General features: G+C 41.5%; 2 protein-coding genes and 2 long non-coding RNA genes across 6 annotated transcripts; all 4 read right to left on the bottom strand.

The window, feature by feature from the left end:
• Positions 1-728: 728 nt before the first annotated feature.
• Positions 729-4,524, bottom strand: LOC125693935 (uncharacterized). Its single transcript, XR_007377313.1, has 3 exons — positions 4,270-4,524; positions 2,971-3,050; positions 729-1,538 (listed from the first exon to the last, which is right to left on the bottom strand). It is a non-coding gene; the product is annotated as an uncharacterized LOC125693935 (long non-coding RNA).
• Positions 4,525-8,555: 4,031 nt separating this feature from the next.
• Positions 8,556-117,064, bottom strand: ARID5B (AT-rich interaction domain 5B). Of its 3 annotated transcripts, XM_048946424.1 has the most exons (10): positions 116,963-117,064; positions 116,474-116,734; positions 107,699-107,924; positions 76,823-77,053; positions 46,061-46,173; positions 39,587-39,791; positions 37,240-37,292; positions 29,822-29,919; positions 18,359-18,557; positions 8,556-14,355 (listed from the first exon to the last, which is right to left on the bottom strand). In XM_048946424.1, exons 1-10 carry the CDS (start codon positions 116,981-116,983, stop codon positions 12,208-12,210), a joined length of 3,555 nt encoding a protein of 1,184 aa, XP_048802381.1. In that variant the 5' UTR covers positions 116,984-117,064; the 3' UTR covers positions 8,556-12,207. The 3 variants fall into 3 exon arrangements, with proteins under 3 accessions (XP_048802381.1, XP_048802382.1, XP_048802380.1); XM_048946425.1 differs by lacking the exon at positions 116,474-116,734 and having other exon boundaries at positions 116,963-116,998; XM_048946423.1 differs by lacking the exon at positions 116,963-117,064 and having other exon boundaries at positions 116,474-116,792.
• A 19,635-nt stretch (positions 117,065-136,699) lies between these two features.
• Positions 136,700-139,837, bottom strand: LOC125693936 (uncharacterized). Its single transcript, XR_007377314.1, has 3 exons — positions 139,727-139,837; positions 138,737-138,835; positions 136,700-136,791 (listed from the first exon to the last, which is right to left on the bottom strand). It is a non-coding gene; the product is annotated as an uncharacterized LOC125693936 (long non-coding RNA).
• Positions 139,838-155,727: 15,890 nt separating this feature from the next.
• On the bottom strand, positions 155,728-207,372 carry CABCOCO1 (ciliary associated calcium binding coiled-coil 1). The gene is made up of 8 exons (XM_048946445.1): positions 207,348-207,372; positions 201,159-201,271; positions 197,440-197,609; positions 194,220-194,364; positions 188,721-188,793; positions 158,695-158,814; positions 158,167-158,308; positions 155,728-156,036 (listed from the first exon to the last, which is right to left on the bottom strand). The coding sequence occupies exons 1-7, from the start codon at positions 207,363-207,365 to the stop codon at positions 158,186-158,188; spliced, it is 762 nt and encodes a 253-aa protein (XP_048802402.1). The 5' UTR covers positions 207,366-207,372; the 3' UTR covers positions 155,728-156,036; positions 158,167-158,185.
• Positions 207,373-243,793: the final 36,421 nt, after the last annotated feature.

The following is a 243,793-nucleotide window of genomic DNA, read 5'->3' as shown; positions in this document are numbered from 1 at the left end:
GAGCCATGGAGATGTGTGCTAGAGGGGCAGGCCCCTCCACACACACAGCTGCAGCCCGGCAGGTTGTTGAATAGCCAAATCAGGGAAGCCTGCTCTAGGCTTTATCCTTATTTATACTTTATACTCATTTCTAAATACAGAGAAGAAAATAAACAGTGAAATAAAAAGGCACAACCAAAGCCATGGGTTGGTAAAAATTCTCTTTCCTTACCACGCTCAAGCTGATATTTGGATAAATCAAAGTTCCACCAGGAAAGTCAAACAGATCATGGTCAGCAGCGCTCTCTGCAGCTCCGAAACTCCACTGGGCTCTTGAGCTGCATGGAGGGAGCCCCCGTCTACTTGAAATTAAGGCTCTTTGGAGCATGTAGCTTTAGCATCATGTTGCCTGCTGTGGAACACCTTGTGGATGGGTGCAAGTGTTAACAACTGGCTAACCTGGGAAGTGTCAGCTGAGAGAAAGCATGATGCCCTAGGTACAGCTGTGATATGATCATCTCTGTACACAGCACAAGCTCTCTTTGGGCAGGGTGGACCACAGGCTCTCACAGGGTAACTGTTAGAATATTTGGCTGTAGCAGACAGAGATGGACAGGTCCAATACCAAAGCACAGAAATGCTTTACCTCTTGCAAACGGAGACCAGTTCTGGTGTCCATCTATTCAGGTGCTGCCAGAGGCACACTCAGAGGCTACTTGGCTTGCTAGAACAGCACATGAGGGCTTCTTTCTGAGAAGGACAAGCCAAACAAACAGGAAAATCAGAGAGCACTTATTTTTTAGTGCACAGGATTGGCCTCTGATGCCACCAGAAAAGAAGAGACTTTCCAGCTACAAACCTGCTAGGTAGCTCCCACTGGTACTAGCCACAAACTTTGCAAACGTATGTCTGTGTGGGGAAGTTGTGACCGCTGCAAAGAAATCATCACTGCTGATGGAGCTGGGCCAAGTTATTTTCCATTGTGGAAGCATTTCACCACAATTTATTACTATGACCTTGCTGTCTGTTCTCTTGGTTGTCCCTCTCTTCCTCAGCATCCAGAGGCTACCAGGATCTTGCTGTGCCTACTCAGACTACAACTACGGAGAATGTGTTGATTTTCCTATGAGGCAGCAAAGCAGCTGTGCGTACAGCAGTGCAGTGAAATATAAAAAACAAAAAACGAAAATGCTGTTTTTGGAAAGAATAATAATGAGAAAAACTAAGCACATCTCCAAAGGCAACCAATCCAGACTCCAGAGCAGTCTGGAAGAGCAGAAATGGCAGAGCCCAGCATGGCACAGGCCATCGTAGTGGGAATGCAGGGCCATTGTAGTGGGGCTGGCACAGGGCTCTACTTCACCTTGACTCTTGATGGAAATACTCAGCGTGCAGACGTAAGTCCTTTGTGTCATTCACATGGAGATTCAGCCTCATTTAACACCTTGCAGCTCCTAGGAACACTTGCTACACAGGGCCCATCCAGAAAGCCACAGTTGGAAGGCATTGGGAACTGCTGGTCTCCGTCTTGCTGTTTCCAGTCTTTTCATTCATGTTTCCTACAGAATGCATAGGCAGGATAGGCAATCAATAGGTGCTATAGGCAAGCTGCTCAGTGGCCCTCTGCCTGAACTTGGATAAATCATTTGACCTTCTTCTGCCTCCATCAATCCCGCTGTAAAAGTAGCTTAACGCTGTGCTCAATGAGGAACAGCTGCTCCTTCTGAGCAGAGCCATCCTGCCTCAGCTACTGGGGGGCTACACAAACAAACATGCAGCCAAAGGAAGCCAGCAGAAATTAACATGGCGAGGAAGGAGTGCAGATCTGCCTGCATGTTCTGGCCATACACAGCAGAGTGAAATCAGGACGCACTGCATGACATATGTTAAGTTACTGGGAACAAAAATCCCTATCTCACTGGCATATATAATGCCTTCATGAATTAGCCACTCTGCCATCCCATTCCTGCTTCAGATGCCGATTTCTTAACTGCTACAGAACAGACCCTCTCTTCTGCTCCTTGTGGCTGTTTAGTCCAAGTGTGAAATGATCAGTACTGGCCGCAGCCCTGGCTTGGATGAATTTGGCTTGGATGAACTCTGCCCACACTGACACGGATGTGACTGATCTCACCAAGATAAGCTCATAATGTAGTAGATTGTTGTTAGGCCTTATTTATTTAACATTTATTTTATATCATTTATTGAATAGTATTTGGTCAGGTTAAAATATAGTTTCAAGTGAGAAAATGCAACCCACTGCCTCCATCCATTCTTTCTTTAAATCTAGACAAAACTGTTGCTGAAAAAAATGATCTGCTTTGCCTGGCACAAAAGCTGCCATAAGGGAAAAAAGCAACGTGCAGCACTTCTTTTCCATACATCCTCCCTCTCCTCCTTCAGCAAGAAACAGAATTTTACTGTGAGATTATAAGGTGCTGAGACAAGAAGCCTGTAATGGAAAAGCAGCTGGAAGCTCAGGCACACAATGACAGCAGCACATTCTGGTTCTGCTGATAGGTGGAACTTCTAAGTACCAAAAGACTGATGTGTCTCAGCAAAAATGATGCCTTCGCTTTTGTGTTTCACTTCATGCTCTGCACAGAGGTTACCTCCACCCACAGCTACTTTGGGCACACACTGCAGCTGCACAGGGCAGAACTACACCCAGAGATCTGCTCCTGCACAGGGCTTTACGTGACTCAAAACCCAACAGAGATTTTGATTTCTGATATTTGACTTTGATACAAACTAGAAATGATGAGATCTGTGACTTCCTCATGAAAATGATTGTCTCTTGCCTACAGCTGAGAAGAAAGCTGAGGAAATAGCTGCCAGCAGCCTATGCAGGGCATGGGGGCACACTTGAAGTCTGAGCCAGGACTGCTAGCTGCCACAGAATGTGCTACCATACCATACTGCCCACAGCCCACATCCTTCACACACAGCGACGGAATGCCTCTTAGAACCACCTTGGAGAGAGGAAAGTACCTTTAATGAGCTGTCATCAAGTCTGTCCTTGTGGGAGCCCATCTTGGTATTAGAAATATTTGGGAGATTCTGAAGACAATCTGGAAATGATGTAATTGAAAAAATTCTGATGAAAACAAACACTAATGACAGTGTCTGAAATTTGTTGCTCAACACAAAGCAGATACTGATGGCAGAGAATAACAGACTGCAGCTGGATATCTGGAGTCCCTCTATGACCTGAAGTTAAAGCACAAGCACTGCACACTGCACAAAGACACTGCTACAAAACTGGTACAGAGCCATCCCCAGCCCTGTCTGAAATTGGGTATGCCTCTGATAGGTCACTGCTGCTCTGCTTGTAGGGCGGACAGGAAGGACTGATGCCACTTGTGGCTGCACCACTCCTTTGCAAAGACACATAAGGGCCTTTTCACCTCATTTCCCTGATGGCAAATGCTGGGTCTTCAGTACTTGAAAGGTTAACATAAATTGCCTTTTTTGCATTATTTTGTGTTAGTCTCACTTTCTTGTTTATGAGATGTTTAGAAAATGGTTTTTCCCATCATCCAGCTGGTGTAAGGCAAGGTGCAGGGCTCCTTTCCACGCGTGCAACACTGAGCACACACATCCTCTTCTCTGTGTGTTAGTGCCATATGTAAATCAATACTTTCCACTCTCCATCGATTGCTTTCTCCATCAGCAATTCAGTTCTCATCTAGCTACAGTTCTTCTAACGCTGCCTAGGTGCGGGGATGCGGCTGGCAGGGCAGCAGCACCCAGCAGCAAAGCCTGGCTGCTGCAGGACAAAGCAATACGCTGCTGTGCTTGGCCACCCAAATTTTCTAAGATTGAATACCTATGGAAATGTGACATATGCAGTCATGGTGTATTTCTGTGTGTATCTGTGCATTTCAGTTTGTCCATCAGCTTCCTCCAGAGAAATTTTGAAACTAGCACTAACCACATAACGTGCTTGCAGCCCCAGGGCAGGGCAGCAGCTCAAAGGTGAGCAAGTTGCATGGGCACTAGGAAAGTGCCCAGGCAGCTGCAAGAGGTGGACACCTCATACCTACTGCACGGTGAGCTGCAGTGCAAGTGCAGCCCTTACAGACTGGTAAGCCCAGGGGGAAGCACCCTCAGCACAGCTCAGAGACAGGAGGAGCTTACGCGTTCTGAAACAGCAGAACAAACCCACCATGAGAAGCCAGCCCACCAGAAAGTGACCTGCCGCAGCCTGCATGGCTTGTTTCCAGGTTTGCTTGCTTGTTCAAACCTCTGTAAAGCACAGAGAAAAAACTCCCTGCACCACAAACTCACCATCTCACTATTCCAGGTGACCACTGAGAAAAACATCCACTTCATGTTCTTCAAAGGAGCTTCCCAGACAAAGAGTGGCGCTTTGCAGCCTCTGCAGAAAGCCATCCTCTGCTCTCTCACTCGTTGATACTCGTAAAAAAGATGGGGAGGAAGGCAGACCTGATGGGCACTGGCTGGCCGCTGGGCTTGAGCTGCTACAGATTCATGTTTTCCTGCGTTACAAGAAATCAGCAGTGGCACTGATTTTTTTGTACTTCTTTTGTAGGTCACCTTCAATAAAAATGTTAATAATGCTTACTATCTGTATATCTGAAATCTCGCACGGTGACTCTGTAATTCACTGTCTTTATCGGCCTTCTTTAATGTATAATTTAACGCTTGTATAACTATTTTGTTTGGGTATGACTTTCAGAATTACGACTAAAAAAAAAAAATCTGTATGCTAGTTAACTACATTTTATGGAAAGTATTTCTTTCATGTTATTTTAAAACCGTGGAGCCTGGGGAAGAATTTTATGGACCACAGAACCTCGCAGGGTAGTTAATTTCTGTTTGAGCTGGTTTCTCTGCTATTTTAAAAAGTGCCATCAAGATCAGTGCTATTTCTCTTGGTTGGGAGCCAGCTGACTGTTCTGCAGTTGCGACACATCTCTGTGCAGTTAGCAAGCGGGCAAACAGCAAACACAGGAGCTGAAAGCTGAGCTGGCTGCACAACCGCAGAGAAGCTGGCTGGTTTGTGTGGGACAGCTCCTGAACTGGGCATCCTACTGCCCAGCACAGGAACCAGATGGATGGGGAAAGTAGATGGAACGGGCCATCATGCCCTGGGAAGAGCAACACTGCACCTTACGCTGTGATGGGGTATAAGGGAAAGCGCTGGGGAAATATGAGGCTTTTCCTGAGCTCCTGAGCTCAGGAGGCCTAAATAACTGCAAAACAATCCCACATTATAAGACATAGGTACAAAAAACATGCCCCCACCAGTTTACCTCCCCCAGGTTCTGATGGACAGGAACTATTTCATCCAAGCAACACAGGAAAAACCTATGACAATAAAGCAGCTCCTATGCCCATTGTTACTGGCTTCCACCACAGCTCTACTGCCAGCATGGAGATGTTTTCCTCCTGCAGGCAGCAAAAGGGCTTTGGTCACGCGTGTGCTGCAGACTCAATGGAGCATGTGGGTCCTTGTCGTGTTTGCGTTAAATCGGAGTAAACTCACTCTGCTTTAGAAGCAGTAGTTGGGTGGTTAAATGAGCCCTAGGCAAGCTCAAGCTACGCACTAAATATTCTGCCTTTTGTTTCATAATGAATTATTTTGTGTATTTAAGCAAAGCATTTTTTCGTCTTTTCTCTGCAGTTTGTTTCTAGCCTACTTGTGGATGTGTGTTGAAATCTTTGCCTTTTGCTTATGAGGTCAAGTGCCTTTAATCAGGAGCAAAAAAATAGCATGCTTTTAGTCCTAAATTCTCTGTGTGACTGCCAAATATAATTAGAAACAAATGGCTTTATTCCTCATTTGAGAGCTTCGCAGACATTATGGGAGAAGGGGGAGCTTTCTCTGCCGGCTGTGTTTTGGGGAGATCGCAAACAAACACACTGCCATGAAAAGACTTGGTAAGAGGGGAGCACAGCGCTTGGGAACCTCGCGCTGGCACAGCCCAGACATCAGGGAGAGATGTAGTATGAGCGGGCAGCCATGGGAGTGTGCACCAGCAGGGCTCGGGAGCCTGGAGATGTGCACTGGGCTGCAAGGCCCAGGCAGCCCATGGCACTGCCCTGCTGTTCCAAAGAGCAGACAGATAGTTTTGGCACTAACGCGGCAAAAGAATCCCTTGCTGCTCATGTAAGACGTTTTGCAGCGTCTCCTCACAACATGGCGCCGCCTCACAGCCTCACCCCACAACATGGCGTACCCCCATAGCCGCACCTCACAACATAGTGATCCCCCACAACACGACGCAGCCTCACAGCGCACCATCGCCTCACAGACTCACCTCACAACGCGGCACCGCCTCATGGCGTCCCCCGACAACATGGCGCCGCCTCACAACGTGGCGTCCCCTGACAACATGGCGCCGCCTCACTACGTGGCGTTCCCCAAAAACACGGCGGCGCCTCACAACACGGCCGCACAGCTCAGCCCAGCACCACATCCCTTCACAGTGCCGTCTGAAGGCCTAACCTCAGCTCAGGACACAGACAGGTGGCACGGGGTGGCTGGGGCACGTCCTCTCACCTCAGCCAAGGGGCAGCTGTGAGGGTACGGCAGGCACACTAGCGCCCACCCTACACCCCTGCTTTGAGGGTCATCTGATACATCACTGAAGGGATTTTTTTCCTAATTACACTTAAGAGCAAATTGAAGGAAAATGGCGGGTTTTTGCTCCCTGGCCTACCTTTTTTCCTCCCTTGAAGACAGCTCCATGCATGCTGCCCCTCAGCCCATGGCCATGCTGTGAGATGAGGTGCCGGCCCGCAGCTGTGTGGGGCAGTGGCTCACCTCAGCTGCTACATGCTGCGATGCTCGTTACTGGCAATAACGCAGCTGTGGAAGCTCCTCTGTCTCCAGAAGAAGAGGGGAAATGTTTTGTTTTATAATCCGTTCTCGAATGAACTGCGTGCACTGAGGAACATACTTCCAGGTCCTTCAAGTGCACTCTTGGCCCAGTGCTGCTCCCACATCACAGTGCAGGTTTGTAACCCGCCTCTGGCACACAGCAGGAGGCAGTAGGGATGTGACTGTGACAGTACCACTGCCCCAGTGCCTGTCCCTATGGTGCTGGGGGGTGATGTCCCTACTGCACCAACATGGCCCATCCCATGGCAATTCAGGCTCATGGCTCAGGTAAGACACTAGATGGAGAGTGTCACATTTTTTATACTTTTTTATTATTATTAATCCTTTAAAGGATGAATTGAAGAGCTAAGTGAAAGGCAGTGGAAGCTCTAGCAGCAAGTGAGCCCACCAAAACAGGGCTGCAGAGACACAGGCTGCGTGCCCTAGCTCCAGGAGGGTGCTTGGTATTCCTGGAAGGCCTGCAGGAGTGTGCTGCCGGCCTCACCTGCTGGCTCCTCCCAGCAGCAGAAACATCATACAAGGTTTTCCTGGAAACTAGCATCAGGGAACCTCCATTCTTCAGCCCGGTCAAAGTGGACTCCAGCTGGGTCAGTGAGAGCCACGCTGAGCAGAGGTGAAGCTGACAAACACAGCAGTAACTGCGAGACATTGTGAGAGGCAGCTGAGCCCTGGAGAGGTGCTGTGTCCCCCTCGAGATGTTAGCACTGGCCTGGTCCTTGGCTACACCACCTGGGTGACTTTGCCTGCTGCCCCCTGGGGACCAGGCTGCTTCTACCCAGGCCTGCAGGGCACAACTTCCCCTGCTGTGTGTCAAGCAATAGCCACACATTCCTGAAATACAGCCAAGAAAATTATTTTTCCCGCTGTGGAGGACAGGAGTGACCCAGTGCGCAAAGCTTGCTGCATCCATTCTTCAAGGACCCATGTTTCAGTGGTGAGTGGAGACAGGACAAGGGGAAACGGCTGGAAACTGCAGCATAGGAAGTTCCGCACAAACATGTGCAAGAACTTCTTTACAGTGAGGTGACGGAGCACTGGAACAGGCTGCCCAGGGAGGTGGTGGAGTCTCCTTCTCTGGAGATGTTCAAGACCTGCCTGGATGCCTACCTGTGTGACCTGCTGTAGGGAACCTGCTTTGGCAGGGGGGTTGGACTCGATGATCTCTGGAGGTCCCTTCCAACCCCTACAATTCTGTGATTCTGTGATGTTAAGGGAGGTGTTGGACCCAGTAAGGAATAGAACGCTAATTAATTTCACTCAGTGATTGTTTACTGTCATCAACAAAGTCACCATTTAGCATCCAGCTGCAAAATCTTTGTGGTGGAGCTGAGAAGGCAGAGAGTGATTTTCAGCCATGAGTTTAAGCATGCCATACCAGTGGGGAAAAAGCTCTGCTCTGAAATACGAATGGAACAAATTTTCTGGAGAAGGTATGAATGTTGTCCCATCCAAAGCTGTTCCTGCAGTCAGCCTGACTGAGCCACGCTTTAATGTGAGCACACTGTGAAAATAGAGGGGAACTGAAGATCTTGTCTCTTCGTTCTCTAGGAAATTGCAAACTTCCATTTCTTTAATCTAATCATTTGCAGGCGGGAATATTTTCTCTAGAAAAACCAATATAACAGGGCTGAAAGGTCAGATGGGATAATATGTAATCCATGGTGATAAGGGCTGTTTACAGAATTATTAATCAAACACAAAAGGGAACAGATAGTAACATTTTTTATTAAATATTACAGTGGATCAAAAAGTACAAAATATCTTTTGCCTGCTATGTGATTGGGAAACTATTGGCACATAATACAGTATCAAAAGCATTAATAAGTACAATTTGGAAAACATACAAAAATTGAGTGTTTATAGTTGGCTCAGCTTTATTTCTGGTAGTGTTTAAACTAACACAAAGGTTACTCAATAACCTTTTAAATGGGAAACTATATAATATTACTGGGCCATTTTTATATATACAAATCATCACCTTACAGAGCATATAGGCTACATAACTTGAATCACAAAAAGTATACAATATTTACAACAAAAGAAAGTTAAAAAAGTATAAACAGCTAGTAGAGTATGCTGCCATTATTAGAACATATTTAAAACTATGGGTCCAGGGGAGGAGGGCGGGAAGAGGAAGAGAACAAGTGAAGTATCCACCACATTTACAGCAAACACCACTGTTAAGTGCTCATGTAACAGTTCTCACGTTGCAGGCCTTGCGCCATGGCAGGAATTCCTGTTTCTCACTAAAATCATGACGACTGGGTGAGCACTGCACAGGAGGACAGCGTGGGAAGGAGCATCTTGGCAGCCCTGGGAGCACAGCAGCATAGGAGGCACAGCCCTCGCCCGCTGCCACCACGTGCTGCCAAGCCAGCTTGTCCCAAGCTGCAACAGGCGACTTCCCAGGCCCTGACATGCCAGGGAAATGGCTCATGCAGCAAGGCCAACTTGCAAAATGTCCTCACTCACTCACCTACTCCTCTGCTTGGAGTGTGCTGTACTGACAGCCAGGTGCTACTGTGGATCCGCTTGGTGAAGGCAGGCCCAGCCTGCAGCCAGAAGGCACACGTGAGCTGCAGCTGCTGGGCCGTTACCTCATCATCTCACAACCTTTAGCATCCCTAATGAATGCTGGACATAGAGCGTTCGGCTTGCAACATTTCTTGGAACTGGTTCTTGGTAAATAGGTTTATGACTCTATTGCCAATTAGATTCCACAGTTTCCTTTACAAACCTATCAGTAACAATGGTTTGATTGCACAAAGAGAGGCTTGTGCAATTTCATTCAATAATAAGGCCCCTTGAACTCAAACAATGCAAACAAATTCCCATTTAAGACATTAAAAAAAAAAGTCTTTCAGCCAATGGAGAATTCAATAGCCTTTTGAAAGACTTCCAAGATTTATCTTAAGAGTTCTTAAACAAACAACGCACCCCTTCTGCTGGGGCCTTACGCTACCATTTCTTCTCATTTGTCCCAATGTCTCACCCAGCACACACAAGCCTCCCTGGCAGGAGGGGTCTGGGCTGGTCTCCTCCCAGGGGAGGGAAGGCCCTCCCTCCCCACTCTCCTCCCCAGCCCTGCTCCGCATTTGCTCTGCTTCACGAAGGCTACGACCAAACTCCAACATGATGTAACCAAAGAGAAAGTGGACACTGCATAAACAAATGCACAAACTCAGGACACAGATTTAACCAAAACAAGAAAGAGAAATGCTTGCTTTACCAAACACACTCCTATTTGTGTTTGCTGTAGATTCTCATATTCTCTCCTCGTCCCCCCGCCCTCCTTCCTCCCACCCATCCCCAAACCCCTGATTCTCACAATTCAGACCTAGTGCAACTTTACTAGAGATGTCCTCGACATTATGGCCTCTGCCCAGCTGAGCCTGCGGTTCTGTTCCTGTAAGATCCGTGGAGCAGCAGGATGCTCTGCAGTGGCACATCCATGTTCTAAGTTCTACTAGTCTGTTTATTGATCAATTAAATATAGTTTTACCACAGGAATATAAAGTACTGAATTGAAGAAGCTGGATCTTTAACAGTAGACGAGTATATTATTCCGGTTTCCACCTTTGGATATTAACTATGATACATTATATATTGTATTTGGCTTTGTATCATGGGAAAATTTAATGACATGCCTAGCATGCAAAGTGTTTCTTAGTAGTTTCCATGTTTGTTTTCACATCAATTATGTTGTCTCTGAACAGTAAACTGAGATGGTCTGAATCGCAACCAATTTTCACATTGTAAAAAGCCTCTAAGCCACACTCCTCTATCAATGTCTACACTCAGCTGCATGGTGGTGACGTCCTTCAGTGTGAACATGCAGCCGCAGGATATCTTTCATTACCAAACCCAGCCTGTGCCCAGCTCTCACTCTCTGGCAGATGCCCAGGGAGGGACGTGGTCCCCATAGGGGTGCCAGGACCATCCCAACAGACACTTGGCTCCTTTGCCACCTCTGGTGCCAGCTGTGCCCAGTGGCAGGGCTCATCGCTGCATGACCCCTACCCATCCCAGCAAACCCCACCCGTGGCACAGGACCTGCACACCCCCAGTTCAAACCAGCACAAACTCCTGTCCTAATTGCTAAAATTCTTGCCATTCTTGCAAATCATAGATCTGTCTTCTGGACTCCTCTGCCATCCGCCATTTTGTGTCAGTGAGGTTTAGTTTTCCAGATTGGTTCTCTGGTACACAGGAGGGTTTCACAGCCTAGGTAAGCTAAGTGCGACTTATTGACAAATTCACGGACCACAATATGGGAAAGCAAAGCTCAGCGGGAGGGAAAAGCAGCACGAGCCACCACAACAGCATGAGGAGAGTGGGAAGTGCTCAGCACCTGCAGGGTCGGACCATAGGGAAAGGAACCTTGTTTGCACCCTTGCACCATAATGTTACCTATAGTACGTTTATATCCATTAAGATGAATCTGAACCAGTTGCTTCAGTTTGTAAACAGTAAACATTACCACAAAAATGAAACAAAAACACTGCTCAGAAGTATGAAGAAGCTGGAAAAATTACAAACATAAAAAAATTAGGACAGCCACAGCCTTTTAAAAAAGTTGCAGGTAAAATGATATTGTTTAATTTAAAAAAATAATCAAGAAAAGAAAACAAAAAAGAAAAAAACAAGAAACAAAACAAGAAACAAACATAGAGTACAGAATATATCGGACAAACAAAACTATATAAATTATTGTGACCAAATGTGACATTGGTAGTTTACGAAGTGGATATGTACAGTCAAATTAATCAGTGTTTACCCTTCTGTTCTAATAGTGTTAAAATGAAAAATCTATTGCCGTTTTACTATACATTGCATTGATTGAATCTTTAAAAGTCAGGAAAAGTTACCCAAAACAGCACATCCACCGATCGTGTGGGTTCTCGGCCTTCTTCTCCTCGCCAAGTTCATGTCGAGTCCTCGACTCATTTGCAGCAACACTCGACCTCTGGTCCTCGGCTCAATGAAAAGCAAATGCAAACGTCGCCTCTCATTTCAGTGAGCTCAGGACTGGGCCTGCATTTCCACGGCTCCCTTTGAACATCTGCTCTTACCATACACAAGTACTTTCAGAAAACACATATGCAAAATCCAAAGAATTTTTGAGCGTGTGTGTTGTTGTTGTTTTGCCAGGGCAGGGGTGAGGGGAGAGGGGGCTGGCGCGGAGCCAGAATTAAAGAAGTTGTCCTGTCTCGATCACAATCCAAAGCTTTCCGCCACGTGGGATATGACGGCATCCTGGCTTACAGCAATACAGATCTGCGAGATATCATCACAGCGGGAGGAATGTCGCTAACTGAACTGTTCTCCTCAGACTTTTTTTTTGTGAGTGAGGGGATTTACAGTTTTGTGCTGGGATGTACGGAGGACAGCTGGGAAGGTGGGAATGCAGCTTGAGGGTTTATAGCAGCTAATGGATAAATGCTGTTATGCAAAAGGTCACCGTACGAGCTTCCTACAGGTGTTGCTGCAGCTAAGTGTCTATACAGTTGCTGAGAATTTGCAGGGGATGTGAGGAATTGTCTCTGCACCATGAGGGAATGGAGAGCCAAAGGTTGCATTAGTGGGGAGAGCACGGTCTGATTTTTCAAGTACTGTAAAGGATGGGAATACCCAGGCGGGAGGCGATTGTTCAGCCCTGTGCACAGGGCTCCTGGATACAAGCCTGGGAAGATTGGGGCTGAGAGGGGAAATTTGTGGCTCTCCAGAACGCTGCCTGAATGCAGGCTGTGCAGCGACTTGCTGCCTTCCCCCTCCACATCGGGAACCTTTTCTTTCACTGAGGTCTCCTTTGGTAAGTGCAGAGGAGAGACAGCTCGGACTTTTTTTTCCGAAATGACTTTGTCCAATTCCTCCAGGCCTCGCTTCAAAGGCCGAGCAGCTCCGATGTTTTGAGGGCTCATTCTGCGGCCAATGATAGGATGCACCATCCCCTCCATCTTCCTCAGGTTCTCCAGTCTCTGTGCCTGCTTCCCAGACCTGTGGAGTAACTCGCTGTGTTTTTTAGGGGCAGTCATGGCCATGGGGGACACGCGGCAAGCTTTGGGGTTACAGTCTAGGCTCACAGCCTGGCTGCTCGCAGCCTGGAACAGCGAGATACCTTTGCCTTCTTGCTGGGCCACAGATGAATGAGAGAGACTGGAGCCAGGAGCCTTTGCAGTCTGTTTGTGTATGCTCTTTGGAAGACTCAAATCTGTTGGCTGATCATCTGAAGAGGCTTCCACTGCCGCCTTTTTTTCTTGCTGATGCAAAGATGGGTGATAATTTAAATTTAGTTTTTCTTGGTGTTTGTGTTGAGTAAAAGTAGAAATATTTTCAGACTCTCTGAACATGTCCCGGGGGAGGTACTTTGATGTCTGTTCATTATTAAGGTGGTGCTCCGTGTGCCTATAAAGGTTGTGCAGATGAGGTGATGAATAAAAATCTGCCAAGAAAGTGGGCACACGGGAGTGCTGCAGTGCCCTTTTCTCATTCATTTTATCTTTGCAGTCCTGGATATCTGTCTTCGGTACGTACGACTCAGCAAGAGAACTGAGGTGATGTTGTGAAAAATCACAGCGCTGAGGATCCACTTTACTTAGCATGTCATGTTTAAAAACATCATTAATTGATTTCCTTTCTTCCTTGGATTTAAAACTCTGCACGTGTTGTATGACCGATGGCCTATTAATTGCTACGGGATCAGAATTAGGGACGTGGGGACCTTGTGATAGGCTTGATGACAGTTCATCTCTGCTGTTCAACTTCTTTTTGCTAATCAAAGGTGGAGGAGAACCGTAAGGATAGCTACATGATAAGGTTGCCCCACTGACCTGCGACAGCAGCTTTTTCTTTGCCAGGGGCGACATAATGCCTGGATTACCCTTTGAGTAGAGCAGTGGTGTGTAACCGAAAGAGGAGTCGTCGCTCATGGACCCAGGCAGCTCTTTCTCCTTGAACATGTCAAAGTTCTGGACCACCAGTACTTTGGGTGCTTGCTTCAGTGCATTGTGGATATCTTCGTTTCCCAGCTGATCTACTTTCACTGTGCAGTTTGCAATGTAATCAGCCATCTCTGGCAATTTATCATCTTCCATATCACTTTGAGTGGGCAGCTGGACTGGAAAAGTTGAGAAGGGCATTTCTGGAGGTTCGTTTTCTAAACTCTCAGTAAAAGCTTTATGTATCCTTCGTTCTGGCTTTGTGTCTTCCAGAGTATCTGCTGAGGAGTGCAGTCGTTTTGTGACAGTGGCATCCAGCATGGTATCTTCATCCGGGGGCACGGATATACTTGAGAAAGACGACGAATGAGGAACTTCCTCCTTGGCTTTCTCACTGCTTGAGCTGTTTTCTGTCATGTCTGTCTTTTCCATAGGCAGTGGCCGAGCTGCCTCTGGCAAAAGAGGTGGAGGGCCTTGACTGGGTTGTTTTGTCTCTCCTACTGTAGGATGTTCTGCGAAATTTTTCTGGTCTGCTGATTCTTGATCCTTCTCTTGTTCTGATGAAACCTAATAAAATGATTCAATAGACAGTTAGTTATGAGAATGCTGTACATTTTGGCAGACTGATCAGAAGAACATATACAGTACACTGCTTGCTACTGCTAGAGATGTACTTGTCAATCACCTTGTTGGAATGCAAGAGCTCGAATACCAGGTATTGGAGTCAAACAAAGAAACATACTCCTAGAAATGTACTATTGCTGCCAGTGTCATAGTAAGGCATTTCAAAGCAGCAGATGTTTGTAGCCTGACTAGAGGTACCAGTGGCTTCACCACTGAACACTGAGGTTAGTCTTTTAAAATTAATTAGGCAAACGCAGGAGAGCAGATTTCATAACACAAACAAAAAGGCTATAAAGATTTTTCGCACTAGCCAACTTCACCTATGAGATGTACACACATCCAAACATTTTTTCTTACGTGAAGCTGAAAATGCAGGCTCTCTAGCATTGTTCTTATAATTCAGTGATCACAGAGGAGATCATTCACACCCAGTTCTGCATTAAAGTGTGAAAATGACAGAAATGGCGTACTAGGAATCCCTATTGTAGGCAGCAAATCACTGCCGCGGCTTAACTAGGACACACATTTTTTTATTAACGGATTAAAATGAAGTTGTCAACATTCCGTAAGTGCGTGTGCACGCTATTACAAACGTAGCTTTTATATGCTATCGTCAACGGGACTGCAGCCCTTTCTGCTTCACCATTAATACAGCTTGTGTTCACAATTCACACTATTCATCCCATTATGTCGCTGGCTGAACTGTGACCCGCAGAGGTCATCAGAGCGTCCCATCTGTGATCCAGCTGACTGACAGCCTTTTTCAAAACTGGTCTCATTGTCTTCTGACATGTCACGGTGTAAGACAGTCATAAAACAGCAGCATTGTGTGAACCCTTTATTATTATTGTTTTCTTTCTTTCTTAGTTGTAAAGATAAGACACATCAAGAAAGTTACTATCTAAATGCTGCTCTACAGTCTATCACAGGAGTGAGAAGAAGGTCCTAACGAATCTAATCATCTCAGAAATTTATTTCTTCACAGCTGCTTTTAAATATTCCTGTGTGTTTGGCTGGTCTATTAGTTGCAGTGTCCATTAGTCATCGTAACTTCTTCTTTTTAAACTAATAGCTGCCTTTTGCAGTCCAAATACCATCATTAGGTCCTTTACAAAGTACTATCCCTAGTCTCTTGAGCTTATAAAATTACAGGAAAATACCACACAGATGAGCAAAGCAGGGAGGAAAAAAAAAGATAAATGATATTTAATAACTGCACATTCTGCTCTTTGTTTCTGTTAAGCAACATTTTGATTGAAGTTTCAGCTATTGTGGAGAAATGTGCATTTTAAGGCTAATAGCATTTTGTCTGGTATCTTGTTACAGAGACGATGTCATTGCAATGGCAGGAAAAGGGAGAAGAGCACAAAGACAAATGCAATCCTAATAAATTAAAGTTACATTCTCCCCCTGCATATTTCTTGTGCTGCATGAGTTGAACGTGCAATAGAGAAGACTAGCTTGGAGAAGATTCTATATAGAGAAGATTGTAGCTTGGTTATCCTTCAGCCCATAGCAATGGCCTGCTCTGAAGCCACATGCAGGAATGGTGTAAATGGTGGCTTGGCTGGGGCCACGCCTACACATCCACACGCAATGATAAAGGCTCCCTGTGAACAACACGCTGCCACTGCTGCCTGGCAGGAGGCCTGCAACAACCACGGAATCTGTGCTGGGTGAGAGGGGGAATGGTTTTAAACTAAGACAGGGGAGGTTTAGGTTGAGATATCAGGAGGGAGTTTTCCACTCAGAGGGTGTGAAGCACTGGAACAGGTTGCCCAAGGAGGCTGTGGATGCCCCATCCCTGGAGGCATTCAAGGCCAGGCTGGGCAGTCTGGTCTGGTGGTTGGCGCCCCGTACATAGCAGTGGAGTTGAAACTAGATGATCTTTGAGGTCCTTTTCAGCCCAGGCCACTCTATGATTCTATGTGAGGCCTTCCACCAGGCCACAGCAGATTGGAGGCTGCTCCACCCTGAAGGACTGGATGATGCCTTGGGCACAGAGCTCCATCCATACAGTGAACCTGTGTGAAGGATGCAGTTTTTAAGTGCCTGTCCTGATTAAACAGGAGCAGGACACCATCATCCACCCTAGAGGTGAGAGATTCATTCTTCTTTAAAAGGTACCATTTTACAGTGGGAAATGGCCGCATTTGTGTATTTTTATTGTCTCGGCTCAGCTCCTTCTGCTTCCGATAAGTGCAGCTCTAAGAACTCTTCCTGCAAACCACACACAAAAATAACTGCAGTTTAAGCAGCAGGAAGTTTGAGATAGGGAACAACAAAAGCAAGGAAATTCAAAGTGAAGGCTGATGCTCTGTTGCTGGCTTGTTATGCTGTGCTTAACTGTGGCAGTACCAACAGTATGTAAGGTATCTTGCTGATCTAAGACCCCACAGTAAACAAGTGGGCACAAAGGAGTGACAGGGGAAGGGAGCATAAGCCTTAGCTTTGCACTTCCTTGCTTTGGGCAATCTGTGTTGCAATGTTCCACTGACTTAAGGAGGCTATATGCACTTCAGGTATTTGCAATCAGAAGCAGAGGAGCTTTCCCCCAGCAGTGTTCTCTGCTTTAAAATTACAGTGCAAGAGAAAATAAAAATCCCTCTCTGTAGAGCACTCTTACATTTGACATTAAAGATGCTGTTGATCAAGGCAACTGAAAACAAATTCTGGTTTGGACCTCAGATGACATTTTCCAGTGTAAGAACAACTTAAAATGGTAGTGGGACATCAAAATCAGAATATTCTGTTCTTGAAACAACATGCAAATTCTCAAATGCATCCATGCTTACTAGTTCTGTGATTTTTTTAAGCAACAAGGAGGAGAGTTGTTGGTAGTTGACTCAATACTGATTTCAAACTGGTTTAGAAACAGGACTTATGTACCTGCCAGACAGCAATGAAGGCAAGGGAGCAGCCGTAGTCTGCCGGGCATGTCATGTGTTTCAACATTCTTTAAATACTTACTTTCACTGCAACGCCTTGAAAGCTGCTGCGATCTGGCAGACTGAGATAGAAAAAGCAACATCTTGTGTATTTAGCTGTGTGCAAGGAGCTTCAAGGTCTCACTTACACAAGGTGCAAGGAGGACACAGAGTGGCTCAGATGGGCAAAAGACATGCTTAGGAAATTCTGGAGCAAAATGTCCATTAGTTTTATAGCACTGAGCAACATACGAAACTTACCCTTAATCTGCAGACAAGTATGAATTCCACTGATCTATCTTTACATGGGCTGTGAACACAAAATTGGAGCTGTCCCATGAGCACGCATAATGTGATTCTATGTGGAAACCAGGACCTGCCCACGTGAAGCAGGTTAGCAGCATCTCTGCTGAAAACCATCTGTGGTACGTGAGAGACTTCAGTCTCAGTTAAAGCTTGGCAGGTGTTTGCTCAAAATTTGACCTTTGAGTCTAAAGAGAAATTTAGTATAACATGATAAAAATCCTGAGAAGTGATATGTTTTCTGATGGATATGTGCATACATCTGTAAGTGCAGAAGGGCTAATCCAGATGTTACTACAATGAAGACCAGCTATACCCAGTTACCACAACATTATCAGCAGTATTAGAGGTTCCCGCACCCTATACTTAAGACTAGGAAATAACTGTAGTAGTTGTGTGGTTTCCTTTTGGCAGATGCTGATCTTTTCGTGGTGACCACTGTGAAACACAATGAGCAGAAATGATACTTATTTTATCTAGAGCTTGGTCTTCTGCCATCACTCCTAAGCAATATGGAGCTAACCAGTGGCTGTTTGTAACCCTGCAAAATCACAACAGAGATAGTACCACACCAATTGAATTTCTACTGCTGAGCAAACTCAAAGGCCAACTGTTTGGGATTCTCCAGTTTAAATTATGTATTTTATCACTGAATTTTGATTGATTAAAACAGCACTTTTTTAATTGAAAAGTTGAAAAGCAGGGAAGCAACCAACCTCAGATGCATCTTGGGGTTTCTGTGCATTATCTTTCTCCTTCTTGCTCTTTTGGTTTTCATTTTTGATGCGTTTTGTTCCAGACACTTTTGTTTTCGCATCACCCTCCTGGGAACTGTTATCCTGTTTTCGAGGTTTCACTGGAGGCAGTGGCTTATCTTCCTCTCCTTTAATAAATCTTTCATACGGCAGGATTAATCTAGGGGATTAAGGAACAAATAATTGATCAGGTTTTGCTTTTCTAGCAAAGAATAAAATGTATCTACTGTGAGCAGTTTACTTAATATATCTATTTTCTTCCGTGGCATAAAAGCATCACTGTAAACTCTATATCTACAAATCCAAGTATGATAAATCAATTTATTTGGCAAGATTACCGTGTGGCATAAATTGAGTGGAGTTGGCGCATATCAATTGTCAGTAAGGCTGCAGTGGTTCACACAGCCACACCAATTTGTACAGATGAGGATAAGAGCCACTGTGTTTTAGACTGATTAAAAAAAAACACAACCATTTACTTTTATTTTTTCTCCCAACCCTTAAAAGCACACAGCAAACCCCAAGGAAACACCTCCAAAGCCACAGCCAACCTGATAACAGCTATACAATTTCCAGGCTGGAGGCTCCCCCGAGTGCAAGGATAAATGCCAGAAACTGGGTGGAAGACATTCGAGTACGGAAACCTGCAACAGCAGGCACAGCACACAGCGTGGTGCAGTGCCAGCCCAACCTGACCCTTCCAAACACACCCTCAAAGGGTGACAGTCACCACGGTCCCTGCCTTCCCAAATGAGTCTTTTCTCTTAAGGAGTTAAAAGTGGAAGAATTTTGAGCAGTGGAACCTTCCTCCACAAAGCATACAGAATCGCTTTAAAAAAAAGAAAGAAACACAAACAGAAAATATTCTCCCCCAAAAGCATCAAACACTCTGAGTTTTAATCTATCTGTTTTCCCTTTGCTATTCTTCATCTGAAAGGAAAAATAACTGATATAATTAAAAGGGATGGATTGCATTACAATCTCAGTTTCAACTTCAGTGATTAAAGTTTTTATAATGCATTTGGTATGATTAATGACTCACTGTGGGATTAATACAAGACTGAGACTTTAAAAATATGAACTTTAATACAGTAAACATAATTTGTTTTTTTTTTTTTTAAGACAAGTTGACTCTGCGAGGAAAATGTACTTTGCTTATAAACAACATAAATCTGTTCAAATACCAGGAATCCTTAATTATCTTTAATCTAGGACTCCAAGGCAGAAACCTCTTTGGTTCAGATATTCGTTTGTTATCCTAGAATCAGCTCCTAAGCATGCAATTTTGATTTACATACTTAGATGTTCAAACACAGTTTGGGCTTAAGAGAGCAGAAATTAGATTGCTTGTGATCATAATATTTTACATTTTAATAAAATACAACATAAATTATGTTAAAATATAAACCTAATTTATGCTATATTAGAACCAAAATTCATTAACTGAGCATGCTCTGACATGGTATGTGCAAAGAGGCGTGAATAATACTTTCTAGCCCTGAATTTGGCAGGGCTCCAGTAATGAAGCTAAGCAGAGCCCACAGGGAATATTCATCTTCAGATCCCATTACAAACTGAGTTTAAACATGTTACAGCTGCTAAAACTGGAAACTGCTCCCTCTATGCAAACTTAGCAAAATAATATGTAGTTGCCAAATACCTGTTTCCCACTGTAATATTACAGTTAATGTTTATATAATAAAAAGCATAACTAAGCAGAATCAGAAAAAAATAATCTTGTTCATACTTGAGGCTGCTGAATTTCACTCACAAAGCACAAATATTCGTGCAAGCACCGGATACCTCCCAGTGCTGCACAGCGCTCTTCGGACTTGACTCGAGGCAAGGCTGGGCTTCACACAGGGCAACACTGATGTCGCTCTGCCATGTGTTAAATATTTAAACTCGCTTTTAATAAAAACACGTTTTATGACAATACTTGTTAGCGCTGCGAGGCGACTGTTTGGCTTTGTTTTGTTTCCATAGAAACACGCTGCCCGTTACAAATTCCCACCTCCCCTCAACAGGCCCTCAGAGCGTCCAAGTGCTGTGCAAGCAGGCGCCATGGCCCACTGGTGTGCCTTGCTGCAAGGAGGGCACGTGGCTGTGGCCCAATGGTGGGCACTGCTGCAAAGATGGTACATGGGGGGCTCCAGGCACAGCTGGGCCTGGGCTGCAGCAATGGCGAGTGCTTGCACGCCTCCCAGCCGGCCTCCCAGAGCTCCTCCTCCTTGTGGTGCACCTCACCAGAACTCATTAGCTTTGGTGCTAATTAGCAACTGTGCCTTAAAATTTCCTTTTCTTATCCTGAGTTCACGTGGGAGTACAACATTTTCATTTTAGTTATTTTTCACTGAGCTCAGCAGTTGGCAGTACGACAGCAGTAAAAATACATTTCACATCGCCGGTCAAAGGCCTGGAGCCAGCAGCAGGAAATCTGGAATTAAATGTTTCTTGTATCTGGAAGCAGGCATGACTAAGGTAAAACGGAACCAAAACACAAGGATGGCTTGTTGGAGGAGCTCTCCGCCTCGCTCCCAGCACACCGCCTGGCGCACGGAGCGCTGTGGGTGCAGGGGGCACGGGGGATCCCACGCAAGGCGGCACACGGAGCCCAACCACACAAGAACGCTCTGCGTGTTGAGACTTCCGCTGGTTACAATTTTCACTGAGTGTTTTTTCAGTTATCCTGTCATGGTACAACACAATTACCCACAGGATATGATCTTATCATTTGATTATTAGAAGCTTTTATAGCACAGGAGTAATAAAGCTAAGGCAGCTCTCAGAACGGTTAGAGCTCCGGCTCACATGCCATTACCGCTCGCTGCACAGCCAAGTTAAGGTCAATATTGCCCAACGCAGGAAGAATGCGATCTGCTATTATCCAAATAGTTTAGCAGAATGTGACATGTCTGAAACGAACGCAGGATTTTTGTCAAATATTTGCAGCGCAGGTAAGATTTAATCAATCTTTGCACAAGGAAAGGAAGGACGGGGCTCGCAAAAATGCGCCTCGACACCTCAGACGTGCTCTGCTCAGAAACAACACCCGCACTGTCAGTGCTTTGGACGGGGCTGTCTTCGGTGGTGGGGGGAAGTATCAAAGTACTTATGGAGGAGGAAAGGGGGGCCGTTCTGTGGTCGAAGGAATATTTACTTGTGAAGCCTGCGAGGAGAGCAAATAAAAGGGTCTTTATCATGATCAAGACTCCAATATTAAGATTAATAAAATGTATTATTTATAAGTCAATTAACATAAATAGAATATGTAAGCACTAGTGTATTAAAAAATCTTTCCACAGGCAGCAGATTTTTAGCAGCATGAGGGTTTTTTGTTGTTGTTGTTGTTTTTTTTTTTTCCTGGAATAATACAAGAATAACATTTTCCAGCCAAGAGCAGAAACAGTAGGGGAGTCTTTGCTATCACAGAGCTTCTTATTAAATTCAGTCACTGTGAAAAGCGAGTCTTTTTTTTTTTTTTAAATAAAGACAACTTAAAATCAATACAAGTTAGATTAACAAATCAGTACTATACTAATCCTGATTTATTACGATCGGCAATATTAAGTTTAATCACGTATAAACTGCTACTCAAAAAAAGATTTTGCTTTACTAAGTCCTGAATTAAATAATGGTGCAGTGTACTGAGTTTTCAGATCTGCATCATCTGATATTATGAAAAATTCAATGTACTTCTCTGCAGCAGATGTCAGAGGTCAGCAAATCTATTACAGTAATGTAAGTAATCTGGCTTTCTGCCAACATTTTTTTGAAAAACACTGAAGCAGATAATTTTATATTTACAAATTCTAAAATCCTCCAGGGACTGAATATCTTTCTCAACAAAAAGCAGAAACTTCACATTAGAGAAATGTATTTCACAGTATATCAAACATGTCTTCATCATTAGCATTTCATAAAAAGAAAAAAAAGTCCTTAATCTTTATTAGTCAACATTTTTTTTTCCCCAGCTACAGAAATAACAATACAAGGTCTAATCTGAGCCAATAACCACTGCATTTTCATGTATTGATTATAAAGAATGAATGATTTTTTTGGCCCAACTCTGCTTCACGTAATACATGAGAGCACGTCTATTTATAGACATGATAAAAAAAATAGTTACAATAATGCAAAGGATCTGACCAACCCAGAAAGAGGAAGGAAATTAAATGTTAAGGCTGCCAGTTTCCTCTCTAATTCTCCCCACTGTGCGTGGATATTACAGGGTGCTCCGGCCAGGGAGGAACCATATGCCTGTGACACAGTGCTCTGTCCATGGGCTGCACTGGGGGAAGGAGGGCAGGAGGCAATTCAACACAACCCCTACAGTATTTTTATACCGTTTGTCTCAGTGTTTATTTTTGTTTTCTTTCTGGCAGAATAAAATATTCCAACATGCCTCCTATTGACATCATCTTGCTTTCTCAAGGGCTCCAAGCCCAACACAAAACAGTGCGCAAGGGAGCCTCTCAGCCACAAGAATAATCTTGGAAGCACATAAAATACCAGAGCCCATTACTTGGGAGACGCTGCCCCTTCTCCATTCCAGGCAAGAAGGTTAAGGAAGTTGTTTGCAATGAGAATGGAAAAAGACTTAAATCTGCTCTACCGAATGAACACAACCATCGGTTAACCCATGGAACTCACTGCCAGTGGTTATCTGGGGGCCAGGGGATTAGTGAGATTATGCAAGGTTTAGATGCTAATGTAAATCATGAGAACAGTAAATGCTCGGATTCAGAAACACTGAGAAGGGACAGGCAACAAATCACCTTGCTGGTAGGAGTTTGGAAAACACTTCCTTCCCGGGGCATACTAAGTCACAGGTGAGTGGGTCTTGACTCCTTCCCCTGAAGGCACAGCTGGGGAGAAGACCACTGTTCTGCCAGGTTCACTAAGGGAGCTTTCTGTTAGGTCCTTGAGAGCAGTAAGGCAGAGCCATTGTCAGCCCTGTGAGCATGGAGCCAAGACAAGCGGCACTGAGCTGGGGCGACTCAGCAACAGTCCCCACGCAGAGGCAGGCAGTCCCAGGGCAGAGGGCCTCCAATCGATAACCTCAGTTGCAGAAGCCTCATTCTCTAACTGGAAAACCAATGGCAAAGCATTTGGCTGTTTTAAGGGACCAGCAGGAACACCCTAGCTCTGATCCCAAAGAAGGCTTGTCTTTTGTACACCGATATCCTTTAAAAGGAATAAATCTCGGAGCAATGCTGTCACAGGAAACAAGTCACCTTCAACAGCAATCAGCTGGTGAGGATTGACAGGAGTGTTAGACAGCTCTCTGGGCACCAGTGACCATTTTCCAGCAGAGAACAGGGGGGAGGAATAACCCAAACTCTTAAGATCTCAGCCTGTTTTCTGAAATGGGAATATAAAACACAATGAGGAAATCAAGCCTGACTTCCCTGTGCTGCATTGTACAATCCGGGGGTTACGAAAGCAAGCCTGCATGCTTTCATGCAGAATACAATAGCAATAGGACTATTTGCATACGTCTGAAGTACAAAACTAGCATGTATTTTATCAGCAAAGGCAAAACATGTTTGAGTTCGATTTTGTTCGCAAAGAACTTCCTTAAAGAAATGGCTCTTTCATCCTTTCATCAACAACTTTCCTCACAGCCCACTGGGAGTGCTGGTGGGTAACGAGAAGAGCTCGCTGCTGAAAGGTGGGAACTGCAGTGCTGTGAGAGAATTCAAAGGCACTTTGTTTTAGGTAAACTAGAAATTAGTGACATTACAAGCAGCTGTTGATTTAGCTGCACTGTCAGGCGATGTAAGCTCAGACACTCTCCATCCTATGGCTCAGTGAAGGGAAACAAGCAACCATTCCAGATTTAGCGCACAGCAAAGGGTGATGAGGACAGAGAAGCTTCCCCAGATCTCTCTACAAAACTCGCAAGCCCTTCTGGGGCAAGACCCCAGGTGGAAAGGAAGATGTGGCTGGGGAAAAAGTTCCCCACAAGGGAGAGAGACCATCAGCCTGCAGTCTCTGGAAGAGAATACTTGATCATCTGATGAGCTCACCCGACGACTCTAGTCCTGGCCACTAAGTCTACCAGGCTGGAAACCCAGCTCTGAAGAAATTCTGAAAAAACAGCGTGTTCTCAGATGTTCTGAATGGACAGTTAAGGATCTGTTTTTTAATGGTAAACAATTACATTCCTCTGTCATCTGATACTTTTTAAATTTTGGGGAGGGGGGAAGCTTTCTGAATTTTCAATAGTTCCTTTGTTAAAGCATCTGTTACTCACATAATTGAAAATATGTTTGTTCAGTGGTATGCTTGAGAGTGCAGTTATTTAATCTTAATGATAAAGCCCTGAGGGCAGAAAATCTCAAGTAGAAACCTCTTGTTATTTACCAAAAAAATAACCAAAACAAAAAACAAAAGACAATCAAAAAAAAAATAGGAAAAGAAAAAGAGGGCTACGATACTTCATCTGTCTTCAGGCTTAAATTCATGCTTGATGGAAAACTACTGAGACAGTTTGAAACTTTAAAAGTTTTCTGGGAGTCTGTAACTAGCTGTAGTGGGAGGGGGGCAGGAAAGTGGGGTGAACACAAAAATAAAAACAAGTTGGTATTACAAGAAAAAAATACTGCTTGGCAAGTTTTTTGGGGTCAAACAAAGAGCTAGCTGTAGTTTACAGGATGACATAACACTTGATTAACTTTTGCCTGAGGATGTTTTCACACTTAGCAATGTAAACCAAAACCTCAGATAAATTACAACATATATTAGAAGACTACCATAAACATTCTCACTTATATGCTCTAAAAGGCTCCTATTTTTCCTTCCCTCCTAAAAGACCAGCTGCTATTTCCTACAAAGCTCCACCAAAATGCTTAAACTTTACCAAAATTATCTGAGCGCTTTAACAAAACCATGCAGCATTTGTAAGCAATGCAGGACTCTCCTTGCATATTGAATTACTTCACAATATCCTTAGGGTAGAGAAACTTCATGGTTCTTAAAGGGAAACCATGTAAGGGACTTATTTTGACCTGCCTTGTGTTTCTGATAATACATAATATTTTTGTGTGTGATTAAGACTGAAAAATGTCAGAATGGGCTCCAAGTTGGACACTGCATCTCACCGTTTTCAGTCTGCTGGAAGGGGACAGATGTACAGCATGCACTGCAGGTGCCCAGGAGCCACAGACCCCAGGAGTCTGCCCCCAAAGCATGGCACAACCACCATGCAGAGCTGCAATGCCCTACTGCCTGCTGAGGTCCCCTCTCCATCACCTGATCCCCACAGCGTCCAGGCAGCCACGGCTTCAGAGCAACCTGCCCATTTGGCTATCCGAATTTGCAGAGAGATGAGTCCTGCCATGGACCCCTGCCACCTGGGTCTGACCAGGACAGCTGGGTGGCCGAAGCTCTGGTGGCTCACGAGGGTCAGGCTGTGAGCTACCTACCCCATGGTACAGTAGGGCACGGCACAGTCCAGCTCCTGCATGGCTCTGCAGCACCCAGACAGGCCGCAGCCCTCAGGGACTACCCACTGCTGGCCATGGCATCTTCCAACACAACACATTTGGCCACCACACAGCTGAGGGGCAACGCTGCACACTACTTCACACCAGGTGCCCCAGCCCTGCACATGTCTGTAGCTGCTGGACGGAGCTTGCTTCGGAGGAAACTGAGATGAAAGACAGCCAGGCTCTGAGGCACAAAAAGGCCCCAACATGCAATTGCTAGCGTTTTATTTGGAACTTTTTATACCTTGCGAAATAGCAAGTTGGTCGTGGTTTTTGTGTTGTTTTTTCTTTTTTTTTTTTTTTTGAGGGGGTGGAGGTGTAATATTTATGAAAAACCCCTAACAGCAACGTCACTGGTGCTGCAGAAACACAGCCTATCGTTTACACAGGGTAATTAAAGCTGATGATCATGTGTTCTGTGTAAAAGCGAAAGAAACCTCAGCCCCTGCATGTGAAACCCACATCTGCATTAGGGGGGAAGGTGGTGGGGAGCAGAGCTCTTCGCAGAAGAGCGGCCGTTTCTGAGGGCTTGCTGATAACAGGGAGATGGGGCACTGACAAGGGCTCACGCTCCTCAGGAAGGCCCAGGCCAACACAGCTGACACAGACAGCAAGGGAACTGCCTGCACAGAGCACAAACAGTAATGACCAAAAAACAACAACTCCTCAGCTCTGCGCAGCCCGAACCACAGAGAGAGCAACAGCCCCACGATGGGAAAACATTAATGCTTTTTATATTGGTAATCATCTGTAACATGAGCAATTAAGTACAGTACTAATGGACTATAGCCAAGAGCCTGGTACTAATATTAAAAACTGACAGAGATGGATAGGTTTGGAAGGGAAACCAGGCTGACAAAGACATTTTATGAAGTGCTGGGGCCTACCTGAAACAACCCAATTTGAGGCAGGTTCAGACCAGCCATGCCTACAGTGACAATAACACATTCACTGGCATTACGCGATACCTGCTATGCTTTAAATAAAAACACCCATTACTTCTACTCAGCAACCTGCACTTTCATTATTACACTCATTAATAAAACAGAAGTTGTCTAACTAATGCACAAATAACACTTACTGAAACACTTACTACCTTGCTTTGTTTTAAAATGAAAACAGTTACTGGAAACGCAAACCATACTGCCTGAAATGAATCAGTTGATAAGGCATGCAGAATCTCCCCTCTGCGGGAGGAACAAGGCCATCACTTCCCCAAGCTGCCTGCCACCCAGAGCCCAGCAGGGGCAGGCGTTGCAGCCTCTCCTGCCGTGATGTGTGCTGGGGAGCAGAGTGCTGCCCGCCCTTGACCACACCAGCACTCCTATACTTCGGCTTGGTTGTAGTGTTGCCACCTTGGTACAGTTTCTGATTCTTTTCCTCTCTTTTCTTTGAACCAGGCACAGGGTCTGAAAACCCAGCCTGCAGTGGGGCGCTGGGAGGAGCGTCTGGGAGGCCACGTGGGAGCCACGTGCATTACGCTCTTCAGTATCCTAATGCTGTCACAGGAAGGTCACTGCCGTTGATGCAGCCTTGATATGCTCAAGCCAGTACAAACAGCTGGTAGCCTCTCTACCAACTTGAGAAAACCTAGTTACCACAGCATGGTGCCCTTGGCATCTAGTTGTGGAGACGGATGGCAGGGATGATGCAGACAGCAGCACCAGCGACACCAGGGAGCTGTGTGTTCTGCCTCCAGTAAGAAGGCCACTGGGATCCAGAAAGGAAAAATCATGAGATTTGTTCAACATTTACTTCCCAGCTTAATTCAATTTCCAGTTTAGCTTTACAACTCACCTTCAAGTTAGAAAATGTATGTGCGTCCTGAATCATTAATGCGTATTCCTGCATTGCAGTTCTAGCTTTAGATTAAATGTCATCTGAGTGCATTGGCTAGAAATGAACATTACATTTACAGGTGCTGTGGTTAAAATTACCAGCTGAAACAAACCATGACAATTTCATTTACTTTTTTTCCAAATCTGACGCTCCATACAGCTTTCCCGTGGTGGAAAAAGAGGGTCTAACATCAGAAATTTTTTTTGACAGCCAGCCACAGAGACCTGAACAATAGGTCCTGCCTCATGTCAGAATTACGCCTGGCTCTGGAACCCAAGGGCTCACATTTGAGCTCTTCGATGTCTGAAGACTCATCTCGACCATCAGCTAAAGCTGTCTCCTCCCTCAGACTCCTGGCAAGCAAAATTGTTTTTGGGTAGCTGGAAAGGCTGTGGTACCTTGAAGGCATGATGAATCTGCTCAGCTTTTCTAGTGAGCACAACAGATTGTGGTACTTTGTAGCATATCCCTAAGTAACTGCTGAGTAAGTCACAGGAAGGACTAGAGACCTAGGCATCAATAAGAACAAGAAGAGCACAATTCCAGTGTTTTGCATGTACAATAATGAACCACTAGCATGAAAGTAGAAGAAAGAGAGGGGGGTTCATCATGTATCTGTGAATGGTTCATTTACTTTCCGTAGCTAGAGAGGAACTGTTCTCTCAGTGAATCTTGAATTTTAGCACCAAGCCCAGGAACACTTGCTTCCTGCATGCCCTGAAGCTGCAGAGCCTGAACTCTCAGCCTGCCTGGGTCTCCTCTGACAAAAAAAAAAAACAGGGTACTGCAAGGTACACCTGGCCAAAGGAAGCTCAGGCTGCCAGCTTTAACCCAATCCACTGGCCTGTGTGCAAGAGGAAGACCTGAGCCTCTTGGAGCTGAAATGAGGGAGGGGAAGAGCCGAGTCCAGACAATCTGATGAGTCAACTAGGGCAATCTATAACATCCATCAGCAACGCAACGGCAGAGGAAAGCCCATCTGACATGTATAGCAACTCACACAATCTGCCCCACTGTTTGGCTCCAAATTCTGTTATAATGCATTAGATGGAACTTCTTGGTGCATCCAGGCCCTCATGCCACAGCTGCCACCTGTAAAGGACAGCAATGAGCCTTTTTCTCCATGGTGCGGGCAGCATCTCCCTCGGAGTGGCCAACATATAAAGCATGAAAAAAGGGTGAGAAAATGCCCAACACGCACAGCTCTGTGCACAGCAAGACCAGCCTTTTCCTGAGCCCAGCACCATAACTTGTGTACACTCTGGAACAAGAGATTGGACTTTCCTTATTTGAGCCTGAAATTGCAAAGATTGCACTAAAATTTTCTTGTCTACAAAAAAAAAGAAAAAAAAGAAAAAAAAGAAAAAAAAGGAAAAAAAAGAAAAAAAAGAAAAAAAAGAAAAAAAAGAAAAAAAAGAAAAAAAAGAAAAAAAAGGGTTGTTTCTAAAAATCTAAGTAAACCAAAACAACATTCCAGCTCCAGTATTCTATTCAGTGCATGCTGGCTTCACAAGCCCTGGAAGTTATTATCTACATGGGAAGAATAAGAAATCAACAGTTCTGACCAGCAACAATGGCTGCAGAGAAAGAGTGTTTGGCAGCAGCTTGCAGGCAGGGAGGAGGGAAGGAATGCAGTGAAGAAGAGGAATGCAGTGCTCTGCATGACCTACAACATTAACAGCACCCTGCATTGTGGGCTGCCCCATTATTTTGATCACAACCACAATTTGCTTAATTGGTATTCCTAAAAACCGACAGAAGACAAGTGTCTGCATCAATTAGCTCATTTCTCATTTCTCCTTGAGTATGTTTTGCTCAATTTTTCAGCTTCTTTACCCGGAAATCGGTTGTAAAAATTAAGATATGTACCAAAGAAAATAGATGCTTGTTTTATGTATTTAGCCACTGGAGACATATATTGTGGTTTAAATTACAATGGATTATCTGACTGAACTGTTGGGGGAAAATTTACTGTATCTTTAAGAAACCTCTCTCTCTCTCTCTCTTTCTCTAGTTCTTTATAAAACGCTTTGAAGGTTCTCCAAATTAATTTTTTCATTATTAAACAAGCATTTCAGATTCGTTATCTTACCTTTCATAATGTCTGCGAGTACATGTAGCAGCACTTGTGCTTCCAGGGTTACCACCTAATTCATCATAAATATGTTTCCATTGTCGACGGGCTGTTATCTGTAAAAATGGCAATGGAAAATTTAATCTTGCATCTTTACAGATTCTACAGCGTTTGAGTTCACAACAACAAATGCATGTGTGACACTTTCAGAACAGCATGTACTACAAGAACAATAAAAGCCCCTACAGAATATATAGAGCACACAAAGCTCTGGGTGTTGGGTTTCTTTTTTTTTTTTGGTAAGTTAACACTATGCCTATTTTCTCTCGCTCTAAAATGGAGAGATCTGACTGATTCATTATCAAGTCACAAGCAATCCAGCCTCACAAAAGAGAATCTCAATCAATATAGGGTCATTAACCATAAGAAGTTATGCAGACAAATCCCACGGTGAATTATGAAAATGAAGCTAGACCCGTACTCAGCACAAATAATGATTACGTAGTTATTTTAACTGAATTAGAGAAAATAAATCTGCTGCAAAACCCAAATCCACCACAGAATTCTGTAAATCCACAAAAGCAGAGTCTGTAATTCTATAGGTTACAAGCTGTTTATTTTTATCCATTTATGTCAGTGGAATATATAGATCAAATAGTAGTGAAATCTTAACATACCCCAATCTTAATATTTGAGCTATGTATTTTATTGGACTACTCTGATGAAAATAAACATCTTGTAACATATTGAGTTGCATACCACGGCTCTGTTTTTTGTACAGAAATTAGGATTATACAGAATAACAGATGGAAGACCTGGCAAAAGAATTGTTTCTGAATACCACTTCATTATTTTATATATTCCGCTATATTTAAAACAGGAAGAAAAGCAGGAATAGGACAAGCACAATAGATCACCCTCCTCTGCCTGCAGCTCATAAAAAAGGCCAGTGGAAAATTGTGGGGGCAATTTGGGGAGAATTTTGTCATTTTCTGTGGAATGCTGTGGATTTTAATATATTCAGCCCTGGAGGCTTCTTTGGAGTTACCCACAGAGTAGTCAATGGCATTTACTGAGGAGCTAAAGGCAGCAATCAGAAGAAAACAAATATTACAACTTGCAATCTGAGGCCTGTAATTTTAATCTAAACAAGAGGAGATAGCTACCATCATTAAATATTACAGGGTAAAAGGTACTTCTTTCTAGCTCTACATAAAAGGAAAATCCTTCCTTTGCTGAAATCATTCTCTGAAGCCAAAAGGCTGGCTGGCGACTTAGCATTTGGTATCGTTACAGTTCCTCCAAGTTCATTGCTTGTGCAGTTCTCAGAAAACATCAGCACCAGCTCCAACTCACTACTAGTACTTAGTAGTGCAGATAAATTTGGCACAAATGAATTAATGAAATGAAACTAAACACTCATCTGTAGAAAAAAGTTCATTTTGAAGTCCTTACAACATCTCTTCCCCAAGCTATCCACACTTCAGTCTATTATTTTTACTGAAGGGGTTGAGGAACAGGAATCATAATGAGCTGTAACTCCTGGGAATATTAAAGGATGCTCCTTCTGCAACCTGAAAGGTCAAAAATCATTGGATCAAGTCCCAGGCTGTAAAGGAAAGCTTGGATGGAAAGCTACTTCTGGTCCTGCCTCCCACACTTTTGTTATGGTTCATTGGGACAGGCAGAAGAATAAGGCATGGCCAGAAAGCCCTTGCCTTTCGACTGCTCCCCAGAATCAAAGGTCCCCCAGGGGCTGTTGCAAGAGGCCTTTTATCAAATGTAACCTGGCAGCCTCACAGGCTAAGGGGATAAAAGTGCTCAGAGCTACACTGTGAGCTGCGCTATGCCCTCCTAGAAAGCCCAGCCCAGCTGGCTTGCAAGGCTTTGGGCCAGGACTTCATCTTTGACTAAGTACAGTGGGGCTGTGGCAGAATCTCTGAATGAAAGCAAAGGATTAGTCAGCAAGAGAAGGACAGCAAGTCCCCTTTTTAAACATGCCCATGCTACTACGAAGCACAGTGTCCATTTTCAAAAGGAACACAGCAGCCTCAGAACCAAAGTCTCATTAACTATGAGCCAAATCCAAAGTTGATACTCAAGCTGGAACAACAGCAAACACAACTTTCCTTAAGGTGAAAGGGGAGTTCCTCTGAAGTCACTGGACACCTTTATTGGTGTCCATCTCCTCTAGACTGTTCAAAATAATAGTATTTACACAAACATTTGTCCAGCTTTATCCAATTCCGCCTCTGCAGAGGATCAGAACTCCTTGGCAATTAGCAGAGTTGTGCCCTCCCACATATAAATTTGACATTCCCTGAAATAACTGTTATCCTAACCAAGCCTGTAGATGAGTTTTCCCCTGCTTTGGAAAGTTTAGTTTTTATGCTTAATAAACTTCAAAGGACTAAAGTAAGTGATAAATTGCATCCTTAAACAATCTGAACAAAATGCAGTGTTGTGGAAACCTCACAACTGCCATGCAGGGCAGCACTGCTTGAGCTGGATGCTCATGCTGGCCGCGTTGAAATGAAGGACTGCTTGCTTTTTTCATTGAAGTCTCTCCCACCCACCTTCAGTGACGATGAACTTCTTGAGCAGCCAGGAAAGGGCAGTGCCTGGCAAAGCTTTGCTCATGGTTACTGTTTGTATCAAAATACCTGCCTTGGTTGCTTTTACACAGTGGTTTTCTACTCTGAACTGGTTCATATGTGGTCCTTGTTAGTAACACACCCATGGCTGGGGCACATGAGAAACAGAAAGGCAGGTAACAGAAAAGTGCAAAAATATTACAATGTTTTAGTTGGCTGAGCAGGGAATTTCCTGTAAACACATTCACAAGTGTCATTTTTAGGGGCATGGAGCTTTAGTAAAGTAAGACTAACTAACTAACATTATGCAAAAGCTTTAATAACTATTTCCTAAGCACCTTCCTTTCACACTTCTAGTAAATTCACTTTCAGTTTCTTGACTTCGGTTGACCTGCTGCAGTAGACAACATACAGAGGACAAAGTTCTTTGCTGCTTTAGTTCTCCAATTTGTTTTTCTCTGCTCACACCAGTATATACATCTCTTGTAGTGTCTGCCACAATTCTAAGAGCACAGGACGCTCCAGGCTCACCAACCAATCAAGGCAATTGCAAAGGCCAGCCTAATCTCTGGCAGCTTTCCATCCCAATGCTGGCTTCAGTTTTATATATAGTGGTCTTCTGGTTTGCAGACCCTTCCCGCAGTTTGCTCCAACCTACAGCTCCACAGTCCCAGTCCATGGCCACTGGGATTCAGGGGCATTGAAAACCTGCATGCCATCTTTCCCTGTCAGCAGAATCTGGAGTCAAGCAAGAGACTGCTCAGTCCAGGGATCCAAGAGATTTGGATCTTGTTCCTGTAAGCACAGTATTAGGCTGTGACTGGTACTCAAAAGCAACCAAATTAAAGCAATGATCTTATCTATTAAAGTAGAGGACTGCTTATACAAATGCTTTTAATGGTATCTTCTGCTTTGAGGAATATGTGATCTTCTCCATTGCCAATCCCAGCTTCTTGCCCCCAATTGAATGGGGGATTTTCTGGTCATGGTACATGATCTTTGTAAGGCTCCTCAGAACAGAGCTCTGGCAATTAGGAGTTTGGCATTCCACTGAGATACCAGTTCCTCTGGGCCCGCCCAGACACAGAACTTTTGTATGCATCAATCATTAATTTCTAAAAACTAAAGCAATTTACTGCTGCTTCCAGAAGGCAGCAGCTAAATGGGATCTCACTGACCTTCAGTGAAACTTAAGGGTTAAGATCCACCCAATTTTCTTTTTGCCCTTTATCTTTCTAAGACATCTGCAGGTTAAGCCCATTCAGCACGACAGCCTTTCACAATATGCCAAGGCATTCCTCCTGTGCTGGCTCAGAAGGAAAGAAGCCACCTCAGGACTTGCCAAAGACAACTCTTGAAATAATTCTTGGAAGTTTCCCATCTCTGAACATCTGCATCTTTTACTCTCTTGACTTAGGGTGACTGACAAAATTCCAGTCCATGGTTGTTAAACGCCACTGCAGCTGAGCCCCCTGGAACGTAACTTTTCTTCCAAGGATTTGGGGACATTTTAAATCATTCATTCTGTGAGAGCTTGCTGCAGAGAGTGCTTTCCAATGCACTCTCTTACTACGAGCAATAAAGATGCTTATTTCATCTACTTCACTGGAGAGAAACATGATCCCACCAATTCAGAAGAGACAGTTTTGTCTGTAAAGGGTTTAGACCAATTTGCATGGGATCCTGATTTTATTAAGGCTGTACTATGTCCAATCAGAAATACATGGGAGTGTGGTATTACTGCTACGGAGGACAACTAACTAAGAATTAGTAACCAAACAGATAATGGAGAAATAAGAAATGACTCTCACAAGCAGTCTAACTGGAGAGCCATTAAATAAAAGCATGACACACAGTGATGACTTGACACTACTAAATATCCTGTATGTACAGCTAATGGTCTCTGCTACCAGATTCATTCCAGTATCTGAAACATAAGGAAAGACAGACAGATAGTTTAGAAAGTTATTCTCTGCACTTCAAATGCAATCTCTGGCAAGTTTCATTCACTTTTAGATCCTTAAACAACAGGTCATACATTGTTCTGAGAATCTTTTTCAGCAGAAGCTGAAAAACACTGTACATAGCCTCTGCTTGATTCTCATTTTTAAGATCTCATAATGGCATCTGTACATGTACAAGGTGGACAGGGCAGGGGTTGAAACTGAAAATGGGCCAAGTAGCACTTTCTGCCAAACATGAGGATGTAAACTGCTATAACTAGGGAAGTTTCTACACTCACTTCTAAGAAACTTGTCACCTAACCACTCTAAGTTCCAATATGTGATTTTAACCAGTCCATAATTCACTGCCAGCTCAGAAAGCAGCTGTTGCATGCTGAAGACAAATATCTCCTTGTAAGAATTCTTTTATTTACAGTACTTCCAAGAGAAAAAGCTGAATGCACAAACCAGAAATGTGAAATTTTAAGAACAAGGTAAAGATGATGAAACCATTATAAGAGACTGATCCAAGCCAGATGGCAGGGTCTGGTCCATACAGATAAATATGCTAATCAGGGTAGGCTCCTGTCACCCTAAAACTGAAGAAAGCCTTTGCTCTGCTCATAACTTCTCATCAAAAATAGTGCAAATGAATCACAATCACAACAGTTTGTGAGAGTGGTGGAATCTCGCTGTTACTGGACTACAGCACTCGCTTGAAATTTTAAATATGGGACTACGTAAACCTGCCTAAGATTCTGGAACTGAGGTCCACATTATCCCAGTCATCTGTTGCCTTCTTGAAAAATGAAACCCAAACCAAATTCAGGAGTCTCTCATTGATGCTCACCATAATGAAATATATACAGACAAATGCTGTTTGGCAAGCTCAATGAATACAAACCAGCTATAAATTTCTAAAAAAAACGAGTGTGTACAGGTCAAAGTTTTGCAACAGATAACTCTAACATTCAGGGAATACAAAGCAAAGGCACATCCATACTGAGGGTGAGATGTTAACAGAAAAGGACAACATCAAACAGCCTCCATGTGCAACCTGAATCATATCAGCATGGTCCTCCGAGCTTCAGCTCTTTCACAGAAAGAGTACAGAAGCCAATCACAGCTGTAGAAACAGCCCACACTTCAGCAGAGATGCTCCCAAACCAAGGCTGGACTCCCAGGTATGTCAGACAGCTTGAGCTTTTACTGCTGTTTTCATCAAAGGTGGCAAATTCCCCTAACCAACTGGGAACATCTACCACCAAGGAAAGGACAGGAGAGAATCCCTTTGAGAGAAGGATGGACTGATGCTACCCTGTATGAGTCTCATGTGCGTGAACTTTCCCCTCTGATCCTCTCACGTTTCTTCTCCGCTGTTGTCGGTAAACCTGGCTCTCTGACATCTTGTTCAGAAACTCATCCTCCTGTTCCTGCTCCCTCAGGCACTGAGGTTCACCTTCTTCACCATCTCTAGATCCTCCTGCCCTCTCTCATTCTGGCACTAGAACTCAGCATTCTCCAGCAGGACCCCACTTTGGCAGCCCTTCTGTCCTCAGTCTCACCAAGGAGATCTGAAATGCTGCTGCCTTCCTGACTGCTCCAAACACCTCATTCCCCTTCCAGCCTTCTCTCGGGTTCTGGATCAAGATCAAGATTTTAGCCCTTGCTTTCATTGTGCTTTACAACTCACAGCAATTATTGTTGGCTCATAATTTCTGTAACGATGTATCTATGGTAGCTATTCATGCATATATACTCCTTAGCACACCTACGCACACTCCTCTACATAAGTATGGTATGTGCCTGGTTAATGAAAGATATAGAAATAACATAAGCCAAATCAAGCACGTGTTTTTGTTGAGAATGTCAGATTCCGTGTTTCACAAAATCCTAGCTACACCCATGCTAATAAACTCGGGTTGTTAATTTACAGGACAATATGCTTTATTGTAGGGAAGGAAAACAGTGAGTTCTGTATTCTGCTTCGAGTGACTTTCAGTCTCCTGATAGTGCATTTCTTCTTGTCAGTTCTCTACAGCACAGATATGTCCCAGATTACTTCGTAAACAAAGCAAAAATAATTTCTTTCATCCAACTGCGGCAGGAACTGAACAACTTAATCTGATCATTGTGTGCAAAGAAAATATTTCCAATGACGACATCTTCCTATGTCAATTGGTTTTTATTACAGATGTCATCTCTATGTGCCATATTAATGCAGCTCTTTCTTCTCTTTTCAAGATTTTAATCTAAGTTTGTTGCTCTAATATTTTATTGGTTTAAAATACATGCTGTAAAATCCATGGCCTTCAAATTTTCCTGTAAGCTAAAAATAAACTGCTCTTGTCAGATATGGTTAGCTGATAAAAAGTGTCAGAGACTTTTCTGAATTACTTTGATAACTTCCTGTTTATGTGGTACTGACCCTCGTCTAATAAAGTTCTTTTACAATTGGAATAAGAGAAGATACTGCAGCATACTATTCCTTAATGGACAATGCTGATTACTTTTGAAAGCCTTTAATACATTTCCCATATTAGACATGAACAGATGTCAGGGATGTTGCCAAGTGAAATTTCTTTTATGCAATCTTGGCTTGTTGTACAATAATAGCCCTTTCTCAACATGGGAAAAAATTACAGACCCAACTAATTTCCTTGACAGGGAAGAGTTACATATGTTTTCCACTTGTAGCTTTTACGACAAGTTTACAATTTTGCCAAACCTGGAACTAATTGGGACTGTTTCCAAAAACGGTCCAATAAACCCACACTGTGTACAGCTAGCTTAAAATGCAGCAAATGATTGTTTGCTTTTACATCTTTTTTTTTTTTTTTTTCTAGCAGGGAAAAGTCAGATTGCACAATTATTTCATTTAAGTTACTTAAACACTTACTGTTTCATATCCTCCCAGTTTTTGAGCAGCTTGAAACATAGTCCAAAGGTTAACTGTTAGAGGGACAATAAGTATTTAGATAAGCATTGCATTAACCAACATATTTCAAAGAAATGTAAATTAAACAGTTCTTTAAAAAGTAGAAAAAAAAAAAAAAAAAGCTCACAGCCCCTGAAAAATCTCCTGTGAAACATTTTCCAAAGAGGTATTTACATAATCTGAAAAGTAAATATTAGCCCGTACTATATATATATATTTAATTACATATAAGAGAACATACTTAGATTCCTTAACAGGACTGGAAAAATACACTGAGACAAAGGTAATGGGCTCATTTGACTTCACTGATAAGAAGCACAGTACAATGAGACTGTAGCATGTTTCCAAAACTTTGATAATAAAAATTACTCACTGGGGAGAATGTTGCTTTTAATTATTTGTTTAATACTGATTTTATTAGCAAGCAAGCATGAGCCACATACTAGCTCACAGAGAAAGCCTATCGATTAAACAACAATATCCAATATTTACTGCAGCTCAGATAATGGCCTCCATAATCAATAAGCAATAAGCTGCATTCTAATGGATCCTGTGTAAATGAACCCGGGGGGAGCACAAATGAAAATTACCATAGTAATTATGTGGTCATGCCTTGCCCATGGCTGTGGGGTGAAAGGAACAGAGGTAGCTCCTTCAAAAGGCGTGCTGGGAGCTGCTTGTTGCTTCCTGCATAATTTCTTCCCTCTCACTTCTCATGCTGGCCTTATTTTATTTTATTCTTTTTGTTTTATGCTAATTGACAGCAGAAAAACTGATGTCACAGCTTTATGTAAAGTCAGTGCACTGTTCCTCCAGGAAGCAGAGGTTCCCAAAAGACATGCTGTTTTCACTTCAGGCCAGACTCAGCAGTAATGCTTCAGAACACAGAGGACAGGATCTCCTCTTCCACGGGGGGATGCTCTGATGCAGTGTATACACTGCTCATTCCCACTAACCTATTTATATTGGCAATGTTTGCACAAGTCTTGCTGGACAAATACAGAGCCCTGTCCTGCAAACATTTCTGCTCTTCTCAGTGTACTTAGTCTTGGCATTTAAGTATTTACTGGATCAGGCCCCTAATTTATAATGAATGACAGGCAACTTTCAGTGTATTTCAGCTATATGTTAGGAGAGGGCCGTACCTAGTATGGGGAATTTTAGAAATAATGCCTAAGCTTGTCTTTCAAGCCCACCATGCCCCCATGTGCAAGGGAGCACAGAATAAAATGGGGAGGGGGGAGAAAAATCCTCTCTTCAACACAAAATGTTCTGAAAGCCTCATTGAACCTTGTATTGCTTCAAAGCTATCAAGAGCTTTGCTTAGGCCTTGATTTAATCTGAATCAATGCATAATGCAACGAAGCTGTTCATAGTACATTAATTTTACTTCCATTTCAAGCAGCCAGTTTTCAGACAAACATTGTAATCATTCAGAGTTATATAAGTTTATAATGGCTGCTGGAGGCCTGTTGCAATCAGTGCCAATTGCTATTAGGTATGTAAATTGTTATGTAAAACACACAAGTTTGACATTCTTCATCAAAATAACACATGGTTTTAATCTGCGAGATAAATTAGAGTAAATAATATTTCAATCCATAGAGTTCTCCCTTTAAGGAAAAAAAGTATCAATCAGCCTATAGATAAGGAAAAAAATACCCCCTTCTACAGCTTTTGTTGGAAACTCTACATTGCACTGCAATATTTATGTAGAATTTAGTTACAACTGTATCTTCTCCACCTACAATTGCTTTACAGATTATGGCACTACAAACTGTACATGCCAAAGCAATTTTAAACACTGCATTCTGTATTAAACAGATACAGTCTGGTTTTATATTCTCCAAAGTCAGTAATTTATTAACTATAAACACATTTCTGGGCTGAAAAATCTGATCCCTTTTGTGCCTTTCTTGACCACCTTTAAATGTCCTCCTTTAATATTTGTCCTTTCATAAAGAACATCTGGGCACAATAAACATACGTCATGTTATTAACTCAGAAGAAAGGCATTACAGACGCTGCAGATTTACAAAACAGAAAACTAGAGAGTTTTCAACATGCCTATTTCTAGTCATAATCAGCGGATTTAAACCTATAAATATCCAGCAGCAACTACCCCAAGAAGGAAGAGATGCAAATCTAGGCATATGACAGTAAAATGCCTGGACTGGAAAATGTGTAGATATAAACACAGTCCCCCCGTCCATAAGGATTTAAAACAGGCTCTGTGTGCAAATACTTTCTCCAGAGAAGCCAAACCGTTCTAAAATGTCAACAAGAAAGTGAGAAAAAGGATACTTACTCTGCTTAAAACCTAAATAGGGTATTCGTTCAATTGGTGTTTTCCTTTCTTTCATATATTTATAAAGTGCCACAAGGAAAGCCTGCTCATCAGCTCTGCATTCTTCACCTACGGCAATCTTTGATTTATCCTCACTTGAGCCTTTTTTACAGTTGCTGTTGTTACTCTTGGGTTTGGGCAAAGCTGCCTTAGCCTCACATTTTACCTGGGAAAAAAAGAAGATGTCATATCAGATCTGGGTAACCTTTAATTTTCACTTAAAGAACAAATACCCACTCCCAGCAGAATGGATTGCTGAAAAAAAGGAGGCCAAACCATGCAACTGTGTTTGAGGGGAAACAAAGGAAGCTATTTTTAGAGCTAAATGTCTTGTTCTGAATCTTAGTCACAACATTTTTAAATAGCCACATCTTTAAATCATTATAACCCATTGGTAATGCTCTCCAGATCTGCATTTTTATGACTATACATTGCTATGTCACAGACAGCTCCCATCTCTCACATACACTTGCCATTAGCAAGTCTAATAATAACCTTTGTTCCAGGACTGACACTGAGCATTGTCAACTCCCGCAGACAACCCTTGGAGTTGAGGGTGCTCAGCTCCTTCCAGGAACGCTCAGCAGCCAGCTCGGAAAAGACTCATTTTTCTCTCCTCTGGCCCACCAAAATAGACGCAGGTCTTGGCAGGCCTTACCCAGGCAGAACCCTCAGCACACATGAGCGGAGGTTCTGCTGTAGCACAGACTAAGTCAAAAGGGCTTGAGCATCTGCTTGAAGTTAAGCACAGCCCCAGGTACTGAGGTACTGAAGGAAGAGACTGGTTACAGCAGCCTGTCCCACTGGGCTCCCACAGCCCCAGTGCACGTGAGTCCCACAGCCCCCACTGGCCTTCCCAGCAGACTTGTCAGTCAGGAAGACAACATATTGCAACCACTTTAACCTCTCATCAGTATTCAAACCCAGGAACCGGCTTCATCTTGCAGTTCATCTTGGAGATAATCCTCACATGGAATCAATCAAATTACAATTTGAGCACTCACATAATTTAAGTGAAGCAAAACCAAAAGAGCAGAACCTTGCGAAAAAAAGGGGGTTTTCAAAACCCTCCAAGGTGAGACCAACGCATGTCCAGTGAGAAGCTGCCCACTGAAAGGTAAGGGAAGTGCTAACAGGCTGTCTTTTGGGTTTGCAATGTCCTATCACTGCTTGCAAGCACTGTGAAGAGCCTTCTGCAGCTCCACACCTGAACCAAGAGATGTCCTTTGTGCTCCAGAGTGAGTACCAAGAGCCAGCACTGGGTATCTTGAGAGGAGAGCAGAGGGAGCAGCACATCTTGAAGAGCTAGAGGGGAATTATCGTCAAGCAAAATACTGATCCTCCTTCTTCTGCTTCCAACCAGGTGCTTTGTGGGCACTTCTTGACATTCTGGAGGTAAGTGCTATGGCCAAACAACAAACATACCACTGGAACAACCATTGCTTATTTTATCTCAATATAGATACCTTGTATTCAGGCACAAGGAAAGCAAGATCTTTTCTTCTGCATTGCTCCAAGACACTAAGTCTGCAAAAAGCACTGGTTAGGGTCAGCTATCTATGCAGTTTTCTACAGACACTGGGCAAGGCAATGCTAGAGGGGAGAAGTGGTGGTACTTATCTGAGATACTCGATGCCACTGAAAGCTCTTCCTGTAGGACACTGCAGGGTACACGCTTGCTCTGCCCAGGAAACACACCAGGTACAGGAAAGTGGACTTCCTGCAGAGTTTTTCCTCATCCCTTACTCCTGAAGTTTGTTTCCTGTATTGCTCAATAGTCTCTGGTTGCACGTTACAAAGCGATACTGTCTTCTCATGGCACAAGACACCATGGTTTGCCTTTCAGTAATAGATACGCTCACTGATTGAACTTCGGTAAAGATCCTGGGTTTCATCCAAAACTCAATGAAGTTAAGGGGAATTTTTTCCTACTAACTGAACTTTGGATTTCATCACTTCACTTTTCAGTTCAGAGCTGTAATCCCTTGACTTTTTTATTTTGCCTCCTTGCAAAACTGTTTAATAGCTTCCCATATAAAGTTTAGATTATGTTGTCAGAACGTTCAGTGCTATATCAAAGACCAGGTTAACACTTCCAGTGCAAACCCATAATTTCATTAAATATAGGATTTTTAATTTGAACTGCAAGTACGTGCAAGCTAACACGTGGAGTAAATTCAATGGACCTGAGAACAGCTTCTCAAGCTCTGAAGCTCTCTTGCTTGGTAAAGTCAGTTAGCCAGTCAGTCAGTTTGTCTGCCAGTCAATCACAATCTTTGTATTGTGTTTTAATTTTTGAAACCAAGCAATTCAACTGCGCTTGCAAAGACAGGCTGGGCATAAATGCTGAATCAAATGAAAGCTCACTTCTCTGAAAGCAAACTAATGGTAAGGGACGTTACTCCCAAAGAGACAAAAGGAAACAAAGAAAGTATCATATAAAAAAAGCCACTGGGAGTGAGAAACTCCATGCTACACATGATGTCCTTTCCAGCACACAGAGAAGAGAGGTCAAAGCGCCTGTGGACCTCAAAGGTGCCAAAATGCAAGGAAAGGCCTCCAAGCAGCGCCAGGTTCAGAGGAGCTCTGATGAAAATGAAACATTTCACCTGCGCATGTTGGAGGCGAAGACTCATTTCTGGCACTTCCCCCAGGTGACAGGAGACATGAATGAATGCTGTGACCTCTGATTAATCAGAAACAAAAGGGCCAAGCATCATTCTGGATAGCACTGGTGTAAATGCACTGCAGTCAGAACTCTGCTAGATTTCCACCACGGATCAGAAATCAATTCCCTCTTTCGAAATGCAATTCTGAATCTCCCTAAAAGGCAAAGCTCTGGTACAAAATGCAGCATTTTGCTTGGCCTCGCTCTCTTGCCTGGTCCAGTCAGAAAGCAGAATGAACTTGTTGTAAAGAGGGGGTTCCATTTCCAGAGGAGGTAAAGCTCTTTCGCTGCAGCTTCGTTGTGCACAGCACACTCAGAACGAAGACAAGGACTAAGGTCCTGTAAGGCAGCCCAGAGCTGCAGCATGGAGGCCGGGGCGTGCTGCGGTGGGCTCTGGAAACATCTGGCCACATCTGCCTGCGTGCTCAGGCAGAGGTGTATGCGCCAGAATCAGGCAGCCAGTGAGCATCATGGGTGCAGCAGGGGTTTGTTTTCTCCTGCCAGAGGTCACACACACAGCAGACCACTACAGAGCTGTATTTTAGAGCTTCAATCAGATAAAGTCTGAGGCTCTCAGAATAAATCTTCACGTCTGAGAGCATGCCAGGCCACCTGTGGCCGCAGGAAAAGCAAATCCTGGCAACTTTTAAACTAATTTTCCAGATCTTGCCATATAAATGAAGTGAGAGATTTACTTTAGCATTTGCACTAGGAGATGTAATGAGTAGATTCATTTGGGGACAATTTCCATGTGTAACAAGTTAATCCTTTCAGATATTCAGAACAGTTGTATCAGCCAGTTCTAAAAGGCCTTCCAGTGCACTTTTACACACTTTGGGAATGCTTGTTGGGAGCACCAAGTAAGAAATGTTTGCAGGTACAGTGAGGGTCACACTGGGGCCTGTGGGTCACACAAGCTGGTCCAGCAGTGCCGACACGGGCACTATGACAGCCTCCAGTTGCCCTCCAGCAGAGCCAGGCCTGCCTCACCAAATGTGCCAGCAGGAGGGAGCTCCCCAGGATCCTCCCCAATAGGCAACAGGAGGATGCAGTACCCAGACACCAGACTATAAGCAAGAGGTGGCACATGACTGTGCCACTTTCCAGCAGCAGTTGGAGGCCCCAGACTGCAGGTCTGTTCCCCTGTGGCTCTACTTCCACCAAGCCACCTATATTCAGTGCTTCTACCCAGCCAAATGCTCTTCTGTGCCAAGTTAACAGCAAAACCCTACAAAACAATCTGTCTGCTCATGGCTCAAGGTAAACGTGCCTGATGAAATCTAAATTGTACGAATGTATATAAAGATTTTTAGTCAGTGGCAGCTGAGAACACAGAATGCAGCAATTCAATACAAACGTGTGGTCTGTGTTGGTCTCGACACCATCTCTGCTCCTTCCCTGCCCAAACCCTATAGTCCCTGTGTCTCCGTCAGAGCCATCTGACCACTGTGCTGAAGTCAGGCTGCAGTCAGATGCTGGGTGCCATCAACTGAGGATGAAAGCTGCACAACTTCTGTTTGAAGGGGATTTTAGCTGGAACAAGGCCAGGACCATCACCAAAACTTTTTGGCACCTAGCACAAGTGGCTTTGTCCCACTTTAGCTGTTTTCAACTCTGCTTTTTATGGACCTGCTGTCAGCATTCATCAGATTTGGAGCAAGGTTAGAGAAGAAAATCGGATGGTTAAGCTAGCACGGAGCCTAAGCTGATGACCTCTCAGCTCAGTGTTCTCACAAGGACAGGGCAGCAGGTGGGCCTCCATCCCCTGCCCATACACTTCCACTGTCCCCAGGAACCCACTGGCAAGGTTTCTAAAAGTGCAGTGCATCTGCTTTGGAGGGTTTTTGATTCACTGCCCCCCTCTTACTGAAGCATTTCCACAACCCTGAAACACAGACTGATGTGAAGAGCCAGAGTGAAGTCAGTGTGACTACATGCGAGGACATTATATCATGAGCACGTCTATTATTTATAATGAAATTAAGCTGGCCAAGATAATTAATGCTATTAATATCTGCACAATGATGAGCGCAGTATGACTAGATAAATAGACAGAATTACTTCTTATCTGAAATATCCTCTCATTTGACTAGTAGGGTGAACCCAAATATAAACAGAGAGGGTAAATAATTTGGTATGAAGTGTTGCTGTTGTTTTTAATTATCTAGTACCTATGCATCAGGTGCCAAAGAGCAGGGTGCTTTGACAACACAGCACATGCTGCATTTTGCTAGCAATATTTTAACATGAGAAACGGCTGGGGTGGGGGAATTAAGGCAAATTGAGACATTTTCACGCTGTAGATTTTGCACATTCTTCTGCAGAGCAAAAACATTCAGGCAAACTCTATAGAATCTGGCAGGACCCTGCAACTCAGCACACCAGGCTTCATCGCCTTTTACCACGCCTGTCCAACACGATAGTACAGCCTCCAACTGAGCACAATAGGGCACAAAGAGAAGAGAAACAGTAACTTAAGGGCAGAGCTTCATCATGAACTTCAGCCTCTTTTATCATCATCAACAGAAGGCACAATTTTAACCGAACTCCTAGGGAGGAGGAGGAGGTGGAATTTAATTTGCCTTCCTATGAGAAACCCAGAACAGAACACTTCCACTTGACCTCTTTAACCTCCTAATCTCCCAGGACATTCACTGCCTATAACAATACTAAAGTAAATGGATCTATAGATTCACTGTATTTCCTAAAGAGATGGTCACAACAATGGGAGCATTTTCCAGATACACATCCATCTAATTTAGTGAAACAATGGGCTCACAAGGAGTTGGGTGAAACATACAGGCTATGCAAATACAGTTAGCAGGGGCTCGAAAGTATCAACAGTGACAAAGTTCTGACAGAGATAAAAATCAAGAAGTATTGCTCTAAGTAATTTTCCATCTTTGCATCTTACAGTTTCAAATTAAATCATCTTCAAAGGAGCCATTTGTGCTGCTTTTATTTTAAGAGAAAATCAAATTCCTCTTTAAAACCACACATACAACAGAGAAAATAGGACGTAAATTACACTACAAAAACTCCATTTTTAAGTAATTTTAAGTAAAAAGACGCGAACCCACAAATAAATAAGAGATATGCCCATAAACACAAAGCAAGGATCCAATTTTTACTTTCAGCATGGGCTAAGCACTGCAGCAAATAAAGAAGACTCTTTAAAGCAGAACCTGGAATGAATATGCAGCTCAATGTGAAGTATTAAAGAATCTATCCTTTTTTTTTTTTTTTTTTTTTAGCATTTGTACTGAATCTCTTCTTCATCCCTCAACCCTCCCCCCTTTTTTAAAGTCAAGATCTTAACATCAGAGTAATCTCATTTGTACGTGCTTCTTAGAAACCATTATTTAAGCAGCTCTTGTTTCATACTCTGTTTATCTTCAAATTTATATTTAGAAGTGCATTGTAACAGGGTGAGCTGCTCCCTGGTTTATTTTTAATTTGAAGATACTGTCACAAACTATGTTTGTGTGTCACAGAATGTGAAAACTAACAGCGGGTGCCAAGAAGGCTTAAACACTACCAGTTACCAACAAGCTGATAGCATTAGGTTGTTAGGCGATTATAGGTACTGGTAACTTCCAACACAGACGAGATTTAAAGTAAAGAATAAAACCGTTCAAAAAAATTACATTGATCTCCCCAAGAAAATAAATTACATTCTAATTTGGAAACAACATGCTGGGAAACAAAGGCAGGGCCGTACCTAAAAAAGGAGAATGTACTGAAAGGAATATTATCAAGTGATTTACCTTGGCAACAGCTTTGCTTTCAGAATTATTGTTGGAATCCTTAATGCCATTTAATGAATCTCTTCTCTGTGGGCAAGGCTTCTTTTTGCGTGGTCTGCCTTTAAGATTTGGTGCTGAAAATTAATGGAGAACAATTTGAGTACACTGTCTTATACTGGATTCTTAACAGCTGAAAGCATCATAAATAATTCCACCACAATCAGTCACAGAAATGTACACATCTGTCTACAGTAAATGCTTATTATGAGATTCCCGTCCTCCACGGGTTACATCTTGACACACTATACATTTCTATATCATATTCCCCAAGGCTAATCTATTCTACTTTCACATAACTAATTAATACAAAGTCAAACACTGGTCTCTGAAGGACTCGGAGAGAAAGCACAAATATTTCTCCATGGTACAAAAAAGAACAAAGTAGAATATTAATAGGTAACTTTGCATTAATGAGCTGCTGCATTTATTATTGTTAATCTTCAAGTAAGAGCACTAACTACTACTTCCAACTTTGGGAAACATCTGTTTTTAGAAATGTTCTGAAATATTAAAATTCCTTACAGCTCCAAGAAATGTTTATATACTCTGTCATTCTTGTCAAAGTTCTTCTAAAAAAGTTTTTAAAAAAATAAAATTACCCCTGAGTCCTGAAACGGATCAAAAAACATAACTAGCTCTAGAAGTTGACAAGTACTGAAATAAGTGATTGATTGTTTCATAAGGGTTACATACCACACGTATAAATTAACATGAATCACTTTCAGTTTTGTCCAATTCTTAAGATAAAACGGCTCTGAAATAACACAGTGACTAAATCCTGGCCACGCTGTGGGAAATGGATCTTTGTAAAAAATACCAGGCTCATCTTTCAATAATGATATTATGATATAAATTATGATCACATATAGAAATAGGAGATGAAGCAGATGTTTGCTCATTATTACGTGTCCTGCCTGCTTTCAGATTTAAAAATCAGCCTCCAACTACTCTGGCAACATTGAAAATGATAAACAATCATTAACTAATGACTGTACTGAAGAAGATAATTTCCCTTAAACCTTTAATTTCTAGGTAACCATTGTTTTCATTACTTAAAGGGATGATTAGAACAATGTCAGAAATCTAAACACCACAAACCTCTTGAGTGCCTTCTAATTGTTTCTAATCTTACATTTGTCACACAGTAAGTCAGTGGTTTCAGGACATTTTACATTTTAATTAGTTTGCAAACACAATAAAGGGTGCTAATTTGATTTTATAGTTCGAGTAACAGCGCCCTATTTGGTCTGCTCAGAGAAAAACAGAAGCCCTGGGTTTACCACCAGAAGTCCGACAGACACATCCTGTTCCTTCCCCAGCACCAGCACACAGCGAGCGCAGGTATGCGGACGTGTGCAAGTCCCCATTTGTGTACGTATAAAAACGCCTTTATCGTCCTTCAGAAATATCTCCATCTATCTGCAGCCAAGCACATTCTGCTTACTGAAAAGCACTGCAGAAAGCAATTTGGAAAATGTCATCTGAGGCTAGCAAGCAGAATCAAACAAAGAGATAAAGCAGTGATTACCCATTGCAGCTGACAAACATCTGCCCCATTTCTATCTGTCCCCACAAGCGCTGCCATGCCGGGCTGCACCCTGCCCCAGCTGTGCGAACGCTCCGCCCTGTGCCAGAGTCAGGGCTTGGGAGCTCAGGGTGCAGGCTGCCACATGCTGCCCGCGCCCAGGCCATGCCAGCTGTACCAGTGCTTGTGCCATGCTGGGCAGGGTGCTCAGAAGACAGCCGTGCTTCCTCCACGTGCTACATGCTGGCTCACACACCAGCAGAGCCCAGCCTTCAGCTGGATGGGCCCCGACACAGCCCAGCCTCAGCACAGAGGTGCTACAGCACGGGCCAAATGTGCGTGGACATTCCTTTTTCTTTCTTCCTTCCTTCTCTTTTTTTGTTTTTTAACTAAAGAAACCAGTTCAAGGCTCAGTGTTTTCCAAACACACTTGTTATGCCAAGCTGCGGCACTGTGCTATACCACTCCTCACGCTTTGCTAAAAGCTCTAAAAGCAGAAAGGCATTTGTTACCAGACTCCAGGTACACCAAGCATGGACACAAACACTGTTGGCGTTGGGGCCTCCTGTGGCCCCTGAGCACCACACTGCTGGGCTCTGTCACCGCCCTCACTTCACCAGGCCACATCACGGGCACCAGAACCAGAAAGTGCCACGGGAACCAGCAGCAAAAGAGAAAGCCCTTGCCACTGCCCCATCAAAGAAAACATTTGCAATAGCTCCAGTCACACTTGAAACAAATCCATTAACATTTGCTCCCTAAATCATTCTAAATAGATGCATTATTCGAAGATTATTTATATTGCAGTCAGATGCATTTTGTTCTCTTGAGCAAGGAAATATGACAAGGATTGAACGAATAATTCACAAGGCACACACTTGTTTTAATTTTTTTTTCATTTTTGTTTCATTTATGACATATTCATGAGCACGCTGCAGATTTCCTGAATTTGTTATTCATAATGATCTTAAAGCAACTTTATGAACACGCTGTGGCTTAGTCCCAGTCAGCATTCCTGATAGCACTGCATGCTCAACACGGAGCGGACAGCAAAATGAACATGCACTGGCTTCTCCTCCTTTCTTGCTGGAGAGGGACTTCTGGCAGAAATACCTGAGAACATCTGTAACAAGTCAACTTCTTTACATGTTTGTGCATATGGCTTTCAAATTCACTTTCTGAAAGCACTTGCGCCAGTGAGAACTGATAACTTGTACGTTCCCAGAAGGTGAGAACTAAAGCAATGGGAACTAATGTAAAAAAATGAATAAACAAGTACAGAAAAATGTTTGCTTTTCTCTGCCACCCCTTCAGTGGAAAAGCCTGGAACAGGCCTACAAGGGAGACAATACGCTCCCAGTTCCAACACTATACTTTTCTTCCTGCACATTTGACATGTTCCCTTTTGCCAATTTGTGATTTTTTTCCTTTCTTTCTTTGTGCTTCCTGATGCATCTCGCAGATAAGAAAACTCCAGAGATGAGCTGAGCTCATCCAGCACTTGCCAGCCATCCCAAAGGGCAGGCTCACATGGAAAATGGCAGCAAGCATGAAGTTATCTTCCTTGCAAAATCTGTAGCCATGAGAGCAATCCAGAACACAGAAGGGAAAGCCACTTCATCGCAAGTCCTGGCACTCCCCAGGCGTGACCAGGCAAAACACACCCAGTCACACATCACCAGAGTAGAAGAGAATGCCCATAGTGCTGCAGAGCTCCCAGAAGGGCCCAGTGACCACTTAGCAATCCTCCAATGCCTGCTCTGTGTCAGTGGGTTGCTTTCCTTCCCTGAGCATCAGACCAGGCTGCTGGCACTCCACAAGCCTGCTGCTCGGAGCCCACCGCATTGCTGTCCCAACAACACAAATTCAAGGTGAACAAAGAGCTAATTCAACCACAAAGAACCAAATGTGTGGTCATTAACCAGCATGCATGTGCACTGGGCTTTGTTTTTCAGCTATTATTTGGTAAAAGACTTGTGCACCCAATTAAGTGAGCGTGCGTGAAATGGGTACGCCATGAATATCATCAGCTACATGAGCCATGATGACAAGCGTATCTCAACCACTCTTCCTGTTCTACAATACATCTTACTGCCACCTCAGGGAAAAGAAAATTATTTATAAGAACCTGCCCAAAGACAGGAATGCTGTTTCTTTGTCTGTGTCTGAATGGGTCCTGGGTGCTGTCTGGGAACAGGTAGTGACCACAAGCCACACAAAACACTGTACGCTGTCTGACAGGAGGGATCTGGGAAAGCCATGAAATGTTAACTGAGCAGGACACAGCAGCTGGGCAGGAAAAAAGAGAAGCAGGAACAGCTTATGGCTATGCCAGTGGAGAGGGAGGGGAGGAGCTGGAGATGCCAGTGGTGTGCCACCAGCCCTCCTCACCATGTGGTGAGAGATACTCTAGCTTTACAATATAATCTTTCCGTGCCTGTGGCCACTGCTCTTCTGCTACTACCACCTCCACCCCCCAGCTCTCAAGGATTCTGGATGCAGGAGACGGGAGCATTGCCAAGCATCTCCAACTAGTTCAACTCTTAGATCTGGGTCAAACATGGGATGCCAAGTTCTAGGAAGGTAGAGAATGAGATCTGTGCCAGCTGCCAAGCTCAGCTGGGACTGAACACCACCTAAGGTGAAGAGTGTAAGCCATCATAAAAAGCCAGTAAATACATCAGCTTTTCCTTCCACTTGCATCCCCAGGTTGATGCAGGTGAAGATAACATCTTCCCTGCTATCAAGTCAGGGGGCTCTTACTTGAGCCATGCCCACACTAAGAACGTGAAGTGCCATGCGTGCACAGACATCCTGGGATGCACAAGTAAGTCAACTGACAGAGACCATGGTCTTGGGGTAACCCATCAGGTTAGTCCTAGTAGAGCTATCCTTTTCTTTTCAAGCATCTGATTTTCATTGGAAGCCAAATGAGCTCAGTCTTCTCCATAACACTCTTTTCTAGATAGACTTATTTTGACTGATGTTAAAGATGTGTTGTTATAGGGAGGGTGTTAAAAAAAATAGTGGCCTTCACGTAGCTGAGGTCAAGCTATGTTGGCACTCTGTCAAAACTGGTGGTGTAGCCAAGAGGCTTTAATGAGCTTGGAATGCATTACCTCATTTGTCATACCTGGATCACTTACTCATGCCGAGTCCAAAATAACCTTGGACCTTGCTGGCTGCTCAGCAAACCATGTAAGTAAACAGTCCAGTACTCATGCCTAAAACATGTACCTTTTTCTTGCTCACTACACTTATTTACTCCATTATTACCTACTCCAGAGAACATCTATGCAGTCGTAACAGCTACGATCAAAGTTCTCATCTTTTCCAGGTCTCTCTGACCTGAGAAACTATTCCCAGATATGACTTTTGATTCTTGTTTGCTGACACTCCTGCTTCTCAGAAACACTTCAGAAGTGAGAGAAAAAGAGAGAGGAAAGAGTCATTGTATTATGCTGAGAAGTTTACCAGGATAGGTGCTCAGCATTGCTAACGGCCTTAAGAGCTTACACTGCCAACCAGATTCTGGCTGCCACTGTTTCTGTGACCACACTTCTCTCCTGTGGAAAGACAAAGGGAAGAGGCGCAACTGCTTTTCCCAACTGCAAGAATATGACAGCATGAAAGAATGAGTTTGCAAAACTGTTCACAGTCATCAGCAAAGTGCCAGGGAAAGATGTGGCTATGCATGTAAGGTGGGTTGTACAATCAGATCAGCCGTACACGTGACAGATGCAGGTGCACTGGAGAGAGACAATCACAGAGCAAAGATTATGGTAGAGCACTGGAGGGTGGAAGGAGAAGTTAATGAACAGGGAGGCACTGTGATACTGGATGCAGAACAGAAACATGCTCACCAGAGACTACCTGCAGCATACCTTCTAATCAATAGTCTCGCTTCCTCTCCTAAAAGGTGCAGGACACCTAGCAGGCCATGTACTTGCAGAATCCTTTTGCACTGCGCCAGTCCTTCAAATACCTTGCAGCTCTCACCCTCCTTTCAGCTGCAAAACCATCAGTAGATACAGAACAGACTAGGAGACTTTCCCACTCAGGCAGGTGGAAACAGCAGTGTCAGATCACAGAGCTAGTCGTGATTTGAGTGCTGAACAGAAGAAGGAGGTGCCATACAGAGAAGCCTGGCTGTCAAAGTCAAGGTGAGAAGAAGGGCCACAAAACTCCAGACCATCCATGAACCAATCATGTGTGCTGGAAGGTGGCAAAAGACTGGTTGATGAGGACTTCCCTAGAGCAGCTTGGCAAAAGTTAGCTCTTGCCTGAAAAACATGCTTGCATGTTGCACCTTTTAAAATGTAATGAACAGAAAGTTAACAGTTTTAATGGTTTTAACACTTACCCCTCTAGGGGGCTTCTGGCATTCTGCAGTATCTGAAACTTCAAAAATACATACTGTTCTGGAGTCTCAGCCGATTCCTGGATTTCTTCATCTCCTCTGTCTCTGTTTTCTTCACCTCAAGCCCTTTTCTGCAACCTGATTTCAGACTCTGCGTTTCATTCATTTCCCCTTCACCCCTCAAAGTTTATGGAAAAGCTCCTGCTTCCTGGAAACTGCATCCAAGTCAAAGGGCCTGGAGCATGAATAGCCCAGGTATGGAGAACAGCTGGTGAGAGACGCAAGCTGCAAACAACCTGGTATTGCATCAAAGAATCAAAAATTACAGTGGCTGAAAAATAAAGGATCAGACAACCTAGATCTTTGTTTAGAAAACAACACTATCAACTGAATATGGAGAAACTCTCTCCTAAGTACATCTATAACAGCAAGCAATGAGCACCTACCAACAGCTAACATTCTTGTCCTCTGGAGGCCCCACAAACAGACGCCTCTTGCCTACTCAAGCTGTTCATAAAGCAATTGGAATACTAAACCCAATTTTTTGAAGCCTTTTCTAAACACAAACACTTGTTTATTCCTTTCCACAATTGATACGCTTTGTGGATTTATCGCCTAACGTGTCAGACTTGACCTGGAAATGCTGGAGCAACACAGCAAACAACCATGTGAGGAGCACAGAGTATCCACACTGCTTTCTAACTCACACGCAGAAAGGGAGGACTTGTGGAGCCATTCCTGGAAGTTTTGTTTTGGAAATGAGATAGCCCATGCTCCATGTGGGGAAAATCAATTTGCTACCTCTCTAAAGAAAACATTCCTCATTTGGAAATAACTGAAACAGACACTTCCTTGTGTGGATTAATGTGGAGACATATGACTTGCTGCAGACTGTTGTTTTGACCCCCCTCCTGACCAGACAATCTCTAAAAAAAATAGCAAAAAGGTGGTATTTTTCACAGATTATGGGTCAGAACAGTATTGTTTTTAATAGAGAAGTTAGAGGCATTGCAAATATCAGGTTGGCTAACTGTGCCAAAAGCAAAATGTTTTTAGTTTCCATGGAAGACAGTGACAAGATTCAGGATGAGGCTTGGTCTTGTTTTCTTTATTTCAGCATAGCTGGAAGTTAATTAAGACTCCTGCTGTAAGGGCTTTGTTTTGTCCTGCTGACTAATTCGGGTTTAAAAAAAATCAGAAAAGGATATATTGCTTTGCCAAAATTTATGCATATATTAACGGTTACAAAATACAGTAAATTGAAAAGGGAAGATGAAGATTTTAGAGAAAAATCTATGCCTGACAAATGTGTGACATGCAAGTAGTCCTCAGAGCAAATGAAAATAACAATAATTAAAAAAAATCCAGGGTAGGCCTATTATTGGCTACAGATGACAGAATTGTTATTAATGATTCAGAAAGAGGCAGAGGTGTTTGGTAAATATTTGTTCCATATTTGCAGAGAAGCCAGATGATATGCTTGCAAAAGAATATAATTAAAGCGAGTCAATTGACTCGGTTTTACATAAACCAGATCTTAGAGCAACAAAAAAGAAAACAAATAAAGCACCTTATTTTATACTTCGAAACTGCAAACTTGATTAGAGAAACCAGCAGCATGCAGGGAATTTACCTGCACATTGGCAAGCCTGTTGATTTAATGCTAGATAACACTCTGATTAAACAATAACACTACAACACTCTGATTAAAAAATAACACTACATAATTTTAGTCAAGCAAATATTAAATAGATTAGAAACTGGCTAAGTGATAGATCTAAACACAGGCATCAGTGGGGAATTTCTAACAAAGGAAAATATTGCTGGTAGGATTCCACAGGGGTTGCTGTTAGACTTGATGATGTTCAGCATTTTCTTTAGTGAAATAAATACGAGGTCCCTGACAGTAACATTCACCATGACACCAGCCAGGCCTGGCACAACGCTAACGCGGGCTAATTCACACAAACAATTCAGTGGGAAAACCAAGTCAAACATAACCAACTATGCCTAGCACTACTCCAGCATAAACCTGAGAGCTCAATCCCAGCTGGTACTTCACGGGCCACCCCAAAATACAGCCCAGTGTGCCATGGTAGGAGACGCTATGGCACAAAGCCTGCCTTCTGGAGCTAGCCCGAGCAGCTTAGCCTGTGCTGCGTTTCAGCGAAATGATTGAAAAATGAGTTAACCAGGTAATATAGGTGCCATGAAGGAGATAAAGGCAGGTACTCAGGAAGCATGAGGCGCAGTGAAGCGCACTGAGGCACTGACACGGACATATACAAGAGCTGAGGCCAGCACACAAGGCATGCACACATTCAACTGTCAGACCTTCTAGGAAGGCCTGAGCCAGCCATGTGCTGGCGGGCACAGCAGAAGAGAACCGGGCACGCAGAGGGCTGGAGTTGGGTGCCGATCCTGACCAAGTCCCAGTGCTGCCAGGACAGCCTCGCCACTGCGGGAGCTGAGCTGGCTGCAGGAGCCAGAGTCCAGCTGTCTGGCTGTGCTCCTCGCTCCAACAGCTGCTTCTCTTCTCCTTTAGAAAAAAGGTGGTGGGCTGGATGAAAGCATTCACTGGCAATTTTGGCTGATGAGCCACTATCTGGTTCATACCAGATCAGATGACTCAGGGTTCTTTTGGTGAGAAACTCTTAGAATACAGGAACTAATACAGTAGAGTACTGTGCTGTACAGCACAAGGAGCTTGAAGAGCCACAGCCTTGATTCAGCAAAGCACAAGCCTAACTTGCAAAGACTGGGAGCATGCCAAGACCTCTGATGACCTTACAGGGGCTATTCAGGCCTCTGAGGTTGAGGTGGTGCTAAGCATTGAATTTGCAGAAACAGCACAACTCCATCTGATTGAAGGTGAAACACTGTGCTCAGGCAGCAACACTCATGGGGCTGGCCATGAGTTCCACAAGGTCTGCAGTACCTCAGAAACCTGTGGTCCCTACCCTAGAGACCATGTTGGGAGACTGTAACTGGTGTGGGGGCCCTGGCTTCTGTAGGAGTTTTGCAACAATATGCAAGTCTAGGTGAAAAAAAAAAGGAAAAAAAAAAAAAAGAGGGAAGAGTTGAGAAGGCACAGGCAGACTGTGTGATATACAAGACAAAAGCAGTACAGAAAGCAGCGAGAAGGGAAAGCGCAAAGCAAACCCATGCAAGTCAGCCAATCTCATCAGAACTCAGCAGAACACACAGAGTAGACTTCCCATTAGAGTGCATTAGAAAACAGAAGGCAAATAAAAGCTCACAGCAAACGTTAAGAAGGCTTCCCTAGCAATATTTCCCTTTCTCTCCTGCAAAAGCGAGCGTTTGTTAAATTGCTGTCTAGCAGAGTCAGCAGTACCCAATGGAGACGTGACCTACATACCTCGGCAATACAATGGCTGTGCAGCCGATCACGTCCATGTAGATAGGCAGATGAGATGGGTAACTGACTGATGGAGGGTGGGCACTGGGGTGAATCCAAATGGACAGAAATTCAGACAGAAAGCATAAAATGGATCGTTTCCAGAGAGCTTAAGGGAATGACAACAGCAAGTAGGAAGCTATGATCATCCAATAGCACGAAACATGAAAATTACAAATACATTATTTGAATCTCTCTCATTTCTGATTTATAGTGGATAATACCAGAGATCAATACCACTTTTTTTTTTTTTTAGTGTAAGAATCCTACAATGTTTTTTCTTTTTTTTCTCCACACTTTATCATCGTACTGCAATCATAACTGGTTAGGCACAACCACCCCATCTGAAGATGTTAGCAAAGTGACAAGCAGCAACTGTGGAGCACCATCCCTCCCTGACGCCACACTCACTGCAGTGCATACCGCCAGGACTGGTCCCATCCTCACCCTCACACAGCTGTTGGGGCTGCCACCTCCTCTGGGATGGCCAAGAGCTGGGCAGGCTGGGCTGGGCTGCTGCCCACCACGCCAGGCTAGGGGAAAGCAGGCAGTTTCCTCCAGTAAGGCGTGGTGGTGGTAACTCTGGTAACTTTGCGCTCACAAAAGCGGCATCTCCACGGCCACCAGAGGATGGAAGCCGGTGGTTGTAATGCCCTGCTGCCCATTGTTTGGCTGCGTTCAGTGAGCGCGAACCTGGGCAGCTCGGTGAAACTGCCCCGACACGTGCAGAACCGAGCCCGCCTCCGCTCCACAGCCCGTGCCAGGCTCCAGGACTCAGAAAGCCCAGCCAGAAGGTTGACTGACCCACCGGCACACGGCAAGGCTCCGACACGGCGCGGCACTGACCGGGCCCTGACCAGCAGCCGATCGCTATCGAACAGACGGGGTCTACGATATAGCCTTATTTGGGCAAAAGCAGCCTTCTGAGCCGCCCCGCCGTACTTTCCTTCGGAACGGCTCTATTTGGCCGCTTACCCGCTGCGGCGGAAACTGGGGGCGACGCGCACGGAGCCGGCGGGGCGAGGAGCCCCTTACCGGGCTGCTGCGGCCCGAGCGCAGCCGTCATTGCCCTCTAGCGTCGCCCGCCCGCCAGCCCGTCCGGCCCCGCTCGGCCCCGCTCGGCTCTGCCCGGCGCCGCTCGGCTCCCCGCCCGCCGCCCCGCCGCGTTCATTCATGGCTAAAAATAGGCGGGAGCGGCAGCGCAGCGAGCCCGGCGCGGAGCTGCGGGCACCGGGACCCGCGCATTCCCTAATATGGAAACGGAGCCGAGTTTTCAAAAGCGGCGGTTTATTTGTTTCTGGAAATGGACAACATATGTCGGAGATTTACTATACGGAACCAGGTGTATATATAGCGTCGATCTTTGTATGCGCCCATTTTCGTTCTATATAAAGGCTTTATGCAGCCTGGAACTATAAATTTAATAATAGATTACTAAATTAAGTCTGCACAATCACTTCATAAAAAAAAAATCATTTCAATTTAAAATACAGCTGTAGGGGCTTGGACAATTTCCTGCATAATAGAGGCCCATCCCTGCAATGTAAATAACCCCGGCATTAAAACAAGTCGATCAGGCACATCAGGAAAGAAACCTTCACGAAAACAGAAATGCGTTTTGCAGCCTATCCCAAGTCAGGATGCCAAGCCCTCATTTTATTCGAATGCTGCTTTGATAAATCACTCCTGCTTCAGCAGGCTTTTTTTTCCCCTTAATGTCCTGTTTTCCTCCCAGCAATCCAGGCCGATTAAGCCTCAGCGTTCTGACTGTACCAAACCAACAGGGTTTTGCAACAGGAATTATTCACTGCTTTCCTGTGTACCGTCAGCATTCTTAAAATACTGTTACTATAAAACTAAGCAGCACGCTCTTCAGACATGCGTGACGCTGCCGCTCTGTTTATTTCCAGCTGCAATTGTGCAATTTTAAAATTCTCATCTTTCTCAATGCCCTTTCCCCAAACAAATACCTCTGATAGTTACAAGATTACAAAAACAAGTCCAATTTGGTTCAGAGCCTCACAGGCCACCTGTAATATCAGTGACTGATTGCACAGTAAAAATGACAAACATTGCTTCAGTTGCTATATATCCTAAGTTAATTATCAGGCTTTCTCTTCCTAATTTGATGAGAATGAAATATCACAAGAAGTACATATGGCAATGTAAAACATAATCGGGGAAAAAGCAAAGCAAACCTCTGAGAAGATAAGCAATTGGGTTTGTACAGCCAGGTACGTGTGACGTACCGCCCTTCCCACTGCCGCAACCACAGAAGCACAGACCTGGAAGGGCTCCAACCCCTCCATTCTGCACAATCCTCCCACGTGTTTAGCGGGATTAGGCTCCTGGAAGGCTGCACGGGGTTCAGAAAGCTCAAAAACTTCAGTTCAGTGCTGCATGAAATACATGGCAAGAATTTTACGTTCTGATCTCAGTTAGTCCTCCCCTCCCAATAGCATCTGCAAGGGCTTTCGCATCACCCAGGAATCCTCATCCCACTTCCAACAACAGGACCGTCCCGTGCCCATGCTGACTGCAGCGATCTGGGTTTTTCCTAGAAGCCTCCCACCCAGACGTGACCCGACTTAGCTTTGTTTAGGAAACCTGACAGAGCGACATGAATGGCCAAAGCTTCTGTATATCTAATTCCAAACAGATAAAGTATCTTCAAGACAAACCAGCACCTCTCAGAGATTTCCAAGTACATTATTAAGTAGATCTGGGCTTCAGCAGAGGTGAATATGAAGATTCATTATCCCAAGAGATAAATATTGACTAAGGAGAAGCAAAGGTCAAACTGGTCAATATTTACTCAAGAAACTAAATCTTGGTGCAGTGTAACACACGCGAATGTCTTCATCAGCTGCCTCTGGAGATCTTTTCATTAAGACTAAGGATTTCAAAAGTGTAGTTCCTTTCCCTCTAAAGTCCTTAACAGGAGAAGCTCCCACGGACCTCCTGCAGTCAGAAGCTCTCCATACCCTCAGCCCCAGCAGAGGGGTCTGTTTGCGAATGCCATCTGACCCATCTGCACGCCAAAGCTCAGGATCCATTAACAATTCATATTGTTCGTGCCTGACCTCTGCAGACGTGAACAATATGAATTTTCTGACTCATCACATGATAGTATTCCAGGCTACCATGAACAGGAATTTCTTCTTTGGTAAGGATTAATGTATTTCCTTTTCCCTCTGTCTCAAGTATCTGTAACTTAAGGCAGAAATTTTATCTCAGGCTTCTATTTCACATAAGGAATTACTTTGAGACAATGTCACTCAAGACCTTTGGGGAGTTGCAGTACTATTATTTACTGTGGCAAGTATATTAGTCTTATTATTTATCTAAGGTTTCACGTTTACTGCCTCCTTTCTGAAGTTCTTTTACCACGCTATTTCTGTCTGAAGCCACAGCCCATCAGACTCTCCACAGAACAGCACTGCTGAAATGTAAGATTCCAGGTAGTTCATAAAGCCCGGTTTTCTGGAGATGCACCAGGAAGGCAGACACCGCAACCCCATGGCTGTTCGTGAGGCCTTTCCCTGTATCCCCTGGGGACCTTCACACGACCACTCAGTGGATGGGAGGGTGCCCGCCCTTTTACTTCTCTACAGTCTTGTGACCAGGTGTATACGCTCCTATTTCTAACCTTTGTCTCCACAAAACAGCCGAGCACAGCACACATTTGTTGCAATCACCATGGAGATCAGCTGGTTTCAAATTAGGCACAAACTGTTTCCTTTACTATTTTTACTGTGTTTTGAGCCTATTATGCTCTTCCCAACCTGTCCTTTCTTTATTCTTACTGGTAGACACTGTAACTCTCCCTCACCACTGGGCTAAGCCATTGGGCACAGGGGGTGAGGTGAGCCTCACCTTCTGCCATTCTGTGGGCAGGCCTATACGGGATGGCAGAACAACATCTCTGCACATGATAGCTCGGTGTGTGTCCAGCCTGCAGTGGTATGGATGATCCACCAAGGGCTGCTGAGGGCAATGGAGTTACGCTGGCACAGACAGGAAGTGGGCAGGGCTGGAGGCAAAAGAGGCAAGTGGTGAAATGAGAAGCGGGAGGATGGAAGGAAAGGGGAGTGTGGGAGCCAGGCTCCTGGGGCTCTGGGGATTGCACATGGAAAAAGAGAAGTGGCACCAGCACCAGTTGCTCCTCCTGGTGGCAATGGCTGAGTGGCCCCTTGCTGCAGCCAGGCTGCCCTGTTTGCCCCTGAAATATCACACTGCTGCTACTCAGCTCCCAAAGATGCAGAATCTGTAACAGAAGCTCTTTTGGACACGCGGAAAAAGACACAAGGACTGACAGTGCTGAATGTAGGTTTCCCACAGCCCAAGTCAATTGACTCCCTGTGCCAAAAATGCAGCAGGCTGGGAGCTGACAGCACCAAAGATGCACATGCCAAATGCAAGCCTTTCCCACAGTTCTGTGACAGGTACGTTACTTCCTTTAAAACACTCTAACGTCTCCACTAAAAAAAAAAAACGCCCTGGTTCTGGAATCATATGCAATCCATAATGTGGAACTTAAGTTTAATTCAAAGGCCAATTAAAAAAAAAATCAATGAAATGCTTTTATGAAACAGGAGATTGATCTGCAGCTTAAAACTTCCAGTAATGTAATATTTTAGAACTTTAATAAATAATGCTTTTATCTTGATTGCAAAATAATACCCTGCCATGAAAACACAGAGCAGAGGTAGGAAACTGTTCAACAAGAATTAAAATGTCACACTTTGCACAGAACGGAGCATTACAATTATTGGTGAAACACATTTTTCAAACTTGTTAACACAAAATTAACAATTACATACATCACTTAATTCTATAAGTGCATATCTCTCAAAGTACCCATTAGCTAACCTTGCCTAGTTTGGTTTTAATATAGATGCAGGCTTTGCAGCACAGAGGGGATGTAACCATGTGAGTGCTGGCACAGTAAACCCTGAAATGGCAAGTGCTATTAAATTGAGATGCAATCACATTGAAAGGGAAACATTAACAAACAGCAGACAATTGAGAAGAAAATACAGGGCGCTTGTGTTCTAATACATGTGCTTCAAAACCTTATATAACTATTCATTGTCTAGTTCATCTGGCCAGGGGCCCAGTTTGCTCTATGCTATGCTATACTAATTTTATAATAATAAACTGTTACACAAGCTTTACGCAGTCATGCATATGAAGAGGTTGTGGAAGACATTACATTTGATTATCTTTCTAGCAAAGACACCATCTTGAAATTAAACATAGCTTAGCAAGAATGTATGTGAAAAAGAAAATAAAGGGAAGGAGGAAAGAGGGAAGGGGGGAAGAGAAGTGAGGAAGGAGAAAGGGGAAAGGGGAAAGGAAGGGAAGGGTTTATCAAGACAAAACAAAAAACAGAAAACAAAAATCTTTTTGAAAATGAGATGTTAGACTGTCTTCCCTCTCTGAATATCACCTGGCCCATTATGCATGATAGATGAATACCACTAATCCCATAACACAATGCAAGAATCTGCATGTTCCTGGACAATATTCATTTGAGGGCAATTTTGGGAAACACATGATTTTTTTTTTTCTTTTTTTTTTTCCTTTTTTTTTTTTTCCAGTAAATGCATCTTCTTTTCATAAAAACAAGGCAAAATGGTTTACAAAGCCAAAAGGAATGCATGAAAGAGCTGGGATTTAAAACCCTTTATGTTATTTGTTGCTTTAGCATGAACCAACACGAATCACTGAGATGCTTCAGTTAACTTTTAGCCATACCACAAAACATTTTTTTAAGACAGCAGTTGGAAAACGTGGGCATGAGAGAGACAGGGCACAAAAGCATATACAGTACGAACCAGATGCAATCCAGAAAAGTCATTTCATATTCCACATTTGTCTATGGAATTGTCTGAGAATTTTCTGCTGAACATTACTTCCAGGTTTATCGTAGCAGTTCAAAAATGGCTATATTTAGTCACTGACCAGTGCCAGAAAGCACTACCAGACTATAGGATCATGGCATATTTTAAGTTTGAAATCGCATCTGCCATCAAGGCCAGAAATAAGTGCCTTTTATTATCAGAAAGAGTGAAAGCCTCAGACATCCAAGATATGTGATTGTTTTTCAGCTCTAAGTCACAAGATAGCGACCCCAAAAATCACATTATTCAGATTACCATTGTGCGTCTGCTACCTCCCTACCACCCCCTACATATTTTCATTTCAACATTTTAACATCTAATCTAAAAAAGCCACTAAAACTAGTGAACCAGTGTTTTATGTGGGGCTCCTGAGGCACTTCCACATGCAAATAACAGCAATACATACCAAAAGCAGAGTCGGCAGCCAAGAGGCACACAAGTCATGGGGCGTTGGAGAAAACACCAAAAAGCTTCAATGCCATATTCTGATCTAAATTACATCACCACGGAGATCACCATCTTTCTCTTAACCTTTACCTTTGAAGTTGAGCTGGTCAAAAATACAATTTCTATCCAACTGAAAAATGCCAGAATTTCATAGTTTTCCTCATGAATGGGGGTGTGGAGATGGGGATGGGCAAAGGATGGGCACACAACAGCATTGCCACGGTGCTCGCCTGCAGCCCCGCTGCCAAGAGGGCTCTCCAAAGCAGAATTTCAGCTCAGCTTGATACAGTTAAGGCATTACAGCCCCACACCAACAATTTCATTGCAATCTCTTTGTCGGGAAAAAAAAGATCAAAATGTGGAAACAGAAACATGGTGGCTGTAGGGAATTAGTGGGGGAAAGATTTCTATTTTCTTCAAATGGCATCTTCCAGAAGAGTGAGAAAAATTTCATGTGAGGTTGAATTTACACCAGAAGGGAAAAAGTAGGAATCAAGTGGCAGCACCAGAGAAGAGCCAGAGCTAAGTGTCACACATCAATGTCCTGCATTTAGACCTCGGCCTGGAAATCACCATAAGCTAAGTAGGACTCTACTCTAGCTGCAGGTGGAGTGCAATAAAAGACAACAAAATTTTTCTTGGCAATTAAGCAGAGCTCATTTGTTTTCTATTATTTATTTTAACTACTTTATCCATCTTGTTTTGGCGTAGGCTTCCAAAACGAAGAAGGCCAACAAACTGCTCCCTTCTATAACTGCACCTGGCCGCAGGACTGCCCTCTTGCTCCATCTCTGCCCCTGACCAAGGCTCCAGCTGGAACCTGCAACACTGCTCTGGGGCTGCTCCTCCCCATGGGCACATGCAGAGCCCCAGGAGGCAGCACAGCCATGTGCCTTCTCTGGCTCACCTGCATGGGAGCCACTGAGGTTCATTCATCTCAGCTCTCTTTGCTCTCCCGAATAGTTCTGAGGGTTGCTAGGCAACTATTGTTGAATACATGCATGAGGCATTAATTGTCTGAGTGCTTTAAAAGAGGAAAATTCTTTAAAACTGAGGACATTGCCATACCAAAAATAGGATATTTCCTTTATAAAGGGCAACACTCGTGGCTGGGAATGTTGATGGCTGCAGCATGTCAGAGGCGAGATGAGTCATGGCGATTACTCACAGCGCAGCACAAAAGCAGCATCTTAGGAGAACTGACTTTTATAATAAAGTTTTATTTTAAATTAAGTGCTTCAGATCTAGTTTTATCTCCAGACTGCTGTCACTGGGATATCACGGTCCACATTTTCACCATGAAATTAATGGTGTTGGGTCCGTCCTCTGTTACACAGCATTACAACTTCCTGAGCGTATCAGTTCACGGCCTTCCAAACCCAAAATGGCACTGGCAAGCTTTCCTCTTTGCTGCACTTCAAAGAGACGCTCCAGCCTCACTGCTGATCCTAAGTGCTCTGTGCTCCCTACCCGTAAATGTGGATTTCATTTTATAGGGTCTTTTTTTCCAAAATACATTCCAATGTCATGATCAAGTTCTGAAGACAGTAAACACAGACTTCCATAAATTGACTTAAACTTCTAAACTAAACAACTGCTAGGATTTGCAGCTAGGTAATTTTCCTTTTTTTTGTTTTACAATAAACCTATCTCTATCGTAACTAAACATTCACAACGTACATATATTCAGCCTAATTACAGGGTGCCTTTCAAAACCACCAGCACCAAAAAAACCCATGAAGAGCCATCTTTTTTTTTTTTTTTTTTGGTAAACTGGTCAAATGATTATGGCTCATTGCAAAATCAGGATATATAAAGGAATGAGGGCAACTGTACTGCTGAATTTGTACATGTATTCTGAGCAAATGGGTCCTAAATATCCCAGGAATAATCTTCAGTCTGATCTTCAAACTTGTGCTCTACTTCTGTGGAAGCATGTAAAGGACATAGGATCACCTAAACAGAGTTCCAAAGTTCACCTGAGGTTAACAAGACTTGAAAGATGAAGTGTTTTATTTAATGAATGAAGTGGGAAGGAGAATGAACACCTCCTGAAAGTAAACACGGCAACCCATAGCCAAGACAGTTTCAGTGGGAGGTCAGCTTCTTCTGCAGTTGCAGATCCCCTAGGAAACATAGGAGGGTGGTGAGGAGGATGGAGGTCACACCATGTTTCTGTGTTGGGCAGCATCAGTGCCTGTGAACATCATTCATGTTAGCAGGATGATCACCATTAGCCTTTTCACATATTCTCTTACTCTTTCTGCAGGCTGAAGCTGCTGATGTCAAATGAATTCCTCCTCTTCTATTACTCACTTGTTACAAACACCTGTTTTTTAATTAATGCTCTCTTTAAAGCTACTACAGAAAGAGGTAAGGTGACTGAAGATGTCTGTGAAGGACCCATCGGGGAAAACTCATGGAGTTGGTTAAGTCTGTACAAGATCTTGTAGTTGTAACAGCATATTTAAATGAGATGCTATCAAGTTACATTTTCCAGTTACACTTCAGCTGAGGAGCAAGCCCCTGGCAGCAATCATTTAAGTGATCTAAAATGAGGCAGATCCTCCCTGAGCTGGACTCCCCACTGGAGAACAGGCAGAGCTCCCAAGATTGCAGCAAGGGTTGGTGCTCTGAGACGGGCACTGCTCACAGCATCTGGGCTGGTGCTGAGAGCAAAGCAAATTTTAGGAAGGTTTGGTTTACTACGTAGTAATGAATGCGCAACAGTCCAGCACAACCTAACCCCTGCTGACCCAGATGCTACAAGTGATTTAATACAGCAATGGTTTTCAATGCCAGAAGAAAACAGTAGGATATTATTGCCTTGTTTACTTTCTGCCTATACAACTTCAGAGTGACTGCTGGATGAAGACCGTATCTCTTGTTTGAGTAAGGATCATGTCGTTTGGAAAGCAGCCTTGATTTAAAAGCTTGAAGTAATAAAGAATCTATGTTACCTCTAGCTAAGCTGTTCCCCTGGGTAATTACCCCTCACTGCTAGATAATTGTGCCTTAGTTTCATCATTAATTTACCTGTTCCTTCTCTGTAGGACTGGGTCCTACTATGTGCCTGTTCACCAGATTAGAGAGGCCTCTGCAGTCACAGACCTGGCTGCCCAGAGAAGCTGTGGGTGCTCCATTCCCTGAGGTTCCAAGGCCAGGCTGGATGGGGCCCTGGGCAGCCTGATCTGGAGGGTTGCAACCCTGCCCATGGCAGGGGGCTGGAACTGGATGGGCTTTAGGTTCTCTTCCAACTCAAGCCATTCTGTGATTCTACAGAACAATGCAGTGGAGCATTAGCAGCGCAGTTATCCCATGAAATAGTATCGTCCTTTTCAGAAAGCCATAATCATTTGAATGACTAAACAAAATGTTAGCTCTTAGAGGCTCTGATAATGATTTTCTCTGTTATGTGCAGCAGCAGTAACACCTCTTTATTTCTTCTCACTGTTCCCCTGCTTATTCAGCTAAGAAGCAGGTTTGCCGTCATATTCTAGTCAACTGGTTATCAGCCATTGCCCTTCAGTAATTCATGGCATTAAGACCAACAAAGCAGCCCAGAAGGAGCAAGGAAATGCTTGTTTGATCACTAAATGACCAAGACACAACGATATATATTATCCAGGTCCAAACTTAAGCTGAAATGTAAATTCTCACTGCTTCATTGGCCTTTGCTTCATAATGGACAATAAATCCATTAAAAAGCATTATGAAGTCCTAATTGCTGATGAGAAACCTACAAATAAGCAACTTTTTTTTTTTTTTTTGAGCGAGGTACTGCCATTTTTTTAATTGCTTCCTTATTGAGTGGTGATACATGAAAAAAAAAAAGCCATCTGAAGAAAGTCCCAGTATCCACTGTCTACCCCTGGAAGATAGTTGCTCATACTCCTTTTAGCAAAGAGCAGCACTTTCTCCAGTGGACGTGAGACAGAGAGACTGCTGCAGTCCCTTCAGTTCAGTAGCTCTGAAAATATGAACTAATTCACATATTCTCCACGATCTATCTCATCACTTTTCAAAGATGCTGACAGGTACTGAGAACTTCCTCCAACAGCACTGGTCAGTAGAGTGGAAGAAAACCAAAAGACTCCTCCTGATCACAATTAATGCCCTCACTCAATTTCACAAAGAGAAAAGCAAAGCAAAACTTCCTAATGCCTTAGCTTGCCTCTTTTGTAGTTTAATTTAAAAACAAACAAAAATAAATTCACAAAAATGCAGCCACGTGGAACTTACATTCTGCAGGAATCTCACTAACTGGTAATTGCTACTGCAGTGTTTAAAATTTCCAAAGAAAGCAAACAAAAAAACAAAGAAAACACTATTTTTCAATTAATTTTCTTCCTCTGATTTCTCTCCACATTGCATCATCTCCCAATTACTCTGATTTTGCTGAGTGTGCCAGTTTCTTAAAGACACAGCCATAAAATGTATGGACTAATTGTTGAGCAGAACTGAAGAGCTATTAAAACTGCAATAGTACAGCACTTCCAATGGTAGTCTATTATTTCTACATGATTGCTTTTGTACAGTCCAACTCACGCAGAGAAACTCTTAGATAAATTAACTCCTTCGTCTTGACATAAACATCAAAGGGAGAACTAGAGGAGAATGAACGTTATTTTCTGCTGCTATTTTATACACAGTGTTTGTAACCTCCACGCACGTTCCTGGAAGTTGCAAATTGTTTAAACTGAGAAACCCATTTGCTGTTTTATCAAGTCTGTAACACATAAAATTTGGCTGCAGAATTATCTCGTTTTCCCATTTCACATTTCCCTGTCATTTACACAGTGGAGCGTGTTTACAGAACTTTATAACTATAATATACAATTCAGCCATTTTTAAACAGCTCTATAAGAGTAACACTGAAATGTACACATTTTAAAGATTACTTAGTGAACACCAAACCCTTTCCCAGCTGTTTTAAATTGTGAATTTCCCAATAAACGAGTAACATACTAAAAAAGCAAACAAGATCTGACATTATTTAGTCTAAGTTTCTAAAATGGCATAACATCTGTAGCTAAAAACAATTTTGAATAACTATATTTAACTATAGCAGTATTCTATTATTCCTAGCTCATTTTCCTTACAGACTAGGGGACTTATGTGGTGTTCAAACATTTCAAACATTTCTTCTAATTGTTCAGTCCTTCCAGCAGACAAACTGCAGCGAAAAGGGGGAAAAAAATCTCCGGTCCTATCTTTTATATATATTCATGTGACCAACCCATGATCTCAGTTAAGTGCCACAACTGTTCATTAACACACATCACAGCCCCACAGTCAGCACTGCAAGCTTTGAAACCGTGCCAGAAGCAGGGGCTCAACAAATGGCACTTTGACCTTTTCACTACTAACTTCAATCTTTATTAAAATCTCTAAGACGTCAGCTCTGTCTCTCTCTTTTACCATCTTTTATCTGCTTCAGAAATACCTAATATTCATTCATTAAACGGGAAAGTTTGCTACATTCTTACGTAATGATAGATCCCCTTTTCACTTGGATCGGCTGCTGAAATGCCTTTGATTAAAAAAGCAAAAGAAATGCACTCTCCCCTTGCCAAACAACTCTAAATTCAGATTGCTCACTCATTTCCAGGGAAATCAAGCATGGTGCCTAATATTAAAAAATCCTGCAGTGTCCAGGCAAATTCCTCTCCATTTTATGTCTCTCTTATTAAATTCCAACCCAGTAGCACACGAGATGCTCCCCCTGCTCTTTTCTTCCCGTTCTAATTTCACATTGGCACCCTGGCACCATCCGCCTGGCTGTCTGTGCGGGGACAGAGACTCATTTTTTGCCCAGCAGGGTTTCCATTCCCAAAAATGAAGCCACCAAAACCGGTGGTCCCATGGATAAAATGGAGCTAGAGACAAACACAGGCTTTGATCATTTTTATGGTGCTCAAACATAGGTGGGGGAGAGAAATCATGTCTTTTTTTGTTACTTCTTTTTTTTTTTTTTTGGTGTAGTAGTAATTAACTAATTAGATGCTAAAGAAATAAAAACAACAAGGAGTTCACATGAGTCATTCATGTGTTTTCACTGTTTGTAATAATTCTGGCACACCCTGTATGCTTCATTTCTTGCTTCAAATAAGTACTGGAAAATATGCATAGTATTTGGGACCACGGGGAATGACATACCGATTCAAAGTTTGCTTTGTCTAAGTTTGCATTTTCTAGATTTGAAATGCAACTTCAAGGAAACTTAAAACTTGCCTGCAACCTTTAATTTCTACCACCCTTCTCCCACGGATTATCTCTGGACATACAAGCTATTCATTTGGGCAGTGCCGCACAGCATCATCATTAGGTGGCTTAGTTGCCTGGGATACTGCTCCAGCCCCACACTGGGGAACCCGGGAAGCAGGAGCTCAAAGGGGGAAAAGTAAACAAAGTAATGAGTAACAGTTACAGCTCCTTAAATGTGTACATTAACTTGGCGATTGGGAAACTGTTTGCTTTCTAGAGGCAGTACCCTCCGATTGAAATAATGACAAATATTTTGGAAATTCCATCCGAAGCCAAAATGAAATTACTCAAGTGCACTCCGCGAGAACAAAGCTTTTTAGTATACCTTCAAATGAACTCAGGTAAGTTTACAAATGGCCTATACCTAAAAGACCATTAACTGAAATTACATTTGTTTTTATTGAAAGACAGCCTCAAGTGCTGACATGTAATATATGACATGTGATACATAATAATACTCCTAAACCAGTTCTGACATAATATCTCCCAAGGCATAATAACCACAAATGACTGCTTTAGTTAAGAACTAGCCAGAAGCAAAATAGATCCATGTAAAAGTAGCTTTAACCATAAATACCTCAACAATATTTTATGTCACTTTGTAAAAAAGTTAAAGGAGACCCATAATAATTAACAACAAAAACTTCATGTTCTTTACTATTGTATGGTGGTTGTGAAAGGTTATTTCATAGTCCCGCAGCTGCCAATGCTGTAAATTATGCAGGCACCAAGAAGCATTAAGGAGAAATAATAGCAATTTAAACCGAGGCTGACGTAATTCATGATAAACAGTCGCTGGAAAATATTACAATGTTGTCTTTTTTGAGCGGGTTTAATCAGAAGAATGTGACCATATTCTGACACAAACCACTTCTCCTTCTGCTCGCAGGGCAGGGAGGCGGGCCTACTGCTCTACACCCAGCCCCGCAGCACAGTCCCATGGCCCCTGGGCACTGGGGCACAGAACACTCACATGAGGATGCTCTCGCGAGTGCTTGTTCAAAATGATAATGAGAAGAAAATGGTTCCAGCAGTGCAACTGCACACCTCCGGCATCACACTCATGCTTGTGATGAATGTGGCTCGGGTTGCTTTCTGATGTGAGGGCAAAAAGTGATTTTGATGAGGGAAATATAAAACTAGCCACACAGCTGACATCTACCACCAGGGTGAATGGCCACCAAGAAAGCGGGTGCACGCAACACACAGCAACGCCCACGTGATAGTTTACATTGATCACGCACAGAGAGTGGCACACTCCCTAAACCTGTTTTGCTGCAAGAACGCATTCGGCCTCTGCTGAGCTCAGACTAAGGAAACACGCAACCCCCACAATACGTCATGTGTCCACCACCCAACCAAAACACAGAAAAGGAAAGGAGCCTTCCAAGCAAAAGCACTGGACTGGAGGTAGGAGCACCATCGCTCTGCCATGGAGGTCTCATCTCACTCCCCACAATCACCCTGAGCCATGTCAGGGCTGCCCAAGGCCCCCGGCCAAGCCCCCGGCCATGCCTGGCCCTAGCAGCTGCAGCAGAAGGTGGGGGCAGGAGGAAGAGGCACCCCCTTGCCCAACGTCTCATGTCTGCTGCCTGCAGGGATGGAGCAGCACTGAGCACCCCCAGCTGTGCTGCAGAAGCAGGCCTTACAAGAGTTCTGACTCTGGTTTTATGGAGTGAGAAACAGTCTATCTTAATATTTATCCTGGTTACACCTGCGGTTGCTACTGAAAATGCATGCATGCACACACACACACACACACACAAAAGGTAAAAATAAAACAGCATTTGTTTTGAAGTTCTTACAGACAGGAAGGTATTTTATCTTACTTTTCCACACACTACTTATGCTCACTTAGCAGCTTGCTGTTAACGTTGGGTGTGATTCTGCCCTTAGTTAACTGGTGAAGTGAAGGGAGTCCTTCTGGATTTACGCCACTCTCGGTGAGACAGAATGTGACCCCCTATCAGTGCTTTTTACTTTGAGTATACAAATATTTTATGCATTTCAATGAGTGACAGAATGCAAAACTTGCAAATATTTATTTTTAGATGTATGGGGGAAAAGCAATTAGAGCTAAAAATGTGAAGAATGAAGAAATCACTTAACAGAAGCAATTATGTTGAGCATATAAACAGCTCTGCCTTCAGACATTTTATTCAAATGCTGCAGAGCACACTAGAAAATATCAATTGTTTAAAAAAACTGCAAGTATTTTTTCACAACTGAAAAATCAATCATTATAAACAACATCTGGGGATCATTAATATCTCACTCTACAGTTGAATTAACAAAATAAGAAGGTCTGACCAGAATCCAGAACATTTCCAGATTTTCTTTTTCAGGCTAAAAGCTTATGTTTGCAGAGGTGGGGCTTGAGGGGGAGGAAATGTACATTTATCTATCTACACTGTATACAGCACTATTATACATTAATCACTACTTCCGCTCCAGCTACGTCCTGTTTTTGTTTTGAATGAGTTAAAATTTGAAATATTTAGCTAAGCCACACTACCCAGGGCCTAGGAAAAGTTGTGCATGTTTTTCAGACTCCTGGAGATGCCACCACAAAGCTCCATCTAAAGAGGCCCCAGCAACATGCTAAAAGAAAGTCTCCATGCTCTTCCCATCACATTTGTAACTGCTTCAGTGTTCCACTCTTATCAGAGGAGCACCAACAGTGGTCTCACTCTAATGCAATTTTTATATCTTAGACAGCCTGAATGCATCTATTTAAAAACTAAAAAAAAAAAAAAGCCACTGAGGAAAGCAGAGAGGTAAAAAGATTTCAGAGCTTTTGAGCACTTTTTAAAGGGAGAAAAAGCAAGCTTCCATTTCCACCATTACAGTGTGGATGTCGCACAAGATGAGATTCAGCCGGCGCAGTGCCTGACCAGCTTGAGCCTTTGCCCTGTCCCAGCTGGGTGTCCATCTGCCTAGGAGATGCCAAGGGTAGGAGACCCCTCTGTGCACAGGACAAGACAACATTCCAAAAATGCAGAATAAAAAAAGAAAATGAAAAAAAAGGCTCTTCCATTGTTGAGCTGCCTGCACTACTTCATGCTGGATGCTGATATCGAAAGGTGGGGAACTGATGGCACACTCATGAGAATCTTGTAATTAATCACAGCTAATACCAGCTGATTAAATAATCCTATCACTTGTTAAGTTACTATAAACGTATGAGTGATAAAACACTTCTTCTAGTCAGTTTTGGAGACTAAATGCTGAGCTTGCTCTGTTCTTACAAAGAATGAAAGCTTGCCACATCAAACAGATACCAATTTTGGCTAAATTAACTTGGGACCTATTCTTGATTATTAAAATGTAGTTATGAGCTACATTGATAAAGACACTCATCAGAGATTTCAAGCAGCAGATGGATACAGACTAAGGAAATCCTGAAGAAGAAAGAATATTAGTGTGCCTACCTTCTGGACAAGTGATCATCTAATGGGATAGGAGAAGATTAGAAGAACTGAGATTGTAAGACCCAGAATCAGAGTAAGCTCCTACTGGCCTTGCTGAGTTACACTGATGTACATTACCTTGGAACTAACCAAAACTGTCAATAGCAGAAATGCTGACATTTTACTTCTGCTGAAAAATGTAAAAAACCCCAAACTTTCATTCTTAAGAGTGATTATTTTGACTCACACAAATAAAGAACGTCATCAACAGTAAAACGGGAAACATTCCTTCTTTTGTCTTTTTCTTTTCTTTCCTTTCTTTTAAGTTTCATTCCCTGTTTTGGTTTTGTTATCTTTCACCCCCTAAACCACATATTTTAACTCTGAGTCACAAACTCATAGTTCAGACGCATAACGAGAGCAAGGACAAAATTTCAGCTGCTCCAGGAGTAAAGGTACCATACCACTCCATATTCTGAAGCCATCAGCTCCCATCCTACATATTGTCTGCGGCACTTGACCTATGTCTAAACAGTCCTCTCTTCTTTGCAGCCCTGTTTCCATGGCCTATGACAAGAAAGAAGGTAAGTCCTGAAAATATCCCAGAAAACCCCAGAGGTTAGGAAAGTCATTCCTCACTCCAACTCATTACCAGCAGTGAGAGGATCTGCTTTCTGTATTGCTCAGTAGAGAGATCTGAGCTAATCAAGGTACAGTTGTTTTTGCTTTGTTTTGAATGTAGATGGGTTTTCCCAAGCAAGCAATATGTTGTTGTTAGCTTTTTGGGAGGAAGGGAGAGAGAAGGGTAGTGGGGATTGCAACACCTCTATGCATCACTTACATAAGGAGAAGATTCTTACTGCATTGCTCTTATGATAAAATGGAGAAATTTAATTCTCTCAGAAGAAAAAAATGATATTAATACTACAGCAGGATGCAGTTCTCTCACTTTTTGGTATGAAATGTTTTACAAAAAATTAGCCTCTACAGGAAAGAATAAAACTTTTAACCTTCTTTCAGGGGCCAACATGCGTTTACAGCACCTCAGGGACCAAATAGCTTTTTTAATGGCACACTGGACCCAGCTTGCTACAAAAGTAAGCCAGAATGATTTACCAAACGTATTTTTAAAAAAAATGAGAAGAAGGAAGGCACTCAGTTTTCCCTCACACTCTTGTTTTGTACAGCAGTCAAACTCATGTACACAAAATGGACAAGCTTCTGGTTCATCCATTGTGGGCAGGATTTACAATATTCATTCAGAAAAGCACTGTGACAAATCTTTCTGTGTTGGTTTTCTCCCGGAGAAGGTGACGGAGCTACAGAAACCCACCTTCACCTGACTCTCCTGCTCCTGCAGCACCATGCAGTCCCAGGCTTGTGGAGACTCTGCCAAGGAACACAGCTGTGCACAGTAGGGGCCAATGTGCCTTCTGCAATGCAGCCCACAGCTGGCTGAGGAAAGAAGCCACACTCACCAATGAGCCCTGGAAGTCAGAGCAGGTGCAGGCCTGGTAGAAGATCAAGTCACCTTGTTCAGGTGGGCAAGCACTGAAAGGTTGCATGCTGTTGTAGCAACTACTTTGCACACTGGCCCAGAGTCCTCAAACACATCTTCTGGACACCGTGTGTGCAGCTTGGTTTCCAGCTAGCCTCTTTAATCTATAATGAGAACTACTAGAACCCCTGTTTTTTGATTCCATTGCTCTTGCAGCATATATGATAGAATCACAGAATCACAGAATCGCTCGGGTTGGAAAAGACCTCAAAGATCATCGAGTCCAACCACAACCCAGCCATACTACCCTAACTCTAACAACCCTCTGCTAAATCATGTCCCTGAGCACCACAACCAAACCGTTTTTAAGCACATCCAGGGATGGTGACTCAATCACCTTCTTGGGGAGCCGATTCCACTGCTTAACAACTCTTTGTGTAAAGAAGTTTTTCCTGATATCCAACCTAAACTTGCCCTGGCGCAACTTGAGGCCATTTCCCCTTATCATGTCGCCTGTCACCAGTGAGAAGAGGCCAATTCCACTCCTGCTGTAAGCACCTTTCAGATATTGGAAGAGAGCAATAAGGTCTCCCCTCAGCCTCCTTTTCCTTAGACTAAACAGCCCCAGTTCACACAGATTACACAGCAAATACTAGTAAATTAAATGTATTTACAAAAGTTATTCCATAGCAGCAGCCCCAGGGGCTGCTAACTCAAACTTTGACAACTGTCTGTAGCAATGACCTGGAGTTGAAGAGAAACCATGACCACGCAGATGCCAGCAGAGACTCCAAGGTGCCAGCCCCCTTGGCAGGTATTTGTGGTGGCAGCTCATGCTGGAGGCACAGCTGGAGTTCCAAGACAGACAGTGGCCATCCACACGGGACGGCCCGCAGCAGCCAGGCCTGGAACACCTCACACCATCTCCTCCAGCCCATGTTGGAGGGAGCCGATGCACAGCATCTACAGACCTTTCCAATTTAAAGAGACAAAAATCTCACACCAAAAACCCAGAATTTTTCACCTTAACTTCTGTCAACGAAACTTGATCGTTTCCTGCTTTGTTTATTTTTTTGTTAACCTCAGAATGGGGAAAAAGGGTGGAGAGATGAGAAGGAAATCAGAGCAGAACAAAATGTTTTTGTTAGAAAGGTGTAATAAAATCAGGAATAATACTTCCTGGAAAAACACTTCTCTCCATTAAAACTGCCTAACAAGAACAACAACTACACACCACAGTGAACAGGGATCTTTGTAGAGGTGTTTCTGGTCTCTCCTTGCTATTAGCTGCATCTCTTGCATGGTGTGCCAGTGCTCAGAGAGGGTGCGGCACTTCACACAGCAGTTTCTGATGGAACCCTGCATCCTCATCAGAAGTCTTGGGATCTCACAAAGCTGTTTTTCATCCACACTGCCCCAAATTTTATGTTTGCTTTAGATTTTGAGGAATTCCAGGCAATGGGGAAACACACATGGTCCCATCTTCATCTTTCTGCACACTTCTTTCATTTGCAAGTTAAGAAATAGCCAAGCCTCTCAAAATTAAGTGGGTCTGGATTCTCTTGTCAGAATTTTAGCCACATTTCTATAATCTGGTCTCCCCCTCAGATTTGACTGATAAATACCAGTGCCTTAGAGTAATCCATTTATCTACTATACCACCCTGCCTCTGTTTAGCTCTAGCAGTCATCACTTTCCACATGTGACATCAATCTGCATGATATCAACATAAACTGTTTGTATAATGAACTGTTGTACATTTTATTGTCCTGCCAGCAAAGAAAGGGATAAGACGGCACTTTGCCTATTCCCTTCAACAAAGGTAGTATAATTGACACCGTACACTCTGCAATATAGCGATGGAACCATACACTCGCTAGTTTTTCCTTCCTAGCACAGCAGGGCTTGCAAATTTTACATTCATTATTTTTGTAAAAAATATTTTTAAAGAATAGTCAATTTTTTATTTTTTAATAGGCATTTAGAAAATCTGCTTTTTAAACCAAACTACATTTTAAATACACATTATTAATTTCTATGGCAAAGATTTCTGTGGCTCTGGCTTGATAATGAGATAATTGCCTCGCAAAGGTCAAGAGAATGGCATAGTTAGCTTTCAGAGACTGAACAAAGCACTTGCTATGGTTCACTGAGCATAGTTTCTGTATCACTCCACATCTCTTTGATTCATCTATTACTAATATTCCATGATACACTTACATTATGGATCCAACTATTTCAACAAACCTGTAATCAAGGAATGACCCTGAATAAAATACTCTGCAGAAAACAGATGGTATGCTCATCAAACGCCTTCAAGCCTAAAATAACCTTTCCTATATGAGAGGGATAGTCAATTAAAACTGAACTTTATATTCTAAGCTAAAGCTCAGAGTAAATAAAACTCAACATGATAATACTGTGGTATTGGAACAAACTTCCAGGATATTTCATTCATTTTTTCCACCTCCCCATCCCCAAGAGGAACCAACATTTATAACCATAATTGAAAGCCTGTAATGTTTGGTGTGACTGTAAGTGAACTTGACAATTTGGACCTAATTTTGTAATAGTTCAACACCACAAAATTAAAACTCTTCACAGTAGCAGCATGCTCCAGTGACAACAGTACAGGAGGACAGCTCTCTCCTACCTGCCTGGAGCTGCTCTGTGCACGGTACAGGAGCAGTTCCACACCACTGAAACGCCTCACCAACCTGCTGAGCTGGCGCTCCTCTCTGCCACCACAACAAAGGCCTGGACTGAGCACAAAACAAGTAACCAGCATGCTAGGGTTAGGACAAAGCGGGATGTTACTCTCCCATTACAGGCACTGCTGAGCACCTTCCCTCTCGCTCCCATTATTATGGACTAAACACATTTAAAAAATTGTCTAAAAGACCACAGAGCTTCCTCGCAGAGATGTATGGAGCCCACAGCAAAGGTGCAGCCTGCAGCTACACAAGGAGATTTCACTAGCGTGATTCGCGGCGCTCATCCATCTAGTAGTAAGGGTAATAAAACTTGATTCTCACAGCACAGGCTCTTTACTAAAGAAATTACACTGGACCCATTACTAGAGCTGACCTGAGTGTGTGCAGAATAAGCATTCTGACGCATTTCACCAGTACAAATCCTGCACTTGGGTTGACTCAACAACACAAAGCAAAACAAAACCGAAATGTTAAATCACCTGGCAGCTATTGGAGTTGTCTCTTTCAGCCCCCCCTCCCCAAATTGTAAGGTGCTGCAGACTTCCCTGGAGTGGCATGGTATTCTCTATACCTTTTGAATTAAGAGATCACCTCTCAGAACTGCCTCTGTGCATGGAAAATCAAACTCCTAGTTGAAACTCCTGCTGAAAAAAAACCATCTTTCAGAAAGGCCAGAAACACACAGTCTGTAGCTGACATTTGTTCAAGGCCCTTGGAGCAGATGCATGGTTGACGAGTGCTCTGCAGCAGCAAGGGATGTGCACAGTTTTCCTGTTTTGCATTTATTAGCATATAGCACCAGCAATGGCTTTAACAAAACAACATACATTGTAAAGCTTCTGCAAAGACACGGGCCACAGGGTAATGGTTAAAGTAGATAAATTCCAAATCCAGACAAGGGATCCTTTCACTTGTACTGAGTGACTGTGCTACATACTCTATCCATGTAACATTATCTTTGATTGTGAGAAACTCAAGCTGCAAATGTGAGATCAGCAGTAGCTAGAAGCCTTCAGACTCAGAGGAAAGAGCACATTTGGTACTTAGAATTTCAAACAATAAATAGCATTGATTCACTTTAAAGGAATCACATTTTCCCCTTGGAAATCGGTGGATACCTATGAAGAAGAAAAATGTCTTTATTATGTGAAAAAGAAAATAGCTGTGAAGTGACTTACCAAACTCATCACATATACTTTCATTTTCTATAAGGGTTGGATGATCAAATGTATCCCGACAGTAGAAGATTTGGGGGTTCTTGCTTGTTACTGCAATGCCACCCAGGGCTAAAACGAACTGGTCTGTTAGTATTGAAGAAGGCTTGTCCTGAATGCGCTTTAACATGGAACGATAGCGACAGTACTGTGGGTAGCTGAGAATTAGCAGGTTTGAATCTTCATCATCCTCACCTGGAAGAAGAAAAAAAAAAAAAAAGAGAATTACCCTTATTACATCAAAAAAAATATAGGACAAAGCTGTTAATCAAGCAGCTCAGAAAACCCAGGGCCCCAGGTTCACTGTCTTCAAGACCTATCTTTTATAACATGGTGGTTTTTGAAAGAAAGGTTAAAAATAGAAATAGTTAAAAACATTTATTGGAACAGCTTCTTCTCTGGCTTCCTGTCCAGTTCTGCCATGCTTCCCCACAAAGAACTCTACCTGACTAAGGAAACTCCACTCTGAACAAGCTGGCCAATTGCCTGAATCAAAGTGCTCACCATCCTTTGCCAACTTGGCTGCTTTGATAGAAATATTATCTGCCATTTTCACTCAGCTCTCTATACAGCCCCACTGAGCTCATGTTGACACTACCTAACACCTTTTAAAAATAATAACACGTGAGCCCCGGAGAGCGCAGCTACTAAGGCTCTTCTGAAGTGCCTGATACTGGCCACCAAAGGGCCACAGACAGGAGCATGGCTGCTCTGAGCCGCATAGTGGTGCAAAGCGGCCCAACAGATAGAGTGAACTTTCCTCAGATTAACTGCAAATGCAGCAGGACCTACAGAGCACAATGAGCAAATGAATTTCTGAGAAGCTCATACTGTCGAAAGGTACGCTCAAAATGTAAAGCAGTCCTGAGTACGCTTCTTTCTGTTCCCCTGAGTTTTACATGATATTGGGCATAAAGGTGGCGGATGCTGAACTATCACAATCAAGTTTCATCATATGACACCAGCAGGAAACCCAACAGCAAAAATCCAGAGATGCAAACATGAGAAATTAGTCATTTGCAGGTATGCAGCCAGTACTTAACAGCACTTCTTTTTATGCTCATTTATCTCCTCAGGTGGGGCAGCTGAACATGCCTTTCCCTGCATGCCAATGAAGACAAAGCAAGAGAATGCAGCTTACATTTTCTGCTTACCCTGATTACTGAATAACTCAGTACTCAGAGACAAAAGGTCTAATATTTAATCCCATTACTAATACTGAAATCATCTTTCTCAGCCTTAAAGTAAAAATCACTTCAGATATTGAAAGAAATGTCAGATCAGCTCTTTCTGGCTAAATACAAAGGCACAGCTCGTCTCGATTTGCGTGAGGCAATGGAAATGTTGACACACAAAAGCCTACATTTACAGAAGTCTCTGGAAGCAGACAGATTGTCCCGAATGTCACCAGTGCAGACAAATGTGATGCTACAAAAACCTCAGCACAGCCGAGGGGCTGGGGAAGCCCTGCTTTTATGAGCACAGCACCTGAATGCAGAACTTTGCCCACAGCCCTGAGGTAGGTGGGAAGATGAAACTACTTGCGTAGAAGTTAGAAGTAAGAGTAATACATTGTGGTAAAGAACATTTATGTTACTTCTCTGAGAAAGAGAAATTTCTGGCTCCAACATCTCTGTTCAGCCACAAGGATGTGACCATGCCTCGATTTCAGTAAGTGTCCCACGAGCCTCCAAAACAACGTGACAACTGCTCCTGGGATTAGGTCAGTCTCTTCCTTATTAGCAAACTCTAAAATCAGATCAGGAAAACCATTCTAGGAATTAAGCACATGATCCATCCTTTAGCTCCTCTGAGAGTTTCATATATGCCTGCCTGACCGTTATTACTACTTTATACCTCTGTGTAGATAGTGGTGAGCTGAATCTGTTGATCTGACAACGCTTTTCTCAAGCCAGGATGTGGTCAGCTTTTTAAACAGGGTGCACAGAAACGTATGTTCTATCAGCCTTTGTAGTAAACCATTACTTTCTGGACAAATTTCTCTAAGACCCTGCACAGAATTATACAAACTTCCTAACCCTGCAGACCAGCATCTTAACTCAAACCCACAGCATAAATTAAAGTCACTCAGTTTTTCACTGGATCACTTTTACCCATGCTTGTGCAACTCTGCTGAGTACTTCATGATGCATTTTTTCCTCTCCTTATTCACTCACTCTGTGTTCAACAGAAAGCTCCAAGAATGAATAAAGACTGAATAAACTGAAGATTTGTTTAGTGAAAGACAAACAGTGCTCCTGGAACAAAGACTTTTTTTCTCAGCCACACCCACACAAGAAACGAGAAATCAAAGTAGACCAATCCCTAATAAAATGGAAGCCCAAAGAAGTATTTCTCTTCTAGCACAACCGAACTCGTCATTTAGCAGTGGGTTTAGTGTATATTGCTGACTATTTTTTGTAAACATGATCAGAAGGAGTTTACTGTTAGGAGGATTGAAATGTTGATTGCATTTCATTAAAATCCAGAAAAACAATGTGATTTCTAAAAACATTTGGTTGAGGTTTTTGCAAACCACGGTGCTTTATTTCTGTGTCTCACTCTGTAGCTTCAGTGGAGAAAACAAGGTAAAAGATGATACCTACAGTATGCTGCTTGTAAGATTCCACCGAAATGACTCTAATCCTATGCTTATACCGTAATTACTTGTTTTAATAACCCCCCTCCAATGTCAATTTTTCATTTACTTATATATTTCAGAGCTGAAAACAGAGCAACTGTAATTACAGCGCAAGGTTCCGCCCCTACGTTACAAGCACTGCCTATATATGCACAGATGTAATCCAACAGTTCCCTTTGTGAGGGGTAAAGAGAGCCGGGATTTGGCACAGCCTGGCATTTATGTTGGATTACATGTTCTTCAAGTTGTCTTTGTAAGCAAGAGATGCATGAAATGCCAAACACAATGAATCTATGCAAAAACTGACTTTTCAAATCAGCACAACCATTTTTAATATGTAATGCAAGACAATTAAAAGCCCCGAAAGAAAAAGAGCCTGCTACAAGCACGCATTCCTAACAAATCCATCCAGAGCCAGAACTATTTACAGAAAGAACAGAGAAATACAGAAATGTAACTCCTTTTTGTTTGCTTGTTTCGGAAACATCAGACTACAATGTTATTGCTAACCGCCACAATCTACTCCCAACATCAGCTAGTGTTTTTTTTTTTTTCTTTAAAAAGACCTTCACACCATGATTTTATAGAGCTTGATGGAAAAACTATGCATGTTCCTTCCTGTACCTAATTACCTCAACTGCAAAATCTGCCAAGTATTTTGCCCTTTAGTTCCTTTAATCGTATTAGTGCAAATGCATTTGGATGCCAACAGAAACAAACATTTAAAGATTTTTGCTTAGAAGCCTCCAAATATGTATTCAGCTCTGTTAGCAAAGCACACACTCTGCTCCTTCCCAGAAAGCAGGGAGTTATTTCTTCAGAAGAAATATGAATTTGTGCCTCTTGTAAGACTAAATGTCTAGTTTCAACCCAATTTAAGTAAAATAATGTCAATACGAACTGCTCTCACAATGATTTATGCTACCTTCTGTTACTTTATTACATTAGACATTCCTTTCTCGAAGCTTTATACTTTTCGCCGTGCTCCTAGCAACCACATAAAGGCTGAGCAGCAACTTTACGCGCCTGGCACGGCTCCAGGCTCGACTGTTATTGATAATTATATTGAAGTTTCAATTTAATTGCTACTCTGTTGTGACACGGAATATTTTTTGTAATTAGGCATTTCCCATTTTCTGTCCATTCATTTTTTGTGTTACTGAAAACCATCTTTCTTTTCCCAGAAAAAAACCAGCAGAACAATGATGCAGATAAGAGCACATACATCTGTTACTATCATTACCAACACCGCAGCGTGAAGAAAAAATTTAGAGGAAAAAAAAAATTGTGAATATAATTTCTCAGAAGGTAATTTTCTTTTCAGTTTAAGTGCTCTTATTCTTCTTCCAGTTACTCAATGATTTCCTGTTCTAATTACAAGACATTATACAGAAAGTCATTTTTAAAAAGGAAATGTACTAGAGCAGGAGACTAAATAGCGTCATTCGCTTGCTATGGTTTGAAATTCCAAACTTTTGCATCTATTTTATAAACCCTCTGCTTTACCCGGTGCGATTTATTCTGCCCCAGATCTACCATCTCTTCCAAGGCAGTTAGCACAATTGTATACATCAAAGAGGAAAACACACTTGCAGTTAAACTGCAGGCGAAAGGAAAAAAAAAAAAAAAAAAATCTTTTTTTTTTTTTTCCTCCTGACTGTAGCTGTTAAATTGGAGGCCAGCCAAGCCGAGGAGTGGAAAATATTAAAAAGTAAAAAAAAAAAAAAGAAAAAGAAGAAAGCTCGTGATTAAAAAGAGAGAGAAGAGATACTCAGTTCTAAATCTAAATGAACAAGCCGCAAACTATTTCATAAAAACATACTGTGACGTAAATTACACATCAGCGTTGCAGTGTTGTGGTTATTTTGAGAAATGGCTTGTACTGTAAGTCAGCTGGTAAAGCCCCACCCTTAATGATTTTGTAATTCTCCATACAGCGATCAAGCGGAGCAGTCATGAAATTGCCAAGAAGGAAAACAGACTGAGCTGCAGAGAGTTTGTAATAAAAAGATAATGTACTTTTAACATAACAGAAGTAGAAGATTGGTTTTATTAACTAAAAAAACTACTTAAAAGGTCCCAGGCTTGCCATTTGTTTTGATAAATGTTAACACAGATCTTCATACGATAAGCAATGGAAGTATCAGGGGAACCAGATAAAATGGGACAATGCTTTGCTGTGTGGGTAGCAAATTGAGCAGGGGAGTTATTTGGAATGCAGAGCAAAAATGAAGGCAGCAGCAGCAGCGTGGTGTCCATCAGCCTTCCTCCTGCTCGCAGTATGAGCCGCTCTGCCGTCTTCCATTAGCTCCACTACTAAGGGGGCATCCCACAGGACGCACAGATCATAATTAGTTTGCCATGCTTGTATGCATGCCGTGGCCATACCATCGCTATGCAGCAGGTAGGGAGGGAGGGACGGCGCATTTGGCTATGTGGAGGCACTGGGATGGCAAGGGCTAGCAGTACTGAATGACAACAGCCAGGGCTCCCAAGTGGTCGCCTGCCCACTCACAGCAGTGCTCAGTGCCCCCAAAGCCTGGCATTAGGCTGGGGCTTCAGCAACACACTGGGAGCACGTGTGAGGGGCTATACTTCATTCCATACAGACACTTTTTATTCCTTAACAGAGTTTTAGTGTACCACCAATATGCAGATCCCTCCACAGTCAGATAGATGATCTCTTCACAACCTGTTATGTGGTAAGGCTCAGATCTTTTCACTCTCTGGAGTTACTACTGCCTTGTCATCGACAATGACCAGCTCAGTCCAGAGACTGGGCATGCAGACCGAATGATTGACACGAATGCCACCAACACAGCTGCCATATGCTAAAGCAGTGGTTCAAATGCATGCTAGAACATCCCCTCCCAGGAGGCATGTTCACCACCAAGACATAAAAACGCTGAGATCATCTGTGATTGAAGACTTCTGCTCTTTAGCACTCAAGACAGACCCAGTTCTCCTTCCCCCTTTCCACTCCTTTGGCTACAATGTCCTGCAGGACGAGCACAAGAACACAGGGAGATGAGATGAGGATCACAGAAACATAAAACCATTCAAATTGAAAAAGGCCTCTAAGATTATCTAGTCAAACCATCAAGCCATTACCACCATGCCCACTAAACCACATCTCTAACAGCCATACCTACCCTTTTCTTCAAAGTCCTCCACATTCCTATGCAGCCTGTTTCAATGCATTACCACCCTCTGACAATAAATTTTTCCTCGTATTCAACCTGCGTACAGCTAAAAGCAACAGCAGCAGATTGGATGGGAGCATTCTCAAGCATGCCTGTTCTACTAACATCCCAAAGGCCACAGCACAGCTTGCCAGCAGGCAGACCAAGCTTACTGAACAACCCAGTTCCCTCAAAAAATGCAAGAGCAATAGAATTAGCAGAACACTGCAAGAATACCAGAAGAAGGAAGAAGAAACTCTGTCTTTATGACTTAAAAACCTTTACGATAAATCTCAAAACGAGACCACCTCTGCAGATCACCCCCCAGTCTCAAACCTCCCAAATAACCCCTATAATTGCCCAGATTCTACATCTGGCTGAGAAGCAATGCCAACTGTCACCTACTTCTCTGGGTACTCCTCCGAGTGATAGGAGTGCTCCCCAAAGAAATAACCTCCAATACTGCATTATGGCAGGCCCCTTGCTTGACCACCTCACGCATCCAATCCTCTGCATAGAGGCCAGGCTAAGAGCTGCAGCAGGAATCCACCAAAAAACCACTCCCGAGTGCTCTGGCACACTGAGCTCCTCTTTCCTTGGGGATCAGGAGGACTTACCAAAGGCAGCTCCTCCAAGTCACCTGCCTTTTCATTCCCACAGTCCCTGTTCACTCTACTAATGCCACCTGGTGTGCCTTGGCTGGCTAATTAGTTACAAGATCTAAAAATATTAATCTGAAAATCATATTTCTCTCACAGATAAAGACAAATACAGTAATGATTTAACCCTGTGACACGGGACAGAAAATCTGTGTTTCTGGGTTTAAAACACTCTGAGTAAATTACTGACACAACAGGGATACTGCTTTGTTAGCAGGACCCACTCTGCTTGCTTTGAGAACCCCCCTCTATTTGAATGCTAATGCAATCAAGAACAAAGGACACGTGTTGCAGGATATGGAACACAGTGATTACATTTATGTTTACCAGATAATGATGATGTTAACAAGTTGCCTGTAATTCTTACACGGACGTCTGCCTGCCTGATTTTGCTTTTATATTGATCAAAAGGCAAAAGCTATTTTGCCAATACACAGAATACCAGAGGCAGCCTTCCTGCATGTATCAGATATTTCTTCCCTTGTAAGGAGGAGTCAGAGCTAATTCTGAGAATTTTGTGCCACTTCCCCAGCTCTCTGTTTTCTGTCACAGCGCCAGAAGAGCAGCAGTCGTTCAGAGAATTCCTAAGATTAGTGTAACATTTGAAGGAGAGGACTTACAAACCTACTGGAGATTTTAACTACTGTTCCACCCAACAGCAATGCAGTCATTAATTAAAAAAAAAAGAAAAAGACAGCAACATCTCATGCGTATGTAAAGCACATGACTGAAGAACATTTTACAGTCAGTGATTTGGACTGAATTTGTTCTAGTCCTACTTAATGGGGACAAAACAGGGCATGTTCATCAATGACTGACAGTAGGTCCATATAATTAAATCTTACATAATATTTATCTCATCAAATCACTTTGAATTTAAACCTTAAGTCTGACTTTGAAGAAGACAAAAGAAATTTAATAAAGTTTCCAGACGGATGTTCAGTGCCTTCCTCCATACCCTGATGCAATACGCAGCTCCGCATAACTGTGGCTCCTGCTCTGCACACCCTGGGCCCTCCTGTGCCATAGGAAGCAGGTTTATGAGGTGTTTCCAGGCTCCAAAGAAGAGTGACTGACAATCATCATCTCCAGCTTTATATAACCCTTCCATCCACAGCCCTGAGACTGCTTTATGGAGATGAGTAAAAATTATTATCCCCATTACACAGGGAGAGAAACTGAGACAGAGAGAGCTTAAAGGATTTATTCCACAACATCAAGCAACTTAAAGAGCAACGGAGACAGCAAACAGCCAGCAGAAGTCCTCACTGGCAAGGATTTCTGGGTAAGGAGAGTTTTCCTAAGTTTCCTCGAAAGGGAAGCGACCATCCCAACCTCCTGCCTCCACAGAAACAGGGCAAGCAAGGACCAGGTGAAGCTCTGTGCTGAGGCATCTCTGCCGCTCCTCCCCTCTGCCCTGCCTGCCCACCTCAGCCACTTCTTCAAGCCAGGAGCATCCTGCGCTGCTGCCCAGCCAGGATCAGCCCTGCACAGAGAGGTTCGTGGTGCTGAGCCACAGATGAGTGCAATGACAGCAGCTGGAGGAGGAGGGGAACAGTGCCAGGAACATGGCTGAGGTCAGGGCTGGGCCCTGAGAACCTCTCTCTTCCTCATCACCCACATCTCCCTCCCTACTTGTTCCTCAGGGCACACGAGCAGGTCAGCCCGTGGCCAAACAGCAACAGATCACTATGGAAAATGGCTCTGATGGTTTTACACTGCCCTATTAGCTTTCTAAAGCAGATGGAGAAGGGGGAAGGGGGAGACTGGTTATAGAAGGGAGCACATGCTGCTTGTCCTCTTGAATGTTCTGGGTCATGTGGACCATTCAGGTTGAATGTGCATCAGCTTTAAAACAAGTATTTATCCTGGTTGTCGTGGTTACTGATAAGCAGCTTCAATTCTGCTGATAACAAAAAGAAGAAAGAATTAAAAAGGGGAGGGAAGCTCAAAACATAATTTGGTAACATGACGAAGCCAAGAAGAGGAATTAAATCACATTAAACAAGCCAACTGTACTGTAAATGGCTCTGCCTCTCTATTTGCTTTTAAATCATCGAAGAACCAAATATGGCAGCTGCTTCAGTTTTAACAAACAAACAGTAAAAATCCCTTCTAACAACGAAAGGAAATAATGATATACGTTCCTTTAGCTGCATTCAAACATAATTTAATTTTCCTGAGGTGAGATTTGCACAGGGAACAATCAGATAATAAGTGTTATCATTCTCGTAGACAAAACTGAACCAGCACTTTGCAATTCAAAGTGCTATTTAATGCACCATTTTCAGCAATCTCTGAACACCATCCAACACACCACTGTACTACGCTTCAGTACTTACATGCAAACCTGCTTCTGAAAATACTCAAGCAAGACAGTACAACAAGCACAAGTACTGCACTGCCGATATGGCTGCAGCTCCAAGCTCCCTGAAGAGTTCTCATGAGCAGGTTTACAACCAGGGACTTCTCCTACACCTTCTCTTCATCTTTTCTATGACAGCTACGACTATGTGTCCTGGGCTCCTTTCTTCTGAAGCACAGCACTGTGCAGAGAAAACAGTGAGGACAGAAAAACTCCACGCTTGCAGAAAAATGGGCAACTGGAGCCACTGGTGAAAGAGGCACCCACTGTTTTACAGGGATGATAATTAACCACTGGAACAACAAAACAAAGGCAGTAACAGGTTCCCTAAGCCAGTGCTCAAGAAAGAATATTTTTCTCTGATGATACTTTCCAGGCTGACGATTTCTAAACTTGTGTTCTGTTCCTCACCTTCTGTGCTGAGGAGGTGAAGAGGTACACAGCAGATCCATCTTGCTTGGGAAAATGTTAAGGAATGTAAAATCAAAAGACATGAGAATCCACTAAGAATTAAGCTAAGTTCTTGGGCTCAGTATTAGACTAACAGGTCTCCTGTCATCTCCTCCCTCCTCTTTCACACAGCATTCACACAGAAATGAGAGAAGTACATGACACAGCCCAACTCCAATGGGACTGTCACACCATCCCTCCCATGGGCAGAATCCATCGCCTTCATTTTCCATTGCCCCCAAACGCATGGGTCAAAAGCCTTATCTCCATGTTCCACACAGCGCCTTCCACCATCATCCTCCAAACTCAGAAGAGCTCAGCCCTTCTCAGAACAGCAGCGACAGACTGCCGGTCCCAGGGCCGTGACACACGGGGCGGAGGGCGGAATGGGTCCAGTGATTTAAAGAGTGCAGCTCTGCTTCTGACATTTATGCCCTCTTTGAAACCCTTAATGAAGTAACAACCCCGTTAATTCTTGCCGGGTATTTAGTACACATAAAAACTGCATTATCTACTATTTACCATGTACTACACACAAGCGGTATCTGGCTCCATATAAAAATAACAAGCTCACTGTAACCCTCCGCTCCCTAACCATACTGCTGATTTCTTTGACACATGGAGAAGTGAGAATAATTACATTTTACTGACTGCGTCTCATTACACTGATTTAAGTAAGATTTCCAAAGCTGCAAAAATGTGCTTTCCAATTTCGTTTGTTTCCAGCAATTCCTCCGAAGACAGTTAGTAAAATCCTCAGAAATCATCATCAGTATGGACAAAAATTGTACCCTTCTCATGTGGACATTTGACAGAGGGATAATAGGGTCTAGAAACACCACAGTCAGACGTTTCTTTTCTATTTAATGTTTCCTTCTGTGCCAAACATAATATAACAGACAAGTGTTAGAGAGACATGCAGGGGGGAGCCTGAATAGCGAGCTTTAAAAGAGGTCTTTAATAGAGAAGCAGTATGCTTAGTCTTCGACAACATTCAATGGCAATTTATTTGCAGCCATTTTCTCACGTAACCTTTCACACTGGAGCAGGTAAGATAGAGCACAAGACAATTTGTCAACTGCCAGAGATGAACAAAAGAAACCATTTTTAATAAGCTTCAGCAGCCCCTTTTATTTGTTTTGCAACATGTTAATAACTTTTTTGGAAGTCAATCAAAGGCAAGAAGAGCAAAAGAAGTCAAGCTGGGAAACAAAAAAACACAGTTTAAGAATTTTACAGATAAACTTAAGTTATCATCTGCGGTGTAATGATGCTTAAACCCGAGAGCGGCACAGAATTTGAATTAGCATGCTGCTGTTTCTTAGAAAAAAACACGCTGTGGTTACAAAAAATGCTACCTCCATGTATTTTTTCTCCAAGAATTCACGGTCCTTTATCTCATCGCAATGCAGTATGTACCTGTCATCAGGATAACCTCACTGCCACGCAACCAGGGCAGATCAGGCTGGTGGGGAGCTGCCCGGCTCCCGGCCGCTGACGTAGCTGCATCCCTGCGCTTCCAGCACCTCACACAGCCTCACTCCCCACGTCAGCGCCTACTGACATTGGGCCAAAAAAGTCTCCACAAGGCTCAACAGCCATCGTCGGGCCAAACGCTCCTAAGAACTCTCAGCCCCATTTCTGAGGGGAACACCTTCTGGTGCTGAGAAGTCAGAGCACCCAAGCAGGGAGCTATCGAAATCCCAACACCATGAGCTGCAAAATCTGATGAAGTGTTAAGTAATTTCATTAATGTTATGAAAACACAGAAAATTCCCTTGGAAAATTTCACACAGGTTTTCCCATCTCCTTGCACATTACTCATGGCCTGAGAGACGTGTGAGGAGCAAACAGAGAGAAATTAAGGTTTTCTCAAGTCAACTTGGATGCAGTCCTAGTCTCACTGAAAGAAAGAGCGGGCTTGTGGGCTTCAGTGGGAAGAGGGCTGGGCCCTTTGAACTAGGTTATTAAGGCATCTGAAAGAGAGGTAGAAAAGTTTATGGTGAGAGAAGATGCACTCGAGAACAAAAGGAGCTGCCAGTCAGATGAGCACCCTCCTCGCTCGGTGGTGAAAAGGCTCCCAGCCGTCAGCAGACACACACCTGCATGGTTTGATACCCCAGCCCCAGATCAGATTTTCATTTTAAAGACTTTGCAGGGGAGTTGTTATCTAGTAGCGGAGGGAAGGAACAGACAAAGAGAAGCATTTGCTCCTCAAGAAAGTGGAATAGCCTCCTGAACAAGTAAGGCTGCCTGTGATGTGAACCTGCCAGCCCAGCCCAGCCCAGCCCGTGCTCCTCCTGGGAACTAGCACTGCACCTCTCTTCCTCTCCTGCAGGACCAGGAAGCAACTCCAGGCGAGGGAGAGAAGCCACGCTACCTGAATTATCTGAAGAGGCCTCAGGTGGAGGCAGGGTGAGAAAGGATTTCAGGACAAGTTATGCCTATGAGCTGAGTAGAACAAGTAAGTATCCTCCCACTCCTTTCTCTAGGCAGACTCTTTCCAAGTTTTCAGCGAGAGCAGAAGTCTCCAGTCAATCTGCCCAGGAAGGGCCTGCACAGGGCTGCCAACGTTCCCAAAAGCACCAGTGGCTCGTGCTCTGCTCCCGACGGGTTCTGGTCTGACACCCAGCAGAGATGAAGGCTCTAAGTAGGAAACAATCCCAACATACTATCTGCTAGTCTGGAGTGTGCTCTAATAATAGATAGCACTGTCTGTTTCAAAGCTCTTAATGGACGCTAATTAGTCCTCAGGGCATTCCTATGAGGCAGGTAGATAGATAAGTATTATTTCTTCTGTTTTACATGTGAAATAACCTCCCTAGAGATGTTTCGACTTGCTTAAGGCCACCGAATGAGTCACAGAGCTTCAGTCTCAGCAGGCCTGGCTCCCAGGCCTGGGCTCGGACCGCTCACCAGTGCTCCTTCACCAATGCAAGGGCAAAATCTTCACTTCAAATGCGGGCTGAGCAGGGAAGGAACATCAGAGAGGGGTGGCAGCCTGGGAAAAACATTCTCTGGGAAGGGAGCTTCCAGAAGAATGATGAAACAGAGCCTGGTATCTACTGAGTGCCAGACATCAAATCTAGGGCAAGGCGAGATGAAAAACACTCTGATATGAAAACGTAGGAGTTTTTGCTACATACTCTATTCAAGCACTGGGGGCTGTTTATTGTGACTTGTGACTACCACTAATGTCAGATAAATGGTTTTAGGTTCTTAATTTCTAGCATAGCCATGAGTTAACACAGAGTTCCACAGGATGCATACAGGTAAATCCCTGGAAAAAGGAACGCACAGTGTCAGCATCACAGCAGTCACTCCTCACTTCAGCTTTAAAAAAAAACCCTTAATTTTTGCTTCCACAGTGCTAAAGGACCAATCTCCAGCAACTATCGGCTATGCAAAACATTACTAATTTACCAGAGGGAAAAAAATTATTTATGCGGTGCATTATCAATCTTAAACGGTGATGTTTAAGCACAAGGCTGATGAACTACATGCAGTATAACGCAGCTGCTTTGCATTTTGATTCCTTTATTTATAGACCACGGCAAATTAATAACTCAAAAATGTTGTTCCAGGCAAAGTAATGGACACACAATAAAACTATTCATTTCCTCAAAGGTCACTCTAGGAGAAGCATACATTGTTTAGAAGCCTACCAACAACGCTATTGTTCCGAAGAAAAGTGAAAATACATAATAAGCAGTTAGTGCACATATCTGCATTGGAGACCCTAGGCTAATTTAAAGTGCAATCTTAAGGCAATCAATCATACTCTAAAATTACTTCATTTTCCAAACTGTTTACACTTTTTAAGTTACAAATCCACTTTCTGCTATTTCAACTCACGATTTACAGCTCCAGATTTAGCCTGCCTTGGCTTGCTGCCAAGCGCTAGTCATGAGGGAGCTAATGATCTGAACAGATCAGTGTTTTATAATGGAGAAAAGCGCATGTAAATTTCCAGTATGTCTGCAAGTAATCAAGGCATGCTGACTATAAATGAGGCGGCCTGAAATTTATTTTAGGAGAAATATCTTAAAGCCGCACTTTTTATCCCGGCCAAGAAAGAAACAAAAGAAAATCTCTTTTTAAAAGGTACTCCAAGATTATTCAAAATTATTCTAAATGAAAGTGCTACACAAACAATATGTTAAAGAACAGTACAATAGCTGATTTCCTTTAGTGTTTCTATCTTGGCCAGATCGTATCCTTATCACGGCAAGCTGGAACATTAAACTCTCTACTTCATGGAATCAAAACACAAGAGTGCTTCATATTACATTATAGAAAAATGAGCCGTTCCCTACAAACAAGGTCAGATTTCTGGAATGCCAAAGGTCTACATTCAAACAGAGCCGGGAGGAGGGGAGGCTCTGCCCACTCCACTCTCTGCAAAACAGTGGGAAATGAGACCCAGCAATCTAAATGCGTTTTAATAGCCAAAATGCTAGAAAGAGAACAAGAAGTCTCTCGGGAGACGATACTTACATTAAGCATGATCTTTATTGTTTCATTACAGCGGCATAGCCAAATAATGACTTTGTGTTACTGTACAAATAATGCCGGATCCTCATTTTCTAGCGGAAATAATTACTCTATTCTATCATATTCTGTTTACCATCAGCTACACGCACGCTCCCCCTTGCAGGCACAGCGCAGTGGTAGCTTTGGGGCCAGACTGAGAAAAGTTTTAGGCTTTTCCAAGTTTTTAAAGGCTGTACGAAGGAGGCATATTCTGACCCAAAAGGAGCTTTAAGAATGGAGCTATAAATATTCTTGTATTGTACTTCGTGAAATTCAATCCATCATGATGGATATTTCGGTTATAACATTATTACATGCCTAAACTCAATTGTATAATTGCATAGGGCCAGAAACAATAAGCTGGCATCGCTTTGTTACAGCATACTACAGCTTTAAAATACCTGTAATCATAAATCAGCGTAATTATTTGAAGTACTGTCATGAAGCAGAGCAGAAAAAGAAAAATTAAAATAAACTAGCTGGTAGAGACTCTCAGTGCACTTTCTAGAGATCAGAGAGCTTTGGTGGCCTTAGCTCTCACCACCACTCCAGCCAGGCAGGCCTTTCTCTCCACACAGCCTGGACAGGCACCCAAAGCAGCTCACTGCCCCATAGCTTTCCCACAGCAGCCACAGCATCGAGGCAGACTGCACCTTGGTTCTTCGAGAGGCAAAAATCCCTGAAGATGGCTGCGGCCCTTCTTCCCTCCCAGTACCCCACATTACACAAGGGCTCTCCAAATCTCATCCCTGCCCCCCACCAGCCATGCCGAATTTCAGGCTCACTGGAGGCACTGGGCTACAGCATGACTGAAGTTAATATTAAAACACGGATTCCTCCCACAGCTTCACTGAAAAACAACATCGAATTCACAGGGACGAAGATCTCCACAATCTTTCCTGTTCTGTTCTCCTTGCTGCTTTTAAATCTCTAGTTCCCTTTATTTTTTTGTGATCTCCACAGATCTCAAACAATGTACTTTGTTGCTTTTGATACTTATGTGAAGAATGCACAGTCTTTCACAAAGATGCTCCCTTGGCCAAGCGCTTTCTGACTAGCAGAGCTCAGCAACACACACGCTTGTTGTATACACACACCTACTCACAGTTCCATCACAGACAACTAAAGCACACACAATAAATATGACACAGTGACTGGAAGGTGATTAAAAACCTCACTTTGTCAAATACTCAGCTTTCACTCTCACACGCTGGGACATCATGAATTGGAAACACAACTGAAAGTAGGTAAGATCTGAATTTCCAAAGTAAGAGGAAGAAAACCCCGTTTCCTTTAAATACATCTACAGAAGCAAAAAAGAGGGAACAAAAGATCTGGGGGCAGGGGATAAAACAACTCACAACCTCAGGAAAAACTTCTAAAAGAAAAACAAATGTAAATAAAAAGGAGATATATAAATAAGGGATATGAACAATTTTTGAGAACAAAAAAACATTTGATATCATCAGAGCCTGTGTCACAGAGTGGCTATTAAGCAGCATAAACATTCATTTTCAGTCCCACTGAGTCACCCAGAAAAGCTGGCTCTCTAAAAATGAGGCCGATGGAGTCTGAGATCCAGCCCTACTTTCCTTTACTCCAACTTGGAATCGTTGTACAGTTACAATGCAGAATGTCAGAATACGGTAAACAGAACTGAAAAAGGGAAAGAAAACAATTTTTTTCCCTACAAGTCAGGTTCAGTGCTTTTGCCTATTAAAGTAACCAAATATGTTTCTCTCTGAAATCAAAGCCAAAAGGCAGCATGCCAGACACAGTTAACAGATAAATCAATGTTCCCAAAGGGCGGGCTTTTTTGTTTTGGGGGGTTTCTGCCTGACAACAATCTTGTGGCAAGGAAACAGAACACCCACTGCACATCTTGTCAATCTACTCACATGAAACAGGAAAGGAAAAGTGAATACTTTCGAAGATCTACTCGCTGTTTGGAAAAACTTCATGTTCTAACCTCTCCGTCAAAGGTCACGGTTTTCGTAACTACAAAGTCTGCAGCCATTGTGAAGCCTCAACATATAGTGTGTAATTGCAGTTAATTTATCACTAAGGTTATTGTATATTAGCTGGGGAGTTTGTAAACACGAATGAATCACAGGTTTCATTTTTGTGTCCCTTACAAACTGGAAGACCTAACAGTTTCCTGTTCCAACATTCAAAATAGTATTGCTTCTATAAACCCACTCCAGTCTCCTTGCCAGCAGTTTCCATTTAATTAAACTGACAGCAAAACAGGGCCCTTACTAATGTGTTCCAGACCAGTTTTCCTTCAATGTAAATTCTCAGGCATGAAATTACATCTGAAACAGACACAATAATCCCTCTATATCTTAGTCAGAAGTTTAATCTATACTAAAATAACATTTTCTTTGTCTGTATTGAAATGTGCTTTAGAATTCAGTGATCTTTTCTCAGTTGAAGTTCAGGGAATTATTTAACTTCCATTCACCCTATAGTCAATTCAGAATTTTCTTCCGGCCTGCCATTTATACATTCATTGTTGGTTTCTAGGCCACGGGCGGCAAAATGATCTCGTGTGCAAGAAACCAGACTCAGGTCAGGCTTCAAACTTTTACTTTCTGGGAGTGCAACAGGCTGGTGGCATGAGAAAACCAGTCTGCAGCTGCTTGAAGCCAGCTAACTTCTGTGAGCTAGCAACCTGATCTTTCACACAGATCCTTGAGTCAACTAGCTGTAAAGAAGGAAACTGATGAGATTTGTATGTACCTTCAATAAAATGAAGGTGGGGTTTCTTGTTTGTTTAATGGTCCATAACGTTTTCCTCATCTAGTCAGTCCTGTCAGTGCAACACTGATGCACAGATACCCATGGCACCCAGGGAGAAGGGAACATGCACAAGAGCAGTTGTTTATCTCCTGGGAACTATGGGGTTCGTGGTCATCAGCTCAATGAACTGCAGCACAACACATTTACGCCAGGCCTAAGTGAGATGGGGATCTCCGAGATACACAGAGCATTTCACTCCTGGCTCACGTGCTGCCTTTTTCTGCGCTGGTACCAGGACAGCCAGGGGACACCAGCAATTCAAGCCTGAAATAACAGAGGACTTCGAGAACCTGGGATGGATGTGTCCAGAGTAAAATCTGGAAAAGCTGCAATTAGTAGAAGGGCAAATAATTGTTCTTTACTCAATGAAGGCAGCGTGTGTCACAATAGGGACCTCACTGCGACTGCCAAGCCACACCTTTTCACTTGATAGGACAGAGAAGCTTTATCTCTGTCAGTTACACAGTGATTGCAAAAACACTCTCCAGGCTTGCTGCCTGACCTTGCAGCCAAGTCCATGCTATGATACTGCAGAGAAGCTGCTCTGCCTTGCTGCTTTGTGGGCTCCTGCTACAGGACACTGAGCCAAGCCTTGCTGCTGCAGGTCTCCGAGCTCAATGGGAATGGTACAGCATTCAGCCAGTAACACCTAAAGCCACATCAGGACAGACACACTGTGGCAGGATGGCTGAGGTTCAAATGGCTTAGCAGTGACTGTCATCTCAACTTTTTCATCCTGGAAAGGATTCTGGCAATTACCTTCTTTCTGATGCCAACTATGCTTTCCAAAGGTAGGTAGGCACACTGATCTAAAAGGGCCTGAAGTCATCTCAAACACAGATTCGGAGTGAAGTTTTAGCACCACCAAGTTTTGGCAACAAGCTGTATAGATGAGCTCAGATACAGGTACATAAGCACTCTTTTTCTGGCCTTGTCCTACCTGTGACACTCAGCACAACGTGTGCCCAAGACTTCATGTCCCGACAGCTTGAAATAGAATGGAAATACGATGACCATATGAAGCACAAGCAACAAAACCACTGTTTAAGATAAGATAAAACTAAACCACATCTTTTTCCAAGTCTTCTACTTGCCCAGCGAAAACTCTGCAAAATCTCTGTCACGTTCCCAACATAAAATACCTTCTGCCAAAAAAGTGCTCCATGATTTTAAGTAAGAAATTTGTCATGCACCCAGTATTTATGAATGACGCTTTTGGACTCAAAACGTTTTCGGAGCCCTAACAATATAATTTCTACATACTGTTGTCACAGTCTTGTGCAGTGGAAGACAATGGCTAGTCATTAGCTTGATTAGATACCCTCTTAGCAGCTACTGTTCTTCCATTTCCTTGAGGAACCCTCCTTCTAGAGACAACACTCACCAAGCATTCTCCAGATAAAAAGCAGGTAAAGCACTTGTAACTTCTAGGCTGACTTTGCAAGGCAACGAGGGGCAGAAGGGTCTAACAGAGTAGCAGCTTTTCTTCATCTTGTGCTTCCCCAGGCTGACAGAGGAAGCCATGAGATACTGATGCATACAAACACCCTGCACGATTGGTCACAAATGAGGAAAAGACTTTTCATATTCATTTATACGTATTCGTGAATGTGTGATCAGTTAAAAGTCTGCCAATGACTACCATTGGCACAACACTACCATTTCTGCCACAACAGGTGAAAAATGCTCCTACTCCATTTGTGCAAAAATGCTGGACTTGTTATCAAACACACAAATTCTTGTCCACGCTCTCTCCTTTTCTCCTGCACTCCCCGCCTTCAAAATAGTGGGGACGAAATTGGCCTCATTTCCTGTAAGTTTCATTTAGACCCAAATGTTCTTAAGTATGTTGTCAGGGAATATATTTTAAGGCTGTTACATTCACATCTGATCTCCTACCCTATGCTTTTAAGATATTAAATAGGCTTTACCCAATAAATTACATGTTGCATGCCTTGCAACTGCATGGCATCTGAAATCACCGAAGGCAAAATCCTGGGCCATTCAGTCACTGTACACAAGCCAGAGGGCCCAGTTCTAAACACACTAAGGCAAAACTGAGCACACAACCTTCCCCATGCTGCCCCAGGCGGTGCTCCCCCCGGCTCTCCATGCTGCCTCACCTCTTCCTGTCCCCTACGGAGCCACAGTTGGAGACCACAATGGAGCACTGCCTCAGCACCAAGCTTCTCATGTGTCCCCAGCCAGCCTGAAACCTGCAGAAAATGGCACTGACTGCCCCAACACCGAGTGGGATGATGATCCCAGCAGCTCTATTCCTGTTGAGGAATATAATAGCTGGGTAGGAGAAACAAAGCAACTCTCTCTGTCCCAAAAATACTCATGAAGATACACACCATCCTGCCACTCACACTGCTGTAAGTTTTCCTACTGAGCATCATAGCAGCAAGCCCAAGCCCAAGGTACAGCCCTGAATAATTATGCCTAGAAAAAGAAGCGCTCCTTCAACTTTTGATAGAATCATATCATAGAATCATAGAACGGCCTGGATTGAAAAGGACCACAAAAATCATCTGGTCTCAACCCCCCTGCCATGGGCAGGGTCGCCAACCACTACATCAGGCAGCCCAGAGCTCTTCTCCACCTGAGCTGGAAGGCTTCCCTCCACAACCAGGCAGTGGGCAGGGAGGCAGTTGGCAGCAGGGCTCCAGGGGCTGAGCATTGCTGCTTGAGCAGCCCAGCCCACTGCACCACCAGGAGCCTGCCTGGCACATAGCACAGGACCCCATGTTTCATGTTTTGCAATAGCACAGAGACAACAAAGAAAACAAATTTGAGAAACACTGTGGGAAACGCGCCAGTGTTTTAATGAACGCTCCCTTTAGAAATGAAGCCTTTTTTAGCCAAACCACTATGATTTTGTTTTAGTGACTCATACAAATGGATTCTGGATAAGGTTTAAAAACGGGATATTTTCTCTTCTGCTTCTAGGTTCACCTCAAGACACGTGAATGAAAATATAGCAGCAGGAATATTAGGCTGGACTTATGCTCACCAACAGACGCTAAATAGGGATCTACTAAATTTGTAAAGCTTAGCTGAAGTTTCAAATATACAATTCTGAAAATACAATTCCTCCTGAAGTCAGGCTGGGCACAGGTCATAAAACTATAAAAAGATACTTTGTCCCTATAGACCGTGAGAAGCTAATCATTAGCCACCCATTTATAGTGTTTACCTGTTTATTTTGTTATTTTAATATATTTCCGTTGTAGGAGCCCATTCTTTATTTCTACCACATGGGTAAAAATAAAAAGATCCACTGCCTCCAGGCAAAATATTTTTAAAGACAAGGACATTTGCCAGATTAAAACCAAACATAAAAACAAAGTGTACATAAATTTCTGTTTGACTACTGTTGGGCATTTGAAATGGCACACGTTTTCTTTGGAAATATTTTCTTCCACTTTCTGATACAAATGATGGTAAAATATGTACCCGGCAGCAAAGCGAGGGAACTAAATTTAAAATGCATAAATGCATTTTCAGACCACTCTTTCATTTTTGCTTTTTTTTTTTTTTTAAAAAAAAAAAAAACTTTCTTTTTCCAGGGCGAGGGAGGAGGGGGGAGCTCGTACTGCTGTACTGAAGTACTGTAAGTTCTTTTGCCTTTTAACAGAAATATGTAAACAAGGTGTATGACTGTAGGGTAATGTTCTAGTCACAAAGCATTCAAGAGCCAGAGTGAAGCTATTTAAAGAATGGAGTATTCAATTCCTGAGGCCAGATGCTAGTATAAATACGAAACTATGTTCACACTGCAGATTAAATTATTTTTAGTTTCTCCATTTCAACTGCCAAAATTATTTGGTTGCGTTTTGCTTCGGTTTTTTTTTTTTTTACACTACACCACAGAACTTATGGGGCCACTTTTGCAAGTTTCTGAACAAGGGATTACGTACACAAGCACACAAGGACTTTTTCAGCTATTTTCTCTGTGCAACCAAAGTGGAAGTGTATATTGACATACATTGGGTCACTTAGGGAGTAAGAAAATTAAAAAATGGAGCCGAAACATTTGAGATTCTTGATGTAGACTTTTATAGCACCTTATCATTTAATTTTCATCCCATAAAGCTTTTAATCTGGAAATACTCTGTGTGAAAAAAAAGTGGAAACTGTGGTTTTAAAGTAATTGAAGAGAAAAACATGCATAAAGACAGCATTACACACTGTCTACTGGGTTTGCCAAGAGAGCTCACCAGATACTGCTAAGAATAACAAGTTGAAGTCATCAGTAATTAACTGAAACCCAAATAATCAATAATCCCGTGACCCTGCCACAGCAAGAACACACTTGAGTCCAAGAAGGACGGACAAGGCAATGAACCGGGGGTGCTGGAAATGCATACAGGCTCAGTGAGAAGCTGGGTGAGGACCTACTGTTGACACATGCCACAGCCTACACATCACCTTCGAGGCTGACAAGGACTCCATCCTGCTGATGACCACCACACTGTTGTCATGTTTTTGGTCCTGTAATTATCTTTGCTTTGCTTCACCAGCTGGCAAGAGTGGAAAGCCCAGGCTGCATCGCCAGGTCTTGACCCATCTGCGGCTGTCAGGGGGATTAGCACAGCAAGACACAGAATGCAGAGCAGGAACTGTGCTGAGGGACATCAGCTGAGTCCCTGCCCACTGCAAGGTGCACCACAGCGCTAGGAACGCACCAAGGAAGGTCTAGATGTAAGGCCAGAAGCATCAGTCTCCAAGAAGGATGAGCAGAAACCATAGCCTGGTCAGTAGAGAGACCTCCTGCAACACTAAGGAATGTGGAATTACTGAGCAGACTTGCTTTGCCCTACGTTGAACGTGCATATTTTGCTGATGACTTACCAGAAGGCTGAGGCTAGCAGCACAACACAGCTGGCTGGAGGAAGGCACAGGGAGGGGAAGGGTCCTGTGGAACAGGGCTGCAGCCCATCTAATATCGGGATGTGTGAGCAGACACTAAGTACCTGTGGAGGCCCTGTCACCGCCCCGGCTCAGGAAGGCAGGGGACACCAGGCTTCATTACAAACAGGCGACACAGGACATGCTGAAAGCTGAACATGCTCTTGGCCCCAGTTCCTAATTAACTGCTCTTATCAGCCCCAGATCTGGCATCAGAACAGCGAAGCCTCTTTTCCACAGACGGGCTGACAGTCCCAGCCTTCCTGGGCATTTACAACATACTTTCAAAATATATGAGCCCACATTTGAAAAAAGCCTGGGACCGGAACATCTGGGCTTCGGTTGTTTCATTTCTCAGTAATAAAAAGCGGAAAAATGATGCAGCTGTGTCTAAAGTTTGGAAACACATTGGCTACCTTGTCGTACTTTACCTATTTCCCTTCACCAGTCTCATTCACGGGATCAAAATGGGACGTGAGGGACCTGGAGGAGGACAAGAGGGAATGTTTCCCACTTCTTTTTTTTTTTTAATTTCCAATCTGTTATAGGATCCTTGAATTGTACAACACAGAGGGATCCATTCCACTCATGGCACACGTGTGTAACTCCTCCTGGCACTAATGGGAAGGGCAAACGTGCTGTGAGAGAAGGATCGCTCCCTAATACTGCAGCAGTATGAACAAGGCTGTAAATACACCTCAAGATTCTGGTAACATTAGAAACCAGACTAGTATCTTTCTCATGGCTTATTATGATATCACCAAATCCCCTCCATGTATTTATAGCCCTGTAATTCAAAATTATTCCAGGTCCATAAATGTTTTTGGCAACTGAATGTAGAACTGACGCTATTATTTCACATATTATGGTACTGTCCGTGAATGTTAAATTTATTTCAGCGGAGGCTCCTGGAGTTCATTCATCAGATATTTTACGCCACTGTTCTTTTAATGATTCATTTATCCTTAGTAATATTTGTATTCTGAAGAGTGGCGTCTCCAGCCGACAGCACAATGCTCTGCTGAATTATCTTCTTCTCTCACAGCATAACAAAGTGGAGCACAGTCAAATTGAAGATGGCCTTTAGTACACTGTCAGAACAATACTGCTTACCGAGCATATCCAGACACATTTCTCAAACCACATGTAATGCTCTGGCTGCCAACATGCTCATAAAGTCATTAACCAGCATCTTAAAATGAGGGTGTGATACATATATTTAAATGTTTAGGAAAATCAAATGTGTGCTCTGCTAGAAGCTTATTTTGAAATTCAGCTTCCACATCTATCAATTATGCAGCAGTGTGCATATGGAAAAATTCACCTTGATTTTTCACAGGCTGCTAAAATATACTCCTGCTAAAATAATACGCATTATCTATCACTAACAGAAGCTTCTTTATAGTGTTAAGTATTTGTCCTTCACAATGTAACAGAGAAAGAAAGACCCAAGCTCAAGGTTTACAGCGCCGATGATTCGTTTTTACAAGCAAATTACGATTAGCAATAAAATTAAGGAGGAACTTATTTCACATGGTACAGATTGTACTGAACGAAGTAAACAAAGGTGATGCCGCAATGCTTTCCCATGTAAAACCTACCCAGTTACACGTTTTCTAAACACCAGCTTTCTCTGCCTCCCGTGCCCACAAAGTGCACTCCTGTTAACACACATACTGGGCTTAACCCCTTCCTGCCCAGGAACCCTCAGCTATCAGTGGCCTCACCCACATGCACTGCCATGCCAGCAAAGGCAAGCAGGAACCAACTTAACCACAAGCACTATGCAGTCACAGTATTGACACTTAAGAGTCTTCAAACTGGGTTTAAACAGAGCAAGGATGCCGCAGCTGCCCTCTTCCCCTACATAAAAAGGAGTTGAATGGAGTCTGGCTGTCCTCTCTCTCCCAGCACGGGATGGCCTTCCAGCACTGCTGGGTGTAGCAGCACCCATGGAAGGGCCAGAGCATCTCAGCACGGCAGCGTGGGCAGCAAGGGAAGCACTTCAGGGTGGGGTAAGGACAGCTTCCCTCAATGAATGGGGTGCACAAATCAAGACAAACGTGAGGCTTCACTTCCCTGGCTATGGCACAGCGGAATTACAGCCTAAGAGAAGAGCCAGGAGGGAAGAAGAGGATGTCCTCCGATGCACATGACCATATCAAAGCACACTGTAGGCATCGAACCAGCAGTCCAGCCAGCAGACATGGCACCAGGAGGAGAGTGCCAATCACCTCCCTCCGTGGCACTGGGCACGGCACATGCAGGGACTCAAACAATGCAAGTCCCAAACTGGGGCCCTCTGGGATCCAGAAACAATATGGGCAGGGACGGAAGTCAGAGAGAAGGCTAGGGAGGAAAACAGCACCCTCCAAAATGAAAAGTGGGAAAAAAAAAAAAGAATAAAAGAAGGCAGACTCTGAGATATAGTCAGATGCAAACACGGCTGCGCTGCACCGAGAGGCACACGTTTCCAGTTACTGGAACAAAACCTCATGGTCAGTAAGAATTAAATGCAAGATCCAAAAGTGACTAGAAGGGAAAAAATCCTGGAGAGCAGACACATGTGGGTTATTACACAGCCTGGCAAGGTCAATCTCGGTGCTAAAAACAGACAAAAATAAAAAAAAGCTGTCAAACATTTTTAAAGGGATACTGTCCCACAATGGCTGCCTTTACACTGCCTGTGAATGGCCTTTTTTTATCTACTTATTCTGCAGTTGTGTAGGCCTCTGCTGTTCCATGGAGAAGCTGCACCAAGCCCTTATTATTGGGGCAAACTGCTGCATCTTCAGCCTCAGCAGAATGTGGGGCAATTCCTCCAGCTTTGCAACGCACCGAAATTTAACTCTTCCCCCACTGCTGTCCCACAGCAGCAATTTCTTCCATTCCACTTCCAAACCAAAGTGCAGTTGCAGGTGGCTGTGCTCCACAACACTGACAAAGTGCCCCGTCATTCCAGAACATCACTGAAAACACTGACACAGTGACAGCCGCTATCAGCACAGCCTGATAACTGTGTCAGCCTGCTCCTGCTGCGGGAATCGTGGGGTGAGCTGCCATTTAGGGGCTACACAGAAAAAAGTTACATGGGATTCTGCTTTTTCTCGGCAAGACTTATGCATTTCAAAGACCAAAACACCCACCCCCTCCACTCCCAGCTGCTCCCAGCCCCCTTTCATAGGAGCTCAAAGTCAGGTCAAGATCTGAAATGAAATTCAAATTTTATCTCATTGATAAAGCACACTTGGGAATTTGAAATACATGATGCTAGAATTCCTTTCAAGAGCCACAAGTGGGTGAGGTTCAACACAAGTCAGTGGCAAAAGAAAAGCTTCCATAGCCAGCACCATGTATTGAAGCGTTCACAATACCCTCATACACTTCTGTAATGAAACAGGCTGCCCCCAGAGGAGGGAGGAATGAAGAGCACTTAAATCATCTCTCGTGCAGCCACAGGAGGACCAGAAAGCTCAGAAAGGCCCCAGGGACCCTGCCAACCCCTCCGAGGGCAGCAGGGGCTGGGGAGACAGGGAGCACGTGGGGAGGGGGGCCCAAAGGTGCTACAGGGCCACCCAAAATGAAAGTGAGCTCTTATCATGGGACTCTTAGGAGTACACTTGGCCTCCCAACAGCAGCACCTGCCAGCATTCAGAAGGCAGTCAGCAGCCTATCAGTTATCCTCATCCAACTGGTTAAGAAGTAAAAAATAAACATTTATCTCACCCTCTTTGTGCAAGGCCAAAGTTGCCTGTTTGCTCAGCACCACAGGTTATTCCTAATGCTAAACACTGAAGGTAAATGGCAACTAAAGCAAAGGGAGGCATATGAGCAGAGGAAGGGCCCCACCCAGCACCCCCCTGCCAAGCACTCCTAGCACTGCCCATAGCCTGCAGGTGCTCTTGATTTGCAGCAGCACTGCTGGCATGTGCTAGGCATGGTCCCTTCCCCAGGAGCCATCTTCTTCCACCCAGGCTGCATGGAGCACGACACCAAGCCAAGTAATTGCCTCATCTGCAGCAAAAGAGCTCTATCAGTTGGGCTGGTGAAAATGAATAAGAGAGGTCAGTGTGACCCTGGAGACAAAAGCCAACATAGAGCATGCAAAGGCAGAGAGGGGAAAATGGGATAATGGGACACTTACAGGAGCTTGATCAAAATCAAATGGGATTCAGCCAGGACAACAGGGGCAAGAAGGCAAAAAGAAGAGCAAAAAGAGCAGACAAACGAAGCAGGAAAGAGAGTTGGAGGCACGACCCAAAACAGCTGTACTTCGAATGGTCAATCATCAGCCGGTCAGAAATTATTGGATCCAGTTAAGTCAGGCAAGCCTGAATTCAGCAGCACCTGACAATGAACAAGGAAATCTCCAAGAGTGTCTGAATGCAGCTTTACTGCAGATTGTCAGTACCAATAATACTATGGATTGCCTATATTATGTCCTGACAGTCTTCATCTGGAGAAGACGTCCCAATTACAATGGTAAGTGAATTCAGAGGGTCACGCGCTGTTCCCTTTGGTTCTCCCTCACTGGACCCAAACTAACACACGAAGACTGCACAAAACCCCCTTAGTAAGCACCAGTACTTGCTCATCCCCATCACTAATGCCGTCAGTACAGGAATAGGATAGCCCACAGGGTGCCAGTCATCATCCATACTGGCACGATAAAGCCAGTATTGTCAAATAGACAAATAAAGAGAGGTGACAGGAGCATGAGGACCAAACCCAGCGCTGTGTCAGGACAGACTCATGCCCCACAGGAATGCCCAATGCTGGCTCACAGTGACACAGCTGGGGGCGTGCAGCTCCCACCTCCCCATCCCGCACAGCCACCGCAGCCCAGCCCAAGGCGGCGGGGCCCGCCAGCACTAAACCCAGCCATTTGCCCTCCGTCTCTACTCTCAATTTCAGCTCTGACTCCTCTATCTTTTATTTCTTTTTCTAAAGACACATTTAGAGACGAAACCATTCATAACTGCCTATCCACAGACAGTTTGTGGCAGCATAATTGACAATGAGTCTGCAGCAAAAATGAAAATGCTGTTTTAATAACCTTGGCCTAAAATACATTCTGTTGTATGCCTCAAAGGGTTTCAATGAAAAGTCAACCTGTATAGACATATTTTCTTGGCTTAAACAACAATCCAAAGCATATAAATGTAGTCCAACTATAATGACATATTTATAGGCCAATAAAGCTTACACTGCAGCTTTCATACTTCACTTAAAGGAAGTCTGTAAGAAGCAGTGTTATATAAAATAATTTGAATTTTTGTCAAACTATAGCCCAAGGAATACAAATATGCAACTTTGCCATATTTAACTGATAGTGTTTACATTGCTTAGTTGCTAAAAATTTTGTAAAATGAAATAATCCCTCACTTGGTTACTTCCCACTGGTTTACCAAATATGGATATACAAGTCCATTTATTACAAAGAAAAATCCCCTAAATGATTCTGAAGACAAAAATAAATAACTAGCAACCTTAGTAGTGAATGATTTAATCAGACCAATTCTTCTGGAAAAACAGGTTCTCATGTTCATTATGAATAATACATTCCTGAGCAACTCTATTTTTATATGCTGCATTGTTTTTCTTTATTTTTCCCAACATTTGAAAGAAATATTCAGAAAGCTATGAATAGACTTAAGACATAAACTGCTAGCATTCAATATTGACATATTTGTAGAGAGGGACAGAATGTATAACATAAATAGCTCAAAATGCAGAAATAATTCTTAAAAATAATTTCTCAGGTTGAAATGTTGAAGCTCACAAAAAAAGCCGTTACAGATCTGCTGTATTTAACTCACTATCTCCTAAGTCCTAAGGAAAAGTTCTGCATAATTCACTAGTGATAAAACAATGGCATTTTATAGAGAAAAACACTACTGGGGAAAAAAAAAAAAAAAAAGGAGAAAAAAGAAGGAAGGAAAAGAGAAAAAAAAAGAGAAGAAAAAAAGAGACGAGGGAAAAACAGACTAGGAAAGAGGGAAAGTAAAAAATAAGAGAAGAAATTGAGACAGAGCTACATAATTTGAATTAGGGTCAACTCTGAGTTATAGGTGCACAGCTTCTCTGGGTTATGGATTAACCAGCTGTCAACTGATTTTTGTCTAATCAAGTGCCACACAGCATACCATACAATGTAGAAGCTGCTCGTATACCAAGGTTCCACTTTGCCTGGCTATTGTGTAAAGCTGCCCTGCTCCCCAGTAATGTGTTTAATTAAGTACCTTCTCACAGTGCCACTCCCTTGGTTCCGTATCAGTCATGTTTTCATTTCATACAGGTTATTTCACCCTTCACCACTTCTTGGTACTACATGAAACTGATTTTGTTTCTTGTGTAAAGTTTTTTTTAAAGACTTTAATAGGGATATAATTTCCTATTACCCTCTACAGCTTGGTCCAAAAACATCTAGTAAGAAAACTTTCAGAATCAACTTAATTTTATAGGATTTTTCTGTAATGGAAACATGCTATTTTATAGGAAAAAAAGGGGATCCAGAAGATCACTTTGTTTATCTATGCCTTTTCAACACCTGGTTCAGCAGCTTCCTTGTCTACAGCCAGGGTTAAACACGGTGTCACCAGCAGCTTTGTGTATGGCCTGCCAGATTAGTGCAAGAACGGATCTGTTGCTTTCAGACCTTCCATACAATGCTGCCCCATTGCAGCATCGTGAAGAACCTCTCTGCAAAACGTCTGAATGGGCACAGCACGGAGAGTCTGACCAGAAGGGGAACAGAACTGTGGGAGTGGGAAGCCATTGACACGCAGGAGGTGACCACTCCACTTGGGCTGACTGACTTTGCTAAGGCGACTGTGCTGATGCTCACAGCTGAGGGACCTTCACACAACAGCCCACCACACTCACAGTTCAGAGCAGTACATTCAGACAACAGCTACCCCACTGCATTGTGCGGGAGACCTCATGCATAAGTTACTGCTAGTAAAGCTTTGATCACTGCAGCTGAGCATTGCTACTACACTGGCAAGATGTTCAGTATTGGAAAAGGTCTGCGGGCACATGCCCTAATAGGCAGTAAAACTGCCATTTTGACAGCAGAGAACATACAGCACAGGCAGCTGAAATCCCCATGCCCTGGACGCTGAGCATTATGTTATTGCCTTTACCCAGAGCTGGAGAGATGGCAGTTCTCAGAGCGCAGAATTAAACCTGCTGACCACACCAAATGAGAAGTAAATGTTCTTCACTGGTGGGGCAACACCAGAGCTCACAGGCAGCTTTCAGGACACAGGGCTGCCTCACAGCGAAGATCACTTTTCTGAGTTTTTCTCAGATCTTGGAAGAAAAATATCCTTAAATTCTTGAGCTTCACCAGCAGTTAAAAATAACCTTATTATTAGATTAAGAAGTTTCTTGGATTGCATTTCACAGGCTAGATCAGTTATCTATCAACATGCCTGACACTACAAGTCCTACTGAACCCTTGGCTTCACTACTCCTATCACCCAGTTGTGATGAAGAAAACAGTGATCACAGTCAAACATTAGCCAAAATACCCTTTTCTACTTTAAAAAATAATTTAAAAAAAGGCCTAACAATAAAGCCAGAGCCACTGACCAAAAATAAGCAACATCATAACGTAGGTTAACAAAATTACAGCATATACTTTAGATTCCATAAGCATTTAAAGTATAACCCCTACTTTCAAAGGCTTAACATGCAACTATAAGCTTTAGGCTTAAAGATAATTTTCTTTGGCTCCTAGGGTAGATAACAGCAATTTCGCAACTTACCACAAGGGTCTTCTTGATTGTTAAAGACAAAACCAAGAAAACATTAACCCACAACAGTTCTGTCTGAGAAACATTAAATTTCTTTTAACACAACAAACAAACACAAATAAGTGCAGTGTGTAAAGCAGATGCCAGGGCAATAGCAGAGAAAACCACTGCATGTAATCATAAACTAGAAGAAACCACACACAAAAGCCAAGGAAAAGAGAAAGAACTGCATAGGTCTTTTGTTTGTTTGCTTGTTGTTGTTTTTGTTTTTTTTTTTGCTGGAGAAGTAATGAAAAATAAGATCATCTTCCAGTTGTACTTTAATCTTCCAACCTACACATCTAATGGTGAATGTGAGATTGACAAAATCACTTCACCGTTTGGTAAGATCAGAAAAACAAGATGCAGAAGATAAATCCTCCAAGACAAATCTACAGCACAGTGTAACTTGGCTTTGGTGCCAACACAGTCATTCTATTAAGACACTGAATCTGGCCTCTTATCTCCTATTCACGTGGTTTCAAAAGCATTTCCTCACATGCAACAGCCTTAATTTTTAATTTCTTACCTTCCAACTCATTACATCCTGAATTTGTCTTTAAACTTGGAACATTTGTTAAAAGTTTGGTGCAGCAGAAAAACGTTCCTGAGATGATAGCTATTACGCATCTAAAGTACTAACACCACAAAAAGGAACGTTTACCAACAGGAAACCTAACTCCTTTGGACCCTGGATCCCCAACACAATTTCAAAGGTCTGATTCATCACAGAGATACAAAAGCAGGCCCAGAGCCGCAATCCTGTTTGCAACCATCCAAAGTATCAGAGGTAGCACCTCTCTCCATAGCAACAGCCAGAAAAAGAAAACATGTCTGCCAAGTGCAAACTACATCCAGAGAACAGAAGGGCACTCACTGGAGGCCTAAGCTGTACAGTAACATTGAAGATTACAACAAAACACACCAGGTTCAAAAGAAAACACACCAGGTTACAGCATAGTCTCCAAGGAAATAGTGGACATTTCCTTACCAAAGCTGATCCTACAGAGACAGGATAAGCACTAGAATTAGGTGAGACCTTGAGCTTCCAAAAAGGTGAGACAAAAACTGAAAGGCCTTCAGTCTTCCCTTCCATGGGGAGGAGGCCTAGAGAAGATGTGGCACATTCTTTTTCCCATTGTGCACAATTTTCATCTGATCCCAAGGCCTGCACAGCCCCAGGGAAAACCCTTGACGATTTATTGTGCTTCCATCTTCAGGATTTGAGCCTTACAGTTAAGCTATATTTCTATATAGCAGACAGGTAACACAGAGTTACATCATGCTCATCTCCAGGAAGCCAAGATGCAGAGTGAGCAAGCCTGCAGTGAGCTCACCACCACTCCTACCCATCCAGCTGGGACACCTCACCACCACACCTCTGCCCAAAGTGCAGACGTACCTTGGGAACTGGCAACAGTTAGGCAGACTTCATCTGCCACTGAAGCAAGTCAAACAGAGGCCCTCCCCAGGGCAGAAAGCAAGGGACACTTACCAAGGTCAGCCTTCTCCTTCAGGATGTCTTTGAAGTTCAAGCCGCTATTGAGTGTGGATTGTCTGTATCTCATCAAGGCCTCCTTCTGCCCATTCTTTCCCACATCCATCGGCTTCACCGGCTCAGCCCGGAAACCACACTTCCACTTGGAGAAATCGGACTGGGCCCATTTTGCCAAGTCTTCAAGCTTCACAGTGACTTTCTCTGAAACAGCAATAACTTCATCCTGCAAGAAGCAGTCAAATAAGAATACATGTCATGCAAGGCTCCACAGTGGCTGATAAACTCTTAACGCCAACCACCCCCAACAGGCTGTTGGAAAAGTCTGTCCTGTCGTTGGCAGATTGATTTTCCTGTGATGCAGAATATCTCGTACTTCATTATTCCTCCTACCACCTAGTAGGAAATATTAGTTGTTTATGCAAAGCAAATACAATGTAAAGAGAATTTCTAAGACCAGGGCAATGATCCTAAAAGGCATGTGAAATACAGGTTGCCAAAGCACATTCTGCATAACTGAAAGCCTTGAGGGAAAGTTTGTTTTTTAGGTGCAATTAGCTGCAAATGTAAAAATTCATGGCTGGATGACTAATGGTTATAGCTAGTCCTGAAATAAATGGACTAAGTAAATCTCAGATTCTTGGAACTCTGACTCACCAGAAAATTCCTGTGTTTATGGTACATTTTCCCTTGGCTTACACACAAATACTGAATTTAACTTTTGTCCTAAAAATTAAATAAAACTGTGATGTAATCCCAAAAGAAATACTACATAAATGTTATGTGCTTCCCACCAAAAGAAACTTGCACATTCTCATGTTTCTAAAAACCCTTTTCAAGATCAGAAGAGAACTGTAATTTTTTTCCCTTCTTAAACATACATTCTAAGAAAAGCACTTAAACCTAGTTTAGCCTCCAGAACATATACTTGAATTAAACAGCTCTAATTGCTGAATTTTATCCTTCCAGAAAACAATCAACTCCTCTCAGTTGCGATGAATAAGCAGAATGTTTTAAGCTGACTGTAGTAAGCACGGGCTCCAGAAAGCCTCAAAAAATAAACAAACATACATACATAAATATCCAGGAAGATACACTCCAGATTTTTGTAGTTAAAATAGCAGAAATAATTTATGTTGTAATGAGAGCTGGCTGCCCACCACACCTTGCACTCTGTACATTTCTACTGCTAAGTAAGGTTACAGGTTCTTGAAATAAATAAACCAGAATCCAATTTTCCCCCAAATAAACAGAAGTATTTGCAAAGGGGAGAGGAATTCTTTCAGTTATTAAACAAAGAGAAAAGCACGATTGATTCTCTTTGTGTGTACGTTTTTTTTTTCCCCACTGAACAAATTCCTCAGGAAATAAAATACTGTTCAATAGAAAAATAAAAAAAAAATAATAAAAAAAAGAACAAAAAAAGCTCTATTGTGATAAATTAGACACAACACAAAACAAAACATGAAGGATCTCTTAAAAAAGCAGACTTGATATTCCACTCTCTCATATAATACCAAATTCCTTCATAAGCAGGCGCCTTCATTACATTTACTGCAATAACATGTATTTGGTGAGAAACGAAAGGCATGCTAAGCAAGCTTGTAATAAAATCTTTCCCTTTTATCACTGCACAGTATAAGAGCTTCCCCTGAACAACAAGCAATAGCGGTGATGTTTTAAATCTCTGTTTATGACAGACGTCAATACTTTGTAAACAAGCGTTGTGTACTACAAAGTACAATTTCAATGGATGGTTTCACCCAATTTCATTACACCATTCCCTTGAAATTAAGAAAAAAAAAAAAGCTTAGTTGCTGTGTATTTTATAGCTATTACATGGTGACTAGTAAATGTCAGGATGAAAAACATACACATGTATCTATCTTAGCCTGCCTGCAGACGGTCCAGGCAGCCTGTGGATAAGCCCTCCTTCAGGACGCTGCGTACAGCCACCGCACCATGTTGAACGCTCAACACCAGAGGCATATAGCAGCACTTTTAATAAGAACCTGACTTGGAGATCAGACATGTTTTTGGTTAAAATATTATTTTCCAAATAGCTCTCATGATCGAATGATTATGATTTCAATTACTAGTTTCTTCATATCCTTTCCAAGAACTGTTATGACTAATACTGGCTGGCATACAAAGTAAGCTGAGCAGACAATTTATTAACCAAAAGAAAAGTACAATCACTATTACATCATCAATGAACAAACTTGTTTTTGATAATACAACCTTCACACACATGCACATGATGTGTACAAGGGAGGCAAATAAAAAGGAGAGAAAAGAAGTCCAATGCTGAAGGGTGCCGGGGTGGTCGCCCTTCACAAAATGGCACTGAGTGCCTGCGCACAGCATGAAGGGCTCACAACAAGGCTGGAGGACAGGCTGCCGCACCACCTTGACACAGCCACATCCACAAGGATGGCAGGGCCCTGTCTGTGGCAGCTCCATCCCTAGGGCCCCAAATGGGCAGGGATACCTGGGAAGAGTGGCTGGCCTCCGGCCTCAGGTCCTGTGGCCAGGCCTCAGGCGGCCATAATGGCGGCCTGTGCCCCAGGCTGCTGGCCAGCAGGGCCTGCCTGTGCCTGCCCACATCAGAACCCCTAACACTGAGCTGCTCCTGATGCTGAAGCCACTGCCTGGTCCTCCTACTTGTGTGAGGCCCAGGCAGCTCCAGGGCAGGCCGTTTTCCACAGGTGCTTTGCTAACACAAGAGATTACCAGCCACAACAGAGGTCACTCACTGCTGCAACCCCTTGCTGTGTCTACACGTCTTGCTACACTTCCACGTCCCCTAAGCAGCCCTCCCAAGCACTGTGCTCAGATCTGAACAGGGAATGGCACGCAGCTCACCAGACGTGTCCCTCCCTCACCATCCGACTCACCAACAGCCACACACTCACCTCTGCAGCCAGTCTAGAGGAGCCCTTTCAATGAGATGACAAAGGCATACAGATGTTAAATAAATAAAAACCAGGTACGCAGTGACACATGACTAACAAACCTTTAGAAGATTAAAGAAATCTGCTGTATAGCCTTCATGTCATTCATAATTATATCTCTGTGTAAACATGAAAAACCACCCATGTCGCATCCACTGCATATACATATATAAACAAAAATCAACTCGTGTATTAGCTGTGCTCTGAAGTTATATGTTTGTGAGGTCTCCATTGCCTGAAAAGTCTTTAATTGCACTTTTTTCCTGCTACACCAAAATGAGGTTTACTAGGGGAAATGGCGAGTGGTGATTCCAGCTCTACTCAGGAGTGGGACTTATCTTGGGTGCCCCTGACAGACACTGGTGCCCAGTGGGAACCTCATTCCTGGCCACATAGTTGTTTAATCACGAAATAAATACTGACTACAGAAATAGGCACTTTTCCCTCTGTTTCCATAAAAGTAAGCATCTAGTGAGCCTGCCATTGCAGCATATCTTATAGGGCTCCCGAGCAAAGCAGAATACTTCCACTTCTCAAGTGGAAAATGGAGTGATGGTTAAGAAAAGGTGCTAATGCAAACCCTCCTTATCCTTCCCTTGTTCCTGAACAACGCAATCAGATCAGCATTTTCAGAAAAGAAATACAGGGAGAAAGGGACAGTATCTTCTTGAGAGCCGTTATGCTTAAATATTATGTCACTGTTGTCTAAGCAACCATCACGGCTCCTGCAAGCACAGACCGCTGTATTGCCTGACTCAGCAGATGGCTGGAATACTTACATTCAATGAAAGAGGTCAGGTAGTTAGAAGAGCTTAAAGCGGATAATTATTTTTTAGAAGAAATATTAACTCTTACAAGGCAGGGAGTCACAGGGCACTGCAGGGGGGTTGCACATCTCGACCCCACACCCGCATATGCTACATCACAACTTCTCACTCACTTCCAATAATGAGGCAAGATTTGTATTTTAGAGACGCCAAAGCAGCCTTAAAAGAATTACGGCAACTGAGATATCTCAAAATTTTGACGTGCTGAGACTGTTTTCACTCCAGCGCTTCCAGAGGTCATTTAAGGAATTCTGGAGGGCAAGAGCGATCCGAACACCTGCTTGGCTGTCTCCTAACATCAAATATGCGGCCTGGAGAGAAAGGGGAGACGCACTGTAAAAACTCTTGCCAATAATTACAGGAGACACCGCATGTCATTTATCTGATCAGTATGATTTGCTTTGGAAAACATCTTCAGCCTTTTTACAGAAACCTTTAGCACAGCAGATAGCTGGGGATGCATATTTTACAACCCAGTACATTGCTGATGAAAACACATTCATCCACAGGAGCAAAAAAAATACAGTGTGACTCTTGCAGGCTGCATTCACTGCAGATAATAGAACTGCGTATTTCATTGGGACATAATGGCCCCCTATTATTTCAGGGTTTTTTTTTTGTTTGTTTTTAAGTTTTCCACAATGTAGGTGAAAACATCCTTTACGTAACTCGCACAACACCACTGCCTGCCCCAGAGTCCTGGCACTGTGCTTTCTGCCAGGCACAAATGATTACTCCTATTCCGCAGATGGGATCACTGAGTCACAGAAAGGTGCATGAGAAGATCCCATGTGTGGCCTGGGCAGGTTAAACTTTCCTTTCCCTTTTCCCTGGTCTGAGTGCCTCGGGTAGTAATGTATCCCCATGCCTAGGCTAGATGGAAGCGTCCTGCCAGATGCTGGGCTAGTAGCTCTGGAGGTGCTGGCGTGCAGGGAGCCACAGTGACCAGCAAGCACTTTGCACCCACAGACCCCAGGGAGAGCCAGAAAAGGGAGATGTGCGTGATCCAGGAATCCATCTGGCACATAGGAGAATTTGGAAGAGACCAAAGCAGAACCTCTTGTCTGTTAATCTTTTGCTAATTACTTTAAAGGGCTGTAATGATCTCATTAAACACAGGTGACAGGTATTTCTTCAGCCTCCTGCACTGTTTCCCCAGACTGTGCGCAGCCCTACGAGGCTGCCTGAAGATCCCTCTGATGATGAATGTTGGGTCCCACCCGCTAGTTTTGCCCAAGACCAAACAGAACAGATCAAAACAGAGGGCCAAGCTGAAGCCCCACAAGCTGCAATCCCCTCTGTGTCTGTGTAGCTCAGTATTTCCAAAGTGAGACATGCAGAGAGTCCTGGGGCAGGGCACGCTGCACCGCAGTGGGATGTGCAGTGGGGTTCTGGTCCACCTGGTCCAGGAACCAGGTGGTGACGGACTCCTCAGGGCAATGGCTGCGAGCAGCCAGACCTGTCATTTCTACTGCCTGCTTCCTCCTCTTATTTCTTTTTCTGCCCTCCCGCTGCTCCTGAGCAGAGGTTCAAATTGAATTTATATCTGTCACTGCAGATAGAAGTCCTGACCAAAGAGAGAATAGGCTTCAGTCAAAATGTTTTCCCATCAGATAGCTCGCGGACCTCGAAGAGTTGTTTCAGTTCAGGCAAGTTGACAAGCAATTCATTCCTAATTTTGCCTACTACAGTTACAGTACGAAGAGCTTTCCTTGTAGATTACATAATTATATTTTTCTTAACAGGGAGTACATAGCATTAGCAGGTTTAAATTATGCAAGCTTATTCTTTTGTCTTTTGTTGTATTGTGTTCTATTGTACTGGTAAAACAATATGTGCTTTAATTAGCAAATATCTGTAAATAATTTACTTGCTTTTCATGCAGCAGAACAATGGAGCCAATTTTCACATACATCCACTGAGCATGTCTAGTGGGTTTCTTGCCAGAATCTTCCATTGTTCCATATCTGTATCAATCTGCCCATCATTAGCAGCTAACGTTCAACAAATCTGAAAGAAATCAAAGTTTCAGCCCCCAGGAGCACTCCTCAGCCCCTGAAACTCAGGCTGCACTTTGCAAATGAAGATTAGAATATCTAGTAAATGAAAACAAACTATTTTATTATCTGCATAACCCTGGCACCTTCACGTAGAAACATGGACGCCTGCCAAGCACTAAGGTCACTGGATTAATGCCATCAAATGCCGATGTTCATCTGACCTCCTGACTTCTTTTCAGCTACAAATAAAAAGCTCAACTTGGTGTGACGCCACGCATCACGCACGCATCCTGCCTCGGCAGGGTTAAATCTGAGCGTGAACCCACACACACACACACGCACACACACACAAAGCAAAAAGCTCTTAAATCAAGAGTGGATGACTGTTCTGAGACTTAAGGCATTGTTATTTTGAATGCGAATGAAAGGGCCAGAACAAGCACTGCAAGAATATTTCAATTATGTATTTCCCAGAACTGCATCTCTGAGCAACTGATGCAAATATTGCTCCCATAACAGCAGAACTTCTTCCTGCACAGAGGCGTAGGGCGCGTGAATCAGAGGGTACTTCTATATTGTACGCATATTGCTGCAATATTATTAAAAATGCAGAATGTATGTACGTGTGGCTCTCCTGAGCAATACAGTAATTATGATTAAGGGACAAGCGGCACAAAAAGAGCCGATTTATCTTACTTGTGCTTAGGAATACTATTGTGTAACTAAGCAACTAAAGACAAAATATAGTCTAATTAATTCACTCCTATGCTTATTTAAAAGACACAATTAGAACATTTTTATTTTCCAGCCTGCACACTATCTCAGCACGCTTGAGGGTGTACCATGTGAGGCCCATTACTCTCTGAAGACAAGAGTTTAATGTTCAGTGCCACAGATCAGACTGGGAACAGCCACTTCAGGGAGCAGAGTTTCCACAGCCCAAACTGGGAAATGAAGGGAGGAACACAGAAACGTGCTGGGAGGGCTCTGCCTCGAGCGGCCCATCGCACCCAGAAACTGTGGCTAATGGCGAGCAACATGTGCTCCTCCCTGACACTGCTGCCCTCTTTCCCTGCCAGCATACACTGCTGGTGGTGAGGTAAAAATATGCACAGTGGATGTGCAGTTACCAAACCTGCAGCATTCTATGACAAATACCATTTCTCCAGCACCGCTAAGACGGTGTGCTTGATTTTTCAAAGCTGAATTAATCCAAGTGAGTGTACAGCAGGGGCTGACGCTATGAGCATGATTTTCAGGGCACCCTTTAATGGCCGTGAGCCATGTCTGAGCCATGCCATCACCGCCGTGCTGATGGGGACAAGCGTGGTGCACACGCTGGGACCGGGCAGCTCCCACCCATGCCATCCTGCTGAGCCCCTCACCACGGGGGGGGGGGCCGAGGATGAACCTGCAGCACCTCTGCTCCCTGGGAGAATCTCTCCAGCAGTTCTAGATGGCATGCATGCATGGAGTGACTTCTGTTTTTTTTCCCCAATTAGTCTGAAAATGCAAAATATTGCAAGGGAAATAATTACAGGAAACCAGCTCTCTCCTCTCCTCCGCATGAGCAATGCTTGCTCATGTAAATTACTTGCATGAGTAAGGATTATTCGCAAGGCGAAAAGCATTGCATCAGAGCCCGGTTTGGGAGCGCAGCTGAGACCAACACGAGCTCGTAGTAAACTCGGGCCCTGATGAATGGGCGCCGGGCGGGCTCCCGCGGGCGGCCCAGCGGGGCGGGGGCAGCGGCAGTGACGGTGCGGGGCGACGCAGAGCGTCACATGGCACCGAATGCACCGGGCCAGCGCCGGCTGGGGCTTTTTAGGAACTGCGCCTCGCAGCCAACGCCGCCCTGGATTTGATGAGAGCCGGCTTCAATACGTATTTTCAGCCCTGCCTAATGAATGCCAACAGCTTTGCCACACGACAACATAAAACGTGACGGGCGCTTAGCCCTGGAAGCCCTTCTGCCGGGATCCATCCCTCTGCGGCCCCACTCTGCCCGCGGGGCAGGGGGCTGTGGACCGGGGATGCAACCCCATACCCGCACTTTTGGGACCCGGGCGGGACCCCGACCCCGAGCATCCTCGGGCCTTAAAGCAGGGGCGAAGTTCCCACCGCGGCAGCTGATCCCTCCGCAGGTGACTCCGCGGTGGGACAGGCATCGCGGTGCCACCGCGGCTACGCATCTCGTTCGACCCTTGCGCCGGGGCCGTGCCCGGTGCCGGCGGCGCCGGGGACTATGCTTAAATCCGTTGCAACGAAATCGGCCTCTACGTCCACGCATCGCCGATGGGCTCCGGCGAGCGGTGCCATCGGACGCTCCCGAGCAGCAGCCGCCCCGCGCCTCCTCGTAACCCCACGGCAGCGCACATTCCCCCCCCCCCCCCCCACCCCAGCCCGCATCCTCCGCCGGCCCGGCCCGCTCGGGGCTGTCACACGGCGGGCAGCGGCCGTCCCTGTACGCACGGACGCGGGGCGCGCGGCGGCTCGCGGGGCGCTCGGTTGCCCCCTCCAGGCCCGGCCCGGCCCCGCCGCAGCGCTCTGCTCGAGGACGAGGGCGCGGAGCCGGGACAGCGCCGCGCAAAGTTTCTGCCCTCTCCGCGTCCGGCGCGGCACCGAGATCGCGGGACGCGGGTCCTCCCGGTGCCGCGCTCCGAGTGGGAAACCGTCCGCACGGGGCTGAGCGGCGCGGGTGCCACCCTGCCCGAGCCCGGCGGCATGCGCCGCGCGGCACCGGCGGCGTTCGCACGTACCAACGCGCACAGCCGCGCGCCGGGCGCTCCCGCACCGCGCCGCAGGGACCCATCCCGGGGCGCTAATACCGCGCGGTGCGTGACAGCCGCGCGCCCCCCCCACCTCCCGCACGCGCGCAGCCCCGGGCACCGCGCCCCCCGCCCGCCACCGCCCCCCGTCCCGTCCCGTCCCGTCCCGCCGCCCCGCACGCAGCCCCGCACGCAGGTGGGCCGGGGCCGGCGCCGCGGTTCCCACCTCGCCGTGGTCACTGGTCCGGCCCTGCGGGGTGTCCTCGGGGAGAAAGTAAAGTTTGGCGCTGGAGAGAAGTTGCCGGCTGGTGCGCTCCTCCCAGAGCAGCTGCAGCTCCGCGATGCAGGCGGGCTCCTCCGCGCGGCACCGCACGAAGAAGAAGTCGCCGAGGGAGAGGACCCGCGCCCGGCCGCCGCCGCGGCGCTGGAAGCGGAACGCCCGGTAGAAGACGTAGGGGCCGTGCGAGCCGCACGGGGCGCCGACCCACTGCGGGGAACAACAACACGGCGGCGGCATCAGCGCCGGCTCCGCGCCGCGCAGAGCCGCGCGGGGGGGGGGGGCGCGCGGGGGCGGGCGCGGGGGGCGCGGGCGGGCGGGGGGCGCGCAGCGGCGCGGAGCCTCCGCGGCGGCAGCGGCGGCGGTGAGCGCGGGGCGGGGGCGGGGCGGGGCCGCGCGGGGCTGCGCGGCGGCGGCGGCGGCGGGGCCGCGCGGTACCTGCAGTGCGCTGCGCTCCATCGCGGCTCCGGCGCGATTGAACTCAACATTCTCCCAAACTTGTTGGCGTGAATGGAGCCCGGCAGGTCCTGGCAGGGCGAAGCCGGCCCCGCCGCCCGCCGCCCCCCGTCGCCGCCGCCCCCGCGCCGCCCCGCCGCCGCCGCCACCCCCCGCCCCGCCGCGCGCCCCGCGCCGCCCCCCCGCCGCGCGCCCCCCCGCCCCGCCGCCCCTCCGCCGCCCCGCCGCGCCCCGCCGGCGCCGCCGCTCCGCGCCGCCCGGCCCCCGCCGCCCGGCTCCGCGCCGGCAAAAATGCGGGGGGGCGGCGGCGAGGCGCGGGGGGGCGGCGGAGGGGCGGCTGCGCGGAGAGAGGGGCGACGGCGGCGTCCCCCGATTTTTGGGGGACCGAAAGGACGGCCGGGAGCGCTGCGGATCTGACAGGACCTGCGCGTATATGTCTAATATAAAGCCCATTTCCTGCGGCGCGAGGGGCGCTGCTCGGCCCGGCGGGGCGGCCCGCTCCGGGCGCGGGGTGCGGGACCGGGCTGTGCGCTCCCTCTCCCACCACCCAGCATCCCCCCGGCCCCCGGTGCGGGATGCGCGGGGTCCCGGGAGGGCGGCGGCGGGGGGCGGTTATATAAACACCCGCGCGGTGATGCTCCCGCGCCGGGAGGGGACGCGGCAAAAATCGGGGAACATCGCGGGGGATTCGGGGCCGCCCCGGCCTCAACGCTGCGAAAAGCCGAGGGGACGGGAGGAGGGGGGGGGGGAGCAATACACAAATAAATAAATAAATAAATAAATGGGGTGAATAAATGAATGGGTAAATAAATAAATAATCCAGTGCCCCGTAATGACGGCAGCGGTGACGTCAGCACCGCGCGGGGCAGCAACAAGTGCGGGGCGGGGCGGCACCGCGGGGCCACACGGGTGTGCGGTGCGGGACCCGCGGGGCGCCGATGCGGTGGGCACGCGCGGGCTTCTATTTGTTCATTTGCGCTGTCTCTGGGGGTAGGGCCGCTCCTTCCCACAGCACGCACGCAAGCGGCAGTTTCCATCTCGCACCCCAATCCCTCCGCTCCTGCCCCAGACCGCGGCTGACAGCCACGCGCCGGCACGTTGCGGTGCTACCGAGGCGGTCGCACACTGCGGGGCGGCACCGCCTCCCTCACCGCTCTGCCATCGGCTCTACGCGAGTTTCGCCCCTCCCCGAGCCGAAATAAACTAAATCCTCCCCTTGTTTATAGCAGAAGTTGAAATTCCGCATATAATCAAAAGTTGGATTTTGTCCTGCGGGTGCTGGGTAACTTCATATGCATATTTTGTAACTTTTCTCCCGCCAAAAGAAACGTGCAAAATGCCGTCATGTTTCTGTGCTCCCCTTGGAACATACCTTGTGCTGAAGCTCCTCATGAGGGCTGTTTTCAGTGGGGAGAGGGAAGAAGGCACCCGGTGTGCAGGGTCAGTGAGCAGCCGTAATGCTGCACCCATGGCAGCACATCATGGGTTACAGAGAAAACGGGATCGGGATCAGACAGAGCGGAGGCTGGAAATGAATACATAAAAACCAAAATAAGACTGCTCCTAATCAACAAAGCCGAACCCCAAAGCATTTAAAGCATCAGTTCATTAAATAACTTCGTTTTCGTGCCTTACAATTAAAAATACTTGTGGCTAAGAATGTTGGGAGACGTGAAGCAATTTGAACTAAAGTCTTCTAAACCCGTTTTCATACTTGGAACGGAACCCAACTGTGATCCAGTCTCAAACCTCATGTTTGCATGCACAGGGGCCAGGGCAGGCAGCAGCATTTGCTGTATTCCAGCTCGGTGTTTGCCACTTGGGGCTCTCCCTGCTGGGCTCTGCAGCGGCTGTGGGCTCCGTGGGCAGTGGGGGCTGCTCAGGGCCAGCTCTGCACAGAGCAGGGCTGGGGTGGCTGGGGCAGTGCATGCCCGGCTGCTGGCCGAGATGCACCTCTCAGATGTTGTTAATTGAGTCTGATGAATTTGGCTCCGGAGGGACCTATTACAGCAAGAATACAAGTGACATCAGAGCCGTAACTCATACGAATCAAGTCCCTGAATTACATCTGAAGGCAATATGAAAATGCATGTGGGACTGCAAACGGTGTCAAATAACTCTGTTGTACCTTATTAATACCACCGAGCTAACAGAAACAGCCATGTTATCACCCTAATGACATTACACATGTGTAATGCACACACACACAAGCGGGCTGCGTCACCACAATGCCATCACTCTGCTTGCAGCCTGAGAAGCGTGGTGACAGAGCACTCTCTCAGGTCTGATGGACCCTGGCTTGTGGCAGCCTTCTGCCCGTAATGGAGGCAGAGCTGGGCCTCAGAGCCCCATGGCTGGACACCTCGTTGCCCATCCCGGTTGCCCCTCCTCACTGTGGTCCTGCAGCAAGGCACCAGTCCATCCGCCTGCAAAGCTGCCTTTATCCTGAGCAGCATCTCTCCAGTGGAAATGGTCCTCCGTGCAACCCAACTGGTTATTTTTTAATCGTAAAGCTCGGAAAGGAATCTTGTGTGCGAGGGCTTCAGATGTGCTGTGCTTTATAATGCTGCACGGGTCATGCACACACATCCCACATCCATCTCCTGTCAGATCATTTACCTCGGCTGCTTTCAGTTAGAACAGCCTATACACACACACGTCCTCACATGGGGGAGCTGCTGTTGTAAATACTGTCCAGAGAATGCCAGCCTGTGTTTGCCCACGGTAGCCCAAGCAAGTTGTGGCTCTCAGTGTGCCAGACCTACATCGATCTCAATACGTGACTGACCTCCTTCCACTCAGCATGCCTCAGCCAGCACGGCATGTCTTCTGCCTTTGGTTTTAATGAACTGTCACTCCAAAGAGGATGGATGGCCGCCAGTGCTTGGGGAGCTGGGCAGGGAGACCACAGCCCAACCAGGTGAGGGATACCCTGGGCTCACATCTGTTACTTCCAGGACATCTTTGCTTTGCCCAGTGCCCAGCAGCCCCGCGGATAACACGCTTGATTATTCAACCATGGCTTCCAAAGAGCGCAGCTATCTGCCATACCACAGTCTTTACCTCACCTCCAGCTCCTCCCTTCTCTGCTCAAGTGAGCCCTGCATGCGTTGTTGAAGTACAAGCATCCCCGAGGTCTAACTGTGGTGGATCCAGGCCTCTGGGGATGAGATCTTTTTTTTTTTTTTTTCAAATCCTCTTGAGAAACAGATGCTTTGGCTCATCTTCATTATACCTACTCTGATTTATTTTAATTGCTCTGGGTATCCGGAATACTACGATTGCATAATCTCATGCATATGCCTTTAAAAGGAAGCTTGGCTGTAAGACCGAGAAGGCAATGCTACATACCAAAAAGGTACTATGCAAAATCTAACTTATTTTGGAAATCATTGGAAAGAGCTCTACTGAAAATTCACGGGAAAACGTATGCCACATTTGAGTGATGATTTTGAGAGGTGCTTTATCTAGCTTTTGGATAGAAAGGGCTCTGAAAATTGCATTCCTCCAAAATCTTCTGCCCTCCATGCCCAGAATGGAAGTGCAGTGGGTGGTAGCGATGCGCAATGGTGTTATGGCCCTGGGGGCAGCTGCAGAGCACTGTTACCTGAGTGCCACCTCCTTCTGATCTGATGCCATTTCACGAGACACAAATTTTGTCTGCTTGTAAAAAAAGCCTGCACAGGCTTTCTTGCAATTAAGAAAAAAAATAAGGTACTTAATAGTTCGAACTATAGGAAAAAGAGTTTGTTTTGAAGTCATGTCAGTATGCATTATCTGTTTTAATGCATTGCTTTTCTGGAGAGAGATCCATATCTTACAGCTTTCTCTTTCTGCATGTTTTTTAAGTATCTCTCTTTGAACAAATTAATGCCTGCCGTAAATACTGTCCCTGAAGCCAGTGGGGGAGAACTATGAAAGAATTTAACCAAAAATTTGGGAAAAAAGAAACAAAGACAAAAAATACCCTTGGCATATTGATATGCTTTCCTGTCTTACAGGGAAAGGAAATGCCATGGATTTGGTAGGCTACCTACGCTGTATTCGTTATTCAAAATCACGAGCCGAGGTTTTATCTTGCAGGAAATACATTAGATCCATCCCCAACAGCCCTGCTGTCCACAGAGAAATGTATCTGTGTGACCCATGCCTCTGGATGTGCAAGAGGTACCATAGGGGGTGTTCGACTAAATGGGCTTTGCACAACACTGAGATAAGTAAGCCCAATAAATTTCACTGGTGAAGGAGGATATCCCTAATCATATCTTATCTTTTCTGGTCTTTAAGGGGAACCATGAGCACGTTTCCCTTCATTTCACTTATATCATTTGTGTGGGATCAAACTGGATTCACGTTTATTGAAAAGGACAGACCCAGAACTGTAGCCAACACTACCACGAATACAGGTGCTTTGAAAAGGGACATGTAGGATATCCATGCTAACATTGCTAGTTTTTCCAGAACAACCAAGTTTATTAATCCCCTTGCAGCAAATCCAGTGCATTCTTAGTGGACCTGTGGCTGCTTTGCACAGCTGGGTCATGGGGACCTTGAGGAGCCCAAAGCTGCTGTCCTTGCAGCATGCAGCACAGAGCTCTGAACTGTGGGCTCTGACCTATGCTTGGGCTTCTGAGCCCCTGCTGTTGGACTCCTCAGAAACCATCACAAGCAGCAGTAAGATGTTGTGAACGGCAGCAACACGACCATTTAAAGGCTACACCTTTTAAACGCCCACAAATTTACTTCAGGTTCAGAGGCTGTAATGAGATTCTAGTAGGGAGAACGAGCCCACAGAGACTATCAGGAATATTAATGTTATCACAGAAGTTTATTAGTGCCTGCACATCTAGAAGTGCGTAAGGAAGCCCTTTGGGTTTTGTTGCACTATCAGCAATTATCATGAAAAAAAAAAAAAGATTTTCCTGCTCCTCCCTCTGATTTGGATTTGCAAATGAGGCTCCGAGATTTAAGTTTGTGAAGTGTTTTGGTACATCAGTGGAGCAGATGCTTTCCCTGTTGTCTTCTGTACCATTTCTCAAACAAGAGCTGAGGGCTTCTCCTCTCCTCACTTCTCATAAATGTGCCACTCCTAGCTCTGCTCCACATGCCTCATGCTTCGGAAGTCTGTAGGTGCTTCTGTCATTGCACAGAATTACAGTAACCCTTCAGAGGTGGGTTCACACACCAGGTTCTTTCACTGCTTCCAAAGCAGCCAGAGCCCTTTGCTTTGCTCTCTTTTGTTCCTGCTTGCCTTTCTGCTGGTGGAAGGTATTGCCACTGCTTGGTTTACAGTGGGAGCAATGCAGTCCTGTTGTTTATTCAGATGCCAAGAAGAAATCAGCGATCAGTTTCATAAGGAAAAAGCCAACAAGATGTGAGCACAGGCTCAGGAAATGTGCCCCTGACACACCAGAAATCCTTCCTGTCCCTTCTCTTCTTTTCCTTTTTTATGGGTTAAGGGCTATAAAATCTTGTGCCTGTTATCTGTGCTGAGATCTAATGCCTTGATCAGCCTTTCTGAAAGGTTTGCTTTTCTTTAAGCTCTTCATTTGTTTAAAGGGGGGGAAAAAAGTCACAGTCATACTGACTGGTGGGATTGGAACCTCTAAGCAAAACTCTTGGTGCTGTGCTGAGCCAGTGGTGCTGCAGAACTGATAGGCTCGGTGCTGGAGGCTTGGGAGGAGGAACGTGCCCAGAGGGACATCCATTTCCCCTGCAAATGTGGTGCAGGAGGCCTGGCAAAGATGAACCAGGCTTTTATAATTCTGTGATTTTCTGACTTCAGAAGGAACCCATCCATTCTTAGTTCCAAGGGAGCAGCAGCTTGGGTGCAAAATTTCACCCCTATTTACATTTTGAAAGAAAATATTGAATGCATGCTTGCTCTCAGAATGACCCAACCTGGGATGAGGACTCCGCAGTGGCTGGCCGTGCCCAGGGAAGGAAGGCCCTGCCTTTAAGAAGCAGCAGCAGCAGCTCCCACTCATTCTCACAGGCAGTAGAGGTGCTCCTCGGCTGGGCACCTCACCCAAAGCCACGCTGCACTCTCCACCAGGCAGCTCGCTCCTTCATCACAGCGGTGCCATGAGCATCTCCCCTGACACAAAGCCCATCAAGAGATCTCTCCCTACTACTGGGCAAGGCCTCAATTCGGTCTTGGTTAAACTCCTGCTGCTCGGTGTGCTTTCAAAAGTGGGGTGTATTGCTGATGAGGAGCTCTTGGCTGTTACATTTAATTAAGGATTCTGCTGAAAGTTCTGCTTAAAATAACAAAGCTCGCTGTTCAGAAAAGCATAGGTGATTCCCCCAGAGGTCTGGCCAGCATTCCTCCTCCTATTGTATAACATTATTGATTAATCAAAACTAATGCTCACAGCTGTTGCCTGATGGATAATGGTCTTCGGTGTTTGCCTGCATATAATTATTTACTACTGTATTGATGTTATTTATTTCTTCATTAGGTATTGTTGGCTGTTTAATTATGTGAAACACAACAGCAAGTGTCACTGCTAAAAGCCATGGGAAGGACTGCCCAGAGCTGAAATCTTTTGACCACAAGCTGTAAAAATGAATTTGAAGATAAAAATTCTTCAGCCAACATTTTGAGTGAAGACCACCAAACCGCAAATGCGCTACATGCAATCTGGAGACCAGTGCCAGCGTGCCATGTTCAGAGAGATTTGCAATGCTGATTTGATTGCACGTGGTAATCAAATTGCCTTTCAGAGCTGTGTGTTTTGGTAACTCCCAAAACACATAGGAAAGGTCCCTGTCTATTATTCTTGGTAGCTGCATATTTGAAATAAATCAAGAGGAAACTGATTTCCAAGATCTTATACCTGAGCGGTGCCTAACAAAGTACCTTCCAAAACACAAATTCTGTGCCAAGTTCTGAGGACCTCCCAGGCTACATGTGGCTCTGCCCAGCATCCCTGGTGGAAAGCTGGGGACACCCTCAGAGCTCCCCCCATGGTGCTCCTTTTGCCCCCTCGCTCTCCATGAGGGATGCAGGCCCCTATGCTGTTGCCCCAACATTCCCTCTCCCCTTCCCTCTCAAAAGCACCAGGCAGGTCTCTGCCCAGCCCCTCTGAATCAGGAAGCCAACATCTAATTCTTGGATCCATGTGAGACGAGATGTGCTGAGGATTACTTAGTGCATGACATAAGGCCAACCTGGAACTACTTTTATTTGCCAAGACCAACCCATGAGGATGTGGGGACAAAATCAACATCTTAAATTCTCTCTGGAAACCAAGAGGCAGTCAAGACAAAGCAGATTTAAGACACACGATGGCTTTCAGCAATCTCTAGGTACCAACCGTTTTAAAAGGCAGAAAGATGCATGACTGCAAATGTGCTATTAAAGTACATGGATCTTCTCAGTCTATGAACAAACAGAAGGACTCATGAATCCCACTATAGCTCACAAATCATTAACACACCTACAACATATCCAAAGTCACCTCTGTATCTCCTTAGCCACAAAATAAAAATTCCAGGCAGCCCTCAGCAGGCCCTTTCTCCAGGGTAGGAGGACACGTAGCTCTGGCAGCCTTGGTTGGCTATCAGTATGTGTTATTTGGTACCTACTACTCCAGATGTTTCCATACAGACTCCTATATATCTCTTTCTTTCTTCCGAGGTAGTGCACTGAATTTAATGAGGTCTTAGCTACCACTTTATGAAATGTACACAGAATGGCCAGTTGCCAAATCTCTAACCTCCCTGCAGTCTTCTCCTAACACACTGGCCATCATTTTCTCTCCAGGGGCCCAGAAGAGGACTAGACTTATGCCTGGCACAATCATGTCACTTGCACCTGGTCCAATGCACCTCAAACCCAGAGCATGACTCAAGTTTGCTCTGGAGATGAGATTCTCTCCAAACTCTCAATGTACAGTGTACACTCACCTCTTACTTTAGACGCATCTGGGAAATACCCCATGCTCTCAGGTAGTGTCTCCAAGGGGGAAGAAGCACACCTGCAGTACCACATTCAAAAGTGCCAGGTGTATGGCCATGCTCAGCTGCACTGTATGGACACTGAAATCAAAGTAAAACAACAGCAGAATCAGGCAGTGCCTGTCAACTAGCAGACATCTTTGTGGCTAGATGCTCTGGCCTCATACTGTAGGTCACTAAAAAAAAAACAACCAACTATCCCATTGGATTACTTCCTGCTATCTTCTGCCTCTATTCCCTTTTTTGTTGTTTTTGTGGCATCGTGAGTACCACAACGGTGGTTCTAAGAGATAGCATAGGCTTAATGACAGAAGAGAAAATGCAATAGGAAGGCGCTGGGAGCAGAAAATATGAGAAAAATAATAAACAGAAGGAGGATAAAAAAAGAAACACAATGGGCCCAGGGAATTTGGTCTCCACTTCCCTCCTTGTTTCCTATCCAATCTCCACGTTTTCATGCATTTCCTCTTCCTAGAGCCAGCTCTTCCTCCTGTGTTTTCAAATGTCACAATCTTTCCTGTATCCATTATGCCCGCATTGCATAGGGCACCATGGGCAGCTTTCCAGCAGAGATGCACAGAATGATGGGGAGCACAGCTAGGATTTTCAAAAGAAAGTAAGGAAATCCTTATGGAGAACTTGGTGAGAATTTGGCACTTGGCACTCTTTTCCTCCTTTGAAAGTCCCACCCTACAGGAAAAATCTAAACAAATGTATGCCCCAATGCTGATAAATCCATTTGGAAAGATATCAAAGAAAAGCTTGCTAGGTTTGGAGACCTTTGAAGAAAGGGAAATATCCTGCCAATCTGATGCTGAGATCTATCTCATTCCACCATGTGTTCCAAATCATCAGAGCCCTCCATGGCTCCCCTTCTTCCTCGGGGTGTGGAGGGCAGCATGTTGCCTTGCTGAATAAAGGAATTTGGAGGCCAGGAGGACAGCATTATTTGAGGAAAATTCAAGTGAAAAATTACTTGACCATGGAAGTTGTTACTGTGCCTAAAAATATCTCAGTGACTCAGATTACGGAAAACGGCAAAGCTATAGAGCAAAACCATAGCCTCTTCTCAGCAGTCAGCTGGCTTCATTCACCAGCCTGGCATCTCTTCCCCTTATGGTTTTAATATCATAAGAGAGTTTTTTGCGTTGGGTTTCTTTTTTTTTTAAGTCTACAGTAAGTTAATGTTTAATGGATCGCCACGTACTGTTCTTGGTGTTTACATGTTCTCTAACTAACCAAATTTGTAGAGCAAATTAAAAGTCTGTAAGACCAGGACAAGCGAATTCCCGATATTTGTTGCTCAGAAACTATCTCCTCGTTCAGTCCTGCATGCCGCCAAAATAAAAGGCTTCAATTACATTTTCACCTTCCCCAGCAATATCAACATCTCTCACAGTTGCTTGCCAGGGCTGTTGCTCCTTAGCCTGCAACCGTTACGGCTTTGTGCACATATGCTTCCTGTGAATGTGCAACCTTGCAAAGTACCATGGTCCCAGTGTTTGCAGTGTAACCTATTAAACCAGGCTGGCTCAGGACCAGGAGTGTTGGAGAAGCATGGGAGAAGGAAAGGTGGAGACTACAGTGTTGCTGATGCTTTTTTTTACATGAATGAGATATGTAGGTGTGGCCCGGTCCTGTCACTGACCAAAATATAAATAGCAAATGGCCTCTGAGTGCACCATTGCCAGCCCTACACAATAGGTAACTGTTGTGGTCCCTCCAGAGGCTGTTACCATGGGGGCCCATGGTCCATCGCTCTACAGGTGCAGGGACCTCTCCTTTTCTCCCAGCACAGGTGATGCCCAGGCTCTTGCCCTTGCTTTCCCCATGGACCTCCCCACAAATAGCTGAGAAGGAAGCCACCAAATCATTCAAAAACCTGTGGCCTTGATGGGAAAGTGAGGGAGCCTGGGTATACTGCCTTCCCCATGCACACACTTAATATCTACCACTCACTTTGCATGATGTCTTGGGCCTGTTTCTCACGTCTCTGAGATGCTGGTGGCGATGTGAGCTGCGGCTTGTTTCCAGGCTGTGGGAACGCCCCACTACTGCTGCACAGGGCACCTCCAATATCAGCGGGTGCTGCAACAAGCACTGCAGGATCTGGAGAAACCAACACAGAAAAGGAATGATGCTCATGTTACTGACGGTAAAATTCCCACTGGCTCTGACAGGGCCAGGCCCAGGCCCTTGTGTTTTCCCAGGCTCATGAGGATTTTACATTCTGAATTTCAAATGATAGTTTATTTCTGGCTGACCTGTTTGGCTTGAACTGTTCTGTGTTTTTGACTGTTGGACTTATTTTTAATCTACAGTATTAGTACACAAATGTAATCAAGAACAAAATGTTACCGATGTGGAGTTTTGTTCCTACCCGCTCCGATGAGCTGAGCACTTTAAGTTCCCCAACCTATAGGAATCTGCCTGGGCCATCTGACTCCCTTCAGAGCAGCACTACGTTCCTTGTGCTGCAAATATACAAAGGGGAGGAAGAGGCAAACATGATGTGCATCGGCCACAACTCTTGCTTACAAGAAATGCCACAGAGTGGATTTTAACAATTAACATTCCAGATGGGTAGGCAGCTACAGAGAAAGCTCATCGGTGTTTTGGCTTTTTTTTTTTGTTTTTTTTTGGCCAAAGAAACTTCTCACACACGCATGCATTTGAGTCATTTTTTGTCATTTGATGTCAATAGCAGGCTGTGACATTCCTCTGTGTTATGTTTTTCCTCCCTGCTATTTGAAGAACGAGATTTTATCTTTCTTCCCATCCCCCTTCCCCCACCCCATGCCTATTTTCCTAAAACCTGCCTTTCGGGTCAGCGTGCTGCAAGAGATTAATTTTACACTGCAAGAAACAGTGAGCAGGCTATTTCAGCTCTGACATCTGAGAAGTCTGTTATAATACTGCAGTTTCTCTAAATTAAATATTAGGAAAAATTAAACCCAATTGTGGTTCGTACTCCTATGGAAAATATTTCTGTTCAAAACAGCTCCTCCACGCTACACGACCAAAGTAACTACAAGCACAATAAATATGCAGCAAGTTACCAGATTATTCAGGTTTTAAGGCTTATAACTAAAAGTGGTTTAATGTTTCATGCCTAATAATAGATTGCTCCTATCACATTTCTAACCTTTATTTCTACCAGCTTTGAAGTCCAGCCATATAAAGGCTGTTTGTAGAACCACACGAAAGTTAAAGCAAATATTACTCAGAGTGATTCATACGAACAAGAATTTGCAATGAAGGCAGAGGGTTTTTTGTGTCTATATCAAAGGAAATGAAATGTTTGCAATATTTTCCAGTTGATAAATGCATTAAAACATTTTAGTTGTGTAGTACGAACATTGCTGACATAAACAGACTTTGACCTGAAACAGATTGTATTAAGCTCTGTGGGGGAGGCGGCATTAAAAAAATAAAATAAAAAAAAATATCCTAGATTTCAAAATCTGCCACAAGGTCACTGCAATCCTTAATTAGCTGAATACATTAAGAGAAGGCTGGAACACAGACTCTAAAGAGAGCAAGTGTATGTTTAATCCTCTGTTCTTTGCTTACAGATTACCCTTTCAGAATGAGTAACCTTATTTTCTTTTTAAATATCTATTTACCTTTTTGAGCTTTGCATAGCAAAGCAGGTTTGGGTTTTTTTTCCTTCTCTGTTGCAAAAGAAATTAATTTGTAGCTAGTTGCTATGCATTGGCAGGATTTCTGCATAAAGAATGTAAGCCATCTATCTTTGTATTCAAGATATAGTTAATCTGGCAGTTAAAATACTTTGGAAACATTTTGATGACTTATCTGGAAAAGTAGCTTTGCATTTTCAAAGAAAACTCAGAACTGTATTGCGAGGGGAAGATAAAAGATATATGAAGTGTTTGTTCCAAGCGATACTATTCATTTAAAGATCAGAATGTGACCCCACCCAAGCAATTATTGTGGAAAAACAAGACAAAAATCCTCATACAGCTTTCTGACACAGTCTTTATTTGGGAAACAAAATAACTATATTACGGTTATAGCCTAATGGATTGCAAGCTGTTTTATTGGAGGCAGCTGAATCCCGTTTAGCATAAAAAAGAACTCTGTTTGCTATCAAGAACACATTTACATTAATATGACTTTGACAAAGTAAAATAAAATCGCATTAAGATGATGTAAGTAGATAAGACAATGAAATCTCTGTGAGATAGTTTTGGCACACCAATTAGAGTCAAGTCCCTACAGGAAAGGAGCATATTTTTACACCGAGTATCCATGTGCTTTTAAGTTGCAGAGCAGCCAAAATTAATTCCACGCTTAAAATATTTCCAGCAAGGGAAAAAGCGTTTATTATTATCTTTATTTTTCCTTTGAAAAGGTAAAAATTCTGATAAACTGCATTTATATTTGCAATAACACAAACACGTTTTGTTCTCCGCACCAGTCTGTAATCATCTTGATTATTGCGAGGGACTTTCCAATATAGAGCAGCTGAAAACAAGGTTTTAGATTACATGGTAATTTAGGAATGCATGAAAAGCCAAGCAGTCCCCATAATGGAGCGCTGCACAAACTCCATGGCTTTTACAGCAAAACATAACATATGTTTTGTGATTCATTCAGATGATTTTTGGGGTTTTTCGGGCAGGGCTGTACCAAAGCGCACCGAGTGCTGTCCTGCATTTGGGAGCCCCACCGCTCTGACAGCCACAGCCACCCCAACACCTGGAAGGCTCTCCTTCTGCATGGTCACTGAAAGCAGGGCAGTGATGGATGGCGATAATGCTGCGGGTTTATGACTAATCGGGCCTTGGCAGCCCCGACGTTTCCTTTGGAGCTGAATTCCCATATTCCCCTCGCAAGGTACGCACGGTGCTGCGTGGCCGCCAGTCCCAAAGGCGCTGCACCTGGCACAGCCCCGGCCCGTGTCCCCTCGGCGCTGGACGCCAGGTGTCCCCACCTCGCTGCGCTGCTGCCGCAGAGCGACCGCAACTGTCCCAGCGCTGCGTGTTCCATCGCCTCCGATCCGCCTGTTGCAGGGCTGCGTGCGCAGGGAGAACGTGTGTGCTCGCAGATATCCCTCAGCCGGGCTCATATTTTATGTTGTCACTCGATATGCCTCAGCCGGGCGAGGCAGGACTTTGCGGAGTTTGAAATAATCCAAATTCAATCACTTTAAAGCTGCTACAATATGCAAGTCCTGGCAGCCGCTTTAAATTAATGGAACATCAGATGTGCTCTGATCCTTTCAATTTCCTTGGGCAAGGGAAATTCGGCAGCAGTGGTGGGGGAACATCAGGCTATCAGCGAAACGAATGTCAGCTTTTGTCCGCTGATAGAAAACGCAACCAGCAAAAAGAGACACCGTATTTCTTGCTCCATAATTAAAATGTATTTCTCTGTGCAGAAGGATTATCTCAGTGTTTTGGACAAGCAAACACCGCGTGACCTGATCCATACAGACGGGCACTGCCATCAAACCAAAACACAACGTGGCTTCTTATTTGGGGCTTTACAAACACAGTCAGGTATTTTTGTCTGGGTGTAGGTATTTGTTTTCTGTGCCTGCTGGCAGGTATATCAATACAAATAGCAGAACACCGGCCGCCAAAGCCCAGTCCCAGGGCTGAGATGGGATTTTGGCAAGAGCTGGAAAAAAGAAATCTCCATGGCGAGCCCATGCAAATTGCCTTGGTTTGGGGTTTACTTTGTAAGTGCAAACATTCATCAGGTTTGTCAGAAGGGCCGCAGACATGAGAACCTTTTGATCAAACCTTGGCTGTGTTTGGAGGAAGCCTGCGCTGGAGTATGTTTTTCAAGATGCAGTTCAGTGGCTTCGCTTTTGAAACACAAACAAGCCCAAAAATTCAAATCAGGGCTCTGAACCTTTGCACGGGTGTTCATGGAGCACGGTTTCACTGATACATAGGGCTTATCACCAGGGCTGTGTCCTGGCTGCAAGGGCACGTGCTTCATGAAGTCTCTTTTCCTGAAACAGTATGATAGCAGCTGTCAGAGTTAAATTCAGGACAAGGTATCTTTTTAATTCTGATTTTTCACTTATTTGATTTATATGAGGAGAGCCTGGCTGCTTCTGTGCTGAGCAGGGCTCGTGTTGCCAGACAGTATGTTTTAAGTTATTTTTAAAACGCTGCCTTTTGAAGGCTCTTAAATCCTTTGATGTAAATGAAAATTAAATCATAGTTTGGAATCTAACAGAGACTTTTAATCTTGATCTTAAAAGCGTGAATCATGCTACAGCACAGAGTAAAACTACTTTCCATCCTTTGCATTCACCTTCCATGCACATGCTGATATTTTGATATTTATGGGTGGCAATTAGGGATCTCAGGTAGTCCCAGGTGCCTTGTGCTAAGCTCTGTGCACAGCTACTGCTGACAGCCTATGGATGAGATTTCCTCGAGTCTTACTCATTTAAATATGACATTTCAAGCGAGCCTGATTAAAACCAAGCAGAAACAAAATGTCTCAACTTCCACGCATGTAACGTTATGGCAACAAAACTTGGAACGATTACCGTCTTGGAAGAGCAGAACTAGTGGTAAAGTAGTGGTGTTGCAATAAAAAGGCAGAAAAACTCCTGTAGCCACCATTGAAAATCCAGCCACTATCTTCTGCCAGAGCTGTGGCCAAGCCCAGAGCAGAAGCCCAGCTGAGTGGCTCCTGCAGATTAAGAGTAAGAACACATGATAAAAATGTGAGCATTTCAGCTGATCAGTCTTCAGACACTATTTGGAAAATAGCATCCCTACCTCAAGCTTCCATCAAGCAGGGTTAGCAGCTGCCGGATCGTTCATTTGGGATGGATATTGGGCAGGAGCAGCAGACACCAAATCCCATTGGGTTTTCCAGTGGTCTCCATAGCAATGTAACAGTGAAGTCATCTGGGGATGCTCTCCTCAGGCCAAAGTGTTCCCCCTAGATTCTCCCGCAAGCCAACTGCCTGAGAGCTGCAATGGTGCAGCATGGCTGATGGCAGTCAGATATGCTGGGGGCCTTCATCCCAATGGGCATTCCAAGAGCTGCAGGGAAGCTGTTCACAGCTCATGAGCACCTAGCTGTGAGCGTGGGCATGATGTGGTGGGAAAGGGTACTCAGCCCTGGAGGTTGTGCCATGGACATTGCCAGATTGCTCTTATATTCCAGAATCCTGCCATGGTTTTTGTCTCAGAAAAATAAACTATGATCAGCAATAAATGAATCCCAGTGCTGACACTTATAAGTTGCACAGTCTGCTCCTGTTCAGTGTGAAGAAAACTCACAATGCATTCTATAGGTACATCTGCCAAAAGACCATGACAAAAATCAAGTTCATCCTACCTGTATGCACCAAGCACGCAGCTCCATGTCTAGATCCTTCTGGATTTCAAACTCTTCATGAGAGCCAGTGGAGTTTTTAGGTGAAGAATGTCAAGATTTGTCCCTAAGTAAAAAGGGCCGACTTAATAAGACAGCATGATAAAGTTCCCATTTACTGCACACAACAGTCAAGATATTCAGCCTTCTTGCTCTCACTACAGTTGTAATTCAGTTTCCTCGTGCATACATAATAGTTTTATCTATTCTGAATGGGGTTATCTTTAGTTCCTTAACAAGCCCATATAATTCAGCTGTCACAGTTTCCATAAGAATAGTAACTTGGAATTTCCTGCCTTTAATTTGGACTAACTCCTGTCTACAGCACTGCATTAATGATGTTTCCAATGTGTGGTGTGACTATGAAATCAACCATTATGCATGTTACATAGATATTTATAATGTTCAAGTACCACTTGTAGAGGTAACATCTCAAGTAGTGTAAGCATCCCATCTTCACAACTCCAATAGCTCCAGTTCAGCTGCCTCATCCCTATTGCAGGCTTTGCAGCTAGGCTCTCCTACAAAGGCAGCAGACTCAGCCAATGTGAACCTGCCCCAAGTCTCTTCCCTGTCATGGGGACAATTCCTGTTGCTGCACTACAAGAAAATGTGGTTCTTATGACAGAAGCACCTCCTGATGCACACAGCAGCACCTCACCTGCCACAGAAGCACACTAAGGGAGTGTATGCAGTCAGGCCCATTGCACTGAGCTGTGCCCGTTCCCAGGGTTTCTACTATTACCTCTATTTTGTACAGAAACAAAACAGGACATTTAGTGGTTGAGACCTGAGGTTCCCAATTAGCGTGCTGATAGATGGCTGTTTTTACTTTTGCTTCCCTTACTCTAGGGCCATTCATTCAGGGTGCTCCATTTTATTACACAGAACCACTTGCCTAAAAGCTCGCCTATGAGCTTTTTTTTTTTTTTGGAGTGCATTGGTTTGTTTAACCAGAAACACTACCTTTTCCTAAAACATTGCTCCAGAGTTTCACCATGTTTTGTGGTATCAAATAAGACATTTGGTTCCCCTGTGCTCATATTTGGCTGTTACCCTGTATTTCAGGAGACCAACAGCTTTTCAGAGAAGAGCAACTGTTCTTCAGAGAAGAGCAGGTATTATCTCTCCCTTGCTTCAGGGCTCCTCCATCACATACCCAAGGGCAAGGAGGGGCATCAGCACACAGCAGAAGGCGATGAACATTCAGGATGAGATGATCTAGTGTGAGGTGTCCCTGCCTGTAGCAGGGGATTGGAACTAGATCATCTTAAAGCTCCCTTCCAACCCAAACCATTCTATGATTCTATGATCAGCATCAGCACAGATGCAAGCAGGGCAGCATCAAACAAAGACCTACTAAATCTCCCTTTCTAGATTTTCTCCCTCTAAGGTGCAGGTGCCAAAACAGGTGTGTATGCTGAACAGTCCAGTAGCAACATATTGTTTCATTCCCCTTCCCCTGACTCCATATCATAGAATCATTAAGTTTGGAAAAGACCTCTAAGATCATCTAGTCCAACCACCAACCCATCACCACTATGCCTACTGAACCTTAGCCCTTTCTCATGTCTAAGATCTTCTAAAATGTTGATTATTCTCAAGCTGTGCAGGTCCTAATTTGCAGGATGAGGAGAACTGGAAGTGAAAAATTAGGCTCACAGAGGACAGAATGGGTGACTTCCAGTATAGCTCCAGGGCTATGCTCCCTTGCTGGCTGCAGGCTGTCTTCCCAGGTAAAGAGAGAGCTGGAGCCAGAGCAAGAGGCTCAGGGCTATCTGGGCAGAGACAGCATAAAACCATCTGCCATTTCAGGAAGGATCTCAACCTGAAGCCCACCATTGTTACACTGCTTACAGGGAATGGCTCTCACCCATTTATCTCCTGTTCACTTGTGATCAATGGCCTTCTGGAAAAACGGCATCAATAATGAATAAGCAGCAAATGCCGTGCTCCGTCTCTCCAGCTCTGACTCTAACAAAGACCATCAGGTGGTACAAATTACTTCACCTTACTCATGTTGATTTTTACCAGCTGGGAATTTGGCCTGCGTTTCATCTGGTTCAGGAGAGAAACAAAACATACAGTATCCTGGCTGAACTGACAACAAAGGTAGATCCCCAATTTCCACAAGATGTGGCTGTAGGGGAATCACTGTCTGTACTGACCAGCTGTATCTGGGCACAGTGAGGCTGCTGCAGGGCTGGTTGGGTATCGTGTGAGCTTTGGCACAAACTCTGCATGAACCAAAGCTTCCTGAAGAGCCTGCAAGAAGGTGCAGAAGCCTGTCCAAGGCTGAGGAGTGCCAGTGACGCAGCAGATGCATACGCTTCTAAGAATACTGCCTGGCAGCCTGGCACTGGTGAGTGCTGGAAGCTGCATTGCACGTGTACACACAGCCACTGCTATCATTAGAGCTTCACTGCTTTGGCACCTCTTCCTAATTTACTTAATTTCTATTTATACCATCCTGTTTCTGTTTTGAGCCTTTATCAGATGCTGACGTGTTTTCTGCAGAGCCAGACTTTGGAAGGGGACTGTGGAAAGGAATCACTGAAGGAGCTTAAAACGTAGAGCACTTGTAAGGGCCGTTCCCAACCTAGCAGTGTCCACTGCTCGTGGTACAGAGGTCACTTAGCTGCTTTTCCCCAGAGCTCTCCTGTCTGGGACAGGCCAGTCCCTGTGTGCTTGCAGAACAGCAGGACAGTCTGTGAAGGCACTCTGAGAACAACCCAGCCTTGCTGCCAGAAGGCCTTGGCTTTCCACACGTGAGTCTGAGCCTCTGTTTTCCAATGAGGTTTGCAAATCAAGGGAGGCCAATAACCACAGTGTAATATTGCTCCAGCTCCATCTCAGGGGTAGTGGCAATTGTGCTCAACCATTCAATGGTTCTGAAATAAATTGCCTCGTTAGAATCGTCATACCACAAACATGGGGGTAACATTTTGTTTCCTTTGCCTCCAACTGTGACCCAGTGATATGTTTGTCATGGCTTGGCAGGAGGACACACAGTGCTCCCGGGGAACAACTTCTAGGAAAACGCTATGTACGATTTGCCTGAGCTGCACTGATTCAGCAGTTACAGCTCAGGGCTCAGATACAAGTAGCAGATCAGAAGAACACAGCTGTTGATGTTGACATGTTGCTGGCCTTATGGAATGATGACAAACAGCTGGAAATGCATTTGATGAACTAGGGGATAGGAATAAAGTAAAGAATTTCAGGCTTGCTGGAACATTGCAAACAAAAAGGCAATCAACTGAGGACATCAAATTCTTCCTTGCAAATCATTTGTAGATCTTTCACTGCTTCTTACAATGGGTCTCAGAAGGACACACATGGCAAGGCCGTAAGCTTCAGAGCTGGCCAAGCCTGCACAGACCCATTGTGAAAATCTCACCAGAGGGCAAAAATGTTTAAGATGGATGTGTATCTTCAAGCAGGAGAAGAGAGATGAGGAACTCCTTCTCTGTTTGTGGATAACTGAAAAGATGAAGAATAGCTTCAGTAGGAAATCTTCTCAGAGGAGCTCACTTTCCTTTCTTCCTCCCCTGAATAATGACACCCTTAGCAAGTCCTCCTGCAGAGCAGTCCCAGGCTCCAGAGCACTCTGCTCCTGACACGCTTCTGTTTCAAAGGCCATGTGGGCACTGAGAACTGCAGGACATCCTCACAAGCCAATTCTCAGGAAGCACCAAAGGCCCATCTCAGAGCTGCCTTAAACTGGGGAGCTTATGCCCGTATTTCAGTGGCTCCTAATGTGGTACTCTGCCATAAGCTTTATTTGTTGCTATTCTGAAGAAAGATTTTGTTCAATACAAATGCCTACTTCATGATGACATCATCTAAGACTGGAAAAAAAAAGCACAGCCTGGAGTAGTCAGGCATGTGATGATGTATAAATAGCACTGACAGAACAATATTACTCTATTGGTACAGCTAAGATAAAAATAGCAAGATGCTGATTCATCTGAGCTATCAGTGAGAGGGATGGCAGGAGGTTTAGCTACAGTAAACCTTCTCAGCTGAAAACATGCTGCTTCACCATGAATCAGCTGCTCAAATCTTTCATTCTGCTTGGAAAAGCACCTGTCTCTTGCTGCTCCAGTCCTCCATTACTGAACACGTGACATGTGGGGCCTGAATTTTCTTCTGTTTCCCTTATGCTGAAGTATGCTGCAGTTAGAAAGGCTTTATAAGCTAGTAGGAAATGCAGAAACATTTCTCAAACTGCTTGCCGGATGCTTGGTGACAGCATGTTTTGGTAGTAGCAAGGTTTGATAGTATTGTTCACAGCTTTTTCTACTTTGCCTTTATTTAGAAAAACAAGCAAGGAATCACTGCTTCAATAAGCCTGGAAATGCTGAGCCATGTTTGCCACACCTCTGCATCTACAGGGACTGGGTCCTCCTGTGGGTTTCAGTAAGATGCTTGCAAAGTCAAGTACACATCCACAGATGGGGTTCTTTCCAAACCTTTCAAATGAAAGAAAATAAAGCCAAGCTTAGAAATACAGGAATTCAAGAAAAAAGTGAACACAAGATTGCTGATTTCCTCCTTGGAACACATCAGCAGTGACTACTGAAGTGTCTTCGTATGGCCCAGACCTTTTGTTCCTGTTTGCCTCAACGCCAGTTATGCTGATGCTCTTCCGTACCAAAAACTTATGTATGAGAGCTGCCAGCTCGGGCACTAGAGCCTTTCTGCTTCCAGAGCACGTGCTGCAGTGACAGTAGCAGCTACATGGACTTGAGCACACCGGCCCCACTCCGTGGTTGCTTGGTCCAAGCAGGGTACCCTATCACCTGGCTACATCTTGGTTTGCATCAAAGCAAACTTACTTGTTCAGGACCGTTAAATTGAGGAAGGCTTGTACAATTACTGAGCTTTATATTAATTTTTAAAACTTGCAGATGTTGCAATCTGTACGTATGGGAATAACGCCAAATGTTATAATGACAAAATAATTATGTCGGCTGGCTTTTAAAGGAGAAGAGCAGAGTGAAAAATCTCATCCTACCACTACTAAGGCATTGCATGTATCTGGTTTTAGATATCTTTTAGATAGCAGCTCTGCATTTCTGATAGTGAGCTCATCAGCAAGAGCAAAAAAACCTTGATAAAATAATGGGGGGAAATAACAATCAAACAAACAAACAAAAAAAGCCTTTATTTGCTTTTAAACTATGTTTATGTCAATAAAATCCTTCTTGCTATGCCCAGAGTAGACCTTTGCTGAACATGAGTTTCAGAGAGCAAAGACAACAGTACTGCACATATCTGCCACTTGTCTCAACGTCCCCCTCCGGTGCATGCAGTGCTGGGAAGAAGCACCCTTTGGATGTCACTGCTCTGTCATGTAGCATCTCAAAGCATTAGAGATTCTAGTGTAATTTTGTCTGAGGTTGCTGGTTGTTTAACATACTGAGGTACTCTGCAGAGAGCATTTAACTGGTGCTCTATATAAGCAACATATGTTTCATATTACCAACATCCCCTTTGTATTTCAATTGCACTTCAATACCGGTAGATTCTACTCATGCCCAGCTTCAGCTTTGAAGCTCAGGAGAATAACAACATAACCTGCTATTTGTTTATGTTAGTAATAAAATCTACCGGTAATTGTGATTTGATCACAGCCACAAAAGCAAGACTAGTTGAAAGAAACCTTATAGCCTTATCAATAAACAGGAGATGAAAGAAATGGATGGGTTGTCTGTGGATTTTCTAAATCCAGTCCAAGAAGCTGACAATGAGGTCTGAAGTCTTAACTTGCTTTGGACCTCAGCTTTCCAAAAGATGGTTCAGAGGAAAAAGAGAACTCAGCACTCACCTCTTCCTAGCATAAAGCTGTTGAGAGGTGGAGCAGAGCCACATGCTACAATTGCTGTTTTCCTGCACTCATCAGAATCTGCCAAGCAGCAAGTGTGGACGCACCACCCTAGCACAGCAGCTCTCCTTATCACTGCCCTCCCTGGGCATCCCTTGCTGCTTCTCCTCCTGTCCTGCCTCTGTTCCTCGTGCCCCACAATCCTGCGCCTTTGGGCAGGATGTATGGTGTTTTTGTACTGCACTTCTAAGCCATCTCAGAGACAACAGCTGCATCTGTGTAATCACTGGACAGTTTACTGAATTTCTATGTACATATAATGTAGCAATACCACTACAACTATAGGCATGCTACATGTGAACAGATCAAATGTATCTTTTGTATGGTATCAGTGCTGATGCATTAGCCTCGCATTACTGAAGTAGAATAAAGCTGGTTTACAGAACACTCCTAAGCAAACAGTTTCAATTTCTGGTATCTCTTCCCCAATATCTCTACCATGAGTAAACACATGAAGGTAATGTTGGCTCACCACAACCAGGGTTCAGTGCATTTTACAATAGAGCATTCTGATAACACCATAGACTTACATGTGAGTAAGGCCTCTCATACAGCAGCACAATTGATTCCCATTTCCAGTTTAATGGAGCTTTTCTGATTATTTTCACAGCACTGTGCAAGGCTTTTTCCTGTTGCATAAAAGGGAAAAACTACTAACATGTTCCTGAAATGCCTCATGAAGTTAATGTGACTTATTCTCTATCATCAAGAGAATGACATGGAATGAATGAAAGTCAGTATTTTTTCTCAAAGTCTCTTAATATTCAGTCCTCATATGGCATAAGGGAGTAAACTCTCAATTACACAAAGGCAAATACCGAGAAATCCGTCAAAGTCAATAGAGTTATTCTGGACACCTGAGTAATTTGTCCCTTGGTATGATTCAGTCTCCAAAATCCACTCTGAATGTCCGTAATGACCGTTTGCTGTTCACTGACATTTTTAGCTCTGTTACAATTCTAATTTTTTCCATGTTTCACAAATAACTGGAGTCAGTTTCTTTCAGAAGATGCTGTTTCCCCAGCTTGACTTCCCTATGAATAACCTCCACCATCACTATGCTACTTTTGCTCAAACGTTTCATTTTTAACAATAAACATATATCCCAGATGCCTTATTTTCAGCTTCATTAGATGTTTTACTAGTTCATCTTGAGTCACGTCAATATTTACCTTGGACAGGATTCTGTATACTTTAGTTTCTAATACCAGAATTCTCCAGACAAGCTTATTGTTCCTGGCTTGACTTCTCCCAGTCACAACTTAAGACTTTTTCTTACACACTCAGTAAGATGCAAATTCATCCAACTATGTGCTCTGCCACATGCTGCCAGCTCTGCCTATTCCAAACATCTCCAAACTGATTTACTTCAATTTCTGTGTACACACAGGCCCCAAACCTGTACTCAGTTACTCTGAGGTAATTTCAAAGTCATTTAATCACTGCAATTAGCAGAAAAGAAAGCAGAAATTAGATACCAGCCTTCCAGGCCTATTACCACAACAGCCATTTCTATTTACCTGTATCCCGGAGAAGTGGTGTCAGGAAACCTCGAGGCATTGCCAGCCACTGCCTCCCTTACTGGCACCTCTGGTTGTTCCAAACTGTTCAAACCCAGATGTTCTTCTGAGAGATGGGACTGCTTTTATTCAGTTCAGCTCTCCCCCTTTCCCTTGACAAACAGGATCGACTTGTGCCAAGTTGTGCACAGTGCAGAAATCGCTGCGCTGTTTCTATCTACAGAGAAGAAACTTTGTAAAAGAGTGAGTGGCAGCAGGATGCCACATTCACCAGGCAGGAGAACAGCAGTAGACCTAAGCTCTTCAGTAACATTAACAACATAAGCAACAGCAACAGCAAAAAGAATGGATAAAGTGGTTTTGAGGGTCACAGTGGAGCAATACAGAGCCTGGAAGGACCAAAGGAGAGTGGAGCAGGTATTGCTCCTTGGGAGGCTGTGTAAGGGCAACCTCTGGCTTGGCAAGGCATTGCTAAGAATTGCTGTATGGCAGCAACAGTGCATGTACAGGAAAGTAGCCATGGGAAGGAGCAGTGCAGTGACAGCAGGAAGAGATTTTAGGGGAGGTAATGGAAAGCCAGTCTGTTTGTGTGCGTACCCAATGCTAGAGATACCTGAAATGGCTCAGCAAACATATCCGCAGGCAGCTCTGTGCTGCAGTCCTCTCAGCCCTCTGGGTCCAGGCAGCTCTTTTCTTCTGTATGCACGCCTGCTGGCGAGAAGTTGTTCTCAACGTGAGCAAGACAAAGGGGAACAAAAGTTTGAGAAGTAGGATTATCTCAATAATTTTCTTGATCTTTATGCTGAGTTTACTTCAGGTCCTTTTTCAAAGCAGCAGCACAAAAAAGGCAGTGTGAAGTTTGATATACTTATATTATATATTCATGGACTGCATTGGAATAAAACATTTTGAATTTTATATTGGATATGAAAAAGCAAAGGTGTCAAGCTGGGAAAGTGCTTTGAAAATCACAAAGGACTTTATGTGGGATTGTTTGAGGTCACTTTATCTGCTGTTCTTGACAGTATTTAAATACCTCTTTTCAATTTGAAATGCCTTTGCTTGTCACTCACCGAAATCAGAGGTGCAGACTGGCAGGGCAGCTGGGCACACACCACAGGGGGATGCTTACAGAAAGAAGCACACAGATTTTTGGAGCTCTCCAAAGCTAGGGTTATACCTCCCTATGTGTCAGAAGGTCTCAGCACAGCCTGGAGGAGCAGCAAGCCACATTCTCATGAGAGAGGACAGAACTACAAGCCAGACCAACTTCTCTTGCTTGCCAATGTGACTCCCATTTATAAGAAAGGTCGTAAGGAGGATCCGGGGAACTACAGGCCTGTCAGCCTGACCTCGGTGCCAGGGAAGGTTATGGAGCAGATCGTCTTGAGGGAGATCATGCGGCATGTGCGGGATGACCGGGGGATCAGGCCTAGCCAGCATGGGTTCATGAAGGGCAGGTCCTGCTTGACCAACCTGATCTCCTTCTATGATCTAGTGACCCATCTGGTGGATGAAGGAAAGGCTGTTGATGTGGTCTACCTAGAATTCAGCAAAGCCTTTGACACTGTCTCCCACAGCATTCTCCTGCAGAAGCTGGCAGCCTGAGGCTTGGATGGGTACACTCTTGGCTGGGTAAGGAGCTGGCTGGAGGGCCGGGCACAGAGAGTGGTGGTGAATGGAGTCAAATCCAGCTGGCGACCGGTCGTGAGTGGTGTTCCGCAGGGGTCGGTGCTGGGGCCTGTCCTCTTCAATATCTTTATTGATGACCTCGATGAGGGCATCGAGTGCACCCTCAGTAAATTCGCAGATGACACCAAATTGGCTGGAAGTGTGGATCTGCCTGGGGGTAGCGAGGCCCTACAGAGGGATCTGGACAGGCTGGAGAGCTGGGCTGGAGCCAATGGGATGAATTTCAACAAGGCCAAATGCCGGGTCCTGCACTTCGGCTACAACAACCCCAGGCGACGCTACAGGCTTGGGGCGGTGTGGCTGGAGGACTGCGTAGAGGAAATGGACCTGGGGGTATTGATTGATGCTCGGCTGAACATGAGCCGACAGTGTGCCCAGGTGGCCAAGAAGGCCAATGGCATCCTGGCTTGCATCAGAAACAGTGTTGCAAGCAGGAGCAGAGAGGTGATCGTTCCCCTATATTCAGCACTCGTCAGGCCGCACCTCGAGTACTGTGTCCAGTTTTGAGCCCCTCACTGCAAGAAAGATGTTGAGGCCCTGGAACGTGTTCAAAGAAGGGCAACAAAGCTGGTGAGGGGTCTGGAACACAGGCCATATGAGGAGAGGCTGAAGGAGCTGGGAATGTTCAGCCTGGAGAAGAGGAGGCTCAGGGGTGACCTTATTGCTCTCTATAACTTCCTGAAGGGAGGTTGTAGTGAGCTGGGGGTCGGCCTCTTCTCTCGTGTCATTAGTGATTGGACCAGGGGGAATGGTTTCAAGCTACGGCAGGGGAGATTCAGGCTGGACATGAGGAAGTATTACTTTTCAGAAAGGGTGGTCAGGCACTGGAATGGACTGCCCAGGGAGGTGGTGGAGTCACCGACCCTGGGGGTGTTCAAGGAAAGACTGGATGTTGCGTTGAGGGACATGGTTTAGTAGGAGCTATTGGGAATAGGTGAACGGTTGGACTGGGTGATCTTTTAGGTCTTTTCCAACCTTGGTGATTCTGTGATTCTGTGATTCTGTGATTCTCTGAGCAGGTCATTCCTTGGAGTGGGCAAGAGATGGCTGATCTCAGGCGTGCAACATCTCAGCAGACATTCAGGATATGAAGCTGAATTTACAGTGCAATAACTTCAGCGATGCCAACAGATTCGTGGGACTAATTCTGAATTACTTTGCTTAAGTGCTCTAGTAATAGCAGCATAGGTAAATAATGTATGTATTTAGTCCACATGCCACTGCTAATGTCTGAAAAAGTTACAGCCATGCAGTGTAACGAAGCCAGTATTTCTGTGCACCCTAGACAACACTATATCCTACAGACTGTTTCCCTGTGTTTCAACCCAAAAGGCCCTACTGCTCTCACAGTACAGGCAGGGAGATGAGACAGGACGAGGGACCACAGCTCCCCACAAACACACAGAGCCAGAAGATAAAAGGAGAGAGCTGAATACTAGATGAAATGCAAGTTTCATGTAAATGATCACTCACAGAGGCCTAATAAATGATTCTGTGTAAGCATTGTAAGAGATTCTCCTCTGCAATTTTTTTTTTTTGTTTTGTTTTGAATTTGTATTTAGAAGCCTTTCTCCCTTGGAAGATAATGTTCAGGCTTTAAAATTTGTATTAATCTGTCACAACATTCATCTGTCACTCTAAAGAAGTGTTTTTTGTTTGTTTCTTAATAAAGTGTCTTTTCTTCTTTTTAACGTGTTGACTTTCTGTTAGTAGGACCCAAGGAAACAGCCAGAAGTTATAGCAGAGGAGGTTTAGGTTGGACATTAGGAGAAACTTTTTCTCTCAAAGGGTGGTCAGGCACTGTAATGGCTGCCCAGGGAGGTGGTGGAATCGCCGTCCCTGGCAGTGTTCAAGAGGTGCCTGGATGAGGAGCTATGAGAGATGGTTTAGTAGCTTGTGGCACTGATAGGAATGGGAGGGTGGTTGGACTGGATGATCTTGCAGGTCGTTTCCAACCTTGTGATTCTGTGATTCTGTGATTCTGTGACTTACCAGAATGGAGTATTTAGGATAAGCAGTGCTGCATAGGATGGGACAGACAGCATGTAGGAAGGCTGCTTTCTAAATAATATTTTCTTTTCCAATCCAATCAACGAATTAGTTGTGGAGCTTCTGCATTACTCTGGCTGGGGACTGAGCAGGGTCTTTGCTGAAAATGTCTCAGCTACCAAGAACAGGTTTTATTTCCAGCACAAAGGAGAACTCAACTGGAGACAGAAGCTTTACTGGCAGACACCCACACACCCCTTTCAGTATTTTTTCTCTTCTGACTGGGTTAGGGGTGCTACTCTAAAGAATTTATGAATTGCTCCCTTCTGACAGCCTCTGCTGGGTCCCCTCACACTTGTGTCCCTGCTCTGCTCTCCATCCCACCATCCGACTGGAAGCCATCACCTCGCCCACTCCACCTCCTTGTCCAAAACAGCTGTGAGAATCCCCATGTGAGATTGGGCTGTGTGCTTGCAGACCCATGGCCATCATCTCTGTGCTGCTACCTCTGCTTGGAGCATGGACAGGGAGGGGACAATACAGAAAGGCACCGCAAAACAGGAGTGCAGAGGGCGCCCAGTGAATCCCCACATTTTCTGCAGTGGCTGCCCTCAGTAGCTTCCTGGGAGAACTGCTTGCCCAAAGTCTGACCTGAGTTTGCACATCTGAGCCCTTGTGGCTGCAGAAGACACGTTCTCTCACTTTGCACTTGATGAATGCTTAGTCTGAGCTTACTCTACATTGTGACCTATCCAAAACTAACATCAGGTTACTGCACCATGGTTAGTTTTTTCATCTCCTCTTGTTCACCCTTTGCCTATATATTTTCCATTATTCTTTCCTTTTTTTTTTTTTTTTTTTTTTTTTTTTCCCATCAAAATACCTGGAAACATAACACTACGTTTTTCCTGCTGCTAAATACAAACACTTTCTTTGCTAACTTCCTCTAGATTCTCATTTCAAATGGAATGATGGCTTTACACATAATATTTCATATACGGCCCATGATTTCTGCGTTGATACCAAGATAAAGATCTGGTAGTCCCACCTGTTTGAGTTCTGTTTTCCTCTTAGCTCTGATCAGAACAGAGGGAAAACTCTCTATGAAAAGACAGAGGATGTGAGGATGCTTCTGGATTACTCACTGAAAAAAAGGTCTGAGGCTTCATTCTTGTTACCACTCTCTCCATTGGAAACATTGAGTGACTCCAATAAAAACAGCAGAGCTGCAGCAGTACAGAAGAGACAAATCAAGGCAGAGGTTTTGGAATATACTGTTCTGTTGTTGCTTGTTTGTTACAGAATGCATCTCATGTTCTGTTCTATGAGCTTTTTGAAGGTTTACGTAGCAGCCAGCTTAAGTAAGAAAATAGAGCAGAAGTTCAGATTATGAACTCTGATTGCTCATGGTTGATTCAATATTTTTAATCAAGTTTGCAAAGGTTTCCTTCCATCAAAGAAAGTTCTTTTTGATTAATCAATAGAATTTGATACTTTTTCTATGGAGCACACAAAGCAGTGTACTCCATTGCCAGTTATTTACAGGCAGCTTCACAGCACAAAATAGAACAATTATTTTCTAAGTAGAAGAACTGTGATCAGAAACATTAATAAACTACTTAATAGTGTAGTGTCCTTTTCTTCCTTTAAAAAGGCACAATAAGGACATATCAAGCTATTTTTCATATAATCTGCATAATTTCAAAATAACACATTCAGGGAAACAGACTTGTCCTAAATGCCCTTCTTCACATTTACATCTGGAACAGCTGCAGTAGCAGCTCTGTTGGGCTTGATTTTATTCAGTGTTGCAGGATCAACATAAAATCTGGGCTGAAAATTAAAGGGAGTAAATGTACCCCTGACAGTCAAGAGAACGATTTTGGTCCAAGAGTATTTCTGGCCAGAACTTGCTTTCAAAAGCAGCTTTGTCATTTGTGCCTGGCCTAGTCCCAATAAGTGCTATTATGATTTGTTACATTTTCTATAGAACCAGGAGACCATTTATTAGCCCCACGGTATTGTATTGAGCTTCAATTATGTAATAGTCATTATTCTGCTGAATATCCAAAGCTTTGTAAGAAAGTTTTAGCTCTGGAAAGAAATGTACAAGATTCTCAAATGATTTTGAGGAAGATCAAACTCCCTCTTTTTTGCTAGTTGAAAGAGGAAAGGTCCCTTCTTGATATAAACCATGAATAATTTGAATAGACTTTTTTCTAAGGAAAAACTCCTTTTTCTTTGAAAGCCATTGATAGCTTGGGATTCAAGCAAAAGAGAAGAAAAGAAGAAATAATGGCTTCTTCCTAGAAGAGAACGTGATAGGTATGCTTCCAAATTAGTGAGATTTTAATTTAATTATAACAGAGATATGTGTGCTTGTGTGAGTGATTTGGGTGCTTATAAAGTGAGGAATGAGGGTCTCTCCCACCTCTAACCTGGGTGAGGAGGGAGGCAGGTCCTCAGCCAGCACCAGCCCTTCTGGAGCCCCCTCGATGAAGGTTCTACAGCCAACATAAGTCACAGATGTGCCTTCCAGTCCTGTTTGCTCATTTAGCTGCCCGCTCAGCTTCTACAGTGCAAACTTTCAATACTTAATTGAATTCCAGAGGCTTTCCATTTCCAGTTGGTATGAGCTATCCTCATCTCCCAGACTTGTCGACAACTACCACAAAATAATAGTTACCTGGCATCATCTTCTATCATCCCTCAGTGTTTGTTTAAAAAATTAAGCAACCCAAAACATTGACTTTAAAAAGCACTGACATCAAAATAAAACTGGATCATCTCCAAGTAACTGTCCCCTTCACAAACCATTTGCCTGATGAAGGCTTCAGCTTCCAGTCCTCAGAGGAAGACTTGTTCATGTGCAAATGCTCCCTGCTCTCTGCTGACAGCCGGACACCGTGATCCTGTAACAATCAAACACCAGGTACAGTCAGTACAGGTGCTGCCTCTGATTTTTTTCAGCTAAAAACTAACATAGCACACACAGCTCACACACAACTTACACACACAACAGCTGCTCTGCCTCAGAGTAGCAAAACCAATTATTCCCTGGTATTCTCAGGAAATGGGAGGGAAATATTCTGAAGACTGACAGATTTCTGAAATGATCCTTCTTGAACGTATGCTCAGTTTAGTTGGTATTTTAGTGAAACGACTGTAGCTTTATACCAGCTGAAAGGAAAGCAGAAAGTAAATCAAAAAGCTTTCTTTCAGACAGACTTCTGTATCTCAAAAATTCAGAGCTAACAGAAATTTACTACCAAGGTTGCATTCCTGTTACAAAAACAACCATTTCAAACACCACTGTACAACATGACATGACTACAGCCATCGCACAGCAATGGCTCATGAGTATGTTTACCACTCTGAGAGAGCAACTGAGAATAAAGCAGGTAGTAACACAGCTTGGCCACAACCATGTTATTCCCTGGTTATTTTTGCAGTATGAGTTATAAATGGATCAGACGCGTTTGCATTTCATTCACTAATTTCAATCCAAGCAGTATGTGTGTCCTTATTTTTTTAAAGGGAAAAGAAGTTGCATATCTATTTTATCCAACAAAAAGAAAAAAGGGGGGAAAAAAAGAAGGAAAAAAAAAAAAAAAGGAGAATTGGAGTAAAAGGCATTTTCAAGTTGCACATTTATTGGATCAAAGAAAATAAGGCATCAAGCCAGAATCTAATCTTGTCTGCCACTATGTAAACGATGAGTAAGTCTGCTCGGGTCAACAGAGCAACAGCAGAGTCACATGAGTCACAGCACACTTCTCTTTGAAAAGATTTCTCCATGGCTAAATATACTATTGCAATTGCTTCAAGAAAAGCTCTGCGTCAAAGTCTAATAAATGCTGGCAGTGATGCGTAGCTCTGAGCAGTCGTAAAGCCAAGAGGATGAACAAGAATTAAGAAGTGGACTTATAAAGCTACTGAACAAAATGGAAGATTTCTGCCTAAGAAATGGAGTATCAGAAGTTTGGAAATAAAAATCATGACCTAATTTTTCCACTACCTACACTTATTCACCTTTAAAAGGGATCTGAAGAGAAAAAGTAGAAAGGGAAATATTTTTTTTCAGGATTCAAGTGCATAAAATATACTGAAATCATTAGACCAAGTTTATGTAAGTTACAACTCAGCTATGAAACAACATGGAGTTTGTTCCATGATCATTTTAAACAGCCTGTCCCTAATAAAAGCCTTGCTCCTCCCAGGAACAAGTGTTAAATGAGCCCATCCATTCTGCTACCTGTGAGCAGGATCAGCCAAACCAAGAGAAACCAATCCAGCACACTGCCACATCTGTGATCTAGCAAAATGGTAACTCTAATGAATACCTCCTTTATCTCCATCTGATATACACAGTGCTGAATCTGGAAAAATGAGAGCTCACTAAACCATAAAAGAGATGCCCTTTGGTCTTTTCTTTTTCTTCAATGACATCATAATTTAGTGCTATTACAATTATAGTTTTAGGTAACCAGAATTACTTATCAAATGTGGGTTTGCATTTCCTATCAACAATGTACCGAATTAGAACTGAGTTATGAATTTCTCTTCTACCTAGCCTTTTCTTTGGGTGCCTGATTAAATGCGTATTATTTCTTCTTAAGTGGTTTTACAGGTCGTTTATCTTAGATTTATGAGTATCAACCTACTTTAGGAGGTATTAGATAGCTTTAACGTTTGACACATATTCTCTAAATCATTTACAGTGCTCTCCATTTGCACTAGATGATCAGTAATCTTCTCAATATTAGGTTTTATTGACAATGCACCATAGAGAGTTCTTATTATATGATAATGATTTAAGATAGGTGTAAGACTACAAACTAATAAATTCAAAAGCTTATTTTTGATTGTTGACAGAGAGCTGAGGAATAATGTGCATCCATCTAAATCACAGTGTTTCTCAATAATGTAAAACACATACGTGTTTAACCTGATAGGAGCACGGCACAAGGATTTGCAAACAGATCCACATTCCTGCTTCGAGACCGATGGCCTCATGCTCCAAGTGCTGTATTTACATAGAGAAATCTCCCTGCGGATGTGAGATCCACCGCCATGTGGAAGTACCCCTGCCTGTCCCACACAGTGAGGGTGCAGGCAGCGATGCAGTGGAGGTGAGCAAGGGCTCAGCCCGGTTCTCTGGTTCCTGAGCGCTGCTGGGCCATGCCTTCCTGCACCCAGCCCATGGCAGGCTGCTGCTGCCCAAGCCCAAGCATGCCTCTGTTACACTTGAGTCACGCCAAGGTTAATAGGCCCATTGAGATCAAGATTCTGCCAGAGTAAGAAGTAAGCCTGGAGATTAAGGTCTTAAAAAAATTAGTCCCATTCTTTATGTTTGAGAGGCAATATCCAAAAGGTGTTAAATACGACTGAGACATATCTTCCTATACATATTGCCCTATACAATCATTTTACAGAAATATTGGTACTGACAGCAACTGAATTCAACTGGATAATTAATTCAACTACTTCCATAGAATATCAGCCTCTGTATCCATATCACTCACAAAAAAATTGGAGTAGAAATAAAAAAAAGCAGATGTATTTGGTGGCAAATGAGTATCTCTCAGCAGAACTAAAGTCTCATCTGCAATCCTGTAATCCAAAGGTAGGTCTTTGAAATGTAGTCAAGAGATCTGTTTCAGTCCTGCTTTTACAGTAGTACATCATTGGAAATGACTTCTGGGGCACTGAAGCTGCCTGAACTGGCAATTTGTTAAATTGAAATGTGACATCTCAAAAAAGAAAAAAAACAAAAAAGGTGGAATGATCTCAATGCAAAAATAACACAAAATCCGAAACCTGCTTTTATACAAAAAGTGAAAAACTGTTAGTGGCAAAATTGGCACATGGCAATTATACGTGACTATGAATGTGAATTGTAAAGAAGTATGGTACAGCTTGGTTTGCCCCACCTTGCTCATTCAGAAAACAAAGCCCAAATCCTTACTCAGACTAAAGACTTGGCAGACACGCTCAGCTGCTTACAAATGATTTAGGAGCAGTGAACACCGAGAGCTCAACTCCAATCAAAATAAAAGACACAGCTCAACGCAGCACAGTGAGCATCGCTTTCATGTTGATTTGGTAAAACCAAGCACAGATTTACTGATAGAAGGGATGAGAGGAAAAACAACAACAACAACAAAAAAACAACCAAGCAAAAAAGACCTCCTCAAATCTCAGTGCAGTAGGAACAGTTCTGGCCTTGAGATAAGAAAGTGTCCCAGACCTCCTATTAAATAACACCTTAGCAGGTGAGTTACTAACAATCTGTGAAATAGCAGAAACATCACAAACTCTATTCTTCTTACCAACAGAGCTAAAAGCATTCTGCAAGGCAATATCTACATTTTTGTCTGCTTATTTCATTCACTCAGTTCCTAAATCAGCAAAATTTAGCAATCTTCAATATCTCTCAGTGATGAGTGAAATTTCTTTTACTACTGTGAAGGAGGGAGGAGGTCAATAAGGCTTGGGAAAATTTTCTAGTATGATCTGTAATGTGAATTTGGCAGAAAAGAATTTGAGAACATTTCTTTGGAAAACAATCAAAGGGCAACATTTTCCCCTTGGAGCTGCATGGTAGTTCATGACTTACATGCTCCAAAGGAACTTGCTACTTTGATTATTAGGGTAGCAAAATATCCAGTGTCCGCCCGACAGATCAAACACAGTGGCTTTTCCTCTCTCTGTATTTCTCTGTTCAGGTAGGGCCATGTGTGTCTATTAACATACAGATAAAGATTGAATGATGCATCTCTGCTCAGGAAGATTATAATCTGGGTTAGGTATGAAGAAGAAATGTAAAAAGTACCAGGGCCAGTGGCAGAAATTTAGGCTCAGCCTAGCAGAGAGCAATGCACGCTTACTCTTACCTGGATCTTGGCTGCTCCTTGGGTACATGAACTTTGTGGCTACCTGCACACAGAAAAGTGACTGATAAATAACTGGAGGAACTGGACAGCTTCTGGGACAAGTAATGTCAAGCCTCTTGAATCCATTAAGGCTCGTGTTAATCATTACAAACGTTAAAATATGGAACCTGCTGCTATGGAACAGTATGGTGGCCAGTACAACTGGGTTCAGAGAAAGACTAGGCAAATTAATGGAGAAAATGTCACTTGACTCAAATCACAGTTTGGACTGGGTGCATGCTTCGGTTCCACAAGTTTCTGAAGCACCAATCAACAGAAGGGCAATGCCAGGCTCCCTCACTCTGAGGGTGCCCCATTCCCATAGCCTTCTCTAAGCATCTCTCCTAAACAATGACAAAGGAAGGAGCCTGTGAGATTTGGATCCCATTCTCTCTAGACATGACAATTCTTACACTATGATGAGTGCAATCATAAAAACAGATTCTTTAGGCATGAAAATGGCTTTGGCTGGAGTTTAAAAGCTCTAATTTTAAGAAAAAGTTGTATGATACATTTTCAGAAAGGGTCAAAATAGAGCTCAATTACAAGTCTGGTTTTTTCATAGACCAACCTCAGTGGAAGGACACAAAATCCTGAGGCCTTCTTTGCTGTCACTGCAGGTACTGGCTCATCCAGAGGATTCTTCAAAGCACTTCAAGAACCTCTTGCCTTGAATCATCGTCCACACCAGCATCCCACATTGACACAACCCCAACAGCCTATTTTTCCATGAGCAGAGAAGTACTACACTCATTTAAGGAGAATGACTTCAATGGACCATTCTCCCTCGGAGCCTCTGTGTTCTACCAAAAAACAGGCCTCCTCTCTTGCTCCCCCTATCCCACCTTGCCAAGGCACTTAAAGCAGCCCTTTTTGTACCAGCACAACTAGCCAACACTACAATCGCAGAACTCCGTGCAACCAGAAAGCTCATACTTAATGCCATCTTTGCTGCGTCAGTGACAGTGCAAGCTTTAAAGCAGCAGGCTACTAATTCTACTGTGTAAAAAGCCAAGCTGTTTCCAATCTACAAATATGTTGTATTCTGTTCTTTCTGCAGTATTACTAATTCCAATTTCTGCTTAATGCTCTGCATTTGAATGGGACTCCCAATTATATGAGTCACTGCAACTATTTCTTTTTCTTTTTTTTTTTTTCTTGTCACGAACATGTAATCTGAATCCATAACTGCTGGAGTTTGAAGCTTGCTCTGCACATTTGAAGTGCCATGACAAAATGGGCTGAAATGTTACATACAGTTTTGAGTTGCTCGTGGCAAGCACTGCTGCCTGAGTGTTTTGTCATTGCTGTCACTTCCTTGCAAATTGTGGCAGAGAGGTGGAGGTGATCTCACCTTCAGCACAACCCCTCCCTATTCCAGCAGGCCAGAGAATGATGTAGTTGCACATTGTGGCAGAGGCAGCTATAAGACCATCCTAAAATGGGGGGAAGTGAGAGAAGAGAGGGTGAATTGCCCAGTTACCTGCAGTATGTTTCACCTTCAGGAAGGCACATCACACTGATTAGTGCTAACGAGAGTATAAACATCCCTTTCAAACACCACTATACCTACATGCATTAGCTGTGAATTCTTTACAGTCTTGGTATGCATGTAAGGCATGCTGAAGCTTACCTGTCATATCCACACTGCCATAAACAGCATCTGGCTGAGGAGGAGAGTACAGTCCACATTCACATTCTTTCTTTTGAGCAGCCCCTTCTACACACTTCTGAACATTCTGGATGACAGCCTGGGATCAAACCTACACTACGGAGGCTCCATATAGCAGAAGTAGCATCAGAGCACACTCTTTCACAGTGGTTTGTTTAAATTTCTCTAGAATTAGAGTGGTATCATAGGAATGGCACTGGCAGAGGCTGCCCAGAGTAGATGTGGATGTCCCATCACTGGAGCTGTTCAAGGCCAGGCTGGATGGGGTCCCGGGCAGCCTCGTCTGCTTGGTGGCAACCAGGCCATGGAGGGGGGTTGGATCTAAATGGGCTTTAAGGTCCCTTCCGACACAAGCCATTCTGTGATTCTATGAATTCCTCGTCAAGAGAGTCCAGGCACTTTATAGGATTAAGAGGCAGAAATAGGAACTGAAAAAGTTTAAAATAAATCTCGGGGGGAAACGAAACAAAACAAAGCCAACAAACAACAATGACGAAAAAACAACCAAACAAAAGCCAACAATATCCCACAATGTTAGTGTATAATACAAAGAAGTTTTGTGTTACACAGTATGAATTGAAAACCAAATCCCTCAATGAAAATAATACACTACTCAACTGAATAAATCCTTTCAAATAAGTACAATGCCCACACCTGCATAAATGAATTTTGGTGGTGAATCATGTGCTCAAAAGTCTGATTTAAATGGACAAATGCTGACTCTGCGCACATTTTGTGGTCACGTTGGCAGTGTAGGTTATTGAAGAAAATGTCTTTTCCTCACTTGTGAAAAGCTAAATTTACAGCCTACGCACAATGCTTTTCTGGGAAAGCAAATTTTCTAGGAATGTCAGTTACAATTTTAGGAAGGAAACAATGTGGTAATTTTAAAATTCAAATTAGGTGTTGGTGCAGAGAAAGAGAAGAAAAGCTTGAGAGCTGAGTTGTGGCAAAATACTGTGGAACAGGTGAAAAAAACACATTTTCTCTTGTAGCCTCCTTTCTCATCTTTTTTCACACCAGATTCTTATTTGAATAACTGCTTTCCTTTCAAAACTTCCATCCTCTGTCAGCGTAGTGCAGGAAAGTACTGCTGGAAAAGCTTTCCTTGTACTAGAAGATAATTACTAGTTGTTCACTATCTCATTACAGAATCCTTGCAGAGGCCAGGATTTTACCATGCAGATGCTAAAAATTGTCAATATTATATCTTATGTAGGAAAAACTATAGTGTTTCTTCTACCCACTTTCCCCTGGAAAACCCCCACTTATTTGGAAGATATGGCACAGTGTAACACACCTTTTCTACAACATCTGCCTGATTTAATTTAAAGGCAGGGTGGGAACCTGTTAAGAACTACGCTAGGTATGTATATCGTAAAGAACTCTGTCATATCAACAGCGTAACAAAAATTGAAGATCATTATGCCAAAGCCTCAGCTTTTGGTGGGTCTCAGAAATGATGGTATACTTATTTTTAGAGACGACTATAGCAGTAACTCAACATGACATGGGAGACTTTAAAAACAGCAAGTCTGATTTAAACCAATGGAAAAGCCAGGAATACAGACTGGAGACTGTACTTAATGCACCATATTGCATCTGAACATTTTGTTCCTACCAATCTATCCAAAGCATGACGTTTTGCATTTCATATTAGCATTCTGTAGACATGAAAGGATTCTTCAAACCGATGTTCATATGCCATGTCAGAGCATGTACTCTGACTGCTTAGAGAGCTGTCATGTCCGCCTTTTACTCATGTGCCCACCTTCACCTCCACCTTCCAATCATCCCTCCTCCTATTCCCCAAAAAAACCCTGGGGCTGTTTTATTGGTAGCACTATTTCAGCAGGAAGAGCTCTACAAATATCATTAGCTCAGCAGGAAGAGAGCTACAGATACAGTTTGTGGGATTTGAACTCCACTTTGGATTTCTGCAGCATGTCAGCTGTTATGCATATGTACCAAGAGTGAATGCTAACAAATCACTGCAGTAATACTTGATGTTTATATACAAATTCTCATCTTCAAAGCACTTCAAAATTTCCCAGTTCTACAAAATCTGGGAGAGGGAGGAAGAGATACAGGCAAGAGCCTTTCTTTGGCGTTGATCTTGATACAATCACTGGTGGTCCCTTTAAGCTTTGCCATATAGAAAGACTTTTGCAGTCTGCAAATTTGACTGAAGGGCTAAATTGCCACTAACAGCAAAAACTTTAAAAATAATTCCCCTTCCATACAGACGGCTCTTATCAGAAACTCTGTTCTTACCTTTGAGTTGAAAACCAGAAAAACGTATGATATGAGCAAAATGCTCTGGGAAATTAATATACATATCAAAATAAAGGACATCTTGATTTCAGAAAATTTTCATGGAAAAAAAAATAATCATATTCCAAAGCACTAAAGAAACATAGAACATAATAATGAATCTTAGGTATTTATAAAGATTTTTATAGGGTAAACCAGTAATTCCTCATGAATTACTTCAGTGATCCAATGGGAAGTGAGCTTTTGTAGCTGAAAGGAAGCCCGCATTAACGTGCTGGCCAGCAGTGGATAGGAAAATGAAGAAAACTTATAGTGCATTGTTACAGAGTGTGTTACAGAGCCCACTTCTCCTGATCACAAAGCAACAGAAGGATTTTCCTCAATGCATGAGACCATGCACAATATTCTGCCCGCTGAACGTTTCAAACAATTGCTTCCAAGAGTTCAGCGCCCACATCTAACATGTCCTCTGAAGACTATTTCCAAGCTATTGGCACCCAAACGCAGCTAGCAGGTATTGCCCTGAGCGTTGGAGCTCCTTCTGGCGAACAACGTGCAGGCAATGCCCCCTCCTGGCTGTGCAGGGCAGGCAGCAGCAAACGAGGCCTCCAGGTACGCTATTTCGGGGTGGTTTGGTTTTTTGCCTGGGATGGGTCAGGCTTGCAACCCTTTTTCATTATCATCCTGAAAATGGGTGTGAAGTGAAACAAAACCTAACTTTTTACTTAATGAGAAAAAAAAAAAAAAAAAAGAAATTGTAATTAATGTAACATTCTATTTCTTGAATATTCCATTAGGCACGTGGGCCAGCCTTCCCACTTGAAAGCATGGTTTGTATTCAACATGCTTTCTAGGGCACAGAGTTTTGTAACATAACATTTATGTTTATGATTTAGAAACATAGACATTAAAGCAGTTCTTATGTGATTTATGCTACAGTGAGATTCCTCTTTTGTTTAAAGCATTTCTGTGTCTGAGAAAATATGGAAGCATGTTAGCATACAGAGGAGTGGGAAATGCATTCTCAGATGAAAGGTTACATGCATTCCAGAAAACATTCCAAGGAAATCAAAAGGCAGTCTTTGTGGGACAACTGTAGAAGTGCCAACTCTTCTTTTACGCAATTTTACTTTGGGGGAAGTAAAAAAAAAAAAAAGAAATAAATTAGTTTGAAAGTTTAGCAAGTGATTTAAAATAAAATGAAAAATATTGCTGATGAATAACTATAGTGGAAAGTGTTTAGTTACATATCAATTAAATTCTCTCCTTACTGCATCTGCAATACCTCAAGTGATGTTTTCTCTGTCTGTATTCTCCTTCTAGCAAAGTATCCTGAAAAAGCAGAAACTGTTAAATATTTCACAACTGGAGGAAAGAAAGAGAATGAAACTTTTTTTTTTTTTTTTTTTAATTGAGACTTCCCAGACTTCCCTTCAGAAATAAACTGAACTTCAACATGCTTGAATTACATATCCTTCTGTTTACAGCCTCCCACTTAAGTCTAAGCTAAACAACAACACTGGCAGAAGAGAGTAAATTTGAGGAACTGAAATGAACTATTTCTAGTTAACAGTTAAGTGAAGCATTTTCCTGTACACCAAAATAATGACGTTTGGCGCATCACCTACCAAACCTCAGTTTCTGAAAAATACAGCATCATCTTTCTCATTTGGCTAGTTAAGATCTTTTAATTTTTCTGTCCTCAAAGTTGAAGCTTCTTGCATTTGCTGCTTTTCATTTAAGTCTGCCTGTAAAGAAAATCAGAAGAAAAAGAAGGTGATTATGCTGGAGCTATCTTTGGCTGCACATTGTCTTTGTGGTTTTGACACAGTGCAGTGCAGTAAGACAGACATTATCCTACCCACCCTTGTGTTCTGCAGACATAACGGTGTTGCAGCCTGTACTTATGTGATAACACTTTATCGTACTACTGTGTGCGACCCCAAATATGGTGTGTGTGCCATGGACAGGAAGTGATCTGGGACAGCCATTTCTCGTCTACCCTTTTCTTGGGAGATAGGCTAATTTACCTGTGTTCTCAGACAGCCTTTACCAATAAACACCAAATCAGAAAAATTGCTTTGGGATTTGGTTGTTTTCACTGTTTTCCTTTGCTGCAGATGTTTGTTCTCTAGTGTAATACATTTTATTGAAACTGCTGGAATTAGAAAGCATTACTGAAAACAAACAATAAAAAACATATTCCTGTGTTGTTGCTTGTCTTTCTTAATTACAAACACAATTATGAATGTGTATCATATTCTGGAAATCCAGACTGCTGTAGATTTTGAGCACTTAATTTGCAATGCAGTATTTATAGGGGACGGCAGAAAGGTACTAAGACATTTTAGGGAAATCTATAGTAGTGATAAAGTGTAGCCATCCCTGATTTGATAGCATTTAGAAATGTGGAATCACTAGAACGAAGACCACAAATATTGGAGTTTCTTGGGGAATTTATATGCGTTTTTCAGAATCAGCATACATCACTGCAAAGAGACAAGAGAAACAGGAGTGAAATGAGACAGTCCTTCCAAGAATCGTGAAAGTTGTTGACACAACTGGAAACTGGCCGAAAGGTCCTTCAAAGGCTCCACTAAATCTGATCTGAGTCTAGAGACACACTCTCAATGTGTTTCATATAATTTTGATACAGTAAATGGATTTGTCCCAGAAAACTTGCTGTAACTTGCAGTAACTTGCCACTTTAGGAATGTTTCGGCTTGCGCATCCCAGAAATCTCTGCTATTACTTACTAATACATTTCTCTAATTTCCACACGTTTTGTAAAGAAGAAAAGCTCTTAGCAGTGATGTTAATGAAATCAAGGTCAGGTGAAAATCATGCATTTCATTTGTTCTGTAGGACAGGAAATATACAGCACTGGCTAGGTTCTCTCTCATTTATAAAGACACACTGAAAGTGAATGTGAAAAATCAAGTAGGTAGATCTAATGATGTATCATTGTTCCAACTGATCTTCCCAGTTCATATATAATCCATATAAATCCATGTAAACACTATTTCCAGATAATATTATATATTTAATACATTTCTGCTCAGCCTACAGTGCTCATTGTGCTCTATCTAAAACTGTAACAACGCATGAAGTTTAAAGTCTTTAATGCCACCTGGTAGCTGAAATAAACACACGCAACATTTTCATGGTCTAGCCACATTCTAGTTGGCTTACTTTCAATAATTTCATATGCTGGAGAAAGCAGTTACAAAATAACAATGGTCACCCTTCTGGCTCTCTTCTGGCTTTCCAGAACTTTCAATTTACAGATCTCTCTAAAGAAAAGCAGGTTACCCTACCACAATTTAAGCCTACTGACAATAGCTTACTTGCATTTCATGAACCCTGAAGAAGTAACTCACAGACTCCTCACAGTCTGCAAATCACATTCTGGAACCTGATCCATTCCATTAAGACAGCTCTTGAACACTTAGGCGTCAATCAACTGAGGTCTAGAACTGGCGTGAGTGTGTGACTGCTGATAAGAATTGCAGGATGTGTAACATAGGTGCATCTAACCACTTATTTATTAAGCACATATTGCATATGCTCCATCCCAGAAGCTGATCCTGAACTCTGGAAAAGGAATTTTATCATTGACATCTCCCAGAGCAGGATTTGGCCCATGTTTCTTTAACACATGGTGATGCTGAAGATATATGTTGTTATATTACTGAATATTTTTTATCTTATCACATGTAAGCTGACTAAACTAGGAGCTATTTATAGAGGCTAATTCACATTCTTATGGCATATGGATGTGCTTTTTGCCAGCTTTAGCATGAATACAGTTTATATTCATTAAAGCTGAGCTAGCTAATTACCATAGAATTAGTGAAAAGCTTTTTTAGCAATAGTACCTCAAGGTTGCCAATAGTTTCATTTGGGATTCGGAAGGACTGCGAGCTTCTGATCTTCACCAGTGAAAACAGCCACAGCACCTGCCTCAGAGGACTCTGCCTCTGGGCTGGGCTCTCCCAGGAGACCTTCTTGATCAGACCCCTAGCAGTAATCAACGATACAAAATATGTGAATTAGAACATCCTCTCATTTTCTATAAGACCAGTGTCAGCTCAAAGACATGAAACGATACACAAAGCCTGCTTTTGAGAACTTTACTGACACAGCCAGCATCACTCCTTCACTGCCCAGGCCAGGCAGGTGCTGAGATTATGAAGCTGCATGTGATGGCAGCCGGAGGTGCTGACTCAAATAGAAGTCCTCCTTTGCTGACTGGTTAATGCAATAAAAGCAATTTCATTCAAGCACTTATTTTAGAAGTGAATGCATTCTGGAGAAAATAGTACTGGGCACCAAAAGCAATAAACATGGTGGAAGATTCATAGAATAACAGCTGGGGGAAAAAAAAAGTAAGCAAAACTCCATACCTTAGGTTCTATATCTGCAGCTATTGGTGATGCTGACAGTGATGCATAGATATCAGATGTACCTTCCTCAGATGGAGCAGGGAAGGGGGTAACTGCAGGTGGGGCAAGTTCAACTATATACTGCCAGTATATATATATAATATAAAAAAAAAAGGAAAAGAAAGAAAAAGTAATTCAAGTTTAATTATTGCTTGGAAAATTACAAAAAATAATATCTTTCTGTGTGCATGTTACTCTCCAGGTGCTAATAACTGGAAAGCATACCAAAAATGATTATAGATCAACTTTAATTTCTAGCTGCATCTCAAGAGAACCTGTTTATAACACTGGGAAAGAACATATGATTTTCATAATTTCATAACACTACAGCTTCTTACTCATATGGATAATTACATTTAGAAAACACAGTGCCTAGATAATGTGCAGTCTTCACAATGCAAATTTCACTCCTGAACAGGGATCTTGTTGTTTTTTGGAATCAAAAACCCTCCTGACCTTCAGAAAAGACCCTCCAGACATTCAATGTGCTGCAGTAAAGTTGTAGCAACACTGCATCAAACATTTTAATATGTGACTGTAATTTAAGAATCACTGACGGTCCAATTTTTGTTGCTGGATCAACTTCTTGCCCCCATTTCTCAGTCCTGTGCTCATGGGAACACCTTGCTGGAATTATGCTGGTGTTTGAACTGCTGCTCCAGGAATGCTTAGGTAAGGAAAGGACATTTTCTCTCCTGGAGTACCTGGACGTAGCACTTGTCCTTCATCCTCATTCGGTCTCTCTCAAGTGATGCAGAATGCTGCCTGGAGTCCTCTAAGGGACCAAGGTTTTGTGTTTCTGTTTTTTTCTTTTTTTGTGTGACATGTCAATCAGGGTGTCAGAAGGCACTTTTGAATGACTAAGAAACAGTATACTAATGGCATGTTTTGGGCCTCTGCAAAGGGAAGTGCCCACTGAGAATACCAGGCAGATGTTCCAGTTCTGAGTCAGCTATTACAAAACAGGATTTTGCTTGCATGGTGCAAGTCAGCTGCATTAATTCACATCAGGGTAATTGCAGCTCCCATAAATTAAATTTCCTCATACCTCAGAAATCACAGCTAGATTGGTGTTTGGCTCATTTACAGTTACCTGCTATAGTTAAATACGCTAAAAATTATGAAAGATTCCATAATTTTTACGGTGAAAAAAAAAAACCAAAAAAGAAAAAAGAAACAGTGATGACCTTGTCAGTTTAATTTATTGTATTAAAAGCTTATTTCGTAGTCCAAAAAGCATTTCAGAGGTGATGTTTGGACACCGCCATTAACTTCATGATTCTCTGCCATGTATCAGCTAGCCCCAAAAGGACACTGCTATTCCAGGTTTCTAAGAGCCCAAAAAGGAAGAAGAACTTAAGTGAGGAAAAAGATAGATTTTATAGAGACAAAATCATTTTCAGCAACACCTGTGACCCAACATTTTACAGCACTCTGCTAGTGTCTAAATACTGACAAAGGAAATAGAAAGTTTAGGTTTTCTCATCAAAATGGAAAAACCCTTTGCTGAACTAAATGCTGTTCTTTCTAAACTGAACCAGAAGCTTTGTTTTCAAATTCCAATGTTGTTTAAAACCAGAGCTCTTTTGGCTTAGCAAGTATTTCAGCATTCTCTGATTTCTCAACCTGTATTTTCTCACTGAAAAATATTTGCTAAATTGGATGAGAATTCACAAGTAGTTTCTGCTTCGTTATAACTACTTCTTTTGGTCATTTAGCTAACTATTCACTTCTACTATGGTCTTTATTTAGATTCAAACATTTTCAACTTATTCACTTTGGTCTAAAAACAAATTAATAAATAGATAGATAGACAAATGAATACGTAGGTGAGGTTTTTAAAACCAATTCCTAGCTATTCTAATACATTTCTGTAGTATGGACAGGATTTTCAGACATACAGTTTTAGAACAATATTCTTACTTCAGTGCATCCCTTTAAAGAGAGCCATTCTTTATTCATCTGTTCTGTGTCTAATAATAACCCTTGGATCATTAAGAAATAACTAAATTACAGCAGAACTAGGCTCTTTAATGAGCCATAATAGTCTCAATATTCAGCCAAAAGTTTTTCAAAAGTCTCTGAAACTGCAATGCAGAATATGAAATATTCTGTTTAGTAGTAAGTTTATGAGCAGCACTACATTTTACAGCCAAAATATAGTGACCTAAAAATGCCATTCCGCATTGTTCCTCCTATACATTGTGTCCTTAACAAGTCCAGGGGAAAATCTGAACAAATGAATTGCGGTGAGAGCCCAAAGCCAACCAACGTATTTAAATGAATCCTTCTGATGCAATACTTTCCTTTAAAAAATACAATTAAGTCTTTGTATTTCCTTTGAACAAAACCTCATGTTTAATAGCACCAATGGCGCTGCAGTGAAATCCATTTAAAAACTGGGAAGGAGACACAGTAAGTTTTACACAGTTAAAGCCAGCTTTTAAAAAAATGTTGCTAATTTTTGAAGTCCAGGTAAATCTGCGGCAAATTACTTCCACTGACCTACATTAAATAATTCATACTCCATTTTTTTAATTCCTGAAGATTTGTCATTATCTGAGCATTATTCACTATGACAAAGATGTATTACTCAGAGCGTCCTTTTGAATCAATGCAACTATTGAAATGTGAGAAACAGTTTGGCAAGACGATAACGCCTTCAGATTAATTGGCAATATTGTCAGGCACATTGCAGTCTAGCGGTCCAGGAGAACTCAGGCAGAAAGAAGTGGCGAGGCAGAGCACAAACAGAGAGGACACATCGGTGTCAGCTGCAGGGAAAGGGATGCTCTGAAAGGGATCAGAGGAGCAGGAGTTAAATGCAGTATCGGGCGCACAGCACCTAACTCCTGGGTGCCAAAAGGCTCCTCAAACCACGCTGTCTAGAACAGGCTGGAGGCTGCTCCGGCCTCAGAGCGGTCCACGTGGGAAGCATCGCTCAGTGCCGCCTTTACTTTCCCACCCAGTCCCAGCACAGTCCCAGCTGAGGGCTGCAGCCCCTGCTCAAACACCGCCCTGCACTTATGCCCACACGCTGCCATTTTTCCCCAGAATTCTTTCCAGGAAAAGTTTGCATTAAAAAGGCCAAAGTAGCAAAGTGTCAGACTGTGCAGCACAGAAGCCTGCAGACTTACCTCTTTGCTGAGGGCTAGCAAATTACCTTGTTACAAATGTAGGCAGAGCAATGAGTAAAATAGCATACAGGAACATTTCTAAAACAGGGTAATGGCAGGAAAGAAGATTGGTAAAGCATTCTAATAAATGAGTTCCACAGATGTGGTAGTTATTATAAAATTAGCTTTGCATAACTTACCAATATACCATTACATTTTTCCCCAGATGTTATCTGTTATTTGAATTAATTTTGCTTAAGTTACTATTATTGCAGATTTTATCCACACTGTATTTTATTATTTAAGTTTCTGTGGCATAAAACAAGCCCTGGCTGATAGCATTACTTTTAATAATATATGTAAGAGGTTTTAGTATTATACAAATGGCTGCTGGGTATATCTTAATAGTCATAGCACAGAACGTCTGCTCTCAAAATATTATGTAGATTAAAACCAGCTATTTACTTACACTCTAATTCGAGACATTGGAAAGGTTTGCAGTATTTATGCATGTGGCACGAAGGGAACCAATCTACTCAGGGAATAAATGTCAGGGCTTGAAAATTAGCAAAGCTGAGGTCAAGGTCAGTATGGATTTGCTAACATACTTGCTGAAAATTAGAATTTACAGTGTATGCTTATTTATTTCTTAAATGAGAAAAGAGACTGGGGTGGTGGTGTATTTGCTTCTTTGATACAAGGCTTTTGTGTCACAGAGACATTTTTAAACCACCTTTTCAGCTCGGTATAATCTGAAATTCTGTACTCCTGTCCACAGAGACTTAACACAAATTCTCTGTAGCTAATCTTAGCAAACATAAGAAAATAATTATTTATAAGGATTGGAAAAATATCCCAAGTTCAGCATGGACCATTTCTAAAGCCTTGCAACATCTTTCAAAGCTTTTCAATGTCCTTCAGTGGGATATGGATTTGATTTTATATGGATGACAGATGCATTTAAAAATGTGTTTGTGTGTTATTCCCCATATTCATATCATCTGTGTAATTTCTGACTGGATGTCATAGGGCCTCAGGCTTTCAGAGACCTGCACAGATTTCTCATATGTGATGTTTGTTACGAAACAAAATATTTAATATAGAGTTGACATTACTTTGCCATTCATGCTAAGCATGCACAGCTGCTTACCTACCAATCTTCTGAATTTCACTTGCTGGAGTAAAAGGCATTTACAAGATATGGTTTGTTAGGTGCCTGTATTTCATGTGGTTAAATTTGAATGAATAACTAATGGTCAGAGAAACACTGCCACATCCTTATTCAAACCCAGCTTTTTCCTCTCTCTAGTCTCCCAACAGATGCAAACACACTGAATCCACTCTACCAGCCTCAAAAGACATCGCCCAATAGTGTTCTCACCAGCGAGGTTTCTGGGAGCCTGCTGACAGCTCTTCAAATACATTTGCTGCCCTGTTTTGTAACAATACTATCTACAAGGTCCAAAGGACTGAGGGATGTTATGAGGCACGCAGAAACTTAATCCAGATACATGATCCGTGCAGTGTGACTAAGATGGCAGAACTGGCTTCTGAATGCCTTCACTACACACATTTGTATTAATGTTTAAATCTGAGTGAAGATTAAGGAGGGACTAAACTTGGCCTCTGAAGAATGTTCCTCAGTTGCCAATGATGTACATGGAAAGCCCATGTGCATGTTCCTAGGCAGGAGTATTCTAACCACTGGTCCTTAAATGAGACAAAAGTTCACTGAGTCAAAGGTATTCTTTATGCTCTTTTTCCTCTATTTCAGAATTCAAGTTAATACATTTTAAAGACAGTTTTCCATATTTCTGAGCTGAGATGTGAATCAACTCTGCTGACAATACATCAGCAATTAATCTAGTTCAAAATAGCTATGTGAAGCAATTCGGTGCCTACACTGACAAAACAGGATCTACGCCTCCCCCCAGGAAGCTGTAAATCAGTCAGTGACATCTGGCCTCAAGGACATCAGAGTCATCTGAAATGTGGTAATTTATATTAATGAACATCAATATTAATTTTTAAATAAAAAGAATTTGCTGCTGCCATTATGTTTACATACGGAATATTATTTATAGTTTGTGTTCCTCCTTTTCTACATTTTGCCCATAAATAATTGTAAGGAAGCACACTGTCATAGTTATAAATATTTTTCCTCAGAGTTGAAGCTTTTACATATCCTCTTGCTGTTTTCAGTAACTGTATGAGGGCAACAACCAGGATATTCTTGCTGCTCCAAGAACTGCTGCCAACTAATGCTTGATTGAGTAGAAAAGGGTTCTTCTACAACAGCAACCAAAGTCCCCCTCTCTCTAGAGACATCTTAATGCAGAATGCCCTTAATACCTACATTCTGTAAGAATATCCTCATGTCCCGGGAAAAAACACAAAAATCCTGATGTTACTGAGCTGGAGTCATATGCTTCTAAGCTTCCAGTTATTACTGCCAATTTGCAGATTATTTAGAAAGACAAAATAAGAGAAAAAAAAATAAAATCCCCACTTGGCTTTCACACTAAGGGCACATCACTAAATGATTCACCTTGGAATGGTCACTCTAAATTCAGATTGCGTTTAGCATTGCCAAATCTTCTAGAGTCAAGGGATTATAAGAGAATCTCAACTTTCATTTAAAAATAAAGTTCATGTCTAGCTTTTATGGTTGCAGAGGAAAGATGAAAAACATAAATCTTGAAAGCTCAAAAACTAGACTGTAAGCAAAAGGAACCAAACAACAATTATTTTTAAGCAAGGCTCCTGATTTTTGGGAATCTTGCTCACCATTTTAATTGCCCGAGGTTAACAAAACCCCTTGAAAGCAGTGCATACAGACTTTGAGAAAGTATGAAGGATTTTTTTTTAGTCCCTGAAAGTACATCAGGACTCTTTAAAGTGCCAGCCCCACCTTTCCACTTTAAGAGCACCCAACAAGGAAATTGCAGCCAGCTCGCATTGTGGCTGTATTGCTTTATTCAGTGGAGACCTAAAGCCTTAATTAAATACATATATATATATATATATATATATTTATAATGTATTTACATGTATGTATATTAAGAGCCTTTTCTACACTAAGCACAGTTCTTGCCATTTTTGTTGTTGTTGTTCATTTGTTTGTTTTGTAATTAGTCTTGTGATCACTTGAGAAAAAAGTACATTCTTTCGAACTTAATGCAAAACTAGCATACAGAGAATCTGTGGTGGCACACAACTGATTAGGGCAGAGATTCACATTTCCTTGTTGCGCATCCCTTTTTCCAAATCATTTAATGAGGGAAGATCTGACATGAATGCTGAAAATATAATAATAAAAACATGAAAGCATATTTGACCAGGTGCATTTTGGTATCTCCTTCTGGGAGATAAAGACTTGCTGCAGTCTCATGCTCAAAGAAAACCTATTTGTGACAGAGTATATGCCTTTGGCAACAAAGTGGGTTAGAGGAATTAAAATGTTTAGACAAATGGTATTCTGCACACCCTCTCTAAGAACTTTATCAACCTCCATCGTCAGCACTGAGCATGTCCTGAAGGAAAGTCAGAGACACTAAAATAGATTAAAAGCCTAATAATTGTTTAATACACCTGCCTTGAACCATGGCAAGGGGAGCCTGTTACATCTCCCACTGGAAATACAGCAAAACTGGGCTCCTCACTAGGGCACCCCTGTTTGCCCAGGGCTGGGAGGTGTGACATAGTTCCCTTTCCTGCTGAATGGAGCTGTAGGAACTCAGTAGGAACCAACAGCACCGCCTCTTCAGTCCTAAGTGCATATGGCAAAAGTCAGGCAGCTCTTGGCCATCTCCTGTGCTGTTTTTTGGGGGTATTACTTCCTACATGGAGCACTGTTACCACATGCAGCAACATTACCACCAACTCTTAAAGCTCCACAGCGCTTTCTGTCAGCCCTAAGAATATTTTTCTGCAAAGTGTAGTCCCACCTCCTGCCTTTATCCACAGCTGCTCTTGAGCAGCCCTCTCTTCCTCGCCATTCCTCTGCAAACAGCGCTGGCTCCGTACAAGACGTGTTGGGGACAGGCCTCCCACACAAGTGCCCCATGCTCTGCACCCTCGCACCAAAGCACAAGGCCAGCTCTCCTTACCCTCCTCCCAGACATCAGGCGCATTGTGTGAATAGGCTCCACTGTATCGATTGACTCTGAGCTGTTTGCTCTAACATCCAGAAGGTTGCATTAAAAAATTTTACCTAAACAATATTGATTCCAAGCTAACAGTAAAAAAAATTGCTTATATAATTTAAAAACCAGAATATAGATTTTTTAAAAAATGTGCTACATTAGAAAACTTTTTAAGACAAACAGTCACATAAAATGGTGAGCTTGTATTGTTTATTATCAGATCTAAACCATGAAGTCTTTGCCTGAATGTGTAAGTTTCTGTTAAAACAACAATTTTTCCTGTGGACTGTAAATTCAATTACTGTTTTTATTGGAATCACATTTTGCTTTGGAAACAATCGTGCAGAAAAAGAACCGGTAACTCAGACATCTTAAAAACATCTCAAAACAGGCACGATTGTGAGAACAAATCAGTTATGGTAATTCTTCCACGGTGAACTGCAATGTTTTTCAAATCCATTTCCATATTTTTAATTAACACCTAGTTAAAAAAAAATCTTACTGTAGGTCATTTTAATCACAAATGGGAAAACAAATTTACTTTATCAGAAAATTGACTAGACAGTATTTTAAGGACTTATTTTTCATGTTTTTATCATCCAAATTAAGTTATTAACATACGTTTTCCAATTTGGGAGTGCAGAAGTAAGCCAATTTTTCTTTTGAATTTCAGAGTTAGGCAGCTTTTGGTTACCTCTATGTGAAAGTAGATTATTGTAACACCAGAATATTTCATCAGTATGCAGACAAAAACACATCAAAGCTATCAGTATTACAACTGCATTTCTACATAACTTGAATCTGAAGTATTCCAGCCAGTCTTTTAGTCAAAACATATCATTACTTCCTTATACCATACTTAAATTTCATACTCCATTGTAAACAGGCTCTCCTTATAGCAGTACATCCTCATAAAGCTGTTTATTCTGGATCTCAACTTGAAAGTTGGGGTTAGTTTTAACTCTATCTTATACATAATATTGTCATTCATATTAATTGAAAATGCAGCTGTGAATACAGGCAGGGTTAGTCCAGTCAACACAAGAGTTAAACAAAGCCTTATTTCAGCATAGCTTGGCTTGGTGGGTGATATGAAAACTATTACGTTTCCCCTTGGTTAGCTGCCAAAGCCAACCACACCTTGGATAATGTGAGGTTGTTTTTGAGTAGGTAGCATCTCCTTACAATCTATCTCCTCCCACTTCAACTTGGAAGGTTTCTGAGAAAAGGAGTCATTTCTGTTGGGGCATGAAATAGTTTCTGGTGAAAAAGCATATAAATCTCGTTCTGCTTTGACTTGTTAGGAAGCTCATAGCAAATCATATAATCAAATGTAGACATATCAACATTTGTTTAAGCAAAACAATTTCTCTCTGAAGAACAAAATGTATACCACTCAACTCCTTATTCCTTATAAACTCTGATTTAACTTCATATTCTAGAAAATTAGCACAAACAAAGGTAACAAACCCAATATAAATCTGAGGTTTGCTCAAAGGGGATTTCCACAAGCATAAAGAATTTTAACACAAGCCCAGATTGCATGGAAACATTTAGAACCTTGAATTAACACTGAACAGAAATTCTTGAGTCACTCACAGAGAATGTGGCATTTAAATGTTTTGCAGCACTATTTGTTGACCTACATGGATTTCTAAGCAAATATCAGTCAAAGAATTTGTTACTGGCATACTTACATGCTACCTAACATTCATATCATTCCAGCTACCAAATACCAACATTTCTGTATCAATTATATGTCAAACACTCTGAAAAGTTTAAGGCTCACCTGAGTAGGAGTGCTGCCTATAGTTATGTAAGGGGAAAAAGGTTCATTTACACAATTACAGTTTGCTTTAGTAATATATTTAATTTCACCATGTTTAATATAGTACAGGAGCTTGAACTTTTTTTCTTGTCAGCATTATCATCGTATTGAAAAAACAGTGCAAGAATTTCCAAGTGGGCCCATACGTGAATATGAAGGGTACTGAGTTCAACTGCACTCTGTGTGTTTTTCTCTCCTCCCCTGTATTTAGTCCTTTCAGTAAACTATTTTACAAGAAAAGGTGCAGAAACTATGATCACAAAGTCTGAACACCGTGTGCCTGAGACAAGGATGATACATCTGTGATGGTCAGATTTTAATGTGGAAAAGGAAATGATGCAATGATGTCAAAGGGATTTATTTATCTATTCATTCTAGCCACACCTTTTCCCTGGCAGCATTCCTAACTATCACAGCAGCATTGTAAGAAATCAAAGGTAGCCAGTGCCAAACAGCAGCACCTCCTCCTAAGAACATACAGCACTATCCAGAAAATTGACACTGCCCACTCTGGAGGTGCCCCCTTTTGGCCTAACCTCAGAAGGAACATCAGGAACATCACATGTCTGGACTGCCAAGCAGAAAAACTGAAGAGAGGGTAGAAAAATCACTAAGATTTTTTTTTTTAAGCTGGCAAACTCAGCTGGCAGTAGAGACAAGGGGGTATATAGAGACATGGATCTAAACTGGTCCTGTGTAAGAGAGACTTGTTCAATGCAGAGGACAGAGGCAGAGTGGCCAAATGGATTCACTGTTACCACTGGGAGCAGAGTCCAATGCTAAACATTCATTACTCCAGTCTCAAATTCATTCTCGGCACCAACTGCCATGAAGCAGCAGAAGGTCCAGCACATCCTCCAGCAGTGCCTATTTCTACCAAACCAAGATTTAAACTAACTTTTCCAAAAGAATTCATAACCCAAAGATCACAGCAAAGATAGCACTCTTGGAGACTCCTGGACGTGGTCCCTGATCACTTCCTTATCAATGTCGGACTGCTTCCCTTTGATAATCACTTGTTCCATCTATACAAAATGTCATGCATCCTATCTCCTCCTGCTATATGATTATTTTGATTTTTATATTTGTCAGAATGTAATGCAACTCTCACCACTGCTCCCAGGTTTGTGGTTTTATGTTGGCCAGAAATATTTACCTGTGCACCATAATACTTTCAACAACTGACACAATCCATCTTTGTGTGCATACACGCTTATATATCTGTAATTGCTAATTGTCACTCAAGTTTAGAAGGGCTAGGGGGAAAAAAATAGCGAAGAACATAATCACAACATAATGGCCTTTAAAGCAGAAATCATTAACATGACTTTAAAAAAAGAAAAAAAAACCCAACACCCTACTTGCCCAACATAATAGACATATTTCAGTATAAGTCCTCTGATTCTGCAAACTCTGGCCCTATATTTAAAGCACTGACTGGTTTAAATGTTCTTTGCAGGTATTCATTAAATCATTCGTACACCCTAATAAATCTTGCTGGATGCACAGCTCCATGTGGAAAAAATAAAGCTGATAGGAGATACTTTTTAAAAACTTGGCCCCAAAAACACAGACAGGTTCTTTTTACTTGATAACAACTGGCTTTGCAGAAATATCTGTCTAAATGGTAAATTAGTCTCAAAGCATCCTCCATCACTGAAAGACTCCAAAATGCACTTGTAACACAAGTGACAGCCAACAGCCAATTGAAACATTTCAAGTGGATTTTTTTAAGCCTTAAAATTGTTAAAATTGTTGATTTAAAATAATTATATTTCAACCAGTGTTTTACTAGTTCTCTCCCCATCTCTGCTGATTTTAATTTTCTCACTTGTCAGCATCTCCTGGCAGTGAGAAGAAGAAAGACCTCAAATCTTTGCTGATTGCTTTCCACACAATCTGATTTCTATAAATTAGAAGCTGCTGATGGGGAAGCAGACAGCAATACCCTTTGATCAAGATACACATCTTGATCTCTTTTATCATTTTTTAAAAAACAATAATATTACAACAAAAAAAAATCATCATACAAGCTTTTCGATCAAAGTGTGTCACTGTCTGCTTCCCAGTCAACATACTGCCAGTGAATTGGCAAGGTGCCCAGGAAGAGCAGGCAGCAGCTGGTGGATTTGATTACCATCTGCATATCCACTGATGTACAACATATTATGTCTCCACCTAGTGGGCAACTGCACTTAACAGGAAATTTGAAAATGGGTTGGGAGTCTACTTTCATGGAGACAGAAGGAGATTTGTTGGACTTCCCACCAGTAGAACTGGGCTCTAAGGCTGTGTTGTGTCGGATATTACTAAAACAAAAAAGGCACCAAAGACTTTTGATTCTCCCAGCAAACTAACAAATCTCTCTTACATTCCTCAGCAGCCTGGAAGACTTACCGAACAAATTTTGAAAGCGTAAAAGAGAGAAAAGGAAAAAGTACATGAGAGCAAGGAGGCCATTAACAACCAGAGCTCCATAAATAAATAACAAGCAATGAGATAAAAATGCCAAGACAACATCTTTCTTTAAGAAGAACTAAACTACAGCACTACTTCAGCTCCTGGATAGCAAGACAGGCAAAACGCTGCATTAACTTTCTCATGTAGTTTCAGATATCACCCTTGACTTGCAAAACAGATTGAGTAGCAACAGGAGACAAAAGATAGACAGATCTGTTTTTCAGAAAAGTGCCATTGAAATCATCCTTGGGAGACAGATTTTAGAATCCGTGTGATTGTTTAAATAAAGTGAAACTGAGGCACAAGTCAGTGCTGTGACAGCTCTTATCTGACAGACAGAGGACTAGAACAAGTAGTTATTATAAGACTAATTCTACCACGGTCATTATACCAACCTCCCTTCCATCGATTACCATCCTTTTTGACAACAATTCAGCTAGCAATGTACTGACTGGATGTATTTTATGTACAGCCACCTAGTGTGAAAACTGCATCCTAATGAAGAACCATCAGTACAGCAAAATGAAATAAAAAACAACAAGATCATACTATTGATTTTTTTTCCATCCACATACAGACTAAACTTAAATTCCCTTAGCTGGAGAAATCTTTTGAAATAACTCTCCAACACGGCGTGATTACATTTCATTTAATGACTTCTCTTGGGTGCATGATAGGTCCTAAAATAGCTCTTCTTTTTCTGAATATCTTTTAATAAAGTTGTTTTTAAAAAGCATTTTGATTTGACATACCTAAACTGGTTACAGTAAAGCATATTCTGCTTTTATCATACACTTCGTTGCATTAGAAGTGAGTTTATTATTCTATAAATAATTCATTCAAAGGAACTTCACTTTAACAGTGCCTAATAGACACGATCATTTAAGATAGCATGCTGGCAAATTTCAGCTTTAAATCAGAAGCTGATCTGTCTTCATGTTAAAAAAATCCTGCAACTTATCAGAGAAACAAACCATTTTTGTGCAAAACTCAGGCATGAGCGCTTAAAAATGAAGTCAATACATGCCAACAACATTTGTCCCAATTTATCACGTTGCTCATTTGTGCTGGAAGAAGATGGGATTTGTTTCAATCTATTCTAATTCCCCTTATTTCAATAGAAACTACAAGAATTAGAAATGAATGTTGTTCCCTCCACAATTTGCTGTGATAGAAGCTTTATTTTTCAGGTCAGCACTCTCCATTTTTGATTGCTCAATGAGAGTGCAACAATGGCTAAAAAAAGAAGGCTCTGAAATGTTAGGAAATAGAAACTGCTGACTACCTGGTGAAGGAATAATGATTTATAATATATGAATAGGGGCAATAATTGGATAGCAGGCTGTACTCAAAAAAGCCTTAATTCACAGATCTTGACATCACAAAGTCATAATCCATCGATCTAGCATCAGAATGATGGATTATGACTTTTTAGGAACATGCAGGCATGTCAACTTCATGAGCATTCCGGGAATTGTAGTCCAAATTGTTTTACTGAGGTCATTTGAACAATTTCAGTTCTTAGCAATAAAGCTGATGCAATAATATTTTGAAATGTAAAAGTTTTGTTGGATCCTTTTTTTTTTTTCCCCAAACTCTAAAAACCCTGCAACCAAATATTGCAGATTGCCATAACTTGTGACAGAAGAATACTTTCAAAACTACTTGAAGCCACGTGTCATTTTTTCTACAGAAATGAAACAATTTTGAAAACCTATGTGGGTTTTATGTCAAGAGAGTTTTGTATTTGAATTTGGAGAAGAAAAACACAAGATGCAAAGTAATTAATTACAATGATTTCTTTCAGGAAGAGCATTGACATTTACTATACACATTTTCCCATGGACTACAGCAAAAGTATATTATTTTTGACCTCCAATTCCTTCTTTTTTTGACCCCAAGTATCTCTTAAATTGTTGCTGCCAAATATAAAGTTATGATGTGAATTTAGATGTCATCTTTCATGAAAAGAAATGCTAGGTTTTTGAAATGTGTGAATAAGTTGAGATTGAAATGTATTATTTCTTATAAATAAGCTCTTGCCATATTAACTCAAAAAGGCAACTTGCTTATTCAGTGAAATACTTTGAACTACACTTTTGTCATAAAAACAAACATAGGCTAAGGTAATTGCGTTGAAAATTGGGGGAAGTTCCAGAGCTCCTTTCATTAAGCATCATGTACTTATTTACAGCATAATATAATTCATAAAATTTTATTACCAAATCTTCTTGTGGCATTTCCCCATTACAGTTCATTGAAACCACCTACAAATTAACTACTGCTATATTACTTGTAGATTAATTCAATGGCTCAGAGATGAGTTCTTCAAAAAGTGCTTTCTGCTCCAGACAGGTGTTGAGAATAAAAAGTAAAGCCTACGTTAAAAATAAAATGACTAAATATTTGCAGTGAACACACATATATATATATATAAAACAAAAACAAAAACTGTGACTTAAATCTCTTTCAAAGGTATAAAAGTTTTAAGTATACAAACAACAGGGCTAAAGGGCAAAAGAAAAAAAAATCAAAGTCAGGTTGCTTATATTTTATCCATAAACTCCTTTGTATCTCCAATTATCTAGAAGCAGAGTTTCTTTCTCTCTGATTTTCCTCACTTTCTCCGTTCTTATTGGTAAACTGTTTTTAAAGAGTGCTTATTAGTAAAAAATACTTATGTAACACTTTCATATTTTGTTCATTTTTTTTGAGCGTTCTAGGTCTAATCTCAGCCCTGATTGCAAAACAAACTGTAACAACAACTAGGACAAAAGGAAGAGAAAAGGCAGCTGTGGAATAGCTTTAACTTTCAATTGTTCTCAAAATGAAAGTGAAAAATGATGCACTTTTTACAATACAGAAGTAATTGACTTCATTTTGACAACTAAATATGAAATGGCTAATAAAAATCACCACCATGTAAAATACACTCCTTCCTCTTGACACATCTAATCTTAGAGTCTCACATAAAGGAAACACATCACTGAAAAGCAATCACTTCTTTAAAGAAGTCTCAAAGAGCAATCTCCACACAACTGATCAAATGAGTACCTCATTTGATTAAATCTGCTGAGGAATTAACATTGGCAGGCTGCTATTACTAAATTGGAAGGCACTTGGGAGGACACCACTGCTCACAGTTTTCTGTTTTGTGATTTATATGCTGGAGGTAAAGGTAAGTGGTCAGGATATCAGTTTTGGATACTCTTTCAAAGAGCTGGTTGAATAGTGCCCTAGCATCATCAAACCAGGTTAATTAGTTACTTCATTGTTGAACAGTTTTGTACCTGAATTTTCCTAGGATCACTCCTGACCCAGTATTAACCTAGGTCAACTCAATCAAGCTTATGAAATCAAATGAGACTTGCACTGGCACAGGCTGCCCAGAGAAGCTGTGGATGCTCCATTCCTGGAGGCATTCAAGGCCGGGTCGGATGGGGCCCTGGGCAGCCTGTTCTGCTGGGTGGCAACCAGCCCATGGCAGGGGTTGGAACAGGGTGACCTTCAAGGTCCCTTCCACTCTAAGCCAGTCTATGATTTGATGAGACTATGTAAGGTGGCTACAGCTTTTTTAAACTTTCCAGATCAAAGTATGAGTATGGCCCCTAGGATCTCACATCAGGGAAGATGGCTGCCTGGTAATTTTTGTTTCTCCTGTTTCCTACTTTTTTGGACCTCTGCATTACTTCTGTACTTCTTTTCATGTTGTTAAAGTCATTGTAGCCTTTCCTTGTCTCAAGTGACAAACTAACCTCATGTCTATTATGAAGGACCAATAAGAGGCTAACTCTCTGTCTTTAGTGACGTGTACTTGAACCAATGACCTTGAAGTGAAAGGCTCTGTAGGTTTTTAGCATCCCCTTGACACTCCCAGCTCCTTTATTTGTCCAGTTTATAAGCCAAACCTGTGTTCAAAAGGAACACTTATAATTTCTATTATGATCATTCTGCTGTGGCAGTACATTGCTCTGGAAAAAATATGAATTATACAGTGCATGTGTTAGTAAAATTTAAATCAAGCAAATGTTTAATATTAAGCCATTTCATCTATTTCCAAACTTAGGCAAATTTATTACAAAGTATTGAAATTGCACTTCAAGCCCTAAGGCTTGCAGCGTTGGAGCCTGCCTGATTAATGTAATTAAAGGAACAGCATAACTCAAAATTTATTAAAAATTAAATATACGTGGCCCTATTGTTTACCTCCAACTGATAGCATGATTTCTTGCACTGCTTACTATTTGACAAGCTGTTAAAGCGTATCCCCTTCTCTTCTGCTGCGCATATGGCTAAAAGAACAGAGGTTAAATGCAGCAATAGATAAAATCTGGGAATTGTATTTTTTATCACAGTGGCACTAAGTTTCCCATTCTCAGTTTTACCATAAGCAGGTGATGCTAAAGAGGTGGAAAGTTCATGGCTTCCATGGACAGAATCTTCTTCCCTTCCATGCTCACTTCATGTCATATATTGTAGTTTTCAATCAGCCAAGACCCAGCTTGCAGGAGGTGCCGAGCTGTATGTATCAGACTAAATAATGCTTGGTTTGTAAGGCCCAATCCAGAATAATGTTCAATGTTTGCAAAGCTGATAAAGTTTACAATGCATAAAAATACTCTCTTACACAGTGCATGTGAAATCTTGAGAGCACATGGCCAATGAATGCTGGCTAGCATATGAAAGGATCTCAGAAGTCCAGGAGATAGGCTTTAGGAGATGGAAATCTAATTTTCTTCACTCTGGAAAAAAAAAGCTTACATTTTTTTCTGCAAAAGTTGTCTGCATGACTCCATTCTCTCCTACAATGATGCTGCATTTTATTTCAGCCAGTGCACTGATCAACAGCCTCTCCCAGAACAGAAGTAGAAAGGAAATGAAAAAAATGAAAAGAAGTTGGCAAATGTACTTATATATGCAAATTTCATGTTAACACAGTTATGCTTTCAAAATTATGGCAACAGCAATAGAATTCTGCTGTTGTGATCACGGATAATCAAAGCAAGGAGGAAAAAAGCCAGCATTAAAATATTTTCAAAGGTATGAAAGTCTTTACTGTTGTGCAATTTAAATTTACTTCCATTACTTGAAATTTCCTTTTGTCTGTGTGATTAGAATTTAAATGCTTCTGAAGTATATTAACAAGTATAATTCTGTTATGTTGCAGAAATGCTGTAGCAGTCCTCCCTTATGTTGAAAACTAAGTAAATTCCTTAATTTACTACTGAAATACTAAGCAAATTCAGTTAAAACATTTTGAATATGAACTCTTCACTAAGGAATAAGCCATAAAGATGAACTAATGCAGCACTTTTTACTCTACTCACACATACACATACCACAAAGCTATAGCAGTATTTTATACAACTGAAAACATGGGATGTTTGCAAATTTCCAAGGATGCTTTCCCACTTAATCACCTATAGCTTGAGGACCAATTTTGCTATCAATACACTAGGTTGATGTAGTGCCTTTTTTGTATACAATTGTAGTAGGGTACCTGAAGTCACTCGGGGTGCTGTGAATTCAAGATACACGAACTGGATTGTAAATCATAATAGTAAACTCAGAATTTATACCAGAGAGCAGTTAAAGAAGCATAGGCATTAAAAACCTTCTCATGTGTATCACATGATGAAGTTATTCAAAATTCTCCTCTCAATAATTCCTTTACTTTTCACATTCAAAATGTCTTTGCTGAGCAGAAGTTACTTGCCTTGAAGACAAAGTTCAAGGCAATGTTATAATCACACTGGAGCCTCTATGTAGTCTTTAATGCAATGACATAAATTGGGTCTTAACTGGAAGCTGATTTGAAAAAGTTAATCAGACCCCCAAGTAAAAATGAAGCTGCAATACCTCACAGCACCACTACTGCTTATTACAGCATTGGGAAAATTTGGGTACCCTTCACGAGAACCTTCCTTTATTTCCCCAGCTATATTGATCTCTTGGACTTGATGCATGGAATACTCTAACATTCTACAAAGGGGGCCTTTTAAACAACTATCACAGAGCAAAGTTTAGTTAACATTCATGCTATCTTTTTTTCACTCTTCACCCATTCTTCCCCAGTCAGATTTGGCAAGAAGAGAAAGGGGAAAACAACAATTTTAAAAGCCAATTTCTATGTTTCTGTATATATGGGACTTAAGCAATTATTTTTGCATCTAAATTCAGTTGTACTCTAACAGATAAGTACTAAGGAGAAAAGCAGGTTGTCCTTGCAATTGTTTACCCTCAAGACGGTGCAACAAGACCAATTTGTGTTAGTCTGTGAAGTGGTAACTGTATTAAACTGGCAATCCAGCACAGAAAAATTCTAGCATCTAATTCCCCATTCCCAGAGTGACCTACAGTTCCCTATTTAATACTCCATATCTTCCTGGCTGTTCAGTGTACAGTCTTTAAACTTTCCTAATTCTTAAGTAAGCTTTCTTAACACAGACTTCTACACTTTATTTTAATGCATACAGTTTCCTCCTTATTAGTTTGTGTAATGTTCCCTCCACTGTGCGAGAAAATAATAATCCACAAGACAAGTTCTCATTTTATCTTGAACTTGTCACATATTAAGATTCTCCTACTCTGTCAGACTTGTAAGCTTGTCTAATGTCTGTCATTTGTACCCAAAATTAACAAAGTCTATCCACGCTGTATGGTTTTTCAGTTGCTCTGATTTTGATTATATATAATAATTTGTAATTTAAATTCACAGAAAGCGTGCCTATGTAGCAATGTGTTTTCCTTGTCAGTTTTAAAGGCTTGGCCTTTACTGACTGATACCAAAGCCCTGTTTTTTCCACTCATTGCAAAGTTCCGGTAATGCTTGGACTGACCAATTACTTATAGTAATTTGATTATGTACCCTTTTTTATTATTATTATTTACCCATTTAACTGAGGATTGATCAGAAGAAAGAGAGTCAATTAAATATACTGCAATAAACCCAGTATGAATAACAACAGCAGGAACTGAAGTCAAACCAGCAGCAGATAGGAAACATGTAGATAAGGCTGAAATCTTGTCTTTAAATTCTCTTATTTTTCTTGTGCTTTGCTTTGCCAGGGTTCCAAACAGAAGGATATTACTCTAACATTCAGTAATTCAGAGAGCTATAATTGCAAGCACAGCAGGGAGTGACAATAGATAAAACCTTTGCAGTGGCAAAGTGAGCCACATTTGCCCCTCTACTTCTATCCTGACAATTTCTTGATTTCTCAAACAACATTTGATTAAACAGAAACAAATATGACTGCAATTCATCATTAGACTCAAAGGGTCATTCTCAAAATAGACAGAAACACAAAGATGTTTTTAGAAATCCCTTGGGGTTCACCACAATGCAAAACTGGTAGGAATTGAAGAAAAGAAAAAAGAATGAAGAACAAAGAAAAAAAAAGACAAGTCAGCAACCTAGCCTCTAGCTATTAGTTGCTTTTAACCTATGCCTAGAGGGATAACAGTAATGCTAAAATTGATAAAAGTCTCCAGCAACAAGCTTAAGTGAGGGTAAAATCTTTAAGTACTCATTTGAAATATGATCGTTACAGGTAATTTAACATTTCTCCAAATGTAAATCTTCAGCTTCATCCTAACTCCTGGAGAGCACAAAAAGCTGGCAAACTATCTTCCTTAGAACAAAAGAAAATCATTACGAGTCCTAAATGTACAACAGATAGCGATGAAAATGATAAATGGATGCCATGAATACAAAATGAACACAAAGAAAAACTCTGAGAGAATGTTAGGCAGATATTCAAACCGTAATAAATTCTACAGAACACTCCTACCATTCCTCAATTTTATTAAAACAAGAGCAATATATGGAGTTTACAGAATCGCAATTGGTTGCAAGGTATCTTTATTCACATCACACAACATTCAGTGAATTTAAAGGATATAGACCCGAATTCCTGAATGTTAGTGTCTGAAATTTCCCCCACAGCCTTGATCATGTCAAAATTGAAGCCTTCTCAAGCACAGGATGTTTTCACAACTCTGAGACCATATTTGGAAAGCCCTGCTGTAAATGAAGCATGCAACATTCATCTTTATCACTTAGAATCTATGCCATTGCCTTAGACTGTTTTCACAAGCCAAATCTGATATATAATGTCAAAATAAACTACTGAGCAATTGCAAAGAAGATATTGTTACTTGTGTAGTGTTAGCTTAATAGAACAGAGCAACAATAAAAGTTTTATCAAGTACACAGATTCTAACTTGAAGAAAACAGAGCATTAGCATGCAATACTTGAAAAATGCCCTCTGTTTTGAAAGTAATAACAATATTTTCTGTAAGATGTTTTTATAATATGGCTAGACCTTCCTATAGAAGAAATCAAAAAGATCAGAAGGACCATTTATCAGGAAAAAAAAAAAAAAGAACAAAAAATGCTAACATTTCAGCTGAAAACATCATCCATATTTTTTTGGGGTTTTATCCCAGATTCAGCATCACCTGTAGCATAGCCCTGAAGAACCTCTGCAAGCTCTGGCATGGGCTCTGCAGTCTGAGACAGATTTTGAGGGTGAAATCAGTGTGAAAAATAAATAATAATAATAAAAAGTAAATTAATAGAGATACCACCTTTGCATCTTCTGATGTCTCCATCAGAAAAGGGACGGCCAGCAGGGACAGAGAGGTGACTGTTCCTCTCTACTCTGCTCTTGTGAGGCCCCATCTGGAGTACTGTCTCCAGGTCTGGAACCCTTGGTACAAGAAAGACAGAGCTGTTGGAGAGGGTCCAGAGGAAAGCCACAGAGTCATTAGGGTACTGGAGCACCTCCCATATGAAGATAGGCTGAGGAAGCTGGGCTTGTTCAGCCTGGAGAAAAGAATGCTGCATCACTGCAGCCTTTCAGTACCTAAAGGGAGCCTACAAACAGGAGGGGGGTCAACTCTTTGAAAGGGTAGATAACAGCAGGACAAGGGAAAATGGTTTTAAGTTGAAGGAGGGAAGATTTAGGTTGGATGTCAGGGGGAAATTCTTTACAGAGAGAGTGGTGAGGTGCTGGAACAGGCTGCCCAGAGACCTTGTGGATGCCCCATCCCTGGAGGTGTTCAAGGCCAGGCTGGATGGGGCCCTGAGGAACCTGGAGGACCTGGGGAGGTTGGTGGCCTTGCATGTGGCAGGGAGCTTAGAGATTCATGATCCTTGAGTTCCATTCCAACCTTGGCCATTCTGTGATTCTGTGATTAAGGTCAAGTAGAGATGCTGCCCATTTTTGTAAGTAAGGGAAAGCAAAAACCAGGTATAAACGGTTAAACATTCCTCCTCAGCTGTTTTAAGTTAGTCAAGAGGATACTCAAGATTACTTGGCTACTGAATTTCCAACAGTGCAATGGGAAACCAGAGCATAAAATACTCCAGATCATACTCTTAATCGTAAAACACTCTTAAAGATTCCAGCTGCTGTCTTTCCAAGACACCCTGAAGACATACAGTGTAGTCTACCTGTCCACTGCTGTTTTACTGAGTGCAGTAGCTGGAAGTACATAATGATGTCTTAGCTTCTATAAGAAAACAGTGATTGGTAGGAGACCTATAAAACATGAGGTTAAGTTAATGCTGATTACAGTTATCATTAAGAACCTGTTTTCTAAAACAGTGGAACAAGAGACAGTGAAACGCAATGGGCTGGAGCTGGTCATCAGCCCCTACTGCAGAAGAGGAACAGAATGTCAAAACATCTCTCTCTCCCCTGTCATTAGCAACCTATTTGTGAGTCCTGTTTCAGTTTCACATGACAAAAAACAAAACCAATAGAGGAACTCGGTCATGGTCCCTGTCATTGCTTGTGGCCCCTTTGACTCTTCTCTGTATAGCTGCACATGAGCTACCTCTGCTCAGACTTGCAACTACGCTCAGGTTTACATTTTCCCTTCAGGTGCTCAGCAGGTACAAGGAAAGAACAGGAGGAGAGCTCTTAGCCAAGGCATATGGCTCTCTCTCCTGAACCATTTGGCAGTTTCTTTTCATATTTCTGGTGCCCTGTGATGATGTTGCAGTGTATTTGACCCTTTGTGAAAAAATCAGGCATTACTTTGAATAAAGTCTGTCTCTTTGCCGATTGTCTTCCCCATTTGAACCCTAATGAAAACATTCTGATTGATTACTCTGAACCTAAGTGGTGCCAGAAGTCTTCCAAAAGTCTCATGTGTTACAAACAACAAATAAATACATATGTTGAAGAAAACAGTCGTTTTGTTAATGTTCTATTTACACAGCTGGGATCTCGGGAATTTTATCTATCTGTATATTCAGTAAACTAGGCAGATTAATGTAAAGTGCCAGTTTATAAGAGGAAAAAAAAAAAAAACTAAAAAAAGAAGGCTCCCCCTAATCTATCTTTCTCGGCTCCATCCCCCATGCACCCGCATGCCTCCCCCGTAACCACAAAATACAAAGTAACTGGAGAGGATTCTGCACAGACAGATGTAATTTATAACAAAGACAGGAAAAGGCAACCCTAACTCAGAGCTTGCTGCCCTTCCTATAAAGTTCACCTCCTTACCAAGAAAAAGCAGAGAATAATTTGTTTGGTTTCTGTACTCAACTCCTTTTTTTCTTTTATTGTAAAAAGTTTCCATTGTCCTTTTATGTTTTGATTATTGAGTAAGTTTAAAGACTTGCCAAATAGCCCAAGATTGTTAACAGACCAGCACTATTTAACTTTGAATGCTTTAAAAAAATAAAGGCAGAGTTCACATTAATATTCTATGCCCTCATTTTATTTATTATCTTTTCTTTGATACTTAAACATTTTCCTAGCTGAGGTTTATTAAATGTAAGCCTAAGTAGCAATATAAGTTACCTCACATATGAACCACACAGCCTATAAAACTCAGCTTTCTAATTAGTAACACTGCGTTTTGCTGAGAGTAGCATATTTATAGGAAATTGAAATAACATTTTACAAATTAAATATTCAAATGCATTGGAATCAATGTTTAGTTAAAATTCTTCATATTGCATCTTAAGACAAGTTATAAAATTGAAGGTGAAAGTAGAAGACTTAAAATGCAGCAGAAAGTTTTGTATAAAAGGAACTTTAAGCATCTTTAAAACTTATCTGTTGAATACATTCACATTCTCATAAAACCAACCAAAAGTATAAAAAGTTATTAAAATGTATATTGATTATAAATCATCACAGTAAGGAAATGCCATGCTATTTATTTATACGAATAACGTCAAAATTTTATTCATAACATAAGGTCACAAGATGTATGCATTTGATACATACAGATTCACCCATGGGGATACATTCCCATGAAATATTACATTACTAGTCCATTCCACAGATACTTTTAAGAACACAATTTAATCTTTAAGATGATGAAAACCTGGAGATGAAAGTAGAGAGTGCAAAAATAGTTGTGTCCTGCAGCGTAAGCTCATGGATTTCTACTCACCTGCTGGAAAATTGGGAAATATGGGAAACTGCTCCAGCAAACCAGTCACCAATGTCTTCACTCTGGACATGCAAGTATCCAAATGATACCTGTCCGTCCTCAGGTACTTTGCTCAAGAACTTTAAAATTTACCCAAGTCTGCACTTCAGCCAATCTCATTGCCTTACATTTACATAAATAAAAATACTCATCTATAAATACTTTTTAACATGTTATAGTCCTACAATGCAGCACTTAGTGTTCTGGATCTTAAAACACTCCGATAGGGAAAAAAAAATACCAAAAAACTTGCTCTTAATGCTGTTCTATCTTTCAAATCAAAGCCAACAATTCCTACTTGGCCTGCATTCCAACAAATAAATAAACCATTATTGCTGTTATCAGAACCACGCATATTAATACCCACATACACAGAGAAATCAAGTCACTTTCTAAATAGTTAAAAAAGCCACGCAGCACATCTGTGTATATGTAAATTCCTGCACTGTTCCAGAAACGTTTCAGCACCAGCAATTTAAGGTTTTTTCCTCTCTCTCCTATTTAACATCATACAATAAAAAATGCAATGCTTTGACAACTATACAACTGAAACAAAGACGATGATAAGCCTCACATCCATATATACGTATTTGCTCTGGTGTCTTCAGCTTTTCATCCTTCAGAGTGACAAGCAGCATGACCTCAGTCAATTCTCAGTTTAACTCTGTGTATATGAATAGATCCACCAAAATAAAACTTTACAAGTACTCAAAAAGAGGTATTTGTTTTAACACTGGCTTGTCAAAATGACAGTGCTCTGCGCACTGAAGGGGTAGCCTACAACATCTACTCTGCATTTTTCCTGCCTGAATTTTTACCATGATGAGTTCCTACATGGTACTGAATTAGAAAGCATGCTTGCTTTGTATTTGATGTTTCCTAAGAAAAAAAATTTTAAAAGCCTTTTGTTCATCATTCTCTAAAGCAAGATTTGCAAAGAGACTCTACACCTGGTTATAAATTCCACCAGCTCTGGAGCTGCTCCTGGCTTCAAGTCAGCACAGTTCAGCTACCAAAACACTGTAGAAGACCATCAGCATGTGACCTAGACAAAAACATAACTCTTAAAGGTCAATATATCTTCAGAACTGGTAACTGAGTAGAGCAAATTCAGTCATTGTAAAACAAGAGAGGTTTCTAATGTGCAAGATACGCTTAAAATATTTCAAGTAATAATGCACACAATCCCAACAGACTTCACTTTTCGTTCAGTGTAATCACAAGTCCTTCAAGATCCCTCTGGTTATAGCCATAGCAAAATTCAAGATCAAAGGACCAAATCTCAGTTATTTTTGCCACCATAAACCACTGGCTCTCCAGCTTATTTCAGGTCTCTGGTATGACACACTTCTTTAGCGGACATCAAAAATTTTCCCTCAGACATCAAAAGCCCAAGTACCAGTTTGCTAGTTTTAAACATTCATAATCGTAAAATAATAAACCTACTCCTGAAGCTGTAGTTTTGATCTTCGCAGTAGTAAAGGCTTGAGGAACAATTTTTGAAAGAAAAAATAAATAAGGACATGAAAATTAAAGAAAAATGGGATATCACACAACTTTGGTTTATCAAAGATACGTGATGCCAGACTAATTTCAGAGTTTACTTAATATGATAATCTATTTTCTAGACAAAAAGAATGTGTGAGACACGATGACTGCATGGGAGGCAAGGAATATCATACAGATGGGACTGGATGACCTTGAAGAATATTCACTCTTGCATTTAATGAGAAATTGTGAGGTGACATTGTTGGGGCACAATTTTTAAAAATCTGCAGTGCACTGAGAGTACCTCAGCTGGAAAACACAGTGATAACAGAAAAGCAGAACAGCAGATCTACGACAAGAGAACCACATGATACAGTTATGAAATGTGTGACTGACTCTAGGACACATGTAGATTATTCCCAAAGAGAAAAAGAAAGTGGTATTATCATTGTACAGGGTCTTGCTTTTATCTCAGCTACAATACTACGTGCAGTTTGATCACTTATGCTCAAACAAAACTAATTTAAAGTGCAACAGTTACAGAAAATGACCAACAGGATGACTAAAGGCTGCTGTGTATGTAAGAATGCATATAGAAAAAAAAAACAAACATCTTAAAAGCAGAGATTGGGGAAGACTGGCTTTTCAAATTTAGCTAAATGAAGGCTGACAATAAGATTGCTGTCTCTTTATATGCTAGAAAAATAAACACTGTGAACCGAACAAGATCTAAAGGTCAATACTGGCACAAATTGGCACATGGATAAGTGCATATAAGCCTGCTGTGAATACATTTAGACTGGAAATTAAAAGTTTTGGAATCATCACAGCCATCAGGCTCCAGAGCAGTTTTCTAACAGTAACAGCAGAGACAAAAAAGTTAACTTCTTAAGCTTGAGTTAGACACATTTCTGAAGAGGATTATATATGTTTACCTAATGAGAAGGCAGCAATAGATCTGAAAATCGCAGAGGTCCTTTCCAGTAGTATGCTCTTATTTCCTTTGAACTAGTCTTGATATCTTTGCTATGCTAATATTTACAAAACAAAGCTACAGTAAATCAACTTGTGGTTTTTAAGCATTACAAATATTTGAAACCTTTAAGCTTTAAAAAGCACGCACTCTATTAGCTGGGGAATAGGTCTCTCTAGCGTGAACTGATACTCATAGAAATGTTCTGGTTTCACACATCCTTAAAATGGAGTTCTCAAGAATCACTGAGCAAATCTGTTTAAAAAGAGATTGGTTAACCAAAGTAAATGTGCAACACCGAATCAGATTTATATATCAAAGTGAAGTCCCAGACTTCAGGACTTCTGCCGTGAAGAAAGCTTAATTTGCTTTCAAATAGTATATAGTTTCAAATAGTTCTTCCTACTGATGGAAGGGATTTTGGTTCAGACTTAAAACCCAAAAGGTAACAAAACAACAACAAAAAAATCAATCAACTAACAAGAAAAAAATAAAAAATCCCAACCAATCAACCAAACAAAATAAAACCCACCCACATTTGTGTAAAGACCAGACATGTTCCAAAAGCTTAATGTTTCAGAAAGTGAGAGTACATGGAAAGACAGCATTAATGGAAACTGTTTTGGAGCTGTAAGTACAGGGGATGATACTTAGTGACTGCTATAATACTGAGTCTGCACTGCCATTAAACTTAATCTTCGATATTTTTATTGCAACCTGACCCGCTATGACATCTCTAAAGAAAATTACATTGTACACTACTACTTCAAGAAGTCAAACTTAGCTAGTCATCTGGGCCATAAAATAGCAGATTACTCCATCAGGCTGGCTAAAGCAGCCAGGAATAAAACTAGATTTACCAACCACATTATTTTTATTAGGAAATGTTTCAAAGCAGACATAATCCCAGAAGACCTTAGCCTCATTCCATCCAAAAATACACAATGGAGAGCAGCAAAAAAACATGAACTGCAGTATAAGATACAATTTGTAAATCTGGAAAAAAAAAAGAAAAAAAAAAAAAGGAAAAAGAAAAAGAAAAAAATAGGGCAGCAATGCCTCACCCTATCAAAGCAAAATAAACCAGCTGAAAATAGGAAATAATAAAAACTTCTACAAAATTCATGTATTAACAATTTAAACATTTGTTATAAGATCTGACATGTTAATGGGTGTTGCTCCATTGAATCCCTGCACATCAAGATTTAGTCTGTACTCTGTTTGTTTTCTTTGAATTTGCAGGCTAATATAAAAGCACTAAAATCACAGCTAGAGGGCAAAACCTCCAGAAGGGATAAAAGGTAGAAACATTATTTTTAAAAATAGCATTCTTTAAGATGTACGGTATGTGAGTCCTGCATGCATTTTAATTTGGTTATGGTCACAGTCTCACTAAAGCTCTGTTTCTTCTGTTGTCCATTTAAATGTAGGGAACTGCTCATAATAGTAACACAGCAAACAAACAAAAAAAGCAATGAATGTACTTGGCAATCTTAACGCATCTTATTATATGCTTGCACCATTGTGTTTTCTAACTGGTATTTGTGCATATGTAATATATAGGTCTTTGTAGATCTGGAGTGAAGGAGAAGTAAGGGATTTGATAGCTGGAAATGCAATTTTAAATTTTAAAGACTGCCAAACTAGGTTAGATTTATGATGTGTGTTTTATCATCTAAGTAAGCTTTCATTTCTTTCAGTATTAACCTTTTTTTTTCCTAGGCAGTATGATCACCTCAGGCAGTTTGATTTAAAGGCTTTAGCCGATGCAGAAATATATTTAAATTAGTCAGTCATTTGTTCCTTTTTTTTTTATAAAGATTTAAATACTGTCTATATTTCACAAAGTTGGGCTTTATTATGCTAGCTGCATCAAACTCAGAATATTAATCAGACTGTGAAGCTCCACTAATTATGTGCCATATTTAAGTAACTTAGATTTTGTTAAGTGGCAAGCCCATAGATATTGTATGCATAATCTAACTCAGTTTTGAGTCATTTCCCTTTTCTTGTCTGATTTTATTCTACACAGGAAATGACAGGGTCATTTGGAAATAAATGCAGTGAAAGATCAAAAAGGAAATCTGATTGAGAACGCTGTATAATTGCCCACACCAGAGAAAAAATAAAATTCAATGGGCGTATAATCCATTGCTACAAGATTTATCTGGAAAACACATACCAGGGCTTCCATGAAAGGATATTCATTGCAACACTAAGGATTGCTTTTATTTGTTGTAGCTGAATCTCTTATAAAGATGCAGGTCTTCTTATTAGGCTAGTGGACTTTTATTCAGTAGGCAATACGTTCAGCACACATGGAACACAAATTGCTAAAGCAAGCCATCCCAGTTGAGCAAATCTTTGTTGACTTGTCTCCAAGTCTTCATTTGCAAAATAAGGTAATAATGACTAAGCTTTAAGAATACTATGGTACTTGTGATCTGGGCAAATATGGTTGTTACAATTTACTGTCCCTCATTCCAAAATAACAGTTTTCATTGCTGAAGGTAATGGAAAACTGTTCAGATGTTAGCAGCAGTGAGTTTAGGAGTTACAAAACATCCAGCTGTTTGCCATGGTATGTCTACAGAGGCTTTATTTTTATTTATTTATTCCAAGATGGTGATCTACATAGTAAGACAACGGTCAACCTTTCATCACAGATTTATCATCTACTTTAAGCACACAGATTTCCCAGACAAATCTCCAGTCCCTTCTGCTTGCTGAGCACATGCACTGCAGAGCACATGACTCCAGGCGTGCTCCTGCTGTAGCCATATGCATCAAACAACATCTGCCCCTCTAACTTGTCAGGTGACCTCTTCATCTAAGGGGCTGCAAATGTAGAAGATAACACTCTCCTTTTTTATGGATAAGCATCTCTATAGAAAGAGAGCTTTAAGTCTATGCTGAGTACACCAATCATCACATTTCAGCATATTAAACAAGAGCAGATAATGCCATAAATTTGTATAAATTTGTGTAGCTTTGAAGTGCTAAACTGTAACTTGTTGAAGAACAATATTCACCCTATATCAAAATAAACTCTATACAAATATAAGAACTGGTCATTTTGGATATTGCATGGTGGTTTGACAAATTAAGGTATCACCATTGGTGATACCACCAATGGTGGTATCTCCACCATTGGACTCAAAATACAAAACAGTTTAAACCAAACTAATGCATAGGTAAAAAAAAAACAACAACAACAAAAACCAAACAACTGGAAGAGAGCAGCAGCTAAAAATTGTCATGAAAGTTTTTGTAACAGTTATATTTGAATTGTGCTTCTTCCTTTATGGATTACCACCAAAATCCTTCACAGAAAGACATTTCTGCTTTTCCACAGCGAAAGCTCTACCTTCATCAGAGGTGGTACTTTCAAACTGCGCAGATTTACTAAAGAAATTATGTAATCAAAGCCTCATTAAAAATCTTTTTATCAATTGGAAAGCTCTAGCCAACCACTGATCTTTTTAGCTAATATGAAAAAAACAAAACTAAACAACCTTAGCAGTACAATGATGAAGTCCTGCTCTACTTGCTCACTGAGTTTTGCTGATGATTTCAAAAGAGCCAGAATTTTAAGTCACTTTACAACTAACCTCAGAATAACTCACACGTCAAACAAAGCTATTTTAAAAGTGACACCGGAAGAAATTATACCACATTGCTCATAGACCCAATCCACTGGCTTAATGTGTAAAAAAACATTTTCCGATGCATTAACTTTAACTTTGCTACGAACCGAAAAGCTAAAATATGTGCCAAAAAAGAAATTACACTACCATACCTCTCAGAGCAACCACTTGTCTCCTAAATTACAAATGTAAATTCTTTCTGATGTATGGTAAGATATATCATCAAAACGCACTATCAGACTAAAGGAAGGTGCATTTGATGAACTGAACCTGTCTGTTTGATTTAAGACCACATCCTGAGTCAACACATTTTTCTATGCATTTTTTCACAAAAAAGCTATAAAATATGACAAAGTTTAGAGTCAAGTCAATTCACTGTTAACACTATTTTGAAAATGTAGGATTTCTAGCCAGCTTGTTTCTTTATGATGGGTATATTTAGCTATTGGTGACCAATGTGGATGGATAAATAAATATGAATTAATTGTAGATACATAAATATCAGGACTGTGGTCAGACTCATGCTTGGTACACAATCGTTCCTGATTTTGATTGCTGATTATAACATAGAGTCAGACTCATGCATCACTAATTCAAATGACAGGCACTAACTTAAATATACATACACAAAATTTTTGCTGATTTAACACAACGTTTTAACCAAGGACTGCATTTACACTTTTTTGAAATTCAAAATTAATTTTGAATTTGAGGATCAAAATATCTAACTTATATTCTTTAATCAGCCATTTTACGTTAGTAATGAAGTAATGTTGACATGAAGTTGCTTTGAGCAATACAAAACATATGCCAGAGTGCATTCATTAAATAACTCTACATAATGAATTCCATCTATATAAATGATTTACCTCATTACTTATCACATGTTCCTCTCTAGGACTGTGGAAGATATATTCATACAATTTATAGAGTCGAAATAAGCTGCAAAACAAGAGAAAAAGTAATACTAGTACAGCTTTAAATTTTTAGAAAGGCAATATTACGTAAAATTTTATTTCACTAAAAGCCACTCTCCGAACCAGTCATACTCCAAATGTTAGGAAGATGTTGGCTAACTTCAGCAAACTGCTGTTTAACTTCTATAAGCTACAATATGCAGTGTGTTTAATTTATGGGATTTACTTTTAGATTGCTGTAGGAAATACAGTACAATACATCTGCTTTCTTTTACGAAGTCAAACTCTGAAAACACTAAGTTCTACTTAGAAAAAAAGTAATCTCTGGAACACTTATCACCAGGATACTCATGCCTTTAATATCGGTGGTGGTGAACAAGCAGGAAACAAAGCCAAATGACCTCGCAGATTTTGGGCTGCTGGTCCAGCAATCAATTTTGATGTTGGAAGACAAAGCAAAAAAAAAAAAGAAAGCATTTATTCTCTCAAGATCACGTTTCAAAATCAGCGTATAATTTTCTTAAAGAAAAGCTAGAAGACCAGGTCGGCATACTGCAGTTTTGCATATTACTACAAAAGTAACAAAGTAGACCATCTCAATGGCCTAACATATTTATTTTCCTTAAAACATATATGGCTTTCCATTTCACGCTTTAAATATTATTCCTTGTTTCCTTTCTTTATGATCAATGATATGGTATGATTTTAATCAAAGGCTCACTTTCTCACAGTCCATCTGTTACAATTACTTTTTTCTCTTAAAATCACAATGCAGAACTTCTGGCTTCTGTCACGTCATTCTGACATATGATTTAAAACACAGCTCTACAATTTCATAGCAAGTTCAGGTTGAAGAATGATTCTAAATTTATCACACTCCTCTGATATACCCATGAAGGATATGGCAAGCTTTTCATAGAATGTCAGTAACTGGTTCCTACGCTTTGTGGTTAAGGATAGGTCACAGGCTCATTTTGATTCTTTTTTTCCCCCATGAGTGTCAGCATGGCTTTTTCTAGCCAGCATGGCAGTACCTCTCTGCTCAAAACTTGCAAGGCCACATCTGGAATACTGAGGCATGTTTTCAGTTGGGTTTTGACTAGATGGCCTCCACACATCTCTTCCAACCTCAGTGTCTCTATTAGTCTGTGAAGTAACTATTACAACGTGTGCAATTACCTAATACTAATGACACGGCTGCTAGATACTGGATACCATACTAACACTATGCTTGCACACCTAAGCCTTCCACTGTTTCTGGACCAGGATGTTAATTTTATATGTCCCTTCAAAGTTTTTTTTATATTTTAAGTTATATTTTATATGTCACCTCTCAAAAGGAAGGCAGCACCCTGCTTCTACAGTCCTTTGGTCTGTAAGTTAACTGCCAGTACAAAGACAGCACACATGGGCACTGACAGTCCCTTGTCAGAGCATTTCTACCAACATTTTTAAAGCTATATTTTTATCTGAATACTTTCAGAGAAGCTCCTCCCTGCTTTGCTATGTATCTCTTGAATAGAGTGCCAGAATAATGCTATGGCTAGGTCAGGAATATATGTGAATTTTTTATTGGGAGCATAAGTACGATGCTCAAATACAGAGTTTCCAAGTTTTTCCTTTTTTTTCTTTTCTTTTTCAAAAGATCAAAGTCAATATTGTGGTAGGCACAGTACATGCTAGAAAAATATGATCTTTAGAGTAAAAATTCTGCAGTAATTTAATCATAATGCAAGTAATTTTAAAAGTTATCGCAAAATCCTGGTCAAAGTATTAAAAGTAGAAGCAGTGGAGGAAGAGCAGGTAGAACATCTCCAAGTCAACAATAAGTGTTTTGAAGCATTTGTTGACTACAAAGTAGTTAAACAAGCTTTTTTGAGTGAAATACTTCAGGAATATACTATTAAAAATGTGCTCATACATGCTTTTGCATTGAAAATGTGTTTACAGTACTCTGTCCAGCCACAAAACTAATCATGGGCCATTCTTCGACACATGATGGTACCTGAGGCTCTTATGGAACCAGCCCCTGCAGCTGCCACCCTGGCTGGCTGCCCCACACCTCTGGGGCTCTTCCATCACCCCACAGCCATGCACCCAGCACAGGTGCTTGCAAAGGGAGGGGCTGTTGCATTGGGATATAGGTGTCTGAAATCCAATCCTGGCTCTGTAAGGAAATGAGAAAACCATCTCGGGGAGTCTATGTTCAGCACACACTGTTTTAGCTGAGGGTCCTTCCCTGAACTTTACTTACACAGTGCTGCCAGCCACTGTCACAGTACCACGCAGCTTCCACAAAACGCTGCAGACCAGAGATGATTTGCTCTAATGTAAGCAGTGCTGAAGTGCCAACTAACAGACAGCAGTGCTCCTTGAAGCTGTTGAGTGCAGCTCAGAATTCAAAGAGCACAAAGGTGCCACTGCCTTTCTATCTTACAATTACACATTCTGCAGCACAGTTAGTTAAATGCATCCATGAAACTTCCAAATATACTTGTGCCCAAATGGGTGCAGACGTTTTTCAACATATGTACAGATGCATTTCTTAATTTTGTGTGAAGTATTATGGCAGCCTCACTGAACATTTGGCTCTTTAAGAGCCATATAAAAGTTTTATTCTACAGTTGCATTTAATTCAGCCAATTAGCATTTCTAAAAAAACAAATTTGATCACTACCTTGAATAAGAAATTTGGCTATCATAAACTGCAAGTTACCTTCCCCCAACCCAAAGCACACAGGTAATTAAGTTGCTACAGTATTTGACATTTCATTTGCAGTACATATTTACTGTAGTATTTCACCAAATAATTCCTGCCATGTTTCGGTGCAAATACAGGAATTTGATTATGAACTATGTTTGTGTGGAAATGACTCAGATAAAGTCATGAAATTATGTGTGTCCCTTCACTCACATGCCTATTTGTGGTAAAAATCTAGAGATTCTTTGAAAAAGACAAAAAAAAAAAAAAAAATGAATATCACAGACATACAAGATATATGTATTTCAAACTGTATTGATAGAACCTAACATTTTAAAATTATTTCTTTTATTTATTCCAGTGCCTTGGAAAGAAGCCAGATTGAGAGCAGCTGAAAAACAGTACTTTCCCTTGGACTTTCTAACTGTGTTATGATATTCTCTATGGACTGTGTTACATGTAGACATAATTCACAGTATTTCAAAAATATTTCTTTGCTTTTGACATTTCTGAATATATTTTTATTTGCTCAAACAACTCTGTTTTGACTGGGCCCCCTTAATTCTATATAAACGAGAGAATTTCTCCCTTTAATGCCCTTCAAATCAAATCACGTTGAATATACATTAGTATTTATGTTAAAACCACTGTGTAGTTTTCTTTCTTCTATCAGGAATTATGTAAAATGTTTTATTTTTGTTTGTATCTGTTGTGAACAATTAAGAGCTTGTGCCAATATTTTCAGCAATTAAAGAAAAAATATTTTACTCATGCAAAGTAAGATCTTTAAGAATAGAACCACTTATGATGTCATATGAGAATATGAAGATGATTAATGATGACATATTTTCCTAGCTCCAATGCTTCCTGAAAGAAATGTCAAGAGCTACGATGATGTGTGTTTGCTGCAGGATACAAGATAAAAAGATGATAACTGTCACCTTCCACCAAACCTGAAGGTATCATTAGAGTTGCTACACAGTTTGTGCCGATGTGGTGAAGCATTTGTTCCCATTTCCATTATAAATCCCATGGGTTTATAGCTCACCTGTAAAAATGTGATCCGAACTAAAATGTGTCATATTATCTTGAGTAGAAGAAGAAAGCTATAGACTTATCATTTCAAATTAAAGAAAAAAAAAGAGTGAAGAATAAGAAAAAATGCTGAAGTAATACACTAATTTGAGTTTTATTACAACTCAGTCAACTGAGTTGATAAAGCTCAAAATCCAATTACATAAAAATCATGCTGATTCAGTTTATCTTTAGAAAAAAGTATTCAACTGACTCAAATAATGGATTATAGAAAGTGGATATATACAATACATTTAATAGCTTGTGGACATACATATATTTATCCACATATATATTTATGTGTATGTGCACATATCCATAACCTTGCAACAGCATGTACTTCTGAGCAGCTTGAACATGATACCATGTCTGGTGGCCACAATAATGCTGCTGCTAAAATATTGCATCCTGATTGTATTCTTGTTGATTTACTACTTCAGCAGCAGTAGGATGGAGCACCTCACCTCTCGGATGAAATTCCTGAGTCTGTGGAGGACTTACTTTATGGATAAGATCTCTTTTAATAGATAATCTATGCAAGAGCCATAGAGATCCTATCTGGAAATAACATTTGTTCCAAATAAATATACAAAAGGCACAGACAGGAAAGGAGAAGTAGAAGAAGTTGAGTGAGACATCTTAAATGCCAATTTTCCTTTTAGTTTAGGGTTCGTTCTTGGCAGGACATTGGTTTGCCTTGATATAGAAACTTGACATTTAAAAAGATGCTCTCGTTTCATATGGGAAAATCCTGAAGTTCTTTTTACCTTCCATGAAAAAAAAACCACCAACCAAAATACCGCTAACAAAAACAAAAATCCACAAACAGAACACCACTGTTCTGCTCAATAGACTAAATGGCTATAATGCAATATGGTGTATAAGCAAACGTTACAATCATATATTTTCTATTTTCCATCTTTTCTTGGCTGCAGATATTCATGGGTAATACAGTAAGTTGAGGGACCATTCTGTTCACCTCATACAGTACAGGAAACAGTAGTATAGGATTATAGTCACTTCCTTAACCACAGTACTTCAAAGGAGAAAAGTTTATATACGTGTTACTAGAGAGGTACCACCTTATATGGAGAGATGTGTGATTGACTACCCTCTAACCACTCAATTTTTTCCAATTATCACCAATTATTCCTGAATTCGTATATTTCTGTGTCTGTTTAAAAATTGAGACTTGTCAAGAAATCTCTTCATGTAGACAGTGGACTTAGGCTAACGTTGAAATACATTTTCATTGCTCATACAGATCTACCATGGCTTTAATTCCATAAAGCACAGAACTATAAGCCAGTTAACAAGTTCACTGCAACTAACAAGACCACAGAAATACTGAAAGTTGTAGATGAGATCTAGGATATTATTCAGCTGGTTGGTATCTAGAATTAAATAGCTTTAAAAGCAATAATAGTCTCCATCCATCACTTTCTCCTTTCCTTTAAATCTCTCAAATCAAAACTCAAATCAAATATTTTCAGCATAATCTTACATCATGATGAAACTCTAAATTTTTCATTCCTTTCCACTTTTTAAGTTTTGTGTGTGCAGCATATTGGCACATTATGGACATATTCAATTAAATAATTGTAATTTATTTCATCATCAGATTTCCCACAACATTAAATCATTTGAATAAGAAACAATATATCCTGGAGTAGTACCTGATATTCATGTAATCAATGATTGCTTTGGCTTGGTCAATGCTGAAGATATCCAAGTTACCACTTCTATCTGAATCAGTTTCTCCTATTCCAGCCATTGCTCTTCCAAGTTCCTTTATGTTATCTTCTAAGGCCATATGTCTGTCTGCAAAGTCATTCCAAGGAACAAAAAAACAAGTATAAACATAGTAGGATCTTTTAAAGCATACTCTGAAGTATTTATATTATGAGTAACGTGAAAACTTAAAAAATAACAGCAAACATTTTTGTCTGTTGCCATTATTCTTATCAATAAATTAATTAAAATTCCATCACAAAATCACTGATGGGTCCTCAGATAGATGTTTAAGACTTAAGAGGTTGGTCTTTTATGTATGCAGAGACAACCACAGATTAGTATGTAAATTCAAGATGCATTTACTACAATATAGCAACTTTCTTTAAAATCAACTATTGTTTCTGTACTGTAAAATATTGCTCTTCTGACCATATTCTTTACAGTATAAAACAGTAATATAGGAATAGATTATTTAAAAGGATACTGAATTTTTAAATACTTACAGTCATGATTCATTAAACATGACTATGCTTAATCTTCATGCTTCATCATTTGTACCTCTCAAAATAGATAATTACCTTACAGTTTTAACTTGAAAACAAAAAAAACAAATGCAAAAACAGTTCTGAACTAAAATTTATATTCTTTTTATAAAATGCCTTGGGAAAAATCTTGAAATACATCAGTGTTATCTATTTAAAGATAAAGGATTCATTTTTCTAATTTATGTAAGGGTACACCATCACTAGAACAATTGTGAAGTTAAAAAAAAAAAAAGTTATAAACACAATTTACTTGTTCTTTTTAAGTCCAAACTGTCTAGAATGGAAGATGGGGAAATATCCACCAGCAGTGAAACAGATTTATTTTCCTTATTGCTTTAATTCTCTACTGATCTGCTCCCTGGTTCTTTGTACAGAAAACAAATTAAAAAAATTACAACACTCTGGTTTTTATAGTTTTGCCCTTTGGTGATACAGCAATCAAAACCCTGAAAATTTCACCTCAGTTTTCATTAACAGAGGCAGCAGAATATAACTAGGAAGAAATACAGAGAATGTGGAAGAAAGGGAAGCTAAGCCATAGGAAATGAGAAAAAGAAACAGAACTATCACAATTAGTGGATAAGTAAAGACAGATAACAAGACTGTGAGATGTCACAGCACACAGGCCCAGATCCTTTCTCCAGTTAGTCAAAATTTTTTCTTTCCTTGTACATCTGATTTTCAGGCCCAATTGCTTCTCTTAGGAAGGCTTTCACAACACATCTGTGAAGTAAGGATCACTTTATCCTCAGCGTATAGAAGGTAGCCCAAATCACATAAGTAGTTCATCTGGGTCCAGTTTTCAGTTCCTATTCTGTCCCTCTTTCTCCATAAGAAACCCTTTTGCAGGCAGCAAAGATGCCTTGGCTCTCGAACTATTTCTCTTCACCCAATCAACCACAGTCTTAAGTTTCTAAACATCTGTTTAGAAACTTTCTCTGTTACCAGACTCAAATGAGTTTCCACTACCTTCCTTGTCTAAATTTATTCTTTCCATTCCATGCTATTACGTTCAAATGAGCTTAAATTTCCAGGCTGTTTGAGTACACTGTAGCAAAGGGAAAGAAAATGGCCATTAATTTAGAAGACATTAGCATTTCACTATTAGTTGCACCAGCTGAGAACAATAAAACAAGGAAACTTACCTCAGCCCTGGGTGGGCTACAGTATACTTTGTAAGATAGAAATTTTGAATTTTAAATGAAATTTTATGAGAAAAAACTATTAGAAGCCTCTTGTAAGCTTTTACAAACTGCATTTTCTTTCCTTAGAATCTCAGCTAAATATGAATGGATTTTCAGAGGCCAGCGAAAACCAAATTCATAATACTTGCTTTACACTTTGAAGTGTAGGGGTAGTGGAGCTGTTTGGGAAAATAAATACATACGTACATAAATAGCCAACCTCAAAATAAGGCATTACTTTTTTGGGACACCTCTGCCTTGTTTTGAAGCCCGCTGAACTGCTCTGAGGCAGTCATTGCCACGGAAAATTTCAGATCAAAGACCTAAAGATTTGCCAGAGTAAAGATCCTGAAAAATGTAAGTCATCTTTAACAATCCATTGTGTTACCAGCCAGTCTAGTATGCGTGCATCACAGTCTCATAAAACTAAATTGTGATGCGTTTCCATTATTCTCCATTGTTATATTAATATAGTTAGCACATGTTAAGATACTTTCTCACTGGAGACAGGAAGGACAACTGGAATTCCAATGATCATAAAGCATATACATATTGTGTCAAAATTCCAAGAACGAAAAGGTACTTGAATTAAACTACAATGAAAGAGTATAACAATTATTAAGGGCTTGATTTTAAATATTCATCTTTACTTTGAATGCATCCACTGAGTCCTTTCACTTTTCCTTTGGGATGGACTCTTTTCAACATAATTACCTTCAAAGTGAATATAAAGTAAGCACTGTGATCTCAGAAAAAGGGGTTTTGAGAGGAAGCTGCTGCAATTTTTTTCTGGATATTTTGTTCCCACCAGACTCAAGATACAGGCTTTTTTGCAAATTTCCTCATAGCCACAAGAGCTAAAACTTCTTCCATTGTAATTTTTCAACTTCAGCAGTGATGACAGTATACTTCCCTCGTTATTCTTTAGTTAACCCATACATTTTGTGCCCAAAGTACAGAATTTGCCGTATAGAAAGCTGCCTGAGAGTTCACCTCCAAGGACAAAATACATATTATTCACCTGCTGTAATTCTATAGCATGTACTGAATATCTCAAACAGCAGAGAAATGTGCCCAAGGCTATGGTGAGACAGTCACTGAGAGAGCTGGCACTGGAATTTAGATGGTCTTTGCTCTCACTCTACTGCAATTATTATTTATTTTAATAAGCTAATGGTAAGATCTTTTCAGGGCCTTTTCCTTTTCTAGCACATACTGTACAAAGATTGAGAGACATTCTGCTCAACAGACTACAGTCCTCTCAAAGTTTAATGTCTTTTGAGGAAAATTATTACCAAGTACAAGGAACAGTATTCAAGAGGAAAACAAATCATTTTACCAATACTTGCAGTTAAAAACCACTTTATTAAAATGATTGGAAAGCATTCTTGCCTTCCACTTCAGGTGTATTTATTTTATAACTTTATACTTACCACTGAGGTTCTCTAACAGGAAGTTTAAGAGATCCATGTATTGTGACATCTGCATGAGACTGAAATTCATTTCTTTTGCCCAACAAAATCCTGCAGTATAATAGTCTAGCAGAATAGCTTCCTTCAAAGATGTCTTCAATTGTTTAAAATTCAGAAACTCTGCCAGCTTTCTGAAAGAGATATCAAAGAACAGAGTTTCTACTTGTAAACTTTCAAAATTTAATGTATGATTATATATCTATTATGACCATATTACATGTATACATGTACATATTTTCCAGGAACTCTGCTTCATCTATTTCTAGATATGAACACTGTTGACCAGAAGAAAAAAAAAACAACAACCGAAATAAGTAAATAAGTGACTACAAATTTCAACAGACAGTAATTAAATGTAAAGATATCACTAATGAAATAAAAAGATGAAAAAAACCCAAAGAGATGCATGCAAAATGCACACAAAAAGAAAAGTAAGTGTTGAAGAAGGGGTTTGGTGAGTGAAATGACACAATTAGTCACACATTCTTGTTTTGAGATAAGTTTATAATATTAAAAAGATCTTGTTTCCCTTTGGTCATTATTTTTCATGCAGATTGTGAAGTAAAATTATAATTTAGAAATAAGGTAAATAATATAAAATTACTTAAAGCACCTAACATACTTAGAAATTTGTATTCCACTTTCATAATTGTCGAGGCATTTGGGAAAAGTTTCATCCTATTTTTCTGGTAAACTGGAAATTTTTTCGCCTACTTAAAAAAAGCAATGATTAGAGAAAAATACATTTCTTTCTAGGAGACCATGCTGTTATTGACACATTTATGTTGCTCTGTCCAATTGTGGAATTAACCACGTATTTTATAAGAATTATATGCCTTTTTCCACATGAAGAGATTTTAGAGGATCAGGGCTAGGACCTCAGTTTGCAATTCTTCCAATGTAACTTTAGCTATATTGTTAGATAGTGAAGTTTTACATTAGAGCAGCCTTTGGTTTCTTAGCAATACCTGACAAAACAGGTCCCAGCTATGATCAGTTTCTCCTTCCATATAAGAGTGTTTTCATTCCTGCTTCTCATTCCTTCCTAATAACAGCATTAAACTCAGATCTACTCATAAAGAACTTACGTTTTCAGGGTTTTCACCAGGCTAGTAGAGATACACTGTCAAATAAAATGACTGCTGTTGTTGTTTTTTAATTAAAGCCTGAACAGCTAAGAAAGTAAAGCATATAATCCAATCAGTTTTGTTTAAAACCATGTATTCTTTTGTTCTGCATAACAAATTTGTACTGCTGTACACATTCAAGCTGGTTAAAAACACTTAACTATGTACTGAAATAGAAGTGGAATGTGGCCAGCTGAACTTTCCAAGGTTTGAAAGAGTCCATATCCTCTCTTTCTGAAGCCTCTGCCAACTCTGTGTTTTCATAATCAGAGCTTCTCAGGGATTTAGATCTTCTGTGATGCTGCTAACAATGCCAGAACTCATCTTTTCAACATTCTGCAAAGCATGTCACTGACAACAGTATCTATAAATGATCAGGAAATTATGGGTGACTTAGATTTCTTAGTTACATTGATTGCTATTTCTTCCTCCACAGAGGCTTTCAAATCCTACAGAGTATAGAACTCCAATATATATGAGAACATAAGACTTCAAAAATCTCATACTGAATTAAATAATCTATTCTGATTTTCCAGCCTTTGCTGTGGCCTCCATTTTTGTACAGAAATGATGCACTGTGATAAACTAACAAAATTTCTGTTCTGGTGTTAAAATTCTCCAGAACTATCCCTTTCGGTTTGATGCAGCACATACTTCATGATTCACTTGTAAAGTGTGTATATAAATTAATACACATCTTCCTCTGATCAGCTGAGACAGAAAAAAAAGGAACATATGGTCTTTTAATGCTTTCCTTTTTAATCTTCATGAAAATTTTTCACAATAAATTGTGTCACTAAGTATATTTTGGTCTCTGGTGAGTTGTATGGTTGTGTCTTCAACCTCCTTTGAAGAAACGGGTCATCAGTCAAGAGAAAATAATAAACAAATAGAAATCTTATTGTTTATAGGGAAAAATAATTTTTCCAGTTTTCCTTTAAAAAGAATTTTTTTTGTCATTAAAACAGAGAAATATTATATTTTGAGAATCATATTTTAATCTCTCAAACACTCAGTGTATTCGGACAGTATGCTGCTTTGCTTTGTTCTCTCCCCTAAAACCCGTTAAGAACACCAGCCCTTTGCTTTTAATTCATTAAGAACTTGCCAGTGGAGACAAGCACTCACAAATTATTTGGGCACTTCTGGAAATCCCATCCTAAAAATATAAGTCTAAGGTTTCAAGCTGAACTCGGGTCTCCTAAACTTAGCTCTTACTAAGCATTAATAAGAAGAGAGAGTTTTGCTACAATGAAGACAACATGGGCTTACTTCAGATGTCTTTGGCTGCCTCCTATTTCCCCAGTGCACCATAACAGCTACCTACCTCTTCACATTTCCATCCCTTTCTAAACTTCTAAAACCTTTCTGATTTTTTTTTCAGTAGCTTGTATTAAAGCATCCTAAATGCTTTAGCAAAAGACTTAACTAAGTGAGACTTATGGAAATGCTCAGTATTGGCCTGTGCTTATTTACATCTTAGTATTTCTAAGAAGGGTGCTGCACTTGGGTCAGGGCAATCCCACATGTTTACACAAACTGGGGGAAGATCTCCTTGAGAGCAGTCCTGCAGAAAAGGACTTGGGGATCCTGGTGGACAAGAAGCTGGACATGAACCAGCAGTATGCACTTGCAGCCCGGAAGGCCAACTGTGTTCTGGGCTGCATTAAAAAATGGGTGGCCAGCAGGGAGAGGGAGGTGATCGTCCCCCTCTACTCAGCTCTTGTGAGGCCCCATCTGGAGTACTGCATCTGGGCCTGGGGACCCCAGTACAGGAAGGATGTGGAGCTCTTGGAGAAGGTCCAGAGAAGGACAACTGAGATGATCAGAGGGCTGGAGCAGCTCTCCTATAAGGAAAGGTTGAGGGAACTAAACTTGTTTAGCTTGGGAAAATGAAGGCTCCAGGGAGACCTCATTGTGGCCATCCAGTACTTGAATGGAGCGTATAAACAGGAGGGGGAATGGCTGTTTATGACGGTGGATAGTGATAGGACAAGGGGGAAGGGCTGAGACAGGGAAGGTTTAGGTTAGATATTAGGAGGAAGTTTTTGACACAGAGGGTGGTGACACACTGGAACAGGTTGCCCAAGGAGGCTGTGGATGTCCCATCCCTGGAGGCGTTCAAGGCCAGGCTGGATGTGGCTCTGGGCAGCCTGGTCTGGTGGTTGGTGACCCTGCACATAGCAGGGGGTTGAAACTAGATGATCATTATGGTCCTTTTTCAGCCCAGGCCGTTCTGTGATTCTGTGATTCTGTGATTCTGTGATTTCATATATAGGATATTTAAAAAGAATATAAACCCACAAACCAAACAGTGTGAAGTACCTATCAAATAATAATAAAAAAATAGAAAAATCAAAAGATATGGGAAACACTAAAACAAAGTAGATATGAGATGAATGACATTTCTTCCCACCTTTCATGAAACATTTAAAATCACATATTTAAACTGAACAATTAATGTGGTAGCTATCACAAAATAAATCTAACAATTTGTACACAAATTTTATTTCATGATAACATTAATTCTAGTATTGTTACATTGCCACTTACTTTTGAAGTCCTTCTACATTTTGTTCTGACAAAGCAGTTATTTGTGAAAAAGAAAGAAATGTATGATTAATAATCTTCTGTCCACCTACAGCATCCTGATCTTGGTCTTCTTCCTACACACACATACATATATATGAGTATAATTTTGAAAGTTGTATTTAATTATGTCAGTAGTTTATCTAAATAACATTTTGATTTTGAGGCAGTAGGCAAGGGGTTAATTCAACAAATGCCAAAAATGTAACATACCTATAATCATACAGTGGCAACAAAATGCCCTAAAACATTTTCACTAGGCAGATATATGGAAAATAGTATTTCTATCTTAAATTCATGTGGGAATGTAATTCAATCTTGTGCTGCTCACAATATGTCACTAACTTATAAGTAAAAACAACAGAAATGTAAATGTACAAAACTGTCCAAGAATCTAGATTTGGCAGATAGTACAGTCACTAAATTTTATACTCAATTTATGCTTAAGGCATTATGGGCATACATGCACATTACCATACTATTTGACCCTATACTTCTTGATTGCACTTTGGGAATTTACTGTCCACATTTGCTCCTTCCTTAGGCCAAGAAACTCCAACATGTTTGTTGCAATACAGCGATGCACATAGAAGAATCTGAGAGTAATGTTTCAGAGTAGGTCTGTGTATCCACAGAACAGAAAACAGCTCCTTGCCAGAAATACGATGGTGCACATGTCACATGGGATAGCAAACTGATCTTGAAAAAACTATGCAGTGGTCTTCTAAAAAATATTTGACAATACTTTATTTAGTGTGTGTCACTGGCCAAAATCACTTCATCGTGGACTTTGGTAAGAAATCTATGAAATATATAAAACACTGGAAAAAATAACTTTTACTATATAACATCTAGGTAATAGAATGAAGTGTGAAAGCACATTATAAAATCATCATCTATAAAGAGAGTCAAAATTACATTTGACATCTATCTGCCTGGACAATCTCTAGGCTGTTAAAATGATATGTTGCTGATAATGATTATCAGTAGTTATTTAAAGAAGAACCAATTATACTCTGACACAATCCTAGCAAAGCTCAAAACTATGTATAGCATCACTTTATCAACTTTAACTAAGTCCTGCTGAGCTCTGAATATTATATAAAAGGAAAACAACCCAAAAGTGTTTTCAAGTTTTAAGGGACTGCTCTGCAAAATGACTTTTCACCAAATGCTTATATCCAAGCTGGCTTTATCAGCAGTCTACATAGGTGGACAACAAGATGAGTGAAAAATTTAGCTGCAACATAAAGCACAAGGAATAGAGGTTAACAGTTTGTACCCTGCCTGGATGTTGGTTACATCCTGGATAAAACCCAAAAATTATTAACTCACAGGAAGTGTATCTGTAACCTGTGGGGCTTTACAGAGGCACAGCAAAGTGAAGCCTGAACAACATTTCTATCTCAGTTTGAGAAAGAAGTGGAAGATTTCCTAACGTGAGCTGATTTTAGATTGAAAAGCATTGTTCTGGGCTAATTGCCACCTAAATCTAGCACTGGTCAAGGAGAGCCCCCAAAGAAAGCTACACTACTCCCCCTGCTGCTGCTGAACTGCAAAATATACCTAAATCTCTGGGACAAGCTGAATTACATGCATGGCTGATGAAACAAGGCTGAGAGCAACCAATATGAAATGTAGTGGACAAACTAGTTTTTCTTTCTAATTAAGCACGAGTACTGTCCCATGCACTTTAGTATTAAAAGTTATCATTTCTAACTGCAAGGAAGTTAGTCTCAGATAGAAAGCCTCATTAGAACAACAAGAACCAAGTAAACGAAGGCTTCCTGCAGACAGTGAGGAACATGGCACTGGTTTGTTTTTATAAGCAATAATTGATGCAGTATAAGAAGCAACACTTTTGCAGTCAGCACTATTGATATAACTGAGGCTTCCAGCCCAAGCTAGGAAAACATGAATAAGTAGCTCAACATAGTAACATTATACTATTATTGAAAGATAATTTTGAATAATTAGGAAAAATAGGAATGCTGCACTGAAGTGACTGCTGGTGTTACAAATCCATTGAAAAATGGATTTTTTTAGAAGCAGTGAGGGCAGAACTAAAAGAATAACTGATACTGATTCCTAGGAAGTTCATCTCTTTCTCTCAGGATGTCCAGTGCATAGGATGCTATATCTTTTTGCACCATTATATATGCAGCATACAGTTCACTGGTTCATCAGTTAAAATCTTACTTATTAAAATGTTACCATTTCACAAGAATCACCCCAGATGAACAGTATAAGATGATGCATTTGACACTATTAAAGAAAAAAAAAGTTTAAGAAAGTTCAAGGCACACGATCTGTGTTCTGATAATCTTCCAGCTTCTCATCCATGGCTATAAGCCAGGTGTGGGTAGAAGGGACAAAGGGATTGGAGGACCAAGCAGAGAAAAGAAGTTTCCAACCCCTGCACTCCACATCTCCAACATTCAAAGCCACATTTGTAGCCCAGTAGTACAGGCTCACCAGTAGTCTTTTCTTTTTTTTTTTTTTTTTTTTGCCTCCCAGTTCTTATGTTCATGCTCAAAGCGACAGGTTAGCAGGCAAAAAGTTGAATACTCTGGAAAAGAAAATATCTGAATTTCCAGAATCTATACAAAAGACCCCTCGCTTTTTCTTAAAAGGCATCAGACCATGTTCATCATGTCAGAAAAGGCCTGACCAAAAAGTATTTTCCTCCTGCCTGTAGCTGGTTTACTATAGCATGAAGCTTTCCCACCTACACTATAGCAATAGGCTGCGCACACCAAACATGCTATCATTAAGGCCCATCTCATTCTTTGAATTACAAATAACAAAAAGGGCCTTTAGGAAAATTCGCAGAAGTCTTAGCATATACATTTGTATTGCAGCAATATATGGAATATGTAAGATTACAAAGAATTATTTTAAAAAACCCCACATGCTTTGTACAGTCTCCTATAGTTCCTTTCAAAACATTGAAAGAGTTTAGCCTTGGAAACACAGTATTTATCTAACTAAAGCTTGTGGTTTAAACTTAAGAGAGACTTGAGTTATTGTAACTCAGTATTGCAGATGAAGCTCCATAATATGCACATCAAAATCCATCACTTCACATGGCAAGGTGAAAGCTCACTGTACATTTCATCACCTACTCTCTGTAACTATTCCATAGCAACAACATCCCTTCCTACCCTCAAGTTCTTAATTTTTAGGGTGCATTTGTGCCAACACTGTCCATAGTAAGTGCAGGTATTATGTAATAGAAAATACAGTTCTAAAGGACTGGTGAGCAGCTGTGGGAGAGAAATTACATTATTTAGAAGATAATTTTTTAAAATAAGAAGTGCCTCTGTAGATTAAAAAACAAAAACAAAAGCAGAAAAAGACCTAAAGTAACTTGAATGATCCTGTATTTATGGAAAAATTATTTTGGGGCAGAACCTCACCCCCACTAAAAGTTTATCACCATTGTGCTTTGCCTTTTGATGGCTGTCTTTAACCACCACTGAAAAATCAAAGGGAAATTGTTTTTTTGCATGTTCACTGATATGGTGATAAATTTACCTTTCCTTTTACTGTTAGCAGCTGTGACTGACTGAAACAATCCAAGGTGATTTCATTCTGATAATGCTATCCTCATGTGTTGGGGGAGGAAAAAAAAAAACAACCAAAAAAGCCTCTGCCAATATATATTGTCAGCAATAGACTTAACCAATGTAAATATAAACTACTACAGGAGAATTATTTGTTCCCTTTATCCTTTATTTTCCTTCAAATAATCTCTAGCTGTTCTGAATGTATAATATATTTCAAGCTGTTCAATATGTCACTCCAAGTGCTTTGGGCACCTCTTGTCAACATCATCAAATCAAAATACCAAATCAGATCTTTTGAAACAAAAGAACAAGATCCTCCTTGAATTCCTCAGACAGTGTTTACAAATCACTGTGAAACAGAAAATAATAACAGCAGAGTAATAAACAGCAAGCTGCAAAAAGCTTTGTATTTGGGTGGGGAAGAATTCTAAAAATAACCACTCCAGCATCTGCAGTTTTGGTGAGGGCCTCTCCAGAGCGGTAAGACATTAAAACACAAAAATGGAAATTAGCTATAGAGTTCCTGAAAGGAAGCAGGCTTGTCCTTTGGGATGAGACCTCTGCTCTGGTTGAAGATGTTCGTTATTTGCATCTGTTTGAAAATACAACAATATGCTTTGCAAAATCTTGACTTTCAAAAATATATTCACAAAGGAATGCCTTGCCAGCTCTCTCAAATTATATCAGCTACCTGAAGCGTAAGGAACGAGATCCTCCTGCCCTCACCCCTTGGGAAATGAAACTGGACTGAACTCTCTGCTGCCACAGACAGATAGTTTCCAGTACTGAGCTGGTTCATTTAAAGCTGGCTCAGCTACCTCAGCCTGAGCAATACTGCTGACAGCAGTACAGATGTATCCTGAAACAGTGTTGCATATCAGTTACAACTTTAATCAAAATGGGAATAAAAAAAATAGCAACACAGGCTGTTATTTGTATTATTATATGCATTTTGTTATCAAGCTGTCAAATACTTCAGCAGAAGCAGAAAATCTTGAAGCTGTCTACCTAATGGTTAAGGCAGAAATAGAAATGCATTCACTGCTCCTATATGTTAAAAAACAACAACAAAAACACACACACACAAAAACCATCACCAACAAAACAAACAAACAAAAAACCCAAACCATTTGTCTGCTCCCATAACAAGAAGTTAAAATCAATAGTTGCTATTTTAGTCATAGTATTTATTTTGTTGTCAAACGAGGAAATACACAACAGCATCACTAATTTCAGCAGTATTCAAAAGAGAAAAGTGCAGATATGCCAAATGCAAAAAATAATGCCTATATGGGAGGACCATTACAGAGGCTGATGGTGTCCACTTAATAACAGAATGCATTTCAGAAAACATGTGCAATCCAAATGCTCAGGCATATGAGTTACCAAATTTACTAATGTTTTTCACTGCTGCAGACTGCTAGATGGAACAGAAAGCGTTTTTTAAAAGAAAACAGCAGCAGGAATTGCTGAGATCGGCATTCAGGTTTTGTAATACGATTTCTGCTGAAGTCTGAGCAGTTATAAAAATATTTTAATTCAAAAGGAATTTTCTCAAGATTTTCTCAAGAGGCAAATACAGTGGCAAAATAACATGTTTGCTATGGCTTATGCACAGAACATGCTAGCTTCAGCCAAAATTGAAAGCTATATCATCATAATAATAAAATAATAATAATAATATAACAATAAAAACGCACAAATCCACAGTTTGCAATAAAAATAAGTGACAGGGGATAGCAGGAATTATCAGAAAGGCGTGCTATCACGTATCACACAAACTTCAGTACAGAAAATACATGAAAAAAAAATCCTATAAAGAATCCTTCTATAAAGCTGTGAAGTAATAGAGGAAAATTTCAGTGCTACTTTTCAAATAATAGAATCAAAGAATCACAGAACTGTTCAGGTTGAAAAAGACCTCAAAGATCATAAGTCTAACCACAACCTATCCATACTACACTAACAGCCCTCTGCTAACTCGTGTCCCTGAGCCTTTGGACAGCCTGTCCTTTCCCACACTGCACACCCTGCGGCCTTTTGCTCACCGCTCCCAACAGCCATAGTATTTACAGATAACACTAATAGATAGAATGCAGTGAGAACCACTTGTGTTTCTCATAAAGCGTTTGCATAATGCATTCTACACAGCAGAGGATTTATTCATTTCAAGAAACCTAAATATTAAGCTCTCGTGCCAGCGGTTGCTATGGCAGCCTGGTGCCAACCGACACACACACCCTGGCGGTGGCTGCGCCCAGGAAGGGCCCCGGCTGCTTTCGGGCAGGTGGCCTTCTCTGCTACGTGCTCTTTTGTGACAAGGTCACGCAGAAATACACACTCACACTGCCTTCATTTATCCTCCAAAAGCATTTTAACGTTCACCCTTTCTTTTTAAGCTTTCAGGAGCTTGGTGAAGACACTTAAATTCTTAAATTAAGAGATCAAGGAGAAGCAAGACAAAGAGAGAGGGTGCCAACGCGCGGGGACAGCTAGACGAACAGCACGGTCGTTGCCCGCCTCTTGCCCGCCGCGGCCCCGCGGGCTGGGGGCTGGCGGCATGAAACGCAGTGAGCGAGGATACCTGCCCCGCCGCCGCCATGCTGCTGGGCTCGGCGTCTCCGTTGCCCAGGGAACGGGGCGGGCCCCGAAGCTCCGCCCGCGCGGCCCCGGCCTCTGCTTTCAGCCCGCCGGGCGCCATCTCAGCGCCCCGCCGCAGGGCTGCCGGCCGCGGCCCTGCAAGGGCTCGGAGCGGGCAGGAGGACGGGCTTTAATGGATGGCACCTCGCCGTTACCCTAACGGCATCGCAACGTCAGCTCTTGAGACACCGTGTTGGAACCTCAGTCCAGCCCGAGAACACTGCACACGTTGTTGCAGGTCAGCCAGTGTAAAGCAGCAGGCTTCTGCTGGCAGATATATGCTCTTATGCAGTCGACTTTTATGGCTGATTTAGGAATAATACAGTAAGGGGAAGATGACTTAGCAGCTGAAGTATTCATTAGGATTTGCAGGTAAAAGGTTTAGTATGTGGAATACTAATAAATGAAACTGGACCCAGAAGCAGTTCTGTCAGTTCTGTGTGGTTTGCAGACTTGTAGCAGCAACAAGTCAGAGTAATGGCACTTAACCTGAAGGATTGAATGAAGCATTTGGAGGGTGAATGGTGATGAGAACAAAGAAAAAGCCATCTAACTTTGTAAAGTTTATGAAGGTGCTGAGGGAACTGCAATGACAAAACATTTTTGCAGCATCCCCACATAAAGAAGGGAACCTCTTGGGATTTCTGCAGTTGCTTTGAGGTCTGCTGCTGTTTCTGAGCACTTTTCCACTTTCTGAAGGTTGTCATCGTTGGTGTATCGCACCACACAAAACACTGAGCACTGTACCCGCATCACAAGAGACTCAAACCCACCATGACTGATGTCTGAGATCCAACATATATGCAACTCCTCTTCCTCCACAACAGTCTGACCCGTAATGACACATACACACCAATCATGCATTCCAAAAGGACTCAGGAATCTCTTGGAATGCAGTTGAGAGAGCTGGATCCTGCAGTGTTTTGTAGAATTATTCATAGTATTTTAAAGAATTGCATAGCTCTGTGCAGAGCCCACACTGTGAATTCCTGCAATTTGTGCCATGCTCTGTAGCCGACAACCGTACAGCTGCAGTTACTTCTCCTTTTAGTATGTGTATAAATCTAACCAAATAAGAACATTATTCAGAGCTGCAAGCACCACACGCAGTAAGGTGTAAAAACTGGGGAATTAAATCTGATGTTTGAATGTAATATAAAATTGTATATGTTCATACCGATAATCTAGTCAGTAACAGGTAGATTTTGGATTTAACCCCACATTCCTCTGGCATTGAAAATATGCACTTACTTCCACAAACATTTTTAATGTCAAAAACATAGTGGCTTAAAACCCTTAAAAGGAATTACCTCAGTTTCTCTTATTCAGCTTTAAAGGACTTAGCCCTGGACCGTATTCTTTCTTACATAAAACTCACACTGTGCAAATTCATTGATTTCATTGATGTTGAGCACTGATGGAAACGCAGCACACATTTCCAACAGTAAGCTCCTAAACTTCCTATTTTCAATTTAAATATTTAGATAGACTTATAAAGATATAAGAAAAAAAAGATACACCAACAAAAAAGATTCAACAGTAGCGTTAGGCTGTTGCTTCTAATTTAAGATGATTCTTTTATGTTTATAAAACCCACATTTATATGCAAGTGTGAGTGTTTAAGGCAGCTCCTTTTCATTTCCTTCAAATCCAAGACTTGTAAGTACAACAGAAGTAGTGGTCTTAAAAGTCTGATCTAGTCCTTTCCTACCATGGGTAGTCATGGTTGATTTTCTCATTGCAGATGGTCACAGACACTTCAGATCAGGGGAAAAGAAAAGCTCCTCTGTGTAGCTGTGTTATATGAAAAAGTTCCCTGAAAGTGTGTGTTCCAGCATGTATAATTTAAGCAGTTCATATTTGAAAGCCTGCCCTTACAAAGCATTACATAGTAAGAGCTCTTCTACTTATCTGAGGAGCAACCAGAGTTCAAGTTTCTGAGATTGTTTTGCCAAGCTAGTATCACCCAGCACAGGAGTATCTCAGGGGTACACTTTCCTCCTCTTCCTTTCGTCCTTGATTAAGCCTCTTCAGCTCACAGTGCCTGGCCCTATTAAGGATAACCACATGGCCTACTTATATTGAGCCCTGACAGGAGGTCGGCGAAGAGCTGGTTGCTCTCCTTAACTTTTGTCAGGTCATTTTGCTAATGATGCTATGAAGCATGCTATCTTCCTAGAAAGACTTTGTTCTTCCTCAGCTTATTAGGGAGCAGACTCACCTGGATCTCAGAGTTCCATGTCAGAAGGAGCGGATAATTCAAAGCTTCACACTAAACGTTGCAGGGCTTTGTCGGTGGTAGGCCATCTTCAACTGGGGGGAAAAAAAAACAAGCCAGCAGTTGCAACAGGACTCCAAAATATTCCACTCAGTCCCTCAAAGTCCTAACCAGATTGATTGTCTGATTTTGTTTTTTTTTACTAGCTTGCAGAGGTCCTTGGATTTCAGCAGAAGACAAAGTTTATGCAGAATTCAGGAAAATGAGTGGATTTTCAGAAGACTTACTTTAAAACATGAAAGTTTTTGCAAACTTATTCAATTTATTCCCACATCCTTATAGCAATGGAGGTCTTAGAAAACATTCAATTGCAAACACGTTTTCATTCACCTTTAGTTAAGCATCACTAAGCATAGTAATTACATGTAGGCAAATTCACTATGAAAAGCAGATGGAAATTCCTATTGGAGGCTTTCTTGTTGCATTAGATGGACATACAGCTCCCCTTGCTGCCACCTCTCACGACAACAAATTGCTTGCATTCTTGCCCTGTGAGATGGGGATCAAAAAAGCAAAGGCATGCATGGAGATCTTGCACACAGTATTCAAGTTTGACTCCCTGGGTAACAAATGGATAATTTGTGAAAGCAACAGTACATTAGTGTTACATGGCTCTTAATAATGAATTGTGCATTATTGTATATAGGTGCATTAACGTGGCAATTAATCACCTTCTCCTGACTCATTTATAACATCCATCACAGATATGTTATCCAGGGAACAGTATTCCCTCTAGGTGATGTTCTTTTGTTTTACATACTGTATATTTTCAGAAAAAAAATTCAGGGCATGATTATGTACTAGAAAAAGAAGCGCATAAATCCTAGGTTGTCTGAGAAAACTTGTTTCTAAAACAAAAGGTAATTCTGCCCTTTCTCAGGTAATGAGAATTAAAGGTACTCTAATTAAAGGTACCCTGGTAACAACTACAAGAGGATAACTGCTTCTGTGTATCAGCAGAAGGATGGGCAGAATTCTGAATTATTTAAGGAGATAAACTGCTTGGGCTTCACTGTCTTCATGACAGTGTATCTCAGAATTCCTCCCTCTCTGTGTAATTAATATGTAGGGAAAATTTTCATATGATTTGAAAGTTATTTTAAGAGACTTGTAAATTTAGTCCTTGGCACAGCAACAAGCAAGTGAAAGTTAAACTTGGCAAATAATAATTTTTCAATTATTCAAAACAATATGCAGAGCAATGGGAGAAGTAAAACACATACTCTATCAATGATTCCATTATCCTTTCACTGTAAGGAAAGGTGGATGAATGGATAAAAGCAAGTGTTAGAGTGATTCTATTCTTAATCTTATCCAAAAGACTGCTACATCTAGTGCCAAGAAATTGGATTTAGGTTCATAGAAATCCTAGAAATTAGGTAGAAAAGACTTAAAAGGACATGTAGTCCATCTCCAGGGGACATATACTTCCTCCTGCCAACAAGAACTTCAAGAAGAAATATGAATTTATTTAAGCCAGTAGGTCAAGACAGTCCCTTACCACGTATTAAATTGCAGAAGTAATGTGAATGGGCATATAACATTTCAGCATACTATCAGTATGAACTAAGGACACTTAGGATTTTCTCCAAGTTCCATTTAGTTCACTGTTTAGAATCTAAACAGTGAGGGCTGATGCGTAAGATAAAGCAATATGGATAATTTAGTGGGTAGCTATTTCAGTCCATCTAACTGACTTCTTACAGTCAGCATTCAGACAAGACTAATCCACTAAGAACTCCAAAATTCAAGAGTGAGGCAAAAGGAACAGCGCTGACTACTGTGTGACTTTAAGCCCCTTGGGACAGAAATCAGCTTTCTGCATCTTACACAGCCATTTGTACACCAGTGACAAGGAACAAACAATTTAATTCCAGCTTTAGACTTTCAAGTTTATAAAGAATACATAGGAAAGCATAGTTTCACTGACTGTAAGAGCTATGCTCTTCAGGGGCTAGAGCTTTTTAGAACAGAACATGCCAATTAATGGAGTAAGGAAAATGACTCGAAGAAATCTACCAAATTAAGCAATGTATGTGCTTAATGATAATCAGAGATATCAAGTAAATAGAATATTAATATACATATAATATTAAATACGTATAATCTAGATTAAAGTATTGTTTGATATTATACACGTACATATTATATATATATTCTTTTTTCAGACCTATTTTTATCACAGATTCCCATCTCTTGTACATTTTTTTCTAAAGATATAAATTACCACTTATTTTGACAAGTTTGCAAGAACTGGAATATTAAATTCCATGCAAAAGACCAGACATCTGTCTTCACTTTTCATTTAGACAGTCAAAACTTGACTTTTCAGTTTGAATTACTGTTTCAGCCTGTTGGTAAACTAAAGAAGATAGAAATGCACTACCCTGTAAAGTAAAGGGCTCAAACTATTATTACATCTTAATAACACAGCAAAGCCTGTGAAAAAATATAAATTCACTGATTCCATTGTTCCTGCCCTTTTGCCCCCAAAATAGGAACATCATTTCTTTTAGAGATTTCATATTTTACTTCTTTCATGTCTTTGTTGTGTAGCTCTGTTGATATGTTCTTCTTAAAATAACATATAACTATCTAGAGCAGGAAGTGAAAAATGACATCCAACTGAAATTACAGGGGGATTTTCAATAGGGAGGCTATAATTACTGAAGATACAGGTTGGCTTGTATGCTAGAACTTATGAAAACACCTTTTGAAAAAAATTCCCTGTGACTACTGTGCCAGCTTAAATCTATGTTCAACTTTAAGCACATCACTATTTCCAGTTTAAACTGACTGTATTTTTCCTTTGTGCTTTTGTGAGCAATGTGCTTGTTAGGCTACACAAACAGCTTCCAAGGTATCTTAGTATTTCTTTTCTTTTTTATTTAATATGGACTAGCAAGCATGAATTACTGAGATATATCATAATGCTTAAGTGATGTCTTGGAGCAAGATCCCAACTATAGCAACAATACCTGTATACACTTTACAGTGTGGGGTCTATTCCAGACAGAGCAAAATTGGTTACTGTACAGTCTAGCAAAAATCCTAGGAGTCCCTTCCACCAGATACAAGTAGTAAATTTGGGGTAGATGGTACATGTGTCTTATCTTGATGTACGTGGGATCTCAGAGCACAAATCCCAGTGAGTAGACGAGCACACTCAAGAAGAAAGAATGTGTCCAAATAGTCTCCTTAAATATTTAAGCATAAAGGTTATTCTATGATAACTAGGCAATATGGTTAAAATTATAGTGTAGGTGTTTATTACTGCCCTGCCCCTTTTCTTCCCTGACTCATTTGAGGTTATGGACTCCTCTTGGCAGAGTACACTAAAATAAAAAGGTATATATCTCAGTAATCAGTCGTGGGAGCACTTTCCTTTTGAGATTCTGAATTTGAAATATCTGCTGTGCAAGCAGATGTTTATAGAGAGCTGCAAGGAGGAGTTAATGTCCATGTTCACATCGAAAAGATTATGTGGTTGCATGTAAAAAATGAATTTGGAGAGCTCTAGAGAGCTTAAGTACATGACTCCTTGTAAAAGCAAAACTCACTGAACTGGGGACCTGAGGCCAGCACATACATTTATATTTTTAACTGCGAACCAGCTCTGTTTGTGATGTCTTGAGGAACATTCATGGGTTTGTTCTAAAACTGGGGTCAAATGTTTCCATAAGGTCTTTATTAAAGTAATTTATAGATTTAGTTAAGACAGAAAGTAAAATTAAGCTCTCAGAGAGTGGAAGTCTAATGAATTATTCTACTCCAGTCTAACCCATTTCTTCAGTTCTTCAGCATCCCAGAGCTCAAAAGTTAAAGACGGGCAAGGATAGCACTCAGCTCATGCCAGCAATTTCTCTCAGCTTCAGTACCCAGAGATACTCCGTTGATACTTGTGACGTGAGCTATAAAATCAGTGCTGTATTTTGGTCCAGGGGAAGCAGTTACCCACATGCTTATCACAGGAAATTTAGAAGCAGAATGAAAGCCTCAGTGCAGTGTTTCAGAATGTTTCTTGAACATAAGCTTATGTTTTTGTCATTTACTTGAAGAGAAATGTGAAGAAGGATGATAGAAGTTAATGGAATTTCATTACTGTAAAATACCAGAAGTGAATCATCCTCCTTGTTTTAACATCTGTTAACAGTCTTCCCCTCTTTCTTGCAGCTGAAACGTGACATCCTGCTTGAGTTTTAATGCTGTTTGGCATCCATGCATATACTGCCAGGGATATTCAGAACTATTTATATTAACAGCAAATATTTTTACTCTGAGGAAGGGAACATATTCTTATTGTTATTCAGTAAATAGTGTATTGTTGCAACGAAGATATAATTTACTCACTTGTCTGACAGGATTACAGTACTCCATGCATTCTGTAGTTTCATCTGTGAAAAATCGAACTTTGATTCTTTTGTTGTCATTTCCCATAATTCTTTATAAACAATCTGTGGCAAGAAGAGAACAAAATAGCTCAACAGAAACTGCTCCCGGGGATAGCATTTGAAAGGTAGAGTTAATGAATTAGACTAAGAAGTTTGTCATATTTTTTACATGAGTTGTGAGTCAGACTTTGTATACAAGTGTTTCTTCCAATTTTGTACTTTGTAAAGGCCATGACTTCCTTTGTTCCCTGGGAACTCTGCAGTGAAAGCATTTGTCTTCAGAAGCACAAAGCTTTTTAGGTTGCATGACAAGTATTTCCAGTCTTCTTAGCCTTTCGGTTTGCTTGGAGCCCAGCAATGCACCCACCTCTTGCAATCCCCACTGGTGGCTCCCTGAGCTCAGCCCTGCAGCCACCAAATCACAACAGCAACTTACCACATTACACCAAAACCCAGAATGGTTCAGACTACATAAGGATGGTTGAGCTGAGCCTTGGAACTCAAATGCAGTAAAAATGTGAAGTCCCAAAAATGGGGGAGATGCTTTTTCAAGTGTGATTTCTTGCTGTGCTCCTTCAGCTATGAATTTTGAAACTGTCTTCATCGAAGAAAGCACAAGCTCCAAAAGCAGATTTGGCTTCAAAAGATGATTACAGTCTTTTCTATCCATAACTAACTTAGTTTATCTCCTGGACCCATCAAGCACAGTCTGATGTTTCTTCTACCTCTTGCTTTTGTTCTATCCCATGGATCATACATTAGTTTGTAGTTACTGCCTTTTCCATGCTACCCAAGCCAACAAAGACATTACTCTTGACAAACGACTATTTAAATTCCAACTGCCTTTGCTGTGTTTGAAAATCTAAACTGTAACTGGATGTTTGATATACAAGGAATATTTTTTTCTCGCAGACACATTGAAAAAATACTTTTTGAAAATATGGAGAAACTGAACGCAGTAGAAAAAAAGTCTTCCTTTCTTTTTTTTTCTTATACTTTTTCTTCCTTCCTTTCTTTAATTCCTTTCTTAAGGTAAAATTCAGCTCTGTAAATTTTCAGTGCCAAATGAGAATTTCTAAAAAATCAGAGCCTGCAAATAGGGGATTATAAAGGAAGCCTTTTTTTCCTTCTTACCTACCCATATTGCTGTACTCATGAATCCATTTGTACTCTTCTAATAACGGTAAAATAATCATAATTATTTCTGCATCAGTCAAAAAAATTCTCTCTATGATTTCATCTGGTGTTAATAAAATTTAAATCGTTACGCTAAGCTGATAATATTTGGCTGGCTCTGGAAAAAAAAATTGAAACATCTTTTTTCTCTCCACCCTATGTGATTAAAAATATTCACAACCTGATTTTTGGCCAGGCATTCATCAGACTATGTATTGTTAACAGGTGTTGTGTATTTCATTTCCCTTGCACACAGTGTTGGAATGTAAAACTGTAATACTGCTCCTAGGAACAAGCAGCATAATTAAAATTCTTTGCGAGTTTGATTTCCTGGGTATTTTCTTCCTTTAAAATAACTACATTGTAAACAAGAGCCAATTTCTTAGATTTGATCTATGGGTTGTACAGCTTATACTTCAGGTTGAAAATGGTGATTTAGATAATAATGCATAACAGCTGAATAGTTATTTATAATGGCACAGCACCTGCAGCAGTCAGCTGGAAAAGCAAATCGAAATGCTTTCAAATTCTCTTGCATGTTACAATAGAGGAGGTAGTGGCCACTATAGATACAGTAGTTAGGGTGTAATGTGACTTTTATTTCTGATGGCTTGCCATTTTCTCAATTTTAATTTTTTAAGACTGAAAATGTTCATATTTAATGCCAGACCATATGCATTGTAAAAAGCTTAGGCACAATTTAGCTTTTTACTAATTGTGTGTATGTCAATGAAAATAAATATTAAATAGACAATCAAACTCTTTTCTTACATTTCCTAGCATTTTGTACATGCATAATAAGTAATGCAACTTTGCATTCTTTTTCATCTTGATTAATGCCACTGATCTCTCTGGAAAAATTGGATCAGAAATTTTACAACTATGCAGATGTTTTTTCTCACCTCAGTATGGAATGGGGTTTTCCTATGAGTAGCTCCCATTTAAAACTCTGAAATGTTGCATATGTAATTTCCTTTCTTATTTGATTAGCTCATGGATTCCAAGGAGCACTGGTCACTTTTATGATGATGCAATGATTCTGCAGTGATCAGAAACACGTATCAGATGTAACAGCTTGTTGTATCAGATCCAGGACTGTATGCAAACTGTCTCTGTGCTGAAGTAACTGCAGCCTGCTTAGATGTCCGCAGTTCATCAAACAATGGTCAGACTGCACCAGATAAAACAACTAGAATGTGAAAATATAAAGGCCATCCCAACATGCAAACAATCGACACTCCTTGGGTTTTTCAAGGCATGACAGAATTTTCATTTCTCTTGTGTATTAAATAGCAGCAAGAGTACCTGCTTACCTTCTGAGTATTACAAGGCATAAGATTGGTAATAAACCAATATTTGAGATCTTCAAGGTGACAGGCACTGCAAGTACAATGGTACACTTCTATCTGAACATCTGAATAAGTCATATTAGCTTCTAATAACACTAAAAACATAAGCAGAAGTAGAATCATTCTCTGGAGGAACAGAAAAATAGTTTTTAAGGAGCTAATTGCTTTAGAGTAGGAACAGAAAAAGAGAAATGATTGGTCTTTGATGGAGATAACTGTGAGGGAAGCTAGCAATCCACTTGCTCTGGAGCAATAGGATGATGTCATTGCCTATTAGCACAAGTACTTTCTTTTATAACATCCATCTATTCAATGTACGACATAATGTAGCGTACAGCTACAAAATCATCTTTGGAGCACTTCCCCTAGAGCCAAGGGAGTTACTCCAAGAATTAGCTTGGCCAATGAAGTAGTTCATATGCAATAGAAATACTTTATAAACTTAGTTGGAAGAAGGATAACAGAGAGATTTGTTCTTGCCATGAATCATCTTGGCTTTGTGCTAATGTTATTTATCCACTTGAGATAGGGAGGACATTATATGAAGTATGTATATTGTGTAATATGGGATAGTGGCTCTATAATGTAAACTGTCCATTAGTAACGCAAAGCAACTGATTTTCATCTACTAGATCATTACTGCAGTTTTTTCTCCTGGGTTTTGAAATGTTATAAATCTTGATGAAGACGTTTGTTCTCTTTATCCTTTACTTCTGCTTGATTCACTCTACTTAAAATGCAGATAATCACACAGTAAGGCCACTGAGAGCTGCGTGATTTCAGTAGCACAGTGCTTCTGCTCCTAGGAACTGGCTGATACCTCTGCAAACTCAGCATGCCAATCCAGCTGGGGAGGACTCAAATATTCCCTGGGTATCTCTCACTCCACCATAAGACTCAAAGGTTTTAAATGGGTTGAGCTACAGATTGTGTAAGCCAAGAACTGTGTCAGTGGCTTAGTGGCTATACACACCTGCTAGCAGGGTGCCAGAGCATAAGGTGTAACAGCTGCTCCAGAATCCCCTTCCCTAGCAGAAATTAGCGTCTTTCTAGAGTGGCATGAGCCTCCTAAGTACTGGCAGTGACACAGGATAAAGCAGCTTTTGGCTGTTTGGAGGACAGCTGACTCAGGGTCTGACTCACATTCCACTCAACCTCCTTTCCTTCAACTGCATATGAATACTTCTTGGCAGTGCTTTGTAAATGTAACACTAAGCTATGCTAGCAGTACATTCAGCCTCTTGCCAGCTAATGACACCAAACCAAATGTGACCATTTTCACCAACTCAAACAAGTTGCCATGTGGTAAGTCTGTAAACGTAAGTTCACCAGGATTTATTTCCCATGGTAATAATGCTTATTTCACAGACTCTACATTTAGCCAGCAAAAAACAAAAGGTGGAATGGAAGCAGCAGGACTAGTTTAATACACACTTTGCAATGACTTCAGGTTTGGTGAGAATATTTGGGCTCATTAACCCTTTGCCTGTAATGCCTATATAATACAGAAGGATGTCTTCATCAGGTGCTTCTGATTGGCTCTGCTTAGTACAGCAACATCTACATTGCTGCATCCAATTCCTTTCCTGGAAGAACAATTCTACATTTGCTTTGCATTCCAGTCCTAGGATTATTTGCACATTATAGATTACTCCAACCACTTTATAAAATAACAGCATTGAAAGAAATAAATGGGGTTGTAGAGCACCTGCCCTGTTCCATTTCCTTCTCAAGATCTGCATCACAGCCAGAAAGGCCCACTGACAGTATTTCCACACTATGTTTTCTCTGCAGTTTTCTTTGTCTAGCTATTACTGTAGCCTCCGCCACCAAACAATGTTCAAACCCAGATATGTGGGAGCACAAGCTGTACTGTCAATAAACTAAGTTAGATGCATATGATCAGAAGGTCCACTAAAGACTATGCCTGGTGGATATTCATCCACAGATCTTGTGGCATCATAGAATCACAGAATCATTTAAGTTAGAAAGGACCCTTAAAGGTCAGCTAATCCAACTCTCCTGCAATGAACTGAACAGGGTGCTCAGAACCTAGTCCAGACTGACCTTAAGTTACCAGGGATGGGGCATCCATCACCTCTCTGGGCAACCTGTGCCAGCACCTTATTGTAAAAAACTTCCTTATAGCCAATTTCATCTCCCCTCCTTTAGTTTGAAACCACGTCTCCTTGTCCTGTCACAGCAAATCCTGCTGAAGAGTCTGTCCCTTTCTTCCTTTGGACCCCCTTTAGATAATGAAAATCAACTATCAAAGCTTAACACACTAGCACTTCAAGACAGATGAGCAAGTCTTATGCATCTTTTGAATCAAGAAAAATAATCAGTCCAGTTCACACACAGATGGTTTTGTTTTGTTTTGTTTTTAATTTTTTTTTAATAAGACAGAATGATCTAAAAAATGAAATTAAAGACTTCCATTTCCAACTTCTCATTTTGCCTCTCACTTATTTTCATGGTTTTGGTCAATTCATTATTAATTGAAGTTTTAAAATGTGATTTCAACATAAAATAAAATGCAAGATTTTCAAAAACAACAAGGCACTGATGTGACTTAAACCTCAAACAGCTTTTAAAAATTCCTTCAAAGTCTTGGTTTTACTATGTAACAATTAGATGTTTTTCTAGATATCTAAGTTCACGAGGATCTACCAAACAATTATTTCATTAATATTTATAAGCTGCAGGTAAAGCTATAAAGCTTTTTTCGTACAGGAAGAATTACTATTTTAGTAACGTGTTTGTATATGAGTCTGTGTGCATGATGGGAGGTATTTACCGGATTTCCTCATCTCTAATCTGCTGGAAGCCTGCAAAAATTGATATTTAGCTGGCATTCATTTATCCAAGAAATGCTGATTAGTGAAATCTTACATAGCAAATATAGAAAAATAATCTAGTTTCATCTTCTCTTTAGGAAAGGAATCTGGGGATCTGAATCTTCCTATATTGAAGAGCATTTGCAGGGAACTTCAATCCAGGAATTACAAACTTGTGTTTTTCTTTCTTTGTCTTCCATGCCCACAATTCATCTCTTACACTTTGAGTTTATTTTTAAAATGGTACTTTAAAAACAAATGGTTTTTGAACAGGTTGCAATAGCTGAAGGCCAGTAAGATAAAATCATTAAACAAACTTTCTTTGTGTGTTGTTTTTTTGTTTTTTTTTTTTTAAACCCAAGATGAAGTCCTGAACTTTATTCCATACATGAATACGGTACTGACAGATAACTAAATGTAGTCACTGATAACTCAGCCATCTTTCACTCATGGTAATTAGCAAGGGTTATGAAATCTCATGCATATTCTCCACCAACATCTGCGTGTTACAACACATTTCAAAATTAACATCAGGGTTCAACCCAGTTCTGTTCAGACAGCCTTCTGGACAGGCGCAGCAGAATTGCCATGTGTGTATGAGTATCAGTACCCTAAGCAACATAATAATTCTCCTGCAGAAAGGATGCTGCCTTGCTCCTTATTGTAAACACTTTTTTTTTTTCCTACTTATTTGTACCAATCCCTTTTGGCAAGAACAAGAGATAACCACAGCAAAACAGCCAGCAGCTATAACCTGTTGCCAAGCTTCCACATTTGCTAACATGTATGTAACTTTTATCTTCAGGCTACAGAACATGATATACCTCCTCCTTTGCATCTTCCCCCTCACTTTGGTAGGCAGGAAATGCCTTTCTTCTGCTACATCTATTAGGAAGGGTTTGATGAATGATGAGCCTGTACCATCTTGTATTTACATCAAAGTGGCAGAATCAAATTGACTTGTTAGCCCATACTGTTTGGTGGTACTCACTGTACCACTGAGCTCTCTTTTTAACTATTTGGAACTTAACAAGCTGCCTGAAAACATGACTCCAGATATTCCCAAAGCCGTATTCATTCAATATAGATTAAAGTAGTATGAGCCCATAGGTTATATATGATTGTTGGAGTCAGTTTGTTAATGGTAATCCATCATATTTCAAATTCTTTGGCAACAGGCAGAGAAACTCTTAAAAGATGTAGTAATTATAAGGCTGCACAGTTTTTTATACTTCTTTGTATACCATGTATTTTTAAGTGCCCTCTGGGAACAAAAAGATGTTTGTAGAGATAAAGCTGTAGGGAGTAATACATTCATGCCAACACGTGTAGCTGAACCACCAATTTGGTTTTATTAATTTAGTTGCTGGATTTGTTCCTGATATCTACAGCTGTATTATCCCCTCATAGATGTGGATGAGTGGGCGGAATGAGGTTGATTACAATTGATTTACTAACCAGAGAGTAATTTTTTCCATTGTTTGTTCTGCACATTATTAAACATGTGGCTTAATTACAGTTGTCTTGTGTTCTTTTCAGTCTGGTATTGCTTATTTTACTGAGACACTGATTTATGCAAAATATTAATTGAAACAGAAAACAGACTTACTGTGAGAGCTGACATCCATGAAAACATTACTTACCCATATTTTGCACCAAGTGTTGGACATCTCAGAGGAATTGGTGTTTACAGCTTAAAGTGGAACAGCATGGGTGCCCTCCTTCCAGAAACAGTGGTAGTGCACACAGTGCATGCATTGCATCCAGGAGAGCAGGTCAGACGAAGTTTACTTTTTCCACCAGCTGCAAAATGAAATCCTAAGAGTTACTCCGAAATGTGCTGAGGTAGCAGTTCCATTTCAGTGTGATTGCAATAATTGTATGCAACTGTCTCATTAAAAGTAATTCAACTTTATATAGCTATAAATAAGCTACTGTGTCGTCGTAATGTTTTTCCATGCCATTAAGGAATACAGTAAAGATTCACTGATTCTCTCAATAGGTTAGGTAATCAAAAATAAAATAAAAATCAAGCAACTATATGTTGAGAGATTTTGTTTCTTTTTTAGAGTCATTTCTTCAACTAATCTCCTTGTAATGAATAATTCACTAAATATAAGTAGAAAATAATGTTCTGTCATAGAACTAATAACTCATTATAACCAGGGGGAATGTTTTTATCTCATTTCCTATTCAGGATTTTAATGGAATCCATTGAATTTCACTGTCTCTTTTCAAGAAACCAAACCTAATATATGTAGGTCGCTCCAAAAATAATGCCTCCTATTTATTTCCATGGAAATTACAACAGATTCATACAGCACAATAACACTATTTGACAAAACAAATTCTCAGCTACAAAAACTACAAAACACTGTTTTTCAACATTGTCCCCATCATTAGCTTTGCATTTTTGCCCTCAGTGAGCAAAAGCCTGCGTGCCATGCTAGAAAAAATCTGCATGGTCATCTGGAATGTGACTTCTGTTTCACACTGTTGTTGCCACTGCTGAAATGCACCACCCACCAATTCAGTTTCTTACACCCGCTGTTGATCTCTATAAAAGTTCTGCAAGCATGTGGTGATGATGATGATGAGTGCCGTTTTTTTCTCATGGAGGAATTCAACTCCACATCTTTGCTTCATCTGCACTTCTATGTCAGACACCATTTGTGAGACTGCCCCTTTGCTGCTATTTGTCACATAACAACAAAATGTAATGGAATAGTGGTGGGAAGGTTCAACTCTGATGCCATACCACCACCATCCACCTCTGATGTATAATAAATAACATAATAATTAAAATTAAAATAAATAAATAAAATTGGAGACATTGCTTTCAGAGCACCCCTTGTACTACTAACTTTATAACCAGATAGTTGGAATACAAAATTAAATGATTTTGCAGAGACACATATGAAATCCTTCCAAATATTTTTAGGAGAGAGTATGAGAAATTTGTAACCTTCTCTATTCGTTAATAGAATTCAGGTAGCGACGACAAAATGATCCAAATATTTCCTGGTTAACTGTCTCTGTAGTTTAATATTATAAGTTTAAAAAGCAAACAAACAGAAAAACAAAGAAACGAGAAAAACCCCCAAACCAAATAGCTAGCACACATATCTCTACCCTATAGTACATAGATAGTAAAAGCCAAGGCTATGTGATGAGAGGAAAGCAGAAGTCAGACACTAAATGAAAATCTGCACAAATATCAGAAAAAGAGGAGAAACTACAAGGGCTTGGATTTGGAAACCACTAGCAAGTCCCTATCAAAAGAAAGGAACATAAAGAAAATCAAAAAGTAAACTTGAAGACTGGAATGTGAGGAAGTTGGGTCTAGATATACAACTTCTCAGTGGTGCCATTTGGCAACCAAAATCTGTGTACACTGCAGTACCACTCTGAAGGGGAGTTACTATCTTCTGAATTGCTCTCTGCCTGGCCTAGGCTTCACTGAGAAATAGTTTTAAGCACAGAGAAAAACATTCAAAAAAACCTCAGAGATTTCCTCGTAAGGATCAGAACTCTAGATATGGTTCTGATGCCATAAAGTGGTGTTAATATGAATGCATGTTACAACTTCTCCTTATTTTAGTCTCCAAAGATTTCCAAAGATTCAGAAAGAGAAAAAGAAGAGGGGGGAGACAGGAGTGAGGACAGTTGCTGAGGATTTAATGACTTTTTAACTTTGGTAACAAGGTGGATAGGATGATATCGTAAGGTTGTAGGACATCAGCAAAAAAAGGGAACAGAAACTTGTAAGAAAGGCAGGGAAGTCATGGAAGATACGGTTGTCCTCCCCTCCAAAGTTAGCTACAGCTGAAATAACCACGGTGAACACCAGATATTACTGAGCATGTAGTTACTTTTAAATGACAGCCACTGTCTGGTTTGCTTCTGTGAAGGGAGTGGAAGGCACCAGGTCTCCAAGGAGGGCACTTCTTCCTCCCCAGGGAAGCCAAAGAGGTAAACCTGAGCAATTCTCAATGAGGGCAATTCCTAATGAAGTTAGTAGACAACTAGCAGCACTGACAAGCAGGATCTGATTTTGTAAACCTTTGAAACTGTTTTCAAAAACTTCAGGTGGTAAAGACTTGCCCTTGTCAATGTCGTGATGTCTAACATCCTCCGAATAGGCTGCTTTGAGCAGCCTATTGGCCATAGACTTTGCATGGTACACCCCTAAACCCTTCTTCCTCTTGGAATAAATTGCAGTTGAGGTGAGACGACGATTACAGAATGCAATTACAGTAGAAAAAAGACCAAACCCATCACCCTCACATATTAGCCTGGAAAAGGATAAGTCAACAGAGAAAGAAGAAGAAATTAAAAAACTCTAACATGAATTGTTAATTCAGGATCACAGTCTAATCTGTACGAAATATTTGAACTGTTTTTGTTTTGTTTTGTTTTGTTTTTTCTATCTATTCCTGAACCTATAGTGATTAAAATGCAGCCATGTTGTTCTTTTTTTAATCACAAATGCAATTTTATGCAAGTAGACATAGGAAAGTCTAGGAAATTAAAGTGAATATTTATGTCCATATAAACTTCTTAATGGCAGCATTCTTGCTGTGAGCACAGCAGCTGAAGAGGGTGGATTAAATTATTTTGGCCAGATCCTGTTAATGTTGTTTTCATTGGCAACATTCCCACTGACTTAATGGGAGCTGGATTAGATCCTGACTTGAATAAAGTACAATTCTCAGATGCATATATAACGTAATCACTCATATTTCATATACTCCAGTTTTCACATCTGTTTGCCCTTACTAAGTTTTACTAATACTCTGAAAGCACTAATCAGGCAAACTACATACACGAGATTTAAGGTGTGCAGTCTTGTGTTTCCAGAATTTGGGAAAAATGCTTGTTTTATTCATACTTGGATTCAGAAACCACAGCCTGAATGGTATCCAGCCTTTTTAGTACTGAGCTTCAAATGTCGGTATGCCTAGTTCCTCCCCCTGCGGGCTTTGCAATGCATATGAATAGCATTTATTTAAAAGGCTAGGGAATTACAGTGCATTTGGCAGTCAGCAAATGCAGTTGGTATGAAGCTCCTTCTCTCTATTTACAATTTTCATCATTCAAAAAAATTTAAAGGATCTTGGTTAAGCTAGAAAGCTCCTACGCTTCATTCCTTCCATCTGGAATGATGATCTAGGTACTGAAGAGAACAAGAAGACAAAGTTGATGTTCTAGCCTCCACAAATTTAAGAGGACATGTAAATATAAAAAAGACACTGCTTCGTCAAAGGCTCTACAATAGGAGCAGTAAATCTCCTGGCATCTCCCTAGGCAGTGCGCTTGCATGGCTGGAGTTCCTCAGGCAGATACTACTCCAAGCTTCCTGTCAGCAGGGACAGAACACTGACCATTGCAGCAGCGCTTCCAGTTCTGACATTGACCTGGCACATGCATCTGAATTTGTTGTTCTCAGCAAACCACTTGTAAACATCGCTAAGTGTGTGCACTGTAATGTCTGCATTACCAGACATGAAGTCTGATGCCTATCTCTCTGACCTCAGATGTACACAAACCCTCTGAGAGCTGGACAAAGGCTTGCAGTCCTCCAAGTACTGAAAGAGAAAAGCCTGGGAGGGAGGCTCAGCAAGAATAAAGTTCAAGCTGTCCTTTAAGACATCTTGTACTTAGAAAAATCATAGCCTAAAATTGTGAGACTGTGAGGTTCCCAGTAGGACCAGGGCTAATGGGAATTAGCGAGGGTGGACTTTGTATGCTCTGAATCAGCATCTGGTTTTGCAAATCCAGAGGGGCTTTCTAAACAAGTACTCCAACCTTGTGGAGCTTTATCTGTGGTTACTGCAGGCCCATCTTTGTTTTAGTTTGGGAAAGAATGTTATTCCAGACTGACAGTGTAATTTCTGATGCAGAGGCTGTTTCTCAGTATGACTCATCTATGTATTGTATTCCAAGATGTAAGTATGAATCATAGGTAGCTGATGGAAGAATACAAATGAATCTATTCAATTTTTTATTATCATTATTTTTCAAAGCAGAGTAACTTTTTTCTTCCTGACTGTGAATCTCACTGGAAATAAATTGGATCAAATCCAACTGAGAAATCTTTACATTATAGAAAGCCACAGGGTTTTTGTTGCTGTTGTTTTGCTAGGGAGTGTGAACATGAGGGATGCTGTTGGTTGAGTTGAATATTTTTTATTTTGCAGTGAGCTTACAGCTGAAGCTTATGGCAAGTGTTATTAACAGCAATATCATTAACATTTTTTGCTGTTTTAAATATATTAAAAGCACAAAAAGAAGAGGATACTCATAGCTGTAAAGAGAGAACACACACAAAACACACACACAAGGACACATGACATGGCAGGAAAGATTAAACTATCTCATCAGCTTCTCTCCTGGACTATGCCACTTTTCCAGTAGAACTAGAAGATGTGCAATTCTGAAAATTGCATGTATCTGTGACTGAAGTGCTTGGTATCCAAATCTAGTTAGTCTCTGCACTGTCATTTGCCCTTAAACCATGACACCTATATCAATTACACAGATCAGTACAGCTCTGAGCTTTGAGGAGTGCAGAACTGAACCTGTGGGTCTAATGAAAGCTGACAGATTAACAACAGCAGATACAGAAACAAACACCTCCTAATTCGCTATGTTGGAATTTAACTATAGATTTATATTGTCTTGAGATTTTGGCCATTACAGATAATCCAAATGAAAGTGTATGGGTTTCTTGATATTTTTTCCTGTATACTACTGCTGGTTTTTTTGTTTGCTTGTTTGGTTGGTTGGATTTTATTTTTTTTTAGACTATAGAATTGATTCAAACAAGAAAAAAAAAAAGAGAGAGAGAGAGACTATTATGCCAGGCATAATGACCAAAACTCAAAATACCTTTTCCTCGAGCCCCTGAGGCAACAGCACTTTTATTCCCTTGATAAATTAAACTGACAATGTCAGCTTAATATTTGTCCATAAAGAGATTAGCTTGCATTTAACTATATTTTGGAATTCAGTAAACGTCTCCCTGTCCAAACTTCTGTTTTCTTGAAGGGCTACTGCTAGGTCTGATCCCTTACAAGTAACTAGCAAGTAAGGTGAAGAAAATGTGGTGACATTTTATGCTTCTTTTTTTTTTTTTTTTTTTTTTTTTTGTCCTGGTTCTTAACAGAACAGATCAGGGTAACTGGCAAAGTAAGAAAATATAAGAAAGCAGTGTTAGATCTAATGTTTACTTCATGCTTTTTGAGACATTAAGTCCTGAAGTGAAAATATAAAATGCAAACTTCACAAATCTGAAAATCTGTAATTATGAACAACACCTGAAAAGATTGTTTTTTTCCAGCTGACAGATAAACTTCACTATTAAAGGCATCTTCCACAGAGAGGAATAAAAACAAACAAAGGGGCAAAAATTGTTCTGTCTTCATTGGTAGAAAACACAGAGGGGTTTTGATAAGTACTTACAATGACTGCACTGTTGACTTGGCATATATACATCAAAAGACTGACAGACTTAATTCATGTTTCTGTGCAATACAAACAGTGACACTGGAGCCGGATCTGAGCAGCTCTCAGTAATTGAAGGTAGCACAAACAGATCCTGAAGAGCAAGCAGTGCACAGTTTCACTGTTAATAAAAAGAAGAGTCTGCATGGCATGCACATTACTACTTCATGTTTTACTTCAGTTACGTATTTAATTTTAAAATGTCCTTTTTGCCTTGGGTCAGGGAACTTGAAGGATAACTGGTACAGTTACTGCAGAAGATATCACAAAGCTCTGATTTCTTGTAGCTGGCAGGGCATTTCTGCAGCAACTGGTATCATTTTACACAGATGACCTGCCTTCTATTGCTGCAGAAGTGAAGATGTGTTTGCAAATGAATACATGTTGACCCTGTATATTTCAAGGCAACAGAACTGAAACGTGTCTAGCTGCAGTAGCTCTCTGTAGTCATTTCACTTTGGGGAGTACTGTTCTAAATAATACAGTACCAGCAGTTCTGCTTTTAAATACAATACTCTTTTTGGTGATGCTGCAGCAAATGAATAGCAAATTACTAGCATCGTAGCAAATCATGGTAGGTCAACATACAATGCTTTCATTTTCCAGATGTCTGAATTCAAACATCTCCTCTAAAGGTGTATTTCAAACTAATAATGCATTTTCTTGTTACATCTTACTAAAATCTATACCAGTATATCATTCATACTAAAGTCAGAGGCGATGCAGATTTAAAAACAAGATAATTGAGAGCCTCAGTATTTTGTGGGGAGAGGCTCCATAGAAAGATGAGCTAACAGTTTGTAATGCAAGATTCTTTACTTTGTTCGCTTAAGTCTGATTAGTTCTGCTTTCATCTCCAACATGCTCAATCTTAAATTGATTAGGTAAACCACTGCTCTCAGATGCTTGGGAAGGTGAAGAGAAAAGGGATTACTTCTGGAAAGAGAAGATATGTGTGACGTTAAACACTCTATATAGAGCACTGATTAGAAATATAAAATTTCAACTTCCCTGAAGTTCAACATATCTTAAAGTAGGCATTAAAGCCATTTTTTAATGTGAAAGGAGACAGAAATCAAAGGCTTTTAAGTCTTCCATGTATGCTGTCTTTTCACCATGAAGGTACAAGTCTTAACTAAAGGTTGTTAAGTGTCATGAAAAAGTTTCCCGACTGGAAAATGCAGTCCAGGGCTGCATTTAAAAAGAAGAAATTCCATTGTTTGAATTGCGGCTAGCTTACATCACCATCATCATTTGAAGAAAAATAAGTTAATTTAAACATTTCTATTGAAATTAAAATTTTGTCCAGGGGCTTTGTGTTCCTTTAGTAAGTTCTATGCCCATTTTCACTGAAAATTAGTTTAAACAAGTCCCTGATTTGAGTGCTCCGGCATTGAAATCTGTGAAGAATTCATTCAGATAAGCGCAGCCAGGAAAGCAAAGCAATAATCACATCTGGAGGCAAACAAAGCATAAATCACCGTGCTGGCAACCAGCCAAGACAGTAGGGGACAAGCATAAAAATAATACTGAAATAGCAGTACAGTGTTCTAACCACATGCTGTTAACAAGACAAAACAAGGTCAAACATTATTTCTATTGTCACAGATCATTGCATATTAGTAGGAAAGAAGAGTGGAGACTTACAAGCTGAGAGTCAAATTCAGCTGTGGAATGACAGGGAACAAGTCCTTTTAGAGACAACAGGAAAATAGCACTTCCTTACATCAAAACCACACTTAACCCAGCTACACTGATTGGGGAAGATTGAGTATTCAAAAGTTGGTATTCCCAAAGAGTGCTTTATTATGTTCCTGATTTTAAGTACAACCACACAAATTCGGAGCAAATCAAGCTGGAATGCTAGAGGTCACTTGGAATGCTGCACACACCGGTGACAGTTTAGTTTGTCATCAAAAAGGAAATACAACTACATGAGATGAATGTGAAAACACTTTGTTATGTAAAGATTTACATGGTGCATAAAATTATTATCAAGTAACATTTGAATCTATGCAAGGTACTTCAGTCCAGCTCAAGGATCCATTTAGTTTAGACACTGCCGAGAAACGGAAGGATAGCTTTTGCTAGAAGTAAGTTTTAAGGAGTTAAGACTTACATATACTGCTCATATCATCACACAGGCAAATTCCCCTGCGATAACCTTGCAATCAGCAGTATCAAATGCAAAGTATCATCATTCCCTCTACTCTAGAAAAAACCCCAGCAAACTACAACAAATTTCTCCGAAGGAGATAATGATTAAGGTAAGAGTTTAGAGAAGCAGAAAAGGCATGTTTACAGACAGCATTAAACACCAAATACAGAAGTGCCAGGCGTCCGTATATCACAAAACAGATTTAAAATCAATAAGTATAAATGGATCCAAACTGGGAGGAAATTAATTTTTGCCATTGTCTTACCATCTAGGTCCTCAGAACAGCCTAGATGATGCTAGTTTAATGGAATTAATCTTTCACTGAGGGGTTCATGGACACACCTTCTTAACATGTCCAATAATTTGTTTGCAAATTATTGTCTGTAAAGCAAGGAAGCAATGCTATATACAATATATATATATACAATATATATACGTATATATATACAATGCTATAGCCTTCAGTTTGGTGACCCCTTTGAGCTCAAAGCCACATTTTGTGAATAATAGCACAAAATAAAAAAGTGAATAGATCTTCCTTTGCCTTAGCAAAGGATGTGCTGATATTGAAGGGCAAACAGTCTCTGTAAAGCTGGTCCCCCTATGCAATACATCGCATAAAATTAATTTCTGCATGGAAAACCACTGTACAACATGCTTGGGAGGAGGTTTGAGAGGAAGAAACAAGTCAGAAAGCCAGGGGAAAAAAAAGCTTCAGAAGTTTGGTGAAACAGGATGAAAGCCCAATTGATAAGACACACTACTTCTGTTCTTGTCAGCCTAAAGAAATTTGCTGAAGCACAAACTATGTACAGTGGGAAAAAGAAACATGCAGTTAACTGTCTGATGAGAGTGGGAGGCAGAGCGTTCATCCTTTCTTGTGTTAGCCAACTGTTAGTGGTTCTGTGACATGTTTAATATTCTGTTTTCTCTAAGAATAGATAAAATTGAATAGAATTATCTTCAGTCCTGCTATCCTGCCCTGGTGAGGCAGCACTAAAAGGATACTGTCACTACTTTAGGGAGCCAACCTGCGCTTCTGCTGGAGTGTTACTCTCCCTAGTGTCCTTAAGTTTCTCCATCAACTATCAGAGAAGACATTGAGTATGTTGCTCTGAAGTTATTTCTGTATCTGTGTGTTCCTGATCTCAGTTTTACCAATGCAAGACAGTTATTTAAAGCAGACAATGCAAATTCCTCTCAAAGTATCAGCCTTTTCGCAATTCTTTTCCTGCCTTCTCTGTGGATTGCATGAGCGCACTGTAATCTCATTCTTAGTCACACAATGATTAAATAGTGTTAAAAGATCTACATTACCAACAGCCTCTTAAAAAATTATTTTAGAAATCCATTTTAACTTTCCATTCATCTGTCCCTTCCTAATTTTGTAATATCCCACTTTCCCTACCACAGGAAAGGGAATTTATGAGTCTGCTCACACTCACTTCTAATCTTTTGTCTTGCAGCCAGAGTCGATCCATGCTGTATAGGACAGAGCAGGCATACCTACCCTGTGACCCAGCACAGCTCACGCTGCAGCCCGCCCCCTGCCCTGGGCCATCATGGCAGCGGCTCTGCCCCAGGCACACAGCCATCACCCAGCACCAAACAAACATGGGTGTGCTATGAACCCATCCGGGCTGAAAACAGGGCATGGGACACATTGCAGTGCTAGCTCAAGTTATGGCATGGAAGGTTATGGATTTTGATACATTGGCTGACTGAAACACAGTCCTATGAACAGCAAAAAAAAAATGCAGCCATGCTTTCCGTTTTGATAAAGGAATGAGAGAATAGGTTTCAAGATTGCAAAAAACAAATGAACAACATCAATTTTCTGGTTTACTTGTGACTCCATTTTCAGTCTACATAAATACATTACTTGCAAAGTTTCAAACGAAGTGTATAGAGTTGCAATCCAAAATGTGATCGTGTTTCTTTATCAAACTTCTATAAACCCTCTCTTACGAGAGAGAAATGCCTCTCTCTTCACAGCCAGACATTATTCATGTCACCACTTTTGGCAGTATGTACATTTGTGAACAAAATTTTCTAGGAAACAGGGAGAGAGTAAAATTTCATTAAAAATCTCTGACAAACACCTTGAGAACTTACTACGAATAGCAACTACTGCCATGAAACCAGTCCGATGCATTAATTTCACAAATACAAGGTCTCGTATCCCACTAGTTCTGTGTTTTTGTTGTGCTTTTTTGTTTTAATAAAAATACATTAAAATTAAAATAATTTTTGTCACGTATGTATTAACAATATATATTTTATGAGGCTGATCTAAAAATAATGCCTTCATACAAAAGAGGTTATATCTGCATGGCTTGCTTAATTACAGCATGTTTCACATTCATGGACAACCTGTGCAATAGCATCCATAGTCAAGTCAATCCCCTCAATCCCGAGTGCATCTATAAGTTGCATCTCTTCCTTGATTTCCTGAAGTGTCATGGGCCCATTGAGCTAGAAATAGTTCACCTTTATGTTGCCAGTCTAGATCTGCCTGGACTACTTCAATCCTAGCTGCCCAATCCACCTGCTGGTTGTTCTCATGCTATTCAGTGGCACAACTTTAGGGTATGTGAGCATCTACATGACATCTTTACAATCATGTTCTCTTCCCAAGCAGTGATATCTTCCACATTGCAATGGCCCAGATGGGTTTGTCTCAGCACTGCCCATTGCTCTGCAGTCTGGTCTAGTGAAAGGTGCTCCTGCCTACAGAAGGGGGGCTGGAACTAGATGATCTTCAGTGTCACTTCTAACCAAACCATTCTATAATTCTATAACTACAGTTGAAATATAAATAGGGAGAGGCTTGGCAGGTGGATTATATCACACTCCCACACCCTAACCCATGGCAAATGCCATGTGCTTACAATGGGGGAAGCAACCACTGGATGGTTAGAAGCATATTCCGTGACTCATGCCATCACCTGAAATACTGTCTTAGGTCTCAGAAAGCAAGACTTGTGGTGACATGGCATCCCAGGAAGAATCAAGTCAGACAATGAAACTCATTTCTAAAACAATCTCTTAAATACCTGGGCTGAAGAGTGTGGCATTGAGTTGGTATATCATATTTCCTATCATGCACCAGCATCTGGAAAAATGGAACAATACAATGGACTGTTAAAGACTACATGGAGAGCAATGGGTGCTAGAACTTTCAAACACTGGGACACACATTTAGCAAAAGCCACCTGGCTAGTCAACATGCGAGGATCTGCCAATCATGTTGGTTCTGCCCAGTCAAATTTCCTGCATAGTGTAAGAGGGGATAAAGTTCTGGTGGTGCACGTAAAGAACATGCTGAGCAAGACAATCTAGGTTATTCTTGCCTCAGGCAAAGCCAGTCCTATTCATGGGATTGCTTTTGCTGAAGGACCTGGATGCACGTGGTGTGTAATGCAGAAGGATGAGGACATCTGTTTTGTACCTCAAGGTGATTTGACGCTGGATGAGAACAGACAATAATTTAAATTGTGTATGTTCAATAGGTATATTATACTGTATGTCATCATTATTATGGCTGTTATATGTCTTGTTAATGGTATTGCAGTAAGAACTGCCCAGGTTAAAGAAGAATGAAGTCTGATGGAACCAGAACTAGCTTCTGCATGCATTAACCCAACGCTGTGAATTATCCCTCCTGCACTGAAGGACTGTTACGACAAATGGAGCTTATAGTTATGAACTAAATGAATACCAGGAACAAAATAAATGGATGGTCGATAGACTGTGGAAGTAATATGTAGGTATATATATATATAAAACAAAAACAGAACAAAACAAAAAAAAACCAAGATAGGTGGTGGTAATTAGTTAGGATGCACAGAAGTTGTGGGACCTGAACATGATGAAAATGGTATGGAAAATGGGGCTGATAGTGTCTTAGTTTCAGCTGAGACTGAACTGTTCTCTCCCATGTTTGGTACGATGCTATGCTTTGGTTCTAGGGGAAAAAACAATGCTGATAACACACCAATGTTTATAGTTGCTACCAAGCAGTGTTGTACAGATGCCATTCTCGGTGAAGGGCCCAAGGAGCTGGGAGAATTAGGACAGCTGACTTAAACTGGCCAAATGGATATTCCATACCATATGACATCATGTAGATGGAGTTTTGAAGGGGTAGGAGCTCAGCTTTCTCTCTTCTGCTGCTTGGAGGGCTAGCTGGGCATTGGCTGGGAGGTGGTAAGCAATTGCTTGCGCACCACTTGTTATACACATTCATATATATACACATATATATAGTTACAATTTTATCCTTTTCCTTTTCTCTGTCTTGGTAAATAATTAACTCCACTCACAAGTTCTACATTTTTTTCCCTCATTCTCTCCCCCATCCCTCTGGGAGGAGGGAAGTGAGTAAATGACTGCGTGGTGCTGAGCCACCTGCTGGTCTAAACCACAACATCTGGTTTAGGAACACTCACCTCCCATCAGCAGGAACTGCTGCTTAAGAGCCCTCAAGAGGATGAGGAGCATTGCAGGCTCAAATCATTATCCTTCTGCCTCCATTATACCCCCAAGTATCCCTGAGAATAGATAAGCACCAATTTTCTTTCAGCAAGGTGATCTACAACAGGAGGAATCCATACCCACCCACTTCTCTGTTTTCTGTGTCTATAATAGCCCAATGGATATTTCACCTGGAGCAATAATCTGACCATGCTGCCAATATTTGAGTATGTCATCAATCATAAAAAAAACCCCAAATAAATCAAGGTTACAAGCTCAGCTACATGTGACAATAATGCAACAGAAGTTTGTCATATCCCATCCCTTTGCTTTCAATACCTGATTCTGATTTTATGCCAGTTTTACTCTAGCACAACTAGTTTGGCATCAGCAGAGGTAATACTGATTTGCAGCAGCAGGCAATCAGAATAAGACTCTTATTTTTCCTTGGCAATATGTCCCCAGGGAAAGCTTGTCCATCTCCAGCAGCTGTTGCTTTTTTACATCTGTCTAACTTTGCTTTTTTATGTCCATTTTTCAAGTGCTTTTTTTTTTAAAAAAAATGTCAATCAGTGTGAGATAATATCATTCAGTTTTCCCTCTTGCAATCAAGTTTTAGCAATCACAGCCAGATGCTGTTTTCATTACAACCCCAACCCCTTTTCAATAAAGTTTCAGCGTTTAACTATCAAAAGCACTCTTTTGCCTTGCCTTGCCTTCCCTTTCCTTCCTTTCCCATTTCCAGATCTTAATGCTTTCATAGTCTGTTCCATCCTGACAACCTGTCCATCCATAAATATGACGTTTGATCACCCCTGAAAGTTTGGCTCTGTGTCCTTCTCACTTTCTTCTGTGTAGTGTACTTAATCCTCAAATGAGGTCAAAATACTACAGTGCATTTCTCTACCTAAAGATATATAGAGTTTGTTAGACAACAGGTGATTTTTATGTTAAAAAACACAGACAGTTCTGCACCTAAGGAAATGTTTCTATAAGGGATGCAAAATAAAATATCCTAAAAAGAAAACCACAGCTTTACACTATACACTGTTCAGGGGCATTGTACATTGTTCAGGGATAAAATCTTATCATGGAGAGAAAGAAAGAGTAGAAGTTCAAACTCCTGTCTGCAGAACAGGGGGATTCAGAAGTATATCTAATATTCAGTGAAATCAAGCAAGCCTATGGCAGGCATGGGGAACAACTAAGCAGAATAAAATGTATCTGAATGATTACATGAACTATGTAATCATTTCTGTCCTGAATACAGTCCAAATTTACTCTCACCAGTTCTAAAGCAAAGAGGTCAAGGCCAAGTCTTTATTACTGTGTATTTGCCAACTCATAGCAGCTGAGCAGTGACTACATTTTCCTGAAGGGGCTGCCTGGCTCTCAGAAATGCAAGTTAGTGTAGTATGTGTCAGATATAAGAAAAAGGTTTCAGAACAAATTCTGAATTCAGTTAGATTACAAGGCTAATTCTTAAATGGTGCTATATATGAACAGATCTTTCTCATATTATATTTCCTCTCCACAGAGCACAGAGGTTCTTATTTAGGCTCCAATCTTGCAACTCAATACACATGGCAGTTATATCCAGGATAGGCACCTACTTCTAATGAATTAACAATACAGGCTCCATCCACATAGATAAGATTGCAGTAAAACTTATTCTGAAGTAAATTTATATTCTCTTAAAATAAACTTGAAAAGGATTGAGATTTAAACTGTAATCAGCACTAGGTTTACTCTGCGGTGTTTTGAAGAATCTGGCATATGAAATCAATAGGAAATGCAACAATGAAGGCATTTGTCATCATGCACCACATCATTACCTGCATTGTGCCAACTGCTGAAAGGAATGGAGGGTGCCTAACAGCTGCTAAACAAAGAGTAGGCTATTATAGGATTACATGGTTCGTATCAAAGATTCCTCCTAAACTTTTACTGGAGAAAGAAAACTCATGTTAAATTAAAATACAAATCACGAGCACATCTGTGAACATGACTGAATAGTTAAGTAAATTACTCAACTCTCCTTTTCAAAATTCTATTTCAATTTCAACTTCTGCAGTTTCATTCCTAAGAGCAATGACATTTAACAGGACTCTTTAGATCACTTCTGTAATGCAGTGTCCTAATTATAGTAAACTGTCTATGTACTTCACCAGCAGTTTGATGAAATTGGAGGGAGCTTATAAGCAGGAGGAGGATCGACTTTTAACATGGTCTGATAGTGATAGGACAAGGAGGAATGGATTTAAACTAAAAGAGGAGAAATTTAGATTAGACATTAGGAGCTAATTCTTTACTCAGAGGGTGGTGAGGCACTGGTACAGACCGCCCAGAGAAGCTGTGGATACCCCATCTCTGGAGAAACTCGAGGCAACATCAGATGTAGACCTGGGCAGCCTGATCTGGTGGGTGGTAACCCTGCCCATAGCAGGGGGTTAGAACTGGATGATTTTTAAGGACCCTTCCAACCTAGGCCCTTCCACAGTTCTATGAAATTGATCTGATTTTTCTTTGTTAACAAAAGAGGCAAAAAATTAAAGCCATAGTTAGACAGCTTGGGAAACAGAGTTGCATTATGCTTAGGACCTCAGATAAAGAGAAAATAAAACGTTGAAGGGAGTCCTAAAGAAACAGAATATTTTATGTCAGCATGACTGAAACACATATAGTCCTATAGATGCAGGTATATATTAATGCATTTTAGAGACATCAGTTTTTAAAAAAATAGTGGCTAATTACAGTCACTTGGTGCCGAATACTCACATTTTTATACAGAAATGACATAGTACAAAAATGCAGTCTATGTGGTCAAATGCACTGAGCCACAGGTCAGAATGAGAAGAAGGCTGAAAAACTTCTCACTTCCCAGTGCTGTTGTGGAAATAAAGTCCATTTATGCTTATGAAGGATTCCTCACAGCAGGCAAGATGACGATATGTTAGATAAGTGGCTTTCTGTGAGAAAGTTTTTTAACTTGTGGAGTCCAAACAACTACTAAGCTTGGAATAAAAAATTGCGCACTATATCATTTGATTGTTACAATAAGGAAAAGAATAATAAAGGAACACTCAATTAACATATCTGGTAAATATGTATTATATATATAAACACCTGAATCTGAAACAAAAATCTGAATTATCTGTATAAACATTTTCCATTCCACTGTTTGTTCTCCCTTTCAAGGTCTAAGCTTGAACACATTTCTCAAGCATAACTTGCTCTACAGCAACAGTGTTGTTGGGGAAAAGATTTTAGGCCATGACTCCTACAGTCATATGAATAAGGAAGAAAAGTACAGTACACGTATAACTTTTCAACATAAGGAATAAAGCAAATCTTATATTCCATTTCAGTGTATACATTGCTATCCATTTAAGGAAGACGAGGTCAAGATAGGCATTTAAAAACAATACTATTCTCAAATGTTGAAAGATGATCCTAAGGTGTACATGAAAGAAGTTACAAGAGATGTTTTCTCCTCCCCCTCATTTTTCCATTATCGTGTTATTTGGGTTGATTAGCGATCATGATATTTGGATTCACTCATGAAACCAAAGATGTCCAGAACTGTCACAAGTTTTCCCAAAGTTCATGTCTCTGAAGTACTTTGCTTTCTGATGACAAGATGCAACTAGAAAATTACTGTTGACCCAGCTGAGGAAGCTCACTAGGGTAAATTATCCCAGCTAAACGCAGAAACTAATTAGTTCTGGCCATATGAATCTAATGTTGGGTTGGTTTTTTTGTTTTTGTTGTTGGTTTTGGTTGTTTTGTATTGTTTTGTTTTTGTTGGTTTTGTTTTTTGTTTTTGTTTTTGTCTTGCTAAATTGCTTTCCTTCTGGAGACTAGCCATTACAACTGCAGAAAAAATGAAATCTAGTTTTTTTTCAATTCTGCTTTCTGTTGTTTGAGTATGGCAAATGAGCTGCCTGCTGAGAGCTGCATAGCGACAAAAAATCTGCTATGGGGCAATCCATCCTATAGAGGTGGGATGCAGAACTTGACCAAGACAACATCAGTGCCACTGGCACTGGAATCAAGGCTGAGCCTCCACTGCTTACTCAACAACAGCGCAGTTGCTTCCCCCACTTCTTTCCCTTGCAAGGACACAGTACTAAGTAATTCTGTAAGTAGAAATCTGAAAGGGGCATTGTCCTCTCCATGCTATGTGGAAGCAAAAGTGTAAGGCCAGGCAGCAGTGATTCAGGTACCATACAATTTTTCAGGAGCTCTATTCCTTTTTCTATTGAGAGAAGATAAATATGAGCTCATTTCCCACTGAAGCACACAAAACATAAAATAAATATTACCATATATGGAAAGGATTTCATTTCCTCTAACAGCATCCAAACACCCTTACCAATGTTTACTTCACTAAACCAACTCAATTTTATTCTTGGGTAATGGACTCAGGTCATCAATTTTACAGGGATTTTCTCTCAATGAGCTGTCAAATATATGCATAGATATTTCAGCTGGTGTTACTGAGCTATTTGCTGGCCTGCCTAAGCTGCAGCGCATGAAACACAGGCTTAGGATAACTAGCTCAGCATGGTGCTCCCTGCTCAAATGTAGAATACATTGAGCTGAAAGTGTTAAAGCATTTGCTTAAATATCACATTTCATCATAGAATATCTCCAGTTGGAAGGGACCCACAGAGACCATCAAGTCTACCTCTTGACTCCACACAAGACCACCCAAAAATCGCACCATATGACTCAGTTGTCCAGATGCTTCTTGAGCTTCAGCAGCTTGGTGTCATGACCACTGCGCTGGTGAGTCTGTTCCAGTGCCTGAACACCCTCTGGTGAAGAACTTTTTCCTGATATCCAACCTGACCTTACCCTGTCTCAGCTTTGTGCCATCCCCTCAGGCCCTGCCTCTGTCACCACAGAGTTCACCGCTGTCCCTCTGCTCCCTGTGGGAGCTGCAGACACCACGAAGCCTTCCCTCAGCCTGCTCTGCTCTGTGCTGAGCACACTCAGGGACTCAGGCTCTCCTCATACATCTTCCCCTCTAGACCCTAACATCTTTGTAGCCTTCCTTTGAACACTCACTAATAGTTTTACTTCTTTTTTGCAACGTGGCACCCAAAACTGCACACAGTTCTCAAGGTGAGGCTGCAAAAATGCAGAGCAAAGCAGGACAATTCTTTCCCTTGCCTGGGTAGCAATGCCATGTTCCATGCACCCCAGGATACTGTTTGCCTTCCTGGCTGCCTGTGCACACTGTTTACTCATGTTCAATTTGCTGTGAACCCAGACCTCTTTCAGTAGGACTGTTCTCAGCATGTCATCTCCCAGCTGTTATGTATAGCCAGGGTTGCCCCTTACAGATACAGAATCCAGCACTTGCTCTTGTTCAACTTCATGCAGTCGGTAATTGCCCAGATCTCTAATTTGTCTAGATCTCTCTGCAAGGCCTCTCCACCTTTGACAGGGTCTATAGCTCCTTACCAATTCAGTATAATCAGCAAACTCGGTCAGAACTTATATCAGATCTCATAGTCCTATATCTGAGTCATTTATGAAAACATTAAAGAGAACTGGCCGCTAAAAGGGAGCTGTGAGGAACCCCATCAAATGACTGGCCACCAGCCTGATGTAAATCCACTTACTATAACTCTTCGGACCCAACTTGTGAGCTAATCCTGCTACTGACCTTGAAGCAGTGATCACTATGGTAAACCAAGTCTAAATTCTCAACTTGCATACCGGACTCCAATTTTACTCTGCAGAGATGCCAGTCCTTCCCATCTCCCAGGTTGCTTTGCTGCCCAGAGGGTTCTGTGCCATGCCTCACAGGGCTGCCCCAACCCTCCTCTTCTCCCTTCCAAGGGCATGGGACTAAAATGGCCCTGCAGAATTGGAAGGGAGCAAGACCTGCCTCTTGCACAGTTAAGAGCAATGGAAGAGAAATGGGCTGTTGAGTTTCCTCACCACAGTTCTGCTTCCCAGTTTTTGGAAAAGATCAAAGATGAAGGAGTGAGGAGACAATTTTCCTGGGTTTTGAAATGAAATGGCAGGCCATAGACTGAATCACTTCTACTCTCATCTTCTGTAATCATCTAGCTACTTTGCACCTGCCCTGCCTGCCCTGCAAAAATCAAGGAATGTAAAGGAGGGCATTTGGCCCTAAGCTATTATTTTGCTTTAAATCTTTTTCTAAAGAATATTCATTTCAACAGTTTGATTTTTCTTAGAATAGATTATATTAGCTGCCTCCTGCAGGTATAACACTAACTGTTTTCATTCTAACACTCTGATTAAAGGTTTCAGTAGATTAATTTCGATCATTTTAACTTCTTTTCTCTGGAAGGTGGAAAAGGTGAGTCTAAAGAAAAAGGGGAAAAAAGCCCTGAAAACAGACTTATATTACACTTTTCTATAGTAATATAATAAAATTTCAGTCTCCAAAAAAAGTTGGGATAGTAGCATACTAGGCAACCCACATTAATCCTGTATATCAGTAATGAGGCATAGCCTCAATAGGGGAAATAAAGGTCGACTGAAATCCCTGGAATGGCGCTGCTTCAGACCTATATGGAAACTTTTAGCAAACTTCAGCTGTTGGTAACACAAAACACTGATACTATCACTGGGTCAGGTGACACAACGTATAGAGACAACTTAGTGTGTTCACCCTGCATTATCTGCATGGGAGCAAAAGATGTCTCAAAGGATGCAAAAAGCTGACCATTCCCGCCTTAACCCTGTGGAGAGTCTGACTGACATAATTTCTCGTGTTATTTTTTGACTCTATTCACAGACTAAAATGTTGGATATTACTTCCCGATTTCCTCCTATATGACTGCCCTGATTTCTCTGGTGTTTAACTATTCCTGATAAGAATCACTTAGATTTTATGTGTAGGTGTGCACATGAAACCTTACCCTTTTTTCTTTTGTTTTTAAGTGATCTGCCTTCTTACCCCCACAGAAACATCTTAGCAAAAATCGGCATAGAGGACAAAAAGCACACTAGAATGAAATTCATTTTAAAACATGTCTCCTCGAAACACTTTGCTTAAAGTAACATTAATTGGATCTCTATTAAGAATTAGTTCACAACTTGCCAGTAACAGCAAATACAACATGCCTTCCTACTAGCATTACATAGGGCATAAAAGTTAGCTTTAAGAAGTCAGTAACAGCAATTATTATGTAGGTAGTTCCAATGCAAACGTGGTTTTCTTTTCCTGGGTCACAGTGTTTGCTCCTTGCAGTAAAACCAGCCAATCACTTACTTTCATGACAAGTCAATATAAATAGAACCTCTCTGCCCCAAATGAAAATCCACTCTGAAACTTGAAAATTGACACATTTTTAAAAATTCCACACAAAAGTTTTCCAGACTTCATAAAGAACTTGTTTCTTGAGAAACTCAAATGCCACTGCAATAAGAAAAATTCTGTGGCATCTGAGGTGTTTTGAGATGCTTAATGTATCATTTCTTCCATTAATCCTGTAAATACTGTTTTTCTTTATTCTTAATTTACATCATGACATGTATTTGACCACTGAAAAGAGTTCAAAAGGTGCCATTTCCTTCTGTTGCAAACAGACACGTTTGTCTGTCATCTAATGGATGGCAAGATGCCCACTGCAAATTCATATGCACTGTTATATACAGGAGACCAGAGTACTTGCATTGAACCTGAAAACCGTCTTTAATCACTGCCATTCAAGTGTACCTAAAAAGCTTTTGGTTCATGTGGGAAATGAGAAACAAATGTAAGTAGAGTATTTTGGCTCAACTGCTGTGATTGTCTGTTCCCGCACACCACAGCCATGATTCCTTTGGACCAGAGTATCTCCTGCACAAAAATGCAACTTTGCTCTTTCTAGAAAGTAGTCTCAGTGCTGCAGAAATAACTACAGTCCACGTGAGGAATACCACTTATCACCACCCTGCAAACATAAATTTAAGGCAGAAGATAAGGAGAGAGACAAAAAGAGCAGAACAAAAGAAATAGAAATAGTTTAGGGAACATTTCTGTTCAAGCTAGTATAGTACACATGTGAAACACTTGCTTTCCCTCTCTCTTACATGTTTATGTATATTATATTATTTATTTGCATGATATTGAAATTAAGCCTTGCATTATATTCTAATTTTGTTACTGTCACTATCAGGTATGTTACTGACTGCTAGTTTCATATGTGTAATAAACTTTTTTTCCCCCAAAATCTCTCTGATTGCTTTTCTCTTTCTAATAAGAGACATGAGGTTTCTCTGCAAGCAGGGAAAAGCAGAAGGAAAAGGTACACATAACAGCCAAAGCTGGCATATTAAGCTGGAAGGAATGCTGTTGTTCTCCACCAGTAAAATGCCTAACCTCCTTTTGTTAGTATAACAGTGCATCTAATGTTCAGCTGGGTCTTTGAATCAACTTAGCAGTAAGCAGTCCCCATTTACTGTATGATCATCAAAAGATTTTGATTTTTATCCTGGAAACTTCATAACGTATTGTATTTTTGTTTTTCTCTTAGTGCTGTCTCTTCATATTTATTATTTTTAATATCTTCATTGCTAAAATTTTTCTGGATATTGAAGTTTAAATAATTGTTTAATAAAGTAGGCTTTATTATCTATTTATTTGCTTGTTTCCCCAAATATTGAGCTGAGTTTCCAAACTGTACACAGTTCCAAGGCCTTCAAGTTTCAGTTGTAGTGCACACATTAATCCTTGGGCCTTTTTTTTAAATTATGTTAAGACTTAGATTTTTCCCAATTCCTTGAAATCACAGAACTACATAAAACTGTACCCTAAAGGCATGGCTTAACACTGTGAGAAACAAATTATTTCCTGACTCCTCTTCTGAACTCTACTCCACAGAAGATAAAAAGCCCACAGCCCTCAAACGTAGTGACACACCTCAAACTGTCCTTATGGACAAAGGACTGAAGGATCTTCATTACCTTCACTGCTACTACTTTGGAAAGTCTGTTCCACCTCTTCCATTGAATGACTTTTCCCAGCTGCCTCTGGAAGGAGCTGGCTGAATTGAGCAGAGCAGCAGGGCCATGCTGGGGAGCAGTGCAATGCTGCCAGCCTGCCCAAAGCACACCTTGCCTGGCCAGCAGCCCCGTGCTGGAACTGGCAGCTGGAGCTCAGGAGCTCAGCAGCAAATATAGCAGAGTACAGCTAGAGGATCTAGGCCAATTACAGGCTTGGAGAAGCACCTTACCAAGGAGAGGCAGGAACCAGGATCACTGCCTGGGTATGATGTAGGCTGGTGCTTGGCCTGCATGGAATTATCACATATCAGGATTTCCTCACAGCTTCCTCCTCAGTAACATATTGTTGGGACTAACTCAATTGTTGTGATTCATATATCACATACTTATCTCACCTGGCAGTAGTGCTTTTCTCCAGTTAGAACCAGTAAAGATCTTCTAGTGAAGACTTCCAGAACCATAACCATCGATGAGCTGCCAAAAACCATTCCAAATACTGTTCTGTTCTGCATGAAGATGCCCTCTCTGCACTGCCTTTTTGTCCCAACTTCTCCACAAGCCTCTCATGATTTTGCTCATTTCATAGAGGCATGGTTTGTTTTTCAGCTTGGAATTTGGCTAGAAGTATGCTGAAGGCTATTCACCCACTGATGTGCTCTGAGAAAACTGACAGCATTTTTATTCCCCCCAGAACTGGCCGCTTAGTTGGCTGTGCTTCATAATGAGTGATAGACTGAGCCACACGTTGCAACTCGCGTTCCCCAGTGACTCAACATCAAGTCCTTCAGTCTCTTTTCAAAGCTTATAGAAAAAACAGCCATAAAAGCTGCACTGCATCAAGGGTCCCTCTAGGCCAAGATGAAAAGCAGATTCACATTTATCAATCCTTGAACAAGAAAACTATCAATCACTGAAAATGCTTAATGCAAAACAGCAAAGAATGTTTGCTAAAGGCAAATGGCACTGAGCACGGTTACTCAAGAATAAAGTCAAATACTGATTCTCTTGCAGATATGCACAACCTATACATGACATGGAGACACGCTACCCTTTGATTAAACAAATCAATATCTATACATCATGCTGGCCCGTGTTGCAGTTTAACTCTCTCACCTGAGAAATCACAACTTTCTTGCTGCTTATGACTTGCAGGGGTACAGTGGGGGTAGAGTTTGTCCTTGTGAAAATTAACTGTTTCCAAAATATTTTTCAGAAGACTAGTAATGCCAGCAAGCCTTATCGT

Source organism: Lagopus muta, chromosome 5 (genome assembly GCF_023343835.1).
Source record: "Lagopus muta isolate bLagMut1 chromosome 5, bLagMut1 primary, whole genome shotgun sequence".
Taxonomy (NCBI): Eukaryota; Metazoa; Chordata; class Aves; order Galliformes; family Phasianidae; genus Lagopus; species Lagopus muta.
The sequence above is the reverse complement of the archived record's forward strand: the minus strand, read 5'-3'. Positions and strand labels throughout refer to the sequence as shown.

Coding starts and splice junctions, on each gene's coding strand:
- ARID5B (XM_048946423.1), bottom strand. CDS start 116,764: ATGCCGCCGCCGTGTTGTTGTTCCCCGCAGTGGGTCGGCGCCCCGTGC. Junction 77,054..107,698: donor GAAGGAGAAGGCTGACCTTG/GTAAGTGTCCCT, acceptor TTCTTCTTCCAG/GTGAGGATGATGAAGATTCA. Junction 39,792..46,060: donor AAAGCAAAGCTGTTGCCAAG/GTAAATCACTTG, acceptor TTTTTTTCCCAG/GTAAAATGTGAGGCTAAGGC.
- CABCOCO1 (XM_048946445.1), bottom strand. Junction 188,794..194,219: donor ATTGATTACATGAATATCAG/GTACTACTCCAG, acceptor CTTGTTTTGCAG/CTTATTTCGACTCTATAAAT. Junction 158,309..158,694: donor CTGCAGATATAGAACCTAAG/GTATGGAGTTTT, acceptor GATTACTGCTAG/GGGTCTGATCAAGAAGGTCT.